Source organism: Heloderma suspectum, chromosome 4 (assembly GCF_057233095.1).
Source record: "Heloderma suspectum isolate Gila_16-S chromosome 4, 16-S_ref, whole genome shotgun sequence".
Taxonomy (NCBI): domain Eukaryota; kingdom Metazoa; phylum Chordata; class Lepidosauria; order Squamata; family Helodermatidae; genus Heloderma; species Heloderma suspectum.
Genome location: NC_139461.1, coordinates 59,118,142 through 59,406,499, shown reverse-complemented (window position 1 = coordinate 59,406,499; position 288,358 = coordinate 59,118,142). Strand labels below are relative to the sequence as shown.

The 288,358-nt window shown below is 41.8% G+C and overlaps 4 protein-coding genes across 13 annotated transcripts; 1 reads left to right on the top strand and 3 right to left on the bottom strand.

Annotated features, from left to right (window-relative positions):
* Positions 1-15,571: 15,571 nt before the first annotated feature.
* Positions 15,572-45,337, bottom strand: PPP1R42 (protein phosphatase 1 regulatory subunit 42). Of its 5 annotated transcripts, none has more exons than XM_084849366.1 (9): positions 44,869-45,337; positions 41,653-41,852; positions 39,659-39,825; positions 38,609-38,747; positions 36,678-36,794; positions 31,043-31,160; positions 28,158-28,289; positions 27,328-27,469; positions 15,578-15,865 (listed from the first exon to the last, which is right to left on the bottom strand). In XM_084849366.1, the coding sequence occupies exons 2-9, from the start codon at positions 41,779-41,781 to the stop codon at positions 15,787-15,789; spliced, it is 1,023 nt and encodes a 340-aa protein (XP_084705492.1). In that variant the 5' UTR covers positions 41,782-41,852; positions 44,869-45,337; the 3' UTR covers positions 15,578-15,786. The 5 variants fall into 5 exon arrangements, with proteins under 5 accessions (XP_084705495.1, XP_084705496.1, XP_084705492.1 ...); XM_084849367.1 differs by having other exon boundaries at positions 15,579-15,865; positions 45,063-45,337; XM_084849369.1 differs by lacking the exon at positions 28,158-28,289 and having other exon boundaries at positions 15,572-15,865.
* A 21,270-nt stretch (positions 45,338-66,607) lies between these two features.
* COPS5 (COP9 signalosome subunit 5) lies at positions 66,608-81,816 on the bottom strand. Its single transcript, XM_084849365.1, has 8 exons — positions 81,578-81,816; positions 78,205-78,439; positions 77,461-77,589; positions 74,935-75,000; positions 73,812-73,897; positions 73,341-73,452; positions 71,814-71,962; positions 66,608-66,991 (listed from the first exon to the last, which is right to left on the bottom strand). Exons 1-8 carry the CDS (start codon positions 81,727-81,729, stop codon positions 66,907-66,909), a joined length of 1,014 nt encoding a protein of 337 aa, XP_084705491.1. The 5' UTR covers positions 81,730-81,816; the 3' UTR covers positions 66,608-66,906.
* Positions 81,817-81,973: 157 nt separating this feature from the next.
* On the top strand, positions 81,974-179,021 carry CSPP1 (centrosome and spindle pole associated protein 1). Of its 5 annotated transcripts, XM_084849362.1 has the most exons (30): positions 81,974-82,104; positions 92,828-92,939; positions 97,610-97,706; positions 107,376-107,473; positions 108,693-108,716; positions 109,779-109,859; positions 114,771-114,872; positions 115,728-116,134; positions 127,384-127,451; positions 128,261-128,354; positions 129,631-129,688; positions 135,902-136,092; positions 136,710-136,834; positions 140,648-140,729; positions 140,973-141,093; positions 142,730-142,877; positions 144,120-144,272; positions 146,103-146,215; positions 146,984-147,133; positions 147,765-147,905; positions 155,938-156,042; positions 159,301-159,361; positions 159,471-159,594; positions 162,754-162,899; positions 164,953-165,087; positions 166,385-166,440; positions 167,889-167,955; positions 170,748-170,857; positions 171,570-171,720; positions 178,181-179,021. In XM_084849362.1, the coding sequence occupies exons 2-30, from the start codon at positions 92,841-92,843 to the stop codon at positions 178,405-178,407; spliced, it is 3,534 nt and encodes a 1,177-aa protein (XP_084705488.1). In that variant the 5' UTR covers positions 81,974-82,104; positions 92,828-92,840; the 3' UTR covers positions 178,408-179,021. The 5 variants fall into 5 exon arrangements, with proteins under 5 accessions (XP_084705488.1, XP_084705486.1, XP_084705487.1 ...); XM_084849364.1 differs by lacking the exons at positions 81,974-82,104; positions 108,693-108,716 and adding an exon at positions 83,111-83,218 and having other exon boundaries at positions 162,757-162,899; XM_084849359.1 differs by lacking the exons at positions 81,974-82,104; positions 108,693-108,716 and adding an exon at positions 83,111-83,218.
* A 1,801-nt stretch (positions 179,022-180,822) lies between these two features.
* Positions 180,823-265,635, bottom strand: ARFGEF1 (ARF guanine nucleotide exchange factor 1). Of its 2 annotated transcripts, none has more exons than XM_084849358.1 (39): positions 264,697-265,635; positions 239,078-239,108; positions 237,652-237,808; positions 236,234-236,380; positions 234,521-234,700; positions 233,681-233,957; positions 233,208-233,321; positions 231,856-232,031; positions 229,178-229,311; positions 227,977-228,211; positions 223,682-223,781; positions 223,393-223,532; positions 223,193-223,301; positions 221,073-221,274; positions 219,044-219,155; positions 216,175-216,380; positions 216,007-216,091; positions 206,954-207,125; positions 205,238-205,389; positions 204,448-204,576; positions 202,804-202,962; positions 202,317-202,467; positions 200,774-200,864; positions 198,960-199,000; positions 198,704-198,873; positions 197,928-198,079; positions 197,619-197,791; positions 197,168-197,328; positions 195,976-196,106; positions 193,294-193,423; positions 191,051-191,186; positions 190,830-190,968; positions 190,024-190,096; positions 189,361-189,490; positions 186,850-186,989; positions 185,983-186,151; positions 184,864-185,002; positions 183,587-183,704; positions 180,823-182,403 (listed from the first exon to the last, which is right to left on the bottom strand). In XM_084849358.1, the coding sequence occupies exons 1-39, from the start codon at positions 264,818-264,820 to the stop codon at positions 182,239-182,241; spliced, it is 5,550 nt and encodes a 1,849-aa protein (XP_084705484.1). In that variant the 5' UTR covers positions 264,821-265,635; the 3' UTR covers positions 180,823-182,238. The 2 variants fall into 2 exon arrangements, with proteins under 2 accessions (XP_084705484.1, XP_084705483.1); XM_084849357.1 differs by having other exon boundaries at positions 233,205-233,321; positions 264,697-265,364.
* Positions 265,636-288,358: the final 22,723 nt, after the last annotated feature.

Below are 288,358 nucleotides of genomic sequence, written 5' to 3'. Positions count from 1 at the left end.
CCGAAGTGATGTGATCATGCTGGCGGCTGCCTTTAATCAGGCGAGCCACTGCGTTCTGCACCAGCTGCAGCTTCTGAACTGTCTTTAAGGGTAACCCCACGTAGAGCGCACTACAGTAGTCTAGACAAGAGGACACCAGGGCATGTACTACAGATAGGAGCAGATGGTCAAGAAGGTAGGGGCGCAGCCACCATATCAGATGGAGTTGGTACAGCTCTGTCCAGCTCACAGCTGACACCTGAGCCTACATAGACAGCTGGGAGTCTAAAATGACCCCCAGGCTGTGGCCCTGGTCTTTCAAGGGTAGCCGTACCCCATTCAACACCAGGTCAACATCCCCCAACCTCCTCTTGTCTCCCAACAAAGTACCTCGGTCTTGTCAGGGTTCAGCTTATTCCTCCCATCCAGCCACTCACCGTCTCCAGACATTTGGACAGGGATTCTACGGCCAACCTTGGTGAAGATTTGAACGAGAGGTAGAGCTGCGTGTCATCCGCATATTGATGACACCGCACCCCAAACCTCCTGATGATAGCCCCCAGTGGCTTCACATAGATGTTAAATAGCATTGGGGAGAGGATGGACCCCTTTGGCACCCCACAAGTGAGCGGCCACGGGTCCGAAACCTCCTCTCCCTGTGCTACCCTCTGGTACCTGCCAGAGAGGCAGAACTGGAACCACCGTAATACGAAGTCTCCAATGCCCAACCCCTCCAGACAGTCCAGGAGGATACCATGGTCAACAGTATCAAAAGCCGCTGAGAGGTTGAGGAGAACAAGGAAGGCGCATTCACCCCTATCCAAAGCCTTCCTCATATTATCCACCAAGGCGACCAAGGCCATTTCTGCCCCATGCCCAGGCCTGAAGCCCGATTGAAATGGATCTAGATAATCGGCTTCTTCCAAGCGTGCCTTCAACCGCATCTCCCCCACCCGCTCAATTATCTCGCCCAAAAATGGCAGATTCGAGACTGGGCAAAAGTTGTTGAAGACTTGGGGATCCAAGGAGGGCTTCTTTAAGAGCGGTCTTATCACTGCCTCCTTGAGGGCTGATGGCATCACTCCCTCCTCAAGGGTGGTGTTCACCACCACCCTGATCCCCTCACCCAATCTCTCTCTGCAGCTCATAATGAGCCAAGATGGGCAAGGATCAAGTAAGCAGGTGGTCAGCTTTACAGATGAAAGCACCTTGTCCACTTCATCAGAAGGAAGAAGCTGGAACTGATCCCACAAAACCGGTTTGCCACAGGCCGCCTCTTGCTCTCTAACTGTATCCATGGCGCATGGAATAACACTCCCGATCTGATCAATTTTATCTGCAAAGTGCCTTGCCAAGGCCTCACAGGAGGCCTTAGAATGCTCCAGCGGTTCTGGAGCAACTCTCTGGACCACTTGGACAGCACTCTGCGGACGCGATAGAGACAGCATAATATTCTTTTTTGCTGCCTTCATCGCCACATGATAGGGTGAATATACAGCTCTAGCCTGTGTCCGATCATCCTTGGAGTGAAACTTCTGCCACCAGTGCTCTAGCCGTCTCACCTCCTGTTTCAGATCTCGTAACCACGGATTGAACCATGGTGCAGATCGAACCCTGTTCAGGGGGAGAGGGCGTTTCGGAGCCACCCGATCTAATGTCCCAGTGATTGTGGCATTCCACCCACCCACCAGGGTCTTGACCGAGTGGCCGTTTGTGTGCTCCAGAGAATCCCCAAGCGCATTCAGGAATCCATTCGGATCCATAAGACGCCTGGGGGGGACCATTTTAATGGGTCCTCCACCCCTGCGGAGGGGTTGTGGAACTGAGAAGGCTAACATCACCAGATAGTGATCTGACCATGACAAGGGGTGGTGGATATACCCCCGACTTCCAGATCACTCCCCGCTTCTCCAGAAACAAATACAAGGTCTAGTGCATGACCAGCTACATGGGTGGGCCCAGGTGGAAGAGGGCACAGCTCCCAGGAAGCCATGGTCTCCATGAAGTCCTGAGGTGCCCCCATGAGGATGGCTTCTGAATGTACATTGAAGTAGGGGTGGACGAAAGTCACTTACCTGTCCTCGAAGGACGTTCGCGGTGGGGGGGAGGCGCTTCGCTGGTCCCCCCGTGAAGTTCAGGCCGGGGGGGAGGCTTCCCGCCCCGGCCCGGCCGAAATTCAGGCCGGGGGGGAGGCTTCCCGCCTCGCCCGGCCGCGAACGCGAAAGCTTTTTTTTTTAAAAAAAATGCCCCCTGATAGGCTACGTGACGATTCACGTAGCCTATCACGGCTAGATCTGCAAAGTCAGCCGTGATAGGCTACGTCAATCGTCACGTAGCCTATCACGGGTGACTTTAAAAAAAAAAAAGCGCGTACGCTAATGGCGGCCCCCATAGGGAGCCGCCATTCACATTCCTTATTTAGTCGCTGTAGTCTACGTAAATCTTTACGTAGACTACAGCGACCAAATAAGGAACGCGAATGGCGGCTCCCTATGGGGGCCGCCATTATCCGTACACACTTTTTTAAAAAATTTTTTAAGTCACCCGTGATAGGCTACGTGACGTAGCCTATCACGGCTGACTTTGCAAATCTAGCCATGATAGGCTACGTGAATCGTCACGTAGCCTATCAGGGCGCGTTTTTTTTTTTTCTTTCATTGCAATGGCGGCGGCGGCAGCCGGTTGAAAGACCAGCTGCCGCTCCCGCCCCGCTCGAACACCCGTCGAACTGCCGGCCGGACCCACCACCGGGAGGGACATTCGGTTAAGGTAAGTCCCGTCCCGGGGAGGGTGCGGGGTGCGGGGGGGTGCGGAGGATTTCTCCCCGAAACTTGTTCGGGGGGCCGAACACGTTGGCGCTCGGCCCCCCGAAGTTTCGGGGAGAAATTCTCCGCCAACCCTACATTGAAGTTCCCCAACACCAATTGGCAGGGGTCCCCAACCCTCGGGCCACGGACTGGTCCCGGTCCGTGGCCTGTTAGCAGCCAGGCCGCAGGGGTGTGTGAAAACCCCTCACCTTGGTTCCATAGGGGTCCGTGGGGGGGGAGGTGATCCGTCCCTCCCCCCCCGGAATCCTCGCTGGCCCCGGCCGCTGGCGGACTTCCAGCTGCTGGGACGCAAATGGCATCCACGTAGCGGACACCATTTGCGTCCCTGTTCTTCAAGTAATAGGCTACATAAATCTTTATGTAGCCGATTACTGCAAAGAATAGGGACACAAATGCCGTCTGCTACACGGACGCCATTTGCGTCCCAGCAGCTGGAAGTCCGCCAGCGAAAAACCACCACCCCGGTCCGTGGAAAAATTGTCTTCCACGAGACTGGTCCCTGGTGCCAAAAAGGTTGGGGACTGCTGAGTTAGGGGACTGCACACTCATGTCAGAGACCACCTTAAGCACCTTGGCCAGGGAGTCAGTCATGCAATGGGGTGGGCGGTACATGAGCAGAATCCCCAGACTGCCCTTCAGGCCCATCCTCCAGTACATGCACTCAGCAACCTTGGTCTCCCAAAGAGGGGGTCTGGTGAATGCGCAGATAACCACTTGAACTATAGTTGAGGTAAGCAACCTGACTGTCTTTTTCATGGTCTCTGGGTGTCACACAAAGAGGGGGTTAGCAAGCTGATTCACTGGAGGCAGGATAGGGTGCTAGGACAATACTGAAGGGAGTGGAACTGGAACAATGTCCTTCAGTTTCTCCAAAACCAGAGTAGGAACTGGTAGAGGAAGGAGTGTAGGGCAGCCTAACATGTCCTCTGGAACTGGTTTAATCTAAGTTCTTGGAGTCACTGGCAAGCTTGAGAGCTGTGTTGTAGGTACCAATGATACCTGAGTTGAGACAAGTGGGACCGACTTGTGATCTTTTTGATCTCTTTTTCTTTCAGCTCTTGAATGTTCCCAAAAAGGCAACTCACAGGCACAGAACCCATATGTGTGATACACAGAGACCACAAAGAACTGCTAAATCATTGTACAAACACTGACATAAATTATTTTTTCATATTTTGGTGCACAATTCAGTCAGAATTGATTGCTTTTAAGTCTCACTGACTTCAGAGGGAGAGTTAATAATGTACTTAACAGCACAGTCCTCAGTATGTCTATTCAGAAGTAAGTCCCACTTAGTTATTGAATTCAGTTTAGGGATGGCGGAGAATTTCTCCACGAATCTCCAGGAGGCCGAATGCCAACGCATTCAGCCCCCCGAAATTGGTGGTGAAATTCTCTGCCGGCCCCCCGCCCCCCCCCCCCGGGATGGGACTTACCTCGTGTGAATGCCCCTTTCGGCGGCGGGTCCCAGTGGCGGTTCAGCGGCGGTTCGGTGGGGGCGGCGGCCGGTCTTCTGACCGGCTGCCGCCACCGCCATTGCAAAATAAAAAAGTAAAGTAAAAAAAAACAAACACCCGTGATAGGCTACGTAACGATTTACGTAGCCTATCACGGCTAGATTTCCAAAGTCAGCCGTGATAGGCTACGTAAATCGTCACGTAGCCTATCATGGGTGACTTTGGGGGAAAAAAAAAAGCGCTTACACAAATGGCGGCGCCCATGGGGCGCCGCCATTTGCATTCCTTAGTCTGGCACGTCTAGTCTACGTAAAGATTTACGTAGACTACGGTGAAAATAAGGGCAACGCAAATAGCGTTCCCTTATTTTTGCCGTAGTCTACGTAAATCTTTACGTAGACTAGACGTGCCAAACTAAGGAACGCAAATGGCGGCGCCCCATGGGCGCCACCATTTGCGTACACACTTTTTTTTTTCCAAAGTCACCCGTGATAGGCTACGTGACGATTTACATAGCCTATCACGGCTGACTTTGGAAATCTAGCCGTGATAGGCTACGTAAATCGTTACGTAGCCTATCACAGGTGGTTTGTTTTTTTTTACTCTACTTTTTTTTCGCGGCCGGGGAGACGGGGTGCTCCTCCCCGGCCTGAATTTCGGTGGCGAGGGATGGGGCGCCTCCCCCCCCTCGCCTGAACTTCGGGGGGAGAAGTGAAGCGCCTCCCCCCCACCGCGAAGCAAGCAGCGGGACCAGGTAAGTCCCTTTCGTCCATCCCTAATTCAATTACTATTGTACTCCCACAAGTGAGTGGGTATGGGGTTGCAGCCTAATTTTATCCCGTTGAAATTGGTGGGCCTTTGAAGTCCTTAACTTTGGCTGGTCTGTGCCCTTTGTTTGGAAACAAGCCTGATTTCAGGGAAACATTCCAAAGAAATGGATCTTAGGATGGCTGCCTGAATGATTATATACACTATATTGCAGTTAAGTTAGTTGGGCATTTCTTGGAGAATTTTATTTCCTCTGCCCTCACCTATCCCTCTTACTCCTAGCTCTAAACCAGGGCTGAGGACATGCTGCTTTAAAATGGAATCCAGCATTGTTTCAGCTGGCACTGAGCCACACTTTCCAAACTATGGGCCACAAGATGCGAATGGACGCTCGCAACAAACCATTAGCCAGTACTTTATCTCACTCTCCACAAGGAAATAGTTGCAAGCTCTGTGAATTAATCATCTTTCCATTAGGAGCCTGGAAGGCATTTGCACGATTGAAAGCAATGCCTATATTCTCTAGGTACAAATGTTGAAATTGTTCTTTATGAAAATTGTTTGGGTTAGGATAAAATAACCATTTTGCTGGAGGGGAGTAATTTAAACGTTGGGCATTGGAGGTTAAACAATCTTTTCAGAAGTTTTTTCTTTCTCTCCATTATTCTTTTTAGAATTCACCAGTATTGACCTTTCCATTGCCAAAGAGTTGAAAGCCACGGTTCTTCATATTTTCCAATAACCTTTCCCTGCTTTCCCATAATTAATATTAATATGTTAAGCTCAGATAAATAAGATGACTCTTTTAAGCTGCCAAGCAGAGAAAGGCATTACATTAAAACAGCTAATATTGAGCTAACTATAGTTTTAGTTATATAGTTTTATCATCTATAAATAACTGTCTATAATACACACACATATGATAACAGAAGTAAATTCTCTTGGTCCAGACAATGGCATATTTATAGTTTGACTGCAGGTAGTAATTGGCTAAATGGTTCTTACCAGACTTCTTACCAATTTTTTTTTTTTTTAAGGCTTTCACACTTTGCATTGGTGGAATTTTTGGACTTTTCAAAACTCCCCCCCACCCCATTTTGGGACTATGGGTAGGAAGTAAATTTCATTTCATACAAACCTGGAAGAATGGTCTGGTTTGCACATCGTGATAAGCCACCCTGAAAATAAGCTAAAAGATGAGGAAAAAAACAATGTTAAATTTGCACAAATCTTCACATAGGAGAAAAAAAGCATCACAGTCTAGGGAGGCAACAAAATGGAGGAGTAAATTGACTAGTGCCATTTCACATGTAATAGAGAGGGAATATCGTTAGCGAGATCACAAGGAGCGCCTGGCAGGGTTTTTTGCTGCTCTTGCCAGGTGCTGAATCCACTCTGAGAATAAGTCACCCTAAACAACCTTAGTACAAGCCATGGGTTCTCAGAGAAAAACAACCCATGACAGAAAGGCTACGCTGGGTTCGGACATCATGTTAAGCCACCTTGCAACCACCCATGGTGACAACCCACTGACGCTTAGCATGATGTGCAAACCAGGTAAATATGTTGGCTGTTCCACAAATTCAGGTACAGCCCCATTAGGGGGACATGTGTGTGTAGAAACCAGTGTCACAGAATATGAAGATTGTAGACCTGGATCCAAACAACTACAGAACTAGTTCAGTGTTTAGCAGGCTTCTCCAGTGAAGTTTGCTGTTGGCAAATCACTTTTAAAATTGTGGAAAATTTTAAAAGGAGTTTGTAATGTGGCATGTGGGCTTCGTGTTCAAAGGAAGAAAATGAAAAACCCCACTGGGTGTGCTCAAGAGCCCGGGCATGCCTAAAGTAGATTATTGGCTCCGCCTGAAATATTGTTGTTGTTGTTCAGTCGTTCAGTCGTGTCCGACTCTTCGTGACCCCATGGACCATAGCACGCCAGGCCTTCCTGTCCTGCGCTCTCTCCCGGAGCGTGCTCAAGTTCATATTCATTGCATCCGTGATGCTATCTAGCCATCTCATCCTCTGCCGTCCCCTTCTCCTTTTGCCTTCAGTCTTTCCCAGCATCAGGGTCTTTTCCAGGGAGTTTTCTCTTCGCATTAGGTGGCCAAAATATTGGAGCTTCAGCTTCATTATCTGTCCTTCCAATGAGCACTCAGGGTTGATTTCCTTTAGGATGGACTGATTGGACCTCCTTGCAGTCCAGGGGACTCGTAAGAGTCTTCTCCAGCACCACAGTTCGAAAGCATCAATTCTTCGGCGCTCAGCCTTCCTTATAGTCTAGCTCTCACAGCCATACATTACTACTGGGAAAACCATAGCTTTGATTAGACAGACCTTTCTTGGCAAGGTGATGTCTCTGCTTCTTACTATGCTGTCTAGGTTTGCCATAGCTTTCCTCCCAAGGAGCAAGCGTCTTTTAATTTCATGGCTACAGTCACCGTCTGCGGTGATCTTGGAGCCCAAGAAAGTAAAATCTGTCACTGCTTCCATTTCTTCCCCTTCTATATGCCAGGAAGTGATGGGGCCAGATGCCATGATCTTAGTTTTTTTAATGTTGAGTTTCAAACCAGCTTTTGCACTCTCCTCTTTCACCCTCAACAAGAGGCTCTTGAGATCCTCTTCGCTTTCTGCCATTAGGGTGGTATCGTCTGCATATCGGAGGTTGTTGATAATTCTCCCAGCAATCTTAATTCCGACCTCTGATTCATCCAACCCGGCATTTCTCATGATGTACTCTGCATATAAGTTAAATAAGCAGGGTGACAATATGCAGCCTTGTCGTACTTCTTTCCCAATTTTGAACCAATCGGTTGTTCCATGTCTGGTTCTTACTGTTGCTTCTTGACCCTCGTACAGGTTTCTCAGGAGACAGGTAAGGTGGTCTGGTACTCCCATCACTTTAAGAATTTGCCACAGTTTGTTGTGATCCACACAATCAAAGGCTTTAGCGTAGTCAATGAAGCAGAAATAGACGTTTTTCTGGAATTCTCTTGCTTTCTCCATGATGCAGCGAATGTTGGCGATTTGATCTCTAGTTCCTCTGCCTCTTCTAAACCCAGCTTGTACTTCCGGTAGTTCTTGGTTCGCATACTGCTGAAGCCTAGCTTGTAGGATTTTGAGCATCACCTTGCTGGCATGTGAAATGAGCGCAATGGTGCAGTAGTTTGAACACTCTTTGGCGTTGCCCTTCTTTGGAATTGGAATGTAAACTGACCTTTTCCAGTCTTGTGGCCACTGTTGAGTGTTCCAGATTTGTTGGCATATTGAATGCAGCACTTTAACAGCATCATCTTTTAGGATTTTAAATAGCTCGGCTGGAATACTGTCATCTCCTCTAGCTTTATTGTTACTAATGCTTCCTAAGGCCCACTTGACTTCACTCTCGAGGATGTCCGGCTCAAGTTCAGTGACCGCACTATCATGGCTATCAGGGACATTCAGATCTTTCCTGTATAGTTCTTCTGTGTATTCTTGCCACCTCTTCTTAATCTCATCTGCTTCTGTTAGGTCCCTGCCTTCTTTGTCCTTTATCATGCCCATCTTTGCACAAAACGTTCCCTTGAGATCTCCAATTTTCTTGAAGAGATCTCTAGTCTTTCCCATTCTGTTGTTTTCCTCGATTTCTTTGCATTGTTCACTTAAGAAGGCCTTCTTGTCTCTCCTTGCTATTCTCTGGAACTCTGCATTCAGTTGGGTATATCTTCCCCTTTCTCCCTTGCTTTTCGCTTCCCTTCTTTCGTGAGCTACTTGTAAAGCCTCATCAGACAGCCACTTGGCTTTCTTGCATTTCTTTTTCTTTGGGATGGATTTCGTTGCTGCCTCCTGAACAATGTTACGGACCTCCATCCATAGTTCCTCAGGCACTCTGTCTATCAGGTCTAATCCCTGAAATCTATTCCTCACCTCCACTGTATATTCATCAGGGATATGATTGAGGTCATACCTGAACGGTTTAGTGGTTTTCCCGACGTTCTTCAATTTAAGCTGAAATTTTGCAAGAAGCAGCTCATGATCTGAGCCACAGTCAGCTCCAGGTCTTGTTTTTACTGACTGTATGGAGCTTCTCCATCTTTGGCTGCAAAGGACATAATCAATCTGATTTCAATATTGACCATCTGGTGACGTCCATGTGTAGAGTCGCCTCTTGTGCTGTTGGAAAAGAGTGTTTGCTATGATCAGCATGTTCTCTTGGCAAAACTCTATTAGCTTTTGTCCTGCTTCATTTTGTACACCAAGGCCATGCCTGCCTGTTATCCCGGTGATTTCTTGACTTCCTACTTTAGCATTCCAATCCCCTATGATGAAGAGGACGTCTTTTTTTGGTGTTAGTTCTAGAAGGTGTTGTAGGTCTTCATAGAACCGATCAACCTCAGCTTCTTCGGCCTCAGTGGTTGGGGCATAGACTTGAATTACTGTGATGTTGAATGGTTTGCCTTGGATTCGTACTGAGATCATTCTATCATTTTTAAGATTGTACCCCAGTACTGCTTTTCCCACCCTTTTGTTGACTATGAGTGCTACTCCATTTCTTCTAAGGGATTCTTGCCCACAATAGTAGATATGATGGTCACCTGAATTAAATTCGCCCATGCCTGTCCATTTGAGTTCGCTGATTCCCAAGATGTCGATGTTCAATCTTGCCATCTCATGTTTGACGACCTCCAGCTTACCTTGATTCATTGATCTGACATTCCAGGTTCCTAAACAATATTGTTCTTTACAGCATCGGATTTTCTTTTCACCACCAGACACATCCACAGCTGAGTGTCCTTTCGGCTTTGGCCCAGCCGCTTCACTCTTTCTGGCGCTACTTGGAAATACCCTCTGCTCTTCCCCAGTAGCATATTGGACACCTTCCGACCTGAGGGGCTCATCTTCCGGCGTCATATCTTTTAGCCTTGTGATACGTTCCATGGGGTTTTCTTGGCAAGAATACTGGAGTGGGTTGCCATTTCCTTCTCCAGTGGACCACATTTTGTCAGAACTCTCTGCCATGACCTGTCCGTCTTGGGTGGCCCTGCACGGCATAGCTTATGGCTTCACTGAGTTACGCAAGCCCCTTCGCCACAACAAGGCAGTGATCCATGAAGGGGGCCTGAAATATGCAATAATGGAAAAACAACAACAACCATGCATAAAAACTTCTTTCCCCAGGAGGAAAACAAGGTGCTCAGTATTACTTGATACAGGTGTAGAAGCCAGAATGCATGTACATATTTAGGGATTAGTATCTGGTTGTTACTGCCCAGTCGAATTCCAGTTGATAAATACAGATTTTGGAACTTAGCTGGTGGGATTCTGTGCATGCACAATTTTCTTAGAAGTGGATAACGAAAAAAAATAAAGAGAATGTTTTAAAACGGAAACTCCCCCATCAAAACTCTGTGATGATGTCTCAGTTTAAACAGAAAGAAGCTGCAAACCAAAAATTCCTGGTAGGGTGCAAATACCAACTCATCACTTGAGTCTCCATACTGATTTTAATTGTGCTGCTACATCATTTCATCATTATATCATTTCAGAAATTTTGAAGAGGGAAAAATCCCCACCCCCACCCCAATGTTAGCCACTTCATTTTATCCTTTTATTTTTTACGTCTTCTGGAATCCATCCCCAAACTGGATTCCAACCCCAAACATGGTTTCTTAGATACCATGCTGGAAATATGGAAGTGTAAAAATTTGGCATAGAAATTGGTTGAAGTGATCCTGTAGCTATCTCTAAATGTATTCAGACAGTAATCCTATACTCACTTACTTGGGATTAAGCCAATTATATTCAACGGGACTTGCTTCTGAGTAGACATGTACAGGATTGCACTGTGTGTGTGTAAAAGAAAGATAGATATATATATATATATATATATATATATATATAGTACCTGACCAATAAGAAAAGTTATATTTGGATGGCTGGTAATTATCGTTCAGTAACATTAACGAGAACAGACATTCAAAATAAATAGGCAGGGTGTAGAATTATCCCAACCAAACACTGGGAATTAAATTTTGATTGTGTGATAACATAGACACAATAAATCAAATCTTTGACCCAGCAAGACAGAAAAATAAAGTCTGAATTATTTGTTGTCATTTATGTAGCCAAGAAAATTAAAAGCCTAAACTTTTGGTATAATTTGTAATTAGGAAATGGGGTCTGGGGAAAAGGTGATTTAAAGGACAGACAGCAAGGTGCAGGATTCTGTTAAAAAGCTGCAATTCTAAAAGCACTGAAGTTGCAGTTCCCATACTACTTCCTTCTAGAGTAGTTCTACTGATTTCTATGGGATGACTTTAGGCAAAATATTTGAGGACTGCAGCTATAATTCCTTCAAGATGAACACTGTTTCCTTTAGGGATTTTGGTTTTATATGCACATAATCCCAGTTAAAATGAAGTACATGAATTTAAGCCAGTTGGCGCTTTCTCCTAAACACATTTTCTTGGCATTAAATTCTTTAGAACTATTGGAACATGTTTCAAAATAAGTGTGTTGAGGCCTATGATGTAAATCAGTTTAAATTCCAAGTAGTTTAAACAGAGGGCCAAACTAGAAAACATGGGGGGATGTATGAGTAGTCTCCTGTTTTGTTTAGTTTTGCTGAAGTGCAGCCACAGAAGGCTGGGATGCTTAAACCTTTTCCCTTTTGAGTGAAAAAGCATTTGGGGGACATTTCTTCAGAATAACAGCCTGCTGGGAAAGGGGTTTAGTGCCACCTCCTCTTACCAGATCTCCAGTATCTAATTAGGTGCTAAATTATAAGGTAAAAAAAGGTAAAGGTGTCCCCAACCAGTCGTGTCTGACTCTAGGGTGTGGTGCTCATCTCCATTTCTAAGCCGAAGAGCCAGCGCTGTCCGAAGACGCTTCCGTGGTCATGTGGCTGGCATGACTGAACACCGTGGTGCATGGAACGCTCTTACCTTTCCCGCCGAAGTGGTACCTATTTATCTACTTGCAATTTCTTGCTTTCGAACTGCTAGGTTGGCAGGAGCTGGGACTGAAGACGGGAGCTCACTCTGTCACGCGGCACTCGGGTCTCACTCTGTCACGCGGCACTCGGGTCTCGAACTGCTGTCCGACCTTCCGGTCTGCAGTTCAGCGTCTTAACCACTAAGCCACCGCGGCCCCAAATATTCCACAATAGAAAGCAAAACAATTGCAGAGAGATCACTTATTTTACCAAATAAAGCAAATCAAGTAAAGTTAAACATTATGGGTGTCAAATATTGATAAAAGGACCATAGCAGTAGAGGAGATATATGCTGTCCATGGGGGTGTCTCCGTGAGCGATTCACTGCGAGTTTGCTATGTTTGGAGGTTGCTTGGGGCACATGACATCGTGGCCATCTTGCAGAAAAACCGGTTTTTCTGAGACTGATTTTTTAGTCTGATTGTTTTCCGTAATTTGGCTAGTCTGCACTTCTGTTGCAGTGTGTACCAACCCTCCGCATTTACTTTGGCATGATAGCCCTGCCCAGTGGTGTGTCTTTCACCTGGCCATGTCCTCACTGACCCCAGCCAAGGGGTGTTCCCCTAATATTTTCCCTCCCTGTTTCCCTGATGTTTCCACCATTTTGCAGCTGGCCATTCAGGAGTTCTGAGCTATTATTTTATTTCATCATCATCATGAGGAAGAATCTCTTCCAAAATGGGCAAGCTGGAATCTGAATTTGAAGACTTCTTTGTGAACCCAATCCTCCAGAGCTCCCTCACCCCAATTTCACCAGATCCCAGCAATCTGCTTCAAATTCAGTCTTCAAATTCGGATTTCAGCTTGCCCATTTCAGAAGGGATTCTCCTATTATTATTAATGTTCCTCTTTTTGTTTCTCAGAACTCCTCTAGGAGATGTTGGCTGCAATTCTTAACTCACTTACAGGGGAGGAAGCCCCACTGAACCCATTGGGGCTTACTTCTGAGTAGAGATGCATAGGATTGCAATACTCCTCATATTTAGGTCTCCCCCACCCCAATCTTGCCGCATCCCAGCAATCTGCTGCAGAGTTATTGCTCCCCACCTCATTGTTCCCCATGTGTGCACTTTTGCCTACTGCTTCCATCCCCACTTTCTCCTTCCCCCTGCTTGCAATGAGAAGGCAAGATCGTTACTCGATAAAAGCAGAGAAGTGATTTTACACGAGAGAGAAACTATACAACATCAAAGAAGCACAACTTTGCAATCGGGATCTAAGAAAGCAATGGAGAAGCAAAAGAGCGCTTTAGAGTGGGTTACTAGTTAGCTTTTGACCCTGTCACCGCAGGGGAGCGGGATTTATTTCTTACTTCTGGAAATAAACAGGAACAGCAGGCTACCTTGAGTAATTGCTTGAGTAACTGAGTGTCCCCACTAATGCGGTAATGTGAGGGGTTGTGGCTGCACATTTCGTCCTGCCGCTACTGCGGTTTTAGAGGAAACGTTTTTAAAAAATTGGGTGGGGAGAGTCGGACATAGGTTGGGGAGGGTGAGGGCACTAAAACACACACTGGCCAGAGAAAGCAAAAGGGGCAGAACGAAGCAAAAGTCGGAGGGTGGGAACAGGCTCTCTAAATGATGACGTGGACAAGACTCCACCCAGTATCCACCCAAACAATTCGCAGTAAACTGCATGTGACCTGCCGAAAGCCCCAGGCTAGCTTTGGGATAATCCAGGTTTTTTACCCCTGTGTGTCCCCAGACGGAGCAGATTCGACTCCAGTAAAAACCACAATAAAGTGGAGAGTGAACTAAACCTGTTGCCATGGCGATTCCCTCCACGTGATGGTCCATCTTTGGACCTTGGTAACACTGGAAAGGATATGAGACTCTGAAGAGTTGTTGTAAGAACACTGATTAAATAATAGTGTAGTTCCATTGACCTGCTAGGTTATCGTAGGGGTGCACGAAAGTCACTTACCTGGTCTCGCAGCTTGCTTCGCGGTGGGGAGGAGGCGCTTCGCTGCTCCCCCCGAAGTTCAGGCCGGGGGGGGGAGGCTTCCCTCCTCACCCGGCCGAAATTCAGGCCGGGGAGAAGCGCCCCGTCTCCCCAGCCGCGAACTTCAAAAGAAAAGTAAAACAAAAACAAAAACGCCCCGTGATAGGCTACGTGACGATTAACGTAGCCTATCACGGCTAGATCTGCAAAGTCAGCCGTGATAGGCTACGTTAATCGTCACGTAGCCTATCACGGGTGACTTTAAAAAAAATAAAAGCGCGTACGCAAATGGCGGCCCCCATAGGGAGCCGCCATTCGCGTTCCTTATTTGGTCGCTGTAGTCTACGTAAATCTTTACGTAGACTACAGCGACCAAATAAGGAACGCGAATGGCGGCTCCCTATGGGGGCCACCATTAGCCGTACGCGCTTTTTTTTTTTAAAGTCACCCGTGATAGTCTACATGACGATTAACGTAGCTTATCACGGCTGACTTTGCAAATCTAGCCGTGATAGGCTACGTTAATCGTCACGTAGCCTATCACAGGGGCGTTTTTTTTTTTTTACTTTGCTTGTAATGGCGGCGGTGGCAGCCAGTCGAAAGACCAGCTGCCGCCCCTGCCCCTGACGAAGACCTGCCGAACTGCCGCCGGGATCCGCCACCGGGAGGGACATTCGTGAAAGTCAAGTCCCATCCCGGGGGGGGGGGGCGGGGGGCCGGAGAAGTTCTCCCCGAACAACCTTCAGAGGACCGAATGCGTTGGCGCTCGGCCCCCCAAAGTTTCGGGGAGAAATTCTCCCCCATCCCTAGGTTATCGTGCAAAAAGTACTGGCAATCATGCATACTAGTGGGACTTGCAAAACAAAGTTGCAGTATAACATTCTCCTGTTCAGATATCCAGATAGCCATGTCAATGCACTTTCCCAAGATACTCCATTCCATTCCCCCTTTGCCCATTTTTCATCGCCCTGCCCCAACATTCAGCATCCTGTGCCTACTGGGCATGCTCAGTCCCCATTGAGTTGTTTCTGCCCCTTGAATTTTTTTTCTCTGAATTTTTTTTGTGCATCTACAAATCTTGGGGTTTCCTCAAGCTTCTTGTGCAAGGATGGTGCCATATTGGCTTCATAAGGATTGGCACTCACATAATGAGTTTGCAGTTAGTATATAGGATCTATAGATAAACTGCAAGTTTTACCAATGATTTAGGGCATTTCTACACCAGCCTAAAATCCTGTATTTAAAATGGGGCTTTCTGCTTCAGTTTTACATGCAGGATCACCACTGACTCCCTTTACATGCACTCCCCTGCCCTTCTCCCCATATCTGAGGTTTCCATTATCTTTCATTGATCTCACTCCTCTCCTTGCCGCTTTAAAGCTTTTCATGGAGGAAACTGAAGTGGAACACAACAGGGTAATTTGATAGCTCCTTATCTGCAATCTATTTAAAAACAGAACAAAGGGCATATACTGCAGGAGGGTCACGGCGTCATGTAAAGAGCCCAGAAACGTCCGTGAAGGAGCAATCTCAGTTGCAAGATAAAAGCTCTGTGTGATGAAGCCTTTAGATTCGATGGGGACTGCAGTCAGTATCAAAACCTTTTCTCATCAAGAAGTCTGCACACTGTATTTTAAACTTTTTTTTAATGAAGTAACATATATTGGATCTATTATATAAATACTGATTTTGTATTATGAAAATTTGCTGTGTTAGCAGTGAAAAAGTTAAAAATAGTTTTTCAATTAACATATAAAGCTCTTCCCACTGGACTCCACTTTTCTTTATAGTTGGCTCTGATGTACTCCATAACAACACGAAAATACTTCTTTCCAGTGTCTGTTTACAGAGACATTTGTCTAAGGAGGTGAGGTTCAAAGAGTTCTTTCTGTACACTTTGAGAATTCTTCAAGTCTGAATGGCTGTTTGAACAACATTTTGTAAAACAATATTTTAAAAATAACAGTAATTTTGGATGCAATAATAATATTGAGTATCATTTGTCTCTGAGGATATGTTTATATTCTACGCTTAGGTTTCTGTTAAATGCTGCATACAGATGTTTAACACACATCTGGATCACATTCCACATGGCATGCATTTACTTCTGGAACTACAAGGTCTGCAGATCCATACTTATCTAAGTTCCACTGAACTCAATAGGACTTCTGAGTTGACAAGCATAGGATTCTATTGTTGTATGTATGTGATTAACTGTGCAATCCAATGCATGTTTACTCAGAAAAAGACATAATGTATTCAATGGGGTTTATTCCCTTGTAAGTGTGCGAAGAATTGCAGCCTAAATTTTAAAAAGGCAAACTAAATAATGTGTAAAGATACATACTAATCATTATTGTACTAGAACATACAGTGACTGCAGTTACCATTTGTTTCTAAAATAAGATAGTAAAACCACATATTTGGAAGTAATGCATTTTACAGAGCAATTGTATACATGTCTACTCAGAAGTGCCATTGAGTTCAATGGGGTTTACTCCTAGGTAAGGGGGTATAGGATTGCAGCCTTAATCATTAATTGTTTAGTATCTTCTTGTCGGTACTAGAAAGATATGTGCCATCCAAGTAAAAATACATAACATCTATCATCTAAATTTCAGTTACCCAATACCCAGTGATATTTGAATTCATTATGTCCTTTACATAGATATATACTTTGTATGCTACATAGAATTCCCATACATCTTAATTCTGTTTACCCAAATGTTTCCCAGATCTTTCTAATAAATGTGACTGTACTTTAATGGCATAATCCAGCTAAGGTGATTTGCTGTGGGAAACAGGTTTCCACTTGCAAGGAGCAGAGAAGGCTACTGCCAGGAAAGGGGAGGCACATCCAGAATTCAACATACTAATCTTGTGTTTCTGCAATATGTGCTAAACAGATGATCGGTACTGTCAGCTCTGATATGTTTGATGGAGAAAAGGGAGGCCTGGGTTGAGTCCAACATTTGCTTTCCTCTCACTCAATAAATGATTTGCACTTTCACTGGGGAGAACAGAATCCTAGAATACAACAGCAGTTTCACAGTTTTCTGACATCCTCAAATGTCTTTGGATCACATCTTTTATGTTTATATACACTATATACACATACTATATACACTATACCTTTTAATACCTGGCTCTTATACATATTTACTTGAACAGAACATTCTTTTCTTGTTAGCAGACTTGGGGCCAAACTACATATGACACATGAGATCTGTGATTGGATCGCCTGACTTTTAAAAAAATGCACAAGTAGCTATGGGTGGGCCTGGATTAGGTTGAGAATGTTTTTCTGGGGAGTTCAGGCCTTTGTTTTTACTCCATTTCCCTGATTAAAATCCTCCACCCTCCAAAAGTTCCTATTAGCCCTGCCTAGGGAAAAATACAGATATAATACAGCTATTAGTAGGGCTAATAGTTTCAGGGAAGCAATTTCGATTGGAAAAATGGCATGGGACAAAGAAGAATGGCTAAACTCCAGCCTTGCCCAGTGTCCTAATCCAATTCAGGCTTCCCCATGTACTTCTATCTTATTTTAAAGTTGGGAGATCCAGTCACGCATTTCCTGCATCACATAGTTTGGTCCTCGGTTGTGCCATGAAGTCTTGTAGGAGAGACTGCACTGTGCTTTTTTCCTGTGCCTGTTTCTGGTTTGTTCCCTGGCCTGCAAGCGGTTCTCTGCTTTGTCATTCTTGACAGTCCCATCACTTCTTTTCTCTCTGCACTTGCCTTTTGACCTTCGCTTGCCTCCCTAACCTATACTTATGCTTCATCCCTCAATCAGATACTTCACCAACCATCTCACTACAAAGGCCTGACTCTGAGATCCAGGTCCTTCTCCTCTCCCACAAGAAAACCTGCTGCCTGTTGGTATCCTCCAATTTGGACAAATGGAATTTCCCTATATCTCTCTTGTGCATTTGGTGAGAGCTGAATCTTGTTCTAGAAAGGTCACCTCTCATTTGATAAGGCCATGCGATCACCTGCCGAAATATAGACATTTCGTTGTCTTTAAATTAATGTCCACTGTGTGCAAACGTATGTGTGTATGTTTAAAAAAAGCAATTTATCTCATCAACACAATGTTATTGTTTTAAAATTAATAAAAACAAAGATTAATGTATTTCACATTTCCTATGTGTTTTTAGTGACATGTTTAAATAGCCAGACAGTGATTAGCTTTCCTCATTAGTCTGTTCTCAGTGGATCCCATATGCAGTTTAAGGTTGTATTTAATGTCTATTTATAAACAACTACAGGTCAAATCCCCTCTAGCACACCTCTGGAATAAGTTGCCATCAGGGGTCCACCAGGCCCCATCACTGCAGGTTTTTAAGAGGGCCCTGAAAACTTATTCCTTGCTACTTTACTCTGGCCTTCCCTTGATTATGTTTTATTGGACTGGGTTGTAGTGGATATTGTGTGTTGTAGGTTTTGTTTTATACTAATGTTTGTTGTTTCTTAGAATGTTTGCTGCTGTTGCTGTTTTTACTGTTTTTATTCCCGCATTGGTTTTTATTATGTGCATTTTTCTGTTGTATGCCTCCTTGGGAGGGCTCCTGTCCTGAAAGGCAGCCAAGAAATATTTTAAATAATAAATAAAAAAATATTACATAGCCTGCATGAAAAGAGAGTCCCCTGTCAGGGTGCATACAGCTATATATAATTTGAACTTGTTCTGGAAGCATACTCACTTAAATTTGTTCTCTCTCAAATCAAGCTCAGGGGAAAATGGTACTGTGTGTTTACAGAAGAAGCTGGCTGAGTACAGTGTTGAATGGCTGGACACCTGTGACGTCACTAACCCATCTACTTCCTGAAGCTGTTTTTCAATGTTAAAAACCCCTGCCTTTTACTTTTCTTTAAAGGGCAGGATGAATGTACATTTAATTGAATACATGTACATGTGGAACTTAAGAAAAATGTGGATAATCTGCTTGAAGAATGGAGAGAGGCACAAGATAGAAAGAATACTGTAACAGTGTTCAATTCATTGGCCAGTATGTCTGTCAAATACACTATAAAGATGGGGGCAAGTTGGGCCTGAGCTATGGGAGAAAAATAACCGACTTGTATGGACATATGCACCCTTCACATACTTTACTGTGACAAACCCTGAAAGTAGCATTAACCATTTTGATCTGCTAATAATAGCATTAAGCAATGCATGTGTTTGTTCCAACTGGGTCAAGCTTTTCTTGCTGTAGGGCCAAGATTTTGCTTATGACCCAACAGCCAATATTTAATAATTGAATATATATGTTTTAAGATGAAATTATAGCACTGGTAGAAAAAGCTATGGATTTTTACATTCCTATTTATTTTTTTATATTCAAACATACTTTTAAAATGCCCCATTTCTTACTGTATTTACATCCACATTGGCTTAATTGGAACTATTCCCATAATCATGCAAATAGGATTTAGCTTTATTAAAGTAAAGACCTTTGAATGCACTGGTTCCAGGCTTGTAGTAGTGGGGGGTCACAGGGTACTATTTTTGCAGATGGGTCCCAGCCAGCTCCCCTCCACTTTCCCAGTGGTGAGCCAGCGAGGGAGGGAGCAACTGTGCGCGCCAGCCCCGTTGGCCCTGCTGTTCTTCCCCCTTGGCTGGGGCATCCCGAAAGTAGGGATGTACGAAAGTCACTTACCTTTCCTCGGATTATGTTCATGGTGGGGGGGGAGGCGTTCCGTCCCTTCCCCCGGAATCCTCGACAGAGGGGGGAGGCAATCCGGTCCTCCCCCCCCGGAATCCTTGACGGCCGGCTATGCTCCGCGGAGCAGCCAGCCAGGCCCAGGCCAGAGCTGTCCACAGCCGGATTTCTGGCCGTGGAGGGCTCTGGGTAAAAAAACCAAAACAACGCGTACGTAAATGGCGGTGGCTACGGCCGCCACCATTTGCGTTCCTTATTTTTCGCCGTCTTAGTCTACGTAAATATTTACGTAGACTATTACGGCGAAAATAAAGGGGAACGCAAATAGCGTAGTGGGCGCTATTTGCGTCCCTTTTTGATTCGCCGTTACGGCGAATCAAAAAGGGACGCAAATAGCGCCCACTACGCTATTTGCGTTCCCCTTTATTTTCGCCGTAATAGTCTACGTAAATATTTACGTAGAGTAAGACGGCGAAAAATAAGGAACGGAAATGGCGGTGGCTGTAGCCGCCGCCATTTGCGTACGCGGTTTTTTTTTTAAACCGGTATGTGATAGGCTACGTAAGTCTTTACGTAGCCTATCACGTCTCTGTAAAAAACAAACAAAAAACCCCGACAAGACTGCTAATGGCAGCGACGGCAGCCGGTTGGAAGACCAGCCGCCACAGCAGCCGCAGCCGGAGCCGCCACCGCCCGGAACATCCACCCCAGGTAAATCTTGTCCCGGGGGGATCCGCGGGGGGGGGGGGGCGGCAGGCCGTTCCGCCACAGATTTCGGGGGGCCAAATGCACTGGCCTTCGGCCTCACCGAAATCCGTGGCGGAATTCTCTGACATCCCTACCCGAAAGTGAGAGGGAGAAGGAAACGGGGGCACGAGGAGGAGAGGACGAGGCACCGCCGCTGCTGCCTGGCTGCGTTTAGCTGAGCTCGTCCTGCTACACGCTGGGTAGAGGCAGCTGCAGCTGCGCAAGCGCGATGAGCATGGCTTCCCCACCTGAGGTAAGATCGTGGCCTCCAGTGACAGCTTCTGAGGGAGGCGGGAGAGTTTTAGGGGTGGTGTCTGAAGCCTAGTCAGGGAGAACCTGCTCGGTGGCGGTGGAGGAGAAAAAGGTGAGGTAAAAGTGAGCTCGTAAGTGGGAAGGGGGCTAAATTTCTCAGTCTGGTGAGCGAGATCACATTTGGGAGGAAGACAGTGTGTGTCTGTCTGTGGAGTGCATGGTATAGCCCTTCTTGTATGGGCAGCATAGCACTGCCTCAAATAATAATTAAAAAACCTCCGTACCGTGTAGAGCTATTAGGCAGAATGAAGTGGTAGACTGAGAGGAGGTGCTAGAATTTTTTTGCTTGGCTTCTACGCTGTGCTTTCCATATCTATTCAGAAGTAAGCCCAATGAGTCAATGGGACTTACTCCCAGGTAAGTGTGTATAAGATTGCAGCTTAAATGGCATTGTTTACTAGCTCCTTTAAAATGGAGAACGTTATGCTATTTTTTAAAATGCTGTTTATTTTTTGCAGTGTTTTTAATAGTTTTTAATGTATTTGTTTTTATGTTCTGTTTTAATTAATATTTTGTTTTTAATCTGTATTTTATTATCAGCTGTATTGAGCACCATTTTGGGCAGAAAGGTGGAATATAAATTAAATAAATAAACAATAAATAAACAATGGGGAGGAAATATCCAAGTGTTTTCCAATTTAGCAATCTGTGACCAAGTCAATTGAAAGGGGTCAATTGAAAGGGTTTTTTTCTGTCTGAATCTCTGACCCAGCCTTTAAGATACAATCCAATGCATGCTTAGACAGAAAAAAGTCCAACTTCCCCTGTGGTTTGACTGCAGCGTCAGGTCCCCAGAGGTATACTGCCTCTGCATATGGAGGTTCAACATCACCATCATGGCCAATAACTACTGATGTCATGTATTCGTGCTTTTATTCATGTATTCATCATACATGAATAAAAGCTGCCAATGAGAGTGGCCATCACCACATCTTTATGCCATGGAATTCTGTATGTTAATTGGGCATGGCTGTTTGTTGTTTTCTTTTGCAAATCACTTGCACTCATTGTATGATAAGAATATGTTATATGGAAGAGGGGGTGAGATTTTGTTTTTCCTGTTAACTATCCTTGGTGCAAGCAGTGTTATTGGGAGGCAGGGTAGTACCCCTGATCATAAGAGGCAGGGTACCTCTGTTTGCCACCAGAACCTGGGGTCCAGCAGGAAGGGATGGCTTTCTCCATCTTGCCCTGTTTGTGAGCTTCCTGGTGGCATGTGGTTGGCACTGATGGACACATGGTTCTACATTATTACTTTACACATACCAAGGATGAGAAGTAAAATGAAGATTGCAATCCTACCCACAGTTAAATGAGAGCAACCCCATTTAATTCAATGAGACTTCTGAGTAAACAGGAATAGCACTGATTTGCATTAAGCAAAGATAATTGGGAGAAATAATGGCTTAGAGATAAAGTGAGTGAAAGCTCATTTTTACTGCATAATTGTACAAGGTTGTATAATCTTAGAAAGGGGCATGGCTGTGAGGGGTGTGTCTGTGAGGGGACCCCGCACTTCTTTGCCACTACACTACTGACTGGTTCTTAGAGGGTTGGACAATTCTTTCTCAACTAATTATTCTTCCTAGTCACAGGAAGCTATGCCCATCTGAGGGGGTATAGGCTGGCATTGCTGTGGTTGAGGGAAGGAATAGTAGAGGTTTTTTTAAATTGCTGGAGATGTGTGTTCCAGCACAGGAAAGAATGAATTCACAGTCTCTTGGGAGTGAGGGGACATTTTGGTCAAAAGTAGACTGCTGTGAGTTAGCAGGGTGGGTCTTCTGGCTTGCTTGGCAGTGATGTCACAGGCAGCATTCAATAATTTCCTATGAAATTTGTGCAATCACCATATCCCCAGCAAAACACATGTCATAGTTTTTCTTACTGGGAAAAACCCTGTTTTCCAGCATCTATATTTAATGATCTGACTGCTGGGAAACAGCAACTTCCAAGAATGGCAGCAGTTCTGGGATACATTGGGGTGGGGGTGAGAGGGATCAGTGAGAGGTTTTCCCTGTTCCTTAGAAAACCATGGTGTCTGGAAAAGCCCTATATTAAATTCTTCCAGTTTGTGTAAGGGGCAACAGTACAGTTCTATAAAGTGTTCCATTCACATATGTCTTTATCTGAGCGATCTTAATGCAAGTCAGTATACATAGTAGATAAATGGGTGACTCTAACCCACATATTTAAAGTATTGTTCAACATACACTCATTTGGCAACCTATTTCTTTCACAGTTCCTCATCTATAAATAACAGTGACACATTTAATGGGGTTATTCTGAGGATGGATGAGACAAAGATTACAAAATGGCTATGCAAATGATTATTAATAAATGTCACAGGGAACTGTAAGGACTCCGCTGTGTTTTCCAGTACAAAGGGAGCTAAGAGTGCAGTACACATCTGCATATTTATATTATTTTTAGAGATTTCAATTTTTGTATAGAAACAAGTTTGACAAGAAGAGCAAACTATGGTGTTCCTGAAGATATGCTAAAACTCAGTTTATGACTAAAGTATGGTCCTCTGGATAGTGAGATTCAGACATGGGTTGAGAACCAGTGTGGTGCAGTAGTTAGAGTGTCAGACTGGGAGTGAGGAGACCAAGATTCAGGTTCCCACTCAGACATGTGGCTCACTGGGTGACCATGGGCCCATCACTCCCTCAGCCTAATAACTCTCATGGATTATGGTGAGAATAAAAAGGAGAGAAATCATGTATGCCACATTGAGCTATTTTGGAGGAAAGGCTATATATAAATGTAATAAATAAATCTGATTTCAGTCATTGACCCAGTTCAAAATGATCTCACAAAATTGAAAGATTTTTAGATGACAGGCAAAATGCCCTCCTGAAAGAGCACCAGAAGGAGGAGGTTTCTAACAAAGGGCAAGAGACAAGTGTGGAAGAATGTGACACACAGCACCAGGAGAATCAGAATACATTCAGGGCCACTGGAACACAGATGGTGTCATCTGGAAGGTTTGGTCTTATAGACTATGGCCTGCAATACCAAAATGAATCACTCCTTGCAGAAGATGGGATGTACCCCATGGGGACCGGGAAAAATTTGTCTTCTAAGAGCCTCACAAACTTGATCAAAAGGGCTTTAAAATAACTCCTGTAGGGAAGGATGGCAAAAGCCCAGAATAAAACATCTAATACATTTTTGAGTTGCCTTATGTCAACTCCATCTCTCAAAAGGTGGAAGAAGGAACAAGGGGGTCTGTTGTCCTGGACCTAATCCTGACCAGCAGAACCTGGTTGATGAAGTCGATCCACAGCTGGTTAAGCAATATTAGCCAATGAGTGCTCAGTTATGGCTCTGTGTCAACCTGGTGCAGGCCCATAGCCAGGAATAGGCTATGAGGGGCCTACCCCCCAATTTTCTCTGCCCCCCCATTTTTTTTTTAAAAAAGGTAAAGATAAAAGTGTCCCCAACCAATCATGTCTGACTCTAGGGTGTGGTGCTCATCTCCATTTCTAAGCCGAAGAGCCAGCGCTCTCCGAAGACGCTTCCGTGGTCATGTGGCTGGCATGACTGAACACCGAGGTGCACGGAACGCTGTTACCTTTCCTGCCGAAGCGGTACCTATTTATCTACTTGCAATTTCTTGCTTTTGAACTGCTAAGTTGGCAGAAGCTGGGACTGAAGACGGGAGCTCACTCCGTCACGCAGCACTCGGGTCTCGAACTGCTGTCCTGCCGACCTTCCAGTCTGCAGTTCAGCGTCTTAACCACTAAGCCGCAAACAATTAAAAAGCCTTTTACAATTTTGTCTTTAAAAGGCCTGCAAGCCAGATGAACTGCTCTCCTACTTCCCCCACCCCCCATCTCTTAGGCTGGCTATGGGCCTGATCGGGTGTGGAGTTCCACTGGGCTGGGTCCTAGGTCCTGTGCTGTTCAACACTTTATAAATGACTTGGAAGAGGGTGTAGGAGGAATACCTATCAAATTAACAGATGACACAAAGCTGGGAAGGATGGCTAACACCACTGAAACAGAATCAGGAAAGTTACACTGTAAATATGATGTGCTGGTAAAATGGCAGTTACTTTGGAGGACAGAGCTGAAGATGGGGTGTCAGCAGGTGCAAGTGGTCTGAAGACTGAGCAGCTGCTGGACTGAACTGAAGACTTCAGGAGAAGCCTGGTGAACAGCCTTGAAGGTTCCAGGTGGAAGTCAAACCTGACCAGAAAGAAGCCTGCCTTTCAAGCCCTTATTGTTAGGCCTGTGAGTTAACTGGGGTGGAGCTTGACAGAGCAATTGGCTTAAGGTTGGTTAGGGATAGGAACTGGGGCTTCTAACACCTGTTTGGTGGAAAAAGTAAATGTATAGAAACCCTGTTTAAAACTAGCAACAACATTCATAAACAATCCACTTTCTTGTTTGATTTCTTTTCAATAAAATACTAGTATCTTTGTTTACGTTTCTGGTTCCTCTGATCTGTTTTGTCTCATGCAGAATGGTCGCTACCTTAGGGGGAAAAGTGTATTTTAAATAAAGGGGTGTAGTTTAATGGTGGCAGCGGAAGTGAGGAGAAGGATTGCCCAGTGGTGAAGGGTGATTCTCCACATTTGGGGTGGGATTGCACTAGTGTAGAGGTCCCCACCCTAAGGTGAGGTTCTCCTCAGGGGCACAATCCTTCCCACTGCCAGTGAGACTGGGCACACAGAAGGGAACTGGCAAGGGGATCAAAGGAGCCTTCTTCTTCCCTTCTCATTCCAATCCTTACAGTGCACTACAGAGGACTCTGATGAGAATAAGGCTCAGGACACTTCCTCAGGGAAGAGGCATCACTACCTTATTCCAGGCCCTCCCAGCTGGAGGGAGCCCTGCCATCACCCTCAGATTCAGAGGATAAGTTCCCTGCAGTACCTCCATCTCTCCAGCCTCACAGAAATCAAAGACTACAAAATAAGGCAAGGACTGTTTAATGATCTAGTCAGGTCCTGAGGAAGGGGTGTGTGGAGTCAGCCACACTATAGTTTTGTCAGCTTAGATAAGATTGCAGTTGGGTTTAGCTCCCTGCTGAGATGACATCTTCCTATAGCTACCTTAGTAGGAGAGAGTGTCAGACAGAAGGGCTCACTTGGAGGTGTCCAACTCCTGTTTTTGTCTGCCCTCTACATGACAGCTTTCACCTTGACTGGCCTACCTTAACCAGACTCTACCTGCCTTGACTGAGGGGCTGAAAACTCAGTAGTAGAGTTCATGCTTTGCATACAAAGGTCGTGATTCAATCTGTGATATCTTTAGATAGGGCAGGAAAAATTCTTGCCTGAAACCCTGGAGAGCTGCTGCCACAGTCAGTGTCAACAATCCTAGGCTAGATGGGACCAGTGGTTTGATTCAATATAAGGCAGCTTCATATGTTCTTCTACAAACCTCAAGTGCCTGTGGAACAGGATGCTGGGTGTACATGCATTACAGTGTGCTAGCCATCAATAATGATGATGATGATGGTGATATTTATATTCCTCTCTTCTTCTAAAAGTATACAGAACAACATAATCAGGAGGCCTGGGTGTACCTTCCATATACTTATCTAACCATTCTTCACCTCTCAAGGGCTCTGTTCTGCAAGTTCCCCATAGTGTGTGTGTGCGTGCGTGTGTGTGTGAGAGAGAGAGAGAGATTGCGCGCATGCGCAAGCACTTTAGGACAGGGGTGGGAAACTTGTGGTCCTACAGATTTTTGGCATACAACTCTCATCAGCCCTAGCCAGCATAGCTAATTGTGAGGGCTGATAGGAGTTGTAGGTTAGGCAAAAACATCTGGAAAGCTACAAGTTGCCCACCGCTGCTTTAGGAAAAGGGTTAAGCACCCCTCTGTCTTAACATTCTCCACTGGAATGCTCTTCCCAGAGAGGCTTGCCTGGTGTGCATGTTCTGGTCTTTCTGGTGCCAGGTGAAGACTTTCTTATTCTCCAAGGCATTTTAAGAAGTATCTTTCGTGCTTTTAGCACTCTATTCTGTTGCTGGTTTATGCTGCTGTAATGGTTTTATTCTTTGCTGATGGTTTTATCTTGGTTTTATTCTCTGTGTGTTTTTTTTGTTGTTGTTTTCATTTTTGTACTGTAGGTTTTTAATGTATTTTACACTGTCCAGAGAAATTTGGTTATTGTATGATTTAAAAGTACAGTAAATAAATAAAAGTTACTCAGTCAAGTATTTTTAATCCAGAAAAGCTGCTTTCAGAGGAGCAATTGGGTTTGGAGAAGTGGCAGCAGGGTATATGCATGTGCCGCCCTTTCCCTTTCTGCTGTTTCCCCACTCCAAATCACCTCTCAGAGGATTTTGTCCCTGCTAAGTTCCAAATGTGAATTTAAAATTCCATGGAGGCAAACTCTGCTGGTTTCCCATTTAAGAACAGCCAACAGGACAATGTTACATGCATCTAGTTGGTCCTAACTGATGATAAACAGTTATGTGCTACAAAATGTGACGCAACAGACTTAATCATAATTTTATCACACAATATGAACTGATAAAAGGAACAACTATGGAAGTAAGAATTGTTCTGAGATCAACAGAAAACAGTAGGCCCTATATGTTACTGCAGTATACTGGAAGGTGAAAATCTTTCCTTTAGACATTTATACACCAATGTACAGTGATCTTGGACTCCAAAGGTATTTGATAGGAAACATACCTGATTTTTTCAGTAACTCTATTTTCTTCATATGTTGTTGTATGAGATTCTTTATTGTAAGGAGATCTATGTACCTCTGGTTTTTCTTTGGCCATTGGGAAGTAGTAAACAGGAAAATGGGGATGTTCTGGGTCATTATCATCTGTAGAATGCAAAAGATATAAAAGCATTTATTATTCAGAAAACTCTCCCCATATTTTAAGCAAAATAATCCAGATGGAGTTACATCTGCAAATTGTATAGTAACTAGGTAAAGTGGAAATACCACCTCATCAAATCATAGATGGTGTATGAAAGTATAGCATTTTTTAAAACCTATTATAAACATTACTGATGCACATGTTTTATGTCATAGTCCCTGAAAAGATTATCCAAGCAGGATCATCAGTAAACATGGGAAGAATCAGTAAAATGATGGAGAATGAAAAACATCCTTGCTGTTACTTATTTTTTCAGTTAGACTGTAGTAATTGACATGAATTAGTAAGTCATGAAAAACTTCATAAAACTATGTTCACAAAATAATTGAGTTTGTGACCCTCCAACACTTGGAATACTATTGCTGTTCAACAGCACACAACAAATGTAACATAACCTTTATAATTTGAAAATTGACTGTGGAACGTTCTTAAATTATTCACCTATTCGTATACTCTTATTGAATTACTGGAAAGGAATGGTTTAATTTACACCAAAAGACTGAAAAATTCCCCAGCAGCATCTTTAACACACTATATACTCTAGTTAATTGTCTACTGACATTTTCCCCCAAACATGCTCTTCTCTTAATGTTGATCCTGTGAACAAACATGAAGATATATCTTGTTTACCAAAATGTGAATATGATGCATGCTCATTCATCATGCTTTCTGCCCTATTTTTCTTTCTGGCATCTCTGGACGCTTTCCAATTCATCAAGAATTGTCTTTCCATTTCTTTTATTTCTTTTCCATCAAGGGATTCTGAGAGGAAAATTTTGTTACATATAAGTAAAAAAAAAGCTAGGTAACCCTGGGTTATCCAATTCTTTCCTAGATGTAGCGCTGGTATTTTTAGGAAGACCAAGGAAAAGCTTTTGTTTCAGTAGGTTTACCCTTTTGCCACACATGAGACATCAATTTGCCTCCCTGCTCTCTAGCTGGTACAGTACTAGAATCCAATTTGGCTTTGGCTCCATAGTACAGTGGGTGTGGGACAGGCAGCAGATAGGTAGACTGCTATTGCATAATGGAGGAAAGGATGGACCTGTAAAAGTGGCACAGCTATTCCAACAAGAACAAAAAGGTAGAAAAGACATTTTGAAACTTTGTCTCCCTGTCCTCCATCTTCTCTGGTACAACAGCATATTATAGTTGCTACATATGGTCCAGTACAATGCAAAGGAAACAGGACCAATGAAATTACTTCCAGCTGCTTACATGCAACCCCCTCCCTGGCCCCAGCAACCATATTATATGATGACCACAAAATTTTAGAGTCAGGTGATCCAATTTACTAATCATTTAATATTAATATATTTGCCAATCTATCTTCTGAGATGACATTAAAAGTTACTAATTCTGATTATAAATACTCTTCAAAGTAACATTTTTAATTAGATGCTAGATTCTTAACTCAAGAAAACATCTCATCTCTTTGCTTCAGTGATGTGAGCTCTGCTATGGGGGAGCAATAGCTATTAGTGTTGCTCTGCTTGTGCTCTGGAAAATCTAGGGTTGTTTTCACATGGGGAGGGGAGAATGGCAGTGCCAACACCTTGGCCTGCATCCTAAGGGCTGCTGGAATAGTCCCTTCAGCACAACTCTGCACTTACAGATGACCATGTAGTCGGCTTTCAAGAAATGCCTTCTGCCATAGGAGACTAGCTGCCAGCTTCATTCTTCTTCATCAAAAATATAGTGGGTGAATACCTGTGGCACAGAAAATTTGGAAGTCTCCCCAAGGAGGTCTGCCTGGCCCCAATACTGTTCACTTTTAGGAGAATTTTATTTCTGAGGCCTTTTGGAGTTTCGTTACTGATATGCTTTTATGCTGTTGCTGCATTTCAGATTTCTAGTTTTAAACTCTTCTTTGTGGTGTATTTTTTTGTTTTTATGACTGATTGTGTATTTCAATTTTGTGTAGGAACCAGAGTAGAATTGGGAGGAGGGTATTTTCACCAATTTCCCCTCCTCCCTTAAGCCCCTTAAAATCTGTTTGGGGGGATAGTTGGGGGACCTTCCAAAATAGTGTGTGTGTTGGTACTGAGGAAGCAGAAAAATTGTCACCCTGCCCCCTTCCTCAAGTGGGGAGACTCTGGATCATGGTTCCATCCATCAATAGAAGGAGCCCTTCCGTTCATGGGGGGTCAACTTTAATCCATTGATTGTAAGCTGCCTTTTTTAAATAGAAAGGCAGGATATGCATTATATAAATAAATAAATAAACAAACAAATACACGCATGCACGCATGCGCGCGCGCACACACACACACATTTTAGGTAATTTTAAAGATGAGTGCAAACTGCGTGGCTCTGTCCGTCTCATCTGGTGATAGGATAGTGGATAGTTGTTACGGTGCAAACTGCTCTTGTACAGCAGCAGCTAAAGCGGGGTAAAATTGGACTGGTTCTCTTTTGCTAGGATTTTTAGCACTTTATTTTCTTCTTAATTTGCATTGGGCAGTATCCAGTCTTACCCGTCTGGATGTGGGGCCAATGCTGCTTTTGTTCCGCACGCAGCTGGTCACATAAATTCCACTGCGCAAGTGCTCCCAACCATTTGCAGAATGGCAGTATAGCGCTTCTATGGGCAAGCCCTGAAACAGGTGGAAACACTTGTTTCTAGAAGGGGATAGGTCGGTGGAGCTCCCTTATGTGAGCTCCGCCAACCTGCCCCCTTTCCAGAAACGAGTGTTTCCACTTGGGTTGACCCCAGAAGTGCTAATTGTAGTTGCACAAGTGGTAGGGTCCACTGCACTAGTGCAACAGAGTTGCTGGGACCAGCTGTATACGGCCAGTCACTACTGGATATTGCCATTATTCTACAAAACCAAACAGCAGGAGAATTGTTATTTTGTTCTAACACATTATAAGTCAGTGAGAATTAATGTGGCAATGTGGTAAAATATAGGATTTAACTGGGGACACCCAGACTGAAATCCCTGCTCAGCTATGAAACTCACTGGGTGACCTTGTTCCAGCCTAACCTACTTCACAAGCTGGTTATAAGGATAAAAAGGGGGAGGTTTTCATAATGAGCTCTTTGGAGGAATGATGGCATAAAAATATGATAAAGTAAATGATAAAAAATAGGCAATTAAGGATGCAATCCTCTGCAGTGGGTCTTGATTCTGCATAAACATGCATAGGATTAGGTTGCATCAGGCTTGTAAATTGTCCCTTTCCATGTCACCTATGGGGAAGTAAAAATTTCCATGGGTAAGCTAGATCAACTAAAGGAGGTGATTTTGTTTTGTTTTGTGACTGGACATGACTAACAGAGCTATATGGGGCAGTCAGACTAGTAAAAAATGTGAGCTGGTAACTTTTGTGGATCTATTTGCAAGCCTGATTTGTTAATCAAAATACTTCGGTAAAAGCTATTTTTTCAACAACAAATATATCACATGGACAATTAGTATTTGTATTCATAGAAAGTATGTTGTAGCTTCGTGTGGTTTAATATATGCATTTCTTATAAAAGGAAAGCACTCGCTGAAGGTACGTTATTTTACCAAGAGATTTTGACTGCAGTATAATCCTGTCCCGGTACTTTGGTTTGTGGCAAACAGGATTCCCATTCAGCTCTATTTTGCACAGCTTGGCCCATACACCCAGAACAAACTCCAAGTCCTGCAAATATCAGATAAAATAACATCAATACTTTTTTTTCCTTGTATGGCCCAAATACTATACCTAAATTTATTTATAATTCCATTTATTAAATTAAATGTCAGCTGTCCAAAAATAATTACCACAGCTACCTTTACTGAGTTCAGTAACATGATATAATATCCATGCACGAATTAAGAAACACACATGCTTTACACACAAAGCCAAATATTTACTTGTTTTTTACCTATGATTTTGACCAGCCTCTTGGATTTTCACTTTCTACTCTAAAGGTCAAACATAAAATATGGGTCTGAATCCAGAAGTCAAAGTGCAGACACCACTTGCACAGTTCTTCATGCATATGTGTAAACTCGCACAATTGTATTTAATGAACTTTCATATGAAAAAAAGATCTGTACATGTGGCTTGATTGTCCTTTTCAAGTTGTGGCAGCTGCATGCATGAGGAAAATAGTCTCTGAACGTCTGGAAGTGGGCCTTTGGATTCCAGCAATAATATGACAAAATCATGCAGAACATTATTTTAAAGAACTACAACTGGGCAAATTCCACAGGAATATTTCTTCTTCTTCTGATGGTACTTTTCATCAGAAAAATGATGAAATATACAAATATACAAAATCCCTCCACTATGCATGACCGTGAGGATGAAGCTGTTTGTTCATGGGAAGGGAGCCACAAGTAGACAATCTTATCATATGCATGCAAAGCTGCACGTACAAGGAGGTGGATAGGAAGAACAACTGGATCAGGCCCAAAGTGTTTTGCAATCTAAGTTATTTAGAATAAAATAAGTAATTTTACTCCACATCTGTGATTCTCTTGGCCTAAACAAGGGAGAAGAGAGGGTTATGTTTTACACAAACCTGTCTCTAGTATGGGTTTCTTTTTTAATTGTTTAAGGGCAATGTGACCTAGATCAAACCTTTTCTTTTATATTACTACAATATATAAACAAGGTAACATGACATATAAATTTTGGCAGACTTCGGCTTTCTTCGTATTGCCATTCTGAATACTGTTGCCAGTGGCAATGGCCAGATAAAATGGAAATATTTTAATTTCCTTCTGTATTAATCTTAAAGATTCACTTTTTAATTTTCTTTTTGATAATTCTGTAACATACTAGTATCTTTACATTGGTTTGGATCCTGAGAAGAACCGGTGGAAAGGAATTGGCAGAAGGGGACTTTCCCACCCCCTCCTACCCCCAAAATGCCTCTCAAGAGTTGAGGGGTCCTGCTGAATAGGGTGGGCTGTGGCATGGGAGGCTGAGCAAGAGATTGCCAAAAATTGGGCAGGGGCACCGTCCGTGAGCAGAGGTCCTGCTCACGGAAGGTGCCTCTGCCTGATTTTGAGAGATCCCCCTCTTCTGCCTGCCCCATAGCCCACCCCATTCAGGAGGGTTTCCTGACCCTTGAGAGAAGCTTCTGGGAGAGTTGGAAGAAGGGTGGTAAAAGGGATGGGAACATCACCTTCTGTCAACCCCCTTCCACTGTCACTTCTCAGGCCATTATCTATTATTATTTTATTTGTATTCCCACAAGTCCTTTAAATTATTACCACTAAACTTTGTACTTTAATCCAAAGCGGTGCACACACAAAGCCCTTTAAAATACTGCTGATCAGCTGGTTGATGCAGAAGGATATGAATCAGGAACTGAATCAGTCGCTCTGCTCACTCTCCCAAATAGCTGAGTGGTAGGATTTTAAGCTTTTTTGAAAGGGCTAACCATGCACAGAACCAGCTCTTGGATCAATGAGGGGAACTGTGTATGCAGCATCTCTTTGCACATGTGGCTCTCCATCCTGTTGGAGATACTTCCAGTTTGAACGTACAATAGAACGTCTCAATTTATTCAGAAACATTTGTTAATTTTCCCCCTTATGTCTGTATTTTATCCAGGAACACCAAATCAAACCTAAAGGGTAAGAGAGCAAAAGTTGATATTTACTCTGAACTCTCTTGTATGTTGGAAATATCAAGTGTTCAGAGTATTAATGTTCAAGTTTCCCATAAGAGATGTTGAATAGAAAGGTAGTCAAAGACAACATGGCCAGCAGTGTGCAGGGAAAAAAATCCCATAATGGGGATTTACAAATATTCTGCTTCTGTGACATTAACCCCAGAGAAAATGTGTGATTAAGTAATGTTTAATTAAGTATTTATATGCATTAGATATTACACATTTAATTATTTAATTAAGTATTTATGGGCATAATATTGCTGCATATCATTGTTGCATAATATATGCTTAGTAGACAGAAATGCATATTTCTCATATAAAATATATCAAGTATTTTACATATTTAGGCTTTAAGGTTTAAATTGCATATTTGTGCAATTTGTCATTTAATTTTCAAAGCTGAAACAAAATCTAAGTATGCACAACTGGATTTGCTCACATTCATCCCTTGCTAGCCTTGCTTCTGCCTTTATCTCCACCACTGTCAAAATTTACACTGTAAGATCATTGGAGCAGAGACCTCTCTTAAGTGTGTGTGTGTGTGTGTGTGTGTGTAGCAACAGCAGCATAATCGTATTAATAATACACTTGAAAAGAATGCACTTCAAAAATTAATTCAACTAAAGTAGATTTAAAAAATGCAAAACAGTATATATTTCTTGGAACCCTGAAAAGTATATAGCTAAACTTTGATAAATGTATCCACTTAATTTTGTAGGTTTTTGTTGACTACTACTCAGCTGATAAATGATCCAGAACATGCTCACACTAGTGTATGTTTATCTAAGAATGTACCAATCCCATGCTGAAATATGATTACCCTTTGGATACGCTCTAGTTGTTCATTGCCTTCCTGTCTCTATTAAAGTGCTTTCATTTTACAGCCTTTCAATAAGCTATACTAAAGGGACTAGACACTTTTTTGGGCAGTCTCTGTTTGATAAATGATCATGTCATGCTATCACTTAGAGGTCTGCTACAAAATACTAAAGAGCAAATTATATTCTAGGCACACGGGGGGGGGGGAGCCTCCGATGATATCTGAAGTACTGGCTGTAGCCTTCTTCCCAATTAATGATGGTCATTTAAAAACCTGCATTTGACCAGTATGCCCCAATTTTTATTGGCTGTGTCTAGCTCAAGTGCCCTAACTACATTTGTAGACAGCAATTTGTCATCATTTTGACGGTCTGCCATTATCTCTTTCAGGAAATCTATATTTTTTCTCTTTTTCCTGACTGAATTGTGAAGTGAGGGAATTCATCTTTTTGATATCTTGTTGTTATAATCAATAACAGCCAAAGGTTGAATAAATTAAAGATTTATAACCATACCCTCAGAACCCTGAACCAGCACAACCATTCTGAAATAAACAATACTTGTACCGCTATAGATAATTTAAGGTGACACAACGTGAACCTATATGGCCATAATCCAGAGTTCTATGCATAAAGAGGTTTTTCAGTCTCTTATATGAAATACTGTATCCTTGTGTAGGCATATGCCACTCAGTGTGCATAGGGTTTTTTTCATAGAAGGAATGGGAAGCCTTTGCACTCTTTGGGCTTGGCACTTCCAGTTAGAGGCTCTGGACTGTAGCAAACGTGTATAGGTTACAGCATTTAAAGGATTACAGGTGTCGTATGCCTCTACTTTTCTATTCTAGAAATCAAAACTATTCTAGAAATCAAAACTACATTTCCCCCAAAATAAGCAATTTGCAGAACTAGCAAAAATATTTCCAACATTTTGTAAAACTCATATTGAAAAAGTTTTTAAAATTCCCTCTACCAATATTTGCATACCATTATGAACAGAACATCCTATTAAGTGTGCCAAAAGAGACCAGAAATAAGAAACAAACTGAGGGCCTATATGAATGATACTTCTCCCCACTCACCTCTATATATGGTGACACTAGGAACAGCTCTCAGGCTCACATGCTTCCTCCCTGTCTCTCACCCACACCCTCCCTATGTGCAGATGTTAATGCCATGGGCCATTCCCAGTCTGACTGCACATATGGATAATGGGGAGCAGGAATCTGAACAAGCCCCAAGAAAGGAGAAAGCAACCAACTTCAGGTAGAAGGGAATCAACTTAACAAAAAAGGTTGCTCTATTTTTCATAAACAGAATTTGTTCCAGTGATATGCATCACTTTATATAAAGTCTTTTTTCTTCTGGTTATAAATCTAAGAACCTGACCCTATGCACAAAACATAGATGCAACTCCCATTTATTTCAACAGAAATATACTGTCTCCAATTCACAGAACGTGTAAAGTACCTATTAAGGGGCTGGGGAATTCATCATTCCCCTTTCAAGCCATATTATCAATGATATCAAAGCTGACAGTGTTAATCATATTTGGTGGTCTTTACATAGCCCAGGAGCACCACATCTGTACCCTAGGATGTTGGTTGTGAAAATCTCCCTCTTCACAGCAACCTTTAACAACCATAGACACTTGTTTCTAAGCACAGATGAGTATTTCTAAAATTTAAAATGAATAAAAAGTGGCCTGCTGTCTAGTCCAGTACCCGGTTTCTCAGAGGCCATCCAGAAGCCTATGGGAAGCCCACAAGCAGGGACATGAGGGCAACAGCCTCTCCTACTGTTCTTCTCAAGCAACAGGTATTTGGAGTCATGTGAGGTAATATCTGAAATTGGTGGCTATCTTCTTGGCTGCCTAGTTGTGGAATGCCCTCCCCAAAGAGGCATGCCTGGAACCTTATTTATGATTATTTTCAAGTGAAGACTTAAAAAAAAAAATTCTTGGGACTTTTAAAAAACTTGTGTTTTTAGTGTTCTGAATCACTATATGTGCTGTACATTTGTTAGTTATCTGCTTTTTATTTTCTCTGTTAGAAGTTTTTATGTTACAAATTGTTATTTTATGATATTGTGTTTTTAACTGTATTTTACCATTTTATGCCTAAGCTGCCCAAAGAATATTGGGTGTCTTTACATAAATATAGTAAATAAAAATATATCAATCATAACTAATAGCCATTAGTAGCCTCATCCTCCATGAATTTGTCTACTCCCCCTGGACGGATTTTAAACTGAGATAAACAACCTTGTAAACCACATGGTGAAAAGGGATCTCAATCCCTTAGGTCACAGAAAAGGTATCATATCTTCAAGTACGTATTGACTTTGTTTGCATGTACAGGTGGTTGGTAGCAAATCATGGGTTAATCATAAATTGTGGGAATGCATACTGCAACCCAAAGTTGACCATGGCTTAACTTTGGATTTTTTAACCTGCAAACGAAGTGCCTGGATGTCACAGTAATAGCCTATGAATGTGGCATTTGTAGGTTGTTGCTGGAAACTGGAAGTGGCTCACACGCAGCACACATTCCCTCAGTTCATGAGTTAATTAACCCACTGATTTGCTGCTGAATGCCGTCATTACATGCAAACAGCCCCATTAATTTTAAACTGCCCCTTCCAAACAAATAATTTGAATCACTGAGAAATGATTGAGTATGAATTATTTTAATTTCCTTTACTTATCAATCTTCATTTTCTTTTTATTACCTTCACTTGGTGAAGTTGGTTGTCAACAGCTATGAGGTGGGAGATATTTTCCAGAATTGCTAAATCACTCAGTTCATCGATATTATTATTGCTGATATTCAACACTGATAAAGACTTCTGCAATGAAACAAATCAAACATTTAGCCAGAAGAAAAATCAAAGGTTAGCTACAATCCTATGCATAGTTACTTGGGAGTAAGCCTAACTGAATGTAATGAAATGTAATTCTAAGTAGACATGCATAGCATTGCACTGTACAACTGTAAATCTTAGCAGCACCTCATTTTGAAGCACTTTTTCTAAAATTGATGGTTAATAACTTGTAATAGCAAATTGAGCATGAATAATGTGCCCATAAAGAAAATATTAACAAAATTTAAACCTAAAACTACCTTTTTTTAGAGCTTCAGTATTAAAATGTGTGACAAAGGCAGGAAAGTGATAACTTTAAATTTTCAGTTACAAACTGAGTCAGGTTGATTGACTTGTGCAAGATAGCATGTTAACTCCTAATTGCTTTGACCCCTTTTTTCAAGCCTTTGGAAAATACACTGTTACATAATCAAATAGGAATTTAATTTTCAAATTAAAAATGATACTAATATGTTGTAGTTAACAGTATATTCTGAGTACAAATGTAGGACAAAACAGATCTTGTTCTTCCCCAATAAAGATTCACCACTTTGATCACCAGTGTCCTAAGGAAAGTGACTATTGCATAATATTATTGCAATAGTCATGAAAATAAGAATTGACAACTCAAATGTGTGTGTGTGTGTGGGGGGGCAGAATCCAAAGAATTACACAATTTTTATCACATACCGAAGGAGGTTTTGGACTTGTATTTCTTGAAGGCACACTGATTTTGAAACAGAGATGTTTCAAGAGCAGTTAGTGATGTGGCATTATGGATAGGATTCTGTTCAGGGAATGGGGAGAAAAAATCCCACTGGGTTCATGCCTAAAGTAGCAAATTACATTCCAATCTATATATTTTGTACCATCTTCAAAATAAATCCCCCAAGCTTAATCCATAACTTTATTTTACCAGCCTGCTTGCCCACACATCAAGAATGAGCAACTTGTGGTCCTCCATATATTTACCTACAACTGCCATCATCCCTCACTATTGGCCATGCTAGCTACAGCGGATGGGAGTTGTAGGCCAAAACATCTGGAGGTCCACAAGTTGCCCACCCTTGCCATACATACATACACTAGTTGGTTGTAGCACACTGGTGCCCTGAAACTAGAAAAGAGAATCAGTGTATTTCAGTTCCACAGGCAACCAGGCAAAATTGCTTATAGGCCTCTTTTTGATAATTTTTATTTCATCTGACACACTGTACAGAGAATAAAAGCACAAAAATTGACAAATGAGTGGTGAGGAGAGGGGATACAGGAGGATCACATGATAATGTAAGTGCAAGTAAGATGAGGTAAGGGTGACTCAGGACAGGTTTTGCTGATGCTACCAAACTTCTGCTATAATACATATGCATGTAAATGTGTGGTTTGTGATAACTGCACTTTCTCAGGTAAGTGCCAAAATGCTAAAATGTTCTATATTCAACAATCTACCCATTTCTTGCTACCTCATTCATTTTTTCTGACTACAGAAAATAGTCAGGTTTTGCTTCTGAATTAAGCATCCCTACTGAGCAAATGCTGATGGGAAATAAATGCAACATAAATGATTACCAAAACTTACTGCAAAACAAAATAAAAGACTTAGAACTTCCTACTGTTGTTCACTGTAAATTATAAAAATGTTTTTAATGAAATGAAACTCTGTTGAGTTTATGTCATATGGGAATAGAGCTCTTTCACAAATGGAAGTAAAGCAACAGTCAGCATCTGTAATCATTCTTGATTAATTTTTAAACAATCAATGTCTATTACCAGATATCATCCAAATTCAATGTTCTTACTGCTAGTGAATGAAGACTCCTTGGGTCAAACAAGAGCTTTTCTCCTAGAGGAAGCTGCTGGCTTTCAACATGTAATTCTCTCAGTTCTTCTAAAGTCTCTAAGCCCTCCACTACAGTAATGTAATTGCCACCCAGATACCTGGGAAGAGAACAATATAAAAGAGGCTTTAGTTTTATGATTTGTTAAAGATACAGACACACCCATTTCTGAAAGTTAAAAAGCATATTTTACGATCTTATCGAATAAGAGAAATAATGTATTGGACTAACCCAATTCTGGAAGTAAACCTAACAGGGCTTACTACCAAGCAAATCTGTTTAGTATTAGGGGACCAGCCTACAAAACGAGAATATTTTAAAGCAAGTATTACTTATTATTTCATTTTATTTGTGATACTTCCATACTGCTTAATAAAATCCCTAAGTAGTAACTAAGTATTAGGCAGGATAGAACCTAGTTTATTATTTTAGTACATACATTCTAATAATAAATGGAAAGAAAAATACATGTTTCAAGTATTATCAGTTGATAATTTGAGCCATAATCCAGCCAAAGTTAAGAACTGTAAAATTATATTGATTTAAGAACACAAGAAGAGCTGTGCTGGATCAGACCAAAGTCCATCTAGTCCAGCATTCTGTTCACACAGTGGCCAACCAGCTGCCCATGGGAAACCCATAAGCAGGACATGAGTGCAACAGCACCCTCCTGCCCATGTTCCTAAGCAACTGGTGTGCATAGGCATACTGCCTCTGATACTGGAGGTAGCATATAGCTATCAGGACTCATAGCCATTGATAGCCTTCTCCTCCATGAATTTGACTTATTTCAATGAGAGAATTAAAGATGTACTTAACTCATCCACCAAAACGGCTAAACTTTGGCTTGCTTCTGTCCCTGGACTTATAGAACATGTAAATGGAATTACTATACAGTTTGTGCAATATACTGTGATATTTGAAACAGAATATATTCATCACACTTAATTCATTAGTATATTAAACCAATAAATCAATAAAAATTAAGAAAAATCATGATTCTTTACTTACAATTTTTCAAGTTTTATTAATGATGATAGATTTTCAATTCGTGTAATGCAATTGTTCTGCAGGTACAGGTGTCTTAAGTTTGAAGCAAAGTCCAAGTTATGTATTTGTCTAATTTGGTTATCATACAAATAAAGGACATTAAGGTTTTTACACAAAGAGAGGTCATCCTAAGATAGAGAATGAAAATGTGTTACTCTGTAAAGTTCACCCATGAGCAACTGCTTGATTTTTCCAGATATAGCTTTTTCCCTGCTGTATGAACTGTTATACTTCCATTAACCCTGCATAAACCATGTTTGTTTATTTACAGCATTTTTATCTCACTACTCAGCCAAAAAAGGATCCTAGGGTGTTTTACATAGATTAATAATAAGATAGTCCCTGCCCTCAGGCTTACAATCTCAAAGACATGACACAAAAGGAAAAGGGATGTTAACCCGCCATCCTTGCAAAATATATCCATACATTTATTTGAAAAGCTTATAAACTTCTTTTCATCCCCAAAACAATTTCAGGGTGGTGTACATAAAACTAAATAATACAGTACAATAAAAACAATCTAAAATCTAAATATCAACAAGTAACATTGAGAGGGGCGTACAACTGTTTCAACCAGCTAAGAACATACAAACTTGAATATAAGAATGTAAAAATATTAAAATATTGTTTTAGAATGCCTGGGCAAAAAAAGAATACAACATTGGTGCCAGGTGGATTCCTTGCAGGAGGGCATTCCAGAGCTGAGGTGCGATCGCACAGAAGGCTCTTTCGTAGTTGTAAAATGTACTTATGGAAGGTGTACAGAGAAGGGCTTCCCCTGATAAATATATCTATAAATATTATCTTTATTTATCAAGACTGGGTTCCAAAGAACAGCACAACTAATTCCACATAGACAAGGGGACAGTTGTTTTTCTCAAACAGCAGCCCTGCCTTCTATATTACACAGAAAGCTACTTTTGAAAAAGAAGAAATTTTCGTAAGCACTTTGTAATGTGGCATTGGGGGACTGTTGTTCAAAGGGGGCGGGGGGAGGCAAAAATCCTACTAGGCACGGCCAAATCCTTAGGCATGCCTAAATTAGCCCTTTAGATCTTGGACAATATGTTTTTTTTCCACAATTATATTAGAATAATAGATTATCGCAGAATATAGAGATGTTGACTGAGTATATCATGCCTTTCTTTCCAAATTCAAATACATTTCTGAAAAGCATCTATTCACTATCATTGTACCCAAATATACTAGAATCATAGAATAGTAGGGTTGGAAGGGGCCTACAAGGCCATCAAGTCCAACCCCCTGCTCAATGCAGGAATCCAGGTCAGAGCATCCCTGACAGATGGCTGTCCAGCCTCATCTTGAATGCCTCCACTGTGGGAGAGCCCACTACCTCCCTAGGTAATTGGTTCCATTGACGTATTGCTCTGTCAGGAAGTTTTTCCTGATGTTAGACGGAATCTGGCTTCCTGTAACTTGAGCCCATTATTTCATGTCCTGCACTCTGGGATGATCAAGAAGAGACCCTGGCCTTCCTCTCTGTGACAACCTTTCAAGTACTTGAAGAGCGCTATCATATCTCCCCTCAGTCTCCTCTGCATTTCTGACTAAAATCTATTTCTCTGCAAGTAAAAGATATTTTTATTGACTTAATTATCACCTTGCAGGTCAATAAAAGGAATCCATAAATATATTTTCAAGATTATTGTAATGGTATGAAATATTATGTAATTTAGAACACAATCCTATGCATGTTTAGACAGAGAAAAGCCCTACCACTCCAAGCATTCCCCAGCCAGCAAGGCTGGCTGGGGAATGCTAGGAGTGGTAGGCCTTTTCTCTGCCTAAACATGCATAGGATTGTGCCCTTAAAGTTTCTCTCCTATGCCTCTTTTACTACCCATTAACAGAAACATGCAACAAAATTAAATACTGCTTAAATGTTCAATTTAAAAAATAGAAGTTGTATTCTCAAATAAGGAGGGCATTCTTACAATTATATCTATATTTTTATTAGATAACTTGAGATGAGTTGTTTTCCTCAGGTGTTGGGCCAAGGACTCTTCTCTGCGATTCTTTTGATTGAGGCTTTTACCAATTAGCTCCAATGTTAGTCGAACCATAATTTTGCAATAAATTCTATTTTCTATTCCAAGAATTTGATATCCACGTATTCTTTCTCGTCACACAGAGCCTTAAAATAAAATAAAAAGTTGTAAGACATTTTCTTCCAGAGTATCATTAATTTATCATATACTTTTCCCACAATTTCTGTGAAATGTTTCAACTAGAATAGGATTTTTCACCATTTCCAGCTACTTGTTAGCCATTTTTCTTAAACATAAAAGATTAATGATAATCTCAAATATTCTACAGATTATAATAGCCCATCCCAACCATGTCTACTTAGAAGTAGGACTAACACCATACTGAAAAATCTTAGCAGATTAATTATAATTTTGGTTTAAATCTGCATAAATTAACATATGGATAAACTACTAGTTCTGAAGAAAGAAAATATATTTTAAATCATGGCTGGAGAACCTGTAGCCCTCCAGATGTTGTTGGACTCCCAATTCCCATCAGCCCTAACCAGCCTGGCCGATGATGAGTGTTAGTGGGAATAGTAATTCATCAACAGCTGGAAGGCCAGTTTCCCAGCTTATTTTAAATGATTCATGGACAAGTTGAAGCAAGCATTCCTCTTGTGTCTGAGAGAAGGGCCTCTGCTCAAATAGCGCCTGCTATCTAGGGTTCTTGTAAGTACTTGCATTTTTAAAAAACTACTTTTGACTTCATCAAGGGCAACTTTTTAATCTAACTGATTAATCAACCAAACTTTGCAACCCTAATAGGGTAAGTCTCATGTAAAGGGAGTCACTTCTTGCTAATCCTGATTGGGCTGGCAGTTAACAATACTGCAAAACCACATTATTATAACACAAAAAGCCCTCTTTGACTTCAGGAAAATAATAATCTAATGAATATTTTTGTTCTGATTCTTTGTGTATTGGAAAACTATGACTGCAATCTTATATTTTGTTGTTGTTGTTCAGTCGTGTCCGACTCTTCGTGACCCCATGGACCATAGCACGCCAGGCCTTCCTGTCCTGCGCTCTCTCCTGGAGCGTGCTCAAGTTCATATTCATTGCATGGGTGATGCTATCTAGCCATCTCATCCTCTGCCGTCCCCTTCTCCTTTTGCCTTCAGTCTTTCCCAGCATCAGGGTCTTTTCCAGGGAGTTTTCTCTTCACAAATCTTATATTTACCTGACAGTAAGTCCAGCTGAACTCAAGGGGGCTTACTCCTGAGAATACATGGATAGCATAGTATTGTCAGGTGCTGAATTTCCTGTTGCACCACTACCAGCAACTGAATTTTTATCATAGTCCAAACAATAGCAGCTTGAATGCACACATACTGAGTTGGTAAAAATCTAATACGAATTTTCATCAGTTAAACCAGCTTTCTAAACAAATTGCTCATATTATTGAAATATATGTACACAAAACTTTTTTACTGCAACAAACAGGCACCAAGTCCTAGGTCTCCTTTTCCTTCCTGATCCCCCATCCCAAACTGTCCTAGAAAATAATTACACTGATCCTAGAAGGCCTCAGAGTTTCCAAAATCCTGTTTGAGGGAAAATACACATAACTGATCCAGATAAGCTAATTTCTGTATTAGTGAATCTAATGAATGCAGAAGTTCATATTACTTAGATTTGCATTTCTATTTTCTGGGTCAGGGGTGGGAAACCTTTTTTCTGCAGAAGACCCCATTCCCTCTCGATAATCTGTGAAGTGCTGCATACTGGAAATGGGCAAGGCTGAAGTCAGAAGTGGGTGGAGCCAGAGCCAAAAATAGGTAGGACAACCTCTTTTCCTGCCACCGCCTTGTCTCTCTCTCTCACACCCCACCCCAGCAGCTCCCTGTCTCTCTCCATCTTCCTCCCCACCAAGCGGGCTGCCAGGGGAAGGACAGATTGCTCTTGCCAGACTTCTGAAATGCTTGCTTATGGAGGGCTTTGAAATTAGGCCAAGAACCACATGTAGCCCTAGGGCCACATATTGCCAACCTCTATGTCTTTGGAACATTTTATAAAATCAGAATGCTGCTTGAAAAGAGTCTCCAGAATTCTCTATAGAACTCTCTGGTCTTTTAAGGCAATTTTTAAAACCTGTTTTTGTTTTGTTTTTCATATAGTGCTATAGTTACACTAGTCTTGATCCAATTACAGCCCCATGCTTCTTCATCTCCATATCATGAATATGGGGATGCCTTGCTGTGAATATAGGTGGGATTTTTTTTACCACATTTTAAAATCAATTAGGGAGATATACATTCCAATGTTCGAGAAAATACAAGGTTTATGAAATGGCAAAGCATTGTTGGTGGTAGGCTGGGAAGGAGCTTTTAAGCTTTTTTACTTGTAAGGGCCAGATAAGTTTTTAAAAGTCCAAAATAATGTTACAGGCATGAGGATATGGAATTGTGTGGCTTGTCACTGGTGTCACCTATGGCACTATTCAGTAGAAGATAGAATAGCCCTTGCTGTAGAGGTACCATTTGGTATGGGGAAGAACCATATTTTCCCAGCTGCAAAATACTGCAGTCTGATCAACATGAATGTTGAGAAAAGCAATGTCCCTTTAATAGAAACATCTCCTTGAGGAAAGACATCCGAATCTCTCAGTAAAACTGAAGAACACTTATTTAGAGTGTGTGTAACTTTTGTGTGTGTGTGTGTGTGAGGGGGGAAATCTTGGAATGCCCTATGTCAGACTAGACATCACAGCGTGTATCTCAAACTGCTCCAATCATGTATAAAGTGTTTGTGTGTGTGTGTGTGTGTGTGTGTGTTGGTGGGTTTGATCTGAAAAGCAAATGGGGCTGAGAGTGAGGGATCCCTCCCATGGCTTCTCTCTGAAGCCTTTCTCCCCAAGTGCTTTTCTCTGAGGTATCAGATCACTTCTAGTCGCGTATCTCCGGCTGAGAGAAACGTTCCAGCAGAGAGGGAGAGCAGACAGCTGTCAAGCTTAGCGGTTTCCATGGGACTACACACAAACCACCTCCATTTCCGCCCTCCTGGAGAGCACAAAAGAAAGGAACGCTACGGCTGGGATTCCAAAGGAAGGCTGAGCTTTACTGAACACGAGGATCGCGAGGCCAGCCCTCCCTCACCGACCACCCCAAACCGTGACCTCACTCGAAAACGGCTGTGACCGTTGACTGCTGCTCCTCAGAAGGAATTTCGCCTGTGGCCTCAGACGAACTGCGGAGAGGGCTAAGCCGCCGCCCGCTCCGCGACGTAAAGCACCTGACAAACGTTTCTACCGAGACCTCCGGGCTGTGAAAGCCCGCTATTTATCCCGACACACCGTCTCCGCCTCCTCCACTCACACCTCACAGAGTTCCACGCCCCTCAGCCCAAACTCTCTCCACAGCCTCTTCCTGCGTACTGGAGTGCCCTCCCCTGTGGGGACGTGGCCCTCAGCGCGCGAGGACAAAGAAGCGAAGAAGGGGACTAGGCGTCGCGGTCGCGGCGAGAGACAACATAACGCGTTGCTGTGGAGACGAGAAGCCGCCGCTGGATCCGCCTGTCAAAACACTGCCGTAGACGCTGGGGGACAGGAGGGGCTGGAGCACACCTATGACCTACGCGCCGCGCCCACCTCGTAGAGGGAAGGCAGGAGCATGCGCACTTATGCAACGGTGGCGGTTTCTGCCGTTGGCAGATTTGAAACGGCGCGCGCAGTCGAATTCGCTCGGTTACTTTACAAAGGGGGCGCGATAACAGCTGAACTCGCGTATTATTCAATAAGTAGCTGTGGCGCTTTGCCTCTGTGTAGCTGAAGCTCAAATATTTTGGCCACCTAATGCGAAGAGAAAACCCCCTGGAAAAGACCCTGATGCTGGGAAAGACTGAAGGCAAAAGGAGAAGGGGACGGCAGAGGATGAGATGGCTAGATAGCATCACCGATGCAATGAATATGGACTTGAGCACGCTCCGGGAGAGAGCGCAGGACAGGAAGGCCTGGCGTGCTATGGTCCATGGGGTCACGAAGAGTCGGACAGGACTGAACAAGTAATAACTGATGTGGTAGTTGGATGAAAATGGCATGTTCACAGCCACAAAATATCACAGTTTGACACCACAAAATCTTGCTGGGGAAATATATATGGGTTATTTTAGTATTTATTTATTTATTTATTACATTTCTATCCCGCCCGATAGCCAAAGTTCTCTGGGCAGTTCACAACAATTAAAACCACAAAATACTACATAAAATACAATATGCAATTTAAAAGTTTAGAACTATAGTATACATAAGATCGACTCTGGCCCGCTTGCACTGGCTGCCTATATACTTCCGAGCTCAATTCAAGGTGCTGGTTTTAACCTATAAAGCCCTACACAGCTTGGGACTGTAATACCTGACAGCATGCCTCTCCCCAAATGAAACTACCTGTATTCTACATTCAACATCTAAGGTCCTCCTCCAAGTGCCTCCTCCCAGGAAAGCTCAGAAGGTGGCAACGAGGAAGGGGTCCTTCTCAGTGGTGGCCCCCCCATCTGTGGAACCAGATCCCCAGTGAGATTCACCTGGCACCAACATTGTTATCTTTTCAGCATCAGGTTATCTCTTTTCCCAGGCATTTGTCAGCACATGATGAGTTTTAATCAGTCCTGGATGTGTCTTTAGTTATGACTGACTGTTCGAAGTTGTTTTTAGTTATATGTTGTTTATGTATATTGTCTGTGTGCTTTTATGTAAATGACTTTTAAACTTTGTATATTGTATTTTAACGTTTTGAGTTCTGTAAACTGCCAGAGAGCTTCCGCTGTGGGATGGTATAGAAATGTAATAAATAATAATAGTAAAAAAAGTTAACCTAGCAGCAATGCTGACATTTAAAATACAGTAACAGATTTATTACAACATTTATATATCACTCCACATCTAAGCAGAGCAGTTAACAATAAAAGATAACAGATTAAAGCACCATATTAAAAGTCATTATTTTATTTATTCATTTTAATTTATTATTGCATTTATATCTCTGCCTTTTTTCCTCTTGCAAGGATCCCAAGATGGCTCACATAGATCTCCTCTTCTCCATATTACCCTCACAACAACCCTGTGAGGCTCAGAGTCAGTGACTGGCCCAAAGTCACCCAGTGAGCTTCATGGCTGAGCAAGGACTAGAACCTGGATCTTCATGCATCTGATGTCATATGCTGTTGCCTATGAAAGCTCATGCCACATAGGGATGCCAGAGAATTCCACCCCGAAATTGGTGGCGAAATGGTCTGCCCCCCCCCCGGGATGGGACTTACCTTGTGCAAATGTCCCTGGCAGCGGCGGCTCCGGCGGCGGTTCGGCAGTGGCGGCTGGTCTTCTGACCGGCTGCCGCCGCCGCCATTTCCAAGTTAAAAACAAAAACCCATGATAGGCTACGTAAAGATTTACGTAGCCTATCACGGCTGAGTGAGAAAAAAAAACACCGCGCGTACAAAAATGGCGGCGCCCGTTCCCCTTATTTTCGCCGTAGTCTACGTAAATGTTTACGTAGACTACACATGCCAAAATAAGGAACGCAAATGGCGGTGCCCATGGGCACCGCCATTTGCGTACGCGCGGTTTTTTTTTTTTCACTCAGCCGTGATAAGGCTACATAAACATTTACGTAGCCTATCACAGCTGACTGCAGGGATGCAAACGGCGGCGGCTATGGCCGCCGCCATTTCCATCCCAGCCAGCCAGGATTCGCAGCGGGAGGGATGGGGCGCCTCCCCCCCGGCCAGAATTTCGGGGGGGAGGGATGGGGCACCTCCCCCCTGGCCAGAATTTTGGGGGGTGGGACGGAACGCCTCCCCCCCACCGCGAATCAAGTTTCGTGAAAGGTAAGGGACTTTCGTACATCCCTAAATCACACTGGCTCATTGAAATGGATCTACTCTAAGTAGGACTATCATTGGATAAAACCCATAGAGAGAAAATAATCTGGGTTTCTTGAGACAAATGGGTAACAATCATGCATTTACTGTACAAAACAAAATAATGTTTGGAAAGGGCCAAAGGTAGAATAGGGAAACGTTTCTAGCCTAATGGCTCAATTTCAATCCGGAAAAGTTGGGGGGGGGGGAGCAGTGGGTGGGACCAAAGGGAAAGTGGGCAACCACAACTGAAGGACACTTGCCACTCAGGCAGGACTGGATACCTCAAAAGTAAGTATGAGCAGCACTTTCAGAAAACATCTCAAAATTCAAGCCTCTGCAGACTGGAGGTTTCCCATGGTTCACCTAAGGGAATTCTAATCCCTTGACAGGTGACACAGCAAGCTGGCAGGAGCAGACCTGTAGAAGCCTATACCAGTACATGTAATCACAGTGGATACAATCCAGAACACAGTAATGTATGAATACATCCCATTTAAATTAATGGGAATAAGCATATTTAATTACATAATGGTTTAGCACCACTGTTCTGTGCCGTTGTAAGAATATATGTTGCATTAATTTCAATGGAGCGTTTGAGTGAGCAACTATCTGCAGGATTCTAATAAAGCAATCCTCAGTGGGGCTTGGGGAAGGGCAGAAAGTTTGTGTGAGAGTGAGGGGGTGGTTTTCCCCCTCCTTTTTTCCTGGAGGAATGAGAGTTTTTAGTTTTTCTCCCATTAGTTACAACAGGAAGGAATTTTCCTACACCAGTTCCAAGCTGGAGTAGGTGAGGGGTCCAGCACTGTAGCCACTATCCATACTGTCTTTCTTTATGCATCTGATGACATACATTATTGCCTATGCAAGCTCATGCCATTATAAACCAGTTTGCCTTTTAAGATGCTGCACAATATAACGAGAGTTAAGCATTTTTCAGCCCTGTTGGGCTTGTAAAATATATTCTTAAACCTGTCCTACTAAAAGTAATGGTATTTAAACATGCTTAACTTTGGCTGGGTCATGCATACCCCATGTATTTAGTACAATCTCCAAAATTATTTGTACCTCAAAATGATAAAGCAAAAGGCTAAGTAGTTTTTGATCTCTTGTGATACAATGATTTAAGTATTTATTTAGACAGGCTTATTCTGAATTGTCAGAATAATTACTAGCAATTTTATTGACTTTTATTTTTTACATCTTTGTGTTTTGCAGACTCAATATATCTCAAATAAGCTACAGCAAAAAATGGGCTAAGTACAATCTAAATCAATAAAATGCAATGGAAACTTGCAGGGAAGAAATATCCTGTGGTCCTCAGGAACTGGATTCCTCAGATAAAGACATACAGTAGAAGTATTTATTTATTTATTTAGGGTGTTTTTACCCCACTCTTCAGCTGAAAAAGGCTCCCAGAGTGGCTTACAAAGATGAATATTAAGATAGTCCCTGCTCTCAGGCTTACAATCTATAAAACACAACACAAAAGGAAAAGGGATTGGGAGGGATGAGGGTAATAGAATTCTTCTTGGGAAGGATGAGGGTAATAGAAGTAAGTCCCACTGTGTAAAGTAGGTCATGCACCAAGGGAGGGAACAACCCTATGGCTGCTAGACAGCAACTAGACGGCCATAGGACAACTGGTTTTCTGGGAACTGACCTTGGAGCCCGTGCTTCGGCTATTGGGCTGTATAGAAATGAAAATAAATAAATAAGGAACTGACCTCCCCCCCCCCCACTTCCGCGCTGCCTCAGAGGCAGCGCGGAACAGCCCCATCCTCTGCACTCGCAAGAGGAGTGCAGAGCGGCCGAAATGGGGAGTTCCAGGGCAGGGAGGGCAGAAATGCCTGTACGACACATCCAATGTGTCATACAGCAGCCTCCTCCCCTGCTCAGCCCTCCTGATTGCAGCTGTCTAGCTGAAAATGCAGGGCAGGAGCATCGCAGAGGGGGCTAGGCGGTTGCCTCTGAACTCTGAATAGGATTGTGCCCTTAGTGTGCTTAGTTTATAGCCAAAATAAATTTTTCATTCACATTTTTTCCTGATTAAGAGACCACTGTAATGTTGGGAAGAGAATGGAATATAAAACAAAGGACAGCTGCACAAGTGTTTAAAATACTGATGTGTTTCAAGATCCTTCAGCAACTGAAACGTATAATACAAAAGAATATTTTAAAACGAAGGAACATATCTTAGGAAATAACAATGTCAATACATACTCAAAATAGAAAACATACTAACAATTGTAAACAAATTGTGAACATTTTGAGATATATATACATTGTAAACATTTTTGAAATATACACATACAATGTGGAAACATCTTGAAAATCTCTGTGTCAACTATTAATTATCCTAATAAATGTTGGTTTTCAGATTTCTAATAGATTTTAAAACCTATTAGGTTGGATTCCGACTTAGACAGAGACGGCCCACTGAAATGAATAGGGCTTAAGGTATGACTGAGGCTGGATCCAACCTATTATCTTCCAAGTAATGTGTTTTTATGTAGACTGTGATATATATACATTTCAATAGTTCTTATTCACACCATGTAAGTGGCATATAACAAAATACCTTTCTTTCACAACAAGCAGTAAAACTGTATCTGTTTAAATCCAGACTCAAGTGATATATCTAATGAATGAATGTTGCTTTCAACAACTGGGGGAAAATGCAGATGGTTGTAATTACAAAAGACTGCATGCAGACACATAGATTAATTTCCTTTTTAATAGTAATGCAGTTGCTGTTATATACAAGCCCTAAGGTAACTGAGTCTAAAATAAACAGAGAAATTTACACAGGAAATGATAGATGAATTACATAGGAGTTGAATGCAGGCTTCAGTAAAAATTAAAGTTTCTAAAACAATATATAAAATTTCCTCTCAAAGGATTCATGCACTTCCTCTCCATTATGATCTAAAACTGTATTCACACATTATTTTACATAGTGATTGTCCCAAACCAGCACATTTTTATTTTATTGTAAAACTGTTAACACAGTTCAGATTACCTGGGCTGTTCTGCTGATGCCCACAAAATGTTGTGTATTTGCTACCGGTGATGCTGATAGCTGCTTCATTTTTAAAAGGAGAGGTACTGGAGCATAAACCCACCTGAACATCCTACTTGTAGCATGAAAGTGTGATGCAGTATGCAGGGGAGGGATTTCTGAGTTGTCAAAAGTACAAACTCCAAGTTCCAAAGAAGTGTTATTGAGATTAGGTTAGGGATGGAGATATAAGGGATGAGGGGAAAACAGATACCATTAAAAACAATTTACTGTCTAACAGCGCAATTCTGTACATGTGTACTAAGATGTAAGTCCCACTGAGAGTAATCTAAGCTCTCAAACTTATTTGTGAGGAGCAAGGATCAACCATGATATTCATATATGACTAATGTTAATAGTGAATAAGCCCCATTTTTTAACCCTATGGAATCAGGGGAGGGAATTGAAGGGGGAGGTGGGTTGTCCAATCAGGTATGGCCTTGTGGGCTTGGACCCACATCTAGGGGGAGAGTTTTGATACCTGGGACATGGCATGTCTACATGTACACACAGAGAGAGGGGTCATTTTGGCACTTTTCAACAACCCAGGAATTTGGAAGCAAAATGTGAGAACTAGGAGAGATTTCCAGTCTACTCTTGGTAGAACAGAACTATCTGGAGAATTTCAGCCTGTGTCCATGGGGGATACTTGAAATATATATAGGTAGGTTGCTATGTAGTGGAGAAGCTAAGTTATTATGCAAGGTATATCACATTAGATTTTTAAAGAGACAGGCATGTTATTCTCAGACCACAATCTGATCTGGACAGAGCTCATATGTTTACATTCTAGATACATGAAACTAATAAAGGCAATGTCTGCAGCACTGGTTTCCACATGATCTACAGGCATGCATATAAGGAGCTACAGTCTGTCGCAGGCTGAATTTTGCATTGCTCTACCTTCACTATCAGAACATATGCATCTAGACAAACACTTTAATTGTGTTTGACCTCAAAAACTGCAGGCATGAGGGTAATTCCAGATGAGGCTTTTATTGTGCAGTCACCTCACCTTAAACATAGGCTGTTATGGCGTCCAGGCATTGTCATCTACCATTTGTAAATCCACCTGTCTTTTCCCACCACTTCTTCCATATTTTTTCCTACCACCAAAAGTCTGTTAAAGAGGGAAAGATGGAATAGCTGCACAATGTTGTAATTAATCCATCCATTCTTCACAGACACACTTTCTAGAAAAATCTCTGAATATGCCCAGCATGGCCAGGGAGCTGTAGACACTACATTTACATCTCTACACCAACTTTCCCCAACCTGGTGCCCTCCAGATGTGTTGGACTGCAACTCCCATATTTCCCAGCCAGCATTATCATGTTGGCTGGGAATTATGGGAGTTGCAGTCCAACACATCTGAGGGGTACCAGGTTGGGGAAGGCCTCTCTACACATTCAAGGCTGACTCAGCATCATCAGGTCCTCTCAGGCTATTGATTGGTCAGTTTGAATTCCTCTCTCTGGGAGCTGCCCAAAGTCCATAGAAACACAAAACTCTTCCATGCTCTGGAATCCCAAATGGACCTTATCCATCCCCCCACCTGACAGCTGCTTTGGTGAGTTTTTGGGATCCTGATAAGTTTCATTTAGCTAATTTGTATGTTTCATTTAAAACATCTTCTTCTGAACTCTCTGCTTGATTCTTTAAAAAATATACTCAGTTGGAACATTGATTTAATTCTTTGCCTAGCCTGGAATTGGTCTTATCCATGCAGTGGACTGCTTGGCAAAGATACTAACCTGAGTTTAAAGGAAGCTCTGGGCAAGGGGCTTAGCCTTCTCTGCTTATAAAATCTATAAGCCTGTATTTTCATGTGGGCAGGCTAACATATATTAAAAATGTACATAAAAAGCGGTGGCACTACCTCTGAGGAATATAGACAAAGGGTGTCTTGCAGCCTCACCTAACTTGCATGGTTAGAAGTGCAGACATACTAGCTTATCACAAATATCTTTTGACTGATAGCACTAGGAGTCCTCTGTTTGACCTAGAAAATCTCTAGGTTAAGCTAGACATGGTTTAACCCTTCCCACAGGAGGAAAAATGTACACTACTGATCATTGGCTGCATTATAATCCCGTTCAAGGGCCCATATGTGAATATGCAGTGTTTATTAATAAAAAACAAGACAGAGCACCCTGTTCTGGGCGGTGTATATCTATCCAGGTGTGCAAACATTATTTTAGATCAGTGATGGACTAAAAATGAAATTGAATTAAATGTAGTAAAAATATTATTGTAGACACAGATTGGATAGCGCACAGCCTGCACTATCAGGTTTTAATTTTCTTCTCAACTTCCTGTTTATGTTATCTTCATTAAAGAGCATCACATAATGAACAGAGACATGTACAGAAGGAGTGAATTACCTAGCAACTAGTGGGTTGAATTTTACCTTTGGTAGGTGTGCCGATGCCCACCTCAAATGGCACACTACTGCTACAAATTATTTTGCATTGAATTTGTGTGTGCCTTTGTGAATGAGAAGTTTTTGTTTTTCTTCATGAGATTTGCATCTGGGCATATCTGGCTAAACATTTTTTTTTTTAGTGTAAATACATTGTACAAAGCACTATGTGTATCTTCAAGTTTTAGTATGAAGGTATCAAAGTACTTTTAAGCATTTTCTGTAGATTTTATTCTGTAGGAATGAAATAGAATTTGCTTCTGCTACCCTGATGGTAAACACATTTGCTTGGGAATAAGTATCATTTTGTGGTAGAAAAGGATAATATATATTTAAAGTAAATTTAATAAAAAGAGTATCTGTAACCATGTACATGCATGACTGGCTGCCTATCCCTACTATAATTTCTTAAAAATTTTAAATAAGAAGAAGGGACCATAGCTCAATGGGAGGGACCATAGCTCAGTGTGATAAGAGTATATGCTTTGCATGCAGAAGATCCCCAGCTCGATCCCCGGCATCTCCAGGTAGGGCTAGGAAAGAATCCTGTCTGAAACCTTGGAGAGCCACTGCCAGTCAGTGTTGACAATTCTGGGCTAGAAGGACCAACGTTCTGGATCAGTATAAGGCAGCTTTCTATGTTCCCAAAGGATGCTGCAGTGAGCAGTGTCAGTGTTTGTATTCCCATGTTAGCCCAGGTTCTGAAACTGGCCCTGTTTGCCATTGTCCCCATCACCTGCTGCTCTCTGGGGACTCTGGGGCTGCATGGCCCTTGACTTCAGACCCAAGGTCCAGACCTGGCTGCATCACTATCAGAAACAACAACTAGGGTTGGGCACAGAAGGGACAAAGTGCATTTCTAGGGCAACAAGCCTATGAGGGATATCCCATGACTGATCTTCCAGTGTTACAGAGAATTCCTTTGCAGAGATAGCTGGAAGCGGAAAGGAATTTATTTGAAAGGCGGGAGAGAGTTTATGCATGGCACCTAATTTTAAGTGCCTCAGCAACTCTTGCGTTCTAGTGCTTTGACTAAAAAGCAGACATACACTCACACAACTGATGTCAGCAATTCCTTTATCTCCATTATGAATGATAAAGGAATGGGGACCAAGCCTGAACCACCACCTTTGTGAATATGACTCTTCGAAAAATGTGACTGTAGTTAATCAAAATGTGCCCCGAAGGAAATTATTCTTCCATTTTGTTAGGTCATTACAAAGTTCAGTATAGTAGTACTTAACTCCAAAATAAATATGAATGCTGCTTAACTTACAAAGGGCTCCACAATATCAATTGTCCCCTATGTCTTGGCAAATAGGGAAGTTCTACAATCATTCGTATGATCAAATTTAGTTTCACTATTTTTCTTCTAAGTATATCCTTAAAACGTTTTGTTATGTACCTGGTTCTGAGACATTTGTAACAAAGATTTTATGTATTTATTTATTTGATTTATACTTCAACCTTCAACAGGTTCCCAGTGTGGCTTACCAAAAGTTAAAATTACAAAAAAATAAAATGATACAAGAACGTGAAATCACCACAATATAAAAGAGAAGATCAAAGAAAGTCAGTGGAATTAAAAACAAACACCAAGCTGTAGAAAAGCAATGTACAGACAATTAAAAAGCCTAGGGAAAAATTATCCTTCCCTGATGCCGAATAATGATGATGAGGATGATAATAATAATAATAGTATTTTTAGAGAGCAATCCTATGGTCCTTGGGAGAGTGTCCCAGGGAACGTAGGGTTGTTCAGAGTCCCCCTCCTGAGGCCATAGACCTCGGGAGGGGGACTCTAAGTTCCAATCCCCTCTCAGCCGCCACAGAAAGAACAGTGATAGCCGATTCCAAAGATCGTAAATACGGCCAGAGAGGGAGAGAAAAGGGGGCATTCTGGTGGGTGGGGAGGGGAGAGGAGAAGCCAGGATATGAGAAATCCAATGACCTCTCCAGCCCTGGCCCAGCCCCCAGCAGCACGCCATCTCTAGACAGGCTCAAAGGCCCGTCTAAAGGATAATTTCATAAAAGGAGTAAGGAGAGGCAAAAGCCATCTCCGTAGCTCCTCCCAACCGGCCCGCAATAGACCAGCAGGGAATTGGATACTTGGAAGCTGCACCCAGCAACTTACCAAAAAAGTGAGAAACAAGGTACAAATTAGAGGTGATGACATCACAACAGATGCCCAGAAATTACTTACATGGCTGTTCTGTTGATGTATGGAATCAATCAAAGGCAGCCTTGTAGAGGAAAGCCAGAGCTGAAGGGGCAAAGACACAAGGAGAATGCCTCTGGGATAAAATACTGGATAAAGAGTGGAGTTTTACTAGATTTGCATGTAATGATACAAGATCTCATTGTGACCTCTGGGTGCTACACCAATGCATAGTAATAATATTAAGCCAAGGTAACCAACCTGGCCCATCCATCAGCCAGGGGAGGAGCAGTCGCTTCCCATCCCTGCCAGAAAGAACACTGGGCTCCAGCTGACAGCTGCCCGGGGACTGCAGAAGGAAGGGGAAAGAACATTGGCCTAAGGAACAACAACCTCATTCAAGCAAGAACACCTGCAAGGGAAGAGCAGCCTGACCTGACGTGCTTTTAAATGCCCACTTATAACTCACCAGCTTGTTCTGGCCTTGAAAAACTGATCTCCCTCCTCTACCTTTTCCTTCCATACCCCTTCCCTTGTGTGTCCTTTCATTTTATCTTGTAAGCTTGATGGCAGGGCCTGTCTCTATTTTATTTATTGATGTGTGTCCCTTTGGAAGACTGTTATTGTCTGAAAAGCAAGATTAAAATGCAGTAAATAAATAATAAACGGTATCCACAGAAATGCGTCAATGCATGTTCATAGAAATATATATATCCTCTCTCTCTCTCTCTCTCTCCCCCCCCCCACCACACACACACAGTTGGCCATGATCCAGAGGGCTATGAGCATATGAACAAGCCCAGGTACTACTCTGTTTAGTTTGGTTTTGGTAACACCTCTAAATATGGCAAACCAAGTTTAAAATATTCATTCATAGTCTCACAGCACAATGCTATGCATGTTTACATAGAAATAAGTTCCACTGTCTTCAGTGGGACTTACTCTCACATAAGCATGCACAGGATCGCAGCTATAAATCTTTTACTTCCTCAATAGGTTTGGGGAAAGCAAACAGGAAGTCCTTTTAAAAATTAGAACTTTATTTATGCATATAACATGTTTCATCTGCAAAGTCCTTTACAATCTTAAGTCTTAGTCACACTCAGAACCACTCTGTAAGGCGGATGATCATAAATGTATTTTATATTCAAATTCTATATTTGTATTAGTACTGTAAAAATAGTATGATTGAAAATGTTGTAGAAGAGCTTCTCTCTCCCCTGCCCACTTTGAATTGGATCCTCAAAAAATGGGTGTGCCAGCATACCAAAGAGTGTTTAAGTATATCTTTTCTACAAACTGTCTCTAAGGTAGATCTGGGTGTCCTAGGGGGAAGTTGTACATCTATTGCAAAAGAACACCAGCATAAGTGTAAAAGTGTAAACCAGACAGATCAATGAGGTAGGAGAAGTGTTCCAAGTAAATCCCTGCTTCCCTTCATTGAGTCAGTTGTTCTGAAATGTTAAAACAACAAAAAATGACTGCTGGTTCAGTTTTGCAGCGTTAGTACAAAATTATCTACGCAACCCAGGCCAGAGGATGAGGCTAGTTTCTTGTGTTATTTTATCAAGTAATCAATGTATACATTGATGATGGTGGTGGAAAGAACAGGATCAGAATAATCTTGATGAGTAAATCTATGGAGCAATCCTAAATCTTAAACATACTGTATGCATCTATGAATACATCCACATTCATACTTAATGTATATAAAATATGAAATTGAACAACAATGCAATTGTAGCACTGGTTTATGTAACTAGTTACCCAAGAAAACCATCCCTCTTGCTCACATAAGTTGCCATTATGGTTTAACTAACTTTAAAACAATCCAGAAATGTAGATGAATGTTGAAAAGTAAACAGTATGTTTTCACTTAAGTTTATACAATGAATTCAGACACAGTGCAGACTTCAGAAGCATAAATGAATTCCTGTGAATGCACAATCCCTGTCTGCATCTTGTCATTCACAGAGCAGTTTTCCTGAAACTTTTTGCCTCTGCGGTGTACCACATTTAAACTACAAAACACTCTGACGGAGAATAATTCCAAGTTCCGTGGCCTTCTGCTGTCATGCTTATTTTCAAAAGGTTTCATTGAACTCCATTGTATTATTGCATTATGCAATATTGTGACTGTTAAAATAAAAACTGGCTAGACATTGTGTTGATTTTAAAAACAAACAATCTCCAGGCTGGAAGTTTTATTACATATTACCTCCACCATATTTTCAAGGAGTAGCTTCAATCTGTGAAAATGGGTAAAATAGTAAAATTGTTCAGTAGAAACTTCTACTTTCTGCAGTGCATTAATCAGACTGCGATTAATCCTATGTTTTGATACAGCTTTAATCATTTTAAAATTTAAACAATGTAACCTTTGACCAGATTTTAAAAGTTGAACCAGTTAATCAGGCAAACTGCAGAATACAGTTTGTGTGATTACAAAGAGTGATTACTCTTGCTTGAGCAAATGAAGCTTAAAGGAAATGTTGGATTGTCCAACCATATCAGTGCCTCGTGAAATGGGGATGAGCTCCTGATACATTGAACAAATCTCACATCCCTTGGCTTAGCCAAAATAAGCTGCTGCTGGTGTGTTTCAAATTCATAGGTAAAGAGCACTGGTTAAGAGGAACTATAGCCACTTGAATTGTCTCAGAAACCACTAGTTTAAAAATACAGATGCCCCAAATATCTGAGATTTTCTATTCCTAATGCGAAAATCTTCTCTCTCGTGTTGCAGACAAATGTCCCACACAGGTAGCTAAATTTAAGATTGGCCATTAATAAAGCAACAACCCACCTCAATGTACAAGCTGTTGTGCAATTAAGCCAATCGTGATGTGAGGCACAACAGTGCAAATCTCCATTATACTACATAGAGTTATGCTTGGAAATGGGCAACATGAAGTACACACAAGCTCATTACAGATAATAATATGAATGTAATTTGAAACAGTGATTTGCACTGACATATATCTGCTTTTGCAATGTCAGCATCTAGGAAGTTAGACATACAGTCAGGGCCAGAAATATCGGAACAAGGATAACTGTTTTGGCAGTTATGTGATTCATCACATTCAACGGATGAATCACATTCATTCTGTACACCACCACATTGAAGGTGAAAGGAAACACAACCCGATGGGAGCGAAGTCAGGACTTTCAGCTGTAATTGAAGGGGTTTGACAAAAGTGGGGCACTAACCATTCAGGAAGTACAGCCAGTGGCATACACACACACCCATCATTGGTGGCTCATAAGTAATGGAACAAACGAACATCATTTCAAACTTAAGGATCACCTTTAATATGTGGATGAAAATCCTTTGCAGTCAATGAGTGCCTGAAGTCTGGAACACATGGACATGACTAAATGCTGAATTCCCTCCCTCGAGATGCTTTGCCAGGCTTTTACTGCAGCTGCCTTCAGCTGCTGTTTGTTTGTGGGTCTTTCTGCCCTCAGTCTTGTCTTCAGTAAATGAAACGCATGCTCTATTGGGTTGAGATCAGGTGACTGACCTGGCCATTGAAGAACATCCCACTTCTTTGCCTTGAGAAACTCTTGGGTAGCTTTTGCTGTATGTTTGGGGTCATTATCCATTTGCAATATGAAGCAGTGTCCTATCAGTTTGGCAGCATTCGGTTGAACCTGAGCAGAAAGTATAGCCATATACACTTCAGAATTCATCCTGCTGCTTTTATCAGCAGTCAGGTCATCAATAAACACCAGTAACCCGGTTCCATTGGCAGCCATATATGCCCATGCCATAACACTGCCTCCACCATGTTTGACAGATGATGTGGTATGCTTTGGATCATGAGCTGTTCCTTTCCTTAATACTTTTCTCTTCCCATCATTCTGGTACAAGGTAATCTTGTTTTCATCAGTCCAAAGAATCTTATTCCAGAACTGGGCAGGCCTTTTTAGGTTTTGCTGGCAAAGGCTAATCTGGCCTGTCTGTTCTTGAGCGTTACCAGTGCTTTGCACCTTGTTGTGAAGCCTCTGTATTTACATTCATAAAGCCGTCTCTTGACTGTAGATGTTGACAATGACATGCCTACCTCCATAAGAGCGTTCTTGACCTGGCTGTGAAAGGGTTCCTCTTCACCATGAGCAGAATTCTGCAGTCATCCACTTTTGTTGTCTTCCGTGGTCTGCCAGGCCTTTTGCTGTTGCTGAGCTTGCCAGTTAATTCCTTCTTTTTCAGGATGTTCCAAACTGTTGCATTGGCCACTCCCAATGTTTTTGCTATCTCTCTGATGAGTTTATTTTGTTTCCTCAGCCTAATGATGGCCTCCTTCACTCGCATGGACACCTCTTTGGACCTGATGTTGGGGGTTCCAGTGAACAGCTACCAAATGCAAATGTAACACTCAGAACACTCATTTCGACACTCTTTGGCATTGCCCTTCTTTGGAATTGGAATGTAAACTGACCTTTTCCAGTCTTGTGGCCACTGTTGAGTGTTCCACATTTGTTGGCATATTGAGTGCAGCACTTTAACAGCATCATCTTTTAGGATTTTAAATAGCTCAGCTGGAATACTGTCATCTCCGCTAGCTTTGTTGTTAGTAATGCTTCCTAAGGCCCACTTGACTTCACTCTCGAGGATGTCCGGCTCAGGTTCAGTGACCGCACTATCATGGCTATCAGGGACATTACAATCTTTCCTGTACAGTTCTTCCGTGTATTCCTTCCACCTCTTCTTAATCTCATCTGCTTCTGTTAGGTCCCTGCCTTCTTTGTCCTTTATCACGCCTGTCTTTGCCCAAAACGTTCCCTTGAGATCTCCGATTTTCTTGAAAAGATCAATAGTCTTTCCCATTCTGTTGTTTTCCTCGATTTCTTTGCATTGTTCATTTAAGAAGGCCTTCTTGTCACTCCTTGCTATTATCTGGAACTTTGCATTCAGTTGGATATATCTTCCCCTTTCTCCCTTGCTTTTCGCTTCCCTTCTTTCCTCAGCTACTTGTAAAGCCTCATCAGACAGCCACTTTGCTTTCTTGCATTTCTTTTTCTTTGGGATGGATTGAGTTGCTGCCTCCTGAACAATGTTACAGACCTCTGTCCATAGTTCCTCAGGCGCTCTATCAGGTCTAATCCCTTAAATCTATTCCTCACCTCTACTGTATATTCATAAAGGATATGATTTAGGTCATACCTGAATGGTTTAGTGGTTTTCCCTACGTTCTTCAATTTAAGCTGAAATTTTGCAACAAGAAGCTCATGATCTGAGCCACACTCAGCTTCAGGTCTTGTTTTTACTGACTGTATAGAGCTTCTCCATCTTTGGCTGCAAAGTACATAATCAATCTGATTTCGATATTGACCATCTGGTGATGTCCATGTGTAGAGTCGCCTCTTGTGCTGTTGGAAAAGAGTGTTTGCTATGATCAGCATGTTCTCTTGGCAAAACTCGATTAGCCTTTGTCCTGCTTCATTTTGTACACCAAGGCCATGCTTGCCTGTTATCCCAGTGATTTCTTGACTTCCTACTTTAGCATTCCAATCCCCTATATGATGAAAAGGACATCTTTTTTTGGTGTTAGTTCTAGAAGGTGTTGGAGGTCTTCATAGAACCGATCAACCTCAACTTCTTCGGCCTCAGTGGTTGGGGCATAGACTTGAATTACTGTGATGTTGAATGGTTTGCCTTGGATTCGTACTGACATCATTCTATCGTTTCTGAGATTGTACCCCAGTACTGCTTTTCCCACCCTTTTATTGACTATGAGTGCTACTCCATTTCTTCTAAGGGATTCTTGCCCACAGTAGTAGATATAATGGTCACCTGAATTAAATTCACCCATGCTTTTCCATTTTAGTTCACTGATTCCCAAGATGTCGATGTTCAATCTTGCCATCTCATGTTTGACCACCTCCAGCTTACCTTGATTCATTGATCTTACATTCCAGTTTCCTAAACAATATTGTTCTTTACAGCATCGGATTTTCTTTTCACCACCAGACACATCTACAGCTGAGTGTCCTTTTGGCTTTGGCCCAGCCACTTCACTCTTTGTGGCGCTACTTGGAAATACCCTCTGCTCTTCCCCAGTAGTATATTGGACATCTTCCGACCTGAGGGGCTCATCTTCCGGTGTCATCTCTTTTAGCCTTGTGATACGTTCCATGGGGTTTTCTTGGCAAGAATACTGGAGTGGGTTGCCATTTCCTTCTCCAGTGGACCACATTTTGTCAGAACTCTCTGCCATGACCTGTCGGTCTTGGGTGGCCCTGCATGACATAGCTTATGGCTTCACTGAGTTATGCAAGCCCCTTTGCCACAACAAGGCAGTGATCCATAAAGGGGAATAGCATAATGCTCTTATACAAATCTATGGTGCGGCCACAAACAACGTACAGTTCTCGTCACCACAATTAAAACATATTGTGGAGCGGGAAAGGGTGAAGAAAAGGGCAACTAAAATGATCCAGGGGCTGAAGCAAGTCCCTTGTGAGGAAAATTTACAAAGTTAGCAGCTGTTTAGCTTATAAAAAAGTCAAGTAAGGGGGGGGGGGGATGACTGAACAGAGGTGTATAAAATTATGTATAATGTAGAGAAAGTGAATGGGAAGAGGTTTTTCTCCCTCTCATAATACTAGATAATACAGGGTCATCCAGTGAAGCTGAATGGTGGGAGATTCAGGACAGACAAAAGGAAGTACTCCTTCACACAGTTATAGAATCTGCTACCACGAGCTGTAATGATGGACACCAGCTTGGATTACTTTATAAGGGAATTAGACAAATTCATGGAGGATAAAGTTGTTAATGGCTATTATGATGGCTATATATTACCTCCAGTATCAGAGGCACTATGTCTCTTAATATGGCAGTCTGTCTCTTATTAAGCGGTGGTATATCTCTTATTAAGACTATGTCTCTTAATGTCCTGTTTGTGGACTTCCCAAGGCATATGGCTTGCCAGTGTTGGAACAAAATGCTTGGACTAGATAGGGCTTTGGTCTGATCCAGTACAGTTCTTCTTATATTCTTAAGTGGTTGTTTTGACCAATTGTGGCTCATTAACTTCCCTACTATTTAGGTAAGTACACTGCTTCCAAAAGAGATTATGCACCTCTGGAAGTAAAATTTGGAATAACCCTTTATTAAGTAAAAAAGATAAATCAGGTTTTGAGAAATTGATCTTAATAATCTTTCTTCTCAGCCTACTTTGGCAACTTTATTGAGGTGATTTGTATAATAAAGGCTTAAAAGCCGAACTATTGATTAACTGTAAAACAAAACTTTTAAGAGAGCGATTCTATGGTCCTGGCAGTGTCCCAGGGACCATAGGATTCATGAGTCTCCTCTCTGAGGCTGTAGACACTGATGTGACCTCAGAAGTGGGACTCTGGTGTCTGATCCCTCTCCTGTCCCCTCCTGGCTGCTTCCTGAGGGGTCAGAAGGGAGCGTGATGGTGGAATGTGAGAAGAGAGACCAGGATATGAAGAATCCTATTGCCTCTCCAACTGCAGTCCTGCCCCCCACCACAGCATGCCCTCTCTAGACAGGCTCAGAGACCCATTTAGAGAAAGAAGCAAAACATGGAGGACAGAGAGGCAAAATGCACCCCTGTCCCTCCTTCCACCCTGCTGGCAGCAGCTCAGCAGAGCAAAACTAGGCCTCTCAGGTTTGTGCCCGAAGAGACCTAATTTTGCGGTCTCCATACAAGAATGTTTTATTTTTTTTCTTCCACAATTTTGAGTATTGGGAACTTTAAAATGAAAAATGTTCATCATCAGGAATAGAGTCCAAACTACCCTAGAAAGATCCTTCCTGTACTACAATATAATTAAAAGCTCATATTTGTATATTAAGCATTGCTTTTTTCTTGCTTGAAGTTGTATACAGCTCATACATTAGTAAAGGATTAAGAACTCAAAAGACAGACTGTTGATCTTCTTCTTGACTATCTATGTTGTGCCACTGAATTGTAACGAACAACAGACACCTAAAGCAGAACAGCACCTGGATCCTCCTTGCAGGCCTTCCAGGAAATGTTTTTAAAGCATTTTACCCTGCTGTCCAGCTTAAAAAAAAAAAAAAAGGTTCCCAGAGTGGCTTATGTAAGATCAATAAGACATTCCTTGCCCACAGGCTTAATACTCTAAAAGTCATGACAAAAAATGGATGAGGGAAGAGAAAAACAGGCAGAGTCAAGCACCATTCTTGCCAAGTTTACCAGGTTCTTATAATGACTAGCTTCAATGGACCCTGTTCAGAGGGAGTAGCCAAATAGAGCTGGTCTCTCAGTAGAGCTTCTGGAGTGGGCCTATTTGCTATCTTTCCCTCTGCTGCTTCCTGATGGAAGGGCTTCTGGATGGTGATAGCTGGGGAGGGAGGAACCTGATGGAGCTGATCTTTCAGGATGAAAGATATGCAAACAATGGGGTGGTAGCTGTTGTAGAAAGAATCCTTTAACCTCACCCCTAATGTGTTATGTGTACCCCAGAATGGCTTGTGTTTAGTATGAACCAGAGTTACTCCATGTTGTTGGCATAGTAGTCTGCAAGAAGCAAATTACAGCCGGTAAGCAGTTTCCCTGAGAATTGCTAAGGAGGATCAATTCCTCCCCAGACTACAGGCTGATAATTGTATTTTGATTGTATTTTGTCCAGTAACTGAGTGTCAGTAGCTGGCAAGCGTCCACCCTGGTCCAAGGAAAGAACATTCAGTCCCTTTTCAGATAACAGACTGTGTGAATGCTTCCAAGTAATGTGGCTACTAGAGCATGGCTAGAGTTCTTCCCTATATGTGACGAATTACTCTGTATAAAAGCCCGCTTCACTGAACACTTGGGGCTCTCTGCCCCTTTGCTGACAGAGTGCCTTGCTGGTCATGCAATAAAGCGCTTTTAGATCCAGAAGTCTTACCCGTGTCTAGTGTGATCCATTGTCCGGCTAGACAACCAACAAGGAGCGTGTTCAGCTCACACAACACTGTTAAGGGGTAGTGCCTACAGGAAGGTAGCTACATCTGAGTAATCCTGCTTTTGAAGTGAGGATGACCATGGCTTGGATTTTCTTTAGTGATTTATGTAACAGTGGGGAAGGAATAGGCTACAGAATGGTTTGAAGGTGAGAAATGGGCTACAATAGTTATATCCCGTTGTGAAGGTTGAAGCCTACAAAGGCAAGGAAAAAGGTCAGGCCTAGAGATTTTTGTTGGGAGGGGGTATTCCTGAGAGTAGTTTAATTTCCTTGGTAAAGTCAGCTAAGTTTCATTTCTTCAGGTTTGAAGCATTTTCGGTTTTGGGTGAGGGTATAAAAAGAGTCAGAAAGAACAGAGCTGTAAGAGCAGAGCTGGGGAGGCCAGAGCCTGAAGAGGGAACAGGAAGAAGCAGCTTGGAGAAATCGAAGTACAGCTAGGGTCAAGGAACTTGCATTTTGCAACTTTTATTTTCTATTAATGCCTTTTGTATCACTCAGCTCTATAGTATAAATACCTTTAGCTGTGATGCTTGCTTTAAATTATCAGTAAACTGTTGTGGTTAACCCCATGTGCCTGCACTGTCAATCACCCCACGTCTACAGCCTACACCCCACATTATCGGGAAGGGAAAGTTTAGAAGAAGGAACATGGGACTTTCAAGGGGGCAAAAGATACTTAAGCGTCCACCCTGGTCCAAGGAAAGAACATTCAGTCCCAGCTCAGCTCAGGATGCTACAGGTAGTTCTGCTAATTACATAGAGAGGAGGTTGAGTCAAGGGAGTTATTCTAATGTATACTGTAACGTTCTTCATCTGGAAATGCACCAAAGCTGTACACTGAGATACAAAACCTCTTTAAGAATTCAGGGAACTATGAAATAAATACATTATTTAATGAGTTTTATAGCACAATACTAAGCACAGAAATTTTAGCACACCAACACCCCGAGTATAGACTTTACTTCTAAGCAACTTTACCTGAAGCCAATTGTAGTCATTTCCACATATCTAGGACTGTAGTATGATTAGGGGTGTCAAGAGAATTTCGCCATGGATCTCAGTGAGGCCAAATGCTAGTGCATTTGGCCCACCGAAATCCATGGTGGAACGAAGCCCCTGCCCCCCGAAAGGCGCGTGAAATGGGACACCTACCTGCTGCCGTTTGCACTGCTTTACGAATGGTGGCCGTGTCCGTGGCTGCCATTCGCTTCTTCACTTACATAGCCTATCACGGCAAAAAAACAAACAAACAGCGAACACTAATGGTGGTGGCTACGGCGGCTGCCATTTGCGCTTTTTTTTTTGCCGTGATAGCCTACATAAATATTTACGTAGGCTATTACGGCAAAAGAGGGGGGTGCAAATGGCGCAGTGGCCGCCATTTGCGCCCATCTCTTTTGCCGTGATAGGCTACGTAAATATTTACGTAGCCTATCATGACCAAATAAAAAAGGGAATGCAAATGGCGGCCGCTGTAGCCACCGCCATTTGCATTCGCTGTTTTGTTTTTTTGCTGTGATAGGCTACGTAAATATTTACGTAGCCTATCACGGCAAAATACAGGGACGCAAATGGCAGCAGCTACAGCAGCTGCCATTTGTGTCCCTGCAGGCTGCCCAGCGGCCAGATGTCCGGCTGCGGGCGGCCCTGGCTGGCGGCTCTGCAGAATCACCGCGGAGTGGAGCCGGCCAGAGAGAATTTCGGGGGGAGGGACGGAGCGCCTCCCCCCCACCGCGAATGTCACCCTTCGAAAAGGTAAGTGACTTTTGTACATCCCTAGGTATGATGCACATTAATATAGGAATCATCATGTGAAATTTGTGAACATTCAATCAGTACATCTGACAGAGATTTAATTTAAGAAATTTAATCTCATTAAGTTTACCTAAAAGATTTAAACTAAGGAGATGCCTGGTTTTGTAACATAGAAACAAAATTGTCTTTAATTATCCACATTGTCGAAGAACTGGCAGTTTCCTTTCAGGGTATTATAAGAACACTCTCCCTGCTGGATCTGACCATAGGTCCATCTAATCCAGGATCCAGAAGTGACTGAGTACTTTCTCCCAAAAATACTGGCCTAGAGAAATTAGGATAATACAAGTAGACACACTTGTGAGGAAAGCCACAACGAATACAACCACAAATGGGTTAGATTAGAACTAATCTAATGTATAGATTAGAAAGGTTTGGATTTCAGGAAACAACAGTGCTCCAAGACATGGACTGATTGTGGAAAAGCAGATTATGTACTGTAGGGAGACTGTGCAGTGTTTTCTGCACTTTGAGAACTGGAGAGACTGGAAGGTCTAATCAAGGAACAATTTACGGTCTCTGGCTCAAGAGTTCTACAAAGTGGAATGGGAAAGAATGATGAAATTCAGAGATAAAATTAAACAAAGCAAAATGAAAAAAGCAGCTGGCCATTTTAAGAGTTCTTTATTGCAGATTGACAAAGAGATATATTGTAAACTTCCATCATCCAGGAACAGTCACATTTACTGTTCTTTTGAAGCAACAACCAAAACTTTATGGTAAAGAACAGAGTTACAATAAATTTCAGAGTACTGTTCTTAAAACTGGGCAAAGAGGTGGCAGAGATGATTTAAAGTACTACAAATTAACTGAAGGTTTCCATTCTGGCTTCAGTTCCCAACTGAACAAGTCCAAATAGGTATGTCTTTCTCCATCTTGAAGATACATATCAGTTGGTGATCTACTTCAAGCAATATTAATTTGATTAAAAAGTTTGTCCTTAATAACCTGAGACATCAATCCATGTATTGCTTCTATGGTGGTCTTGCAGCTGAGGGAAAAATAAAAGCATAAATTTAAAGTTGGCTAAATGTAATTCTGTCACAGCACTGCAAGTTATTCCAATGTTTTGGGAGCTCACGGTGCCCATAACCCCATGAATCTCCACAACTGTCCAGTTATGTAAAGGCATGCAGAATAATTCAGTCTACTATCAAAAGCTATTTGCTTTAAAAGGTAAACTCAAACACTCTTTGTATGAGTACACAATTACAGACATCATGGGACCGACACATCTAATCTACAGCAAAGAAGAATCCTATTGCACTATGTCAATAGTTTAGGTATCTTTGGCAGATACAGGGAACTCTGTATTGTCCAGATATACTTCTGTAACTAAGCTGAAGTATGTCCAACTGAAATAATTGCATATTCTTCTCGTTTACTCCTGCTTTTGTTTCCTTCCCCTTTCTCTATTGCCTTCCTTGAATCAATTTGTGAAAGCCCCTCAGGGTAGGGACCTGTTCTCTCATTATTTGCAAAGCACCATGTACTCCGATTGAAAAATGTGAAATGTTTTCTTTTTCACTGTACTTCCTACATCTTCTTTATGCCAGTAAACCCAGACAATGGTCTGAAGAGGCCATAGTTCAGTGACGGGGAACATGCTTTGCAGACAAAAAGTCCCAGGTTCCATCCTTGGCATCTTCAGACAGGGCTGGGAAAGGCCTGTCTGAAATCCTGGACAAATGCTGCCAGACAGTGTTGACAATACTGACCTAGATGAACTAGAAGTGGTCTGATTCAGTACAAGGCAACTTCATATGTTTACGCTATAGTTAGACTGCTGAAGCTAGATGAAAGGCTGTCATGAAACCACATAGAACTACCTGCTCTGAGGAACAGCAGGGTAGTTTGTAAAAAAAGGGAAAGACCGAGTAAATGCTAGAATCTGTATTAAAAACCTTGACTGGAAATAAAGCTAGAATAAGCTGTCAAAGATTGGAACACTGGTCAATTACCATGAAGGATCCTTCTGATTTGATGTGACGGAGACATCTAACAATGGGTTACATCTCTCCCATTGCCCAGGAAGGGCAGGGATTACCTGGCAAAAGTCTATCTTAGGGCCGGTGAACTCAGGCCCCTCCTCCAGTTCCATCCTGTGGCTAAGCTAAGACAGGATAACAAGGAGTCCATCAAACCAGGGGTGAGATGGAAGGAGATGAGGAAAGGAGGCTCTCCTTCCGACAGGCTGTGGCAGAACTCAACAATACATGCCAGGATGCCCCTGCCCTGAGATTAATCAGCCACCTGATACTAGGGTGTGGTTTGGACGTCTTAGTCACATCAAACCGGAAGGAACCTTCACTGTGAACAATCAATGTTCTGTTCCCAGTTTGGTGTGAGACATTCAACAATGGCATGACCCCCAGCTAGGCCCATTGGTAGGGTAGGTAACTGTTGATAGTTCCAATTAGGAATGAAATATGACATGCTGTAGTACCCTCCTCCCAAAGGCAGCCTGTGTAGAGGTGAAAGGTATCTTATTTATAGTGTCTGGTAGGTGTTGGGACTAGACCGCAAAGCTGCTTTACATATATCTGCCAGAGGAACATTAGTTGAGAATGCTGCTGAAGGAGCCACAGCCCATTTAGACTGTGCCATGAGTCAGTAGTGTTGAGAGGCCCGAGATGCACAGGCTGCAATACATGCCTTAATCCACCTAGCTAGTGTGACACTGGAGGCCTTCTTCCCCAAGGAAATAGGGTTGAAGGACACAAGCAGCAATTCTGTATGTCTAAGGTTTTGTGTGCATCTAATATAAACTCTGAGCCACACCCTCCAGGAACATATTATGTATAACTTGGTTTGCTCATAAAGTACTTAAAATTAAAAACGTTTAAAAGTAAACTCAGTAAATTTATAATTGTCAGAATAAATTATTATACTTCTAATTCAATATACCAAACATGATAATTTTATGAGCAAATCAATAATACCTTTTAGGTTCCTATTTTATGTCTGGCCAGAGGGAACTTCAGCAAGTAATTCCCAAAACATTTGAATCATCTTAGGTGCCAGAAGAAGTAGGAAGAGTTGAAGGCAGAGGAAGACTGGCGCACAGCATCTGTTCCTGTTTGTGAGGAATTGGTTGGGGTGGACTTTTGGAAAATCTGGTCTGAAGGAAAAGCCACTGAGAGCTTATTTAGCTGGGGAAGATGCTCTTACCTGTTTAGGAACAGTAACCAAGCATATTTAATTTAGGAACCATTAAGCAATATAATACTATTATTTGAAGAATGACCTTTTATTCTCTTTTGTAAATAATTTCCCATAACATCTTAATTTTCGTTAATTTTTCCTCTAGTGGTGGTGTCAATCCCATGCCTACACCACAGGAACCAGACTACTGGGTTTCTTTTAATTATAGAGGGTTTATTTTGGTGGCTGCACTTAAAAGAGTTATAGCTGAGGCAGCATTTCTTAATACTCAGGTTTAATTGGGAACTTTATTAGTGAGTTCAACAGACAGTGAGTTCAATAGACCCAAACCTCCAAGTTTTTAAACATACACACACTGTTCCATCATATATGGTGGTAGTAGTGGGATAATGTAGAACGTTTCTCTCGTATGTGGGTTTTAGAAACACATTTATTGTCTGGGTTCAGATGATCATAGGGGGTGGGGGAAGAAGCCATCATGGCTTCTTCCACTGGCCCTGTGCTCCCTGTCATTTACATGATTACCCATGCTGCAGTGTGGGTTGGCATGTTGTCCAAACCTAGCACATATGGCTTCGTACTTACCCTACAACCCACGACTTGCAACCCACAAAGCCACCTGTGCTGCATGCTGGGTTTGGGCAACATGCCAACCCATGCTGCAGTGCGGGTAATTACGTGAAAGATGGGCACGCACACGGCACATATGGGGGCGAGGGGAGAAGCCACAATGGCTTCTTTCCCCCCCACGATTGTTCAAACACCCCCACTGACTGCTACTGCATCTAACCAGAACAAGCCCAGAAACAGAGGACAGGACTGATTAGAACAAACCCCAAACTGTCAAGAACGCACCTTTTCTTCATGTATGATATGGTGATTCTAGTCACATGTTGGGAAACTGAGAATGACTTTGAACATTCCTAAATGTCTATCAGCAAAAGATACATTAGATCAATAATTTTCATAAGGAATGGGAAAAAGTAACTATGCTGGGAGTCTTACAGAGAGGATAAAGAAAACCTTCTCCCCATGGCGTCAAAATTTCCAGAATTTTACATCTCTACTCTTACATAAAAGTCTTCCTATTATATCGTTTTTAGAATCATTCTGTGGGAGAAAAGGTTGGGTAGCAATACATAAACACTTGTCTTAAATATTTTATTCATCATCCTGAAACAAAATATTTCATAATAAAGAATTGTTCAATTTTTAGCCCCCCCCCCCCTTCTAGTATTGATATGTGGAGCTTGTGGGCAATCATATTCTGGTGAGGAATCACTAAAGAGGGGCAGAAGTGGAAGCATGCTTACAGTAAAACTTCCAGGCATGATATCATTAGCCCAAGGGTATGAGCAAGGGACATCATTTACCTGATGGTAAATGCACCTGACTGCATTTATCATTTGCTGGAGTTTGAGGATCCTTTCTGGGGCCAGGGCAATGGTTCCCTTGTGTGGGTGTCTGTCAGGGTGCCTAGGTAGACTATTCTTTTGCCTGGACAAAGATGACTCTTTCTGGACTTGACCAGGAAGCTATGGTTTGTTAAACAAGACAGCGTCTTGCTGAATTTCAGACATGCCTTTTCTAGTGAGGGGAACTGAGTAGGAAGTTGGCCAGATAACAACAGGTATGAATGCACTGAAAGTGGGGGCGTGCTATGATATACCCTGGGAGCTACAAAACAACGGCGAAAGGTGTGGGTTTTTTTTTTAAAGCCAAGCAGTAAGGTTCAAGAGATTAGTGAGGCTGTGAAAAAGGTAGGCAGATAGAGAAATAGCAAGAACTAAGTAGAATGATAAATCATAAGAGCAAAGGAATCAGAAAGGCTCCATCCTGAGCAAAAGAAAGGGAAGAACCGGAGGAAGAGCCTGAGTTCATCAGCATTAAGACAAACTTTAGTCAAACGATGAGCCTTGGGCTGTAGGAGAGACTTAACCCATTTTTGGATGCCTCCTCATACCAAACTGGGGAGGTTCCTACCATCTCTACAAAAAACTGATCATAGTTTGTAATGAAATACACATCGTTATTTATATAGTCTGGGATCCAAAGTGCCAGATGTGGTGTTCTACCACGAGGAAGGGGTTTTCAGTTCACTTCTGCCAGTGGCAATCTGCTGTGCATTCCCTCAAAAACTGGAGGGGTCTTCTAGAGAAATACTCCATGAAGTATGAGGGACTGCCACTCAAAGGGGAAAAAAATTGGCCAGCCCCCTCAACACACACAGAAGCACTGGCATGTACTTCTTTGGCTCCCAGCCATTGTGTCAGTTCCTACCAATATTTATTTATCTCAGCTTATATAATGAAGGTGAAAGGAAAAACTGAAAATTTTGGGACTGTTATATCTAGGAGCCCCAAAGATTAAAACAACAACAACTGTAATCCCTAAAACTGCCAATTGATATTTGACTGTAATGCACAGGAACCCATCTTAAACACTACTATATTCAAGTGTCATAACATTTCCGTTCAGTAACCATATTGCTACGATCAGACAATAGTTCATTTCTTAAATTCCCCCCAGAAGATGGAAGCAGGACAGCCACCCCTTAAGTCATAACTTAAAACATTGGTATTACAGAGCTTGCATCACAGCAATAAGCCTCCCCCTCAGCACAAATCCCAGGATGGAAATGAGCTTACCTGTCCCTTGTTGCTTTGGCTAGTTTGTCCTCTGATTTTCTATCATGAGATTCTAAACCCAACATGAAGCTTCCTCGTCCTAGTTGGGCTTCTGACTGCTCTAGTTTTTCAGACAGATCAAATACTTGCCCAGTGGTGTAATCTGCATTCTGCATTTGGAAGATATTTAAACATTAATAGAACTGTCATCATCTGTACTGCTATCTGGAACAATACGTATCGAATGTAGCCAACTTTAAAATATTTCCAAACTTCTAGGTTTTGTTTGGTGCATCTAGCCACCTAATAGTAACGATCACAGGAAAGTACAGCTTATTTCTAAAGTTAAGGAGACCTCTGTTATGTACATGAAACACTGAAATATGTAAATAAACTACATTTAACTGAACTATAATCTATACAATTAACGTGTTGTGTGGGGGAATTAAGGATACACTGAACATATTAATGGTATGATCTAATTGTTAACTGTAAGATGTGCAATTTAATTAATGAACTGCTCATGGGACTGACTGGAGAGATCTCTGATGCTTTGTTACTAGTTATAGAGCAGAGTTAAGGTCACACAGGGCAGAAATGCTCAATTGTCTTGCTTTGCTTCAGAAGCTTAAGTCATCCTAGTCTTATATTTTACCTTTTCTTGCTGTCTTGGAAATTGTGTCAATAAAACTGTATTAATAAGTTAATTTTGGTAATTCAAGTAATGCTCGCTGTCTTAGAAATTGTGTTAGAATTAAAATGGTATCAATAAGTTAATTTTAGTAATTCAAGTAATGCAATAGTTTGGAGCACTTTTCACAATCTGATCTATAGTGGCTTTCTAAAATACAACTTTACACTCATACCACTGCAATCTAAATATTCCTTTAATGGTAATAATAGTTAAGTACTTAAATAGTGATTGAAAGCACATTTGTTTTTTCAAGGTTTACTCTTTTGGTAGTAGCAAGTTATAAATTCATAGCAATTTAGGAATTTTGAAGACTACGTCTAACATTGCTCAAGCAGACTTCTGCTTGTGGAACAGACCTTTCTCATTGTATCCTTCCCACTGCAATTTCCCATGCAGCCCCAAAATCTGCTCTAGAGGGTCTCTCAAACCTCCAAAACAGATTTGGGGAGCACAGGGGAGAAGGGAAATCTATTCTGCTGATGGACGTCATTCCGAGAACGGACCGACACAACTGGATTTCACCTTTAGTTGCTAAACAAGAGAAGCAGTCTTCCCTAAAATATGCAGTAAGTTTGGAAGGGAGGCAGGAGCTCCTTCCCGATTATTTCCAGCTTCCTTCTTTACAATCAATTCAATGTAAGAGCTTTCCCCAGATTTGTGTTGACTGGGACACAATGCCCTGTTGTACATGAAGCACACATGTTACATATTTCTCCTGGATTGCAACACCAAACTATCTTTTGCTAGACCATTTTACCAGTTCTTTGATCTTCCTGCCTACAAGCAGGAACAAGTGTTTCAAAGGTTGCATTTTGAACACCCTGCTGATAAGGAGAACCCACAATGATACTTACAGTAAGCAAACTAGATGAACTAAGAGTGTTCACCCAATATTTGTTCCAGAGAAGCTCAAGTAACTTGCGATCCAAAGAGGATTTGAAATAGGAGACTTCTAAAGCATAATACCTGTAACATAAGAAAAAGTGTATGAAAAACTTTCAAAGCGAGCTCCTTAATGAAGATTCTACACAATGAAATATTTAATGCTTCTTGATTAAAAACTGCTTGGGACAATTTTTCCTCTGTCTCTCACCAAAGCAGCCTCACCTTGTTAAAGAATCTCTTCAAAACACATTGGGAACCGTATCTTTTGTGCAGCTGTCCTTTTTGTTCCAAAACAAAAACATACTAAACAAACACACAACTCAACTTATACCTATTCAGGAAGCAAATATTTGTGTTCTTAATAGTTTCAAACAGCTATATCTTTTTTTTCCAAGTTGGAGAACATTCTAAAATCTCTGTGTTAGGAAATAATTCCTTACTGTTTACAGTGTACTCCAAAGTCTTCTATTTTATTAAGTGGGATAGTCTGGTATTCAGAAGGGCCCTCATCAGGAGGTTTGTAGCCCTGAAGGATAAAGATACAAATAAGAAACTGAAGTTATAAGACAGCATCTCTTCCAACAGACTTTTTAAAATTTTGCATTAAAACTGATTACACTTTGACCAAAGATCATTCCAATTTCAGGTGGAGGTTTATAAGTTTATGGGAAGCAAGCTGCATTGTTTTGATTTAGCAATTCTAGACTGATATCTACATCAACATTTCCGTTTCTTTTTTGTCTGACCAACAGTGTAAGGAACACACTACGCTCTCTTTCTTATGGAAGCATTGCTAGAACCTCACTTCCTGCATTCTGTCATCAACACTGGAGTGTTGCCCTATGTCACTTCTGTGTAAAATCAGCTTAAGACAGGGAAAGTTAAAGATATAGGGTGAATGTTCTGGCAGCCTGTCAGATCTTTCCCTCTGAGAAGGGCATCTTAGGCTTCTCTATGCAACATTTAAAACAGATTTTAAACACAGGCATGAATGTTATAAAAACATCTTTATAATCAGCAACTTTCCATAATACTTTTGTTTCCCACTTTTATGGAAAAACCCAATATTTCATTGAAAAGATTAAATGTTGCATTCCATAAAATAAAACAGGCAGATTCTAACACTAAAATACTGTAATAAGCCACGAAACATAGACTTGTGATCCTTTTATTCAAAAGCATTAAAACAGAAGTTCCCCCAATAGACTCCTACTACAGAGCATACTCAGTTTAATAGTGTTACTGCTCAAGCATCTATAAAACTGACTAAATGCAATAGGGCATGTATGTGCAAACATATCAACTTCCTAAAGGAAACTACTGGAGAAGGCTATTTCATCTGACTGAAATCCGTAATTTAATTCTGGAATTTTGGGGGCATAATGGAAACTTTAAAAGGAATAGCAAATTATGGGGTTAACAACTATCCCAAGCTTTGCTATGACAGTAAACAAGTTGTTGGGTTATGGCATACGGTTGTACCACTTGTAATGTTTGGTACTGGGCTGTCAATCTGTTGAGTGGCAATCTTGTGTCATATAAACATGGTTACATAACTGTTACCTTAGGATATGTCCTAAAAGCTCCAAGATTTACTTTTCCTGCAGATATTGTCCTTGTTGGATCAATCTGTAAAATGTATTTAGAAGTTACTGTACACCGTGCACTCACCAAGAAGCAGTTATGTGGCAGTTTCACAACCCTCTCTCTAATTTATTATTTGTTACATTACTTTTTAAAGAGGTCTGATTAGAAATTGCCCAAACCATGTCAGTATAATTTTATTTATGTATCAATTAAAGATTCTGGTTTGTAGCTTTAAATTATAATTTCACAAAAAAAAAGAGAAGGAAACCCTCCACTATGACATTCATGGAGCAGTGAAAGATGAAAACATTAAGCATTTACAATGCCACAATGCAAGTTTTAGGTCTGGAGATATTTCAAGACAATTGTCTTTTAAAACTCTATTTCTTAAGCATTTATTTACATGCACAATTATTCTTGAAAGCAGTAATATACAAATTAAATTATCTTTTACTTCTGATTGCTATCATTTTAAAAGTTTTAGGCTGCAACAAACAGATAAACTTTTAGGTCCTCTATGAAACATCACTGCATGTTGTACTGTGCTATACAATAAACTGTTAAAAAAAAAAAAATGACCCAATTCGCACAATCACCGCAGCTTGAACAAGCCATGGTGGCTTGTTTAAACCACAGCATGTACTGGGTGCCATTTGCCTATTTACCTGCCCAGGCATGGCTTGTCATGTTGTCCCAACCTGGGCGGCATGGCTTGTTTCAGGGGAAAAACAACCCTCAAATAACCCAACAGGAGGTCTTGATATGTATGCTACTATATTCTGAGTTAATAACTTTGAGCATCTTGTGCACTTGTCAAATGCAGAAATTAAATGCGAGAGCTGACCACTTCCCACCCACCCCCCAATTCCTAAAATAATTAAGATGTACCTAGCACTGAGAAAATATGGCACTAAGAATGTGCATAAAGAAACAACGCTTTCATGAAGAAACTAGGTGAATATATCAAACAACCCATGGCCTGTTGCTGGGTTATTTGAGGGTTGTTTCCCCCTCAAACAACCCATGTCACCTGAGTTCAGATGACATAAGCCACACTTGGGCGGGTTAGGCAAATGGTGCCTGGCATGCACTGTGGCTTGTTTAAGGCACAGTGATCATGTAAACTTGGTCAATGTGTTGCTGCAAGCCTATTTTAGAAAAAGTCAAGTGATGAGTTTATGTTGTCATAAAAGGAACAACATTTAGTACTTCTGTAGAGCAATTCAAGACAGCATGCTCTATAGCTGTACTGTTTGCAGACGTTTTAGGAACAGGGAGTATAATGCTTATGCCCCCCCCCGCCCCTAATTGCATTTAATGAAGTCATAGGGAGACATCTGGGAGTTATTCTGGGTTCTACTTATGGTACAAGTAGTCATATACTATGTGGTAGACAGAGGCAGCCTGGAAAGGCGAACAACAGACTGTAGTTCTCCAATGTTCTCACAAACAGCAGAGAAGTTAGGGAATTGTTCCTTTTGAAAAGGGAGCCTGTATTATTTTTCTTGCTCATTTTAACTCCTGTACTGGTCAACACAAATAGGAATTAAAATACCTAAGGGTGCAATCCTACTGATTGCATCCTTGATGATCGGAAGCCCCTGATCATCAAATGTAGGCCAGGAGGCGCGGTGGAAGCAATCTTTGCCTCCCCATTCTGCATTTTTTGCCAGATGGGCTTTTTTGCATGTCTAGTGGTGGTGCTTTGGAGGGAGGGAGATTGTATCCTGGCCCGTCTGGCCCACTCCCTTCCCCATGCACCAAAACGCCCCCTTTCCTGCCTCTGCAAGGTCACTTTTCTGACTTTGGAGGGCAGCTGGTGCGGTTCTTTCCCCACCAGCTGTGAGGGGGTGGGGTTGAATCCCTGACTCCCCCTTCCAAGGTCAGAGTGCTGTCTCTGACGTCCCCAGTATTCTACGGCCCCTCAGAGAATGTCTAGAAGCTATAGGATTGCTACCTCCAGATATAAAAGGCCATTTGATAAACTCAAGTAACTGTTTCCATGAGCATGGTTTAAACAAGGGGTAGGCAACCAAGTGCCCTCTAGTTGTTTTGCCCTGACCATTGTCCATGCTGGCTGGGGCTGGCGGGAGTTGTAATCCAAAACATCTGAGGGGGCCCAGGTTGCCTATCCTTGGTGTAAAATAATTTAGGCGAATTTCTTGCTCTGTGATTGGCAAACTGTGCAAATACTGAATTGCCTTTGTTAGGAAACAACCTTACAAATATTGCCTTAAATTAGTTGTGATAAATGAAAAGATGCAGCTACGTTTACAGGTTAAAAAGATCATTGAGATAGTTCTTATATCGGATGTCACTTGAAAGATCTCCACTCAACATGAGCAATTTTTTTTTTAATAGCATTCACCTGATGGCACAATAATCCAGCAAGAGGAAAAACACTATACTAAGGCAAAGCATCCAGTAGTTTCACAGCATTACAACTTACAATTTATTGTCAAACTCTAGTGTTTAATTCACAAGTTCTGATACTATACTTACAACCACAGCCACAAAAGGTTCTTGGAATTGCTGGTTAAGCATCTGAGTACTGACATCAATTCCTGAAAGCCAACAGCCATAGCCAGGGTGGCTGTGATACCAGCCAATTGCATTTTCTAGACGACCAACCTAGCCAGAGTTTTTAAAAGCGGGGAGAGAGGGGGAGGAAGAAAGCACATTGTTAAAAAGGCATTTAATCAGTGTGATCACTCCCCTCGTTTGGATAGTTAATAAACATATTTTATTTCAAAATAAAGCAATATATGAACAGAAGGGCCCCATTAAAAAGGCATTATCTACTCCAGCATCCTTTCTCCTCAAAAAGGATAGCCAGCCAGATGACTCCAGGAATCCCAGAAGCAGGACAATGGTATGTATGCTACCATATTTTTAGTTAATAATTTTGAGCCTCTTTTGCACTTGTCAAATGCAGAAATTAAATTGAAGAACTGACCCCCCCGAAATTCCTAAGATAATTAAGATGTACATAAAACTGAGAAATGCAGCAGAAGAATGTGTATAAAGAAACAGCTCTTTCCTGAGGAAACTAGGTAAAGTCTCCTCTGAACTCAACTTGACCCATGTTTATACTCAACTGGTAGTATAAGTGAGACCAGATGGTGTTCGAAGGCAACACACATTGTTCAGAAGTTACAGGCTGAAGTGTCCTCAGTTCCCAATGTGATTTTGAAGTGCTTTAGTGCATGTTAAATTGCTAAAAGGAAACCAGGCTTCTCTTTTTACCTGCTTTGCATTTTCAATATATGCAGCCATATATTCATATGCAGCAGCCTGAGCATTAACTCGTGTTTCAGTGCCTTCCACTGGTAAAGCAAAGCTGTCCATGATTATCATAGTTTCACCATCCACTTTTCCAAGCATTAAGCCCATCACTTCCAAATTGCCTCCTGACCTAGCATGCATGACCATCTTCAGGAGGGCCAGAGCAGAGATCTTGCAGTACTTGAAATAGTGATGGCTGCAATGAAAAGACCAAAGATCTTAAAACTGCAAGGGAACTATTAGGACAGGAGAGGAAAATAAGATAAATGCAGACAACAATTAAGAAATTATTTTAGACAAGAGTGTTCACCCTGACAACAAGAAGCAATAAAGTGAAATTCAGTTCAGACACTATGGAGGTACTGTTAGTAGACATAGAATAAAGTAAACTGTTTTGGTCCGTAGGAAAAATTCTAAAACTCATGGTCAGGCAATACATTCATTAGGACCAGTTGAACATGCACAAGATTGTGGGCAAGCTTTCAATAACCATGTTTCTTCATCCAGGAAGAGGTTACAAAAAGCAGGGGAGGGAGGGGGGAGGGAGGGGGGAGGGAGAAGAGAAAGTCTGACTTGATGTTGAAGTCATAAACAACGGGAGGTAGATGAGTATCTAACACTTTAAGAGGAAACTTTTCTCTCTGAGGGCTACCTTCTGTCCAACCACTAGGTAATAGTACCCAATTTGGCTTCTACTGACGTTTTTTACCTAATGCACTACCCAAAAGTAATCACCAAATTTGCTAATATAAAAACTGCTTTGTTTCTCTTTACTTTTGTTCTCTTTACTTTTGTTCTCTGTCTATGAAGGAAACCGTGTGTTTCACCTAAAGTTAGAGACAAATGGGTAGTAACAACTGGATTTTATCTTTTCAAAAATGGAGGAACCAGCCATGGTGTGTTTGTTCCAACAGTCCTAGGTTGGAACAGTCCTGAGACTTGCATGACACTTAGCAGAGGCTAATCCATTTAAGTCTCTACCTCCTCCTTCACTCTCATCTTAAGGCTTTGACCATGCAGACTTCACGACTTAAACATTAAGTCAGCCCTTTCCCCCCTCTCTCCACTCTCTCAACTTTTTATAACATCTTGTCTGATGGAAAGATCTGAAGATCTTGAAAACTTGCCTATAATTTTGTGCATATTTAGTTGGTCCTAATAAGGGCATTGGCTGACCATGGATTTTGGAATTATTAGTAGACAGTTCATCTGCCCAGGCGAGTGGTGTCCACTCAGTTCTAGAGTTTGGGGATGCTCCTTAATCCATCTTTTTCACTGGAAGTGCAGATTGTCTCTGTGGCATGGAGTACCTTTTAACAGCTTAGGCTAGTGAGCCAGCCATGACCCTACCTGGACAGGGATAGCATGACTTCAGTTATCTAAGCCCAGTTAACATTCTGTTTGGACTACTGCTATGCATTATACATGGGACTACCTTTGAAGACTGATCGTAAACTTCAGTTAGCAGCGTTAAAGCTGTGATCTGAACTAACGGGGATCAGGCAGCATGGGTATATTACACTGGTACTTTGCCAACTTCACTGGCTCCCAGTCGATTTCTGGGCCCAATTCAAAGTGCTGGTTTGAACTTTAAGGCTCTTCACAGCTTGGGACCAGAGCATCTGAAGGACTGCCTGTCTCCATATGCATCTACCTGGACCATAAATATCTTCTGAAGCCCTTCGCCAGATGCCCCTGCCAGATGAAAGGTGGCAGTGGCTACTAGAGCAAGGTCCCTTTGAGTGGTGACACTCCAGCACTGGAAAGCCCCCCGGCTTGCCTAGGGCCTACCTTGATGCCATTTTGGCATTAGGCAAATACTTTTTGTTTTCTCAGGCCTTTTAATCTGTTTCTGCTTTAAATTCATTTCATCTGGGTGATTTTAAAAATGTTGTTCTTATATGTTTTATGGATTTGTTGTATGCATTTTTAATTGGATTTTTCTTTGTTGTAAGCCTTCATGAGAATGTGGTTATAGGGCAGTATATTCATCTTTAATAAATAAAATTAGAACATCACAAAATTCATTTCTTCCTTAATTTAACAAACAACCTGTGCAGTACAATGGCAAACTCCATTCAGACGTGGGAAAGCCAGGTTCAGAACTTTGCTACTCCCAATCTCTTAATTTAAGAATTGTTCAGCTCTCACATTCATGGATAGCTGGAAAATTAACACAGAGGGAAGTTAAAGAATCAGGTCTGAAAATGTGTGAACTGCTTCTTTCCTCCCAACAGAGACCTTGTGGCCTTACACTTTGCCCCATATGCAAGGTGCTTTATATTTTGATATTGTATTGTTTAAAATTTGTGTGTATACAACCCTGAAACCCATTTTTGGATGAAGGTGCAGGCTATACATTTTAAAAAGAAAAATAAATAAAATAAATATGACAATAAGACACTGCATTAGCTATCAGGATTTGCACTTTGGAAGCAGCCAGTTCTCTATTCAAAAGTTCCCCTTTCTCTGGCAAAAGACCAAGGGACCATAGCATATATGTACTGACACGGAAGAGTGAATTCAAACTTAATTCCTACTTTCTTTGGGTTCTCCTTTCACTCCATCATTTTTTCCTCTCTGCTAACATCCAAACGACTACCAAGTCCTGTTACTTCTGCCTCCCTAGGGTCTCCAAGATCTGATCTTACCTCTCTGCACTCAAGTCCATACCATGGTAGTCACTTGCCCAGAGTTCTTTGCTTACCTTTCCTCTGCCGTCTCTAACCTCTTCATCCAATTCAGATTAACTCTGCATGAGGTCCTCTCTGGGGCAAGTAGGCCATTGTTTCCTCGCCAACCCCACCCCCACTTCTGGAAGGAAGGAACATTGGGGCACAGTAAACAGTGGTGCAGCTAGGTAATTTTAGACCCTGGACTTAATGATCTTATAGGCCCCTCCTTTAAAAAGCATTATGTTACTTCAGTTGTGAAGCACACAGCTAGTATTTCTCTCCCAAAAATTGCCATTCCATACTTTACAGCTTCTTCTACATTCCTGATGTGCTATAACAAACCTGTTTGCCAGCCTTGATTTAAAAAACAAGAAACTCTTGAGAATGTGCGGTTTTGCATTTTAAACCCACTAAAATCATAGCACCACGATGAATATAGGAAAAAGATGGAGCTTGCATCTACTGCCCTCATTACGGGCCACTGTTTGGGTGGTCATGGGGGAGAGGCTGGGCTGCGGGGCCCTGGACATTGGCCCCAAAGTCCAGCCCTAGCTGCATCACGGGCGGGAAAGCCCAGTTCCAGGCGGGCCGTGCCCTCTGAACCAGGCCAGGGAGAGAGGGGGCTCCTGCTCCGCTGTCTTGCCCACACGCCCACTTACTCCTTGGTCCACGGCTTGGCCGCCAGGATCTCTTGCTGCTGCTTGCGGTCGTACTTGTAGATCTCATCGATGCTCTGCGCCTCCTGCATGTTGTTGGCCATTTCCCACGTTTTTTGGGCCATCCCGCTCCCGGAAGGGCCGGCAGCCGCCATGTCACCGGCTCCTCAGGCCGAGAGCCAAGCCGGTCAGGCCGAGAGTAAGCGCCTCGGGTAGCCCACGTCTCCCAGCCTTGTCTCTCCGCCCGCTTGCCGCAACGGCGCGAACCAAACACTACGGAAGTGGGTGGGTGTTTGTCGGGAGGAAGGCAGCTCCTCGCAAATAGTTCCGTCCGGCCCCCGGCGCCTCGAGTTAGCTGCCCCCTAATGAAAAGCTGTGGAATTGGCCTCCCGCGAGAGGCCGGCCGCTTTCTCCTTCGGCGGTGCCGGGTCAAGACAAGGCCGCCTGGGCGTCGCCCGCTTTGTCCTGAAACCTTTTTCCCGCTTAGTAGAGCCGGTATGGGGGGCAGCTGTCGGTGAACGACACGTTACGTACGTGCCATTCTCTGTTGTGCTTCGCGTCTTCCATCGCAAAACCTGCCGCAAATTTCTTTTTATTTATATGGGCAGCCGCTGCGCGTTTTAAAAAGGATTTCTGGAATTAAAAAACAGGAACACAAAAGTGACAGCCCGTAGACTATGATGGAATATATCCTCACCAATTCACCTCTGAAATATTCCTTCTGTTTATCCCGTTAATTATTTTATTGAGTTTCGTTCTGAAATAATATGAAGTGCACCAAAATAAGCAAGAATGACAGCCTTTTGATGATCCCATTATAACCAACCCAGTTCCATTGACTGGGGAGCTTTTCGTATCCTGCTCTTCAGTGTACTGTTCTTGAACTCTCATTTGCCCGGAAGAGAGTTGCTGGATCTCTCCCGATTATAGATATATCAGAAAGAGGAAATACTTTATATCTGGCCTATATTGGGCCAGATCGGGGAGCCAATATCGGGGAGAGATCTAGCAACTCTGTTCGTAGTAAATAAGAATTAAACAGCACGCTCGAGTTGCAGAGTAGGACGCGAGAAGCACCTCACGAAACCCTACTATCAGTGCCTAAAGTGGAAGAAAAAAGAAGTAGGGCGGTTAGGCCAGACTCCTATTCTGAGTGCTCCTATTCGGAGCACATATATATTCGCCTGAAAAGAAGTGGGACCCTACTTCGAACATCTGCTACCTACAAGGGGTTTTGTTTCGGGGCTGCTCGCCCTTGAGTCTGTTGATGCAATCGTAGTAGAGGCCTTCTCTGAGTGTGCACAGAGCGATTGCCTTCCGCCGCTGAGTACCCGCAAGCAGTTTACACAGAGCTGGGGTTAAAAGGATTCAAAGGAGGCTCGAAACCCAGCACCCCTCCTTTCCTAACAACAGAGGCAAACCCATAATTCTCCCCCCTCCCCATAAATTAGGATTGACGCCGGGCGCCACGCAGTAGAGGGAGCTGTTCACACACAACTTCGCCTGCTGTTGGGTTGACTCCTCCCAGAGGAGGCGGAGGGCTGTGAGCGACTTCGGTTGAACGGCTGGGAGGGAGAGTCGGCGGGAGCTGCTGCTTGACAGCCCCCCGGCGGCTGGGCCTCTCTGAAGCGAACGGCGGGTGAGGTGGGTTCCGTGCGGCGACAGCAGCCATGGCGAAGACCGGTGTGTGGGTGTGTTCCGCTGCCGAGGGAGCGGGGGGGGAATGCGTTTTCCCCCCACAAGAAGACGGGTCTCTTTTTGAAAAGGGCTGGAAAGTTCGCGTATGTGTGTATGCGTGGCTGTTGAAGGGGGACCGTATACCTCCTTGGGGTTAAATATATACCTTGGGGTTAAATATCCGCCCTAAGTTAGAAGGTGGCAGCTGCCTCTTTGCTACATGGGGGCTGAAGGAACTCCCCCCCCCCCCAAGAGTTTGGGGGAAGGTGGCGCGTGTGTGTGTGTGCGTGTGCGTGGCGTTATCATTTGGGGGAAAGGGTGGTGCACCTAGAAGTCGCGGGGTTCATACACGGAGTCTGTCTTTCTACAGAGGAGCACATACTGCGCGGTCTGTTTCCGCAAGGGCTGTTCAGAGGCCCCAGTTCTTGTTGTATGCCGGTTGCCTAACAACGCTGAATAGCTTCTTAAAGAAACCGACGCGTGGAAACGGCTGTTGCTGTTCCCTTTCAAGCCTCTCTCTCTTCCCCACAACAAAACCTTCCCTGCTACTCGCTCAGTGTTACCTGCCTTGTAACTCCGTGTCTGGATTTAGAGAAGGCTTCTGTTCTCAGATAGCTGTATCGTCGTTAAAAATATATACAAAAAAACTAGATTTATGTGAAGAAGAGTTTTGAAGAACAGTTTGTAAAGTTCCAAGGCCACAAAGGAACAGCATATGTTCAGGATCAAGATTGGTGAAACGCTTATTATGACTCCTAAAAAGTAGTTCTGTCATAATATTCTAGCACTAATAATGAGTATCTCACCAAATACATTCAGCATAAGCCTAAGCATGTTTGTTCAGAAGTCCATCTCACTGAGTGCAATGGGACTTGCTATTAAATGTGCATGGTATTATAGCCAAAGGGTGCAATCCTGTTGATTGCACCCTTGATGATCAGAAGCCCCCCAGACTCGGAGGCTGCCGGTCATCCAGTGCAGGGTGGGAGGAGCAGCGGAGGTGATCTTCGCCTTCTTATCTTCCTGCCCTGCATATTTTGCTAAATGGGCTTCTTAGCCTGTCTAGCGGCAGCTCTTTGGAGGGGGAAGGAGGATGAAAGAGGCTCAGGATAACTCCTGTCGTGGCCTCTATGGTCTCCTCCCCTCCTGCCCATCAGAATATCCCCCCCTCCCTTCGAGGTTGCTTTTCTGACCTCGGAGGGCAGCCGGCATGGTTCCACTACAGCTGCGAGGAGACAGGTTACGGGGGGCAGATCTCCAACTCTCTCTTCGGAGGTCGAAGTGCTGTCTCAGTCCTTGGAGGGGAGAATCTCCAGTATTCTGTGGCCCCTGAGACAATGTCTATGGGCCATAGGATTGTGTCCTTAGAACTGGATATATTAAAGGGGCACAGGAGTTGCAAAAAAAAAAAGTTCCGCCATTACAAGCCTCAAAATTCTACTACTTAAAAAAATGACACTCTAGAGCTAATAACTTAATTTGGCAACCATAATCTACCTGATGTGCTCTAGAATTGTGCAGAATTTCAGACTAATCCAACACAAGTTGCTACAGATAGAGCAACTTAAAACGTGTTGAAAATGGACACCTGTACTTTTTACTCAAGTTGTAGCTTGGCTTATCATATATTACTTTCAAATTCTGGAGGAAACTACTGATGTATTTTATTCAGGCTTGTCATGGAGTGGTGCCTTTCATTGGTTTGATGAAATTCTGAGCAGCGGTTTAAAAATTATCAAGGTTTTTCTGCCCCATGAAAGCCTATGGCAGCAATTGCTTGCAGAGTTATGTCAGGCATGTTCAGTTTCACTCTGAAGCTAGAATGGCGCGTCTACTCCAGTGTTTTGAATTCCACTGTTCCTGTCAGCATTATAACAGTGGGGATAGCAGGAAACTGTCAACTGAGATAAGAATGAGATAATTTTGAAGGCTGAGGGAATCACTCTCACTGATTGACACATCACTGAGGAAGAGAGGGAAGAAAAGAAAAAAAGCTATGCTTGGAATTCTATGCAGGCTTACTCAGAAGTCAGTTAATCTGAACATACAAGGACATATCTATTAGTTTGTACATATCTACTCAGTTAATGACTTGTTTGTATTTTGTTCTTTAGTTTGTGTTTTTCTTTTCTTTTCAGAGCACTGTAATAATAAATTCCCTTCTTAAAAATCAGCGAAATTCAATGATCAAAAAACCCTGCCAGTTTAAGACCAGAGTTAAAGGTGTCTCACATTGGCTCAAGCTCCACAAAGCCAGGAAATTGGAAGCTTATGCTAATGCTTGAACAGACATGTCCTGGGACAGTAATGATGTTGTGCAATGTCACACATTATGCTTGCTTACAAGCAACAAATAGGCATGGGTCAGCTCACAGGAAGTTTCCTCTAGCAATACAGTAAAATTCAGATGCTTCATAAGGCAATACAGGGCTAGGACAATGTGGGGCATCTTTGCTGGTCCCAGGCACTCCATCATCCCCATATGGATTTAGCCCTGAAAGACCAAGGAAAAGTATGGGTGCATGGAAGGTAAGTTGTAAGGAAGCACCATTTGTGACATCGCACAATCGGCCTAAGCTTGAACCACCCCTCCCAATCTCGTCTGGTTTTGGAAGCTAAGCAGGGTCAGCCCTGGTTAGTACTTGGAAGGTAGCTTGCCTGGGAATCAGGCTTCCTGCATTGAGCAGGGGGTTGGACTTGATGGTCTTGTAGGCCCCTTCCAACCCTATGATTTTATGATTCTTCCAATTTCCTGGCTTTGTGGAGCTTGAGCCAACATGAGATTGACTTAACTCTGGTCTTAAACTTTTTCATCATTGAATATTGTTATGGGTTTGGGGTTTGTCTGAATGACCTTTCAGAGATCCTTCACAACCCAGTGCCTATGACTATAAAGAGATTCAGGATCCCTTCCAGTTATATAATCCTTGACTCTTAAGATTTCTCTAAGTAATCAGTGTGGGTGCCTTGAAGTGATATCTCTTAAGACCGAAAAAGGACAGTTGGTAGCTGGGAACATTTTGGTGATGTGTTTCAGTGGGAGCTAAGATGGTCAAAGAAGGCATAGGTGATAGCCAGAGTTGACTCATTTTTCTCTCCCCTCACCCCACTAGACACGGGGAGGGGACAAGAGTGTGTAGCAGAAAATTGGTCTGCGCTGGACTTGGGTTGGAAAAGGAGGCGGAGAGCTGACTTTGCTCTCTGCAGGAAATCTTATGGCATTATGTGTTCCCCTAGACATATGATGGGGAGCAGGCATCTATTGAAATGTTAAAGCTGTGAAGCCCCATCTTATGCTCACCCAACCATATATATGCGTGAATCAATTTTATATCACAGAAACGCCATCAGCCTCTAGTAACCTCCTTCTAAGGAAACTGAATCCTGGGTAAGTGATAGAACCCCTGAAACGTCTCACCATTGGAAGTGCGGTGCATGGGCATAACAATATTATGAAATGACTAGTGTAATGTGAAACTCCCCAAAGAGTTGAAGCCAACAGTGAAATAATACCTGTTGTGGCCAATGTAATCCACATTTCTGGTATGACTTTTCCAGGTATTTTGACCATGAGTCTATCAGAATGGAAACAGATTTCTATTCAGTGGTTTGCTAGGGAATCTATTAGTGCACTGGTCATATACTGTACAGTAGAGTTTCTGGATAAGTAGTCTTAAGGCAGTCCAAGTTCACAGTCATGGCAGATGAGAAATACCTACTCCAGGTGGCTTCTTGGCCTTAGTGATGGACATGGATCTATCTCGAGTAACTATTGAGACCAGAATTCATTTCAGATTTGATGTTGTACTAGACTGGAAAGAGGTGCTCTGGTTGAGTGTACCAAACAAAAAACAGGAAATATCCCCCAACCTTAAGAAATAAAGCCATAAAACAACTGGGTTGGGCTTACTGGTGATAATAAATACATATGGAGCAAAATCTAGTGATAAATGTTTTTATCTATATAGTTTAAAAATGTACATCAAAACCATACAAGAAAGTACACTTCTATTATGCTGTAAAAGATATCTACATCAAAACAATAAGAGAGAACACAATGTGGTCATGATGTATAAGCCTGGCCATACCCCAAATAACCAATACCAAATAAACCAAATGTGTTTTGACATACAGTCTTCCTCTGTGGTCTAATACAAAGGATATGGCCTAGCGTATAAAAGATATGCCAGAAAGCATATAAACGAAAACAGAACCTCAGGGATATTTTGGTATATAATACCTGCAGACCTAAGTCCAAATTGATAGATAGAACGCTTCTAGGGGAAGGAGTAAAAGGGAACTTTCCCTGTGGCTGTTGTAGTGTTTGTGTCAACTGTTTTAGAGGCAAAAGCTTTGTTAACCCTATAGACAATGTAAAATATCCATATTAAGGCTTCTTTAATTGCAATACTAGAGGTGTGATATATGCCATTATGTGCCCTTTTAAAAAGATATATGTGGGAATGACCACAAAGGCCATTAAGACCAGGATTGGTGAACACAAAAGCTGTATGAGAAATCAGAGGGTACAAGCCCCCCTTATTCAACACTTCCTGGAATGTGAACATAACCTCAACTATTTGAAGTTCTATTTTTTGGAGAAAGTCAAAGTTCAAGGGCAATAGTTGCACCACAGACTTCTACAGCAGGAACTTTCTGGATTTTTATTGTAAAGACCGGATCTCCAGCTGGCTTGAATGAAGAGATGAATTGGATGGTCATGCATTAAGCTGGACTACTATTAACAGTAGTTCGTATATATTTTTTAATGTTTGGCTATTATGTTTTTGATTTGCTGTTATACTGGTGATGTTTTTAAATAATTCACTGTTAGCAGTTAGTTTTGGATGGGTGCCCTTTAAGGAACTAATTATGACTTTATCAGGCTCCATCCTCCACATTTGTGTCTTTATTGTTTTAGGGAGCAATCCTATGGCTGCTAGTCAGCGGCCAGATGGCCATAGGATATCTTGTTTTTCGGCATCCGACCTCGGAGCCTGCTCTCCAAGGTCGGTTCCCGGAGAACCGACCTTCCCCACCCTTCTGCGCTGCCTCACAGGCAGCATGGAGAAGCTGCGTTCTCCGTGCTCACAAGAGAAGTGCGGAGCGGCTGAAATGGGGCATTCTGGAGGGCATTCTGGGATGGGGAGGGCGGAAATGCCCATACAACACATCCTATGTGTTGTACGGCAGCCTCCTCCCCCGCTCTGCTCTCTCGTGGCTAGACAGCGACAGTCAGCTGTCTAGCCGAAAATGCAGGGCAGGAGGAGCGCAGAGGAAGCAATCCCCTTCATGCTTCTCCTGCCCTGCATTGGATAGGCGGTCGCCTTTGAGTTCTGAGGCGGCCGCCTATCTGCATAGGATTGCGCCCTTAAGAACTTAATGAGAGCTCCAAGCCTCCACAGGCTGTGTGGAAAGCTTGAAGGCTCCTGTTCTGGCAGCTTTTAGAGCTACTCTATTATCTGTCAATTGTTTGTATGCCAGTATGTGGTGTTATACATGTGTAACTTTGTATTTTATTGAACTTTTAAATTGGCGTTTATTTATTTATTTATTTTCATATATCTACTTTTAGGACCACTGCAGCCCCTTACCATCCTCAAAAATAGTTGTTAATGGTGGAGCCTTTGGCCCCCTTGCAGGTTTTTCACTACCATAACATGTACCAGGTGGCCCAAAAGTAGGTATACAGTTGTTTAGAATGTTGATGGGAGGGGGAGAGAATGTGTGAGTAGAAGTCAGAATGACAGTTGGGAAGAGTGAGTGACTGGGAGTGACAGTTAAATAAGTTAAGTGTAGAGAGTGAGGGGAGTGAGGCCCTTAAGTAGTTATACAGTTGCTTAGTTTTATAGTTGTTGTTTTTTTTACTGATATTGTGAATGATGGCAGCGAACTTGAGTCAAGAACAAAGAAAGTGGATTCTAAAGCAGTACTGGAAGACTGAAAATGCCGAGCGGGTGCGCACAGTGTGGCAAGAAGCATCTGACGCTTCTCCACCAACACATCTGACAATTTATCATCTTAGAGATAAATTTGAGGCAACAGGTGCAGTGGCTATGCACCGAAATCTGGACGTCCTAGGATGTCTATGACAGAGGGAAATGAGATGAGAATCACATTGTTTCGGAACAATCAAAAAAAGTCCACATGACGGGCATCTAAGCAGCTATCCATACCTAGAACGTCCTTGCAACGCTTAATGCGTAAATTGAAATTGAAGCTGTACCATCCAAGACTGTTACATGATCTTCTGGAGGATGACCCAGACCGTCGGTTGCAATTCTGTGAGATGATGCATAACCAAATCTCTAACGAACCAGACCTTTTTGATAAGATCATCTGGTCAGATGAGGCTTCTTTCAAGGTGTCAGGCCACGTGAACAGGCATAACTGTGTGTTTGGGGAAGATGAAAATCCTCATTTGACTATCACATCTCAACTGAACCAGCCAGGCGTCACAGTGTGGGGTGCACTGTCCAGCGAAGGTGTTGTAGGACCAGTTTTCTTCGATACAACTGTGGATAGTAACAGTTACCTAAACATGTTACACGACGTGGTAGTGCCACAACTCAGAACCAGGGCTAACTTTGCCGAACTGCTCTTCCAACAAGATGGGGCACCTCCTCATTATGCTTTTGCAGTAAGGGACTATCTTGACAACACCTTCCCACAGCATTGGATCGGACGACGTGGCAGCATTGAATGGCCGCCACATTCATCTGACTTAACACCAATGGACTTCTTTTGGGGGGCGTAGTAAAGAATAAGGTTTTTGAGAGGAATCCCCGGACAGTGGACGAATTAAAAGAGTTCATCTCTTTATTTATGGACATTGAAGCATTAATGGACATTGAAGCATTTATGGACATTGATGCGGACCAGAATTTGTGTCGTACTATGTGTCACAGTGTTCTGGACAGGTTCGAGGAATGTTGCAACGTTGGTGGAATACATTTCGAGCACTTACGAGATTAAACAGTGTTAAACAAATGTAAATGTAATAAACAATGTAATAAAATGTAAATAAACTATACTGTCTACCTACTTTTGGGCCACTCTGTATACTCCTTTGTTGGTACATGTACTAGAGGAAGGTTTGGCGAGACTTATAAATTGGTGAGTTTTTAACTCTTAATATTTTTTGTATATTTTAATACATCTTCAAGTAGCAGTTTTTAATCATAATTTTTAAAAAATTAAACATGATTTTGTTTGTATATTCACAGGTCTAAATACTGCAGTGTCATATGCTGGTAATTGTGAGCAATGTGCTATATACAATGTGTTTGTATACATATGTGCATTTAAGGTTTTGGCATACCTTTTATACACTAGACCATGTCCTTTGTACTAGATCACTGGGGAAGGCTGTGTGTCGAAACATGTTTGGTTTATTTGGTATTGATTATTTTTGGTATGGTTAGGCTTATACAGCATAACCACATTGTATTCTCTCTTATTGTTTTGATGTATCTTACTTTTACAGCATAATATCAGTGTACCTCCTTGTATTGTTTTGATGTATATTTTTAAACTGTATTGGTAAATAATTATCACTAGATTTAGCCCTATAAATATTTATCATCATCCATAAGCCCAACCCAGTTGTTTTGTGGCTCTAGTTGAGTGTCAAAATAATAGTGGTATAACTGGGTCATTACTATCTGAGGCTGCAGATACCTTCCAAATGCTTTTGCCAAAGCGATGAACCAGTACGCTAGGCTTTCCCTATGGAGGTTCATGGAACTAGCTGTAGAAATCCCTTGAATGATATTTTATTCCCATTGTCATTGACTTTTATGGCTGCTCTTTCAGTAGCCTGACTGGCCTGGTGAAGAGCTAATTGATCTTTGTCTTTGACATGGTTGCCCTCTTATATCCTTTCCCACCCAATGGTCAAATCCAGTTTAGAGAAAACTGATGGTAAGTCAAATAAAAGGGTAAATGTTGAGTGCAGGTGGCACTTAACTGGCATTGAAGCAGAATGATTGCAGTACAGATTATGTTCAAAGGACTTAGCAGTGTTGTTGGTGGTGAAGATCTCTGTTCTTGAAGAAGGCATTTCAGATGGTGTGGGCTTACTAGACCACTTACCTGAAAGTCGAGTTGTCTTTGCCCCATGGCGACTTGTTTGCCTTAAAAAAAAAAAAGATGAATCAGTGTTTTTCCTTTTTCCTGAAGTGCTATATCAGGGATTCCAGTGCGTGCAATACCACCCTCACGGTATTTTTACCTTTTTAGCCCCTAGGGCCACATGCGGTGGCTGGTCAAGGGCGGCATACACACACCCACACACTATTTCCCCCACCTATCCATATCTCAACATGGGGAGATGAGGAGGTTTAAACCTCCTTGCCTGCTGCAATCAAAAGATGGAATTGCTGGGGGAAGAAAATTAAAGCCTCTCCTCCTCCAGCGAACCTGATCTAGATTTCTTTTTACAGCAATCTCAGCTGCATCAGGAACACTGGGAGTGGGCTCGGGGAGGTTAAAGCCTCTTCCCTCCAGCAATACTGATTGAGATTGCGGTCTCAGTGCTGCTAATAGCAGTGCCAGAACAGAGGTATTTTCCCCGCCACAACCAAACTGATGGATTTTCAACTGGGCTGTGGGGAAAACTAGATAGGACTCCCTAGGGCTCTGGCAGAGAATAACCAGATATTTTTAGCACTGATTGTCTTCCTGTTTGATTACTCAGGAATAGCTGAGTTGTTGGTAGGTTGTTAGCAATTCCATCCAAGATTTACTCACTGGTCTCAACCCAGGCTGTGTGTACCCTGCTTTGTGACAGCGTCTCCTCGCCAACAGATGGTGGTTTATCAGCTGTAACAGCATCGTTCACTTATCTGGAAGGTGGGATGTCAGGGATGAATAGAACTGGATTCCCCATCCACCTCCAGAAACGATCAATAATTTGAGTTCTGACCATTCTCCTCTGGTCCAGCAAGAGTGCTGTGTATGCAGCAGCAGAGATTTGAGTGTGGAATATATTCCCCATAGAGAGTGACACATACTCAGGTGTGGATTACCTTTGCTTAGTCAGACAGTGGGTGTGCAAGGACCCTCTCAGGTGAAGGCCGCCAGTCATAACTTGCCTCTGGGTGCATTTTGTTCTGTTCATGTCCCCACCATACTTTATTCTTTCATGTGTGCATCTATGTGTTTGTGTCATCCAGTGGCTTAAAACCCATTTGAAAATGGAACTCTCCATAGGACTTTTTAAAAACTATGGTTGCATTGTGATGGGATCATGCTTCCTAGTTAGTGGAGCATATTCTGTAATGCTCAATTTGCTTGTAGCTTCTAACATTTTCTAGGAAGAACAGGCTCTCATTTTGCTTTGCTATAAAGCTGTTTTTGTGTGGACGGTTATGAGGGCACAGTGAGTTGCAGATTTATTACTTTGAGATCTTGCGAAAATGTGGATTATAAAAAAATGAGGGGCTGCATTTTTCCCTGTGTAATCTATATATTTATGATTAACATTGAGTCATAGCTCTTAATAGAGCAGCTGTTAGAATTTTTGTGTTATTTATCTGTTATGTACTACCTTCAGTAATCCTATATCATTTCCAGAATCCAAAGAAGGATGGCTGAGAACATAGACCAGTTCCTTGAAGACCAAAAAGCTAAGTTGGCACAAGACAAAGCAAAACTAGAAAATGATCCTCCTTACATGGAAATGCAGGTAAGATTTTAAGACTGAGATGAAGAGCACTACTCCTGTAAATCAGACTGACGTCTATTAAATACCCTTCTCTTAAGATTTTATTCTATGTGCCTCTCCCTTATTGTTAACTGCTTAAATACACTTGATTTAAAATGTGTTTTTATGTGGTATTATAAAGGAAAGAGAGCCAAATACCAACCTCAAATATTTCCATGCCCTTTGCTGACATGATGGAGTCAGCCAAATGTTTCAGTAATCACAGTGTTGACAATATGATGTATGATTCTACTATAGCCCAAATAGTCTTAAATAGCAACATTATCCAAAGTTGGCCCTTTGGGAGCTTTAAGAATTTTAAAAGAGAATCATACCTAGAAAAAAAACTTAACTACTTGTTGTGTATAACATGTTATATAGTGCCAGTTGTGATAGCTTTGTGGTAGAGCATGTACTTTGCATTCTGAATTCAATCCCTCGCATCTCCAGTTAAAAGGATCAGTGATACGAAAGACCTCCCTGAGACTTTTGAGAGTTGTTGCCAGTCACAATAAACAATGCGGGGTTAGATGGATAAATATTCTGCCTTGATATAATTCCTATGTTCCTATTTAGAAGTCACTGAATGTTAAAAGCATTTAGGACACAATCCTGTGGGGATAGGCAGCCACTTCCGAACACAGAGGTGACTACCTATCCAATGCAGGGCAGGAGAAGCATGGAGGGGATCATTCCCTCCACGCTTCTCCTGCCCTGCATTTGCAGCTAGGCAGCCGATTTCACCCCTTCATGGATCACTGCCTTGTTGTGGCGAAGGGGCTTGAATAACTCAGCGAAGCCATAAGCTATGCCGTGCAGGGCCACCCAAGACGGACAGGTCATGGCAGAGAGTTCTGACAAAATGTGGTCCACTGGAGAAGGAAGTGGCAACCCACCCCAGTATTCTTGCCAAGAAAACCCCATAGAACGTATCACAAGGCTAAATACATCATGAGAAACGCGGGGTTGGGTGAATCACAGGTCGGAATTAAGATTGCCGGGAGAATTATCAACAACCTCAGATACGCAGACGATACCACCCTAATGGCAGAAAGCGAAGAGGATCTAAAGAGCCTCTTGTTGAGGGTGAAATTGTAGAGTGCAAAAGCTGGTTTGAAACTCAACATTAAAAAAACTAAAATCATGGCCTCTGGCCCCATCACTTCCTGGCATATAGAAGGGGAAGAAATGGAAGCAGTGACAGATTTTACTTTCTTGGGCTCCATGATCACCGCAGACGGTGACTGTAGCCATGAAGTTAAAAGTCGCTTGCTCCTTGGGAGGAAAGCTATGGCAAACCTAGACAGCATAGTAAGAAGCAGAGACATCACCTTGTCGACAAAGGTCTGCATAATCAAAGCTATGGTTTTCCCAGTAGCAACGTATGGCTGTGAGAGCTGGACTATAAGGAAGGCTGCGCGCCGAAGAATTGATGCTTTCGAACTGTGGTGCTGGATAAGACTCTTACGAGTCCCCTGGACTGCAAGGAGGTCAAATCAATCAATCCTAAAGGAAATCAACCCTGAGTGCTTATTGGAAGGACAGATACTGAAGCTGAAGCTCAAATATTTTGGCCACCTAATGTGAAGAGAAAAGTCACTGGAAAAGACCCTGATGCTGGGAAAGATTGAAGGCAAAAGGAGAAGGGGATGGCAGAGGATGAGTGGCTGGATAGCATCACTGATGCAATGAATATGAACTTGAGCACACTCCGGGAGAGAGCGGAGGACAGGAAGGCCTGGCGTGCTATGGTCCATGGGGTCACGAAGAGTCGGACACGACTGAACAACAACAACAACAACAAGCCGATTTCAGCTGTCTAGCCGCAGGAAGGCGGAGTGGGGGAGGAGGCTGCAGGATGACACATAGGATGTGTCGTTGTGGCATTTCCGCCTTCCCCATCCCAGAACACCCCCAGCCCCCGGAACGCCCTGTTTCAGCCGCTCCGCGCTCCTCTTCAGGGGGGAAGTTCAGTTTTCCGGGACCAACCTCAGAGCATGGGATTCAAGGTCACTTCCTGGAAAACCAGATACCCTGTGGCCGTTTAGCCTCTGATTAGCTGCCATGGGATTGCTCCCTTAATGTTATTATTTCTTTATTTCAAAGTATTTCTATCCCGCCCAAAAGACTTGCAGAGCAGCTTATAAAAATCAACAATCAGACAAACCGTGCCCTCAGCCTCGCAATCTAAAAAGTCATGAGACACAAGTAACGGGATTGGGAGGAAGGAGGTGGAAAAGCATGATGGTAATTCTTGAGTCAGTTGCCCAGATAGGTGGGAATAAATCAATTGAACTCAGGTTCATACTGCATCTCTTGTCCTTCTGGACTGGCCTCTTCTCTGCTGGCCTGTTTCAGCAATCTTGTCCAGCAGGGGCAATTAGTTTGCAGAAGCAGGCTTCTCCATATAAATTGACTTGCTGGTTGCAATCTCTGCATGCAAAAGGGCTCTAATCAGGGTTTTTTTTTAAAAAGAGACCACATCTATCACTTAGAACTACTCCCACTGTGACCTTTCTTAATCTGATCCTCATGGCCAGTTTTGAGAGCTGAGTAGGGACAAAATGGGGAGTCTGAATTAAATCTTTCCCTTATCTTTGTATGAGAGGTTGGTGCTGCGGTGCTGGTGGTTCTTATTGTACCAGTTTAATTTTGTGAAAAGTTTTCATTATTTTATGTAAGCTTCTAATTGAATAGAATGTTCTGGACAAAATATAAGAGATGAACTATCTATAAAGAAAAGGTGCGTATGTAGGTGAGAATCAGCTACCTTTTCCCACTTTCTCCTCAGGTTTGTAGTTCTAGATGTAATGGCTCAATTCAGACTTCATGCTAAATCGTGGTTTACACTAACCATAATTTGGAACCCATACTGTGGTGTGAACTTCCCAGTACACAGTAACCTATGGATTAGAACTGCTTATTTGTTCTTATTGCCAATATCATACTGCCCTTATACAAATCTATGGTGCGACCACACTTGGAATACCGTGTATGGTTCTAGTCACTGCACCTAAAAAAAAAGATATTGTATTGCTGGAAAAAGTCCAGAAAAGGGCAACTAAAGTAATCAAGGGGTTGAAGCAACTACCCTATGAGGGAAGGTTACAACAGCTTAGATTGTTTAGCTTGGAGAAAAGGCAAGTAAGTGGAGACATGATAGAGGTGTACAAAATTATGCATGTTGTGGAGAAAGTAGATAGGGAGACATTTTTCTCCCTCTGTCATAATACTAGGACCTGGGATCATCCCATGAAGCTGGTGGTACATTCAGGACAGATAAAAGGATAATGCGCTTCTTCACACAGCACATTGTTAAGCTACGGAATTCGCTACCACAAGATGTAGTGATGGCCTCCAGTTTGGATGGCTATAAAAGGGGTTGGACAAATTCCTGGAGGAGAAGGTCATCAATGGTTACTAGTCCTGTTGGCTATATGCTACCTCCAGTACCAGAGGCAGTATGCCTATGTAACCCAGTTGCTGGGGAACATGGGCAGGAGGGTGCTGTTGCATTCGTGTCCTGCTTGTGGGTTTGTTGTGGGCAGCTTGTTGGCCACTGTGTGAAAAAAACGCTGGAGTAGATGGAATCTTGGTCTGATCCAGTATGGCTCTTCTTATTTTCTGTCTGCTCTGCATTCCTGTCTCTAGATTCAGTGGCCTCTAGAGGGCAGAGCAACAGTCATTGTGGCTTGTCAATTTGGACATCATGCAAAACCATTAGTGCAAACCACAGTTTACAGACCAATCCACCATGGTTTCTGATTTTAGTTTGCTGGCTGATTGTGAAAAATGGGTTGTCAGTTCAAGTATTTCATGAAACCTCAGTTAGTGTTCTTAACAATGGTTTAGCGTGGTATCTGAATTGAGCCAGTATGTGATGTCAGAAAGACACTGAGAATGGTATTTTTTTAAATGGTCCCATTTATGTTACTTAAAATATTGTTTTATGTCATGGAGCTCAAAAGTTTAAAATAACATGAGAGCAGACCACAGAGAAATCTGACACAATTACCCTTCTCACATTTGGTGCTTCCTTTGTTCCCCCCAAAGGTATGTTTAATGTGAACTGGACCTGAGGGATCTTTTTTTTTTTCTTTTCTTTTTGAAGGAAGAGTCATATTCTTAACTTTATTTCCTTTTATGCTTAATTGAGTGACAGAAGCAGCCCATGTTATACCTACACATTTAGGAAGAGGAGCATTTTGACACTTCACTGCCATTCTGGGTATTAACAGTTGTTGAGCCATAGGGCTGTAAATTAGATACATATTTCTCCCCGCTGATGAATTTGTGGAATTGGAGATCTTAGTGTAAAAGGACTCCTTGTGGCTTGAGCTGGAAGATCTAGGTCTTTGAGGGTTGTTTTGCATATGTATTTTTTAGTGTGACGAAGGCAAAAGGGATGTGAGCCTCTCAGACTAGACATAGTGAAGTATGAGGGCCAGACTAGACATGATATGCATGTTGTCAGCCCTTGTGTGATTTTTTTTTTATAAATAGCAAGTGCAGGGGACTGAACCAGTTTGGGACTGGCAGAGTAGGGGTTTAACCTTTTGCTCCTGCGGTGTTCCAGATTGGAATCTGAGCACCCTATGCTTGGCATTTGCCATAGGATATGGTCTTACCTGTGTGTTTTTTTTCTTTTTCAGAACAAAAGTGTGGAGAAGCTTTCAGAGACCAGTAAAATATTAATATCTATGGCTAAAGAAAACATCCCACCAAATAGTCAACAGACTGGTGTACATGGTATTTGTTGTTATTTTTTTAGATGGTTATGATATTAAGGGAAAACATGATTGTATTGGCCACTTTATTGTATCCCCTATCTATGCTCACACCTAACTGTGCACAGTCAAACTCGCAAAGTGTCTTGAACAGGGTCCTTCCCACAAATGAGGGGAGAAAAGAAAAAAGTGTACATTCATAAGAGTAAACTGTGACTGAGCTAACAACATCCTTTTTGTGACACAGAGGGCAGTATCCAAAGCTGCCTGTGTTCCAGCGGAACCCATCACCAGTGCAAAAAGTGCTAGTGCTTCCTAAAGCAACTGGAAATGAGCTTCGCGGATCTGTCCCATTCTGGAAACCAGCATTTTGGCTTATTTCCAGGGCTCCTCTAGGAAGTGCTAGTTTCTTGTTGTGCTGGCAGTAGGTCCTGCTGGCACAACAAAATCAGCAGAGGTGCAGGGACAGCATTGGATACTGCCCAGAGGGATTCCTGTGCAGCTGGATTGTTCATTTGAAGGGATATAATGCATGAAGGTCTTCCTGGTTGCCTTTCCAAAAGATGCAGTATGGCTGCACTGATGCTGGGCCATAAGACACAATAGGCAATTGGTACCTGCTAATCTTTGTCCCCTGTTCAGTCACAGATTTCCATTCTTTTTGTTACCTGCAGTAGTTAAGATTTTGTACGCTATGTGGAAAAAGCAGTCTGAATCCACCCTTGGCTTTCAGTAAAGGCTGTAGTGGTCCATACTAAGTAGCACACATCCAGCTTTTCATATCTGTGAAATTATAAAACAGCTCAGTCTCACAGAGTCCAGTTCTTTAAAGTAGAAAGATGACACTTTTTATTGGCATTGCCTCTTTACTTTTGTGTGTTTCTTTAAAAATCATATAGCTACCTACATTACCTTTCTCAAACTTTGTATTTCAGATGTCTGTCACTCCCTTTTTCTGAGCAGGTTACTGCCTATTTTTAGAGGGATGAGATTTCCATCCACATATGGTCCGATTTCTTTTTCATCTTGGGCTTAGCGATAGATACCTCCTATGGTGGGTTCTTGCATCAAGTTGGTTGTTACCTAGCAACATCTCCAGTTTCCCTTAGAAAGTAGTTGTGCCTCTACTGCTTAAATTTAATTTATTCTTGTATATGCTGTCATGCTGCTATTTTTTGTGGCTTCCATCTGTGATCAAGGTTCTTTTCATCCTGAGAATGACACTTGAGCTTGTTGGAGAAATGAACATGGAAACTTGTACTGAACTAATTACAAACTGAAATTGCAAAATATATGTCTGGGTGAGGAAAAATGTTAAGGTAGACCTTGGCTTTAATTTCTGAGCTTATTCTTTCAAAAGGAAAAGTAAGAACTGTGTTGCTTCATATTGAAGCAATGTGGTTTTCAAATTGGAACAAAACAAATCGAATTGGCAGTCCACTAGCTGAGTTAAAAATGTCCTGGCTGCAAATGCTAAAAGAAGTGCTACTTTAGACAGATGTTAAACCTGGACCTGTGAATGCTCCTTAGCTTGACAAGCACTGCTACCCAAAACGCAAACTGAAGCTCTTTAATTATGGGGTTCTTAATAACTTTGTGTTGCTATGTTCCCTGAATCAGGCATAGCTTTGGTTAAAGATTTGTGGACAAAGCCCTAGAACTGATGCAAGAATGTCCTTCTAGCTCTTTAGGCCTTGAAGCTGTAGCCACTGTTTATCTCACACAAAGCTAGGAGATGGTCCTTTCAATGGCCTAATTCAATTCAGTGCTGTGAATTGAGCGAGAATCAGTGGCAGATCACTTGTTCAACTCAGGGTTTTAAAAACCCCATGGTTGTTATGATGTGCAAACTGAGCCAATTACTTTTAGTACCAAGATTTGTAACTTGTATATGTGTTTCATGTAGCAAATGGTGGAATGAGCCAATGCCACCCAATGGGCGGGTATGTTTGTCACGCTAAGCTACTCTGCGAATTAGCCGCCATAGGTTGGTTGTTTGCTTGCAAACCCGAGAGGCGATCAGGCTTGCTGTGGTTTGTTTCCCCACTCAGTCCTCCTGCTCGCTTCAGCACGTATCCTAGGCACCTTTGTGGCAAAACTCCTTGTTTCCTCAATCCCTATATCAGCACACTTTCTACAGTTGGTCCACTGGGGTTGCCAGCTACTGAGATTGTGAGGTGCAGCAGAGGTTTTTGCTGTTCTTGCTCTGTAGCGTTTTCTGACAACTGACAAATGCAAAGTCTGACAAATGCAGAGTCGTCCTGCTGGGTTTGGATGACACAACAAGCCACCATGGGTATCAACAACCCTAAAACAAGCCATGGGTTCTCAGGGTCACTTGTTTGTGGAAAATAAGCCACCCTGCAGAAACCAGACTGGGTTGGCACAACATGACAACCCACCGTGGTTCATCAGCCATGGTGGGCTTTCGTGTCATGACTCATGCGAAGCAGGTCAGTGTCTAATGACCTGGACTTGGATTTTGCAGCTTTCAGTTCCAATTCTAATTCTGGCATGGACTTGCTGTGTGTGGTCTTTGGCAAGTTGCACTTTTTCTGTTTCTCATCTGACAAATGAATAAAATACTGACCTACCTTGCAGGATTGTTAGAGAAAAACACAGTCAAGAGTATAAAAGTATTTTGGAAATTAAAAGGCCTAGATAAATGATAGTTCTAATACATGACATTCAGTCGCTTACATCTAGAATAAAGATATGTCCACACATACTCAAAAGTGTCTATTATAAATGAATTGCTCAAGGGCCCTTACTAGGACTATAATTTTTGATATCTAGTCTACCTTTCCCCACTTTAAGTGAGACCCCTTAATATTGATCTGGTAAAGGTGAGAGAGGTATGTAAATTACCTTTGCTGAATAAGTTTAATGTAGTGTAGTCAGCTTGACAGTAGGTAAACATGACATCACTAGAAATGACCTAAAATAACAATTAAGTGCTGCTTACCTTCAGAGGCCTCTGGGGAAACATCATGACAGCACCCAAAAAAGTATGTGTTCCATATTTGATTTTTGATCCATAGGCTTACTGTATCTTAGAACATAAAAATTACCTTACTGAATCGTACCAAGGACAATCTAGTCCAGCATTCTATTTATATCAGTAGCCAGATGGATGCCTCTGGGAATCTCACAAGCAGGGCAAATGAAGGTGATACCCATTCCCTGTTTTGCTAGCAGTTGGTATTAAAAGGTAAACTGCCTCTGTCAATTGAGGTTCTATTTTCTTCTCATGGTTAGTAGCGGTTGATGCACCTGCATACCATAATCTATATTAGATACATTAACTAGTATATTTTCCTTACCAATATGGGGCTGCAGCTAGCAAGGTAAATTAGCAATTCCATTTGAAGCTACTAGTCAAGGCTGCTCCCAGTTGTAGTTAGTAAACTGCAGTGCATTCACAAAAATGCAAAATAAAATTTTAGCTGAAGTGTTTGTGTTTAATTAGCTGAAAGCTATTGACCTTGATAGTCATGAAATCCAACTGCCGGTGAAAAGAGGGCTGCCATTGTATTGGGTAGATTCAGAGTACAGCCTTTAAGTGAGCTGCAATGATCTGTTATAGTTGGTTACCTTTGTTTTAAATATTTCCATGATGTCACAAAGGAATGACATGCCTAGGATGTGCTATTTATTATCACATTATAATGTACATTATGGGCTCAAAAGTCAGTTTTTTGCCCCCAAATGCATTGTCATGTGTCATCACCAGCATCATTTTCATAAACTATAACTTAGCTTGATGTCATAACATGTTTAAAATTAAATACATGGATAACAGTTTTGGAAGTTGTCTTTGGAAGTACTCTGCATCCTTCAACTTTATGGATTTTATAAGCACCTAATTCATTTTATTTATATTATTTATTACATTTCTATACTGCCCAATAGCCGAAGCTCTCTGGGCAGTTCACAAAAATTAAAACCACAAGTACAGCATAAAAAATATAAAATATAAAAGCTTAGAACTACAGTATGAAGTACAACCAGAATAAAACCTAGCAGCAATGCAGAGATTTAAAATACAGTAACAAATGTTAAGTAACAGCGCTAAAAGACTAGAATACTAAAATGCTAAAATTCCTGGGAAAAATGAAAAGGTCTTCACCTGGCGCCGGAAAGAGTACAACATAGGCACCAGGCAAATCTCCCTAGGGGAGGTTTCACAGCTGGGGTGCCACAGCAGAAAAGGCCCTCTTCCTGGTAGCTACCTGCCTCACTTCCTTTGGCAGGGGCTTCCAGAGAAGGACTGCTGAAGATGATCTCAGGGCCCGGGCAGGTACATATGGGAGGAGACGATCCTTCAGATAACCTGGCGCCAAGCTGTTTAGGGCTTTGAATGTTAATATCAGCACTTTGAATTGGGCCCAGACATGGACTGGCAGCCAGTGTAGCTGGAAAAGTACTGGCATAATATGGTCACATTGGCCAGTCCCAGTTAACAATCTTGTTTCCCTGTTTTGGGCCAGCTGAAGTTTCCGGACCATTTTCAAAGGCAGCTCCATGTATAATGCATTGCAGTAATCCAGACGAGAGGTTATCAGAGCATGGATAGCTGTAGCTAGGTTATCTCTGTCCAGATAAGATTAAGATGTAGTTGGTATATTAGCCTAAGCTGATAAAAGGTGCTCCGTGCCACCGAGTCCACCTGTGCCTTAAGTGATAGTTCTGGGTCCAGGAGCACCCCCAAAGTATGAATCTGATCCTTTAGGGGGAGTGCAACCCCCTCCAAAACAGATTAAATACCTCCTAGCTGGGCAGATGAATCACCCTGTAACACTACCTCCATCTTGTCTGGATTGAGTCTCAGTTTATTGGCCCTCATCCAGTCCTTTACCATGCCCAAGCACTGATTCAGAACAGCCACTGCCTTACTTGGATTTGATGAAAAAGAGAGGTAGAGCTGGGTGTCATCCGCATATTAATGACACCTCAACCCACACCTTTGGATAACCTCCCCCAGCGGTTTCATGTAGATGCTGGACAGCATAGGACATAAAATAGAGGCCTGTGGAACCTCATAGAATAGTTGCCAAGGCACAGAGCAATAATCCCCCAGCACCACCTTCTGGAATCGCCCATCCAAGCAGGAGCAGAACCATTGCAGCTCAGTGCTTCCAACTCTTAGCCCAGACAACCGATCCAGAAGGATACCATGGTCAGTAGTATTGAAGGCTGCTGAGAGGTCTAAGAGAATCAACAGGGTCACACTCCCCCATCCCTCTCCTGGCAAAGGTCATCCCACAGGGTGACCAAGGCAGTTTCCATTCCAAATCCAGGCCCGAAGACTGATTGAAATGTATCTAGATAATCCGTTTCATTCAAGTGTGCCTGGAATTGTCCTGCAACCACCCGTTCAAGCATCTTGCCCAGGAGGGGGATGTTAGCCACCAGCCTATAGTTATTAACATCCTCTGGGTCCAGGTTAGGCTTTTTCAGGAGTGGCCTAATAACTGCCTCTTTTAAAGAGGCCTGCACCACTCCCTCTCTTGAGGAGGAATTTATAACCCCCTGGACCCAGGCAAATGTCCCCTTCTTATTTGATGTAATGTGCCATGAAGGGCAAGAGTCAAGCACACAGGTGGTTGACCAGACTTGTCCAAGCACCTTTTCCACATCCTCAGGCCTCAATAACTGAAACTTATCCAATAAAACTGGACCAGATGGTGCTATGGACGCCTGCATGGAACTGCATATAGAACTGCATTAATTGTGGTGTCCAATTCATGACAAATCTGAGTGACTTTATCTTCAAAGTGCCATGCAGACTCGTCACAGCATGCTACTGAGGATTCCACAGTTTCTCTCTCTGGCCCGGAGTGCAGCAGGCCACAAACTACTTGGAAAAACTCTACTGGATGACAGTGAGAAGATGCAGTGGTGGTGGAAAAGAAATTTATCTTTGCCATCCGCACATCCACAGAGTAGGTTCGATAATGAACTCTAAGCTGTGTTCAGTCAGACTCAGCATGAGATTTCCTCCACCTGCATTCTAGCTGTCTCCCCTCTTGCTTTATTGCCCTCTGCTCTGGCATATACCAAGAAGCTGGCTGGGCTCTGCTGAAAGGGAGAGGGTGCTTGGGTGTGGTCATGTCGACCGCTCAAATCATCTCTGCATTTCACAGAGCGACCTGGGCTTCAACAGGAGAACTAGCCATACCAGCAGGAAAATCCCCCAGAGCCCTCTGGAATTCATCAGAATCTATTAGTCTCTGGGGGTGGACCATTTTAATGGGTCCCCCACCCTTGCAGAGGGAAAAGGCTGCCGAGAATCTAAACCTCAATAGGAAGTGATCCGACCATGGCAAGGGCATAGATGATAATTCCCCCATTTTCAGATCCCCATCCTCCTGCCCAGCCAAGAAAACCAGACCAAGCGTGTGTCCTTTTACATGTGTTGGTCCAATGACATGTTGAGACAGCCCCATGGTTGTCATGGTGGCCATGAAGTCTTGAGCTGCCCCAGATACAGCAGCCTTGGCATGGAAATTGAGATCCCCCAGAACCATCATCCTAGGCTCCTCAACACCAAGTCTGAGATGACCCCTGGCAGCTCAGGCATGGAGTCTGATCGGTAGCGGGGTGGGTGGTACACTGGCAGAATCTCTAATCTGTTCTGGCTACCCAACACAAGGCACAGACACTCAAGATCCACACTCGAATGAACAGGAAGCTTAGAGAGGGAGACTGTATTCTTATAGACCACAGCAACCCCCCCTCCCCAACCTTCAAGTTGGTGTTGGTGCTACACCGAGTACCCAGGAGGGCACAGCTAGGAGAGAGTAACCCCTCCCAGTTCCCCCACCCAGGTCTCGGTAATACATACCAGGTCAGCCCTTTCTTCCTCTGGAGACAATGTATCAACACCTTTCCATAACAGAAAAAAATTGTTTGAATTCCACTAGTTCTTTATACAAGTTTCAGTAATTTTTTACAATCGAAACCTATGGATGTTTACTTGGAAGAGAATCCCATTGAGTTTAGTGGAGCTTACCTCTAAGTAAGGGTTCATAGGTTCAGATTTAACCATCCATTTTGCATTGCTTTTATGTCTAGCTTCCATTTCTTCACAATTCAGGGTTTCTTTAATGACTTCCAGAAAACAAAGCTAGGCCTTTAACATAAACTGTGTTTTTAAAAATGGATTTTGGTATCTTATTTTAATACAAGAAGCTGTAGTAAACAAGTTCCATTCTGAAATTTACAATTGCTCTTGCTTTTCTTGTCTTTGCTAATTCAGTTCCAATTATCCAGGGACTCTAATTTAAAAGGCTTTTAATACTTCCATAACCTTTCTGTCTAATTGGCTGCCATTCCTACAGCTGGATTAAGGGGCAGTTAAATAGAATAAATAGAGCCTCATGTGGCGCAGAGTGGTAGGCGGCATTATTGCAACCGAAACTCTCACCATGACCTGAGTTCGATCCCAGCAGAAGCCAGGTCTTGGGTAGCCAGCTCAGGTCGACTCAGCCTTCCATCCTTCTGAGGTCAATAAAATGAGTACCCAGCTTGCTGGGGGAAAGGTAGTCACGACTGGGGAAGGCAATGGCAAACCACGCCGCTATAGTCTGCCATGAAAACGCCAGCATAAGTGGCGTCCCTCTAGGGGTCAGTAATGACCCGGTGGTTGCACAGGAGGAACCTTTCTTTTCCTTCTAAATAAAATAAAGATGGTGCTGGAATTGCTGGAAAGTATGTTTGTGATTTCCAGTATCTAGCTATTTTTATTTATTTATTTATTAAATTTATTAATTGCCCATCTGGCCGGTCACCCAGCCACTCTGGGCGATGTACAACAATAAAAACAGTGTATACAATAAAATTCAACATTAAAAACATCACATTTCTAAAATTACCTTAGCCCACCCCAAATGCCTGCCTGAACAACCATGTTTTTAATGCATGGCGGAAGCTCATTAAAGAGGGGGCATGGCGGAGTTCCCTAGGGAGGGAGTTCCACAGAGTGGGGGCCACCACAGAGAAGGCCCTCTCCCTCGTCCTCACCAGCCTAGCTGTCCTGGCTGATGGGACAGAGAGAAGGCCATCTGAGGCTGATCTTGTTGAGTGGCCTATCTGGTGTTGCTGGAGGCACTCCTTGAGATAGGCTGGGCCGGAACCGTATAGGGTTTTAAAGGTCAAAACCAACACCTTGAATTTGGCCCAGAAAACAACTGGTAGCCAGTGCAGCTCCTTCAGGACTGGAGTGATGTGATCTCGCCGGCAGCTGCCTTTAATCAGGCGAGCCACCGCGTTCTGTACCAGCTGCAGTTTCCGAACTGTCTTCAAGGGTAACCCCACATAGAGCGCATTACAGTAGTCTAAACGAGAGGAGACCAGGGCATGTACTACCGATGGGAGCAGATGGTCAGGAAGGTAGGGGTGCAGCTGCCGTATCAGATGGAGTTGATACAGCGCTGTCCGGCTCACAGCTGACACCTGAGCCTCCATGGACAGCTGGGAGTCTAAGATGACCCCCAAGCTGAGGATCTGGTCTTTCAAGGGTAGCCGTACCCCATTCAACACCAGGTCAACATCCCCCAACCTCCTCTTGTCTCCCACTAAAAGTACCATGCGCTATAATGCATGTCTGCTAGGCTATACCTTCATACTGCCAATAGCTGCTTGTATCTCAGAAAAACGAGTCATTGCCTTGCATAAGAACTGCCTAAGGGCTGGCTCATACATGTGTACACACCACATGCTTTATCATTACTTGATGACTTCAGCTGAATTTGTGCTGTTTTTGTTGTAAAGTATTGTGTTAGTAGTGATGTGAGGAGATAAATTCCTATATTTGTGGTGTTTGACTCATTCATACATGCAAATCATCACTGCAGTCAGCAAGTGATAGACATGCATGTGTGAACCAGTCTGAAGAGCTGGTTTAGATGTTGAACGCCCATGCCTTACCTAGGAACATATGAAAAAGTCTTATACTGAATCAAATGGTTGATCCATCCAACCCAATAACATTATCTACTCTTACTGTCAGCAGCTATCCATGATTTTAAGCAGCGGCTTTTCCCATCACCTGTGTACCTGATCTCTCTCTCTCTTTTTTTAAGCTTGAGATGCCAGTGTTTGAGTCTTGGACTTTCTGCATGCAAAGCATATGTTCTACTACTGAGTTATGTTCTGTCCCTGTTGAATATGTGCAAGTACTCTGTAGGAGAAAGGCTTGCGCATACATCATAGTGAACATGCATGTTCTGATGTGCTTCCAGGGTTTCTGACTGATGAGTCTTCACTGTGAAATAGGTCCATGTGATGACTGTATGCAGCTTAAGAAATCGATACTGAGGTGTATATCTTAAAAATAATATTACAAGTGTATGCAAGGCTACTACTTCCATCATCCATCTAGGGTTGCTAGTCCCAGGCTGCTTTTCCTTTAGAAATTCCTTTCAAGGGATAAACCAGTTAGGTTGTCCAGTTTAGATCAGAATGTATTCCTTTCCTTCCTTCCCTTTTCTGATGTTGCGTGAAGCTAGATAGGATGAGGGAGGGGAGGCATGCACTGTCAGTTCAATCTTGGAAAAGGGGGAAGCAAACTCCTTCACTGATTATATGGAAAAATAAAATTTGAATAAGCCTTTAGTATCCAGTCGCTCATATTTGTGCATCAATAGTTTGCATAGATCATACCTAAAAAATGAATTTCATTTTGTAGACTATGGCTTAAGCTTGCCGCTTGGGGAAGAATATGAACATAAAAAACATAAGCTGAAGGAGGAGCTTCGACAAGACTACAGACGTTACCTTTCTCAGGTAAAAGCCTTTATCTGATTAATTTTCCAGTGCCAGCTTGCAAAGTAAAAGTATATTTGAACTGCCATTCATCAAGAATTGATATTAATGTCTAGAACTTGTTACTGCAGCGAATGCGGCACATTATAGGGCCAGTATGACAAGAAACCCTTGGAATGGGCTTTTGGAAGAGGGTTTTAAGGGGGAGGAGGAGCATAAATAGAGGGAGAGGCTGTCTTTTGGACAAAGGGAATGACATACTGCTGGCATGAGGGAATGGATTAGAATAAAGAACAACACAGTCATGGGGAAAATTACAGCCAAGGCTATATCATGAACTATAGTTATTCGCATCCTGGACTTAGTTGTTATACATGGAAATACAGAGCACCTAGCATCTTTCAATCAAATGAAAAGATGCAGAAAGAGACCACATATGTCATACACAGAGTGAGAAAAGTATAAAGGTGCAAGATTGAGCTCCATAGAGAGTGGAGGGTAAAGAAAAATTGCTGGAAAAGCAACTGGAGATGTGTGGATCAGGAGAGGACAAAATGTCTTGGAAGCTGAGGCTGTTGGAAGGACAGGTTTGTTGTTAAATGTGGTAGGTCAAGGAGAATAGGACACTATTTCTGGTCAGAAACCTTTAAAATAACAATTTTGGTGTACTGAAATATACAAAACTTAATATGGAGTAGATCACAAGAAGAACTAGAGGTTGAAAAGTGAAGGCATCAGGTATAGACTGTATATCTGAAGTTTATAGGTGAAGGCTATGGGGCAGTGGCAAGGAAGGACAAAATGTCTAGAAAACAGTGGTTTCAAGTTATTATGTTAATATGCTTCTAAAAACATTTATCTTTCCAAAAGCTTTTAACAGTACTTTTCTACCAAAATTCTGTCTTTCTGTGTGCTAAATAGGATGATGTAGTAGTGATGATAATAATGTACACATGTAAATAATTTTCAGTGATGATAGTTCCTTCCAGTTTTATGCAGATTTGGGGTATTCCATATTCTGTTTTCAATAGGCATCTAAAATGCAGCAGAGTAAATGAATGGATTTCAGCTCCAGTTTTTAATGTACATACCTAGAATCTATAGTTTTCAGAATCCAAAACTGTCTTTATGAAATAGTTTTAAATATGCACATGTCACTTTGTGGGGAGGGAGAAGACTTAACATCAAGTAGTTTTTGACAGAATGTTCTTTATGAGTAGTATATTTTCCTAACTTTTAGGGTATCTCACAGGCAAAAAAGAAGGTAGGGTGCTGCATCATGCTACTCTTCAAATTAGTATAACACTTTGCTTGGTTCAATGTGGTAATGAAAAGGTTTGGGGGAAATCTGTCTTTGTGCTTTGCTGTATTTTGTGGTTGTCTTGCTACTTTTCAACTTGCTCATCACTAGATAAGCTATGCATTTTTTTTCCATTAATGTCATCTTACCACTCTGATTGTCTTCTCCTTTGTAATTGATTTCACAGCTGAATTGATATTCTGCATTAGCTTTAATAAGGTGAATGTTTGCTACAACGCGTGCTGATGTTGATGCCATCAGTTTGGGTTGATTTAAATGATTATTTTCACAATGCTGTCAATAAATTATACCTTATTAATATGCCCTGGGTTGGGTTTTTTAAATGTATCTATTTTCAGTAACCTGGAAACAGTTTAATTGGCCATGCCCACTTATTTTATGTTGGCATGTAGATTATGTAAATAAGAGTGCAATCCTTTTTACGCTTTCAAGCATATAAATCTAATTGAACACAATAGGACATTTCTGAGAAAACATGCATAGGATTGTGTTGCATGATACTCAACATGATGGTGTCCCTTTTTGTTAAATTGATTTCTGTTTTTAAAATAATTGGAGCATAAATGGTGTGGCAGAAATACAGCATTTTCTCTTTGGGACTTCAAATTATAGAATTCTTTAAATGAATCAGCATGTTTTCTATTGCTAATCACTAATACATGTTTTGCAATAAAGTACCTGTTTGGCTTTTTAAATATTCACTTTAGGTTAAAATGAGTTGTGGAATAATAAAATACTGGTTGACAGTGAGCACAAATCTTAGGTCAGCACATTACTACTCAAGTCACTTCTGGCAGTTTCATGATGGTGTACTGACCCATAGGTTACTGCTCTCACAATAAGCTGTATTCTGCTGAAAAAAAAGTTGTGTGAATTAGCTCTGTGACATAAATTATTTGAGAAGAGATATAAATAACTAGCTGAAACATCTAAACATGTATTTCTTAAATCCAGAGGCATTATCTAGTTCAGAACATGTTTAGTCATTGATTTTACTTTGTGTAGAAAAAATATCTTACATCTGGTGAAGTTGATCCATATACTCAGGGACTGTCTCTTCCTATTGGTGACAGGAGGTCTGCTAAGGTAGGTGCACAAAAACCCAGTAAATATTGCATGATATTTTGCTATGTAATATGTAGAACTTCCAGGACTGTGAAAACTGAAGCTTCCATGTGATGTACCTTAACCAGAACATACAGTCCTGTATTTAGTCACTAGATAGGTAGGCATGTGCAGTTAGGGAAGTATGAAGGATAGCTGTCATATCCTATCCATTCTCTGTGTGTGTGTGTTCATATCTAATGGGTTTTTGTACAACTACTCAAAGCAATTGTTATGTTATCTTGATTCCAGTCTAGAAGTGAAGTCTCCCCACTCCTCAGCTCAGCGTGCATGGTTTGGTACTTTGTTTTATATACAAATCATCTCTTTTCTAAATGACATCCTATATTTGTTTTTTTCTGAGTTGTCTATGATCTCCATATTTGATCCACACAGTTTTGCTATCTCATACATCTTGGCATACCTCTTTTTTTCCTTTCTTAAAATTATTTATAGACCATCTTTCATCATAAAAGATAACAAGACAGTTTACAAAATAAGATCAATAATATAAAATCTCAATAAAACATAGCAGATATCCGAATTCCAATAATTCAGTAGGCCGGTACTAAAAATCGGTGTCGGAGAATGCTCACATGAATACTAACCAGGGGGACACCTGCACTGTAGGTGCCCGGCTGATCTCTAAGGTGAGGTAATTCCACAAATATACTGGTCATCACCATCCTTGGCCTTTCTATACTTAAGAGAACTGGTGAGACTTTGCCAAATACTGGGTGCTCCTCATAATGGAAGAACTCCTGTGAGAATTGCGTTGTATATCTCAATCTCGTTTTCACATGGAGGTCTTAGGGGGCCTTTAATCAAAGGTGAGCGCACACAGTGAACCTACGTGCTATGCTCTTACAAAAATGTGGAATAGCTACTACTCAAATGAGGAAATTAGCTGAAACACTCAAAGTTTAAAAATATCAACATTGTTTTTATTGCTTTTGTTCTCAACACACACAAATGCACATTAATTGCAGAAGGGGAAAATGGCTTGGTTAGCATACGCATCCCCTAGCACATGGGCCAATATATTAGTTCTAATAGACCTAACTTGAAAAGCTAGGGGAGAGTAGCATTTACCAAATAAGGATTGGGAAGTGGTGCTATGGAAGTAGCAGAGCACAGGATTAGAAGGCAATATACGACCAAGAAACTCAATTGCTGGTGAAAATGATGAGTCACAGTGATGGAAATGGATAGATTTAGGAGGAAAGGAGATGAAATGGAGTATGAGCAGCTATATAATTACTTGACTTGACAGAAAGGGGAACTCAAAGGACTTCACTGCCTGATTGTTTGTCAAAAATCAGAAAACTATTGTGGGCACAGACTATCCTCAGGTTTCTCAACTTAGTTCCAAATTATCAAAGTAGAAGCAATAGTCTCAAGGCACTTATGGTAATATTAAGTAACAAATTATCAAGAAACAACGAAAAGAATGGCTTTGATAATTAGGTAGTTGTAGCGATGATGGGGAAACTGAATGGAGGCTAAGCCTCTCTTAGGGATCCTGGACTCAGCATAATTTTAGTTAAAACAGATTTAGATGGAGAACCTTGCCAATGGGGCTTCTCCTTAGATTTTCCAATTAAAGTCAGAAATATAGAGTTCAGCTTGAGATTTTTTTGTTAGCTGCTTCATAGGGATGTAGGAGAAATCTGCAAAGGATTCAAATGAGATCAGATTTCTGTGAATCCGACCTTCCGATTCTGCAGCGGACTGGCTTTTCCCAATTCTGAGGACTTGTGGACTATTTTTTTACTCGGGGGGGGGGGATTTGCACAAGTGTGCACTTGCACTAGTGTGCATTTGCAAGCAAATGAAATTCTTATACAAAAAAATCATTCCATGAATGAGCAGACGACGGAACGAAAAACGCCTTACAATCAGCGAAACACGAGAGAATGGATTTAACAAAATCTGTACGTCCCTTCTATTTCCCAGTGCTCTATGTTTCCTGTGGGACCAATTCCACCTTTTGGACTCAGAACCAAAGTCACACATAGGTCACAATCCCCTACCAGGCACTGTGCAAAGGGTGTATAGAGTTGGCAGGCTGTTCTTCGTTATGTGTGGAACCCAGCTTTGGACTCAGTGTAGTGCTCTGCCATGGGGCAAAGCTTTCTGTTTGGGTATACAGGCCCAATGGATCTGTCTGGGATAAATGGAGCAGGGGACTCTGGCCCAAAAATAGGCACCTGAGTGGAGGTGAGAATCATGCTAGAAAAGAATCACAAGGAATAATATTAACAATAAATCAGACTGCAGGCTTATTTTCAGAGCTGAGGCCCACAAACATGAGGAATGCCCAAGCAGAAAGAATGAACATTGACTACTGGAACTCCAAGGTAGTTATAAGGTTTGCAATAAAGGGAACAAAGAGCTTGATGACTCAGAGGTTGGACCCAGGTTGGGTTAAAACAAAGGGAACATTAGTTTGGTTCTGTCCATTGAAGTTTGGTTCTGTCCAGAGAAATTCCTTGCCTCTTGATAAATTTTTCATCTACCTTACTATACTGAGTAGCATAGCCCAATCTTCAAAACAAAAGGGTGTCTTTAAGGGTTCTCAAGTAATTCTTGGCTTAGCTGACCTGCTTTGGAGGTTGAGGCACTTCAGGATTGGGCCATTATTCCCACCAGGGCTTTTGATTGGTAATTTCAAAGGTACCCTCATAGCTTAGTTGGCTGGGTGGTGGCATGGTGATCAGGCAGGCATTTGCATGTTTTCCCCAAACGTAGGGAACAACCTTCTTTAATTGAGGAGGAAGCATTACATTCTATGGTTTCTTTGGCCCAGTTTTCATGTAATGAGAAGTCACCATGGGTGAATTTCCCGGCAGGGCTTCTTGTCGCAGCAGTGGCCACCATTTTGTATATTCAGGGCATAGCGGGGGTGCACCATAGCTTCTTGTTATGTGCGAACCTGGCAAGGATGGGTTGCTGGGGTGGTTGACAAGCCACGCACAACCCTAAAACAGCCCAAGGGTTCTGGGTGGCTTGTTAGCCACCCCAACAACCCACCCTTCCTGGATTCACATGTAACAAGAAGCCACTGCGTTGGGTGCTTGGATTGGCAATCTGGCACCTACGGGCGCTGCAACCCACCATAGCTAATAAGCTGCAGTGGGCTGCGGTGATTGTGCGAACCAGGTCTATGCCTCTGTGGCCGTTCCAGAAACTTAAAATTGTTCCAGACAGCTCTGAGGCTATGCCTTTCAAAACAAAATAGATTCTTGAGCCAAGGTGTCAGGGTAATGCCAGTTAAGTATGTAGTGTGCAGTACATGTGCCAGAAAGTCAGCATGTCTGGAGCTCCTCTGTAATACTCCTGATAGTGCTCCATATTAATCCATTAATTTACATCATCCAGATTTTAGTCAAGCAAAGATGATAGTAGAGATTTTATGACAACGACGATGATGTTGTTGTAATTCTAACATAGCTTCTTTTCTTTTCTTAACAAACTGAGAGGACAAGTCTCTTCCACAATGGGTTTATAATCTAGAAAATGTTTGTACAAGATACGTAGTAGCCCTAAAGAGCTAGTGTGCTTCTGTGGATAGTGTAAAGCTAGGACAGCCATCCCCAGCCTGGTGCCCGCAAGATGTTTTGTACCTTAACACTCATCACCCACAGCCAGCATGGCCAATGGTCAGGAATTCTGGGAGTTGTCATCCAAAACATATGGAGGGCACCATGTTGCGGAAGGCTGAGCTAGGAGTTAGATCTGGGTTCAAATCCCTTCTGAGCCATATTCTTAAAACTATTCTAGATGTTACTTTCCCATCTCCTGGCTACATCATCTAACAGAACTCGCCATATTACTCGCCACAGCGTAGTAAGTTGCCTTGTTCCTGCCAGCAGCTGCCAGTTACATGGAAATGATCAAATAGTAACTTTTGAGGGACAATGTTGCTCAGTCTACTTCACCGTACTGATTTCATGTTTTTACTTTTGCTAAACAAAGTAAATACTATTTGCTTAAATTATCACTCTCAAATATAGATGCCAAATCATGTCTTCCTAGTACTGTTTGTCTCAGGTGCATTTTTGACGTCGTACTGGTCTCTTGGGGTTTTAGGTTCTGAAGAAAAATCTAAAGTTTTGTTTTGCTTAAACTTAAGTCTCAAAGTTTCCATGGGTATCTTCTATCATTGAAAATACTAATATGCCATATATGTAAAAAGGTAACACTAATGAAAATATAAAGCTCCTTTGCAGTTTTGATTGTCTAAGTTAGAGTTTTGTATGTATGTATAATAATAAAAGAGGATGTGGTCTGTCTGTAGCATAGCACCAACACCATGAAACCCAGACACCTGAAACATGCCATGTATACTAAGGGGACCATAGGGGTATGCACCTTGGGGTTATTTTGTTTTTTTAATGCATCCATTGTAATTAATATAAATGTGTCCATGTGGTTGAAGCCTGCAGTAACATCTTTATCCCATAGGGGCAGACTTCCCTAACCAACACATAGCTTTGCAGTCCATATAGCTTGAAGCCAGGGGAGATTAGTAGGCTGAGGGACAGAATTACCATATATGCCTGCCCACTACCCCTGTCGGGAATGGACAGACCCCTCCCTCAGGAGGCTATGGGGTACACCATTGCAAGGGCGGTTCTCAGAGGTGCTAGTCAGCAGGGGTTCACTCAGACAGGGCAGGCACAATGTGTCCAACTCTGACAGCTGCGTAAGTTTGCTTGAAGGCTTAGCTGAATCAGACTAAAGGCTATTTAAACCCATGCAAAGCCAGGTCCATTCACTAGTTATTAATAAAACTTTGTAAATGGTTTAAGAATCATCATTTTATTATAATATGTGTGTGTTTTATAAAAACTTTTGTAGATCCAATACACTTTCCAATATCTGTTCTAGGACAGATTAAGACTTGAAAGAAACAAAGAGTACAATCAGTATCTCAGGGAAAAGGAAGAATGGAATGAAAAGTTGAGAAAAGTAGGGAAGAAACACACAGAGGTAAACCATGTATTTTGTTCAATTATATTAGAAGCAATGGGATAATATTTATGGTTAAACTATAAAAGGTATATTGGATGGTGATCCTCAACTCTTTGTCTGTTTAAATGTTGAAAATCATTATTTAGACTAAATTCAAAGTTCTGTGCCCAGGCACATTATGGGAAGAATAATATTTATAGATTGATGAAATGTAAAATTAACATGGTTTTTACTTTGGGATGTTTATCTAAAAGAAGCTGTGCATGATGCATCCTTGAATTCTGTCCTTATTGTATCTTTTTCCCTTTCTCACTATTTGAAAAAAGAAGAATAAGAACAATAAATAATCACCTTGTGGTGATTAAGAATCTTCCTATTGTACCACCTTGCTTTTCTGCATTTATTTATTTATTTATTTATTTATAAGATTTCTAGACCTCTTGTAACTCAGGGAACTGGGTCCCAGGGTGGTATACAAACATAAAATTACACATCAAACAACATCATAAACACAGGTATAAAACTGAGAGGAATTAAAACAAAAGGTCTTCAACCTCCTAAAAAATCATACAGTCAGATTACACTACTAATGGTTTAAAATGTCTGAGCAGACAGAAAAATCTTAATCTGGTGCCAAAATTAATACTACATTGGCACCAGTCAGATCTCCCTTGGGAGGGCATTCCAAAGTCAGGGTGTCATCACAGAAAAGGCCCTTTCCTTTGTGCCTTCACACAATGCACTTATCGGCATAATTATTATGTTGTTTTGCTTTTTTGTGTTGATGGAGAAAATGGCTAATTAAAATTGAAATGAGTAAACATAAAATTTTGTTGTATTTAGCTTTTAAAATATTTGCCTTTATATTAACAGCATGACACAGACAAGCACCAAAAAGGCATTGTTGTTACCAGCATCCAGTCTGAATTACTTACTCCAAATTTATCTTCAAGAAGAGAAGAGTCCTTTAGGAAAGATGCTTGTACATCTACAGACACATATGAACGGCTGTCAAATAGGCGGCAACTATTAGACCAGCATCACAAACAAGATAATGAAATTGGATGTGGGGACAGCATATTGCACAAAAAACTTGATGAAAAATTGAACGTTTCCAACGGAAAGCACCGAAAGCCAGACAGCAAACCTGATATCTCTACTAGAAGGCATCCCAGATTTGATGAGGATCATGATCCTGAAATAAATGATGAAATGGATCCTAGGTTTCGATATGAAAGTGATTACGATAAAAAGCCATTGCGAGTCTTTCATGCTCAAAGGTAACTTTAACTTTCTTACTGCTGGCTTTAAACTTGATTGGTAGTGATGTCAGTCTCTGGTGTTTAATTTCAACTTTCCTAAGGCAGTGCTGCTCCATTCTTCATAATTTGGGTGCCAGCCTTAGGGCCAAACTAGACATGACAATAAACGTGTAATTAGCAACCATACATATGATTTACATAATAACAATAATAGGCATGGGGAGCTCAATTTGTGTTGGGACCACAGCTCACTTGGAAGGAAAGTTTAATCCTCTCCCCTGGTTCCTAAGCTGCCATTAGCCCTGGAACGAAAGCTCCCCTTAGCATTAATAACACCTCCCCTTAATTAAAAAACACCAACACAACTATGGTTGCTTATGATGCATTTAGCATCATGTGTTGTTTGGCCTTTACATGCAGCCCCTGGCAACACTGGATTTGGCTCTGGGGGCCGAAAAGGTTGTGCACTCCTGCTTTACTATGATGAAATGAGAAATACTATATAAATGTATTTGCTGGATTGATGCCAGTTATAAATTAAAAATGGGGATCAGTAAGTTATAAACAAAGGGCTTCCTTTTTAATATTGCATTTCCTTTCCTACTTAAGGTATTTCCTACAGCAGGGTGGGGAACCTCCAGCCTGCAGGTTGGATCTGGCCCATGGGGGTTCCATGTCTAGCCTGCCAGCTTCTCTCTCAGGCCCTGCGCAATGCTCAGTGCAAGAGAAAGGCAACCTTTAGCTAGCGCTGATCAGAGAAAGGCAGTCCTACGGGTTATCCCCATAGGGGGTTTGTTGTGAGTTTGCTAAGTTTGGAGCTTGTTTGGGCACATGATGTTGTCGCCATCCCGCAGCCACCCCGGAATTTTGTGCCCAAACCCTGTTTTTTCTACTTTTAGTCCAATTGTTTTCCTTAATTTGGCCTATCTGCGCTTCTGTTACAGTGTGCACTGACCCTCCATATTTACTTTGGCACAATAGCCCTGCTGAGGAGTGTGTCTTTCACCTGGTCGTTGTCAGGGTGGACACTGAGCCCATAGAATCCCAGAGTAGTTCTGATTCGGAGGAAGAGTAGTCGCTCCTGGGAGAGGAGCGCGCCCCTTTTTTCCAGGGCCCACAGCTGACAGAGTTTCCTCCCACCCACATTCCTAGATTAGAAAGCAGTCCAGGGAGTGACCCAGCACCGATAGCAGACTGGTTGGATGCGCGGTGCAGACGCAGAGAGCGGCGCCAAATGGAGAGCGTGGAAAGGAGGCGAAGCGCCCGGTTGGCGCTCAAAGAACGGTTGCGCCCAGAGGATCCAAGAGAAAAGGGGAGGGATTCTCCCTAGTCCTTATATTCAGGGGTCTGCCAGTAATTGCTTTTCAAACGGGGACCAACTGTTCTAACTTAGGGCATAGGGATGCTGCTGCTCAGATCTAGTTGCTACCTGTAGAGTTGTAAGTTGTAAGAGAAGAATAAAGCTTTGAAAAGAATCCCTTTGTCTGTGACTGGACTTGGCTACTGAATTAGACTGAGAGCCCTCCAAGGAGCCCTTGACAGTCGTGACCTCACTGATCCTGGTCAAGGGGTGTTTCCCCAATGTTTTCCCCTCCTGTGTTTCCCCAGTGTTTTTCACCATTTTGCGGTATTCATCTTGCCTACCACTAAACTCCATCCCCTGCAAAGTATAGGTGTGCTCTGCCGGACAGCCGCTAACTTTTTAAAAAGTAAGGGGTAAAAGCGCAACGTCAAAAGAGCCTATTAGCACTACATTGTGAACCCAAAGTAAGCACTTCAGGTTTACCAACCACAGCTGCCTGTGGACTTTTATTTATTTATATTTATTATTAAATTTATTAATCACTCATCTGGCTGGTCACCCAGCCACTCTGGGCGATGTACAACATACAATAAAACAGTTTAAAACAAAATTCTACAATAAAAACATTTTCTAAAATACCCTAACCCACCCCAAATGCCTGCCTGAACAACCACGTTTTTAATGCACAACAGAAGCTCATTAAAGAGGGGGCATGATGGAGTTCCCTAGGGAGGGAGTTCCACAGAGTGGGGGCCACCACAGAAAAGGCCCTCTCCCTCGTCCCCACCAGTCTAGCTGTCCTGGCTGATGGGACAGAGAGAAGGCCATCCGAGGCTGATCTTGTTAAGCGGCCTGTCTGGTGCTGCTGGAGGCGCTCCTTAAGACAGGCTGGGCCGGAACCATATAGGGTTTTAAAGGTCAAAACCAACACCTTGAATTTGGCCCAGAAAACAACTGGTAACTAGTGCAACTCCTTCAGCACTGGAGTGATGTGATCTCGCCGGCGGCTGCCTTTAATCAGGCGAGCCGCCGCATTCTGTACCAGCTGCAGTTTCCGAACCGTCTTCAAGGGTAACCCCACGTAGAGCGCATTACAGTAGTCTAAACGAGAGGAGACCAGGGCATGTACTACCGATGGGAGCAGATGGTCGGGAAGGAAGGGGCGCAGCCGCCGTATCAGATGGAGTTGATACAGCGCTGTCCGGCTCACAGCTGACACCTGACCCTCCATGGACAGCTGGGAGTCCAAAATGGCCCCCAGGCTGCAGACCTGGTCTTTCAAGGGTAGCCGTACCCCATTCAACACCAGGTCAACATCCCCCAGCCTCCTCTTGTCTCCCACCAAAAGTACCTCGGTCTTGTCAGGGTTCAGTTTCAGCTTTTTCCTCACCATCCAGCCACTCACCATCTCCAGACATTTGGACAGGGATTCTACGGCCAACCTTGGTGAAGATTTGAATGAGAGGTACAGCTGCATGTCATCCGCATACTGATGACACTGCACCCCAAACCTCCTGATGATAGCCCCCAGCGGCTTCACATAAATGTTAAATAGCATCAGGGAGAGAATGGAACCCTGTGGCACCCCACAAGTAAGTGGCCACGGGTCCAAAACCTCCTCTCCCAGTGCTACCCTCTGGTACCTGCCGGAGAGGAAGGACCGGAACCACCGCAATACAGTGTCTCCAATGCCCATCCCCTCCAGGCGGTCCAGGAGGATACCGTGGTCAACGGTATCAAAAGCCGCTAAGAGGTCGAGGAGAACAAGGAAGGAGCATTCACCCCTATCCAGAGCCCTCCTCATATCATCTACCAAGGCGACCAAGGCCATTTCTGTCCCATGCCCAAGCATGAAGCCCGACTGAAATGGGTCTAGATAATCAGTTTCTTCCAAGTGTGCCTTCAACTGCACTGCCACCACCCGCTCAATCACCTTGCCCCAAAATGGCAGATTTGAGACTGGGCGAAAGTTGTTCCGAACTTGAGGATCCAAGGAGGCTTATTTAAGAGCGGTCTTATCACTGCCTCCTTGAGGGCTGATGGCATCACTCCCTCCTCAAGGGAGGCGTTCACCACCGCCCTGATCCCCTCACCCAGTCTCTCTCTGCAGCCCATCATGAGCCAAGATGGGCAAGGACCAAGTAAGCAGGTGGTCGGCCGTACAGATGAAAGCACCTTGTCCACTTCATCAGGAGGAAGAAGCTGGAACCGATCCCACAAAACCGGTTTGCCACAGGCCGCCTCTTGCTCACTAACTGTATCCACAGTGTGCAGAGTAACACACCTAATGTGATCAATTTTATCTGCAAAGTGCCTTGCCAAGGCCTCACAGGAGGCCTTAGAATGTTCCAGTGGTTCCAGAGCCACAGGACCGACCAGGCTCCGGACCACTTGGAACAGCCTCCTGGGACAGCACTCTGCAGATGCGATAGAGGCAGCATAATATTCCTTTTTTGCTGCCTTCACCGCCACATAATAGGCTGAAGATACAGCTCTAGCCCGTGTCTGATCGTCTTTGGAGCGAGACTTCCGCCACCGGCGCTCTAGCCGTCTCACCTCCTGTTTCAGAGCTCGTAACCGCGGATTGAACCATGGTGCAGTCCGAGCCCTGTTCAGAGGGAGAGGGCGTTTCGGAGCCACCTGATCTAATGCCCCAGTGATTGCGGCATTCCAGCCACCCACCAGGGTCTCGACCGAGTGGCCGTTGGCGTGCCCCAGAGAATCCCCAAGCGCGTTCAGGAATCCATTTGGATCCATAAGACGCCTGGGGTGGACCATTTTAATGGGTCCTCCACCCCAGCGGAGGGGTTGTGGAACCGAGAAGTCCAACGTCACCAGATAGTGATCTGACCATGACAAGGGGGTGGTGGATATACCCCCGACTTCCAGATCACTCCCCACTTCTCCAGAAACAAACACAAGGTCTAATGCATGACCAGCTGCATGGGTGGGCCCAGTTAGAATATGGTGCAGCTCTCAGGAGGCCATGGTCTCCATGAAGTCCCGAGGTGCTCCTGTGAGGATGGCCTCCGAATGTACGTTGAAGTCCCCCAACACCAATAAGTTAGGGGACTGTACACGCACATCAGAGACCACCTCAAGCACCTCGGCCAGGGAGTCAGTCGTGCAGCGGGGTGGACGGTACACAAGCAGAATCCCCAGACTGCCCTTCGGGCCCAACCTCCAGTACATGCACTCAGCAACCTTGGTCTCCCGGAGAGGGGGTGTGGTGAAGACCAAGGACTCTCAGTAGATAACAGCCACTCCCCCTCCCTGATCCCCAGCCCTCGGCTGCTGTGCATACGAAAATCCAGCTGGACACATGGCTGCATGGGTTGGAGCAGCAGCCTCGGCCAGCCAGGTCTCCGTAATACATGCCAGGTCTGCACCCTCATCCAGGATCATGTCATGGATGAGGGAGGTTTTCTGGGTAACAGACCTGGCATTGCAGAGCAGCAAACGAAGGTCAGAAGATGGGGTCACGCCTCCCCCAACCATCCTTTGGCTCTGGACAGGCCCGGAGCAGGGGACAGATATTACACATCTCTCCCTTGTTCCCCTTACCTAGCATGGCCTGCCCCTAGCGCTCCGCCAGCACCTGCCACCCAGCCTTGGTATGTTCTGGTCCCCAACACTCCCCCCACTGCCTCCATCAGGTGGACACATGCCCCTCGCTCCCACCTATCAGGCAGGCTACCCACTCCTAAAAACACAACAAAATCCCCCAGAAAAATAAAACAAAACAAAATGAAAAAAAAATTAAAAATCCCCTTAAAAATAATGCCAGGCAGGAGTCCACAGGGAAGGCCTGGTGGTGGTGGCGGCGGCGGCGGCGGCAGCAGCAGCAGCAGCAGCAGCAGCAGCAGCAGCAGCAGCAGCAGCAGCAGGCCCGCCTCTTCCGCCGTGGTAGTGGTAGCTTCTCCTGCAGGCCCTGGCTCTCCCAGGCCACCTTAGCCAGCCAGCTTATGTAGCCCCTCCAGGGAGGGGCAGGTGGAGCAGCACAGCTGGCTCGGTACCTGGGGGCCTGGTCCTGCAGGGACTGGCGGTCTGCCAGGCAGAAGTCTTACAGGGAAGGCCTGGTGGTAGTGGCGGCGGCGGCGGCAGCAGCAGCAGCAGCAGCAGCAGCAGCAGCAGGCCCGCCTCTTCCCCAGTGGTGGTGGTGGTAGTAGCTTCTCCTGCAGGCCCTGGCTCTCCCAGGCCACCTCTGCCAGCCAGCTTATGTAGCCCCTCCAGGGAGGGGCAGGTGGAGCAGCACAGCTGGCTCGGTACCTGGGGGCCTGGTCCTGCAGGGACTGGCGGTCTGCCAGGCAGAAGTCTACAGGGAAGGCCTGGTGGTAGTGGTGGCGGCGGCAGCAGGCCCAGCAGCAGCAGGCCCAGCAGCAGCAGGCACGCCTCTTCCCCGGTGGTGGTGGTGGTAGCTTCTCCTGCAGGCCCTGGACTGTAAAATGTATCGATTTTGGACATTTAAAGTTACTGCAGAAACATGCTAAAGTGCATTTTTTTGGCAAGCTAGTACAGAGCTTTTAAGCAGTTAAGGCTTACACTGGTAAAAGTGCCTTGAGGAAAGAGTGCTTATCAATGGGATCTTCTCAAACAGGGGAGAGGTAACGAACGGAGTACCGCAGGGCTCAGTCCTGGGCCCAGTGCTCTTCAACATTTTTATTAATGACTTGGAGGAGGAGGTGCAGGGGATGCTGATCAGATTTGCAGATGACACAAAATTGGGCAGGATAGCTAATACTTTGGAAGACAGAAACAAAATTCAAAGTTATCTGGGCAGAAAACAACAGAATGAAATTTAGTAGGAATAAATGCCAAGTTCTGCACCTAGGAAAAAGAAACCAAATGCACAGGTACAAGATGGGGGATACGTGGCTCAACAACACTACAAGCGAGAAGGATCTTGGAATTGTTGTCGATCACAAGCTGAATATGAGCCAACAATGCGATGTGACTGCAAAAAAGGCAAATGCTATTTTGGGCTGCATTAATGGAAGCATAGCTTCCAAATCCTGGGAAGTACTCGTTCTCCTCTACTCAGCACTGGTTAGGCCTCATCTGGAGTACTGTGTCCCGTTCTGGGCACCGCACTTTAAGAAGGATGCAGACAAGCTGGAGAGGGTTCAGAGGTGGGCCACAAAGATGATCAGGGGATTGGAAACAAAGCCCTATGAAGAGAGCCTGAAAGAACTGGGCAAGTTTAGCCTTGAGAAGAGAAGACTGAGGGGAGATATGATAGTGTTCTTCAAGTACTTGAAAGGTTGTCACAGAGAGGAAGGCCAGGATCTCTTCTCGATCATCCCAGAATGCAGGACACAGAATAATGGGCTCAAGTTACAGGAAGCCAGATTCCGGCTGAACATCAGGAAAAACTTCCTGCCTGTTAGAGCAATACGACAATGGAACCAATGACCTAGGGAGGTGGGCTCTCCCATACTGGAGGCATTCAAGATGAGGCTGGACAGCCATCTGTCAGGGATGCTCTGACTTGGATTCCTGCATCGAGCAGGGGGTTAGACTCGATGGTCTTATAAGCCTCTTCCAACCCTACTATTCTGTGATTCTATTAATATATATACTCAGCCAGGTCATAGTCCCTGAAGTAGTTACTGCAGGACTCCACAATTGCACATTTAAAAGCTATTTGAATAGTGTGTTTGTACAGAAATACATCCCCTTCATGGATCACTGCCTTGTTGTGGCAAAGTGGCTTGCGTAACTCAGTGAAGCCATAAGCTATGCCGTGCAGGGCCACCCAAGACGGACCGGTCATGGCGGAGAGTTCTGACAAAATGTGGTCCACTGGAGCAGGAAATGGCAACCCACTCCAGTATTCTTGCCAAGAAAACCCCATGGAACGTATCACAAGGCTAAAAGAGATGACGCCGGAAGATGAGCCCCTCAGGTCGGAAGGTGTCCAATATACTACTGGGGAAGAGCAGAGGGAATTTCCAAGTAGTGCCACAAAGAGTGAAGCGGCTGGGCCAAAGCCAAAAGGACACTCAGCTGTGGATGTGTCTGATGGTGAAAAGAAAGTCCGATGCTGTAAAGAACAATATTGTTTAGGAACCTGGAATGTCAGATCAATGAATCAAGGTAAGCTGGAGGTGGTCAAACATGAGATGGCAAGATGGAACATCGACATCTTGGGAATCAGCAAACTAAAATGGACAAGCATGAGCGAATTTAATTCAGGTGACCATTATATCTACTACTGTGGGCAAGAATCCCTTAGAAGAAATGGAGTAGCACTCATAGTCAACAAAAGGGTGGGAAAAGCAGTACGGGGTACAATCTCAAAAACGATCGAATGATGTCAGTACGACTCCAAGGCAAACCATTCAACATCACAGTAATTCAAGTCTGTTCCCCAACCACTGATGCCGAAGAAGCTGAGGTTGATCGGTTCTGTGAAGACCTATAACACCTTCTAGAACTAACACCAAAAAAAGATGTCCTTTTCATTATAGGGGATTGGAATGCTAAAGTAGGAAGTCAAGAAATCACTGGGATAACAGGCAAGCATGGCCTTGGTGTACAAAATGAAGCAAGACAAAGGCTAATCGAGTTTTGCCAAGAGAACATGCTGATCATAGCAAACACTCTTTTCCAACAGCACAAGAGATGACTCTACACATGGACATCACCAGATGGTCAATATCGAAACCAGATTGGTTATGTCCTTTGCAGCCAAAGATGGAGAAGCTGTATACAGTCAGTAAAAACAAGACCTGGAGCTGACTGTGGCTCAGATTATGAGCTTATTGCAAAATTTCAGCTTAAATTGAAGAACGTAGGGAAAACCACTAAACCATTCAGGTATGACCTAAATCATATCCCTTATGAATATACAGTGGAGGCGAGGAATAGATTTAAGGGATTAGACCTGATAGAGTGCCTGAGGAACTATGGACGGAGGTCTGTAACATTGTTCAGGAGGCAGCAACTCAATCCATCCCAAAGAAAAAGAAATGCAAGAAAGCCAAGTGGCTGTCTGATGAGGCTTTACAAGTAGCTGAGGAAAGAAGGGAAGCAAAAAGCAAGGGAGAAAGGGGAAGATATACCCAACTGAATGCAGAGTTCCAGATAATAGCAAGGAGTGACAAGAAGGCCTTCTTAAATGAACAATGCAAAGAAATCGAGGAAAACAGTAGAATAGGAAAGACTAGAGATCTCTTCAAGAAAATCGGAGATATCAAGGGAACATTTTGTGCAAAGACGGGCATGATAAAGGACAAAGAAGGCAGGGACCTAACAGAAGCAGATGAGATTAAGAAGAGGTGGAAAGAATACACAGAAGAACCGTACAGGAAAGATCTTAATGTCCCTGATAGCCATGATAAGTGCGGTCACTGAACTTGAGCTGGACATCCTCGAGAGTGAAGTCAAGTGGGCCTTAGGAAGCATTACTAACAACAAAGCTAGTGGAGATGACAGTATTCCAGCTGAGCTATTTAAGATCCTAAAAGATGATGCTGTTAAAGTGCTGCACTCAATATGCCAACAAATGTGGAACACTCAACAGTGGCCACAAGACTGGAAAAGGTCAGTTTACATTCCAATTCCAAAGAAGGGCAACGCCAAAGAGTGTTCAAACTACTACACAATTGCGCTCATTTCACATGCCAGCAAGGTTATGCTCAAAATCCTACAAGCTAGGCTTCAGCAGTATGTTGAACTGAGAACTACCGGAAGTACAAGCTGGGTTTCGAAGAGGCAGGAGAACTAGAGATCAAATCGCTAACATTCGCTGGATCATGGAGAAAGCAAGAGAATTCCAGAAAAACGTCTATTTCTGCTTCATTGACTACACTAAAGCCTTTGATTGTGTGGATCACAAAAAACTGTGGCAAATTCTTAAAGGAGTACCAGACCACCTTACCTGTCTCCTGAGAAACCTGTACGAGGGTCAAGAATCAACAGTAAGAACCGGACATGGAACAACCGATTGGTTCCAAATTGGGAAAGGAGTACGACAAGGCTGTATATTGTCGCCCTGCTTATTTAATTTATATGCAGAGTACATCATGAGAAATGCCGGATTGGATGAATCACAGGTCGGAATTAAGATTGCCGGGAGAATTATCAACAACCTCAGATACACAGACAATACCACCCTAATGGCAGAAAGCGAAGAGGATCTAAAGAGCCTCTTGTTGAGGGTGAAAGTGGAGAGTGCAAAAGCTGGTTTGAAACTCAACATTAAAAAAACTAAGGTCATGGCATCTGGCCCCATCACTTCCTGGCATATAGAAGGGGAAGAAATGGAAGCAGTGACAGATTTTATTTTCTTGGGCTCCAAGATCGCCGCAGACGGTGACTGTAGCCATGAAGTTAAAAGTCGCTTGCTCCTTGGGAGGAAAGCTATGGCAAACCTAGACAGCATAGTAAGAAGCAGAGACATCACCTTGCCGACAAAGGTTCATATAATCAAAGCTATGGTTTTTCCAGTAGCAACGTATGGCTGTGAGAGCTGGACTATAAGGAAGGCTGAGCGCCGAAGAATTGATGCTTTCGAACTGTGGTGCTGGAGAAGACTCTTACGAGTCCCCTGGACTGCAAGGAGGTCAAATCAGTCAATCCTAAAGGAAATCAACCCTGAGTGCTTATTGGAAGGACAGATACTGTAGCTGAAGCTCAAATATTTTGGCCACCTAATGCAAAGAGAAAAGTCACTGGTAAAGACCCTGATGCTGAGAAAGACTGAAGACAAAAGGAGAAGGGGATGGCAGAGGATGAGGTGGCTAGATAGCATCACCGATGCAATGAATATGAACTTGAGCATGCTCCAGGAGAGAGCGCAGGACAGGAAGGCCTGGCGTGCTATGGTCCATGGGGTCACGAAGAGTAGGACACAACTGAATGACTGAACAACAACAACAACAGAAATACATATACCTGTTATAGCACTACAGAGAAATTACACCACACCACCAGCGGGACACTGAATAGTGCTGATTGCAGTTGCAGCTAAGCAAAATCATGTTTTAGGCGCACCTTCTAAAGTACTATGAAAGCGCAAACACAACTACAGAGTCAGGGCAAAGCTCCCCAGGAAGGAACAGCCCAACCTGATGGTTCCACCACGCCAAGGTAAATGAAAACAAGGTTCTGCGCATTTACTCCTGTCGCTATTGTGGTTTTAGAAGGAAGATAATTAAAAAAAAATATATGAGGAGTCAGGCATAGATTAGGGAGGCAGGCACTAACACACACACACTGGCCAGAGAAACAGAAAGGGCGGAACGAGGTGGGAGTGGGAGGGAGGGAACAGGCTCTCTAAATGATGGCATAGATGAGATCCACCCAGTAGCCACCCAAACAATTTGCGGTAAACTGCCGTGTGTCTTGCCCAGAGCCCTAGGGTAGCTTTGGGATAATCTGGATTATTAAACCTCATGTGTCCCCAGATGAAGCAGATACAGCTTCAGTAAAAAGCGCAAAAAGGTGGAGAGTGAACTAAACCCGTTGCCATGAGGATTCCACCCCTCCTCCATCTCCGTGCACAAAGAGGCATGGAAGAATAGTTCTGCACCTTCCTCTGCATTGAGAAAAGACTGAAATAATATCAGAGGGCAAGAGGGGTGGGATTTGGGGAAGAAGGGGACCACCCCCTGATGTTCAGTCCTCAGGGGCATCCTGAAAGGCAATCTATCCCCAAGGGGGTGGAACAGTTCCCCATTTCTGCTCTACAGCATGGTTGGGGAGTGTGTTTATCCTTGGGAATCACACTAGAAACTTTTGCCAGCCCATATTCTGACTTCTGTCCAATCTTGAGGGCTACAAATTTAAATTAAAGTGGAGATTCTTCAGATTCAAACAGTAACTTGTAGGTTGTCAGCACAACTTACATTTTCCTGCTCATCTAGTGTTGTTTGAAAATGTCCTTTCACAAAGAAGTTGTATAGTACATTCCGTATGATCTTTGTTTTCATTGGCTTACTTTTCTCTTCTTTCATTACAGAAGTCCTACTAATGAGCAGGCACAGTCAGCTGCTGGTAGTGTTCCATATGCAACAGGACTGATAATTGGTATGTATTATCAGTCTGTATAGAAAACAGTCTGTACATACTGTATATCAGTATGTATAGAAAATCTGGCTACTGAAAAAGTTGTGTTTGGGTAGTTTCTATAATATTTAATACTTTTATATTGCATTTAGGCAAAGGAACTTATAAAGGCTAGAAATTTTTAAAACACTGGAGTGCAAACTTAGAAGAAGCATTTCTTCTTCCTCCTGCTCCCTCCCATCCCGAAAACAATGTGACATTCTCATATAAAGTTGAGGACAAACTGCAGTGTTCTAGCACTTTAGTCAGCTGGTGTTTCTGAAATAGGTCACTTGAAGAAAAAAATTAAAATTCAAGGGCCAAGCTAGATGAGATGTGGAACACTTGTGATTGGATTTTCTGCATCTTGTCTTGTGTGGCTGAGATCCATTTTATAGGGATGACTCCTGGTGAAGCATGATTTCATTGTACTGCAGTTGCTCCACTCTGACAATTGTTCAGCTGCTCCTCTGCCCTTGTCACTAACATGAATAATGGTTTGGTTGTAAACTACCGAGAGAAATATTCTTTCCCACTTGATTTCACTGGGATTTGTAGATAACCACTTTTGTCTGGATTGTACTCAAAGTAGTTAGAGCTATAGGCCAGGATCATTGTCGAAGAGGGAAAGCAGGGAATGAATTTTGGAAAATAGATTACCTTGAAAGTAGTGCTGTTTCTTGGCATGGTGGGAGTGGTGAAATTATGTAGGAGTATCTGTGGCATAACTTTAGCTGAAATTGTAAGATGCTAGAAGAGGAAGTTGTGCTTATTTATGTTTCCATTTTTAGGAGGTCAAGATAGAGAACTTATTCAGAGAAGAAAAGAACAATATAGGCAAGACTTAGTGGAGCAAATAGCCGAGCAACAGAGAAATAAGAGACGGTAACATAAGGCTTTTGGACAAATAATAATTTTCAATTGGTGAATGATTAGTAATGAGATCTTGTGAGAGATATGAAGGGAAATCTCTTTGCTACCAACGGCATGGAATAATATTATTTACATTGTAATTTTAGACATTTTCTTTCCTTTTGATTTATTTATAATATTTTTATCCCACTTCTCAGCCAGAAAGGCTCCTGGAGTGGCTTACATACAATCAGTAAAACAAGACAGTTCTTCCTGTGGGCTTACAATATAAAAAGACAGAACACACAAGAAAAAAGGGATGGGGAGGAAAGAGGAAAAACATTAAGTAGTCTTTTAGCATGGCTAGTGGAATGGCCCTGCTTCCCATCTCATCTCCCTCTGTCCAGCCTGCTGGTTATGAGGACAATCCTGGTTAACACTGCTGGAAATATAATGCTACACCATGGTTATAGCAAACCATGGAAAGTAGGGAGGAGTTCACATGGGAAAGACTAGTGCAGATATACTCTGAGTGTCATATAAAGCCAGTTTTTGAAGCAACTAATGCCATTTTAACTACTATTAGGAAAGTATGATTAATATTAACAATATTAAAATATTATTTAATTTTAATTTCAAGTATAGTTTAGTAATTTTAAATACACTTCTCTGTGTGAAAGAACCAAAGAGATCTAGTGTTTTGGATACAGTAGTGGTGAGAAAAATGTGCACCCCCGCCCAAGATTTTGCTGTGCACCCCCTCCCCATCATCCCTGACGATTGGCCATTTGGGCTAGGGCTAATTGGAGCTGGAGTCCAACAACTCTGGAGGGCTACAGGTTCACCACCCCTGGGATAGTGTTCAGTTTTGACCAGGGAAATCTTGAGTTCAGATCCCTGCTCAGACATGAAAATCACTGACTGGCCTTGGGTAAATAACTCTCAGGCTAACCTAGCTCCCAGGGTGGTTGTGAAGGTAAAATAAGATAATCCCTTGTATGCTACCCTGTGTACCTTGGAGGAAGGGTGGGATACAAATGTTACAAAGAATAGGCGAGTTTGGACAGTCAGCTAGGGAAACAATGCAGCGTCAGTTGTTTCCCCTGCCCCTGTGCATGCGCCAGTCACATGACCAGGATTATCTTAGTTGCGGGTTGCCATGTCATCCGAACACGGTACAGGCGTAGTTCATTTTCACCCACACTGCAAACCCGTACCAGCACTGTGTTGTTTCCCCCCTGATTGTCGGAACCTGCATCACTATCTTTGTGCTAATCTTTTGTGTATGTGTGTGTATTCTCTTCAATAGTGAAAAGGAGCTTGAGCTCCCAGTTGCGGCATCTGGAGCTCTAGACCCTGAGAAAAAGGTGAGTGACTTTTAGTGTTTGGCTCTTTTCAAGTTTGGCAGTGGAGTTAAAATATCTCTGATACAGTTTAAAAAGGGCTAATAAATGTCTGCAAATGTTGCTACCTTTGATGCTCATAAGGAAATGCTAGTAGTGTTGTTGCCAAGACTTGGTACTTATCCCCATCATCCTGCTCTGATTGCACTGTTGAGGGTTATTTTTTATGTGCAGTAAGGTACTTCCTCTTCTCTTTCATTGTTCAAATACCATTTAGCTGGAAATGGAAAAAATTTGCAATATAGGAGTGCGTTTCTATAATTCAACAGAATAATGTAGCTATAACACTCTAAAGTACAGGATTGATTATTTTCTCTATTTATATGTCCATAGAGAAGCAAGCTTACGCTTATACCTCAGAGAGGTGGGATGGCTTTTTAGAGCCCTCATTTCCTGTGGAGTACATGCACATCTTTTTGGTCCATGTTTTCTCAGCAATCTTGTTTACACTTCAAGTTGTACCTCCAAAACCCAAACAGGCTTTTTCATGGCGGCTATTCCCCTGCTTCTTTTCAGCTGTGGTAGAACAACTAGACCTAGAGTCACCATAGCAGGGGGAAGGTGCTATAGCAATAATTGTCTGTACACAGCCTTAAAGAATTTATTTTTGAAATTTTGACAGAACCAGCATGAGACCAGTGACACACTGAAGTGGTTCAGACATAAAGAGAAAGCATGGTTTCCTGCTATGTGCATGAGACTGCACAAACCATAGTCCCATGTGCTTCCCCCTCTTGTATGGTCATGAAGAGTTTTGCTTCCACTTCTAAAGTAACCATAGTTTTCCATTATATCCATACTTGGGAATGGTGGTTTCTTTAAACTGTGGTTTGTTAGAACAAACCAGGATCAGTCTCCTAGTGCCAAATAATTTTCAGAAAGCTTGGAGGTGGTGAGATCTTGGTGACTATGGATAGTTCTTGGTGCTCAGAGCTCCTATCTACAACTGCATAGAAAGGGAGGCTTGTTCATCCTCAAACTACAGTTAGCTGGTTGATTTTTATGTTTTGTGGATACCCAGAACTTTAAAACAAAGCAAAAATTTCTTGCTGTGCAGTAGTTGAGAACCCTGGATGCTGATAACCACTCCTGTTAGTGGATGGAGCATCCAGCCTCAACCTGTGCATATAAATGTCAGAACTCTGAAGCAGCTTTGTTTTCTCTAATAGCACAGTACCACAAATTTGCTGTACAATGTTGATTTGAGGGCTCTTGCACTCAAGTCTATTTCCTAGGCTTTGACATACAAAGGAAATGCTTGTGTTTTGTTTTGGTCAACCAACTAATTGGAGCAAAAGAAGGAAGGTGGCAATGACCATGTGGGTAAGGAGAGATAATGTTTTTGTGCTCCACACTGTATGTTGAGAAGGTGGTCACTGTACTTATAAGTATATACCTAACAACAGAGGGCTTGGTCGAAACAGAATTCAGCACAGACAATTCTAACAATTCTGTGCTGTGTACTGTGCTTCTGTTTATGGGGAACTGGAGTTCTTCCTGTTATATGGGTCTTCCCAGATGCTGTGGGTTTTCCTAGGGTTGATGTTGCTGCTGTAACTGAACCAGATAAATGACTGTGCTCCCTAAAGTGCCAGTGTTTCTCTTAAGATGCTGTTTCCCAGAAATTGGACTAGTAACTCTAGCTGCTGTGAAACAGAAGTTTTAATACCCAGTAAGTGTGGCTGTTGCATGCTTGTTTCTGTGCAAAAGGTGGTACAGACATGTCATGGGCACTTATTGGATGGTGCTGCATTACATCACCACCAAGTGCACTGGTAAGCCCTCCTCTGTCCTTCATGCCATTATGAAGTGATAGTTTGGGTTTTTGTGTGTTTTTTTTTCCATAAGAAACAGGCTGCACTCCCCTATCTCAGCAAGAATAGCCATAGACTCTTCAGGTATATTGGATCAATGCATATTGGTTCCTGGGGCTAATTATAGTAATGAGCTAACTGAGAGTCATGGTATCTTTCTGGGGGAGAGCTAAGTGTCTGCAAAGGTCCTGTATTGTCAGTCATATATTCTGTACAAGCAAGAGGCAGAGGACCTGACTATCCTTGCACATAGGATGGACTGTGGTTGCTTTGGGGAATTTGCTATAGTGGGGCACTCAGTGGAACAGGCAGTCTCAAAATAGGTTAGAAAAGAAGGGCTAATGGATAGGTGCAATTAACATCTTGGTAAGGGGAACATGACATTCGGGCCTGGCTTAAACATCAACACCGTATTAGGAGATTAAAAGCTGTTAGTACTTTCCATTATTTATTTAATTCCTTGTACTATTTCCTAGGCTTTTTTTCTAGTGTAACAACACAGTCTTGGTTAAACTCCCAAACAGATATCATTGGGAGGTTCCAAATACATTTAAATGTGCCTCTGGTTGAGATGCTGAGAAATATCATAGCTTAGTATACAGAATATTTGTAGAGCCGTAGCTCAATGGAGTTTAGCATACAAGAGGTCCCAGATTTGATATAGAATAATTATTATATATTTAATGACAGCGATCTAAAGGGGCTTATTTGCTTATGCATCCATTTTCCCTACTTGAGTTCCTTTATGGACGGTTCTCTACCCCTGGTCCCAAAACACCACCAAGTCCGAAAAGCAGTTTTGAAAAACTCTTGCACATACAGTGCAGCCCTATATATTGCTACTCGGAAGTTCCATTGAGTTCAGTGGGGCTTACTCTCAGGTAAGTGTATATAGGATTGTAGCTGTATAGGATTGTAACTGCCACAGAGAGAACAGCTGCTGGCACTGAGGACCCCCATCAGATCCTAACCGAAGTATTTTCAAGTTATTCCATTAGCCAGCAACTCTAATTGTATTGAATAGAACCATTTAACTGTTAAAAATGTATTAGAAATTGAGTGCAGTGCACTTTTCTTTGTGCACCTGAGTTGTGAGTTCTATAGTTGTAAGTACTAACTTTATTGTATATACTGTCTTACAGCTAAGTGAAGAAAAGGTAAAACATTTCAACATATTGCTATTTTGTCAACAACTGTTCTACCAAGATGGGTATATAGTACCCATTTAGGCATGTAGAGTTCCAGAGCTCTCAGCATTTTTCTGGACAGCAACACAATGAATTGTGCAATAAAAACTGATATAGAAATACGGAAAGTTAATCCATCTTTATGAAAATCATGGAGGCCTTCCACATTGTATTAATGTTTGTGTCAGTTTTAAAAAAGCTGAATACTAAGATACATAGGAGCTGCCAGGGAATCCATGAGATAGTAGGATAGTTTTGAAGCCTGCATGCTTTTTGGATTAAGTGCATGGTACCACCTCTCTTTCTTCTGTAGTCTCTTTCAGATGTCAATAAACATTTTTATTTACCAGATTTATAGAGCATATTACTTCATGGTATTTTAACAGAAAGATTAAAAAAACCCTTAATATGGTCTTAACCAATAAAATGGATCTAACGTATATCGGGTTTTCTTCTCAATTGCTAATGTTTTAGAAATGTTTATTCGGCATGTTTCAGTATTATTATTATTCAGAATAAGTACTGTAGAATGTTCTTCTTTGAAATTAGCCTTTCCCAAATGTTCTAAGATGAACAAGAGTGCTGATTGATATTGGGTTGAAATAAGTCTCTTTATTACTAGCATGTTCAACTAAGTGTTTAGTATGACATTTTGTAGAAAATCATTGACACTAGATTTAGTGTGTTGTGGTTTTTGAATTATTTTTTTAAAAGAGTGTACTGCTATTGGAAAGTATTATTCTCTGTTTGATGTATCAGAGGCAACCAGTGGTGGGTTGTCTCCTCCTATCCCCCAGGAAGATAAAGATCATGTGACTGCAAGACTTCTTCCCCAGTTCTTTCCCTTCCTTTGCCAAGGACAGAGCTTCAGCTTCTCTCTTACAGCCTTTAATCTCTTCCTCTCATCAGTCATACCTAAATCTTACCCTTCTTCCCTTCCTTCCTTGTTTAATTTTACTGAGTTTTTTTTTTCACAGAAAAACTGATTTGAGCTGTCTTTTTAGATATAGTCAAGCAGTCTATAAGTTGATTAAATAATATTTTTTTTAAAAAAACTTTTTTTGGGTCTTTGCTGTCACCTCTCCCCTCTTTCTCCAAGCTATGGCTCCAACACGAGAAAGCACTGCTGCAAAACCTGAACCAAATAAAATAATGCACTTTTTTCATGTGCTGAGAGGCACTAAACTAACCGCTGTGGCCACTATGGGGACTCCCACTGTCAAGGGCTCCAAGCCCTCCTGCTGAGTAGTGAGGCAACAGAGACTTGCTGTACAATCCACAGACTCTTTTATTCTGTTAATAGCACTTCTTCACACCTGAAGTGACTACAAAGGCTGGGAGCTGTGCTCTAGGCCTAATCAGCTAAATAGCACTTTTGTTAAGAGAACTACTGAAAGCAGGGCAGTTCCCTTTCAACCAAGGACTGGTTTCCCACTGTGCTCAGCAGGCTTTTTCTGGGCTCCTTCCTTTAGGGAGGATCCTCCCAGCCCAACTTCTGATGGGCAGCCAATCTGGTGGGACGCCCCCTACCTCCTCTCAGCTCGTCTGCTGAACTCGGCAGGCTCTGGCATCTGTCAGTTCTGGTGTTCCCTCCCCCTCTGACAGAGGTCAGGTTCCCCCCCCCCCCGGGGGCGGGGAGAGACAGTCTCTGAGCCTTGCCCTTCTGTTTGATAAGCCACTGGGAAGGTTCTTCACTGACTCCTGGAGAGTCTTGGGGAATTTCCTCCCCGCATCCTCTAGTTCCATCTCCTCTAGTTCCATCTCCGAATCTGAATCCGCATCAGAAAGCAAACTAGGGAGCCTGGGCCTAATCCTGACACCTACTGCAGCTTCAGATGAGTCGGACCTCCCACTAATACAGCCTAGAGCTTATACACAACAGCCATTATTGCCATGACGGCAATCCGGAAAAGGAACAAGAAAAATGCTCAAATAAGGAGTCAGAGACTACATCAGGAGAAATGGAGTGGGAATGCGGCATGGAGGGGCACTCTGGTGTTTCTAACCCGATCCCCATAGGTTCATGCCAAAACATGGTGACATGTTGAGAAGACAATATTCAGTGTATTTTTGACTTTGACCACCAAATGGCAGTACAAGCCAGAAAAAGTGGCTCCATCTTTCTGCAAACTCCTGAAATAAGGAGACCATTAATTGAGTGGGCAATTCTCAAGTCTCTGGCAATCAGAATTTTGATTGCCAGAGCTTGGCTTACCTTCATGGGCTTACCTTCCTCCTATGAGTGTGACACCCTGTGTTTTCCTTCCTTTATCCTCCAGGACCAATTCCTACAGATTTTTAAAAATAGGCGGTTAGCAATGATTGGAGTGATCAGCTGTTGTAACAAAATATACAAAAACTGTATATTAGTGGGGCAGTGTAGAGGAACTGTCCTCAGACTCCTCTCCCACTCCCTTGTCCAGGCAAAAAGTGGGAAAGAGATGTCCACAGCCTTTCCATCAATGCACCCATCACAGAAATGTGTAGGGCGACCATGTGGTCCACTCCAAATACTGTAGACTGGACACCTTTGCCTCTGCAGAGGCAGCATTTGGGAGTAAAGTGCTACAGCCCAGACATCCTCTGTCATAGATTCAGCTGCTTTTCAGCCTTCTCTAGATACTGTCTTTGCTTATGCATGTGCCACTGTTAATTGCCTCCTCACACCAAACAGATGATGGGACATTGTATACTTACCCTGAAGGTTTCTTCTGGGTTGGTGTAATGGAGGCATCCAAACCACACCCTAGTCAGTCAAGTGGTTGAATAGATACAGTCTGTGGTCCTATGTTCTGCTGGTGCTTTGCCTGTCATGTTCCAGCTTGTGCTATGTCTAATCAGGATGGGACTTCACCCTTTTGGTTTTTTACTCTACCTCATGGGTGTCTTGTTTTTTTTTATCTCAGGCTCAGCAACAGGACAGAACTGAGGAGGAGTCTTGCAGTATGGGACCTAGTACAGAAACTTAGGTCACATGATCCCTGCCTTCCTGGCTGGTATGAGAAGATTAACCACTGTTGGATGCCTCTGTCATACCAAGCCAGAAAGAATCTTCATCATAATGTTCCATTCTCTCTATGTGTTGCATCTTAGATCTGTAATAGCTTTAGTATGCATATACTAGTATTAGTATACATAATATGCTAAATAATAAATAAACCAACTTTCCCCTGTAGCCCGACAGGCTAAAGGAGTTCGGATTAACACCACGATTACCTGAAGAGAGAATACCGCCAGAAAGACCAAGGCCAGCATTTCAAACTCCTACACCTGGACCTACCTCCATATCTGCACCTCCTATCTCACCAGTGAATGAATATTTTCACAGAGGATTGTCCACTGCTCTTGGAGAAATGTTAGCTCCCAGGTGATTTTCTGTAGTGTTCCCTTTTAAGTTGGGTGGTGTTTGGGTAGATGTGAGCTATAGCCATGTTTGGACATACAATTCTTGCTTAATTAACCAAGATATGCATGAGACTTGTCCCTGTACATCCTCTCCTCATGCCCCCTTCTGTTTTCCTTCCTCAGCATGCTACAAATCAACCCAGGAAGTCTTTCATTAACCATTTTTCATTGCATCCAAACTGGGAAACTCTTAAACCACAGTTTGGAATCATTTTTAGATCCCGGCTTGTTCCAGACCTGGTAACCAGTTTCCTAGTTTGGATGCAATGGGTAACTATGGTTAATGGTTGATTGTGGCATGCCGAGGAGGGAAGCAGTGGCAGGAGGACAGAGCACACAAGGGCTTAAGCATACCTTTTACCTTGGCTTATTAAGCCAAGATTTATACATCTGAACGGGACCATTATGTTACCTTGCAGTTGCTATGAAAAGCAAACCATGTTGGATATTGTGTTGTTCTCATCCACTGCATAGTTAGCTGATGAATTTTGCTGCTGTCTGTTAGCTTATTTATATGTATATGCACACAGACAGAAATACATATATTTAAAATAAGTTGTCATTTTTGTTTTGATTTAGAATTGCACCTCCACCACCACCACCACCACCTCCACCAATTTTGGCTGACAACTATAGAACTCCATATGATGATGCTTACTTCTTCTATGGTGCCAGGAATCCTTTGGATCCTAGCCTTGCATACTGTAAGTTGATTGGTTGATATAAACATTTTAGCAAATGTTCTAGAGTAAAACACTTTCTGGAGGTTGTTCTGATGTCAAGATAAATGGCTTGTTTTTGAAATAGTCGTTACTGAACCTAGAGATGTTACTGAACCTAGGGATGGAGAAGAATTGTGGAAAGTGTGGGAGGAGGTGGTCAGAAATGCCCAACCGCTTCCAAATGTTGAATCTGTTCCCAATGGTTTGGTGCCAATCCCCTCATCTGTCAGTTTCTCTCTCACCACACTTTCATAAGCTTTACTACATTGTGAAAGAGTGGGAGAAGGGAAAACAGCAGCTGAGATTAAAGTCAAAGGCTGTTTCTAAGCACTTTCTGCATTTGAAATTCTTCCTGCCAACATTCAGTCTGGAAAGTATTTTTTTAAAAACAAATTCCCCCTGATCAGGAGGAATTAGACAAAGGGCTTCTCCACACGAGGCTTGTAATGTATGAACAAGATTGGTTACTCATGGAAGTTTGCAGGTCCTTTACATGATGTCATCAGCCTCCAGGGCCCCTCCCATGGTTTATTATCTTTATCTCGCCTTTGTAAAGTGCAGGGAAATTCCGATTATTCTCTAGGAAGTGTTCTACTTGCTGGGTGTACTTCTGTAATGGTGCTATAACAGCAGCACTATCTAGTGGCTGTAAAATGAAACATATAGAACTTGCTAAGAAATAAAAACAGCACATGTCAGCATATCCAAGCTTAATCCTGCAAAGAATCTGGAAGCAGAAGCCCTGGTAAGGATGCGGGATTTTAGCCTTGTGTGGTGAAGCCCAAATTGAGGCTTTAGGCATGCTGAGAAGGTTTTATTGCAAAAAGAAGGAAATTTCAATAAAGTGCTTGGCTTTTGTGAGGCCACCCCCACCCACCCCAACTTGTAAGCCGAGAAAAGAGTCGGGGAGGGAGACTGGCAGACAAGATTGTTGCCAATGGTGGAGAAGCTCTCCCTTTTGGTTTGGTCTTTCTGAGAGTTCTCAGGAAAAGCCCAACCTTTTACTGAGAATTTTCAAAAAAGTCTTTGTAAGATCTAGCCCATTCTAAAGTAAAATGCGTTGGTTTTACCCATTAGTAATCAAAATACTGGAAACATAGGGCATCCAGATTTTCTGTGAAACATGTCTAAGTTTAGAATTTTTCCCCTTCGTTTAATATAGAATTTGTTTAAACTGAGAACTGACCCAATTAATTGTATGCTTTGAAGTTACAATATAAAGGGACCTCCAAAGGTCTTTAAGGCTGAAGTCCTATACACATACCCAGGAGTAAGCCCAATTCATCATAGACTTACTTCTGAGTAAATATGCCTAGGATTATGCCATAAGACACAGGCATTCCAGTTCTAGGGGCTCACTACACACTTCAGACAAATTTTATTATTTATTATTTCATTTTTATCCCATCTTTCCTTCAAGACAGTATACCAGGTTCCCCCCTCCCCATTTTCCCTCACAACATCTCTGTGAGGTAGGTCATGCTGAAAGGTAGTGACTGGTCCAAGTTCAACCAGTGAGCTTTCTGGGTGAATGGGGATTTGAATCTGAGTCTCCCCAGGCTTAATGCAGCACTCCAACCACTACACCATAATAGCTCTCCCATAACAGCCCCAATGCCATGGTGTTTTGCGGGAAGATCTTCACGACAACGGAATGAGAATCGCGTTGGACTACTAGCTGGATTTTCATGGAATCGGCTTTGGTCCATCAGGGACACACAAGCAAGATAAGCCGAGTGTAGTGTACCTTTAAAATCCGGTTTTCGGGGGTCACACGGTGCTTGAAAGGATCATACTTCCGGGTGGGGTGGGGGGAGTAGAACTGACCATCATCAAACTGGTAGGGGCTGCTCAACCTATGAGAGAGGCTTGTTTCCCACCCCTGTCCTGGCTCCCCCCTGCCACTACATTATTATGAATGGAGAGCAACTAATTTTCCCCATGTGTGTAGATTTCCCTGAAGAAGCCAGAATACCCAGTTCTTGAGTGCAGCATCTGAAGGTTCCCCCTGAGAACTTCCCCCCACCCCAGTTTCGCCCCATTCCAGCAATCTGCCACGGAGTGATGGCAGCCTCTCCATTTTTCTCCATGTGCACACTTTTGCCTTGAGAAGCCAAAATCTCCAATTCTCAAGTGCAGCATCTGAAGACTCCCCCTGAGAGCAGGTCAGCCCCCCAATTTTGCCTGTCCTGGAGTTGTTGCTTCCACACTCCCCCCCCTTCTCCCTTTCTCCTTCTCCCTGCTTGCAATGAGAAGCTCCCTTAAACCTGAAAGATCATTACTGTGATAAAGTGGAGAAGGGACTTTACATAACAAAAGACAAACGACTTTACTTCAGAGAAACTACAGAACATCAAAGAAGCACAACATTGCAATAGCGATTTAAGAGATCACTGGAGAAGCGAAAGAGCGCTTTCGGGCAAGTTACTAAAGTTAATCTTTAACCCTTTCACTGCAGGGGAGTGAGATTTATTTCTTACTTCTGAGTAAACATGCACAGAAGGGGGGATATATTAAAGATTAAAAGTAGGCTAGCTAAGGTGAATGAGTGTCCCTCTACTGGAGTAATGTGAGGGGCCTCTGCTGCGTTCCAGCAGATTTTCTCAATGGGAAAAACTACTTCCATTGAGGAAACAAGAGGGAATCCCATCCCCTTGACCACGTCACTGCCAGGTCACTGAGGCACGCCCAGGATTTAATGTGGGGCGGGGGGAGACACACATGGCACACTGGTAAAACCGCCAGAAAGCTGCTTTCAGTAAAAAAAAGTCAGAGTAAAAGGAATTTCAGAAAATGTGGCTTTTCACGAGGGAAGTGGCTGGTTGGCAGCGGTTTGGCAACAATGTCATCCATCGTGAGGGAATTCAGACTGTTCTAACTTCGCACTAAATTGCTCGTGAAGAGAGCCCCTTGCTCTTGCCTTCTTTTCTTTTTTTAAAAAGTACTATTGACACTTGGGAAGCTTGTGTGTGTGTGTGTGCACGCGCGCATGCTCACACATACTCATCTGCATGCTTCACAAAGCCTTCCCCCCTTTTTCCACTCTGCATTTTTCTCTCCTGAAACTGTTTTGCTTTTACCCTGCCTTTTTTGTTTTACAAAAGTTATTTGGCCTCTGCTACAGCTATTTCAATAGAACCAAAGTAAGCCTGTGATTTATAAGCACGCTGACGTCATTTGTGCTAACACTGTTTATTTATTTATTTAAAACATTTGTATCCCGCCCCTCATTTCCCAGTCTTCCCATTTTGGTTGCAATCCTGGTGGTACTCACCAGCTGTGTTTGCTGTTTATATATGTATGTTCTCACATTTATACTTTGGGCCATTTTCTTGACATGCCAATATCTTACATTTGTCACCCCAGATAATAAAATTTTGGGCAGGTTCACACAATCACAGTGGGAAAATAAGTCACAGTGGCTTATTTTCCCTCCCCACACGTGCTGGTCACAAGCCACCTAATTAGCGTAACCACCCTCGCTGGGTGTGGGTCGTTGTGGCATCTGAACCTGGTGAGAGTTCAGAGTAAGAGAGTAAACCACACCAGCCAGCCACCCTGAAACACTAGAACAACCTATGGATTTCAGGGTGGTTTGTAAACCACACCAGCCAGCCACCCTTGCCAGGTTTGGACGTTGCGACAACACGTGCCCAAGCAAGGGTAATTATGCTAATGAGGTGGCTCGCAACTGGCACACACAGGGAGGGAAAATAAGCCGTGAGATCATGCGAATCCGGTCTTTATGTTGCTATAAACCCTAGATTTAAATGTTGAATGTTTTCCTTGATTTAGGCAGCACAGGCACAATAGGGGCACAGGCTTCATCTGCACCTCCACCTGTTGATATTGTTCAAAGACCTCCTGCTGTGACTATGTAAGTAAGATTAGCTTAGTATTGTTTATTTATTTATTTGGGAATGTGATTATGAGATTGAATAGATTGAATTGTGGAGAAATTGCCAGCTTTCCAAACATAACTGGGCATCTAAAAACAAGTTTCTGTTTGGAAGTTGACAGTCTATATAAGGGAAATTTATCATTTGAAAGCATATTTTATTAGAAACTAATTTAGGTTTTGTTTAAAATTGTATTGCATCTTTTACTCTTTTGAATGCAGCAGTAAAATTGGAGCAAGAAGTACAAATGATAGACCAAGAGGTCTGGGAATGTTTCCTGAAGAAAAACCAAAGCCCACAAGAGAGGCTACTTTAGCATATCAACAAGAATTACAACACCAGGTGGGAAGCTGAATTTTTTTTTGGAAAATATGTTTGTACTTTGAACGTGAGATGTGATTTATTTTAAGTGACTTCTGTGAGGAAAGGAAGAGCTCTTGAGAATATGTTTTCTTTTCTGTTACATATTGTCCCATAATAAATGTCTTTTGCTGTTGAACATTTCTACTCTAAATGGGTCTGTGTATCTTCTAGTTAGGAATAGTGGCTTGAAATGCATCATGCAGCCTTTTTCTCAGTCTTTAAAAAGTGTGCTGTATTTACATTGTCCAGTATTAATTGAATTGGAGTGCTGCATTATGTGAGATCAGTGTCTTAGTCATTTTGTGAACACTTCTTGAATTATTATAAAAAATAGAATTAAAAAAACACACATACACACTGTGTTTAAAACAATGGGCTTGATCCCCTCCACGGTGGGCACATTACCTTCATGTGGAAGAATCCCCTTAGGGCATAAGAGAACCCCGTCCCCCCTTTCTCTGTGTGTGTGCATGGAAGCACCATGCAAGGTCATTAGGGGGACTGGGAGCCTTGTGCATGCCTCCCATATTGCCACCCAGCCCTTCCCCTCTCCACTCCTCATTAAGGAACAAGAGGTCTCGACTTTTCATGGATGGGGGTACGGGAGGCATCTACCAACTTTGAATTTCCTGTAATGGCTTGGCATATTGAGTTCCTAGGCTTGCAGAATGGGGATGGGGGAAACCAGGCTCTGTTTATGCCATATGGAGATATCTCCGTGTGTAGGCCTTGTGCTCATGGTAGGACTGGATAGAACTTAGGTTCTAGATTACCATAGATTGTTCTTAGGTTCCTTTACCTATAATTATTGGGATAATCTCTCTTCTTCCCTTCCTGAATATTGCCTAAAATTGATCAAGTGCGCTAAAAAGTTTTTATCAGCTCTTACTGTTTTTTCTTTGAGTCTTATGATTTGTAAACATCTGTTCCTTTGACATTTTTTAGAAACTGCTTTAGTAACAGATGGTGTAGAATACTAAAGATGTATTATAAAACACTTCACTTTTTAAATAATACAGAATCGTTTTTATAACCATAACCTCTGTGGTGAAGTTTAGGCAATATTTACTGCACAAAAATACATACATTTCTCAGTTAGAAGCCACCATTGATCACACATTTTCAGGGCATTTAAAAATGTCTATGCTGCTAAATAACAAGATGCACAGTACAATCCTAAACATGTCTGTTCAGAAGTAGGTCCCATTGAGTTCATCAGGGCTTTCTTCCAGGTAAAGAGGTATAGGATTGCAGCTGCAATATCTTAAACCCACCATGGATGCAAGATCAACTCCCTATACCAGGAATTAAACTATGAATTTGAAATGCTTTTAATATCTTTTTCTGGATATTATGTGCATTATAAACAGATGTGGGCTGTGTGTGTCTTTTTATATAACTCTGTTCTGTGTATTACTGCTTATCCTCTCCTCTCTGAAAGTACAGAAAACACGATAATTTTGTGAAACTGAATTAATGAACTATCACAGGAAGAAGATATGATAAATCAGTGTTTGAACCTACTTCAACCTTAGTATTAACTTAAAACAGGCTTCCCCAATTTAAAAAATACTTCTATTAATAATACATGTATCGGAATGTTTCTTTTTTGCAGATAAGGGAAAGAGAAGAACGTCGCAGGCAAGAAAAGGAGGAAAAGGAACGATATGAAGCCAAGTTAGAAGCTGAAATGAGAAATTACAATCCTTGGGGGAAAGGAGGTGGAGGTGCTCCTCTCAGAGATAAAAAAGGAAATCTCATAAGTATGTTTGAAAGTTGGGGGATCTTCCTCTTATCTGTCTTTACAGTTGTTTATATGTGTCCAGAAATAAATAACAGCTTATAGAGTTAAATGGAATTTATGTGAATTTACAGCATAGAAGACATTTGTTCTGGTTATTTAAGACGATTAACCAGTACTTTCACTTGTTTCTGTGGGAATTACTTCTATAAGAACAGGATTTAAATGAAACTACTGGCAAAATTCAGCAAAAGGTGGCAACAGGAACAAGAGGATATTTGTACAATAAATGAGAGAGAGGATTCTGTGATACACTAAGGACAAGTTGGACAAAGAAATATTTCAGTGCCTCTTGCAACATATTCTCAGCAATGTGGCAATTGAGCATTACAGCCTTTTCATGAAAGCTTGAAGCCTGTTAGATTGTATATTCTGTGATGTTGATGTTTTTTAAACAAATACTTAAATGCAACAAATATTAACTGCTATGGAGCTGTCTGTGTGCCATGAGGGGAACTACATGTTTCTTTGAACTTTTCAGCAAAGTATCTTCCTGCCTAAGAGGTAAACTGCTGTTATGTTTAAAAAGCACCTTCTTTTTTTTGACAAAGTAGTCTTTAAAAAAATCAAATATCTGCTATAAATGCAAAATCTTCCTTCCCCACACATGTAGCTTGTATGAATCATAGTAGCATTTCATTATACATGTCAACAAGTGTATCTAGATAATGAGTTTCCTATTTGCCCCCTGAAAACCTGCTCTGAAGGAAATTGCATCAGTGGAAATGCTCCACTGGATCAGAATCCTTCCGTGAATGGAAGGAGCCTCCATGGGAAGCAGATTCTGGATCCTACCCACTGTATATACATTATAAAAATACATAATTTACAAGTAAAGAGATGATAAATCTGGAGACAGCCTTTTAATACTGATAACTAGGCAAATGGTAGGTAATAGGATTACAACAACACATTAGAGTACTGAGAGTTGAGAAGTCCTTCCAGTTATGGCTAAAACCCAATGTTAATATCTTGTTTTGAGTTTATAGAAGAAAGTAAAAAGGGATCATAACAGAATGTTACTTGGATTTTAGTGGGCTTTTAGATTAAGCTTGCACTATACAGAACACCTAACTCTTATTAGATTTGTGTGGCCTCTTAACTGTAGATCTGAAGAAACATTTCTCACCTTGAAACTCTCATCATAAACATGCCTCTTGTTGGAATAAAATATTATAAATGGCTGTTTCCCCCTTTTCTTCAGCTGACTTGAAAATGATGCACAAGCAAAATGAAGATGCATATCATAATCCAGAGGCACGAGTACATGAAGATAAAAGAGCTATAGTATCTGTTGACCTAAGTTTGGCCTCCCCAAGACTTGAGATTACAGATGAATCTACAAATAAAATAGCAGGTTTAAATAATACCATATATTCAGTTGTAAATGTGTGTTGTGTCACTGGTCAAAATTATTTTATGTTCTTCCTATACTGTACTTTCCATTGAAGGCAGTCCTATATTTTTCTTTCAATCCTCTTAAACTGATAGGTGGTAGTACTAAACCCTGCCTGTATTGTTACACTAATAAATATTTTTGTATCCCTTGTAGTTTCCTGTTCTATGCTGTAAAGCACTCTGTGCATGTCCAGGGAGTTCCTTCAGGCATTTACAGAGTGTCCTCTATCAAGAGAAATTAACAGGAAAAAGCTCAGCATGCAAACCCCTCATGTGTAAGACCTTCAGCAAATTTCATACTAGAGCTGCCCCCTTTCCCCCCAGCTGCTTTAATAGCTCAGGACAACTGTTCAGACACCGAGATTCTGCCAGGGAAGAAGGGTGGCAGCCCTATTTCAGAGCCTTTATGCTGGGTTGTGTGAAGAAGTACAAATTCCAGCCTTTTAAAATACGTTGCATTCTTGGTTGTGGTTTTAGTCAGTGAAATGAAAAAAAAAAAAGGATCTTGTTATGAGTGCCAAACATTTTCAAGAAATAGTATGATTTGGGAATGTGATAGTTTAATTATGTCTCAATATCTATGCAAGTGACTGAAACCCAAACATAGTATTCCTTGTAGGCATGATCCAGAGAACTAGTACAAAGTAGTTTGATAGTGGGCAGATATCTCCATGCAACAATGTGTGCAGAATTCCATGGCTATTTTATATTTACATTCACTAGTCAATCACATTAAAAACTTATCTCTTGAGCAGTAATCAAACACAGGATTATCCATCAGGGTTCAGAAACATGGAATTTGACACAGTGTATAAAAAATGTAAAAGCATTTTTGGTTTTTAGAAAAAAAAAACCCAGCAAAGTATCTCCAACCTAATTATTAGATGTGTTTGTTTAAGGGATCTTGCCACTTTGAAAGCCAACCACTTGGAAATGCTGGAGGTAGACCTTTCTTTAGATCTTTCTATTGACTGTAGCATTTTCAGTTTTGTAATCAAATTATTTTCTTAATTTACACATGTATGTTTAAAGTACAAGTAAGGGGGAATTTAGAAATTAGACTCTGAAATTACCTATGTGGATGATGTTGCCAGATACGTTTCTTTCCCTCAAAGCTTTTCAATAGTGATTTTAAAGTATTTAACATGCGCAAATGCATGGCAAACCTTTGTTGAAGCTCAAAACACCTTCGGCACAGTCTAGACCACCATGGGTCCAGCACTTGAATGCAGAGAATTCCCGCAGGCTAAAAAGATCCTTGTTTTCCCCTTGTCCCCCTGCCTATATGTGCACATTGATATTTACACACCTCCCATATCTCCATCCAGCCTTTATGCCCCCGCCCCTGGTGCAAATTAGTTATGCTTTGATGGAGAATATATTAAGTGCTCACTGACCTCCCATTCCTGAAGTGTCCTGTTCCACTACCTGTGTGTGTGCTCTGCATATGTGTCGGGAGGGAGATGAGGGAAAATAATTTTTTCAAGTCTATGGATCCAGTGGACTGGACTGTGCCTACACATTCTTTGTAAGCTAGAAGTATCCAAGTGTGTGTGTATGTTGTGTTTTAGATTTTGCTGTTTTTAGGCTATAGGAGTTGCTGAATTGTTTTGGTTGGTGCTTCACTTGGAAATGGAATGTTCACATAACTGCAAATTCAGGTTACATTGAATAATGAAACCAGCATTACAACATTCTGCAGAACATGATACCAAACAGCAGGTTGAAAGCTTTTGTGAAAGGACAAATTTACCAATGCTTGCAATCCCCACTTTTTTTTTTAAACTAGGTTTTACATATACACAGACATCCCCGTATGCACGTGGTAACGTTTTTGGTGAGACCCCAACACCGGAACAGCTTAGACGACAAGAATCATACAAGAACTTCCTTCGTTTTCAGGTGGGTATGTGTAACAATATTAAATGAAGCATGTGATCTTTCTGATTTTAGCAAACTTTTATTAATAAATATAGCTTTTAAGGCATTTGTGAAGCAATGCTGCTCATGGTTTCTAATCATTTAACAGAAACACACTTTTTCATATAATATTCTCTATACTAATAGCCAACTTATTTTCCAAGATTCGTATGCACTCAAATGACATCATCTACACACAAGAGGCAGCATAAAATTCTCTAGGTCTGCAGAAATATGTTTGTGTATCTTTGTTGCCTAACAGTTGGGCAATGTTAATTAAGATCTGCTGGACAAACTGCACTGTACTGTATAAGAAGATCTATTAGCTCTTCAGCAAATGTTAAAACATGTAGTCCAACCCATTACATTTTTATAGTGGATATTTCATTCAGAATGGAATGATGTATAGAGAAAAGTAAATCTGAGGCTACTTGTCTTCGCTGTTTCACATCTAATTGTCATCATTCATCAAGCTACTAGAACATCTGGCAATCTGTATGAGGTGCATAAGGCCTCATGTTGGATGGATGGGTGGTATCAGGGCATTCTCTGGTGACTGAGAAGACTCAAAGCAGAATGTTGTGACAGTAGAAAGCTTTCATTTATCAGTACACTGAGGCAGCTGCGTTTGTATTAATTGGCAGTGATGATACAGATCTTAAGCTAGTTTATAGAATCCCACTAGGTGTAAAAGGCTTGACTATTCTTATTACTGTTAAACAGATAAATACTTGGGTATTTTTTTTCTAGATAGAGGAGAAAAGAAAGAGAGAAGAAGAAGAGCGTGAAAGGCGAAGACTTGAAGAAGAAAGGGAAGAAAGAAGGCTAGCAGAGCAGAGGGCTAGAATACAGAGAGAATATGATGAAGAACTGGAAAAGAAGAGAAGGAAAGAAGAAGAGGTGTGGTATTTAACTTGTGTATATTTGATAGATTCCTGCCTTAAAGAGAGCCATGCACCTTTTGGGAGATTAAATTCTTTGGGAATCTCATTTAAGAAAATGTATTGGGAGACTAAGCATAACAGTCATAATACTAAAAGATGTAAAGATTAGAATTGTCAAAGGCCATCTTTCTTAATTGTACACCAGGTTCTAACTTCCTTCTAGAGTACTTTCTATCTTACTAGTGAGTGAATAGATTGTATATGTTTATTCACCACTCCAACTTTATTTTAATCCCACAAACAGTTAAAAGAATGTTATACCTCTGCCCCCATGTATACTTACGTGGAAGTAAGGCTTATTTATTTTAACTAGGGAATATTTCTAAGTATATTATACTGTTCCTTAGGATTCTTTCTCTTCTGAAGAGTCTGGTATGTGCATGGCATTCCTACACATGGATGGGTTTTTCCCATTCTCTGCATTATCAAGGAAGACTTTGCAGATACGTCGCTATTGCAATCATGTAATTGCCCCTGATGTTTAAGTGAAAGAAGAAATCCATATCCTCAGCATTTGTTGAATTGTGACCAAAGTTTGTCAAAAATACTTTTTTCTTTTGTATCATCACACTTTTATCTTTTTGTAGCAAAGATTAAAAAATGAAGAACTATATCGATTAGCTGAAGAAAGGAAAAAAGAGGCAGAGAGAAAAAAAATAGAGGAAGAAGAAAGGCAGGATAAACAGAATAGTGAAATTGAAAAACATATAATAATTGAAGAAGAAAAGGTAATCTTTCAAAAAAACCTATTTCTTGAATTATGTTGTCTTGGATCCAAGGAGGCTCACCTATTTCTCCATCTTATTATGGCCTACCCCCACCATTCCAAAAATTGGTTCCAGGAGATTAATGGAGCCCTCTGGAGTGGCTTTTTGAGGGGTGCATGAAAGTGCCTTCCAGGTGGGGTCTTTAGGTGAAATCCAACATAAGTCCTACTTAGAGTAGACCCATTGAAATGAATGGGACTTCAGTTAGTCATGACTAACTTAAATCCCATTCATTTCAATGGTTCTACTCTAAATAGGACTTATGTTGGACTTTACCTTTTGAATCCAAACCTATGATGATGATTTTAACCGCAAGACAAATTGCACTGATATCAGGAAATCACAAACAGTTCTGTAGAGACCACTTGGAACCTCTAAAAATATAGTTGATGGAATTTTAAAATGGGTAGTAGTAATGGAGAAAAAAATTGATTTTAAAGGCACAGTTAGTGGAAATCTTTCTATTTCCATTTGAAAATGTTCGTATTTTTATTTTGTAGAGCAAAATGAAAGCCTGTCCTTTAAAAGGTAAACATGTCAAATTTGGTCTATACTGTGAATAATCTGACAGTTCATAGTTCCTCAGCCCATTTATTCTATCCTGTCATCTAGGTCAAAGTTGTAATGAACTAGTTCCTCTTCCTCACACTGCTTAATGTACATTTGCAGGGGTTGATAATTCAGATAGCTTCAACAGCTATCTCAAAAGCCTCATCCACTCTTATCCCTGGGTTTGCTAAATGAAAGCCCAAGCAGGCCTTTGTCACTGCCTGTTTGCTTGGGAAGGTTGCCACAATGGCCTATCCTGCCCTTGAGCATGCAGGTGCTTATTCTGGATGTGGCTTAACCATTAAGGCAGAGCAGTGAAAACCAAGGTCTGTTTCATATGTTAAAGAAAAATGGGTGGTTGTCTTTTCGTTGAAAGTTGTTTGTCTTTTCTATAATATTTGAATGATTTTACGTACACTAAACATGCATTTGGGAGATGCCACTCGTCAAAGTTCCTAAATGCACAGTTCGTACATGTTTAGCTGTAGTGGATGAAGCAGTCCCCAAAGTTTATAGCTACATTTTCATGGGGCACTTCAAGGACCATGAGCAAGAACTCATTCATCTATCCACTTAATTTCTTTACTAGAGCCCCTATACGCATAATTTGGAAAGCTGTAAATATTCTGAACACAAATGTAACAGATCTTTATATACCATCAATAATAAAGTTCTGATATTGCCATTAAGCATAGTAGCTAGATAGCCAGGAGGCAAACAGTGTTTTCAAACAGTTGCATATGTTCTGGAAATACAGAGGTATACAGAAGAATAGAAGTGGGTGAAAATAAACAAGGGAATGTGGTTAGGAAGTAGCTACTTTGAGGATCCAAGCAGTGACAAATACCTCCTGGTGTGTCTAAACAAAGATGGGGAAGGAGGTGAGTAGCTATGGACTAGCACTGCTTGCGAAATCTTCCAAGCCACCTCTGAGAAATGTCTTAATTCAGGCAGGTGACATCTGGTATCCTATAGCTAGCATTTCATTTCCTGAATATTGATATGTAAAATAGCCTGTTCCCTATTAAAATTAAATCACAAAGAGAAACAGGTTCTTGGGATGCAAAAAAAAATTATTGTAGGAAGCCCAATGAGTTTTGGCCTTTTTCTTATTTTTAGGTCTTCTTCAGGGGGCTGTAACATTAATGGTAATAAAAATTACAAACAGGACAACACACATAATTAAAACATTACTAAAATACAAATTAGGGCCGCGGTGGCTTAGTGGTTAAGACGCTGAACTGCAGACTGGAAGGTCAGCAGGACAGCAGTTCGAGACCCGAGTGCCGCGTGACGGAGTGAGCTCCCGTCTTCAGTCCCAGCTCCTGCCAACCTAGCAGTTCGAAAGCAAGAAATTGCAAGTAGATAAATAGGTACCGCTTCGGCGGGAAAGGTAACAGCGTTCCGTGCACCTCGGTGTTCAGTCATGCCGGCCACATGACCACGGAAGCGTCTTCGGACAGCGCTGGCTCTTCAGCTTAGAAACGGGGATGAGCACCACACCCTAGAGTCGGACACGACTGGTTGGGGACACCTTTACCTTTACCTTTTTTTAAAATACAAATTGCCACAGGGGCTTATGCGTGTATAACATTCTTATAAAAACCATATAAATCCTGCTTATTTACTAAGAATACCATATAAGTTCATACTTACTAGAGAAAAAAGTCTGCAGAATTTTTTCAGCAAAAGATTGTCTCCTGTGTTTATCTACTGGCAACTGGAAAAGATGTTTCTTGAATCTTATCTTATATGCTTTTGTCCATCTTTTTCCTAGCTCTATCAGGTGTTTCCATGTTGATGCAATCCAGCCAAGGTCTCAAAACTGAACTGTACTGTGTTAGCTAGGGTGTGTGTGTTAATCATCCACAAGTCATAAGAGTGGTAAAAATTCAAGGTCTTCATTTTAAACCACATGGAGAGAGAGTGTTCAGTCTCAAAATCCACTCAGCTTCTCACCATAACAGGTATTTTTCTTCCTTAATGTCAAGCTTATCCAGTGCCCAAAATTTTAGATCTGTTTAGGTCTATCTTTTCAAGGTCTTATACAACAAGCTTTTCAAAGACGTGTATTGCCGGATCCACTGGAGGTCTACAAAACCTTGAAAAGATTAAAAAAACAACTGCACATCCCTGGAATAATATCAAGCATGAGGAAAGGAAGATCCTAATGAATCTAGCACAGGACTCCTTCATAGTGATAAAAGAACTGGATAAGGGGGGAGCCATTGTAATTCAGGACAGCATGGACTACAAAAAAGAAGTACTCTGACAGCTAGCTGACACGGTTTCATATATGGTATGTAATAGTGATCCCACTGAAGTCATTATGAGGGAGATAAAAAAAACATTCAGGATGAGGGATTATGCCTGGGTTATATAACTGAAGGAGAATACAGGTCTATAGAACACCAACCCTAGAATTCCTGCATTTTATACCTTGCCAAAAATTCATAAGGGAGTCACCCCCGCTTCAAGCAGACCAATAGTGACGGGATGTAATTCAGTATTGGAATCACTCTCCCAGTATGTGGATCGCTTCTAAAACCTTTCATACCTTTAATGCCGTCCTATGTACATAATTCCTCTGATTTCATTAATAAAATCAAGTCTGTTCATATGGAGGAGAAGGTTATTTTAATCACCATGGATGTAAGATCTTTATACCCCAATATACCTCAAAAATGGCAGAAAGCGAAGAGGATCTAAAGAGCCTCTTGTTGAGGGTGAAAATGGAGAGTGCAAAAGCTGGTTTGAAACTCAACATTAAAAAAACTGAGATCATGGCCTCTGGCCCCATCACTTCCTGGCATATAGAAGGGGAAGAAATGGAAGCAGTGACAGATTTTATTTTCTTGGGCTCCAAGATCCCCTCAGACGGTGACTGTAGCCATGAAATTAAAAGTCGCTTGCTCCTTGGGAGGAAAGCTATGGCAAACCTAGACAGCATAGTAAGAAGCAGAGACATCACCTTGCCGACAAAGGTCTGTATAATCAAAGCTTATGGACTATAAGGAAGGCTGAGCGCCGAAGAATTGATGCTTTCGAACTGTGGTGCTGGAGAAGACTCTTACGAGTCCCCTGGACTGCAAGGTGGTCAAATCAGTCCATCCTAAAGGAAATCAACCCTGAGTGCTCATTGGAAGGACAGATACTGAAGCTGAAGCTCAAATATTTTGGCCACCTAATGCAAAAAGTCACTGGAAAAGACCCTGATGCTGGGAAAGATTGAAGGCAAAAGGAGAAGGGAATGGCAGAGGATGAGATGGCTAGATAGCATCACTGATGCAATGAATATGGACTTGAGCACACTCCAGGAGAGAGCGCAGGACAGGAAGGCCTGGCGTGCTATGGTCCATGGGGTCACGAAGAGTCGGACACGACTGAACGACTGAACAACAACAAATACCTCAAAAAGATACCTTAAAAGTTATACAACAAACATTGAATAGGAGAACAGAAAAACATCCTCCCACCCACTTTCTTCTCTCCCTTGCAGAATCAGCCCTTTGCCAACATTATTTTCAATATGATAATAGGTTTTACTGGCAAAAGGGGTTGCCATGGGCTGCTCTATGGCCCCAGAAGTGGCCAACTTGTATATGGCAGAATATGAAAAGAACTTTTTTCACCTGAGGGCCAATATATACAACAAAACTTTTGATATGGCTGAGGTGTATTGATGATATATTTACCATTTGGAGAGGGAGCGAGGAGGAGCTACAACAATTCATAATGTGGGTAAACACCAGGGATGCCAACATCAAATATAATATTCATTCTAACACCCTGGAACTTCACTTTTTAGATCTCAAAGTGAGAAAGGAGGGGGAGTAACTTGCCACCACAATTTATAGAAAGCCCACTGACATTTGTGTGTATTTAAAATATGATAGCTCGCACCCCAGCTCCCCAAGGAATAACCTCCTATATGGACAGTTTCTACGTCTCAAGTGAGACTGTTCCAACAGATCAGATTTTAGATAGAAATCGCGCATTCTCTCCATGCATTTAAGGGAAGGAGGATACCCTGAGCCTATAAGAACACAGGGCTTTAAAAAGGCAGGAGAAAGACCATGGGCTGAGCTGTTAGTAGATACAAACAGAACATCCTCAGACAGAATCAACTGTGCTTTAACATTTGACCATATTTCCAACAAATTGCAAGGGAGCATAAAAAGATATTGGCATATAATACAACATATTTCAGATTGCCAATAGAAACTGCTGATTTCTTTTAAAAGAACCAGGAACATCAGGAATTTTCTGATAAGAAATGAATTTAAAGAACTCAGCAGAAGTTTAGTCAATGTCTTGCCAGGTGCTTCCATGCCTCGGGGCCATCACCCATGTGGACACTGCAGCTACCGTTAAGTACACCTCCAAAACTATAGAATTTGAAAAGCCCTCCAACCAACAGATATACAATTTGAAGCATTTCACTACCTGCAGTAGTGCCTTTGTAGTTTATGCTGTCCAGTGTAAATTCCCTAAGCTTTATGTGGGAAAAACAGTAAGACCCTTAAAAAGATGGATAGGGGAACACCTGAGTAACATTAAGAACAACAGACCAGGTGCCCCACTTAAAAGCCATTTCGCAGAAAAACAGCATTCTCTTACATTTGGGCACGGGATATGTTTGATATTAAGGAAGAAAAATATCTGTTGAGAGAAGCTGAGTGGATTTTGAGACTGAACACTCTCCATGTGGTTTAAATGAAGACCTTGAATTTCTACCACTCTTATGACCTGTAGGTGATTTACACACATTCCCTAGCTACCACAGTACAGTTCAGTTTTGAGACCTTGGCTGGATTGCATCAACATGGAAACACCTGACAGAGCTAGGGAAAAAATGGACAAAAGAGTATAAGATAAGATTCGAGAAACATCTTTTCCAGTTGCCAGTAGATAGACACAGGAGACAATCTTTTGCTGAAAAAATTCTGCAGACTTTTTTCTCTAGTAAGTATGAACTTATATGTTATTCTTAGTAAATAAACAGGTTTTATTTGTTTTTTATAAGAATGTTATACATGCATAAGCCCCTGTGGCAATTTGTATTTTAGTAATGTTTTAATTATGTGTGTTGTCCTGTTTGTAATTTTTATTACCATTAATGTTACAGCCCCCTGAAGAAGACCTAAAAATAAGAAAAAGGCCAAAACTCATTGGGCTTCCTACAATAATTTTTTTTTTTTGCATCCTGAGAACCTGTTTCTCTTCTTTGTGATTTACTTTGGATGCCCACCTCCTTCTCTTTCCCGATTAAAATTAGAAACAGTTAAACAAATACTGACATATTGTAAAATGATGTATACTCCTTTTTAGAACTTTAATTTAAAAATGTAGAGACTGAAGGACCATGAGATCTAAGCTTGAATTTGAACCATGAGTTCTTCTGATGTTTCTGTTGTTAGGTGTAGAACTGTGAGGAGTGGGGGTGGGGAGGTGCAGGAGCACCCTCAACAGACAGAGTTTTCCAGAGGGTTCTACAGTCCTTCTGAACAAGGTATTCAGTGGCTGGAGCTGGCTGGACAGGTTTGTTGTTTATAAATGGCAGAAAAGGAAACTTACTTTTCCGTTTACTACCTACTTTAATCCATACCAGGCCCAATAACATCATCTTCTCTCTCAGTTTAAGCAGTCTGTCCCGAGCCAAATCCTTTCTATCTAGCTGTCACATTAGAATGATCATACCGGAACATAACATTTTTGTTGCAGTATCTGTGTTTTACTTTCCTGGATTTTGGCTTATCAGACAAGCTCTTTAGTGGTTGTATTAAAGTCCTGTGCAGATGTTCATTTTACTTAATTAGTATGTGTGAGGAGATGGGTGGGGGAAGATCACAATCATGGTGGCAGGCCCTGCGCAGCCAGTGCCCATGTCAGAATGGTTGATCAGAATGTGTGCATAGTGACCTGTATAATCAGCACAACAGAAACATAGGGTGCACAGAAGGCACTTTTGGAAGCCAGTTCATGAGGGCCACAATGTACATGCTCTGATCAATACATGGAATATAAACGCACAAGGGGTGGGGCCGGCCACAGCAATCATGATTCCTCTTATCCCTCCCTCCCAGCATACAAAACTAACATCTGCACAGGGCCAAAGATTGTGAATACCCCTTGTTTGAATTTGTCATATGTGTTGTAGTATCTGAAAAGTTACTGGTTTCATCACATAATTTGAAATGGCCTCATTCTGAAAGAGATATTTATTTTTTAAATAAAATGGTAATACATTCAGTAACATTAATCAGAAAGTAAACTGGGGGGAAAACAGTATTACAAGTGGGAACCTGTGTAAAAATGATGACCACAAATTACTACAACTGTGGAGAAAATCTGTGTAAGTTTTGTGAAATATTTTCTGTATCATTTTCCTTTCATTCTCCTGGACACATGACTCCCATTCACCTATACACACACATACACACACACACACACACCAGGCTACTGATATTCTCTCTCTCTCTCTCTCACACACACACACACACACACACCCCTTTGAAGTACTGCCTGCTCTGCTGAACCTCTCCCCTCCAATGGCAAACATCTCCATGTGTTCCTAGACCTTGTGTACTAACTTTTTAAAAAAACTCTGGGCAGTTGGAAAGTTGCTAAACCTTTCCCATACAGTTCTGTGCAGCTGAACCAATGGAGGTTCCAATCAATTGAAGTTATAGCTTTTATCACTAATAGCTACAGAGAATTTGAACGTTACAGTCTAGGTTCAACTAATGTTTTTGTTTGCCTATTTTATCTGATTGGCAAATTGGCTGCTTTTTTCCTCTGTATGTGTGCTTTCATTTACTATGGTCCTCTCTTTGTAACCATAAGTTCCTAAAGATTAACCAAAGCTGGCTTTGACTTTGGAAATAGACAAAACAGCACATCTGTGTATTAAAATGTATCATTACGCCCATGCACTCCACTTCTAAGAAATTTCAGGGGTTCCAGCACTGAACTCAGACTTCATTTTCCTGAAAAGGAGGACACTGGAGACTTGGGGTGTTTCTTTCATAAAATATTTATTTACATTGAGCTTAAGATGAGGGTCTACAACATCACCAGTCTAACAGATCTCTGCTCTCCCTCAGCTGTCTAGTGATTTACTGTAGAGAGCCAAAATCAGCCCACTCCTCAGCCAGCCTGACTTCCTACTATGTACACAAGGCTCACTTGGCCCCTTGCCTTGGCCTAGTAGAACAAAGGGTTACCAGCTCAAGAGTTCCAGAGTTTGGGATGGGATCCTGAATCTCTTTGTAAACAAAGACACTGAGTTGTAAGGTAATATAGGCTGACCCCAAGCACCTAACAGTATTACGTCAAATGAAACCATTTTTTTTTAAAAAAAGAAAAACCTTTCCTTAAAGTATAAGCACTTTTTGAGTTTCTATTTTTAAAGAGCCAATTTGTATGTCCCTCTGCTTTTCAGATATCTAGGCAGCCTTCTCCTCTTATTCCGTCTCTTCAGAACAAACCATTAGTAAAAGAAGAAAGGTCCCTTTTGGTGGAGAGCCGTATGTCTTATTATACACATGTATGTTTGCTCATTAACATAATCCATTAATAGATTTCTGACACTATGTGTCCTGACCTAAACCAGCTTGTGGTCTATAAAGGATTGTATACCAGCATACTATTTGATATCTCAATTCCTGGCAATACCCAAATAACATTGTTGGCATTAGGGATGTACGGACTGTGTAAAATCTGCTCCATCTGCATTTCGCAGATAGTCAGACGCCTTTTGTTCGGTTATCTGCTCACAAATGGATGCAAATTTTTTTGTCATGCGGAAAAATACGCAAATAACTATGTAAGAGGTTTTGTAACAATTTACATAATTTACTATGTAATATGTAGCGTATTGTCCCCCATTCCATTCAACTTTTCTTCTGCAGAAACTTGCATATTTTTCTACAAATAAATATGCGTAAATTTCGGGAAAGTAAAAAAAAAAACACATCCCAAAGTCCACAGACTCCATGTGGCCTGAGGGGGTTGCTCTGCAGCGGATTGTGCAGGCTGCATTCATAGAAATCCAAGTGCATTTTAGTCTGTCTCAGATTTCTCCAGCATACCTAGCTGGTATCTTTTCTGCTCTTTTCTGTTATTGTTTATGTGCTTAGCTTTCAGCCCCACACGTGTTTCAAACTGCTTAGTTTTAGAGAGAATCTTGAAAATGTTATAGTACTGGATGTCTCAGTTGCCACATAACCAATGCAAAGACTCCTTCATTTACTGTATTTTAAAACATTTGTCTTTGAGGAACTAAGTTGAAAGAATATGTCCAATGTGCAGTGGACTCTACCGCAACTATGCTTTTGACCTGCTGCAAATAATCTAACATTGAAAGTTTAGGGCTGTGGATTCTGTTACATGCTGGATCTTTTCATATAACTGAGTTCTGTAGAGATCCTACAGTATGATGACTGCAAAATCTTCAAGCTGTTGACACTGATGGCTAAGAGAAGTCAGTCCTGTTTGGGATATTAGTTACTGAATCTTAATAAGTTAAACTAAGATCCCAATCTCAAACACAGGGGTGGCCAAACTAGTGGTCCTCCAAATGTTACAGGACTGCAATTCCCATCAGCCCAAACCACCATAGCTAGTGGTGAAGACTGATGGAAGTTGCAATCTGGAGGACCACAAGTTGCCCACCCCTGCTTTGTAGGATTGTAGACATTACTAATGGTTCTATGTAGTAATATGTGAAATCAGAAGAAACTAATCTCAATCAAATTTATTTAGGCTTGAACAAATTGGTAACAGTTTGTAGATATAGTAGTATGTAGCACAGCCTTTAGTCTTCCGAACGTTGGAGTTTGATCACTGATTAAGGGAGCAATCCTATGTTCCCTAGACAGCGTCTGGGGACATCGGATTTTTTCGTTTCCTGGCTCCAAGCTCAGAGACAGGACTCTGAGGTCGGAGCCAGGAAACCGCATTCCCCGTCCCTTCCTGCTCCCCCCTCATAGGCAGCATGGAGACGACCATGCTGGCTAGACGGGAAGAAAGGGCTGTTCCTGGGGGAGGGGAGGAGACTGGGGTGGCAGAACTACAGTTTTTCCTATGGCCTCTCCAGCCTCCTTCCCTCCCCATCCCCGAAGCCTCTGCTAGATGGGCAAAATTGCCTGTCTAGCTAAAATGTAGAGAGGCAGGCGCGAGGTGCTTCCCTCTCTGGATAGGATACTCCTAAGCCTCCAAGTTTGGGGGCTTACAAGTACCCAGGGTGCAACCCATAGGATTGTGCTCTTAATGAATGAACAGTGATGTTAAGTGTTTTCACAATTCAAAGTGGAGAAATGGCCATTTTCTACCCAAATGTCTAATAGTTTTAAGGAAGAGTAAGGGCACTATCCTATGTGTATTTAGACAGAAAAGAAACCTACAACTCCCAGCTTCACCCAGCCAGCCATTCCCATGCTGGCTGGGGAATGCTGGGAGTCGTAGGACTTTTTCTGTCTAAATATGCATAGGATTACATCCTAATTGTTCAAAATTGTTGTTCAGTGACACTCTAGTCTTAAATAGAGTGTGGCGATGGGGATTTTCTGTAAAGGAGCAACAAGTTTCTCTAGTGCCCTAAATGATTTCCCAGCTTGAAAAAATATGGGGCTGCATAAAGGAGTAAAAGGAACAAGAGGGGAAAGCTACAGTGCTAGGAAATGCTGTCGCACGAGTGGTGGGTAAAGATCCTTTTCCAAGGGCAACTTCAGTTTGTGCAATTCTGTTACAATATGACTGTTAAGTTTTCTGTCTCTTAGAGATTTGAAAACTGGGAGAGTGGAGGTATTTAACATAAGTTCATTTGTGTTAGAAAGTGGTGTAGTAAAAGACAGCGGCTGGGTTCACATGATCAGCGCGGGAAAATATGCAGTATTGGTTGTTTCCCCTGCCCCCTACTACAAGCCATGGGTTGTGGGGTGGGTTAGAAGCCACCCCACGCTGCATGGGCTCAGACAACACAGCAACCCACGACGTGGCACAGGTAATGGTGCAGGGGCAGGGGAAACAATCCATACTGCATATTACCCCCTGCTGATGGTGTGAACCTGGCCAGTCCTTGGAATCTAGAGGGCTTGTACTAATCTGGTGGGATTTTGAACTTTTTTTCTTCAAATACTTGACTCCTCTGCTGTATTGCAAAGTGCTTTTGAAAGCCCTCAGTCTCAAAAGCAATTTGCCATGTGTTAAGCTGCTGTTTTGCGGAAATCAAGCCTAACTCCTCCTTAAGCTCATAGTACTCATTTTGTGGTTCTTAGGGCCTAACTAGATGTGATGCTAACAATGTGATTTGTAACTGCATTATTTAATACCGGCCTGGGGGCGGGCAATTGTCATCGGCACCACAGAGCACAAGGAGGGGAGATTCATGTCGTAATCTCAGTAAGAAGGAGCTTTTTCCCTCTCCCCCACCCCTCCCCCCTTCTAAGTGTGGTAATTAGCATTAGGAAAAAACCTCCCATTTGATGTGGGTGGGAGGTTTGTTCCTAATGCTAATTGCTGCATGTGGAGCAGGGTGGGATGGGGGGGAGTTACTTACATTGCAGCACGAGAGGGAAGGATTTGAACATACCTCCCCACACACTGGTGCTGATCGCTATCTCCCCCCCCCCCCCGCAATGCCTGGTATTTAATTAAAAATGTGATTGCTAATGACATTGCTAACATCACTTATAGTTAGGCTCTTAGAATGCATGAAAATAAACCAAAAGAAGTTATCATTTTCCTCCCCGACTATTGATGTGGTTATTTTTAGGTACATATACATATATTAATGTTTTACTAGGATATTCCCAGAGTTCAGTCTCCTCCAGTCCCAGCTAGAAGAAACCAGCTACGTGCATATGGTAAGAAATCTGTATATTATGAAATAATACCCAAAGTCATTCCTGAAAGTTCTCAAGGGAGAACAGATGCTAGTATTCTGTATAAAATTCTTTTTGGATTGACTTGCAGAAGAAAGGAAGGATGTAATAAATGAGCTATCAGAGATGAGGAAGCAGCTCCGCAGTGAAGAGCGGCGACTACAGGAGCAGTTGTTAAAAGTACACAGTGATGATGACGACATGCCAGCAAAAGGGTGAGGATGTTGGCCTGTACTAAAGCATTTGCTAAAGTACACAGTCTCTCTCGGGCAAGTAATATGCAATAGAAGAACTATTAAAGGTATTCACGTGGAATTAAAAATTCATAGAATGAAATGCTAATAGAAGGAGTTACAAGGGGCTTCTGCTCTGCTATACTTTATTTCCTTAAGCTTATATACATTCTGTAGATTATAGCTGGGTAGCCTGATTCTGAGATTTAACAATCTCAGATATGCAGATGATACCACTTTGATGGCTGAAAGCGAGGAGGAGCTGAGGAACCTTATGACAAAGGTGAAAGAAGAAAGTGCAAAAGTTAAACCTCAGAAAAACCAAGATTATGGTAACCAGCTTGATTGGTAACTGGCAAATGGAGGGAGAAAACGTGGAGGCAGTGACAGACTTTGTATTTCTAGGCACAAAGATTACTGCAGACGCTGACTGCAGCCAGGAAATCAGAAGACGTTTACTTCTTGGGAGGAGAGCAATGACAAATCTTGATAAAATAGTGAAGAGCAGAGACATCACACTGATAACAAAGGTCCGCATAGTTAAAGCAATGGTATTCCCCGTAGTAACCTATGGCTCAGAGAGCTGGACCATAAGGAAGGCTGAGTGAAGGAAGATAGATGCTTTTGAACTGTGGTGTTGGAGGAAAATCCTGAGAGTGCCTTGGACTGCAAGAAGATCAAACCAGTCCATACTCCAGGAAAACAAGCCAGACTGCTCACTTGAGGGAAGGATATTGAAGGCAAAACTGAAGTACTTTGGCCACATCATGAGAAGACAGGATACCCTGGAGAAGATGCTGCTGCTAGGGAAAGTGGAAGGCAAAAGGAAGAGGGGCCGACCAAGGGCAAGATGGATGGATGATATTCTGGAGGTGATGGACTCGACCTTGGGGGAGCTGGGGGTGGCGACGGCCGACAGGAAGCTCTGGTGTGGGCTGGTCCGTGAAGTCACGAAGAGTCGGAAGCGACTGAACGAATAAACAACAAAGCCTGATTCTGGAACGTCCTGTTGTTGTTAAAGCACAAGAAGAAGATTGCAGTGCATCCAGTGTGAAAATTAGGGAAATCCCTTTCCTATACATATGGTTCTCACATCACAACAATCCATGGGTTGTTTAAACCATGTGTTATTGGAGCCGTGAGGGAGGAAACCAGTCATGGCTTGTTGTTGTGTTAAGCTCTGAGTTGTTTAAGCCTACAAGAACCCAGGGTTTCGGGTTTGGACATCACATCAAACAACCTAATCCTGGGTTGTTGATTAAAGCTGATTGAAAGTGGAAGTTACAAGCACAACGGAAAGCAGCATGCTTGCTCCCTTGCTCGTGGGTTAAACAACTCATGAATTGGTGGTTCATGTGAACCAGCTGTCTCTTTTGTGGTGCAAGAGTTAGGATGGAGGTAATGTTAGAAGCTGTGGAATCACTCCATGGGCCTTGGGACATGGCATAAGGGATTGATGGTGGTTTTACAAAAATCACATTCTGCTTTCTCTCGCTGCACTGAAACAGCAGTTGCTGCTTCAGTGAAAGAGATTTGCCTTGTACCAAGTCCCTAAGAGGGACTGTGATGGCTGTGTTCTGTTGAGTAGGCGCAGCAGAGCATAGGATTGATCTCATCTGATCTCAGAAGCTAAGCAGGGTCTGCCCTGGTTAGTACTTGGATGGGAGACTGCCTGGGAATCAGGCTTCCTACATTGAGCAGGGGGTTGGATTCGATGGTCTTGCATGATTTCAAGACCCCTTGAAATCCTATGATTCTTGGGATAGAATACAATTAAAGTCCTACTTAGAGTTGACCCATTAAAATGACTAGGACTTGTTAGTCATGCCTAACTTAAGTCCCATTCATTTCAATGGGTCAACTCTAAGTAGGACTTTAGTTGGATTCTATGCTTGGTTCTATGCGTAATACTGCTTATGGTTTTAAGGAGTTCTGTCTGCCTGGACCTTTCTCAGACTTCAGAGCCTGCAGTTCTAGCCTGGCCCCATCAGTCAGCTAGAAGATTAAGTGCCATTGGGAGATTGCACCCCCCACCTCACAGGAAGACCATCATGGCTAGAAAAGAAGCACCTGCTGAGAACTTGCTTCCCCCTCCCTGCCAGAAAGAACACTGTGCTCAAATTGCTAGTTGCCCAGGGAATGCAGAAGTGAGGAGAAGCCCCATTGGTTGACCAAAGGATGAAGGGCATCTGGGTCTTATTGATATATGTATGTGTGTGTGTGGGGTGGTGGTGGAGCAATCTGTCGTAAGGGTTTAAATCTTCAAAAACAAATAGATAAAATTCCCTTCTCACTCACACAAATGCAGTTTTTAAGTTTTTAGGAAAGCACTAGTTTGGCTAGTGGGTGGGCCATTGGGTGGATTGCTGCTTGTGCATCTTTCTCTTGATGCCAAAGATCAGTGTTAACTTACCAAAGTGCACAATTGACACCTGCCACAAAATCTGTGTGTGCAGTCTCTATAGGCCCTACTTAAGTGTGTGTATTGTGTTGTGTCATGCCCATGGTGCCTCATTCCAGGGAAACTGGGTGGTGGTGGTGGGAGAGATGAGGACTCCCTAATTTGCTGTGTAGTTCTATTATTCCCATGTTGTAGATGGGGAAGGGTGAGGCTAAAATATATTATGCCCATATTGCAGTTTTAGGGCGGAGGCTTGTGGCGATCCTATAATGTAGTTTATTGTTAATTTCCTCACTCTGTGAGGTGATTGGGATGCTTTTGCTGAGAGAGACTGACCTGCAACAACCGCTTGTGACTTCGGAGAGGCAGCTCATGCGGTTCTCTCTGGGCCAGCTGCGAGGGGGAAGGAACGGGGAGCTCAGACTCCTGGGTCCAAGCACTGTCTCTGACCTCGGATCCAGGAATTTGAACTATCCTATGTCCCCGCAGACACTGCCATAGAATTGTTCTCCCCTAGTATTATGTGAACATTTTGTAACTAGTTAAATTTGGCTTCTGCATTTCTTCCCTAGTTGGTTTCCTCGAGATTACAGGAGCTGGGAAATTATTTGTTTCATTTTAGTCCTAAAAATGAAGGTCTCACCAGATCTTTAACTTTAATTTTGTTTTTGTTTGTAAACGAGCTTGCATATTTCTGAAACTCGTTATTTTTTTAAAAGCATAATTTTGGTCATTTTTAGTAGGAGGAAAGATAAATGCAACATGGATGTATTTGAGATGGCTAGACTTCGTATGCAAGCTCCAGTCAGGCGACCGTCATCAAAGGATGTTGCTGATACTATCAATGTACAAAATATCCGTGAATTTAATGAACTTAAATACAAAGGTTGGTATTAGGTCTTGCTAATGAGGTCTTGGTAACTTTCAATCATTTCCTCACCTATAAAGAATTATTTTTACGGACAGAAGCTGCTTAGACTACCATGTAACGTATTTGTCATTAGTGCTTCATTGTGGCTGTGACCGTCCCGTCTATAAAATGTTGCTGTGAACCTGTGCAGTGCTATAGAAAACTATGGGCTGCATCCAGACTTGGTCATACTTAGAGGAGATGCAGGCTGGCGCCAGGGGTCAGCAAGGGTGGGCAGTGGACAAGGGCCCAGACACTGAAAAGGGCCCAGCCCTGACTCTGCTGCAGCTGCTGCCAGGGCCAGCCTACTGCTGCTGCTGTGGTGGCTGCTCCTCCCCCTCTCTGTCCCCTTGCCCAGCAGCCCCAAGGGTCAAAGGAAATGTTGTGGTCAGTTGGCCAGATGAAGCTGCAGCCTCAGGGCCTGTACTGTGCCATTTTAAAACAGAGCTTTTAAACCTTAAGTTTCAGGTAGCAGCGATCTGAACCAATCAGATGCTGCCTTTGTGGGGGATGGCCAATGAGGGCACAGGAAAAGACCACCCCTGTGCCCTAATTGGCTGCCCCTCAAAGGCAGCATCTGATTGTTTCAAATCGCCGCTTCTTGAAACCTCAGGTTAAAAAATTATGCTTTTTTAACAGAAGTGCCGGCTAGTGTGGCACTTCTTTTTGCCGGTTGGGCTGGCTGGGCCAGGAGGAGGAGAATTGGAGAAGGAGCTGTCACCACTGCCTCCCCATGCTGCCACTACTGCTCCTGCACTGCCACTGCCAGGTTTTAAAAAGGAGGGAGGGAGGGCTGATTGACACGGTGGCAGCAGTAGCGTCGAGGAGGGGTGCACCGAGGTCATATGCATGCAGGAGGCCCATTGGCATTACTTTGCTGAGGGCATGCTGGAGGCTTGCAACGTCTGTAGACCTATTAAAATCAATGAGCCTTCAGTTAGTCATGACTAAAATCCAACTGATTTCAGTGGATCTATTTTAAGTATGTCTAAGTCTACATCTATCCCTATAAGGCCCAGTAGATACTAGGATTTTTTAAGGTGTTGAAGTCCAATAATTGTTTACTTTTTCAATGGATTTGTATACATTGAACTTCAGTTCATTTTTTCTTCAAGCGTGTGTGCTGATTTTCATTATGGACACATTATATTGAATGTTTGCTGGTTCAAACAGAATAAGGTTGTTGGCATTATCAATATATTTAACGAACAAAGTAATTGTGATCATCTGGTGCTCTTTTTTGATATTGGTGAAGGAGAACCTGCTCTCAGAGACACAAATGGGACCAGAAACAAAATCTTGCAGTATGGAGTACTCCTGTTCAGAGTTCCAGCCAGCTATGCCCTCTTTGATGTTACTCCATTTCATTCCCCATTCACTCCGTTTTTCCCCTACCCCTCTCTTCTTTCTTTTCCAACACTTAGGAAACACTCTGCATCCACTGAGCATGCTTAGTCCCCATTCAGCTGTTTTTGTTGAAGGTTGACTGAGGAACCTTACATGTTTGTGTGTTTATGTTTAATATAAAAATTAAACATTGCATAAAAATAATGACTGAATACATTGAAAGTACAAAAAAAAAGTAAGAAAAAGGCAGTACAACAAGATTAAACAAGACCTCCATATACAATTATATCAAATATGGATATATGTAAGTTGAAGACGATATCCCTAAAATTAGTAATATAGCCCACAACTGGCCTCCAGTCCATTACATAAAATAAAATTACTACTGTTTCTTTGATAAGCAGTTAGATGTTTGGTTCAGTGTGTTTCTAAATCAAGACTTGGTTCAGTTAAAAAAAAGTCCATCTCATCAGTCCATATGCAAATCCTCTCAAATAGTCAATGCACAAGAAAGCTACTATGTAAAAAGTTCATGTGCATATTATCCATAGTGCCTTAGAATTTCCAGTTGAAAGGAAAACACTTTCTCATCCTAGGCAGAATTAATTGGAATGAAGCTAATGTATCTGACCACCTTGAAGAAAAAGTTGTGAGATTTCTAAACGTTTTATTTATATAATAGATTCAGATACACGAGTAGAAACGAGATACATGTATCCTGATCCTCCCACCAATAACGACACTCTGGACATTCAGCAGCAGGCATTGCTCAGGGAGCAGAAAAAAAAACTTAAAAAATTGAGGAGAAATGCAGAAGGTAAGCTACGACTGACTTGATCAAATCTGGGTGTGGCTTATATGGGCTATCTTTCTAATATAACTATGGTACTCCTCAGTTGGAGGCTTAATCTGCATTTAGTGCTTCCTTCAGCATACATGCAGGTCTGCATAAAACATAAAAGGTCAAATTCACAGTCTTGTGGAAGTTTAGTAGATGTCTGTTGCTATACATACAATAGCTGGCCAGTCAGCCTTGAGTTCTGTCATATGAACGTAGCCAAAACTATGGTGCTTTTTCACCCTTTGAAAAGTCATACTCCTTTTCTCTCTCTCCCCCCCCCCCCCTGCAACTCTGTGCCACTCCCCTGATGATCTGGGCAAAGCCGCCACACATTCTTGTGATTCTTGTCCAGATTCTGTTATGCTGTTTCCTGGAAGATACCCTCAGCCTGTTCTCATGGGAATCTCAGGGCCAGTTTTTAATGTATAGATAGCTGGGATCTCAAAACATAGCAAAGAGGATCCTCCACCAGTGTTCTTAGCCCTAGTATAATGTGGAACTACACAAAGTGAAGAAAACAGGAACATTAAAAAATGAGCTGTTGAATGGCAGAGCCAATAAAATAATGTTCACAGTGCAGTATACAAACTTTTGAGATATGCAGAACTTTTTGGCTGAATATTCAACAACATTTTTTTTAAAAGGGGGTGGGGAAATGGAGGTTTCTGATTGAGGGCATTAAGCTGTTGCATGCAGATTATTTCACTTAAGATAGATGATGTTCTTTGAGATTTATGAGTGCCTGTAAGTTTTCATTCACATGGGCAAATAGCAGTTACGGAGGTTCAATTTTCATTTGGAAAATGGCAGAGGGCAATCTTCCTCTCAATGCTTTCTTGTAGCTTGTGAGCCAGGGCATCAAGAATGCAAACTAAAATGTACGTGTGTGTGTGCGTGCATGAGAGAGAGAGAGAGAGAGAGAGAGAATATAGATGTGTATATACTTGAATCCTCTTTTTAGTTTTATTTGTGTAATTTGGTAAATAAATAGTTAATATAGTGCATGTTTAGTGATAATTTCTTCTACACTTTTCTACTTTATTTCCCTTCCCACAACAATGTTTATCTGACTTTACATAATTATGGCTGTTGCCACAGTCATTTTTCTGTAAAGTAGCTATGGCTATTGTTGGTGTGAGCCTATGTATGGCTTTAATAATGATAAGAGCTATTAAAGTCACTGAACGTACGTGTTATATTATGCTTTTGTACAGTTCAGTTACGCTTTGTTTTGTTAACTTTGTTTTCCTGCTTACTTCCTTTGCTTTAATAGCTGTCCTAGATTTTGATGATCCTGTGTCTGGCTTTAAATCAAGAGGCAGGGGAATGGTAAGCAGAAATAGATCTGATTTCTTTGTTTTCATTCCAAAGGTGTGTGTGAGTTTATCATAGAATCATAGAATAGTAGGGTTGGAAGGGGCCTGCAAGGCCATCGAGTCCAACCCCCTGCTCAATGCAGGAATCCAGGTCAGAGCATCCCTGACAGATGGCTGTCCAGCCTCGTCTTGAAATATGAGCATGTACTAATTCATAACACCTGGAAGAGTCACCTTTCTCTCTACATTTAAAACCCTCCTCTAAGTAAAATAATGTGCTCTTCTTAAAGAATGTAGCCCCAACGTTTTCTATGCTGGCTGCTCTCAACCTGTCCCATGCCATCTTCAACAACAGTGACAAGCAAAGTAGGGTAGTGCTATGCATGCCTTTCATGATGCCTTTAAAGACTACTTGGAAACCTCAATTAATGTAGGATCCAGGAGCTAGGCTGGCGCTGGCTGGGAGCCCCTCTCACCAGTTTTGAAACAGCTCCGTTAGCTGCCTATTGTTAGGCGCTTCCACAGGACATAAAAAGCTGAAAGTTGGCACACATAGTCCAGGGCCCACTGAAACCTGAAGATGGGGCACTGTAACCTCTCTCCCATAAAAGAGAGGACTCAAAGTACACCTTCAAATAGTCCGAAGCATTTCCACAATAGTGAGAGCTGAACGTTGATATACATGGAGTTCAGTATAACCTGATTATTAGAAGAACCTTAAGATGGGGCATTCTGTATGTATCTCCCATCAAATAGGAGACATGAAACATGTTCCAAGTAATTCAGGTACATCTAATAGCCAGGACTTGGGACGCAAAGTTAGCACAGAGCAACCCAAGCCACATGTGGGCTGGAATTTTGGGCTTGGGAATGATGGTTTTTGAAACTCTGACTCTCCCTCCTTCTGATGGAGCATTGTCCAGAATCATTATAACCTCTGAAGACAGGACAGGTGTGTGAGACTTCCCCTATCATACTCTTAAACACCCTTTATGCTGAGGGAGGGAGGGGTTATTTTCAATGGCAATAAAAACATGTATATGCTTACAGAATGCAGCTTCTGTTTACTAGTACAGCTGTGTCTAATATATGGTGACAAAAACAGGACATAAACAGAAAAAGTGGGTTTTTTGTTTTACGCACATTTCAGCGTGACATTTCTTTAGCGATCTTATATTAGGAAATAAGGCTAGATTACTCGAGTGTCACGCACACCCATGTGAAATACAACTATTCAAATTAACATTCTGAAAGGCTGCTGCCTTCAGCATCTACCTTTCACAATTCTACTATTGTTGTGATTTGGACAGGTGGAAAAACTGCAGAACCTTCTGTAAAAATAGATTTACTAACTGGCAGTCTGGCAACTTTCACAACTCCCTTTAATTTAGCTAGACTTTCTTTTGCAGAAAGAGGGGTTTTTTTACCTGACGTATGTTTTCCGTTGCTTTTCTTTGGTAGGACAGGGATGATGAGTCAAATGAGTCTATGAAGAACTCACTCTTGGAATCTGATAGTGCTTTTATTGGTGAGTATTCAGTGGTGCTTGTTCAGCGTATAGTTTTGCATGTGATAGACTGCTGCCGAGAATTGCTCATCCTGTAGGATTCCGCTGATGCTAGCCTAAAGTGCATTTTCCACACCTTGGTGAATGGTATCTTATCCCAAACTAACATATGTCATTTGAGAGAGATACATCTTCCTATATTTCTGAAAAGCGTAAGGTGGTAGAATAGTAGTGAAGGTGAGAAGCATTAATTTTCCGCTATTTAAGATGCCTGGGTTTCAGCAGAAGCATTGACTTTTTTTCTAGAGTTCAAACATTTGGTGACACAGGCTTTACGTACTTGTATTCTTATGGCCTCTGCACCCCAGTTCTCTGAGTGATGAGAACTCAGGGATGCAAATGTTTTACCCAGGGTTTGTTTGGGAGGAGGTTACCGGAGACTGACTGGTGTATTTGTGACATACAGTGTATTTACACATATATACACATTGAGCATAAGATGATGCTCACAGCATTAACACTCCAACACATTTCTGCTCTCCCATCAGATTTCTAGAGAGCTACTCAGATCCTTCAGAGCTCCAAAGAGATCCTCCAACTCTGACCTTTCTTGAGTCTCTAAGCTGCAACTCTGTCTGCCTCAAAAACTGAACTTGCAGCTTCTTCACAGAAGAATTGGCATGATCTCCCACAGGGATGGGGGAAGCTAAGCCCTGATTCCCAAAATATGCTCTCCTTCTGGAAAAGCCCATTCTTTGAGAGACAGCTCCTTGACAAAAGCAGGGTACATTATCACACTGCCAGAGCCAGAGTAACAAGATGATCTCCAGCCTTAGAAACAAGGCTGTAAGGAATCCCTGAAAGATAATTTAGACCAATTCCACATCTCATTACAGTATCTATAATTTTGATTAAGAAGCTGTAAAACATTAAATCAAACTGGAGGGAGGTAATATGGTAGACAGGGGAGAGAATTAAACATTAAGTCTCCTTGGAAACAGAGTGCTTAAGTGGGCATACTGGAGTGAAAGGTATGAAGTACAGCGGCTAATATATGGCATAACAGAACTTCCCTATATCTGATCAGTTTAGGGTCTCCATGCATCTCTCTTCATGGAGATATTACAGAAGCTGATCAGTGTTATATAAGACCCACATCTCTATAGAGCAGACATGGGGAATCTTCAGCCTGTGGGCTGGATAGGGCCCATAGGGGTTCCCAATCCAACCCACCAGCTTCTTCCCCAGGCCCCACTTGCTCTCCTGACAGGGAAAACCTCTTTTCTCCAACCAGCTGCTGATTGTAGATAAGAGGCTTTCCCTGCTGAGTGATTTAGTCTTGCTTGCTTCCTTCTGAGGCTTGTCCTGATTTTTTGTGAGTAGACATGCTGCTCATGCTTGCTTCTGAGTAGACATGCAGAGGCTTATTCTGCTTACTTCTGAGCAGTCTTAAAATTGGTACCAATTACATTTTGGCCCTGTCCACCCTGCTTTTGGCCGTGCGCACATTGCCATTGGCCATGCCCAAAGATGGAATGTGGTTCCTGAGACATTTTCAACATTGGAATTTGGCCCTTGGACTGATAAAGGTTCCCCACCTCTGCTATAGAGGCTTTAGGTCTTGAGGCAGATCAAAAAAAGGAACATGAAGACACTTAAAAGAAGGTTTGCATTTCCTTATTTTTAAGTTATGAATTAGTTTTGGAGTGTTGGACTGATACTCAGGAGACCGGGCTTCTAGTCCACCTTTGGCTGTGAAACTCACTGGCTAACTTTGGGCCAGTCGCTGACTCTCAGCTTAACCTACCTCATGTGGTTGTTGTGAGGATAAAATGGAGAGGAGAGGACCATGTAAGCCACCTTTGGTTCCTTCCAAGAGGAAATAAGGTGGGATATAAATGTAACAAGTAATAAATTATAAGTCCTGCAGCTATACTGCATCTCTGCTTGCTATAAAGATAGAGTTCATGTTCATGTTCAATACTTTTGGGACCGAGTTATTGCATTGTGTACAAGCTACAGTTTTGTTTACAAGATTTATATATTAATTACAATTTTATGCCAGCCTTCTTCCATTGATGTCATGGTGGTATATACATGATATATACCATGTTTTATCCTCACAATAACCCTGTGCAGCAGTTCAGGCTGAGAGAGAGTGCAGTGGTCCAAGGTTATCTGGTTAGCTTTATGGCTGAGCAAAGATTTGAACCATTTTTTCCCCCTGGTGTAAGTCTTAATATTCTATCCACCATGCCACACTGGCTCAAAACATATCTTGTAACCCAAGGTGCAACTCTGCAGAGAATTTAAATGGTGTACGTGTGAAAATAGTTTTAGGCAGGACCTGTTTGTTATGGCACTCACTTAAGGTGCAATCCTATGCACGTTTAGACAGAAAAAAGTCCTACAACCCCCACATTCCCCAGCCAGCAAAATTCTAGGAGTTTTCTCTGTCTAAACATGCATAGGATTGCACCCTCAGTCTTAAGATGTAGCTGCCAACCACACACCTGCTTGCAACCTTCCATGTAAAAGCCCTGTGGTTTAATTGCTCGCTTCAGTATTATGTAAGATACATGGAACAAAAGAAATGTGAGCATAATGGTGGGACAGTAATATTTGGAGAGCTAAATAAAGCTATTCTAGAATTAGTGAGATATTTCTGAAGGTTGTTGGTGATTCCCACCTCCCTCCTCATAAGCCCTTTGTGGAGCTTAAAGCACATAACCCATAGCTTAGTTAAGTTTGTTTCCATAAATCTTGTTTAAAAATCCTAGTTTGTGCCAATTTATAAAAAAATATTTTCCTAGGTACTGATGGTGAGACCTTTCCTACTTTAGAAGAACATAACTTCAATGTGGATGTAACTCCACCACCGCCACCTGTATCTGCAAGAGAAAGGAGGCGAGAGAAGAAAAAGGTAATAAAATTCATGGCATCTTGTTCAACTAAAGTGAGTTGCAGTTATGCCTAATTGAAATCAATGTGTTGTTAGTTGTGACTAACTTATCCCATTCTTTTTCAATGGGACAGAAGTACAACTAATTGTATCTGGATCAGGGCCATTATATATATATGTGATATGCCTTTTTAGTTCCATTTTTTTTGTGGGAGACTACGAGTACTGTGTTATGAGGATATAAGGTGCTGAGATATCTGCAATTATGAAAAATCCAGCTGTACTCAATCAAAATAATAGTCCTTTATCCAGCCCAGTATATGGAATTTGACAGTGGACAAATTTTGGATGCTTTAATACCAGTTGTACTGACAAGATACTCTGTTCTCTTACTGCCCATTATCAGCCTACCTCATTTATTATTAGCGTGGGGTTGAAGGCCATTATAAGAATCAGGTTGTATCATGCAGTTAAATAGCTGCTTAATGTAACAAAAGTATGGTGGGGTAGGCAGTGGAGAAGGTAGTATCTGACAAGTTCAATAAGCAGATTTCGCTCTAGTATAGTAGTATTCATGTGAATATTTCCTAATACCGTGATGCATATTTTAGTATGTTGATTCTGTGGGGGGAAATGTGTATAGATTTACTTTATGTATACATCCTTTTAATGTTTCCTCAGCAGATATATATACCGTAAGTATTCAGTTACTCATGATTCCTTAAATTTGTAGGATGATGCCTCCCATAGGGTGACTCCACCACCACAACCTGACAACAGCTCTCTCTACTCAAGTTCTAGTCTCGATATAGATCAGTTGAAAGCCAGAAATGAAGAGCGACTGCAAAGATTAAATGAGTTACGAAAGAAGGCCATTCATATAGGTATGGTCCTTTTACTAGATATTGAAACAGAGGCTATTGACAAAACCAAGGATTCAACACATATTCAGAGAATGAAGTTCCACATAGGGTGGAATAATCTAAATGTGAAATGAGCAAACATTGCCTATGCAAGCAGCGCTAGTGCTTAAAAGGGTCCAAATGTTAACTGCTGGCATCCTATTGGTATGGTGGTTCCGTGGTTCTTGGAGCATTAATGTCCAAGTCCTTTGAGCCCTTCACAACATGCTCCCTCAGATTGCTGACATGGAAGGTGTCATTCTCAGTGGCTAGTACCTCCAGTTCTTCTTCGTGGTCTTTGTGCATCACACGTATGGGCTCTGTGCCTGTGCGGGTGAAGACATAGTTACCTGTGCTTTGTCTTTTGCAGAAGACCCTGCCACGTCTTTTGCATCCATAGGCAGTAATGCTCTTCACAGCTCTTCCTTAAGCCTGTCCGATCTGTTCTTTCATGCCTTTTAGTAAACAATTGGCACAGGGAGCAGGAATCGGGTAGATGGCCTTCACCCAAACAAAAAAGGCAGAGGGAGTGAGGGTCAGTGGGGGGCAACTTACTCCCACACTTAACACACTTACGAAAAGGTGGCTTTGCGGCCATAAGCAACATGATAGCCGCGGTCGACAGACAGACAAACGACAAAGGATTTTTTCTTCTTTGATGGAACGAGAGTGAAGACAGGAGAACACATGAATAACAAGAAAAAACAATGTCCTCAGCAGCAGCAGAAGAAAAAGCACTGCAATTCTCTTTCCCACAGAGAGGAACCTCTGAACAGACTATCCACTATAGTGGTCGAAAGAGAACTGAGGGGACAGGCGGGAACCCCCTAGGACCTGCGCAGTGGACAGTGGGGAAGGGTTCCTGCCAAAGATGTTCCTCAGCTATAGAAGCTTCCCAAATGCGACTCGGCGCAGGTACAGAGCCCATTTGTGTGAATGCACAGATGACCCCTCCAAGAACTACAGTTACAATTAAGCAACCTGCATTCATCATGCGAGTGAAACTGGCTATCCATCTGGACATTTATTTCTTGTCAAAAGATCAACACAGACCAACCAGGACATAACATTTCCTGCATGTTTCCCGGCCCTAACATTGCCCAGTGAGGTTTTGCATCGTTCCTTTGAAGTTTGTTGAGTATTGCCCCTTTTCACATGGCCCCCTGGCTCCTCATCTTTTATGAGAGGGTGCAGAAAAAGGGCCACCCTTTTTCTTCCCAGCACTTCTCTAACTGGGTCATGTTGCTGATTCTGTTACATTATGAATTGACAAAACTACCTATTCCGATAACTGTCTGGGATCATTCCACCAGCACGGTGGCCTCCTCAACTCCTTTTCTACAGGTTGTTCCCCTTCCAGATTGGTGCTGGGTTGCCACATTGTCCCAGCTTTCCAATCTCACATGCTACAAATTGAACAACCATGCCAGGTGGGATACTACATTCAGATGAGTAGTACTTTTGTCTCTGGGCTCACTTGGAGGCACCTGTCTCTCCTCCAGGGAATATAGCATGTCAGTCACCCATATGTGTGATGCACAAAGACCACAAAGAAGAACAGGTTGCTTAACTGTAACTGTGGTTCTTTGGTCATCTGTCCATTCACCCAACCCACCCGTCATCCCTGCTGCAGATACCAGCATAGGGCCAGCACTTTTTGTCTCTGCTGGAAATGTTCCTGGGGCCACTGCATTAGTTGTTAGGAATGGAGTGGAAGAGTAGGAACCACACTCTTTGAGTGTGTGCACTGAGAGTGGAGGGGAGGAGGGCTTCCTACCAAAAAAGGGTTGGCTTGGCTCTAGAACATTCCAAATGAGGGTTTGCACAGGTGCAGAATTCATGTCTGAATGCACAAATGCCTGCTCAAAGAACCACAATTACCGGTAAGCCACCTTTCGTCAACTGCATAGCAAAAGAGTCCCGTGCTGCATTGTCATTTCAAAATGACTGGGAGATATTGATGTTTCCTAGGAAGAACTAATCTCATTTCAATTGGTAATCTTTTTAACAACAATATTGACAAGCAGAAGAAGGTTCATGAACTGGAATGTACTAATATAGACCAAATGCCAGGGGAGCTCAAATAGGGAGGCATGAAGTGGGGCGGGGGCAGGGAGGAGGACCAGATTCTGGCCATTGGAAGTCCCTTCTGTATATTATCTCTCCATTTCTCTTTAGTCTTCCAGTTATTGCCATTGCCATTTTAAAGTTTATCCTAAAATGTGAGGTGGAGGACAGGTTTACAAGGACCTGTTCCAATCCATGTTCATGCGTCACGACTGCCAGTCCTTAAAATTGCTGGAGGGATTGGGGAAAAACAAGGATAGTGTCCGAATTTCCTCTCCTCTGTGTGCTTGGCCACCCTGGGATTGGACGAAGGAGGAAGAACAAAAGGGGGGAGCCATTTAGGAGACAGCAGCAGCCCACCGAAGTTCCCTTGTGGCCTTCTCTTTGGCTCTGAGCTTTACTTTAGAGTGGCCACTGGCTATGCTTATACCACAGATAGGTCCTCAAGTTCTCCTGCTACTACACATTTGCTGCAAACTCTCATGTGTGCTGCAGGTTGGATACGTCAGGCAGGCTTTGTAGGCCATCTGCTTCAACCACCTGGCTGATGCATAAAATCCAGTGCTGGGCATCCCCAATAGATGGGTGTCCAGCCTCTGCTTGAAGGCCTCCAATGACAGAGCTCTCTCACCTGCCCACCCATCCATATACATACATTAATAATTGGTTCCATTGTCAAACTGCTCTTACTGTTAAGTTTCTCAATGTTCAGCTGAAATCTACCCCCCTGTAATTTAAGCCCATTAGATCTAGTTCTGCCTTCTGGGGCAGCAGAGAACAAGTCTTGCCCTCTTCTGTGTAATAATCTTTCAGGTATTTAAAGAGTGCTATTAAGTTTCCCACCAGTCTTTTCCATTCTAAACATGCCCAGTTCCTTCAGCCTTTCCTTGTAGGACATTTTTTCTTATCCATTTCGTGGCCCTCCTCTGAACCTGTTTTCGTTTGTCTATATCCTTCTTAAAGTGTGTTTTCCAGAACTCGACACAGCCCTCTAGGTGACTTCTGGCTAGTGTAGAATAAAATGGGACTATTACTTTCCATCACCTGGGAACTATAGTTCTGTTATAGTGCATCTAAAAATCACCTTAGTCTTTTTTTGCAGCCACATCACACTGTTGACAGTTCAGCTTGTGATTTGACAATAGTCCCAAGATCCTTTTTACATGCACTGCTGCCAAGCCATGTATCCTCTGTCCTAAACCTGTGCATTTCATTTCCCCCAAAATGTAGAATTTTAAATTTGTCTCTGTTGAATTTCATTTTGTTAGTTTCAGCCATTTTCCATTTTATCAAGGTCATTTTGAAATTTATTCCTGTCCTCTGATGTGTTAACTATCCCCCCCCCCCCTTTTGTGTCATCTGGAAATTTGATAAGGATTCCTTCCTCCAATAAGTGTTAAAAATGTTGCAGGCTTCATTGCCATACAGAAACTAACAAAAGTGTTTTAAAGACTTTTCCCAAAATATATATTCTTTCTTGATAGGTTAGCATTTTGCATCACCAAAATCTGGACTCATTTTTGACATTTTCTTTGTAGAAAGGAAGTGATGGTCAGGGTGAGTAACTGGCCAGCTTTTCTTCTTGTTTCTTGTAGATAGATAGATCGATAGATATATAGATAGTATTTGAAGATGCTTTTTAGATACCATTCTCTCAATGCTGCAGATACAGAAAGAGGTTTCAGTTTTACTGGGTGCACAAAACCTATTTGCTGGATGCTGCCTCCCCTCCACTCATTTTACAGCCATGTAAACCCAGTACAGCTGGTGTGCATCCAAAATCCTATTTCTGCTTATGTAGAACCCAATGCCTTGTCCTTCATACATTCCCATGTGGATGCCTGTACACAAGTAGACTCCATTTATCTGTAGGCAGTGTGGAATACTTGTAACCTCCTATAGTTCTCTAGATTGGGATGTAGCCATTTTGAAATTTAAGCCATGGTAAACTGACACACCCCTTAATCCCCAAAGCTACAATTTCAAGAAGAATCTTTATAATAGATTAACTATTTGTGTCATTAAGTTTGGATTTACTTTTGAAAAAAAACATCTGTACCCTCCCATTGTATAAGTAGATGTGTGTTCCCAGTCTTCAAGAGGGAGTTCCACATGTACGGAAACTACCCCCCACCCCGTTTACTTCAGTATCAGGGAAGTGTACACTATATTTATTCTGGTGCCCCTGGATGGTGGTGCATGTAACTACCTGCTTGTTTTTCTGAGAGGCATGAAATTACTACAATTTATTGTGTGTGGCAGGGCTCTGGTGGTTGTTCTGGAATTTGGGCACCATCCCTTCAGCACTCCTGGGCAATCTCTGTTTATTTTCTTTACAGATTCGAAGGAGTCTGCGATTTATGCAAAAGTCCTGAAAATAAGACAGACTTCCAATAAAGTTCTTAGGTGCCCACCTTTTAGTAGATTATACTTGCCATGTTTTTTTGAAGGGTGGGGGAATTCATACTTTTTGCCCCACTCCTGTCCAGTCTTCATATTTCACCAGATGAGAAGCAGTAAAAAGCTATCTAAACATTGTTCTGAAGAATGAAGTGTCAGGTGATTTCTTTTATCTCAAATGGAATGCTGTAGTCATTATCAAAGAAGTAGATAGTAAAAGGTTTGCTTCCCCCATCCTCCAATTATCATTGCTTGCATTACATACATTGATCTGTTTCCTTTCAGAAATATAACATCCCAGAGGGAGAGTCACTTTTTAATGTTAATTGAAAATGCGAGTTTCTTTTGATTTGTGTTGGGATATTGTCTCCTCTATATTACTACTTAGGGCGCAATCCTATGGGGATAGGCGGCTGCCTCCGAACACGGAGGTGGTGACCTCCTATCCAATGCGGGGCAGGAGAAGCATGGAGGGGATCATCCCCTCCATGCTTCAGCCGTCCTGCATTTGTGGGTAGACCGCCAATTTCAGCTGTTTAACCATGGGAAGGCAGAGCAGGGGAAGCGGCTGCTGGAACAACACATAGGATGTGTCGTACCGGCATTTCTGCCTTCCCCGCCCTGGAATGCTGTTTTGGCTGCTCCACGCTCCTCTTCCAAGCATGGAGCATGGGGTCGTTCCGAGCTGCCTGCAAGGCAGCGTGGGAGGGGGGGAGGTCAGTTCTCAGGGTATTGACCTCGGAGCACAGGCTTCGACCTACCTTATGGCCGTCTTGCTGCTGACTAGTGGCTATAGGATTGCTCCCTCAATATGTCAAAACTAATTGTAGATGAGTTTTTTGCCTTTGGGCTGATGGGAAAAGTATTAAAATGCATCTCATAACAGATCCTTTGGTGCAAACTCACTTGTCTATTATAACAGATGAATGTTTCTTGTACATTTCTTTGAGGTGAATGAGTGGGAGCGGGCGGAGGGCAGGAAGCAATAAATTATTAGGCCAGATTCTGTTGTTGATTGTGGATTTGCTTCATATGAAGCTAACTGATAGGAGGGTAAAGTTCTGTTTGCATCTTCCAATAAATACTTCTTTGCGGAAGTAGAGTAGGTTACAAAGACCAAAAAGCTGTTAGGGACTTTCCTGATAATTGTCATGATCTGTAACTGTGTGATCTAGTTTTGGATAAATGCAAGCCTAATAATATTTGCTTTTAACTTCAATAGATTCATGACATTTGAAAATGTTCAGTTAAAATCCACCAACAGTTGTTCTCTTTCCGCCTTACATTCTCTATAGATTTTCCCCTCTAAATACCCCTCATATTACAGAAGTGTGGGAAATGGAAGGAACTTCCTGTCATCTGTTAGAGCATGGAACACAGTGCTAGCTTCTCTTGTATTCTCTTCTCAAAACCCCTTCGTACTTTTATTAGAACATTTCTCCACCTTCTCTGTTCCACTAAGTCACTTTTTTTTTACCCGTGACTTACTGGACGAAGTGAAAATTTGAAACCCATAGGGTTGGAGCCAGAATCTGGCTCCCACAGACAGAAGGGCTCCTGGAATGGAGGTGGTTTGTGTTGAGTACCCCATCCATATGTAGTCCCTTATGTCCCCCACTGCAAATCTGCTCTGAAAAGTTGGGGGACCCTCTGGGCACTGCTGAGGGAGGAGTGACTTGAAAAAGGTTGCCTCCGCTCTTATTTCCATTGGTGGGAGCTTCTGAGGAGAATTTGACTCAAGGAATGCTCCCACCAAAAAAGCTGGATCCAGCTCAGTGTCTCAGTTGGACAAGAGCCAACGCTGGCTGTATTAAGAAAATATTCTGACGTATTTTTGTTCTGAACACCCATGACTGAAGAAGACTCTTGTAATGTTTGAAAACCGAAGTAACTTGCTAGGTCAGTGAAATGTTATTGTACCGATAGTGTGCTTTTAAGTAAAAGTAGAAGCTAAACTTGGTTTCTCTTCCTCAAGCTGATGATATTTCACTGGGAAATGCTGATGATATTCTGAAGGAATTGCCATCTAAAGGTGACAGAAGATCAAACTCTGTTGACACAGTGGCAACTGAGCCATGGTTGAGACCTGGGACATCAGAAACCCTTAAACGATTTATGGCTGAGCAGTCAAGTCAAGCTAAACTTTCATCTGAGAAGAACTTACCCTTCAATTGGCAGGGCCTGTCAACTGCCCATGGCTGAATAAATCTGTAGTAATGCCAGTTGTGCCTTTCGAAAGAATGTTTTGTCACTATTGCACTTTTAATTTTTTTAATGTAAATGCTCTGTACAGAAGCAGAGACGTAACAAATCCTGTAAACAAGCACGAAAGCTGATTATGACGAACTGCTGCAATCCTCTATCTTCTAAAGTTAAACTGTCAGTACGTTACTGATAATATCCACACTTGGAAGTGGGACTCCTGCATTAGGTCACCCTGAAAACATGAGGTTAGTCTAAGCACACAAATATTCAGCTAGTTTAATGGCACAGAGGCAAGGTTTTCCCGTTTACTCTTTTGGTACTTTTTGTTTGAAAAATTACCTCAGACCTCAAGTGCTACAACAAGATTGTGAAATGTGTCATGAGTTTAACGGAGTGGAGTACTGTGGCTTGGATTTCTCAGACATGTAGTAGATGTTTAGGGACCTGTATAGGACTTTTGCTGCTGTACAATTTATCACATGCTCACTATCCAATCATTTGTTCTAAAATGCTACTGACTTCGTGTGTTTTTTAATGTCAATAGTGAATACTATAAAATGTATTTATGGTCATGCTTTTAAGATTACAAAATAAATTCTTTTTTATTAAGAGTTGAATGCAGTTCTTGTGAGGATGAATACATTTTAAAATAAACATGCTAAGTTTAATAATAAAAGCTGAGAGCCTCCTCGATTACACCTCACTTTTTGTGAGACAAAGAGCTCTTGGCCTGGATCTCACTGCTGGCAGTGTTTACAAATTTACAAAAGTTGTTTATTTTTTAGGTAATAAATCAAAGGTTATTTTTCGTGTGTGTGTGTGTGTGTGTGTGTGTGTGTGTGTATGTGTATATATATATATATATATAATATATAATAGATAGTTTTTGTCTTTTATGAAATATGAACCCAATAAAAAATAGCCTTAGATTCATTTTTATATGCATATATACACGCCTACATACATATGTAACACATACACACATCCCCTCCTTCAGACTTCTTTGGAAGGAGAAGTGGGATAGAAGTACTGCATGAAATGAATGGCTGCAGGCACAGCTACAACGTATGTTCATTTGGGTAAAATCCAACTTGGCGTAAACTCACTGAAATGACTGGAACTTGGTAGTCATAACTTATTTGTCTCATTCATTTCAATGGGTCTACTCTAATTAGAACTTACGTTGGATTTTGCCCTTTGTTTCCATCGCTACAAAAAGCTGTCAAACTCCAAATACATTAATATGGGGGAAAGAGTTGGGTGGAAAAGAGAGCCCTTGCTTACAGCTACTAGATAGTCAGATAATGGTACCCTGCCAGACTTGTGCACAGAGTTGCAATTCTAACACTAAGCCAAACACTGCTGCTCCCAAGTTGCACATGTGCATGCATGACCATCATTAGCCAAAACACAGATGAGCTCTGTTTTGCCCAAAATAGATGCAGCCATTGGTCACTAACCCTTCCTTTGAGAAGAGTAGCAGCACCTCAACAGGTAGGAAAACAAAATGAAGGCATGGATTCAGACTTGGTTGTGCTTAGAAAAGAGGCCCACTGAAATCAACAGGACAAGTTACTCATGACTAAATTTGGCATCAACTTGAATACTGGAATTGAAAGTACTCAAAAAGAGGAAATAAGCTACCTTATTTCAATTTTTCATGAGGCTTTTTACTATGCCACTATCCTAGAGAAACAATCACTGTAGGAACATTACTCTTAACTAATGTTACTATAATGCTCTATCTTACCATCAACGTAATATCTAAATTACAATTAGAGAAGTTCTTACTCTTGTTTTCACTTTCTACCTATGCCTGGAAGGCTTGCATAGCTCAAATCCTCAGTCTTCCTAATTTCCAATAAGCTTTCTTTAGAAGGAAACCTTCATGAAATCAGTCAGCTCCTCATGACCACCAGGGGACAAGGCTAAAAATCAAAACAATTGCTGAGAAAATCTGCTGCTTTATGTGCTCCTCTTTTCTTTATATAGAAACAATGCCAGCTCCACTGAAATCTTTGATTTCTCTGATTCCTATAGATAGCTTTCTTCTATGCCCACGGAATTTCAAAATAGTTTTAGTGTGAACCAGAAAATGACCTGTCCAGCCAATGTTGGTTCATTCTACATTTTTAGATCTATTTGTCTCTTGTTCCCTCCTCCATTTTCAGCAATTCCATTCACCTTCCCCACTTGCTTTTTTATCCCCCAACACCCAGCATTTTGTGCCCACTGAGCATACTCAGTCATCATAGGGTTGTTTGGGTAGACATACTTGTGGCCCAATCCCAGATACACTGAAATCTTTGCTTTTCCCATTGATATCTATGGACAGCATTCTCTTCTGGCCCTACTAGCATTTAAAAATAGCTTCTGTATATGAACCAGTAAATGAGATCCAGACAATGAGATGGTTCATTCTATAACTTTTATATCTGTCTCTCCCTCCTTTAGTCATTCTTTCCCATTCCATCCTCTCATGTGGTTATCAGGGCTTTATCCTTAGCATTCAACACCTTTGGGGTTGTTTTTGAACCCTGCAATTGCAAAGAGTATGAAGGTTGCACAATGCTTGGTGATGTCTGCCCTGGCACACTTAAGGATTTTAAAGTTAAAACATTGAAACAAGTAGTTTTATATTGTATTGTTTTTGATTGCACCAATGAAAGAATTCAAAAACTTTATTGACCTATAACCTGATTAGAATATGCCAGATGAGAACCAATATTGTACAGAAAAGTTGTACAGAATTTACATAGAAAACTTTACAGAGCTGTACCATATACATTTTTCCATCTGAAAAAATTTTCTACATCCACTGTAAGACAGAATGCTTGACAATCTTTTCTTTAACCATCGGAGCACAATTCACAGTATGAATACATTTCCAATAAATTTAAAACCATCCCCAAACCATGCCAGATTCATTACTTGAATATATTCAACATTAAATTCTGTACACAGAGTGAAATCTACATCAAACAACCAAAAAAAAAAAAAGTGACAGCAGACAAAACTTAGACTTGTTTGCAGTGATTCAAGTTCCAGTCCTGAAGGATCATTGCGATGGCTTATTATATTTAAAAGCCCTATCACAGGTATATATTACAAACAGTTAAGTCAACTGTGACTTTTCAGTCTTTCCTCTTGACCAAAGTCAGCAAGACTAACTTTTAGGATACAGACCAAAACCATCACAACTCAACCCCAGACTAGTGCATTTGGTAAACAAACATATGGGTCTCTAAGAAATACAAGAAATAAAATAATGCAGGAAGAACTGTATAGTGTTTAGAACTTTATATTACAGACCTGCATCTCTGTACATTTTTTCACAGAAGGATGATTACCTATATCTCAGACAGCCTGAGTGTGCAAATTTTTTTTTCCAGAATAAAAATTCCACATAGTCGCTAGATCTCTTACCATGAGCAATATTTCAATTTCTTTTACTGTGAACATTTATTTCAAATACAACTCTCCTGAGTTGTACTTCTGTAAAAGTTCTAACTTTTTAAATGTGTTAGTTCTTTGGGTACATCTTCACACCCATCATAAACAGCTTTTGATATATATCATTGCCTAGGAAAGTAAGAGGATATCACAGTCCAGGCTGGCAAATAAGACTGTGTTAAAACTGGCTCTATGCTTAACACAAGCCAGGAGAGGGAGAGAGAGAAATCCACTGGAGAACTAGAGTGTTGCAAGCCTAAATTACAGTTTTAATCTGTATTGCGAACCCGTAGATGCACACTGCCATATAGAGGAAAACGTTTTATGGACATCCAGTGCAAGTTTACTTGGCCCTTTGTTTCTTTAGCCATGCTTCTACTGCTTGGCTGTTCCCACCTCTTGATCTGGTAGTTGGGATATTTGAAAAACTACTCCAATCCGTAGAAAAAACCTTCGCAAAACAGCTCGCAGCTCAGGAATCAAATCAAACTGCATTATTTCACACAAGAGGGGATAGTAAAATGATGCGTGAGCTTTGAACTGTTGGGAAAAAAGAAGAAAGATGTTAGGCATCAACTTCTTGGCATGAGCAGATGCACTAAATTAGTAATTCTAGCAATTAGTGACATTATAGAATATGCAATGGGTGTAATATAACTTCATTCCAAAGTGAAAAAGAAGATAATAGCAAAATTGAAATGAGGGGAGGAGTCTCAAGCTGGTTCTAATTTGGGTGGTTAATTCTGGCTGAACAAGTCCTGAAAAGATCAAAGCAATTCTATTAGTCTTTCTCAGAGGCACGTTACACTTATTTGCTCTCAAAATGCCAGGAAGGGGGTTGGGCGAGAGGCACAACATTCTAAGATGTACACACAAGAACTTCTCCCAATACTCTTATTTTATCAGTGTCCTTATGTTTCTCATCAATGGCTACTAGTCTTGATAGCTATGTGCTACCTCCAGGACCAGAGACAGTGAGCCTATGTACACCAGTTGCTGGGGAACATGGGTGGGAGGGTGCTATTGCACTCCTGTCTTGCTTGTGGGTTTCCTGCGGGAAGCTGGTTGGCCACTGTGTGAACAGAATGCTGGACTAGATGGACCCTTGGTCTGATCCAGCACGGCTGGCTCTTCTTATGTTCATCACTATCATAACCTTGCCTTTTGATGGTTTGTGGTAATTCTCAGTGCACATTTTATGTTCCTTATGATGGGATACTAATTTACAGCCAGAACGTTGACAAAGTATCAGCAGACATTATGTGCTATTTTATCATTTATATTTGTGTTACATTTTCACTAGAGTTGCTGCGAAAACCCAGATTCCAGCACTGAATTATAAAGTCCATTTTCAGACCAATTTCTAAAATCAGTCTAGGGCTGCGTCAGATGCAAAATGGGGCTGGGAAAGCCACCTAAGCAAGCTGAAATTGATCATGATGCATCCTCCGTGCCAGGTTAAATGGGGCACCAAATTTGAGGGGGAAAAATACAAATTAAAAAATACAAATAAAATAACGAAGATGTCATTATTTCAATTCCCGTGTGTGTGTACAGAGGGAATATGACCGAGGCTGTGGAGGTGAGCGAGGGACCAATCCACAATGAAACTAGGAGAACTGAATTAATGAGCAGACTGAAGAAAATCCACCCCTCCCTGTTTTCACAAAGTGTCCCACTACAAGGCCTTCAACATTCCTTACCATTCAGGAATCTTACTTACCCGACCATCGCTTATCTTCAGGACCTTCGTTAAGAATAAAAGTAGCAGGCTAGTCCATGCTTCTCTGTGACTTTCTGATGTCAAAGTAAGGAAGTAACTGAGAGCTTCACTGCAGACACTGCAAAGAACATGCCGACAGGAGATGAAAGTTTAACTGTGTAAACAGTTTGTTACGGAAGATGTGACTTCATTATAGCCAGAATAAATGGTAAAAGAAGCCTATATCAGAAAAGCAGCAAGTTCAAAAAGGGGATCCAAGTAGTCCCCTCCATACAGACACATTCAAGGCAACTTCATAGGACAATGTGCTTTGTAGGTTCCACATAGTTTAGTTAAAGATGGGGAGTGGGTTTATTTAGTGGGCAAATACAAATCAACTCCGCACGTGACACAATCTTCATGGACTTGGATTTAAAGGAGCCACATTGTGCAGCCAGTGATCCTGTGGAACAACTGTAATTGAATGATTTGCTGATCACATAAAATGGGTGGTTATATTTCAAAAAGGGTAGTGACACTGAGAAAATAAGGGGGAATGTGCAGTGAATGCTGGCAATTAATGATGTTCAGATATGGCTGGGTAATGGGAAGGGAGAGAGAGAGAAGATGTTGGTTCACAGGATCACCAGACAAACCAGCTGAATGGCAACAGCAAATTACTCCTAACAACAAAGGGTTTTACCCATAGAAAAACCAATGGAAGGTGACTTCTTACCTCTCTCCAGCAGTCTCCTGAAAAGCCTCTCCCAAGGGACCCTGCTGAATGGGGAGGGCTTAGCCTCTGTCTGATTTTTGGTGATCCTCCTGCACCACAGGCCCCCCCCCCATTCAGCAGGGTCCCCCAACTCTTGGGAGAGGCTTTTCAGAGGGGCTGCTGGGAGGAAGGACAGGACAGGAAAGTCACCTTCCCTGCAGCCCCCCGCATATAATTAGAAGAATGGCATAACCTTGGAATTACTACCATAAATATATGGTGCACTTGTAAGGCCTTATGCTAGTAATACACATATTATGCAAGGAAAGGTGAGTATCCAGAATAATTCACGTGCTTGGATTACTATGACTTCCATAACCTCCCTATGGAAGGGAGCTGAAGGGAGCACAGGTTATTGCACCAGACAAAAGCACATTAGCCAGGAATACAAATATTTATTCTTACCACATTTATCCCTTTGACCAAATTATTCTACACATTTACAGTCAACAAAATTCAACAGTGTGCTTTTTTATTTTGAAAGTACTGTGCGGGCCAACATAGCCTGTGCACACATCCTTACTTTAGTAGTCGCTCCTGCACTTCCTCCCATGCCTCTTTGCGACTTTCATCCATATACATACGGAAGAGAATGCGTAACCCACAGGCAAGACTACTTGTCTCCTGTTTCAACAGGTTAGGCTTAGATTTTCCTTTGAAACCTGCCAAAAAATTATAATTATTTAGATGTAGCTAACCTTTTCTGAAAGCCTGCTTCGGAATAATGTGTGCGGGCAGGAGAAAGAATGAGGATGAAAAAGCTATTTATTTCATAGGTAACTCATAGCACCCTTTAGGACGCTACCTAAACCCTAAAAGATTGGGAGTGAAGAGGCTTATATTATTACCCTGAGTTTTTAAAAACCACAAAAGATTGTATCCAATTGTGTCATTCCACTAGCACAAAGCTGCTACCACTTGTGGAAGCTCCACTGTCATCCTTGCACAAGTGTCAAATCCAATACTTTGATTCTGCTTGTGCAAGCTGTTCCACAACTCACTACTTCATTAAACTGTGTGTTGCTTGTGTCCGTTGTTCCCCTAACACATGCTCAACTGCTAGGAGAACAATGCCTTGTCTTGTACTTTCTCTACTAGTGTAATGTTGGATACAACCCAAAGAACCTTGTGGCACCTTAAAGACTATCAAATTTATCATGGCATAAGCTTTCGAGGGCTGCAGTCCACTTCCTCAGATGCATGAAGTGCTTGTGCGTGTGTATATAAATAAATAAATATAACACTTCATGCATCTAATGAAAGCTTGTAACATAATAAATTTGTTAAGACTTTAAAGTGCTAAAAGACTTTTCAGGATTTTTGCTGCTACAAACTAATACGGGTAGCCCTCTGGAAACTGTTACTGGTTTTAAATCTTTAACCACAGACAGTGACAGGATATTGAATAAGAAAGACCAATGGCTAATCCAGAATATGTTCCTCTAAAATCCAAGCAGAGGGAATCCTTGGGCTGTATACATTAAAAGACATGAGTTCTAAGAGGAGCTTTTGTTCTGCTACCACCACAGCTATTGCTGTAGCCAATGCTATACTTATTGTTTCTACATAATGTTTATTTACTGCAGCCATATAAAAATACAGCATTGTAACATTCTTTTGAAAGTCCTTCATAAAGACTTACCTGCTTTCCACAGAGCAGTTCTTTGCTCATTATTTGAATTGAAGGCTTTAGCAAATTTGTGAGATTCCAACAAACAGTCCAACAATTTGAAAAGTTGCTGTGATGTTAAAAAGCGATACATTCCTTGATCTTGTGTATCCACGTGAACATTAAAGTCTACTGCATCCCTCTAAAGAAAAAAAAAGGAATTAGCATTCACTATAGTAAGCCATTTTTGGTATCATTATGATTCCTATAAATCCCTGTCATTATCTAAGTAACTCACAGCAATGAAATGGAGAAAACTGTTTACAGTTGTATTACTCTTTTTTCTCTGAGGTCTTACTAGTCTGAACTACGCTGTTACTTGATGTCTAGCTACACTTGTGTTAGACCGCCAAAAGACAGGAAGAGGGTGCCCTTCACAGGCAGCCAGTGCCACGTGGGATCTGTACGTGAACAATGCAACCACACAGGTGGGGTACATCATGTGGGTGTTTGCTGCAAATCTCCACCATCGGCTCCCATGTAGCTGTGGAGGGCACATGGAGTGGCTCCAAAGAGCAGATGAAGGAATTCCTATCAGACTCTGGAAACATTTATACCTACAAGAGGCATTCCCTTTGCGTACTGTCAGGCTGAACTGGAGGCACTTCAAAAATTACAGCAGAAGCAGGGAAAACGGAGCACACAACTCGCGTGTACTCCCCCACCCCGGTTTTATATAAAACTTGAATGGGCATTCATTAAGATAGCTTACGTGGGGATCCAAGAACTTTCCTCCAGAAAGTACAGACTTCGTAAGACATGCCACTTACGGTATCTCTGGCCCAAAACCAGAGAAGGGAAATACTTCTCCAAAGGTTGATACCAGCCAGCTATACTTACCTGTGCTGCGGCTAGATTCTCTGCATCTTCCTTTTTGCTGGTTGCTGGGAAGAACACAATGTTGTCGATGGTTTGAATGAGTTCCAGTTGTACCACACATTTAATCAACAGAGCACCAAACAGCTTCTGATCTGGGAATTCTTTTAAAAAACAAAGACAATAAAATAAATGTAGTAATTTGAGCAATTGTAAAAGCTGCTATAGGTCTAAGTAAAACGTCAAAAGTATTTTGTTAAAACTATCAAGATACATACAATGGATACATAGCAATACAATTGTCAAGACATGTTATGGCATATTTAGTAAGTGAAAGTATCCCATAATACCTCTTAATCAGTATGATCATCATTTATTTTTTATTTATTATTTATTATTAAATTTATTAATCGCTCATCTGGCTGGTCACCCAGCCACTCTGGGCGATGTACAACATACAATAGAACAGTTTAAAACAATAAAATTCTACAATAAAAACATTTCCTAAAATACCCTAACCCACCCCAAATGCCTGCCTGAACAACCACGTTATTAATGCATGACGGAAGCTCATTAAAGAGGGGGCATGACAGAGTTCCCTAGGGAGGAAGTTCCACAGAGTGGGGGCCACCACAGAAAAGGCCCTCTCCCTCGTCCCCACCAGTCTAGCTGTCCTGGCTGATGGGACAGAGAGAAGGCCATCCGAGGCTGATCTTGTTAAGCGGCCTGTCTGGTGCTGCTGGAGGCGCTCCTTAAGATAGGGTGGGCCAGAACCATATAGGCTTTTAAAGGTCAAAACCAACACCTTGAATTTGGCCCGGAAAACAACTGGTAACCAGTGCAACTCCTTCAGCACTGGAGTGATGTGATCTCGCCGGCGGCTGCCTTTAATCAGGCAAGCCGCCGCGTTCTGTACCAGCTGCAGTTTCCGAACCGTCTTCAAGGGTAACCCCACGTAGAGTGCATTACAGTAGTCTAAACGAGAGGAGACCAGGGCATGTACTACCGATGGGAGCAGATGGTCGGGAAGGAAGGGGCGCAGCCGCCGTATCAGATGGAGTTGATACAGCGCTGTCCGGCTCACAATCTGACACCTGAGCCTCCATGGACAGCTGGGAGTCCAAAATGGCCCCCAGGCTGCGGACCTGGTCATTCAAGGGTAGCCATACCCCATTCAACACCAGGTCAACATCCCCCAGCCTCCTCTTGTCTCCCACCAAAAGTACCTCGGTCTTGTCAGGGTTCAGCTTCAGCTTATTCCTCCCCATCCAGCCACTCACCGTCTCCAGACATTTGGACAGGGATTCTACGGCCAACCTTGGTGAAGATTTGAACGAGAGGTACAGCTGCATGTCATCCGCATACTGATGACACTGCACCCCAAACCTCCTGATGATAGCCCCCAGCGGCTTCACATAGATGTTAAATAGCATCGGGGAGAGGATGGAACCCTGTGGCACCCCACAAGTAAGTGGCCACGGGTCCGAAACCTCCTCTCTCAGTGCTACCCTCTGGTACCTCCAGGAGAGGAAGGACCAGAACCACCGCAATACAGTGTCCCCAATGCCCAACCCCTCCAGGCGGTCCAGGAGGATACCGTGGTCAACGGTATCAAAAGCCGCTGAGAGGTCGAGGAGAACAAGGAAGGAGCATTCACCCCTATCCAGAGCCCTCCTCATATCATCTACCAAGATGACCAAGGCCATTTCTGTCCCATGCCCAGGCCTGAAGCCCGACTTAAATGGATCTAGATAATCAGTTTCTTCCACGTGTGCCTTCAACTGCACTGCCACCACCCGCTCAATCACCTTGCCCAAAAATGGCAGATTTGAGACTGGGCGAAAGTTGTTCAGAACTTGAGGATCCAAGGAGGGCTTCTTTAAGAGCGGTCTTATCACTGCCTCCTTGAGGGCTGATGGCATCACTCCCTCCTCAAGGGAGGCGTTCACCACCGCCTTGATCCCCGCCTTGATCATACGTGGCCATTTATTTAACTGAACTTGAAAGTTACTCAGCCAAGCTGACATCCATCCGATCTGCGTACTATGAAGTTTCAACTAAGAACTGAAGTCCAAAAGGCCATGGACTTTTTAATTCATCAAGTACAAGGTTAAAAGTATGATCCTTTAGAAATGTGAAATTGTGACATGGGCAACTTGAGTGAAATATATTCTAAAGCAACACTGCATACATTATTATTCACATTTTAAATGAGCATGCCCAAGAACCAAAAGGTTGTAAAAAGACTGTCTGCATAGACAGTTGGCCTAGTGCCTTCCACCCATTTTGAGACAGCTGCACCTGAAAAGTTATTCCCAAAGCTTCGGGGAACTTTGGGAGCAGTCTCTAACACTGTATAAAGAGGTGCAGGTCAGAAGAGAAAAAGTGATGAACGCCTGCTACATAAAAAGAAGTATTACTACGACCCAACCATACTCCTTGGATCCCAGCCTATATCTATCTGTTCAAATGATCATGTTTTATCAAACAACTCTACTTATGGAACAAACTTTCGTTCTTAAGGAAAACACTCACTTGCTGCAGGTTTGTTTTTGCTGACCTCCTCACTTGCTGCTGGCCCTACAATAGGCTGAAACTGACGTCTGTCTGAAGATCTTGGTTGCACAGAGTCATGGATATCTACAGATTTCTGTGATACTGAATCCTGAAAACAGAAAGAAAATGAACAGGCTTAGCATTACGTACAAATGTTTTAATTGTGTCTGAACCAATCCAACGTTTGTGAGAAAACCATCTGACAGCCCAGTCCTTTGCATATTTACTCCAAAACCCAGAAGTTAAGTAAAGTCCCAATGGGCATTGTCTTAACTAAGTGTGAATGCTACTGAAACAGAAATCAATTAAATTCTATTCTATTTCAGAACATTTAAGCCTTTATTTAGTTGTATTATAAGCATCCTCAACCTACCCATGAACATAATTACATTTTAAATGCTCTGTAGACTTATATATCCGATATACACTGGATAGAATGGTATTTGTTTATAAACATATTAAAGAGCCCAATTGTCTAATATGCTCAGAAGCCATCTATTATTTACAAAAAAATAAATAAATCTGCAGATATTCATTTACAACAAAACATTCATCTAGGAATACCCCTCTTGTTTTACAAAAGTACCTTTAACACATACATTTGAAAGTATTTCCCCCGACATTTTCACATTGCAAACATACCAACTGTTTCTCCCTTCCAGAAGATGGAGATGGAGGAGCAGCATCTCCCCCTATCGGTCGCCAAGTTAATAGGCTTGAAAAGAGAAAATAACATAGCTTAGTTCTGAAAAGAAATAACATTTCAATGTCTGAAGATAAAAACAATGGTAATCCTATTTTGAATAACATTACGAACAGAAAATGGGACTCAAAAATTATACAAAATTTTCTTAAACAGGGCTACTGGTATAAAATGAAATTTTACCGACATGGTAGTCCATCTTTATCTCAGATAGCAAGTTTTCTCATAGACTTCACTTCACTTCCTTATTTAATTTTTGAGAGAACAGTGATGACACTACAGCCTTCTCCTAGGCACAAGACAAAGCCTATGATGACTGGATTAGGCAATCGTGCCCTAGCACTCAACTTTAAAATAAAAACAAGGCTTAATTGGGCTATTAAGAAAGTCACCTTTTACAAAGGGCAACAGAACAAATCCCATTCAGAATGACTAAGAAAAAGGAGAAACTGCTCTGATAGTCCAGAAGGGAAGAGAAACCCAAAGCTTCTTATTTTATGGTTGTGAAAAAACACTGATCAGGTAAATAAGGCAATCTCCATGCCCCTTCAACAAGGAAATTGGCACCAAAAGCATTAGTCAAGGAGCGTCTTGTGCTCTAGAAGCTTCTGCATGCACAGATCCCCATTTGTGGGACTGCACAAATGCCATGTAAGACAAATATAGATATTCTCATATTACGACAAAGGTGTACATACAAGCATTGTCCTCCTCCCAATTATTCAAAAGGGGGAAAATGTCTTACGCATGGGGGATAGTGGTTTTGAAGATATCCAGCATACAGTTGCAAGTCTTATCCCAGATTTCTAGGGTAAACTTCTCACCATTTAGAATGACAACATTCTCTAAACAGTTTGTACCAGATCGTGCTAGTTGTTCATTGTCTGAAACACAAAACAAGGCAATGGTTTGTACTGCACAGAGTAAATTGTTAGCGTTGTCTATAACAACTTGGTACACTCTTACCTTGCTGAACACACCAGTACAGCTGGGCAAATATATCATCCAAAAGGACACCACTAAGTACTTCCAAATACTGTGTGAATACATCACATATTGCATAAAGTGCATGATTGCAAGTTGTTGTCATCCACTCAGCTTTCTAGGAAAAAGGAAGAAGAAACTTCTCACCATCAAGGACATAGCTTAAAATGAAGCTGAAAAGTAGTCTGGAGGGTCAAATCCAGGAAGCTTGGAAGGTGTTTAAAAACAGACATGCAGTCAGAGGCTTAAAAATCATGAGAGATGAGAGAAGGTGCAAGAGAATGAGTTTTCACTTTGGGCACATACTGTTTCAGTCACCTGCACCCATTCATTTTAATTGGTGTCTAATGACCACGGTGAACGTTCAAATAAAAACACACACAACTGCAGAGAATACACAGATTATGAAGGTGCAAGTTAGAGGGAAAATAAAAAAAAAATTTACATCCCTTTCAAGTTCATTATTACCTCAAGGTGACTTTTAGTTTCTCTTTTGTTGAGTCAAACTGATATTTAATACCACCACAGCAACTCCGGGCAGTATTCAATGTGCTAATGTAAATTATTGTTTACTGATGCTTGTGCTAATGTAAATTAATTTATTGATGCTTGTGCTAATGTAAATTAAATTGAACTAATGTAAGAGATCTCTAGTACAATGCCAACAGCATCTGCTGGTGTGACATGTTTTCCAGGGCATACGTTATTGACATTGCACTAGAGAATGCTTATACTAGTGCAACACAATGTTTATGCATCAGACAAGGCAAGAAAGTGTTAACTATTCAGTTTTTATTCATACTTCAAGGAAAAATACATGATTAAGTTATTTTAAACCTCACATCCCTTTAGAGTTGTACCCCTATACTGCAATCAGTCATACTTAATACAGTTTCATATTTTTACATTAAATTGGTCATTTTCAAATACATCTCATGGCTTTTGTGAACTATTACTAAATTGGGGCCTATTTGGCCACAATATTTGATTAGTAAAATGGTTTTTACAGCTATAGGAGTGTTGAAATTGGAAGTTTTGTCTAAATGAGGAAAAATCACAATTACGAATACTAGCATACTGTTATTGTGAAAAATAATCAAGATGGAAGTTTCAGTAGTTTCTATGAATATTGGTAAAACGTTAGTAAACATTTAACTGAAACAGAGACTAAGTACAGACACCTACATTGGCACAGATTTGACTTTATGGCAGTATTGCAACTGAAACTCTCCCCATGACCTGAGTTCGATCCCAGCGGAAGCTGGATCCCAGGTAGCTGGCTCAGGTCGACTCAGCCTTCCATCCTTCCGAGGTGGGTAAAATGAGTACCCAACTTGCTGGGGGAAAGGTATTCACGACTGGGGAAGGCAATGGCAAACCACCCCGCTATAGTCTGCCATGAAAACGCCAGCGCAAGCAGCGTCCCTCTAGGGGTCAGTAATGACTCGGTGCTTGCACAGGAGGAACCTTTCCTTTCTCCCTCTTTTGTACTGTAAGTCCAAAGGAAGAGTGTGATTGCCTGCCACAAGGGTGGGCAACTTCTAGGGGTTACTGCCCTACTAGACCCCACCCCCTACCAAAATTGCCACAGTGACAGCACTGTCTTTCCTCACCCCCCCCCCCCCGATTTTGGGAGCAAACAAGGTGCACAGAGAGCACATGCTTTGCTTACAAGCAGAATTGCACCCCTGGGAGTCTTCTGGGAGAACCATTCTGCTTCCAAATAAGGTGTGTGCTCCCCACCCAACTTGTTTTCTTGTAAAATCACATGGGGGGGGGGAGTGCTGCTGCAGCAATTTCAGCTGCACGATCAAGGAGTCAGCAAAAACAGCCATGGGCTGTGTGCGCATGCATTGCCTACCTCTGACCTGAAACAATGTATTCCTGGGCTTACTAAAGGGAAATGGGATTGCTTCACCTCTCTGATTCAGATTGGCTTTAAATGCATTAATTCAGGTGCTACACTGTTGTTCACTGTGCAGATGTCAACTCCATCTGCCTGGGCATCAATATTCAAGTCTGTCAATAAGGACATCATGTAGAAGTCCATGGATTGGTATGAAAAATGAGGGGGGGGGTGTTACTGTATTGTATACATTATTGTATTGAATTAAATACAATAATGACAATTCTATAATATAACTGTGGGTGAAGCACTTGAAGAAACTTAGGAGCAAAAGAGGCTATTAGAGCAGTAAAAAAAAAAGTCATCAAGCAATATTTACCTCTGTTTGTTGTTCTGGCAATTTCATGTTGTCAAATATCCGGAAGACAATTCGAAACAAATCCTGCCACCAATGCTTTTCATATGTATGACCATACGTTTTCATTATTTCAAACATAACCGTTAAGCCTCTGGAATAAAAAGTAAATGGCAAATATGAGAAAACACAGCAAACTATAATCTCTAAGCTCCTAGAGTGACTTTTAAAACCTATTTTTAAACCTGAAGGAGCATTTTGAAAGTAATACGAATGGGCACTTTATACTGAACAGGACAGTCATGGTCTGAAGGCATATGATGCAGTAACGGAGCTGAAGGTACGCAGGCCTGGGCCAGCGCCTCTACTCTACATGTACCACCTTGAGTTCTCATAATTGAAAAAAGGAATAAAGGTAGGACAAGAATAAAAAGCTTTGATTTGAAGTAAGGGCACAAATTCTACCAGCATGATTATATTCTAAAGTTGACAGCGAATTCTTATGAACTATTGCAAGTAAAATGTAATTTGCAACAAAAATCAGTTTTTCCAGGTATTAGCAATATTTTTAAAAAACTGAAAAGTAGTATTTAATTTTGATCTTACCCCTTGGTAAAGCAATGAATGTCCAAAAGTTCCTACTTTAACTAAAATGCTATCTGGTCGGGTAGAGCTATGAGGCATAATCCCTTGCTACATTTGAAATTAAATTCTAAATGCCATTTCACTTGTTTCCCAGTATGATGAGTGACTGGAGAACTATGAATGTGGATGAAACATTTCTTACACGCACACGCATATGTGCGCATGTGCGCACACACACACGCACAGAGTACAGACACGCAAAGTCCATCTTTTGCTGGATACAGAGGAATGCCCATCTCAAAAAAAATTAATTCCAATTTTCATTAGAAACAGTACCAAAATAACTGACTCTACACTTTATTAAAAGAGAAAGAGCAAAAATTCAAATATTTGAAGTTAACAGAAAAAATGAAGTATTGCCACAGAATTGCAAGATTTTCCTAACATACTGTTGGTACAATCCAGGAAAAGTTCGACATAAGAAAAGCCATGCTGAATCAGACCAAGGGCCCATCTAGTCCAGCATTATGTTCACATGGTAGCCACCTAGCTTTCGACCAGGAACCCACACGCAGGACTTGAGCACAAGACACACCTAAGTAGAATTGAAATCTAAGGAACATAAAGTACTTAACTTTTCATGCATGTTCCACTGTCTTAAAGAGTCCATTGACTTAATGGAACATGAGAATAACCTTCTCTAGATTGTGCTCTATATCTGGATGTTACACTTGGTTGTTGATGTTTGCTTCAACTACAAAAAGCGATTGTACAAATCTTCCTAGAACCTCCCCACCCCCACAAATAACTTCAGTTCAAAGCATTTTGCCCACACACACAATTGCCCCAAAGACCACTCCATTCAGTACAAAGTTAGGGAGAGTATACAAATGAGCTTTCCCTAACGAACATTAGTATACAGTCCCTATTTGTACTGGAATCTTGTATGCATGCATGCATGCCTCCAATACAAACAGGGACTGTCCACTATGAGTCTATACACTATTGCAGACTACATTCTGGATCAGATATTCACCACTGCAGTAACAGAGTTCTAATGATGTGGTATACCACCATATGCGGTCATATGATGCATACATGCTCCTGCCCAAGACACCCATGACTTCCAGTAGGAAGACATAGTTCTCAGAACTGGACACACGTACACTATATGCAGGCTATTGCTAGGATGGTAAGCCTCTCTAGACCAAAGGACTTTTTATTTTATTATATCCTGCCTTTTCACTAAAAAATGGTGCTGCAAGGCTGAGTCCAAAAGAGCAAAACTGAAGAGTGTTTGTAATTCTGATTTACTTAAGCCAGGGGTGGGCAACTTACAGCCCTCCAGATTTTTTGGCCTGCAACTCCCATCAGCCCTAGCAAGCATAGCCAGTGGTGATGGATGATGGGAGTTGTAGGCCAAAACATCTGGAGGGCCAGAAGTTGTCCATAACTGACTTAAGCTTCAGTAGCTTTCTTGGCAGTTCCACATTATTGTTCCTATCATGACATGCTCCTCAACTTGAATTACACTACTTAAAGAGCTGCCCGCCTTCCATATTTCAAGCCCAGATACTTAAGGGGACTAGAGCCTTTGACGCTGCCTTAGAACTTTGACATGGGGAGTAGAGATAGAAAGTGGTATTATGAGATATCATAAATATTCTGTTCCAGCCAAGAAAGGTTTGGAGGGAATGAACCTGTTCCAGCAGAGTTGTTTTTTTTTTAACTACTATATAAATACTTTGTTTGCTATCTGAAGACAGACTTAAAGTTCTGTTGCACTGTTATGTTGTAAAGTTAGAGATGTGGCCAACTTTTTATAAAAGCTGCTAGAAATCCACACCCACATATCCTGTATTTGGTACACCAAATATTTACCTCTAACAAAAACATGTATATATATTCAACGGATTTCCACAAATTTGCCAAGAGGAAAGTAGTCCCTAAAGCAAATAGATGGACCACTACTTATTAAAAGAACCTGCATTCTCAATATTTCTGTTTCTTACAGGATGCGGTGTCCTGATGATAGATTGCCATCTCCCACTCATCACTTCCTTGAAATTTACAAGTGAAACAGAATGTTTTAAAATGTGAATTACAAATATGGATTGTTACCTGGTTCTTACATCTAATTTGCATCTATTGATGATACAGGACAGCTCAAAGAGAATTGGAAACCATCCTCTCACCCACACTCTGTCTTCTGGAGCTACATTCATATCATCACTGGTGTATTCTTTGAAAGCCTTTAGAAGTAAACAGAAGTGGAATTAATGCAGCAGAGAACCAATATCAAATGCAATCTCTGCTTTCTACTCCCAGAAAATGACCAACCCAGTTGGCACTACATAATATAATATCTTTACTAGATAAAGCTATTTAACTATCAGATATCAGGCCCTGATTCGAAAATGCTTCTGTTCATAGCAGTGTATCTACTGCTGTGTGTAAGAATCTTCTCAGATAAACAACTGATGGACAGAGCTTTGACTGTTGTAATCACCTGGGGAGTGGGAGGAATGCCTAGAGTAAGTCCTTCTAATGCCCCAAAGAGTTTATTGTTTCCATCAAAGGAGATGGTGTTTAGTAGTGCTGCAGTGTAGGAACATCATGAGTATTGCCATAGGTGCTAGACGCAAATCCTCCCTTTCTGTAGCACTCTTTGGTGCAAAGACAGTCTGATCCAAAAGACAAATGTATGCATAGAAGCGTCCTTCTAAGCACTGATCACCCATGTCGGATTAATAAGCCATGAAAAAATGTTCAGTGTTTCCCTCTCTTATTAATATAATTATCAGAATCTCCAAAGGTACATTAACCAATGTTATAATGTACTACAGCTAAAATTATATTTATGTATACATTTTCATTGGTTTTACAACACACGTAGCATTTTCCTACCCCCTATGAGAAATTCCCAGTCCTTGGTATCCCAAAGGTATGATTAGTTTTAAACCTATTCTTCAAACAAAAGTTACCATGCATTCACACTATACTACTTTTTGGATTACAAAAACCTATTAAATGTATCTCAGAACTCATGCTACTATTAATATCTTTAGAATGAGGTTTTATTCGTGTGTGTGTGTGTGGGGGGGTGTCCCCAAAAATCAAAGTCTCTGGAAAAAACAGCAGCTGACGTCTTTGACGTCTTTGACAATGGTTGCAACAGGTTCACATCAGCTTCCAAAAACATATCCCAGCCCATGCTCCTGCTCAAATACAATTTCCACCACAACATTTATAGTCAAGACTTGACAGATGATGCTGTACATAAATATTACTACTTAATACCTACAAACTATACCTGAGGCCTTTCTGATACGTATTTTGCACAATGGCGAATGAGGCGAATTGCTTCCATACTTGTGTCTGGAAAAGCTGCATTGCATGCAAATTCTGACAAGCACTTTACTGCATCCTGGAAAGAATCTATGGTTGCTGGGAAATGTTTCTCAAACACAATTGCTGGAAGAAATAATATGAATAGTTAAAAGTTTTGGCCTTTAAACTTCATTAGACAATTTCTAAGTTCATTTTTAAAAGGTACACGTTTTCACTTAGGAAAGAAAAGTCATCATCATGCATTGATTGGGTATAAGATAAAAATTAGCAAATAAAATAGCTATAAAAATGTTCTTTATTAAAAAATTAAAGGTCTGCTATACAAATAAATTCTAAAGCTAAAAAGTAACACAAAAAACAATAAAATATTATACCTCCTGATGATATTCTGTAAATTATACATGAGTACTTACTGACAATGTGGCCTGTAGTTTGAAATGCAAGTTCCACTATACTTTCATCCTGATCAGATGCCGCCAAATGAAACACTGAGAAAATGTTCTTCCACCCTGAGCGGATGTTTGCTGCTTGGGAATTTACCATCTGGGCTATGCAACGGACAACCATGTCACGAATTGTGGGAGATCTACAAGAGACACAAATTTTACCAAAAAACCCCCCATGCATAGGATTGCACTCATCGGGTATAACATCCACACTTCAGTTTTATGCACTTAGGCAAGAGAGAATGATTCCAAGTAATTTTCAATGTGCATCGTTACCTGTTTCTCTTCATGATATGTTCAAATGGTCTTAAGAAATCCTTCTGGAATCGGAAATTAGCAAGTTCCCCCTTTTCTAAGAATTTCATTGATAACTGTCTTAAGGAATCTACTGCAAATATAGCTACATCTTCATTGGGATTACAGCCAACCTAGCAAGACCAAGTAAAAAACTCATTATATACAATGTCAACAGTAAAACACACAAGCACAAATACTATTTAAATTTTTAAAACTATTTAGCAAAAACAGTAGGAAATTATACAAAACACTAAAATACTCAAAAATTTCCTCACAATATTTAGTAGCCCAATTATTTTCCAAAAACATTTCTCGATGCCTAACCTTCAGTAACAAATTCATGGAACTTTCCCCAAATGTTTGTACTTTCTAAAAAATAAATGGGAAATTAATTGATTCAACCCTCCAAAATGCTAATTTTAAATAATTCAACATTCAAAATGCTAATATTAAAAAACAAAGAAGAATGAACAAGAAAATTAAATCAGCTTAGTACAATACTACTTATGTACTGCATACCAGTGGAATGTATTTTGGCAGTTCAAATACTGTCTCAGCACTACAGAACTACAACTTGCTCAGATTTGGTCCAGTAGTTTCATCTTTGCTTATTTTCTGTTAATACTATCCAAATAAAGGGTAAGAATTATACAGGCATTTGTATTACATTTCACATGAAGTTTTTATACTGAAGTTCCTATTTTGTTTTGAAGATGAGCTAGTTAAGAAGAGTATACAATTATACTCAAACATACCTTATTGAAATGATCTCCAATAACTTCCCAGATTCTAGACCACTGTAGCCTTATTCGCCCCATGTTATAGTAAGAAATTTCTACTATCTTTTGCAGGCTAAACATCCGAGGATGAGTGGCAGACAGCAGTTCATCCATAGATACCGCACAAAGCCATCGGACAAAATCCACTGTTAAATCCAAAGGGAATCCACTTAGTATTCTTTTTTCAAAAAATGCTAATACACTAATTAGGAAAACTGTGACTAAAACTTACCAATGGCATTTCCATCTAGCCTTGTAGATCCTGTAAATATTCTGCCAAAGACACAATTTAACAGAATTCTGTAAGACTTTTTCCATGATACATTTCATTTAATACATATCTAGATTAAAGGTAAACAGCTCTGCCGCTGAACACATGCACACACAGTATCTATCCCATATACACATACACACACGCACAGCTTCCTTGAAGATGGTCTGGAAGCTGCAGCTAGTGCAGAATGCTGTGGCCTGGCTGTTAGTAGGAGTGGCTAGAATCGATCATATTACACCTGTCCAGAATGTGCTACATGGGCTACCAGTGAGCCACCAAGCCCAACGTAAGGTCTTGCTTCTAGCATATACAGCTCTTAACTATTTGGTGCCTCCCCTGTTACCAGCCAACTAGGGCCTTTCTATCTGCAGGAGATGCCCTTCCTGCTGCCCCCACTGCCCCATAAATAAGGTGAGAAAGGCAAGAACAAAAGACAGGGCATTCTCCCACCCTCCCAGGGTAGGCACAATTTGACCCCACTGTAAGTACTTTTAAATTGAAGTTAGGGAGCAATCCTATGCATGTTTAGAGAGGAAAAAGTCCTACAACTCCCAGCATTCCCCAGCCAGCCATGTTGGCAGGGGGAAGTTGGAAATTGTAGGACTTTTTCCTCTCTAAACATGCATAGGATTGTGCCCTTAAAGAACTTGTTATTTACAAAAGCATTTGGCTCCTGATGTGTTGGTTTTGTGTTCTAAAAAATAAAGATATGGTTCTTTTAGTAGTACTTGCTTTATTAATATATAGCATGCATGTTCTGTCTCAGGGAATGGGCTCAGAGTTAGAAAAAATGAGAGGGGGGACATGAGTCTTAATATTTTAACTTTGGTTGTCAAAAACACTACGTATGCTAATGAAAATGTATATAGAACACATACTACTTACATGAAATTTGGATCAGCCATGTAACTACTTGTGCCTCTTAGTCCTCACCATCAAACATTACTAGAGGTGATGGCATAATCTTTTTTTTTAAGGTGCAATCCTATGCATGTTTATGGAGAAAAAAGTCCTACAACACTCAAGGCTTTACCACACAAGGGTAAAATCCTGCACCCTTTTCCAGGCTTCTGCTTCCAGATTCCTTGAGAGATTAAGATTGGTTCCTTTACACATGTTTTTTTCTGGAGGTTTTCTTTCTGGCAAGTTCTGTATGTTTCATTATACAGCTACTAGATGGCTCTGTGGTATAGCTGCGACATAGTGGGATTCCAGAAATTCACCGGAAATTTATCATACTTCAAAGCATGATAAAATCTCTTATCACATTTTCCCCGTTGAGAATAACACTGCTATAATGGCCAGAAAACATGGGAGGGGCCCTGGAGGTTGACGACACCATGTAAAGGACCTGCAGTTCTGGCTGGGGAATGCTGGTAGTTGTAGGAATTTTTCTGTCTAAACATGCATAGGATTTAACCCTAAACTGTCAAACAAGTAACATATCTACACTGTTCTTTCAACTTTAATAAAGACACTGACATTATAAGAACATAAGATGTGACATGCTGGATCAGAGCAAGGGTCCATCTAGTCCAGCATTATGTTCACACAGTGACCTGCCAACTGGGAACCCACAGGCAGGATGCACGTGCAACAGCACCCTCCTACCCCTCTTATGAACAACTGGTGTACATAGGGTCAATGCCTCTGATACTGGAGGTAGCACATAGCCATCAGGACTAGTAGCCATTGATAGCCCTCTCCTCCAAGAATTTGTCCAACCCCCTTTTAAAGCCATCCATATATAAACATCAAACACAATACTGTACCTGTCTACAGCAACAACAACACTTTGCGAACTAGTTTCTCCAATAGATTCTTGAATACTTGCAATTTGCTTCCAGTCCATATTTCCTCCAACTACCAGATGCATAATTTTTAAAAGTATGAATTGTGGGAGGAAAAAAATAATTTTGAGTTAATTAAAGTATTTAAGTTTGTTAGTGCTACCAAAAGGATAATGTTAAAAATGGCTATCATCTTCGAGGTATGTGCGAAAGAGATGATGGATGCATTTGTAGATTCCCCACCCCTCATTTTGTCTGCCTATTGCTGAGAGTTGCTGCCTGGTAACGCTATGAATAAAGACCAAAGGATACATGCAGTTCTTTTCCACCCAAAGACTTTGGGATCATAGGTGGTAAATGCTTACTAACAGCATCAACGCATTTTTGTACCTTTTTGTGTCTCTAGTTTGTGAGAACCCAAGCAGGAACAGGATAAACCATGGCTAGTGGTAGAGGTGGAGAACATGGAGCAATGAGGTGGTTCTTCCCAATCTGAAACTCAATGGGGAGGACCCAGAGGCTACTTCCACTGCTGGGCCAACAAGACAGCAGTGTCATCAGTCGGGTGAGCTAGCAACAGCAGGCCCAAGCCCTTGCTTGGTTTGGCAGAGAGCAAGCAGCCTGCTTCCAACCACTACCCAGGTCAATTCAAGGCCTCCTTGGCCATTGCTTAATGACACAGGGAGTCTTCTTCCAACCCTAGAAAATCCGTGCTCAGATAGAAAGTTGGCTGGTGATGTAGAGTCTTTACAACACTGAACAGTGACTAAAGAGGTTCTCCGGTTGGGTGATTGAGGAAAAACTGGTTGCAGCCATCCACTCCTTCCTCACATGAGATCCTCTACCCGAGCCTACAAACAATTCACTATCACATGAAACACATGCAATGCTTATTATAATTTAAAACTGTTGTACCAAAGTCTTCAGCTTTCTTCAGATATTCTGACATAGCCTTGAAGTGCTGCTACCTGACCCGCCGCCCCCCTACCCAACCACTCCTAGTGGATTGAAGCTAATTTGCACATGGTAGTTAAAGGATGGTTTGAGTACTGTGAGGGGAAGATGGCAGGAGTTGATTTCCCTTCCCCATTTGTTTTTTAAGGTAGAAAGAGAACCAAACACTCCCTTCTCCCCATGTGCAATATTATTGCAAAATAAGATGCAAATATTAAAATCATTAAGAGATCGAATCAAGAACATAGGATTTATAAGTGCCATAATTATGACATTATTAAAAATATAGGGTGTACATAGATAAAACAGCCTTCCCCAAACTGGTGCCCTCCAAATGTTTTGAACTTCAGCTCTCATCAGCCCCAGCCAGCATGGCCAATGATGAGGGATGCTAGGAGTCCAAAACATCTGGACGCACCAGGTTGAGGAATGCTGGATAAAAATATTACCTCTGCATAATTACCTCTTTGTTCTATAGGAATGTCACTAACAAATCTAAGCCAAGAATAAGACAGGCATAATGCTTTTCAAGCAATTCTGTCAACCAGTAGTTAGCATTTACAGTACTCACCTAGTCCCAGACTTGCAAATTCATCTGGTGCTTGATCCTTTGTTCCTGTAAAGGAACCTTCTCGGCCTCTCATGGTCCCAGAAATGTAACGTGGCTTTACTCCAGTACCTATTAGTTGTGCCAGTTCAAGCTGACTGATGCATTTCAAAATCTGGAATTAAAAACAGAATGCTACTAAATAAACTACACCAATCCACCAAAACAGATTAAATGTTATTATAGCCTAACTGCAGTTATCCATCCAGTTTACACTCATTATACCTCAGGCAAAGGAATAAAATTCACCAAATCCTTTATGTGTTTTGTGCTAGCACTGTATAGACTTAAAAGCTTTGATTTTAATTTAATTTTACAATACATTCTTCCCAATGTCTTATATGAAAAAATATATATGCATAATGCAAATGTATATGCCGAGAATCTAAGAAAACTGCAATATGCATTACGCATATTCAATTATTGTATGGTACTTCAAAAAATAATCTACCTCATGCCAAGAATTTCCCAAGTAATTTCCATCAGTATGAGCCACAGTAATGAGCGTTTTTATTGTGTCAATGTTCTTCTGTTTCATTTCAGTAATACCAGAACTCACTGTAAGTAAAGTAAATCTTGCTAGAGCTTGGACATAAGCATCCCTTTCAAGCTATAGGAAGAAAGAAGCAAGTAGTTTTAATTAATCAGTATTTATTTGGTTCATCTGCTGGTGGAGATCACATAACTTTTTTTTTTATATACCATGGCATTGCATTGATATAGAAGCCAAATATGAGCACTCAAATCAGTATATAAGAAAATTGGGGGAAGAAGACTCAGATGCCTTCCTTGCTGTATTCCAAAACGTGATGTTTTGCTCATTCTAACCCCCACCCCCAAACCCTCCCTTGACATATCCTGCCTGTTACATCTCCCTTCTACCCACTGAGCAATAACATATGCTGCCCATACACCAGCGGAACCCCACCACTAGTGCAACGTGGAACTAGCACTTCATAAAGGAACCAGAAACAAGTGTCTCCTTTTATAACAAAAACATTTACATCAAGTAGGGATCATTAGAGCCAAGGTTCACAAAGGATTACGGTTGGAACCTATTCTAAAATACCAAGTCCAAGCCCTGAAATAATAAAGATGATCACCAAATTTGTACAGAAAATAAATACAGCTGTCATTACACATCTGAGATTAGGGGATGAAGGGACTTTTGCTAAAATGATATGGCTTTCCGGCAGGCTTTCAGACACAAACCTCTTTATAAATTAACTACGGAAGTCAATGTTATCTTTCATATTGCCAAGAAAAGGAGAGGTACCAAATGATACCTGAGCTGCACCTTTACTTTCTGGCAAACATCCTCATTAGTAATGTGCAAAACACTGATTTCTTCAAAAGGGCCTCTCCCATTAGTTTGAGAGGACTATTATTATTAAATTGGTCAATATATATGTGACGAGGGGGCTTGATAAGTACTAACATATGTATGTCACATATACATAATATATGAACCAATTTAAGGCAAAAGGTTATGATCTTAATGACATAAACAGCAAAAAGCAAACACTCGTTTATTCTGGTATGATCCCACTGAACTCAACAAAATACTGAAAAAACTGTTCTGAGGTCTATTACTGAGCAGTTTAAGATTTCAGTAACATAATGCTACTAATTCCAATCTTAATCAGTACTGATTACTCCCTTGAGCTAGCAGCTTTAGAATTCCTTAAGACAACGTAATAAAAGATACAGTGATACATTTTACTAAGGAAACCTTTCCTGTACCAGTGTGATAAGCAAACCTGAGCTGATTTCAAAATGAAGTTTTGGAAAACACCACTTGCCATCTGTTCCATGTATGAAGAATTTACTTCTTTTAGAAAAACTATTAACTACAAAAAAGCACAATTCTGGCAAGTTGCCTGAAGCCAAGCTTATTTCCACTTTGTAGTCATATGCATAATTAATCTCATTTAAAGTTTGAAGTCTGAAGTTATTTCCAATTTTTACAATTACTTTTCACAAGAACTCCATACTGTTGGTAAATTGCACCAGGTATTTTATTGTGTAATGCTACTACATAATGGTGCGTTTTTACAACAGTCTTTGTTTCTTATGAAACCTTAAAATTCAGTACCTGGATGGTGAAAATGCATGCTATCCTGATTGCACATCGTATGCCTTCCAGGCAAAGAGAGGCAACTTCTGTGTCATCGCAGTCTTGTAAACCCACACTGAATGCAGCTAAGAATGGCGTCCATGCTAACTAAAATACAACATTCATACAAATAGCAGAACACATATTAAGATGCAGTACAGGAAAATATCATAAGGCCAAATATGGAGACATGATTCACAAGTTTATTTCTTTTAAATATCTATTAGATCTATATCCCAGTTTCCAAGAAGCTCAAGGTAGCATACATGGTCCGCCAACACACACTCTTATCCTCACAATAATTCTGTGAGATAGGTTGCCTAAAAGACAGTAACTGATCTAAGGTCACCCGGTGAGCTTTGTGGCCAAGTGGGGATTTGAACCTGGGTATCCCCAGTTCTAGACTATCACTCTAATCACTATACAAATTATAGCTTAACTTTAGATGGCAAACTTTCCTGTACTGCTTTCTACAGAAGAGGCATGGTACATAAAATAATAGAAGATGGTTCTTAGAACCATTTTATCACACACTTTACCACAGAAAGGTAAGCTCTTCATAGTTATTTAATCGTATATTATCAAACTTTATTATACTGTTAAGGCATTTAGGTTGGCCATATATATGAAGGTAGTGAAAGCTGTAATGCTGACAATGTTAGAAAAAAAGATATCTGTTTTCGAAAAGGGTTTAAAATATAGAATATTTACCTACCTAAATGAAACATTTAGTTATAGTAACGGAAAGATAATATTTAACAAGACTTACCTTAAACATGGGTCTTACGTGTTCCAAGTGTGTTGCACTTGTGAAAGGAGCTTGAACATGACTCACAGCTTCCATCAGAGCTTTAGCTGTTTTAGCCATCTGCTCCATTTCTAAATTATAAAGCAGTCGTCTCTGCTTTTCACTAGCTACACCTGTAAGCAAGGTTTTCTTATTAAAATTTATCACCATCCATGTCTCAAAGAAGAAAAAAAACTTAAGCTATTTTAATACCCATGTTCTGTTTACAGGTATAATGTACTGGGTATTATCCAGTGGTGCTCCAGCACTGCCACTAATGACATTGTGCTAGTGTAAGCCTATAATTGCACAACAAAACTAGCGCAACAGGAAAAACTATGGCTTTTCTCCATTGCACTAGTTACTTCGGGCAATATCCAATGCTGCCCATTTGCATGCGGGGCCCACTATCACTTTCATTCCACATATGGCCAGCTCTGCTGATTCCATTGTGCAAGCGGCACCCGCTGCTTACACAATGTAGATTTAGCATTTCTGGGGGCAAGCCCCAAAACGAGTGGAAAAGCTCATTTCTGGAATAGGGCACGTTGCAGAGCTCCCTTATGGGAGCTCCACCAGCCTGCCCCATTCCAGAAATGAGCGTTTCCACTGGTTCCAGGCTGCCCCCAAAAGCACTAAATGTGCCCGTGTGCAGCCAGCCCCACTGATCTCCGTTCTGCAAGCAGTGGGCACTGCTTAAGGAACACAATTGGTGGGGGTGGCTGCACATGGGTGGTCACTGTTGGATTCTGCCCACCGTGCAAGTGCTGGTTTAGCATTAGCTTATGCTGGTGCAATGTCATTGGTGCTAGAGCTGGGACACCATTAGATGCTACCGTTTGAAACTAATGATATTATATGCTCTATATTTTGTATTTCAGTTTTAAAATATTCTTGAAATAAATGTCTGTGTTACCAGTAACAGAAAGAAATTTGCTTTTAGAGATTTGTCCAAATATTCACCATGGAAATAATTTAGAGAGTCTCATTTCAGCCAAGCACATAGATCTTTGCTTACTGGAGCTTAAACACCCTTCTTAAAAAAACAAATATAACTGGAAATGAACTGGTGTTAAAGGATTAAGAATAATTTGCTACCCTAACTAAATCGCCTATTCCCTTTAAATTATCGGCCCAAATTAGTCAACTTTGACATCCACAAGAACTTGTAAAAAGAAGTGTCTCAGATTTCATGAACAATACCAATCCAAGGAGAAGAGGAAAAGCCAAGTGTTTGAAACGTGACTTTGCAACTAGAGTTTTAATGAAAAATAGGTTTAGTCTCATTAGCACCATAGTTGCAATCCAAAAAACAATGCAATTTTTACATTGGCTTCAGTATGGAGTGAGTTTAGTAATAACTACGTTGTCTACATCTACTGCTACACATAGATGAAACGTGAAACAACTGCATATTTTAGCTTTTCTGCTGAACTGCAATTTAGTGCTATTTTTGCTGTTGCAATTTCTTCATACCTACTTTAGATATATCTACATAAAGTGACAGAATAGCGGAATAACTAGATGAATACATATAACATAGCACCTGCACATTACTGATATTTAAAAAGTGATAATTGTAACAACTTCAGGCAGTTTTATTAGACTCCTGACAGTCTAATAACTGAGAGAGAGAGAGAGAGAGAGAGAGAGAACCAGCAATTATCCTGTGAAGCTTACTATGCTGCGGACACATACTTTGTTTACTTGTTTTTGTGGGTATCGTTAATTCTTTTGTTTCCTTCATTGAGATCTTCTTCCCTGCTATTTCATTATAGATAGCAGATAGATATTCTTCAGGGAGATCCTTACTATCGTTGATACCTCTATTCATCTTAATATACTGCTCTTTTGTCATTTTATTCTTTACCTAGAAATTAGGAAAAACTGTTAAGTATTACCCATGGAAGCAAAATTAATGGCATTACACTAGGACTGCCTTCCCCATCCTGGTGCCCTCCAGATGTGTTGGGCTAAACTCCAATCATCAGGTGTTGTAGTCCAAGACATTTGGGAGGCATCAGGTTGGGGAAGGCTGCACTAGGTTCTATGAATGATAGCCAGAGTCTATTGAGGGGTCAGTAACCAGCAGCTTCAAGACAAAGAAGGATGCTAGCTAGTCTGTACAATCCCTCTTTCCCATTGCCCGACAGTTCTTGCCAACACTGCTTAACTTTACTGTCAGCTTCCTACTACCATAACGTTGATTATAAAAATCAAAATTACACTGGTAGCACCTCAAGTGAGTGGCCAAGGGCAGTCCTGATGAATAACCTTGACTTACTGTCACCACACAGTGCACTAGGCTAGCCTGCCAACCAGCATCCCACAAACTTCCCCAGCTTGCCTGTGATGCATTTGAATAATATCTGTTGTATTAAGGTTAACAGTGCTGTGACATCTAAGAACCAGTGCATTTTATTATGCTGGTTCCCTCTCCAAAAATCCAATAATACAATCAGTAGTGTAGTGGCAAATTCAGAAGTGCAGGGTCCCTTCACGATAGTCACAGCCACGCCCAGATAGGATTGCAACTTAAGCCATTTCTGTAACATGCACTTCAGCTCACATAAAACAAGTTAACCACAGAAAACATAATGGCACTGGACAATCAAGTGTTCAGAGAGTCAGAAGGGTAACCTGGCAGTGTTTTTATTGGCTGCACTGTTCTAGACAACTGTTCTTGCTGTTCTGAAACAGCTGTCTCACCTTGGTTTGTATGTTTCTCATAAAACCATACATTGTTGGGGGCATGTTCTCTGTGTCCAACCTGGGACACTGTATGGTATGAACAAGCTGGGGCACACTGTAGATCACAGTGATCCTCAAACCTTCTGGGTCAGTGGGAACATGTGGAATGTGAGTGTGTGTTAAGGGCACTCTCACAAAATGGCTGCAATGGGGGGCTGTCCATTCATAAAATGATTGCCATGGTGGGCATGGCTGGTCCCAAAACACTCATTTCCCAGAAGGCAAACTGGTGAAACTAAAAGAAAAATAACTTCCGCAAGAACTAAGGCAGGGGCCCACCCAATCTGAGAACCCAATAAAAATGGTACTGGAGGTCAGCACTTCACTTTGCAGCATGCCTGCTTTCCAGTTTTAAAAAAAATGAGTTTAAAAAATCTGAAGAAAAGTGTGTGAGAAAGGACTGAAGTTTGGATTTTGGATTGGGCAGCAGCATACAGAAACCTGTAGGATACAAAGTATATAGAAACTTGGTGGTATGGATTTGGAGTGGGTCAAACGCTGTTTTGGAGTGCAGTATCCCATGCACTTATTTGGAATTGCAGGGTTAATGTGACCGAACTAGGAACTAACTTCAGCCATATGATTTTGAGCATGCACAAAGTGCCTTTTCCTCCCCACCTTTTCCCTGGAGAGAAAGAGCTTTTTGTTCATACAAGTTCACTTTTGGGGACATTTGAGCTCCTGTACCTCTCATTTTAGAAAACTAAAACCCGCAAGAGTGGATGGAGAAATTCAAGGTGCAGCCAAGTGAACTCAAATGCTGATCATGGCACCTACGTATCTGAAATATTTTCCCCACAACTAGCCAGTTATAACCTTAAATAAATGAACATACTGAAGTAATGTTCATTCCACTTTAACACCCCCCTCCTTCCCCAAATAAACACACCCATTCCACTACACCTGGACTGAATTCCTCTGCTCTTCTTACATTTCATTTTATCTCTCTCTCCTCCTCTGCACAATGGCAAGAGAAACAAACAAAACCGGCCTGCAAGATTACCAGTCCCCTTTAATCTCCCCATGGCAGACAGAAGGAGCCGATCAGTGTGGTTTATCCTCAGCACCCCCCCCCACTCCCCCCTTCTTACTCTGAGAAGGGAACAGGAAAATTGGTGTGCAACAAAAATGGCAAGACTCCCAAGAAGTTCTGCATGTGGGAGTGGAGGAAGAAGAGAACAGTAAGGAGGAGAGCGGAGGGGCTTCAAGACCCCCGGAGCTCAGCCCCGGCACCTCTTATTTCTAGCACCAAACACTTGAACAAAAGGGAGCAAAAGGCTCCCAACACAAGAGCCTCATGCTTCAGAGCGTAGGTGTCAAGGGGGCTGCCAAGTTCAGTAGGTGGGGCTTCCAGGAACCCTTGAGCCCCAGAACCCTTAAAAAAGAAAAAGAACGATAATAGCTCTGAGTCTCCATAAGGAGAGATGGGTCGTCAGAACATGCACCAGGGGTTGCTTGCCCACCTTTGCGAGGTGACAGGAACCATACCACAAAGAGGGAACCGCCTTGCCTTTTCCTACCTCGTGGGAAATCCCTTCGTGCCCTCCACCCTTTTTGCTCCTTCCCCACTCCAAGTTTGCCTGCCAAGCGATGGGGAGGTGCCCTTGCTCTCTTACTGCACCAGCTGCCGCCACTGTTGAGGTATTGAGTAAAATAGGCAGTGAGTGAACCATCATGAGGCAATGCCAGCTTCTGAGCCAGCCATGGGGGGTGGGGGGGAGAACAGCAGAGTGACCCTCAATGCACAAGCACTCCCAACAACTTTTGCCCCCCCATCCCCACCGAGTGACTTCGACGGTCCCTTCCTAGGACATGGGATTCCTTCATCCCTGCGACCCGGCTGTGACCTGGCTCCCAAAAAAGTACATGAACAATGGCCTGGTGAGACCTGCCAGGACTACACTGCTGAATACAATCCTGTTCTGATACATCCTTACTGTGATAAAATTTAACTCATCAGCAGACTTTATTTGTTCAATTATTTCTATCCCACCTTTCGGGCCTCAAAAAGGCCCCCAAGGTAGTTTACAACATTAAAATAATACAATAGAAAAATTAAAAAACTAGCAGGGAACATTAAAACAGAGCAACCTCCCCCCAACCTCCCCCCCCCACCACCAATCAGCAGGCAACAATTTGAAGACCTGGTGAAATAAGAATGTTTAACCACCTAACTAGAAAGTGCAAAAGCTGGGTTGCATTTAAACCTCAAAAAAACCAAGATTATGGCAACCAGCTGGATTGATAACTGGCAAGTAGAGGGAGAAAACGTGGAGGCACTGACAGATTTTGTCTTTCTAGGCGCAAAGATTACTGCAGGCGCTGACTGCAGCCAGGAAATCAGAAAACGTTTACTTCTTGGGAGGAGAGCAATGACAAATCTTGATAAAATAGTGAAGAGCAGAGACATCACACTGACAACAAAGGTCCGCATAGTTAAAGCAATGGTATTCCCCGTAGTAACCTATGGCTGCGAGAGCTGGACCATAACTACGGAAGGCTGAGCGAAGGAAGAGAGATGCTTTTGAACTGTGGTGCTGGAGGAAAATCCTGAGAGTGCCTTGGACTGCAAGAAGATCAAACCAGTCCATACTCCAGGAAATCAAGCCAGACTGCTCACTTGAGGGAATGATTTTAAAGGCAAAACGGAGGTACTTTGACCACATAATAAGAAGACAGGACACCCTGGAGAAGATGCTGCTGCTAGGGAAAGTGGAAGGCAAAAGGAAGAGGGGCCGACCAAGGGCAAGATGGATGGATGATATTCTGGAGGTGACAGACTCGACCTTTGGGGAGCTGGGGGTGGTGACGGCTGACAGGAAGCTCTGGCGTGGGCTGGTCCATGAAGTCACGAAGAGTTGGAAGCGATTGACGGAATAAACAACAACAACAACCACCTAACTAGAAGTCATCAATGCAGGGGCCAACTGGAATTCTCTTGGGCTAAAGTCCCAGAATTAGGTTGCTGCAATCAACTCTTGATACAGGAGGAAAAATTTCAAGTTCCTCATAACTAGTTTTACCACTCCATATTTTTAAATGCTCAGCTGTTTGACCACCATTTTAGATGAATAGGCTAAAAGTAAATTTGAGGTAAAGTTGGGTTAAAAATGGCACTAGCTAATTTATTTATTGCATTTATATCCTGCCGTTTTCCCTCTTGCAAGGAACCCAAGGCGGCTTACATTATCCTCCTCCTGTCCATTTTATCCTCACAACAACAACCCTGTGAGGTAGGTTGGGAGGGTGTCTGTGACTGGCCCAAAGTCACCCAGTGAGCTTCCATGGCCGAGTGGGGACTAGAACCCAGATTACCCAGCTCCCAGTCCAACACTCTCACCACTACACCACACTGGCTCTCAGGTTTGATAAACCCAAGGGAATCATTTGGAGGATTCCCTCACAAAAGTTTCTTGTCAGTTACTTGTCAGATGTCATGAAATATGGCTGACAATCTGTCATGAATAACAGCAGGACTAGACATTATGTTCTTATTATGCCAGTGCTTTATGGTTTGTACTGACTTCCTGTCCATTTATGAACACAATTCAAAGTGCTGGCATTAACCTTTAAAGCTAGGTTATATGAGCATCTCCTCTCATATATACCTACCGAGATCATAAAGTCATTTTCTGAAGCCTTTCTCCATGTTCCCCTGCCAAAAGAGGTGATGCTGGTGACTACTAGAGGGCTTTTTCAGTGGTGGCAGCCTGGATACGGAATGCTGTCTCCAGAGAGGCTTGCCTGGTGCCTACTTTGTAATCTTCTGGCACCAGATAAAGCCTTTTTTATTTTCCCAGGCTTTTTAGCACTCCAGTTTTTAAAATGTTTGTGATTTTGAGATCCTTGAACTGCTGCTGTCCACTGCTGTTGGTTTGAGCCAGTGTGGTGTAGTGGCGAGAGTGTTGGACTGGGAGCCGGGAGATCCAGGTTCTAGTCCCCACTCGACCATGGAAGCTCACTGGGTGACTTTGGGCCCATCACAGACTCTCACCCCAGCCTACCTCACAGGGCTGTTGTTGTGACGATAAAATGGAGGAGGAGGAGAATGTAAGCCGCCTTGGGTTCCTTGCAAGAGGAAAGAAAGGTGGGATATAAATGCAATAAATAATGAATTTATTCTGTAGCTGTTTAAATGTGTTTTAGATTTTACATAGTTTTATTCTATTTATGTATTTTAGAGCGTTAACCTTTATTTTCTGAAATGCCCAGACAGGTTTGGCTGTTGGACGATATAGAAATGCAGTAAGGAAATAAAGAAATAATTAGTTCAGGTGCACCAATTCACCTAGGCACCTTACTACTTTTGCCCGTTTTCTTTTAGCAGAACCTAAAGCTGGCTTCATCCAGCTTCATGGTCCTCTCCCTACCACACCCTCATTGTTGCTTTGTGTAGTCTGCTTCAAATTTATGGATGCAACTGTGAAAATTCAAGGCAATAAAAAAAACTTTTAAAAATCCATATGACTACAATTCCAGAACAAAGATGAATTTGCTGTTGAAGATTAGTACTAGCGAGGGATGAAAATGGAGTAAAATGCAACAAGAATGCTAGTCTGGATATACTCTTAGGCCTGGTTCGCACATAACGACAACCCAGAGTATGAGTTGAGTAAGGGCTGTTGTTGAATTGTAGGTGGTTGCTGAATAGCGGGTTGTCATTACGTGCAAACCCTGCGCTATGGTTTAACTATGGGTTGTTAACCATGAACAACCCAGGAAGAGAACCCATGGTTTGTTGCTGGGTTGTGAACTCGGTTCAACAACAACCCACATTCAACCCGTACTCTGGGTTGTCATTACATCTGAACCAGGTCTATATGACCTGAACCGAAGGTTATCTCAGCTATTCAAGGTGAGAGTGACAAAGTGTATACTTCTCCTGTAGATATAAACTCACAATTTTAAAAAGTTTTATACTGATCTTTACGGATAGCGAAATATCGGAGCAAGATATGGAAGCTATTTTTCTCATGTTAATCTTCCAGGCTTAGATTCTTCACAATGACAGCTTCTTTTGGCTCCTTTGCATTTGGAGGAAATTGGGAATGCAATTAATAATATGAACCCTGGGAAATCACCTGGTCTGGATGGATTTCCAATGGAGTGATATAAAACATTCTCCAGCTTTTTAGCGCCAAATCTGTAGTGCCTCTATAATTTTATTTTTGAATTGGGCTCTTTATTCATTGTTAAATGATGCTTATGCTACTGTGATTCCTAAGCCTAGCAAGGATCATACTTACTGTGCTAACTATCGACCTAAATCATTAATTAACAGCAAAACATTAACAGCAATTTTGGCTGATAGACTGCAACAACTTATTGCAGCATTGGTTCGATCAGACCAGGTGGGATTCAGTAAAAACAGACAGGGGGCTGATAATCTCAGATCAGTTGTCAATTTGGTCACCTTAACTTCTGAAAGAACCAATCAGGTGGCCATCATTTCTTTGGATGCAAAAAAGGCCTTTGACAAAATTCATTGGAAATTTATTTTTACTACATTGATTAATTTGTTTTCCTATAGAATTTTTGAAATGGGTTAAAATTTTATACTCAGCCCTGAAAGCTAGAGTAATGACTAGTGGTTTATTTTCAGCTTTTTTCTAAGTGGGTGGGGCACCAGAAAAGGATGTCCACTTTCCCCATCGATATTTGATTTATGTTTGGAACCCCTGGCATGTATTATTAGACAAAACAGTTTTGTGCATGCTGGTTTAGAATTTAAAATTATCCTTTCTGCTGATGATCTTTTACTGTTTATCTCAAAACTCCAGTCGTCGGTTCTAGCTTTGATGAAACTGATCAATATTTTTGGTGATTTGTCCAGCTATTCAATTAATTGGTCAAAGTCAGAAATAATGGCGGTTGGAGATAGAGTGTACTCTAGTGTATTAGCTAACTGGCAATTTCAACAGTGTCCAGATTTCATTACTTATTTGGGAATAATTATTCCTAGAGATGTATCTCAAATGATCAAGTTGATTAACGATATTTCATGAGATATAGATAAATGGGCATCTTTAAAGCTGAGTTTATGGGGTAAGGTTAATACACTCAAGATAAATACTATACTTCGAATTGTTTATATTATACGTGGGATGCCCTTACTTATACCTGGCAAATATTTCCAAAAGCTTAATGCTTTGTTTCGCAAATTGTGGTGGGGGGGGGTGTTCCACCAGCAATATCTTTGAAAAAGACCCAACTTCCAAATAAAGAATGTGGGTTTGGCTTTCTAGATCTTGCTACATACCATTGGGCTTATATGCTGACCTGTACTAAATTTTAGTCTTTTCCACTTAGATTTGATTTTCCACTTTGGTCAGTTTTGGAATCTTCCTATCTCTCCAAATGGGTGGCATTAGGTTCTCGGTATATTAAGGTGGACAGAGCTCTTCCCACACTCTCAGCAGTCAAAGATGTGTGGTGTATAATGTCACATCAATTGCTGTTTGACCCACTTTCCCATGCCAAATTGACTTTATGGGGAAATCTGGATTTAAAAACTGGAAAGAGAATGTTTTTGTTGAGGACCTGGACAGATAAGGAGGTATTTCACCCTGGATCAATTGTTGGGTGTTGATAATGAGTTTTCACCATTTTCAGCTTTGCGAGATAAATTTGATTTGCCTGCTACAGCTGAATGGCAGTATTTGCAATTACAACGTTTCTTAGAATCTAGATTCGATCCCCTTGCTTTTACTGCCTGAGAGTCCCCTTCACTTTTGGAAACTCGTACTGAAGCTCACCAGGTATATCGACCCACAATTCATGTTTATAAATACCTATTATCAGTGAATAAATGTGACACATGGGGAATTGGAATGTCCTATTTTGCCTAATCAATGGACCACTGTTTTGGCATCTGTATCTGTCTATGAACCTCTGGTTTCGTCTTATTCAGTAAAAACTTTGTTTCGGGTCTATTGGACACCAAAATGTCTCTTTAATGAAGGTCTGTCTAACTCGGGTAATTGTTGAAGGTGTAATACAGTTAGGGCACAATCCTATGGCCGCTAGACAGTGGCTAGATGGCCATAGGATTGGTCAGTTTCCAGGAACCAACCTCAGAGCCAACGCTTCGAGGTCGGTTCCTGGAGAACCGCCTCCCCACCCCTCCCCCACCGCCTCGTAGGCGGCACGGATCATCCCCATGCTCCCACTCGTAAGAGCAGCGTGGAGCAGGGCCAGCCTCCCCACCCCACACTCCGATGTCCTGCGGCTAGACAGCCAAAATCGGCCATCTAGCTGTGAATGCAGGGTGGCTGGAGCACAGAGAAGATGATCCCCTCTGCGCTCTTCTCACGGTGCATTGGATAGGCAGTCACCTCTGAATTCAGCGGATTGCTCCCTCCATGCTTCTTTTATTCATATGTTTTTGAAATGTCAAATAGCTGCCTCCTTTTGGGAGGAAGTCATCATATGGATAAACTTTGCACTGGAAAGCTCTTCAATATTTACTGATGTCCACGTTCTCTTAAATTATTTACCTGCTTCTTGGAATGTAACACATGGTCAGCGTAAATTGATTTTTCACACCCTCTTGACTGCTGAAAGACTGATACGACAATACTGGAAGGATAAAAGCTCACCGCATATCATGCAACGAATTGAAGACTTAACAACACTAGCAACATTTGAATGAGTGGTATGGAAGCGGCACTTGCGAATGGACTTATATTTGGATATCTGGTCTGCTTTTACTGAAGTTTATCTGTAATCTATTCCTTTTTCATTTTTTAGAATGTTGTAATATTTGAGAATGAGACCTTTAAAACATGTAGTTATACTTGTGATTTGTTTGTTTTGTTGAAACTTACAATTACAAAATCAATAAAAATGACCTGAACAGAAGGAAAAACTAAGCAATAAGTCAAAGAATTGTGGAACATGAAATTCCACACTGTATGTTAAATTATGTTATTAAAATGGCATGAAGATTTAAGCTTTTTCAAATTATAATTTCTAGTATTAAGAAGATGAGAATAACATACCTGTGGGCTGTGGAGATCTGTTGTCAACATGATAATTGAGTAAGCCAAGACATATGCAGTGTCTGCACTAGCAAAGAGAGTTTGCCTGAAACAAACAAGACAATATATAATCAGTTTTCCCCATGATATAGTTTCACAAATAGACAAAGGCAAGAAAAAGTTGCTCACCCTTGGTTGCACTCTAAGTATCTAGCAGCAAATTTCTCCATTAATCTATCAATTTTCTGAGCCTCTCCTGGAAGACGGAAGCCTTCTAAAAACATGCGCAGAGCCGAAACAAAATCCTTTGCTGAAAAGTCATGTTGGTCCACATATGCATACATAACTTCCTTATTAAACTTATCATTGTCTCCTAGGAACTCTCCAACTTGAGTCTAAGTTGAAAATAAAGATAGTAAATTCCATCAGTTCAATCCACACATAGGTATACAAACAAGGAAACTAATCAAATCATTGCTTTTAAATATTGAATAGTAAAAATTTTATTTATTTATTTATTTCATTTCTATACCGCCCAATAGCCAAAGTGATCTGGGTGGTTCACAAAAATTAAAACCGAACAGCACACAATAAAACAATTTAAAATATACAGAACATTAAAACCACAATATAACAACACAACCACAATAAAACCTAGCAGCAGTGCAGGGGTTTAAAATACAGATTTAAAACAGCAAAGCTAAAAGTTTAGAAAGCTAAAATGCTAAAATGCCTGGGAAAATAAAAAGGTCTTCACCTGGCGCCGAAAGGAATACAATGTAGGTGCCAGGCGAACCTCACTAGGGAGCTCATTCCAGAGCCGGGGTGCCACAGCAGAAAAAGCCCTCCTCCTAGTAGCCACCCGCCTCACTTCCTTTGGCAGGGGCTCATGGAGAAGGGCTGCTGATGATGATCTTAAGCTCCTCCACATATGGGAGGAGGCGATCCTTCAGGTAACCTGGCCCCAAGCCGTTAAGGGCTTTGAATGTTAACACCAGCACTTTGAATGGGGCCCGGAAATGGACTGGCAGCCAGTGCAGCTGGAAAAGTACTGGCGTAATATGAGCTCACAGGCCAGTCCCTGTTAACAATCTTGCTGCCCTATTTTGGACCAGCTGAAGTTTCCGGACCGTTTTCAAAGGCAGCCCCACGTATAACGCATTGCAGTAATCCAGACGAGAAGTTATCAGAGCATGGATAACTGTAGCTAGGCTATCTCTGTCCAGATAAGGGTGTAGTTGGGATACCAGCCTAAGCTGATAAAAAGTGCTCTGTGCCACTGAGTTCACCTGTGCCTCAAATGACAGTTCTGGATCCAAGAGCACCCCCAAACTACGAACGTGACCCTTTAGGGGGAGTGCAACCCCCTCCAGAACAGGTTGAATATCACCTAGCCAGGCAGACGAATCACCCACTAACAGTACCTCCGTCTTGTCTGGATTGAGTTTCAATTTATTGCCCCTCATCCAGTCCATTACCGTGCCCAGGCACTGATTCAGAACAGCCACTGCCTCACCTGGGTTGATGAGAAAGAGAGGTAGAGCTGGGTGTCATCTGCATACTGATGGCACCTCAGCCCACACCTCCGGATAACCTCCCCCAGCGGTTTCATGTAGATGTTAAACAGCATGGGGGATAAAATGGAGCCCTGTGGAACCCCATGGCACAATTGCCATGGCACAAAGCAATAATCCCCCAGCACCACCTTCTGGAATCGGCCATCCAAGTAGGAGCGGAACCACTGTAGTGCAGTGCCTCCAACTCCCAACCCAGACAACCTATCCAGAAGGATACCATAGTTGATGGTATCGAAAGCCGCTGAGAGGTCCAGGAGAATCAACAGGGTCCGACTCCCCCTGTCCCTCTCCTTTTAAACACCTGAAATATGTTGTTGTGCTGGCTGTCAATTAATACAATCCCCACTAAAGTATAAGAAGATTTATTAAATCTGTGGAAATGCTTGACAGGGCAAAGAAATTGACTTTCATTTCATGAGGACTGTAGTTAACTGCCAATATAGAGAGCACTCTCACCCTGTTTACTACACTCTCTTTTCTTCTCCACTGTGGAGGCATTACAATCCATGAACTGATGCACATAATATTTGGGACAATTAGGTACTGCCACCTAACAGACTTACATCATTCTAGCTCCAAGATCACCCTCTCACCATCTTTCTGATAAGATACTTCCCCTTTAAATTTACTAAACCTTTTATTCCCCAGGAAAAAATAGTAATTATTTGTCCTTTTTAAAAGAATGGGTCCTAGATCGCTACATAAAGGAAATTGGAATTCTGCACCCTATATAAATTATTCCAATTTTGCATTTTTAATTATGCTTCTACTGGCCATGGAGAGAAGAAGCAAACAGGTGCGGAAGGCAATGGAGGCCCTCTCCTTCATCACTTCCTAAGACTTGCTCAGCTTCCTTCTTTTGCTTCTGCAATTCCAACAGATATTCCTCACACATTTTGAAGATTTAAATGCTAGAAACTTCCTTTTCATGAAAAAGAAAACTTCAGATTCTCAGAATGCCGCTTTCCTTCCAGGCCAAAGCCATTTCTGTCCTTTTGGTTTTCAGTTATGTTGGGGGTCAGGAGTATTTTACATAGCTGGAGGCAATGCTTTTACTTGCTTCAGCAATCTAGAAAGGGGAGGGGTGGTTATATTAGATAACACAACAAAGGAGAGGCAACCTTCCTTTTTGAAACCCTTAATAGGAAGGACTAGGGTGTGCATGTTGCAAACAGCCAATGGGACTATTCTTAGACAGCAGCCCTTTGCTCCAAATGCCAAACCACTCTGGTGACTCAGGGGAGCTTCCAAAGCAGTAGAAGATTTGGCATGCTTCAATTTGTTTTGTCACAAGTCCCACCAGGCATATAGGGCCCTTGGGTGTGCTGAATGAACTCTCCAGATTCTAGCCATAAGCACTTATTTCCCATTAGACAGCATGATCACAATATTAAGTTCATAATAAGTCTAGCTTGAACTACTGTAATTGTATTTATAAAGTAAATATTAAATACACTGAAAATTAACAATAATTTTCTTACAGAGTCTAATCTTTCTTCTTGATGCAAGAACTGGGCAATATCTTCAGGAGTAGTACCAAGCATCCCTTGCTCCTGTAGGTACTGAATTCCTCTCTTTGGCTTCTTATTAAACCTGCATATTAAATCTTACATTAATTAAGCACTGAAAATCACATGTACAGCACATACACATCTGCATGTAGAGGGGAATTCACAATTTAGCACCTTAATCATTCCAAGAGCAGTTTAAAAATCAAAATAGATTAGATAAGCAATATTCTGGTAATAAAAGTTTCAATTTTCCTTACTGTTAAAATGTTTGAAAGCATTTGTGAGGGAAAAGCAAGACAGGGGGTGAAAAAGGATAATTTTACAGGGCTTCAAAGGCTATTATAACGTCAGACTTCCATTTTTCTACCATAAATGCCTTGCTGTTTCTCATGACAATTTCCTCTTAATAAATATCTGAATAAAATAACAGTACTGAGCCTTCCAAATCTCTATTTAGTATACTATGCTGCTTCTCCTTGTATTTGTATGCATTACGGAAATAACTTCACTGGTGTTTCTGCCTCATCTGACCAGTCCATGGTCAACTGAAATATAAACACATACACATGTGGGGGGGCCTTTAAAAAAAAAAAATCCACCCCATCCTACTCCATTCCTGGAAATAGTCCAAGATAGAGAGGAGTGTGCAAAACTACTGAAGTATTCAGCTTAGAAGGATGGAACAAAACAACAAATTTACCAGATTCCAAAATATAGCTGACCTGATCCAAAGTAGCACTTGAAATTCTCCCACTGCCCAATGAATCATAATCAGGAGGGGTAAAACAGTACTGCACTTTCACTCACCAGCAACAGCTACACAATCTGCTGTGAACATGGATCCTTGTATAACATCCATCTCCCTAAGGATATAGAGTGTCTGTAACCCTGAACACAGGAAGCTCCTTATATACCAGGACAAACTATTTGTTTATCAAGCACTATATTGTGTACTCTGACTAGCAGCAGCTCTCCAGCCTCAGGCAGGGAATTCATGAGAATTTGAGCAGGGGGACATTGACTATACAAACAGCCTGTTTAAGTATTAAAGAGTCCAAGTCATGTGGGCAAACCCTTGCCTCCAAGTAGGCTCTCCTTAATTGGGCTTGTACAAAGTGACATCTGCTCATCTGTTAAGCCTTCACCCTACACCACAGCCCAAGGACTCCCCCACTCCAAAAAAGAAAAAACTCACCTCATCTTGGGGAAGTGAGGGAATAGAGTGGGGCAGAGGAGTTTTGTAACGGCAGAAAAATAATTTTCCTCCCCATTGGGCAATCATGGGCTGGACTACAAAGTCTATCATTCCCTAGCAGGTAATGAGGCATAGTGTCATTTGTAGCCAGAGAGCACAACTTAAATACTGTTATATATTTTATCTGCATGTTTGAAGCACTGTCATGCTTCTCATAGGAGAGGCCACAAGAGAACACTGCTGTCAAACCGAGGCTCAAAATCTAAGCGCACTTACTAGAAAATAAACCTCACTGAGCTCAGCTGGATTTAATTCTGAGTCAACATGCATGGTTGGATCAAGGGCTCCTTCCATTTGCAGAAGGGACTGGCATCCAGAGGAAGCTCCTGCTGAAAGAAGGCATGGGGCAGAGCAATTTTTGCTGATTCCCTGCTTTAGCCCCCTATGCACACTAAAAAGCTGCTCCAGAAGATCCCCTAACTCTCCAAAAAGTGTGGAGGTGGCCGCAGTGGGGAGGAGGAATCAATGGAAATGTCTTCTCCTCACTTCCTCTAGAGGAATTCTATTCATGGGAAGTCTGGATCACACCCATTTATAACCGGCCTGTAAGACTGCAGTCCTCATTAGTGTTGTGTAAGCGCAACTCCATGAGTTACAATAAAGTTTGCACTGGGACAAACTGCACTTTCAGCATTAGGTGCTATGGAACACTGCCAAGAAATTAAAAAGTGGTAAATGAAGAAGGTGGTAACGGTGGAGTCTCCTCTGCATTCTTGAATTCATGGGTGAACCAAATACACTTACAAATCTATTCCTTGTTCTATTATTTCTTTTTGTTGCTTTAGAACCTCAAATTGCTCTGGGTTGTCAGTACCAGACATCTGCGTGCTGTAGCTACCAATTCCAGATGAGGCTGTGGAGTCCAGGGAATTTAAGCTTCCATATCTGTTAATTGTCTCGGGATGTTTGGTTTCAGCGCTGTCTTGCTCTGTGGGTTTCTCTTGTCCTGCACAAGGGATGCAAAGGAAAGTTACCTTCATATTTTGTAAGACAGTACTATATTTAGTTTCTCTCTGTACCATTTTTAGAAGTTGTTGCTTTGTCAACTGCCCATCACCACTTCCAAATTTCAGTTAATAAAATTTTAAAGTATATTTGACCAGTGACATAGAGAACTGTAACATAAGCACATTTCCGAAATATGAATCTAAACAAGAATTTCAAATCTGAATACTGAAAGAAAACTAATTCTATATAAATAAGAAACAACAAACAGCAGAAAGATTTTGCCTTGGCTGAAGTCTTTATCGTTCACATACATACATACATACATACATATATAAATAAAAATCAAAAAGAGGGAGTGTTTGTCCTTGATGGATTCAAAAATCGTCCATCCGATTGTTATGAAATGTTCAGGATTTGTTGTACCTCTATTTGGGATGGTTCTAGGAGTCCCATTAAGAAGGGTGTAATGTAGAAGGAGCTGAAATTATCAGATAGATACAGCTGGGGGTGGGGGAAGGGAGCAAGTTGCCCAGGTAACACAGGAAGAATGTTGGCAGTTAACGTGGTGGGAGGGGGAGAGAAGGAACAGCGGAGAAGAAGGGAATCATGACTGACAGAGGGGGAAGCTCAAGACTGTCTTCAGGAGATGAAGAAGAAAATGCATTAATTATAATTAATTTTAATGTGTCTGTGTGGTTGAAGCCTACAATACCATATTCAAACACGACATGGGAGACTTTCTTAAACAGGCAGGAGATAGTTTTGCAGTTCATACAGTTTGAAGCCAGGAGGAAGTAGTCTGAGGGAAGGAGCTATACGGCTGCCCCCTCCCCTCTTCTGCTGGGCAGCCCCCCCTTAGGAGAATGAAGTGGACAGACCCCTCCCTCAAAGGGCTATGGGGGTCACCATGGCAGGGGCTGTGCCTAGGGGCCAGGGCAGGCATAATGAGTCCAACTCTGGCAGCTGTGTTAAATTGCTTGAAGGATTCGCTGTAAGGGCTGTTTCAGCCTGTGTGAAGCTGGGTCCATGTGCTAGTTATAAATAATGATCCAAGCATGTCATGTCAGTTACAATTTTAGACATTACGGATCTGTATAGGGCATTATATTAGGTTATAAAGCCAGCTAACACAAAGTATAATGGGGGGGAGGATAAAGGAATCTCTTGAAAAATTCAGATTCTATGGGTTGGATCCAGAGGTGTCCTTCTGAAACTGGAAGAGCTTTTCCCAACTTAGTGCAAGACCCTTACAGGAGAAAAGGGAATTGAACTGTAGCTCTGTACTTCTGCTTAGCACAAGCCGTTGCGCAACCTCTCGCATAAGGTTTCACACAATGTCCTGGTTCGCATGTAACAGCAGCAAATCGTTACCCATGATTTGCTGCTGTTACATGTGAACCAGGACATTGTGTGAACCCTTGTGCGAGAGGTTGCACAACCCACGATTTGCCATGGCACGTGCCAGGTGTGTTCCATGGCCATTTTGAATATTCAACTGGGGGATTCTACTTGACATGTGAACCCAGACAATATAGGTTAATCATGGGTTAAACAACCCAAGTTAACCTACAATTAGTAGTTAGCACAATTTGCCACCATTATGTGTGAACTGTCCAAATGTCTTAGTTATGTGCTTCTTGTAAGTCTATGATGCTTGGAGTCTTCTAATAGCTCTTGCACAAGTTTACATAACAGTGCCCTCACCATAATTTCTTCCACCAGTGTATCTCTGGATCCAACCCTGTTGTTTGCAGATTTTAAAAACACATCATGCCAAACTGAAATAACCTTTGGATCCAATAATTTATCTATGTGAGCAAGGTAAGGTGGCACTCTTAGCAAATAGGAATACGAAGTACACTTTATTTCTGGACAACATATCATAAAGGAATAATAATATCAAAGCAACAGCTTACCTAGGGTTGTCTGAGAGTTGGGATTTACATATTGATCTTTACTCCATTCCACCATGCACTTCAATATAGATACTAAGCATTCAAGTCCCTTCTTTCTCAAACTTAGCTCCTGCAAGAAGTTGTGTTTATAAAAAGATTTAGATAATTTTAACACTTTTTTTTACAACTCAAAACATAACAAGATATGCCATAGTTCCTACCTGAATGTTGGTCATGCCAAGTTCCTGGCTGCCTCTCCCTTGAGCAATCTTGGATAGATCATTAACTAGTCTTTCAAATATGTTTGCAGCATTTAAATCACAATCATAGTTTACATAGATGTCCACTACACTCTGGGCATCTGTAACCATAATAAAATTATACATTGAAGAGCTTTTGTCATATGTATAGGCATAGCAACAGGAATTCTACCTATATAACAACAAAAATATTCCAACTAGGTGATCCTAAACCATTTTTATGCATACAGTATGTCCAATGGAGTAATACCTGCGCATATCCTCGTCAGTGTTTGTATAACCATCCATTTATGATCAAAGGAGCTAGTGGAGGTTTCTAAGATATACAAAAATATCTCTTTGAAGAAAACCTAGGAAAAACGGTAGAGAGAGAAGTTAGTTGCATTTCCAAAAATGTACTTCATCAGTTAACGCTTCTCCCCTAATTATCCCTTATAACTAACATCTGACTTACATAAAACTTTATACATGTTTATAGAAGCCATATTCCTTCGGCAAAAATATTTTCATGGTCATTCATATTTTAATCTTGCTATAGAAATTTACAACTTTCACAAGTTTATAGCCTGATGCTATGAAAATATCTGTTATTCTATTCATCAGAATAACAGGCAGCCATGTGTTGTACAGTGACATTTTAATTCAAGGGAAATGATTCATAGAGAAGCTCATGATTATATATGGCTATGAAGGTCACAGAGTTTGACTTTAAAAGTAATTGCATTTACTCCAATTACTATTCTATCAACTCCATTAAATTGCATTTGGATGTCCTGCTAGGCAAACTTGAAAGAAATAAAACAACAACAAAAGCAAGAAGAACAAAAAACTGGGAACTCTGGTTCTGTGTGCCAAAGTTGGAGAATGAGGGGAGAAAGGCTGAGAGAGGAGTGTATGGGGCTAGGTTAATACCCATTATATGTTATATCTAAACTAGTCCTTGAAATGCCTTTTTTCCGTCCTCCCCGTTGAACACAGTTCTTTCTTCATCTGGCATAGCAAGCAATCTGGTTAATGCCCTATGGTAGGTGTACTTTTTTTGTCAAGGGATGCATTCCCTTGGTGGTAATCTGTCAGGGGTTACATACCAGTGGTAGGCAGGGCTGAAACCAAGAGTGGGCAGGGCCAGCCTGTTGCCATGCATCCTCATTCACACAGACATGTAACCTGCATCTGTACACACGGAATGACTAATGCAGGTCTAAAGGGGCCTTTAACCAGACGTGGGGTGCGCACATAGCAGATTTATGCACGACACTCTCAACAAAGTGGAGAATAACTACTTCTAAATGGGGAAATTAGCTCATACACCTGTTAAAGTCCAAAACCATAGACTATTTTTTTTACAGATTTTTGTTCTTCTCTCTCTCTCTCTCTCACTCACACACACACACTCATTCTAGAAGAGAAAAACAGCTTGGTTAGCATACGCATCCCCTAGCACACATGCCAGTATATTAGTTCTAATAGGCCTAACTTGAAAAGCTAAATGAAGACAAAGATTGGGGAGTGGAAGATAGTACCATGGAAGTGGCAAAGCAAGGGATTGGAAGGCTATACAACCCAGGGAGCTTGGGTATTGGTGGTAATGGTGGGCTACATGGGTGGAGATAAATAGATTTAGGAGGAAAGGAAAAGAAATGGAGCAGGAGCAACTGTAATTACCTGACTTCAGAAGAAGGGAAACCCAAAGGACTTCATATCCTGGTTGGTTGCCAACATTCAGTAAAAGTGTAGGAACAAACTTCCCTTGAGTTTATCAGCTTTAGCACCAAATTCAAAACTGGGACATAAGCCTCAAGCTGTTTAGGCCCTCTTGAACACTATATTTATGTATTATTTATTTATTACATTTATATCCCGCCTTTTTTCCTCCAAGTAACCCAAAGCGGCATATATAATCCTCCTCCTCTCCATTTTATCCTCACAACAACAACCCTGTGAGGTAAGTCGGGCTGAGAGTCTGTGACTGGCCCAAAGTCACCCAGTGAGCTCCATGATTGAGTGAATGGGGACTAGAACCCGGGTCTCCCAAGTCTTGGTCCAACACTTGAACCACTACACCACATTGAACCACTACACCACACGAGTCTAAAGCCCTTTTGTGATCATGGAACTAACTTCATGGCTTTATGGATCCTTGTGTCTAAGGTCCTAAGTATTTTTGCTTCAATATGGCTTACATGATGTCAAAAACATGATGTCAAAAGCAACAAAACAGCACTGTTGTGTCATGGTTTTTTTTTTTTAAATAAATCTCATCAGTGTTCCTAGGAGGCAGTTTAGAGAAAAGCTTCCTAACAGAAGTGTCTACTTGCTAATGGATTTTTTAGACACACACACACACACACACACACACACAGTGCCCATAGTGGCACTGGAGAAGGGGGAGACTAACACAAAACACTAGGATGAAAACAGCCTGCAACTTAATCACTAACAATTGTAATAGGTGTCCAGGCTCGTTGCTGTCCAGTAAACTGGAAAATGAATGGCAAAAGGCAGAGCACACATAGAACCAAATCCTCCACACCAACCCTCATCTTGGCCACTGCAAGAAGGTAGCTTCCTTCCTTTTTCCAGAGGTGGTGGGAGAAGGTGTTAGACTGAATGCAGTCTGTCATTGAAAGGATAATATGACATTCAGTTATTTGTAGACTGCATATGCAAGCAAATAAATATATTTACATACTGATATATATGAATTCAGTCTGTTTTCTCTGACTATTCTTTTACTCATAGTTCAACATAGAGAAAATTGGTAAGGAATAGAGAAGTGAAATTCTGGAACAAGTCCCGAAAGCACTGAGGAAATTCATTCACTATAGGAATGAGCATTATAAACTTTATGAGGGACTACTTCAATGACAGAGATTTAATTTAGTGCTTACAGTGAACTTTTCAAGTGACAAAAGATGTTTTGGTCATAAGTCTCATTTTTCTCCCCTACTTCTCAGGAATTCTGGTGTTTATCAGAGGTAAGAGCTAAAATGACAATCATTTTCCTTCCAGAGATATTTACTTTCAAGCTGAGATTAAGAATTTTTTCACCTATCTGACTGAGTAGTTATCCTAAGTTTCTTCCTTCTCCCTCCCTGCTGCAGTACAGTCCCACTGCTAATAACAACTTCTGCAGCATTCCTGAATTCCCATCTCTGCTTGGGGCACACCATTTGAATAATTAAGGCCAAGCTGTTAGGACTGCCTGGACACAGAAGATCCTCTATCAGTTCAGGACTTCAAGTAAAATTGTCAGCTCCATATAGTTCAGATCCTAGTATAAAGGATCTGAACTATATGGAGTCATTCCAATCCTACATGGTGGGAGAATCAGGAACATATTCCTTCCACGATGGTGGGGCTCTCTCCTGGCAGGGATTTGCCAGGCTCCCTCTTTCTTTTTTTTGGTGGATTTCTTCTTCTTTTTTACACTCAGGCTAGCTTTTAATCAGTGACTAGAATAGTGTTGTTTTTATTATGTTTTTGCTGAAGTTTTAGTATTATTATTACTGCTTACCATTTTAATGGATGTGCCATTTTATTGTTTTGTTTTATTAAGTTATCTTCTACTGAACTGTATGCCACCTTGGGGTCCTATTTTAATAGGGGTAATTATTTATTTAAATATTTTAAACCACCCTTCATCAAATAGATATCAGGGTGGTACAGAAAGAAGACCAAAATGGTCAGGTAACATAAAATATTACAAATATAAAATACAATCATAAAACTATTTTTGAAAGGCAGTAAAATACTAGGCTGACTAACAAATGACCAGGCAAACAAGGACGTTTTTACCTGGTGCTGAAAGGATAATAGAGTCAGTACCAGTCACACTTCTATGAGCAGGATATTCCACAATGAGGGCTCTTTCCTTCATTGATACATAATGTGTAACAGGTCCTGTGAGAAGAGCCTCCCCAGCAGATCTTAACACATAGATAGGCTGATACAGGGAGAGACACTCTTTCAGGTATTTGGGTCCCAAGCTATTTAGGGCTTTAAAGGTAAAAAATGGAGCACACATATTTAATAAGCCATAAACCAAATTCTCTCTCCACCTGACATTCATGTGTTGGATTTCATGTTTACATGGGGGCCTTCATGCACAGAGCCAGATGCACGTAGGTCCTATCTGCACAACCTGAAGCATGAAGGTGACGTTGTTAGGGCCTACAGTGTCAGGCTGTATGAGCGAAGGCCCTATGCAAACACATGAATGTCAACTGGAGATGGCACAGAGGACATATAATCCTGATCAGATAGTATCTGAACGTCTGAACAAAGGTACCATTCCATTCTTCAAATGCTGCAAGAAATTGTTCTCATAGTAATAGTTTGGGAGCCATTTCTATTATTTTATTCAGAATAAGGTAGACTTTAAATCTAAGAAGGCCCGACCAGTTGGAGACCGGAACTGAATAGTTTTTTAATGAGCCTTATGTATACTTCAGGCTCCCCATTTGATTTTAAGTGAACTGTATGTTGGCTACTGGGATACAGAATTGCATCAAATAAGGCATTTAAAATACTGAAGGTACATACCTCAATCTGCATTTTCAAGTGAGTCTTAAAATTTGAAAGCAGAGTCAGGAATATAGAGAGAGAAAGTTCAAACACTTCTGGAACAGATGAGACTCCATTTTTAGACAGTGCAACACAAAGATACTGCTTAATAGCATTAATAAACATTTCATTTGTCCTGAAAACAGGTCCTGCATTCTGCAGAATGGACAGCAGCAATTGCAGTGAAAGGATCTTTGATCGCAATTCATGAGACCTAGGAGGAAATAATCATAGTTATTAGAACAGTTTATGGTGGATTCTTCTCTTTTTAGGGAACTGGTTATAATTTCTCAGAGCCATTGGGATGTGATGGGAGATAATAAATATAAAAATAATCAACTTACAAATTATTAAATTAAACAATGGACATTAAACTATGACTGACTAAACTGACTTTCTTGTGACAGGTTACTGCATAGCACCCTGTGCATTTCATGTATCTCAGGCATAACAGACTAAACCAGGAACAGTAGTATAATTAGTCTCATTGTTATGGACAACACCTTGACCTTTTTGGAGTAGTAACAATGCTCTAAATGCTAGCATGCCAGTTCCCAAAACACTCAGTCAGCTTTCCTGACTATCTTTTTTTTCGCTTTTTGCTCCAAGAAGGTGGGATCCAACCCATTCTTTTAGATCCAATCCAGAGCAATTATTTCGTACACCACCATTTCCCTTTCACAATTTAACACTGTTAATTAATGTTGTTTGTCCATTACATCTAAAAAACTGTTTTTGCCCAAATAACTGTCATCTTTCATTATCCTTAAAATGAACAAGTATTGCCCAAGAGAATCTATTCTGAGATACAGAAAATGTATATAGTGAACATAAGCATGAAGACACCTAGTTCCTATAATACGTTATTACCTGGTAGTCTAGAGGGAAGTTCTTTTACTTGTCCCGAATATGGGAACAACCTACCCCCCCCCAATTTACTTTAGAAATGATTTCATGTGGGTGGAATACTCTATCCATGTCTGAACACTTCCAAATGGAATTACCCACAACCTAATTTTATGTTGATTATGTGGCACCAGCTTCTAGCTTTGTTGTTATATTGAGATGATATTCGATATTAGGTACTGAATTTCATGGGGGTGAGGAATTAGGGGGAGGTTCTACTGTGCATTCATACTTTTATTACCTAAGTATTTCACAAATAATAATCTCAACTTACTTTGGGTCAGGTGGCCCATCTGACAGAGGCTTCATAGAGAGTTTACACAGTGACCTGAATACTAGGAAGGCATCCTTTTGTAAAATGTGGGAAAATTTAGCACCAGGGGTAGGTCCTGAAGAATTTCCAGATTCCTAAAGAAGTTAACATATTTTAGTATTCCATTTAGCATTAGGAGGGGTGTACTGAGTAATTCTCACCTTGTAGAAACAAGAATATGATATAAATACCCCGTAGTAAACAATGCAAGATTTAATATTGTTTAAACTTAGCTGTTATGTTCAAGAACCACCTGCCTAATATTTTAAAGGTAATTAGTTCAAAAAGCCAATCAGCGCCACATTCTTCTATGACCATGATCATACAGATGCACTGCAGGCTGTCAGAAAACTGCAGTTAGCAAATCAGGAACCAACCTCAAGACTGTATGCTCCCCCATCTTGAAGCCTTTTCCCTCATGAAAGGGAATTTCTCTCTTCCCTTCTTAAACATGCTTAAGGATTTGGTGGGATGAACATTACCACAGTTAAGGCTAACCAGCCTTTCCCTTAACGCAGGATCTGAAACCACTTCAAAATTATGTTTCAAATCCCAAGTTAAAGGAAACTCTGGTTAGCCTTAATTGTGGGTATTATGGGTGCTAACAACTTACACATGGTTAAGGAAGAGAAAACTCAGCAATGCTTGGATGTTATTAGCAACTACTGCTGTCATGAATGGTCACTATGCTTATTTTTTTTAATTTGCATATATTTAAGCTTTAATTGATTTGTCACAGACGGCTTTTTACATTTCATTGCCATTTTGACCTCACTTTTACCATTTTTTTGTCTACAGCTGTGTGTGTCTGCACGCGTGTATTTAATATAATTGGAAAAGACCTTGGAGATGCATGAAACTGATGCATCTGATGAAGTGAACTCTAGCCCATGAAATCTTCTCCTATAGTAAATCTATTAGTTTTTAAGGTGTCACAAGAGTCTTTGTTGGTTCTGCTCCAACAGGCTTAGTTATCACTTTGGAAGTTAAGGGAGGTAAGAACATGTTCCCAAGACGTCTTCTTGATTTGCTAACTATGCTAGCATTACATAAATAAAATAAATAAAATAATATCTGCACTGACAAGTAACACAATAATAACCTGTCCAAGAAACATGACCTTAAATCTCAACCCATCTCTTATACAAATAATTTACTCAGGGGATAGAATTTCATTTTACCTGTAATTGGCATTATAAGGCATCTGAAAATATCTGCAGAATACTAAAAGACTTCAGAACAATAATTTTAAACTATGATGCATTTTACAAATGTACCATATGTTTGTGAAATGTTTTAAGCAAAATACTTTGCTATTTCCCAGTATAAACGCCATTAACCCTTCTGAAGATGGTATCAATATTCTCACAAAGTGTAGCTGAAAGAAAACAGAAGCTTTTTCCAATATACACATTTGGAAGACTCTTATTTTTAATAGAGGCAATGGACTCCTAATGAACCTTTATACCCATATGTCAGGGGTCTCCAACGCGACACTCGTGAGCACCCAAAATATTTTTTCTATTTTTTCCCCATTTAAAAAAAAAAAAAATACACACATGGGTTTGTATGAAATGCATACAACTTTCTGGCAATTATACATGGGCTGCAACAAAAGTGGACCAAATATCCAAATAAGTATCCATTTGAAGGTGATGTCTATATGCCACCCTTTCAAATACTGAACGTGTTGTAAGGTCTTTAATCCATTACATTATAGGAGGTGAGTGTTTATCCTTCCAGTGTTGTAATATCAGTCTTTTAGCTGTCAAAAGGGTGCAGAGAATCCATTTACGCTGACCATTTGTTAATTTCCATGAAGCGGGTAAAAAGAACATGTATATCAGTGAATATTAAAGACTGTTCCAGCACAAAATTTTTCTGTGTAATAACCTCCACACAAAAAGAAGCAATGACTGAACATTGCCAAAGCATATGTTTAAAAGAAGCCTTAGCTATATTGCACTACCAGCAATTAGCTGAATTAGACAATCCCTTATTAAAGAGACATTGCAGTGTCCAATAGACACGAAGCAAATGTTTTTGCTGAATAAGTCTCAGCCTAAGATCCATAGATGCGAAAGGAAGATGCCAAAGCAGCGATTCACTGATTAGGCATTTTGTGGTGGTACCCACAGTATCTGTGGGCAGCAGTATCTCAAATTCCCAAATGCACCCACAGGTCCAAAAGGTTGGGGACCCCTGCCATATGCAGTACCCTGGTGAAGTCAAAGAAATACAGAAGTGGCTTAGGGAGTAAATGTTTAAAAATTTGTTGCCAAATTATACGAATTAAAATTCTTGTAATTTACTATGAAAGTGAAAAATATCTAATCCATGCTGTTGTACACTAAGAGTTCGGGATTATTCCTACGTTTTATTTATGCTGCAATATCACACATAATACTGGCCTAGGACACATCTGTAGTGTTTATCATACGTTTGTAGTGATTCATATAAATAATTCAAAATTAAACCATCTGCACTCCAGGATAAAAGCTGCTGCCTTATGGAAACTCTGTTTACACAATATGTACAGTATGATCTTCAACATACTGTAAAATACCCCAAACCCTTTAAATTATAATTTTCCACATTTATATCCAAAAGGTATATTGTGTAGGTATACATTTTTATACCTGAGTGTCATTGGAAGAGACTGATAACCTGTCATCAGGTAAAGATGGTGTATAAACAACAGAAATGGGTGTCCCTGGAATTCCATTTGCCTGGATATTTTCACTGTCACTACCATCTTCTGAAGTCCCCATTGGTCCATCTGCCATACCCTTTTCAGCAGTTCTTTCTCCTACATCTAAAGGAAAAAATAATCATGGCATGTAATAAAAAACATATTTAAAAGGAATTGGTAATACAATTAGAAATGTGGTGCATTAATGTTATAGGAAATATAGGACACCAACACTTGAATGTACAGTGTCAAAAACAAGACCCTAAGATTATTAACTTGTTGATAAAAGTTCTTGGTGTCATACCAGATTATATTTAATACCACTACATCAAATTAATGTCAGAACAATAAATTTTCTACATTAAAGACATGACAATATCATGTTCACCAGAACATGATAGTCTGCATTATATTAGCACTTAAGAATCAAAACATGATTGTGATCATGGAGTCAGAACTCCAGGTCTTGAACGAGGATTCTAGTTCAAGGTGAACTACCTGGAACTTAAAATGTTTTATAATACTATTTTATTAAATTATGACTAACTTGTACATTATTCATGACAATCAGTCTTTACAATAACTTTCCCTGATTTTTCAATCCTAAACTAGTCCAGAAACCAGACATTTGCAATATTTCCGGCAGCTTTGATAAAACATTTCAATAAAGTACCACAACGTATAAATATCTCATTAAATTTCTCAGGAGAGAAAGAAAACCTGCTGTGAAGAGCTCACACATACAAGGAAAAAATAGGGAGTTAAAAAAAAATAGAAATAAGTTGTCAAATCCTGATAACTCAAAAATAGGTCAGCTCGTTACCTCAAATACTACTTAAAACATCCCTTTAAGTTAACAGAAACTTGACTGCCCCAAAATAGTTTTCTGCTTATCTTAGTAGTATAAGTACCAGTTCAGCTAAAAACAGGTGACGCTCAGAGACAGAAATAAAATTCAAGCATCCTTCAACCTCTTGTTTCCACTGATAATATTTATTAATAATAAGCTACAGTCTTATAACGATATCAGAGATGATTAATTCCTTAAACATCACTGCAATATTAAATCAGCAACATCTTTCAGGCCACTGCAGACATAACTATCTCAATCTAATAACCATGGTTTTATTAAGCTTGGTTTTATTTCTTGGGTTGTAAACAGTGATTAAACCACAGTTTCCCCCTTCAATGCAATAGGAGGCTGATTTAAGAATCTCCTAACATGCTCTACTACAGTGCAAGAGAGAGGGGAGCAGGGCATGGGGGGCACAATGCTTAGTTTACTAGTATACTTACTACCTCCTACTACTGTGTTCACCATGTCCTGGACTATACTTTGCACAACATCCTGTGCTGTTTCTTCATGCTGATTGTTTTCTCCATCATAAGGCCCCACATCATTTTTAGACAGAGCTACAAAATAAAAAAAAAGAAATATATTACTCAAAATTTATCAGGATTGCGTTCTAGTCAACGTTATGATTCTATGAACCACAAATAACTCTTGAACAGATTATGATTTGATGGTCATTTGTGGGGTTGATTTAATCTGAGTTTCTAGCAATTACTTAAGCACACTTCAAGAAAGCAGCTAAGAAGAAAGCCACTGTAACTACGAAGTACCTTTGTAAAGAAATGATGTGCCTGGTATCAAGGCTTGTTGACAAGCTGCATGTTATTTTTAGCCAACTTAAACAGAAATAATTATTCCCTAAGACAGTAAGATTTCATAAGCTCTTTCACCCCATTTTGACCAAACCACCCATTATTACTTTCTGCTGCGGTTGCTTGGTCAGCTTCTGTCTGTTCATTTTCCGCACTGGAAATATCAGACCCATTTTCTGCTTCTGTATCTTCTTGAAGGGTCTTGTTTACATCATTTGTATGATGGTCCAAGTCCTCTTCATGATCCTGGGATAACTGATCAACAGTTTGCTCTGCAAGATGTCTCAGCTGAGGCGATTCAGGCTCATGATGGCTTAAGGGTGACTGCTGCAGATGGTGCTGCTGCCGATGTCTCTCTTTCTCCATTTGCTTGGCTTCTTGAAGCTAGGAACAAATTGAATATGTCTGAATAAACCATTAAAGAAAACATGTTATGGTAGAACAACCATGACTTTACACATCAGTGAGTAGCAAACACAAATACCCATACATTTTAATCCCCAACTTTTTAATTTGGCTTTTTAAATTGTTGTTATGGTTTTCAAGTTTGTTTTTAATGTTCTGTTATGTCTTTGTTTGTGATTTGTGTTTTCTGGATTTTTTGTAAACCACCTCTATTGGTCTACTGGTATAGAAATAAAAGATAGGCAATGCAGGAATTGTTTCAGTTTTTAGTGTTCAACTCAATGCCCCTTTATATGTAAAGTCTGTAGTGTGTATGTTAAATTATGTATGGTCCATGGTGTCTCGAAGAGTCGGACACGACTTAACGACTGAACAACAACAACAGCTTTTCTGAGTGCTTAGTTCCTCAAGTCTTTTTCAGTGATTGCTATATGAAAGAACTTGGATAGAGGCTGGCAAACCAATCAAAATTTTGCACAGGAACACTAGGGATTAAAGAAGCATTTAAAAACATTATTAATATCAAATGTAAAGATACTTACTGCTTGGTTTTCCATACGTGCAAATATAACATTCAACATTTGTGTGAGAGTGGCCTTGGCTGTGGTTTGATTTATGAGATTTTTGCTTGCAAGGTAGATATTGTAACATGTTCTTACAGCTTGCAGAACTGTCCCTTCATGAATCTCTATATGTTGAGATGTTACTGCTGTTAGTAGAGCCTAAAATATATATATATACACACATACATATATAATGTTAGAGCTACTGTCATTAACTCAAAAATATTGTACACACATCTCATTTAAAGGCACTTATCACATGCTCTGGACAATGTGTATACAACGTTAGGATACTAGTGGCACACTCACTGGCAGACTGCTGCCATGCCAACATCATATACATGAACACATCATGGCCCAGTTTGCATGATCACCACAGCCCACCATGGCTTATTTAAGCCACGGTGGGTTGCATTCATTTTGAATATTCAAGCCATGGTGGTCAGTCACCGTGGCTTATTGTGACCTCTGAACCTGGGGAGGGTGGGTTTTTGGAGTGGTTAACAAATCACCCACAACCCTAAAATAGGCCATGGCTTGTGGGTGTTTTGTTAACCATGCTAACAACCCACCCTCACTGGGTTCAGATGTCATGATAAGCCATGGCGACAATCCATGGCTCAAATATTCAAAATAAGCCACAGTTGGCTGCGGTGATCATGTGAACAAGATAGGAGCTGTATAGATCACTTACACAGGTGCTTTATTCTTAGTCCATATCACATTTCAATGGGGCGTTCATACATAAGGTAACACACACACACACACACACACACTATTCTCTTCCTGCCAATGCACTTAGTGATGTGATTTTATATTTAATGATTTTATTCATTAACATTTATCCCTGTCTTTCCACTGAATAAAAATGGAGAGGAGCTATTAAAAGAAAACATCAACAACTGAAATGTTAAATACCACGTTCCAGACAAATTGGAAAATTTGTGGCTCGAACAAGTAAATCAAGGCAAAGAACATCCAAATCAACTCTACTTAACTACTGAACAGGTATTTCAGTTATACAAACCTTACTCAGTTCTGATAAATTGTTCAAGTATTTTACTAGCCGACTAAAACATTCCAGTGGCACTCATTTCAAAGATGCAGTGAAAGGTTCCAGTCAACAAGCACTCTTCTCACTGACACCTGACTTCTGATCACAGGTCAGTTCCAGAACCCACCCCACAACCCACTGTTAACTCTACAAAGACATTTTCGGTCTGTGTGTGAAGTTCCTCACTCTGAACACATGATAAGTGTTGTCAATTCGAAATGCATCAATCATTTGATGAGAGAGGAGGGGAAAGGGTTCCTGGAATTAATCCCCTCATCTTTCAATCAGGTGATTGCTTATGATGGAGTTGACAGCTGTAGTCGTCTTTCTGCTGGTCCACATGCAATGTAGTAACACCAAACTTTCTAGATACGAACCAAAAACATTTGTTCTGTCTCACACTATTTCTGTTCACTGGAAATTATTTTTGTGAAACCAGACATAACCATGACAGAATATTCTTTGGTATGCAACTAAGGTACTAACTGATTAACCAAACTATTAAATGCTTTCAGTTTCAGCTCTTGCTCAGTCCGTTTGAATCACAGAGCACTATCTTGTGCCTACAATACATTTCAAAAGCAAATTCTGTGCTTGCTTAGAAGTCTGATAGCTAACAACCTGTTGACATCAATTACCTTTATAATTTGTAGCTGAACCCCTTCATCTGTCTGAGGACCTTGAAAGCAGCCACATATTGTTTCAATAATTCTATCAATCAATTTTTTTCCAGGAGCTGTACTATCTGGAGCACTGCCAGTCAAATGTCCATAGGCTATAAGTTTCTGGGAGTAAAGTAAAAGAATAACTCTGAACAAGCAAGCTTAACGCATTATATCTTGTACCTTGCAGTCACGTTAATTCTCATCTAAAATATCCTATTGTAGCAAAATGTTAAACTTTTTTTAAAGCCTGTGATAAATTAGTTATGAAGGAAAAATCAGAGCCAAGTAGGAACTAGCAAGACACTGGTACATTCCCTCCTGTTCAGTTCATGGTAACAATCTTTTCCCATGACATCTGAACTGGAGCAACTTACGGTAACCATTACTCATAGTTTGTTTCCAAATGAGAATCAAAAACTCTAGTCTGAAATGTAGTTAAAACTATTGTTAAAGCTAACCATAGTTTGCCTGATTTGAACATCAGAGACAAATCGTTTTTACCACAAACTAGGAAGTACAGGAGAGCATTGGTGTGTATGAGGGAAGGTGGGAACATGTATATGAGGGAAGAAGGGAATGTGTCTGCAGCATGTTCCTAAGAACCAATGGTCCTCTGGCACTTCTAAAAATAACCCAAAAGGAGCAGAAGCACTTGTTTCCAGAACAGGGCAGGTGAACAGAACTCACAGAAGGGATCTTCACTGACCAGTCCCAATCCAGAAATGAGCATTTCAGTTCATTTCCAGGGTTACCTTTTAGGGGTGTCAAAGCCCCATTGTGCAAGTGGTGGATCGCACAAAGCACAACAGTACCTGTGGAGACAAAGTGGTCCTGCTAAGTACTTCCCTATGTCTTAGCCATGACATCTGAACCAGGCTACTGAGAATCCCAACTATAGGCAATATCCTATACTGCTGCTATGCCTCCACTAATTCTGTTGCACTAGTGCAACAGACCACTAGCACAACAGGAACTAGCAGCTCCTGAAATAAGCATGGAAACAAGTGGAAATGCTCATTCCTAGAACAGGGCAGGTCAATGGAGCTCACGTCTGTGAGCTCTGCTGACCTGCCCTGTTCCAGAAACAAGTGTTTCCACACATTTCCGGTTGTTTCAGGAACCACTAGTTCCTGTTGCACTAGTGGTCCATTCCTCCAGCATGGAGGCAGTATAGGATACTGCCCTATATTACCCAATAAGGATTCTTAGCAAGATGTTCTATTTTTAACAAAACATTTTTTCCAAGCTGAAATGTTATGAAACAGCTTAAACCACATTGATTGTACCATGTTAAAAAAATTAAATATAATTTAAGAATACAACTGCCTTCCTTCTTCCCTTAAGAATAATATCACAGATAATAAATTAATGACATGTAATTCAATACAGACCTGCAAACAATCTAACGATGTACTAACAATTCTGGGACACTTGGACTGGCATGCTAGTTCAAATGGTAAGAAGTACTTGTCTGCCTCGATAAAGCTTGTCTTTGATTTCACTGGTGGAAGAGTGCTTGAACCAGGCTTTGCTTCTCCATGAGGGGGACTGAATAGGAGGAATAGTGTTAATAGCAAACAGTTAAAAAAGAACACAGAAGTGTCTATAACTGATCCCCACATATTTGTTTTATATTCAGCTTTCCATATTAAGTTAAAAGTTTGCCTTATCTATTAAAACTGATAATTAAATAAAGAGAGAAATTACTGAAAGTCAGTTAACATACAAAGGTAAATGTAGCGATTTGCAATTAACACAGCAACAACTATTAATTTTACCACCCCCCTGAAGAAAATCTAGTATTGATGGAATCAGCTAATTAGTTAGTTGGTTATGTATGCTGGTTTGGATACAGAACAGGATTTGTCCCCAGTATGGATAAAAAGCAACAAACACTGTTATTTTGGATATGGACCCCTCTTAAGGCCTAGGACTTAAGATGTATGCCATCACTACTTGTGAAGTGTGGACAGATGCATACATGCAGGTGCACAAATATGAGGGAAATGTAACATTTATCTAGTTCACTGCAAAAATAATTATTTTTGCAAATATAAATATTGTGCAAGTTTTCCTGAGCACCAGTACCTACAGGTATCTGAAGACCCACTTCTTACTATGAGTGCATAATTTAAAACAGCGATGGGCAGAAAGCAGATCTCCAGTTGTTTTGGACTTTAACTACCAACATTCCAGACCACTGGCCATGTTGGGAGTTTAAATCCCACATATCTGGAGATCTACCTTCTGTTCATTTCTGATTTAAACATACACAGAGATGTGGCTCTACCAGGTTTCCTTCAACAGGCAAGTCCACATAAAAAAAAAAAAAGATTATGTCCATTCTTTGTTTTTTGCATTTCCCTTTGCATCTTAATCATATTTCATTTATTGTGAAACTGCTTTAAAAATGTGTTCCTCCCATAGGGTGTTCAAAAGTTTAATGTTTCTTCACTAGGAAGTTCACTGATTCCATAGTGTGCAGCCATTTTTCATTTTTCCTAACTATAATTTAAAGCCAAAGTGATTAGAATGAGAAAGGGGCAAAATGAAAATGTAAATAACTAAAATACATTTTCCTTCTGCCTTTGTACACTACAGTGCAAGGTTTTGATACTCTTAACTTACAGCATGTCTGTATGTGAGCTTTCTGCACTTCAGGCATGCCAATTTAGTGCTAAACAGGTAGTCTGGGAAACCTCCCCTTAAAAAGGTACAATGAACAGCCAACCTAACTGCTGTATAATCATTGCTGGGTGTATTTACAATGCAACTAATAGGTGAAAACTATTCATGCTCATTAAAGAAAAGAAGTACCTTTGTTTTCCAGTTTCTGCTTTTATTTCCTCTGGGAAAAAAACAAATAAAACCTGTTTTACAAAACTTTCAAGAACACTAACATAAGGTCAATTGCACATTTAACATATAATTGTGTTTTAAGCATTTATCGATATAATTCTACATTTCCCGTGTGGCTCAATGGCCACAGAACACAAATGGCCACACTTTTCAACACACGATTGCACCACAGTATGATTCTGCCCACTGAAAGCATATTTTAAAACATCATACATGTACTCTAAGTACTCTTAACAAAAAATGCCCTCCTATTTACCGAAAATAAATGTGGATTGAACCCTGACAACTCATAAGGCATAAGTGTTCAGGAAAAGAATAGAAAGTCACCTTTATTTTGAATATGGCAAGTATGCCAACAACTAATCTATATAACATGAACTTGATGATGTTCCTTAAGAAACCTGGTCCAGTAGGATAATAAGTTGATGGGGCTTCCCATCTCACAGTGTTCTCTCATTTCTGAAATTACATGCATTTTATTTATTTATTTATTACATGCATAATTTATTATGCTTATCTATAATCAATACTCATACCATAAAGCTGACCTTGAACAAATATAACCTTTTACACCCTCACTCTATCACCCAGTTCTCACCATTCTCATAATCAGACATTACACTGAGAAGTTTGCAGTCCTTCCCATTTATTCGCAATAAGATAAAAGGTTTGCACCAACACTTCAGCTCATTAGTGTTGCCAGTTTCAAGGTCATTAGAATTATGACTAAACCTTATATAGACTTCCCAACTTCTAACAGAACATGACTCCCCTTGCCAAAACAACTGTTAAAATTGCCAAATATCTATCCTTTTGTGTCAAATTATAGCAACTGTCTTATCTACTCAAATACAAATTTTCATATAAAACATAGTTTAAGATACAATTCATTCAAGTTTTACTATATGTTTAATCCTTTCTATATATGCTAGAAGCACATATCGCTTTGCACTTCATACTTAGATAAGCTGAGAATTCCAGAAGTGATATGGTTTACATCAGCCTTCCCCAACCTGGTGTCCTCCCACTATCCCCCAGCCACAAGGGAGTTGCTGAGAGTTATAGTCCAACACATCTGGACAGCACCAGGGTTGGGGAAGGCTGATTTACATAACCCATTTTAAAATGCAATTCAAAGTCACCAGCAGGGTTCTCTATAAAATAAAAAATATATACTAAAAGTTTTCTTTAGGAAACTCCCACATCTCCAAAGATGGAGCATCAGCTATCTTCACTGTTAATTTCCTGCTCAGGAGCATTATATGACTGGCAAGAGAATGGAGATTGTGAACACCATAATAAGACACAGGCCCAGATTTGTTCTTCAATTAAATGTCAAAAATCTTAGATCTTTAATAAGGTTCTGCCACAAATACAAATCATACTTCATGACCTGATTCAGCTAATGAACATGATAATGATGTATACAGATTTAACACACAAATCAATCATTTGTTAACTGCATAAGTCAAGCATGGTTTGAAACTTTCACCATATCAGGGACTCTGGTGCTTGAAACAGGAATCTCTGGACAGAGAGCAGGGCCCCTCACCTAATGAGCTACTTAGGACTATGTGTTCTCAGGTGTCAGAGCCTTTCTTGGGCATAGAAGAGAATAGCAGTGTGCAACACTGGTCCTTGCAATGGACAGGCACAAATGTATCCTCAGGATTGGCCAATTTAGTATAAATACGAGGAGCCTGAGCTTTTACCCTGGGCCCCATCTACATGGCGCCCAACTTGTCCATCGCACTGTTGGAGCTGTGCAGCTCCTGTGCTGTGGATGCTCAACGAGCCAGGTATACGAGGGCGAGTTACTGCACAGTTTTGCTACAGCGCAGGAGCCTGGCAAGCACTATCACCACCACAAGCAACTGCGTCCCTCTCTGCAGAGGACTGGCAGAGAGGGGCGCAGTTGCTCTCGGCGGCGGTGGCATGAAGTGCCGCTTCCCTCTCCCATCGCAACTGCACCCCTCTCAGCTAAGCACTGCACAGAGAGGGACATAGTTCCTCTTGGCAGCGATTATTGCTACTCGCACCATGCTGAATTGTGTTGGGCTTTTTAAAAACTGTGTTCACTCTGAATCCATCACACACAAACAGCCAGAGAGAGAAATACAGATTTTAAAAAACGCAAATAAACTCGGAAATAATCGGAAATAAACTCTGCACCATAGCTGCTTCTTCTTGAAAACAGCTCCCTTTCTCCCTCTTCCTCCCTGCACTGTCACATCTTGCGTGGCACAAAGTGCCGCTTCCCTCTCCCATAGCAACTGCGCCCCTCTCAGCTGAGCACCGGCAGGATGGGAAGCAAGAGGGAAGAGAGGGGAGGAGGAAAAAGGTGTCACACTCACTGCCCACCCCACGTCCACCGCAAACTGCGATGTCACCCCAAGGGATGGTAAGACAGCGCACCCCACTGTGGTGAAGCCGCAGCAACCAAAAAATTGGGAGGAAAACCACACCTTGGAAATCTGCATTTTCCAGGTAGAAACCATGGAAGACTGCAAAGTGGCGAGTGCATCATCTGTGCTGAGGGACCTCGACTTGCACATGCCCCTGAGTAAAAGCCGGGTGTAGATGCACCCCTGGTCTAGTCAAGAGAGCAGAATCTTCTGCCTGCAGCACTTCAGGCTATAGTTCCACTCACAGTTGTTCTGTGAGGATTTGAAGAAAGAGCAAAATGGTGAGGACTACAACTTCAGAATCAACAGTCCTGATCCGAATTCTCGAGCAAACATCAGCAGTGGGAGCATCATCTTGTGAATGGAGCATTTTACCAGAGTCCACTTCTTCATGGTTCCATGGAGCAACATTTCACTATCAGTTACTTCGACACAAGAAATGGCTAGCTCCTCATATGTGCTGATCAAAAGCTTGAAGCAGCTATATTTTGAGATTATTTCTGCATGGATATTGAAAAGGTCAGTTCTTTTCATCAATTCTTAAGAAGCTGTGCCAGTTGGTAGGCAGCTGTGCTGCGGGAGTCACTGTCTTCAATTATGTCTCTCTTCACTTGCATAGTTTTCTTCAGATTGTCTTTGAAATACATGGTATAAATTCAAATTCAATCCAGCATACTTTGGAAATGTTTAAGCAATACCAACACCGAACAAATTCACCAAGGAAGAAAAATCAATGGCTACTGTGTCGTTGACAGGACAAGTTTTATCTGTTTCTGCATTAAAAAATACAAGACACACTTCACTAGGCCAGGCTTTGTACCACAGTGCTGAAATGGATGTCAGACAGAAATGCTTTTTATGTCTGAAGAAGTCTTTGAGTTCTCCCGGACTAGCAACCAACTAACAGACTTGAGAACAGATTCAAGTCACTCTTCAATGCAATGTTCTATTCCCCCTGTATGAAAGCAGCAACCTTTTTTATTTACCAAATACCAGAAAAAAGCATTAAACCTACGTGATGTGGCACAGGACCTACTGCAAGATGCAAGTGTTGTTCAACCAATTGGAAACAGTGAACACAGTGCTATCAAATTTAATTTAGATTTCAGTGGAAAATATAGCAGCAAATCCAAGAGGTCACCAGCATGGTTAATGAGCAGTGTCACGAAAACTATTAGAGAAAAGAAGGCCTCCTTCAGAAGCTGGAAGCCTTGCCCAAATGAGAACAAAAACAAACACAAAGAATAGGGATTTGTCGTGTGTGTGTGTGTGTGTGTGTGTGTGTGTGTGTGTGAAGGCTGGAGGAGGTCCTTACATGGAGTCAGAGGCAGCCTGGGATCAAACCAACATGGTTCACACTAGGAGCACAGCACCAAACAAGGATGAGTACAAGCACGAAGTCACACAGCAGTCTGAGGTCTAGGCCAGCACGGATCAAGAAAAGAGTATAGCACAGGCAAGGAAAAGTCCAGACACAAAGTCACTAGCCAATCCAGAGTCTACTCATAGGAAGTCCAGCAGAGGGAGAACTAGTCAATAAGATGCAAGAGGTAAGGGACTAGAGCTGGTGTAAACACCTAGTTCCAGCAGTCCTCCCTCCTAAGAACTGGCTTATAGGCAGAAGCTTTCATACCCAGGGCTCACCTGCAGTACATCTGGCAGAAGACTGCTGGAAGAAGTCCTCCTCATGAGGTGAGCCCTGCTCATAAGAAGCCCTTTACTCACAAGGAGCCCTCCTCTACAACCTGACACTTCTTTTTACATTGATTGTTCTAGCTTGCCTGTTGAGACATCATGGCTCTCAGTAGCTAAACGGTCACTCAGGCTCTGTCTCTTCTGGGGATAGACCTGTGTCCATCTCCCCTGAGGGCTCCCGGTCTGCCTTCCAGTCTCTTGGCATGGACTGCTTCTCAATGCAGTTTGTCTCCAGGAGCTCTAGCTCTTCCTCTGAAGAGGATTCCTCAAGCAAGAACATGACAGGTTCATGGAGGATAAAGCTATCAATGCCTAATTGATAGTAATGATCACTATATTTTACCTCCATGCCTCTGTATACCAGTTGCTGGGGAACACAAGCACATATGTGTGTGTTATTGTACTCATATCCTACCTGTGGGCAGTTGGTTGGCCGCTATGTGACCGGAATGCTTGACTAGATAAGCCTTTGGTCTGATTCAGCATTGCTCTTCGTATGTTCTTATGATTGTGTGGGTTTCTGGTTGTACTTTATACCCTGTTTACAAATAAACAGAGATAAATCCTGGATTCAGCATTGCTCATTGATAGACAAGTGGCAGCCATGGCCAGGAATGCTTTTGCATAACTTTAGGTGGTATGCCAGTTGCATCTTTCCTGGAGACGCTTCATCTTGAATGCCTCCAGTGATAGAAGCTCATTTCTATGATCATATAACACCAATATTATAACAATTCACAGACTCCCCAAACTGGTTCCAACTCCAATTCTGAACGCTGGTTTTGAACCTTAAAGCCCTTGGTTTGGGACCTAGATATCTAAAGAGCTGCCTTTTGGAGAGAAAAAAGGAATATTTTCTGCAGAAATTATTCAAAACAATATGTTTGTGGACATGGTGCTTTAAAAAATAAGTACACAAAAACTTCTCAGAATGGCAACATAACGAAGAAAGCTCTCCAAACGTACATATCCATTTAGTACATGTTAGTACCCTGGGCAAATCTATGCATGTTTAGACAAGAAAGAGTCCTACAACTCCCAGCATTCTCAAGTCACCATGGCTGGCTGGGGAATGCTGGAAGTTCTAAGACCTTAAAAAAAATCTAAACATGCATAGGATGGGAACCTTAATCATCCACAAAAAGGTGGTTTGGGTCAGGTTTAAAGTTTGCTAACTCACAAGAAGTGAACCCGTTGCTTAAATAAATGAACATTAATTAAATGTTCAGCATGACTAAACTTAAGTATTAGCTTTCATCCCTGTCATAGGACAGCACAGTATAAAATTTAGAATGAACTGAAGCCAGTCACTTCCTCATTGTTGGCATTCAGTTTATGTACTCTCTTATCCATAGCATTTCTTTTACATTTCTTTTCTCTGATTAATTTAAATGCTTGACAGTACTTAGCTGTTTCACAAATGGGAAAAATGGATTTTTGGTAATAGATTTTTTGATATGACATTACATGTCAAAGTTCCATGCAGAAGTTGGAGTAAGGAAGAATGGGGCCTTGGTTTAATTTTTGCTGCCCTCCAAAGATTTTTGTTTCCCCTCTACCAAAACAGCATTGTGGCCATTTTTGAAAGACATTATCTCACTACCACCATTATCATCTGCACCCATTAAGCAACTGAGCATCTGAGTTCAAACTCTTGAGTTGTTCATCCCCCAACAATGTTGGGGGATGAAACCAATGTTCCAGTTTTAGATGTCATGATGAACAACCCAGGCATGGAGTGTCCCTGGATTGTTTATAGCGGTGGGAGTGGAAGGGTCGCAAGAACCAGCACACATACTCATTCCCACTCGTCCTCTCAACAATTCATGGTTTGTTAACCATGGGATGTTATGACGTGTGAACCGGGCCAATATTTAGAAAACCAGAAGCAAGGAGCCAGCAGGAGAAGCAACAAAACCAAAGCTACAAAAACAGCAGCTATGGCAGCAGAAGAAATCCAGCAGCCCTCCAACCAAAAACCCAACCAAAATATCTACTTACTGGATCAGCATGAAAAAAACTATATTTTAAAAAATATAGTACAAAGAGCTATATCATTAAGTGATTTCATACAGCCTTTTACCCTGAAGTAAAAGGGTACTTTTAAAAGTACCTCAAGTAAAAGAGTACTGGGATCTATGTGACCCTGATTCACTAAACCAGAAACTCTCTTATCATATTTTATGCATACCCACAGAGGAGGACAGCATTGTGACACTTTGACTCTATGGGCAAGGGCTGGATGCGCCTGATCTTGTCTGATCTTGGAAGCTAAGCAGGGTCGGCCCTGGTTAGTACTTGGATGGGAGACCGCCTGGGAAACAGGCTTCCTACATTGAGCAGGAGGTTGGACTCGATGGTCTTGTAGGCCCCTTCCAACCCTAAGATTCTATGATTGCATTAAGCTACTATGGTACATAACTGCTTATGCTGCAGAAGTTAAGCAGCATACGAAATGCAGCACATATGTCATGACTTGTTATGAACACTTCTTATAGTTCAAGGTTCAGGGCTATTCTTGGCTTAAGGACTGTCAGAGGACACCTATAATTTAGCATAAGGGGCTGGGATTGCCCAAATAAACTCTTTTCATAGTGCACATGTTCTATGTAGGGGGAGGAGAAAACAGCTAATCAAACAGAAGTCAGCTTCACCAGAATTATCTTCCAGTAAATGATACTGGTCAAGTGCAAGAAGCATATACTCCGAGAACAAGCTTTGTCAGCCTGAACAACAAAGCCCTTAATAACAAAATGGTCAAACCTGCTTTGCAGGAAAGTCAACTAAAGAAGCAACCTGGTGTAAATAGACAGTGGGTTAACCACAAAGAACAAAGGAAGATGCCATTTGCATCCCAAAGAACCAGGCCCCTCAAACTGGACAAAAATATGCATTCCACCTTTTTAATTAAAAAAAAAATAGTACTGAGCTATAATGCTTCCCAATACTTAAGCACTATTTGGATGCAAATAGCCATGCAGAACACTAGGGCTTTCCAACCCACCCCTTCTCACTGCAATCCCTTGCACCCCCTGAAAAAAAAAATCCTGTGTATCAGAAGATTCTCTGGAATAGCATATGAGGCGACACAGGCGGCTCTAGCTGCTGGTTGAGGGCAGGGGAATCAAAAGGAACTGACAATCTCCCCTTCCTTTCATGCATGGAGTACTTTGGATCTAGCTGTCATTACAGGCAATGTCAAGCTTAGTTTTTATCTGGAAATACAGGAATCGTTTTAATCCCTACCAACAGCATAAGGATCCTTGCAAGTACATTCTCAGAAGTGGTCATCCTCGCTGGTGCAATTAGGTAATTTTAGACTCTGGAGTTAATAGTCCTATGGAGGCCCCTTCTTTAGATGGAAGTGGGTAATTATTTCACTTACTTGAAAATGTGGTATGTCACCCCTGCTGCATTTAGAGGTCCTTTTACTCATGATGCTGAGTGGGGCCCTGGACTTCAGCCCCAAATTCCTGCAATCATCCTCTTCCTCCTGCTTTCCTTCTCTTCCAATTTCTTTTTCTTCTACCAACCTATGCACTGCCAACTTTTTCCTCTATGCCCAGCCCCCAAAGAATTAAGGCCAGGAGAGGTGAGGCTAACTGGACCAAGAAACAGTACTGCTTCCTACAGCAGAGCCCTGGAAAATAAAATGCTGCACTATAGCAACTGCCACTCTGATTTCTCTTCTATTAACTGCCTGTGCTTTAAGAAGGGAAGTGTGTGGTTACCTGGTTGTCTGAAGGCAATTCTTATTCTCCTGAGGAGATCAACTAATTACAAGTTTGGCATAAAGAACTATTTTTATAATTCATTTTGGATGCCTGTCACACCTCCTAATGTGCAAAACATCATTGTCTAAGAATGTGTTAATGGTTTTAACCAAGTTGAATTCATGCAGCAAAGTTTGTTTTCAGTTAATTGCCATAGCTTTCCCCCTATTTAATAAATGAAACTGGTGTCACAGGCTCAAATGCAGATATTTGGAGGGATTAAATCCAAGTTGAGGAAATATATTCCAAGAGCTTTTATCCATAAGTAGCCTCATCCGGTCATAAAGAACTACCTGTATAATTAAATTTTATCTGACAGGTCACAGTTTGCTACATCACTCTCTAATAGTGATCTCAGGTGGTGAGTGTCGACAGGACTGGAGCCAAAACAGGGCTGCTGAGAAACAAGAGGGATATCAACATGCTTGGAGGAACCCCAAGGTTTACAGAAGTACAACAAATATTTTAAGAAGAAAAACCTATCCGGGCAGAACACCCACTGACACAAACCTACCCCTTCCCAAAACAAACATTTACCTAATTCAGAAAAAAGGGACCTCAATCTGTATCTCAGATGTTAAGGAAGCAATTCATAGATCAATGCTATAATCCCAACAAAATCAGTGTAAGAATTCCAAACTCAGAAAGCCAGGTCAAGTCTACAAGTGAATCTTTGATTACAATGACTCTTTGGATAGCTTATATCTCTCCATCTACCAACAAATAAGTGAAAAGGATTTTTTTTTCTCATCTGTATATCTAATTCATTCCCAACTGATGTGCAGAACCTTTGTGGGGAGGTTAATAAGGTGCCAGCAGTAGTTATTGGAGGCAACATGGCAAAGGCAGATCCCTAATGAGAAATTCTTATGTGTACCAATAAGAGTACAAAAACATGCACTGTGTCTAGCCCCAGTGGAGCTGAAGAAATAAGAAGTTGCCCTTCTGGTAGCCATTTTAACTGTGGCTGAAACTACACATTCCATGATGAGCTCCATATTTTCCCTTCTGTGTGGGGTAGAGGTAGGGGGTTACCCCTAAAGCCATAATCAGTTTGGGTGGATTATCCCTGTCAGATAATTATCCAGTTCAAAAACCATGCTCCGTGATCTGCTTTTTCAGTGATATCTATCCCTCTACAAGTGGAAAAAAGCAGCATGGGACAGTGATGTTTAACTGAAAAAATGACAAGAGGATAAGGGGCTAAGCAGCTTCTCTCCACCTATGCAGTCTGTATTTGGCTTGAGGGGGAAAATGTAACTCTTAGGGTGCAATCCTATGCATGTTTAGCTAGGAAAAAGTTCTACAGCTCCCAGCATTCCTTGGCCAATATGGCTGGCTGGGGAAGCTGGGAGTTGTAGAACTTTTTTCTGTCTAAACAGGCATAGGATAGCACCCTTAGTAATGAAGCCTCAGATGACACCAGAAATTGGAAATTATTTTCTGTATGTGGAGTAGCAAACGAAGCATCTGAAGGTTTGGGGGGGTGGGGGGAGGGCATTGGCTTTTATTTTCTTTAAAAGGCCTATTGGCTCCCTGTACTATTTGTTACCCGAGAAGGATGAAGCCAGATTTTGAGGAAAGGAGGGGTGATGACCCTTTGGGTTCAGCATTATTATTAGCATTAGCATTTCTATACCGCCCCATACTTTAAGCTCTCTGGGTGGTTTACAAAAGTTAAAACATTAAATACAATATATAAACTTTAAAAGCCATTTACAAAAAGCACATAAAAGCACACAAACAATATACACAAACAACATTGAACTATCAGACATAACTAAAGACACATCCAGGACAGATTAAAACTCATCATGTGCTGCCAAATGCCTGGGAAAAGAGGTAGATCTTCACTTGGTGCCAAAAAGTGCCAATACAATCAAATGCCAATACAATCTAGGCCTTCATATCCTCACTGTTGAGTTAAATGCCCCCATTACTAACAAAGTCCGCCAAACCAATATACAAAGTGCTCAAAATAACTGGCTCATGAACTATATTGGAAAAGCAAGAGGGGCAATGATAATAATGGCCACCTCATACCAATGACACATTTCTTGCACAGAGATTGTAGGAATTTACATATCAGGAAAACCCATGTGCACCATGTCTGAAGGCAGCACAAGTGCTTGCTCTGCAGTAATCACACATACTTGGATATTACAAATTATACTGGCAAAACAAACACTTGACCATCTTCAAACATAAGTAGTGCTTGTGGCATTTTTCTACACTAAGATTATGTCATGTAGGAAAAATGTCATGCATGAGTAACCCTAAGGAAGAACAGGTAAGGTAAAGATTCCCAGCTTTCATTAAAATTGTAAAAGAATTTAAACAACAAAAACCAGTTACAATAAGATACTGGGACCTGGTAAAACTGATATTAATATCCCATCATATGCCATCAAATGCCTGGGAGTAGAGGACAGTCTTAACCTGGCCTGGAAAAGATGACAATGTTGGCACCAGGCAGACCTCAGTGGGGAGATCATTCCACAGTCGGGGAGCTACCACTAAGAAGGCCCTCTCCCTTGCTGCCACCCTCCAAGCCTCCCTTGGAGGAGACACATGGAGAAGGGCCTCAGATTGTGACCACTGTGTACAGATAGGTTCGTATCAGGAGAGGTGCTCCATCAGGACATGTTATTAACCATTTGGGCTTTTATTTTGTAATATTCTTGCCTCCAGGAGGTGTTTAGTTGAAGGAACATTGTATGAGTAAGGCATCAGAGGGATCTGTTAAAACCCAAAGAGATTAACCCTGGAGATCATTGCAGATTACAGATATCATCCCTAGTTGTACCTGTACTATGAAACCTTAATATAATTACACATTTTTACATTGATATTTGAGCTACTGTAAGATGCGCATCTTTAAACTATGACTAAGGGTGCAATCCTTAACCCACTTTGTACAGGGTAAGTTCTTGTGTGACTTACTTCTGAATAAACATGCATAGAATTACATTGTAAATTGGGAAACTATTTGACCACAGTATCTGATTAGTAAAGTACTTTTTACAAGCATCAAGGGTTAAAAATATGTACGTAATGTCTACCAGAGTTTAGTGACTTCTATTAGAAACTCAAAGACACAATAATTTTATCTCACATTTAACTTAACAATTAGGGCTGATGCAATACCCCAAACCAACACCAACACCATAAAATATATGCAATTGTGGAAGATTTGTCTCTGTCTTGTGTGCTATGGCCCTTTCCACACAAATACTGCTTGTACCAAGGATTTTACCATTCAGGGATTGATAATGCTATAATATATGAAGCATGTTCCTCACCCCCACAGAAGGCATTTGTACATTTTGCATTACAACAGTACGTACTCCAACTATTATACACCATATTCCAAAGCAGTGGTCAGTAAATATGACCCTAAGGGATTGTTGCTTGATAGATCTCTGTCTATCCAAAGCCTATCCAAAGAGCCAGATGGGGCAGGAGAAAGGAGGTGGCTTTTAAAGCCTCCCCATCCTCCATTTAACTTTTTTTCATGGGCCTCTCAGCCTGTCTGGCTTGCTTACCAGGGAGTGGACAGCGACGGACAGGCTCTTGGATCAAGTGGATCCAGACCTCTCCTTCTCCCTCCCTCCCCACTGTCCTGCCCCATTTCTCCCTTTACGACCTCAGAATAGAAGCCATCACAGAGATTTCCGGGAGGGGGGGATCCAGAATCGGATCCCCTCCTCTGCAGTCATAGCTGTATCTATGACTGTGGAGGAGGTCTACACCATCCTATGGCTCCCCGGATGCTGTCTGGGAGTCACAGAATTGCTCTGCCCATGTTCTAGCATTAAGCAATATTTGCAGAAAACAGCCGGATCCATCCTGGAAGTATTACCTTTAATTAAAACAATAATGAAATTTTCTAACTCAAATAAGGACATGAAAAGCCTATTCAGTCTACATAATTGGGCTCATTCAGGCTGACAATTCACTACAGCTGAAAGGAAAGAAATACAATCCAAGACATATTAACAATAAGGAAGATGACAAGGAGAACATTCTGCTGTTTTGTAAACAGAGGTGAGACTAGTAAATAGAGCCTATGGACATCCACAGGAAGGATGGCCTCGCCTGGATAAGCCATAATGCCCAGATTCCCAGCTTTCATTTAAAAAACAAACAAACAAACCTTTGTGGAATCCTAGATATGAGGCAAAATGTGCAGGCACTATTCTGCCCATTTGTTTTATACAAAACTAGCCTGCTCCCGCTGTTCAGTATTTCAGCTAGTGAGTTAGTCAAGAAGGCTAAAGTAACAGACCCACTTTCTGGAGAAATAACTTCCTAGTTTATTTTTTGGAGTGTGTGCATGTGTTGGCGGGGGGGGGGGTCTTCTCTGATAGAGAGGTGATTGCTGCACCATAGAAAACAATTCAGAGACCCAGGATTTTAATTTAGCTATGACTGGAAAGTAGTACGTCCTGTTCGTCAGTAGACAGGCCAATGCAGGGTTGGGACTACAACCTGCTCTAAATGGGGTTACATTCCTTTTGAAGGATCAGGTAAGCAGCTTGGGGGCACTTTTGGATCCAGCGCTGCTCCTGGCCAGGTAGCAGCCTTTGCCCAGCTTTGGCCCATGTTTTCCCTTCCTGGGCAAGGCAGAGCTGGCCACAGTGGTCCATACCTTAAGCACCTCTCATTTAGATTAAACATGCTCTACATGGGGCTTGTCTTATAAAGCGTTAGGAAACTAGAGCTACTGTAAAACATGGAAGCCAGATGTAACATAACACCAATCTTGAAACAGATTTACTGGCTTCTTATTTATTTCTAAACCCAATTCAATTCAAAGAACTGGTTCTTACCTATAATGCCTTAAATGGCTTGGGGCCAAGGTATCTGAGAAATTCCATCCTCCCATATGAACCTGCCAAGAGACTACACTCATCATGTGAGGCCCTATTATGTGCTCCACCCCCTAGAGAAGTGAGGCTGGTGAGAACCCAAGACAAGGCCTTCTGTGTAGCAGTGTCTCAGTTGTGGAACTCCTCACCCAAGGAGGAAAGGTTGGCTCCCTCATTATTGGCCTTTAGGTGGCTGGTAAAAAACATAGTTTTTTAAAAACAAAACTTCGAGGACAAAATCACTGGTCTTGATACTGTTGCTAGTGCAGTTCCCGTTGAAGTGTCTGATGCCACCATTTGCCTGATTTTGTGGGGTCAGTTTCAGTTGTTGTGGCCTGATGATGTAGGCAAGGTGCTTGCAGCAATGCAACCGACCATGTACCCTCTCGATCTTTGCCCCCCTTGGCTAATAAAAGATAGTGGAGGGGGTGTGGCTGGGTGGGTCTAGGGTGTGGTGAATGCTTCCCTTCAGGAAGGGGTGGTCCCTGCTATTCTTGAGGTAGTAGAGCAACCACTCCTGAAGAAGCCCACTCTGGACCCAATGGTATTAGACAACTACCACCCAGTTGCAAATGCCCCTTTCTTAGGGAAAGTTCTGGAAAGGGTAGTGGAGGAACAACTGCAAGCACTCTTGGAGGATACTGATTACCTAGACCCATTTCCATCTGGGTTTCATCCTGGTTACAAGACTGAATCAGCCTTGGTTGGCCAGATGGATGACCTTTATCGAGAGAGGGACAAGGTGAGTGTAACACTGTTAATTCTGCTTGATCTCTCACTGGCTTTTGATACCATTGACCATGGTATCCTTCTGGATTGACTCCGTGGAATGGGTATCAGAGACACTGTGTTACAGTGGTTTCGGTCCTACCTGCAGGGCCAATTTCAGAGAGTAACATTGTGTGACCATTCTTCACCCCCTTGACAGTTGAGCTATGGGATTCTGCAAGGTATCATCTTGTCCCAATGTTATTTAACATCTATATGAAGCCACTGGAAGCGGTCAATAGGGGATTTGGAGCCAAGTGCCATCAGCATGCTGATGACACACAGCTCTATCTCCCTGTGACATCTGAATCAGGAGAGGCTGTGCAAGTCCTGGACCAGTGCCTGAACTCAGTAATGGGCTGAGTGAGTGCCAATAAGCTGAAACTGAATCCTGGCAAGACGGAAGCCCTGTGGATGAGTGGTTCCCGAGCCCAGGAGATAGGCTCATTGCCTGTTCTGGATGGGGTTGCACTCCGTCTGAAAGATCAGGTCTGTAGTTTGGGGTTATTCCTAGATCCATCACTGTTGCTGGAGGCCCAAGTGGCCATTTTGGCTCCGAGTGCCTTTTACCAGCTTTGGCTGGTTCGCCTCTCCTGGACAGAGACAGCTTGGCCACAGTGGCACAGGTGCGCTAGTAACCTCAAGACTGCATTACTGCAATGCACTCTTATGTGGGGTTGCCCTTAAGGCTGCTCCGGAAGCTGGAGCTGGTGCAGAACGCAGCAGCTCAGCTGTTGTCAGGTGCTGTCCCTTTTCAGCATGTAACTCCTTTGCTGAAGGAACTGCACTGGCTGCCTTTCCGTTACTGGGCCAGGTTTAAAGTTTTAGTACTACTGTACAAAGCCCTAAACGACTTGGGACCAGAATACCTCAAACAGCACCTTCTCCCTTACCAACCTGCCTGGTCACTGAGGTCATCGGAGGCCATGCTCCTGGTGGTTCCACATGGACCTATGGCCCGACTGGAGTCCACCTGGAGAAGAACCTTCAGTGTGGCGGCCCCCTTTCTTTGGAACTCTCTGCCCCTGGATGTCAGGCAAGCACCAACACTGTGTTGTTTCCAGTGCCTCCTGAAAACAGCACTGTTCCAGGATGCATACCTTAATTGACCAGTCACGGTTTCTATTGGTACTCTTTTTTTTAAAGCATAATTTTATTGTGGTGTTTTAATCTTTTTATTCTTTTACTGTTTTATCTTTTGAGTTCTCAGCTCAGAAATCTGTTTTAGATATGAAGCGGTATACAAATATTGTAAATAAAATAAATAATAAGTAAACAAGTCTGTCCAAGCTTTCCATCTATGTATCTTACTGGCCCCTTTTGCCTGAACAGGTCAAAGTGCTTCAAAGATTACAGCTCCACCAAATTACAATGTAATAAGCGCATATTTGAAGTAAATTGACAGAAGTTATTAGCCCATAAAAGTTTACTGGTCCAACTGAAAAAGCCAACCTTTCAAGTAAGCGTTTCAAAGCTTGCTGTACATATCCTGCACCAGGTACCCTATAGCATAGCACAACAGCCATCAGCTTCAGAATTCTCCCTTCTGTCATTCTCATGTCCATCTTTACAGCAGGCGAGCAGGATGGCATACAGCCGCCATACTACTCTGCTGCACTTCCCCAGCAGAAGTTTAATAACAATGTTGTTACAGTTGCCAAGCTCTGCTTACATTCTTCTGACTGGAGGGAGAGAGTATGTGCGGTTGACACCACAAAGAATTATGGAAGATGTACATGCAGTTCTATGACTTCTGGCTTTTATCTCTTTTAAGGCAGGAAGACAGAGTTGCAAGCACAGCCACTACAGCAAAACACTATTTAATCCAGGCCAGGGAACAATATTGCACTATGTTGACAGTAGGAGGATGAGCATATGCCATTTGCCATCTGGTTTCTTGCCCAGGGGCAATTGCTACTTGCTCCAAGCAAATAAAAAAAACTACATGGATGTTTCAAACAGTATTTCTTTAACTGGGCAGGAAAGCAGCACACTCATAATTTTTATTTTATGTATTTATGTATTATATTTTAATCTGCCCAATAACCTGTACAAGAGTAGATGTTTAGCAGGATATGACTGAATACCTCAAGTCATAGATCATAGATGAGACAGTCTTCATATTCCTGTCAGCACTATGAACTAAGGCCAGTTTTCAATACTGGTGTGTGAGTGTTTCTCACAGATAATCATTGCATCAGTGATGCTATCTAGCCATCTCATCCTCTGCCGTCCCCTTCTCCTTTGGCCTTCAGTCTTTCCCAGCATCAGGGTCTTTTCCAGAGAGTTTTCTCTTCGCATTAGGTGGCCAAAATATTGGAGCTTCAGCTTCAGTATCTGTCCTTCCAATGAGCAGTCAGGGTTGATTTCCTTTAGGATGGACTGATTTGACCTCCTTGCAGTCCAGGGCACTCGTAAGAGTCTCCTCCAGCACCACAGTTCAAAAGCATCAATTCTTCGGCGCTCAGCCTTCCTTATAGTCCAGCTCTCACAGCCATACGTTACTACTGGGAAAACCATAGCTTTGATTAGACGGACCTTTGTCGGCAAGGTGATGTCTCTGCTGCTTACTATGCTGTCTAGGTTTGCCATAGCTTTCCTCCCAAGGAGCAAGCGTCTTTTAATTTCATGGCTACAGTCACCGTCTGCGGTGATCTTGGAGCCCAAGAAAGTAAAATCTGTCACTGCTTCCATTTCTTCCCCTTCTATATGCCAGGAAGTGATAGGGCCAGATGCCATGATCTTAGTTTTTTTTAATGTTGAGTTTCAAACCAGCTTTTGCACTCTCCACTTTCACCCTCAACTGCATAAATTATGCATGACAATAAATTGGTCCTTTGACCAGCATGGACAAAATGAACAACATATAAAGGTAAAGGTAAAGGTGTCCCCAACCAGTCGTGTCCGACTCTAGGGTGCGGTGCTCATCCCCGTTTCTAAGCCGAAGAGCCAGCGCTGTCCGAAGATGCTTCCGTGGTCATGTGGCTGGCATGACTGAACACCGAAATGCACGGAACGCTGTTACCTTTCCCACCGAGGCGGTACCTATTTATCTACTTGCAATTTCTTGCTTTCGAACTGCTAGGTTGGCAGAAGCTGGGAATGAAGACGGGAGCTCACTCCGTCACGCAGCACTCGGGTCTCGAACTGCTGACCTGCCGACCTTCCAGTCTGCAGTTCAGCATCTTAACCACTAAGCCACCGCACAAAGTGATTTTAATTTATTTAACTGCAACACTGACTTAATACTTTCTTTATATATAAGCTATGTACAGGGTGAAGCCTATAAGAAATTGCATTTCAAGAATGTGAAAAAATAATAAATACTGAATAGAATTTGATATTAACTTGTTGCTGCAACTGTATATGACAAAATAATGAGACTTAAGGCAAATCTTTAAATACATATGCAGATCTTTAAAGCTGTAGTAGAATTATATTTACAAAGATGTGCATTTATTGGTTAAATTCTGTAATCAGAACAGAGCAGAGCTTGTGTGACTGAATCACTTGACTAAATTCGAAGTTCATATTATATATTAATATAATACTGAACACAGACTAGATCCAATGATTTCAGGTCTTATGGGTCCTCCACCTTTATGGGCCTGTGGGCACATTTGGAAATTGTCGTGGGCACCATCACAAAATGGCTACTGTGGGGGGGATCATCGCTAGTCACAGGTAATCACTATTCCTATCCTGATCTCATGCATCCCCACCAAACATACCTCCAATGGCAGTGGGACTGAGAGAAAAGCCTCCCCTAAATATCTTAAAGCCTGGACAGTCTCACAAGGAAGAATGCAGTCTTCCAGATACCCTTGCCCCAAGCAACACAGAACTTTATAGGTCACAATCAGTACCTTGAACTGTGCCCAGAAACAGACCAATAGCCAGTGAAGCTGTTGTAAAAAGGGAGTAATATGCTCCCTGTAACCAGCCACAGCCAACAGTCTGGCCACAGCAATCTGGACCAGCTGAAGTTTCTGAACAGTTTTCAAAGGTAGCCCCATGTAGAGCATGTTACAGCAGTCCAAAGAAGATTAAACGAAAGCATGTGCCCCTGTGGTCAGATCAGACATCTCCAGGAATGGGCGCAATTGGCACACTAGCCTCAGTTATGCAAACATACTCCTGCCTACCACTGAAACATGGGCATTCAGGTTCACGGCTGAATCCTGGAGTACACTCACACTGAAAACCTGAATCTTCAAGAGGAATGTAACCCCATCCAGCACCGGCTGAGTCCTTATCCCCTGATCTGCCTTTCAGCTAACCAGGGGCACCTCTGTCTTATCTGGATTATGCTTCAATGTGTTTGTCCTCATTCAGTCCATTACCAAAAGACACTGATTTAGAACTCGATCAGATTCCTTGGATTTAGATGGAACCCCCCAAACTCTTGACAACCTCTCCCAGTGGTTTCATGTATATGTTAAATAGCATGGGGGACAAGATGGAACCCTGGCAGACACGAAAGGCCAACACTCACGACATCAAACAGAAGTCCCTCAGTACCACGTTCACAAATAGCCCTTTCGAGAAGGACCAGAACCACTGTAGAACAGGATGTTTCAGGAGTCCGTTGGTTTGATTTGAAAAGTTGCGAAATGAAGTACTAGGAGAATCTCTCCTCCATTTGAGTGCACACACATATGAGTTTATGTAAGGGAGTAGAAGGAACAAGAAATGAGACCTAGAAAGTAAAAAGATAAGAACAAAAATAGGGCAAAGGCAAAAGAGATTGTTGTAGCAGCAGGAAATATATGCTGTTAAGAACTGTGATATTAACTACAGAAAGAAAGTGTGAAAGTCAGGATGATTCATCGTAGCAAACTGAAAAAAAAACTTTTCCTTTGCGAACTTCATTTAAAGGAGAGGGACTTGCATGACAACAAGACTTACACCATCCTGACAACTCCTTTATTATTGCACTCCTTTATAATTCCTTTATTATTGAAAAGGAAGCCCTCGTATGTTATATACAGAGGCTGTTAAGCATTGGAGGGTATGGGGGAAAAGGAGTTGAAAGTATTATGAGCGCAGTCCAAGCCTGCAGAAGGAAAACAAAGGAGAGAAGCATACATGGGGGGTGGGGCGGGGCGCTGGAGAGAGGGAGAGAGACAGAGAGAGAGAGAGAATGAGAATGAGAATGCAGTGACTGGGGAAAGGCCTAGTTCAGATATATAACCAAACCAGGATTTAGGAATCAGGAGTAGGTCTTGGAATACTATACACCCTTCAACACCCTCCACCTACTTTTGCCATTACACACCCCATTCCCAACCTAGGTTAAAAAGTAACCAGGTGTGCTTCCAAACTTACTTAGAGAACCATGATTAAATATAGGTTCTCAGAAAGTATTTAGAAGTACATCTGGTTTCATTTTCATATGGATTAGCAACAATTACACATAACACCAAAACTGCAGCAAGGATGATGGGTGGGAGGGGAGAGACAGGGGAGGCTCAAAAACAAATACAGACAGGGTTTGGAGAATTATGGGAGCAAAAGAACCTATTGTGGGTTCTTTCCCTGACCCGTGCATGCTGGGCACGCAACCACAATTTGCATATTTACCTCTGATTCGGCGTGGGATGCTGTGTTGTCCGAACCCAGCATGTGGTGCAGCTTCTTACCCACCCTACAACCCACAGTTTGCAGTAGGGTTATGGTGTGGGTGAGAGGCCACCTCCACCACACTGCATGCTGGGTTCGGATGACATGGCAACCCATTCTGCATTGTGGGTAATTATGCAAATCGAGGTCACGCGACCAGCACGTGGAAAGGTGGAAGGAGAACCGACGATGGGTTCTTTCGCTCCTGTGATCATCTGAATGCAGCCAGAACGTGTGCACAATCTTATGGCATATTCCCTAAACCTGAGTTCAGTTGAACCCGAGGGATTTTACTCACTTTCTTAGCCAATCCAGTTGTTTCTTGCATTGCTTATATAAAGGAGTGGTGATGCCCCAATAAGCACATATGCAGTGAACACAAACGATTAACACATGGAAATATTTCAAAGGATATTTGAAATATTGAATAAAGAAATATGAACAAGAGGGGAGCTCTTTGTGAAGCCCACAACCAAGCATGTAATTATTCTAAGTCAAATGAGAAAGAAAAATAAGACTGAGTGAATGTTAGCCTATGAAGTTAGCAAAAGTAGAGCGTTTCTCTATCAAACGTAACAAAGGTTAATACTGAACAATATGGGGGTATCAAAACATGGAATGAAATACCCCCATTAACATGCTTTGTTCATAGCAACCTTTTGTAAGGCATCAATGGAAAGCAGTATTAATGGCTCTATTGCATGAAAACTCTGGTTTTAGTTGTGCTATTTGCACAGTTCCTTGTCATTCAATCAATGAATTTCAGGAAAACAAAAGGAACATTGAAGGAGAATACAGAGCAAATACAGGCCTCATGTAAGTAGAATGAGATAGTATGTCTTGAATGTGATCTAACAATTTCACCAGCACAAAGAAGAAAAATTAAGATTACAATCTTAAACAGGTTTACCAGTGAGTAAGCCTCATTTAATACAGTTGGACTTACTTCTGAGTAAACATCCAAAGGATTGCACTGCATACTATCAGAAAAGCAGACTTGTTTAGTTGGTGGACACATATGCCATAGTCATGAGTTGAAAAAATGGAATGATGGCATTTCATAAAGTTCAAAGTAATTATAAAAATAAACTGAAAAGTTATATTTATAAAGAGACATACACTGAAAATCTAGAATGACCTCCTTTCTTTCTCCTTACGTAGTCTCTTCTAGACCAAGGGTTCTCAAATGTTCTACCCTCTTGGGCCCCGTGAGAAAGCTGAAAATGACTGAGGCCCACCAATCACAAAATGGAAGTGCTGGGGCAGTAACAAAATGGTGGCAGATGGAGACATAGTTTGGCATTATCAGCTGGCAATTGCTGATATAATTTTATTTTGATACATACACCCTCTTTGGACATTGCCATATTCTTTGCACACAGTGATCTCTTGCAGCCGGGAGTTCCATAATTCAGCCCTCCTCAAGTTAAGTACAGATATTGGCTCTGGAGGTATCAACCCTCAGTCTCCCTATATCAGGGAGAATTTGCTGATCCAGAGGCTCTAATCTAAGTAGAGGACACTTCATTTTATATTGTTTTCCTGTACCCACACATGCCTCTCAAACTACTTTTACTCATCTCCTGCTATTTCTCCTTCCACACTTAACTTGTAACCTATCACCACACACTGCAAGTTTCATTCATCCCTTTCTCTTGCTGGAAGAACCGGGTGCACTGCAGCACTGAGGCCCACCTGAAAGTGGGTTGAGACCCACTGGTGGTCCCCAGCCCACCGAGAAATGCTGTTGTAAACTAATAGCTTTTTTTAATGATTCAGCACTTTTACACTGAATTAGCACTATATACTTTCCCTGTTCAAGTGTGTTAATAAATCATAATAAACAAGACAGAAATCAAAATGGAATTCTCTGTGAGCCTTTTTAGACATTAGGCATGTGTACATTTTAACAATTATTACTAACTAGAAGTGCTCTAAGATACTGTTCTGTGTATGCATGCAATTATACTAGCATTAATAAATTCTTGTATTCTCTATCAACCGAATTAAAAATCATGCTGTCAATTTCAAGCCATTTTCCCCATTTCTCTATGCCTTCTTATGTCCATCACTCAGATGTTGTTTAAACAGCAGCAGATCCTACATTAGATTCACACAGAGAACAAAACTTCACACCACAGAGTTGTCCCAAGATGTCAGTACAGTTCTATGTAAGAACAATGTCTGATGAACTACAAAGGTTGTTGATCTGGTGAATGACAATTATACTGTCACCTAGTGGCAGCCAAGATTCCATCAGGCTGCAGAGCAGAGGGAGAGAATAGAAGCAGGGCCTATTCCATCATCTCTGCTGAGAAACCAGCTGCCTTTGACCCTTGCTCAATTGTCACCTAACAGGAGCCATTCTATCAGGCTACCTGCACTTTTCTATCCCAGCAGTCATTATAAGAACTATAACTTTAGGAACTGGCACCTAAGCTTGCTTTTTTACTTCTCCCCATTTCCATACCTTTGTGTGCGTGTGCGCACATGTGTGTGCGTATATTATGTCTTTTAGATAATAAACCTGAGGACAAGAACTGTCCTACTGTTGATATTTGTAATCCACCCTGGGAGCCATTTTGGCTACAAAGAGGGGTAAAATGCTTTTAATGATAATATAGCAACTGTACCATCAAGATGTGGTCCTGACTGAAGCATCTCAGATACAAATAAATACTATATTGTTACCTCATGGTTTCTGTTACTATGTGTGTTTTTAAATATATTATTGCTGATAAAATACAAGGTAAAGGCAAATCTAACTTGAGCACGCTCCGGGAGACAGCGCAGGACAGGAAAGCCTGGCGTGCTATGGTCCATGGGGTCACGAAGAGTCGGACACGACTGAACGACTGAACAACAACAACAACAAAAGGCAAATCTATAGGGTCCAGTACAGGTCCAATATCAATAAAGGTCCATTATTCATTTGCTTTTTTCACGCCTTACATCAGGCATTACATCATGCCTTAATCCTCTTATGCTAATGACATTGTTATGAGCCCCAGCAGCTCTTTGAAATATTTGTAAAACTATTTTATCAAACTTCACCCACTTCCAGAAGGGGTAGCCATGCTTTTCTGTAGCAGCAGACAAACAAAACAAACATCAGAAACAAAATAGTCTTGTAGCACCTTAAAAACTATATATATATATATATATATATATATATATTGACATAAACTTTCGTGGATTGGAGACCACTTGATGAGATGCAAGTGGACTCCAGGCCATGGAACCTTATACCATAATAAGTGTTTGTAAGATGCTTCGAGGCTTTTGAACTATTTCATACTCCATGAACTCCTCAACAATTATGGGGTCAGTTATCCTGCAGTGTTTCATCTCTCCCAACTGCCATCACCACCTTTTCAAGGTGTGAAAAATTACATTTCACTTCGTAAACCATTAGGGGTCCACAGTTTACCCCTATTGAAATGAATGGGAAAGTGAAACTACCAAATTCCTAACTTGATTGAGGCCCATTCTATCCCCAGCAACTTTTCAAAATAGGGTAGGGGAAAGCTTAGCATTTTGCCTGTATTGTAAATTCCATTTTATGTGATTATACCACTTCAAGAGCACTCGACTAGATTTGTTCTGGTTTTGTATTTTCCCCCTGTACATTCCTATGTGTACAGGAAAAAAATTGCTGACTGCAAAAATCCACTGGATCCCAGGTGTACATTTTACTCTGGGGATTAAAGCCAACTTGGAGAAGAATTATTTTGACACAGGAGTTAATACACTAAGAAAGCAATCCTATGCCCACTAGACAGCGGCTAGACGGGCATAGGATATGCCATTTTCCAGGAACCGACCTCCCCCCAATTTTGCACTGCCTCAGAGGCAGTGCGGAACAGCCCTGTCCTCCACGCTCGCAAGACAAGCACGGAGCAGCCAAAAAGGGGAGTGGCTGGGGGCGTTCTGGGGAGGGCGTAACTGCGTTTACAACACAGCCAATGTGTTGTACAGCAGCCTCCTTCCCCGCTCTGTGCTCCTACGGCTAGAGAGCTGCAACTGGCTGTCTAGCCAAAAAAGGCAGGGCAGGAGAAGCATGGAGGGAATGACCCCCTCCGTGCTTCTGCTGCCCTGCTTAGGATAGCGGTAGCCTCTGAGTTCGGAGGTGGACGCCTATCTCGATAGGATTGCACCCTTAGGGTGCAATCCTATGGCCACTAGTTAGAGGCTAGACAGCCATAGGATACGTTGGGTCCCTGAGAACTGACCTTCCCCCACTCCCGCACTTTCTTATAGGCAGTGCGGAACAGCCCCGCAATTGGAAGAGGAATGTGGAGCGGCCAAAACAGGGCTTTCCTGGGGGCATTCCAGGGCGGGGAAGGCAGAAATGCCAGTACGACACATCCAACGTGTCGTCTGGCAGCTGTTTCACCCGCTTCGCCTTCCCGTGACTAGACACCCGAAATTGGCTGTCTAGCTGCAGATAACGGGGAAGCTGAAGCGCGGAGGGGATGATCCCTTCCACGCTTCTCCTGTCCTGCATTGGATAGGTGGTTGCCTCCCAGTTCGGAGTGGCCACCTGTCCCAGTAGGATCGCTCCCTCTGGGTGCAATCCTATGAATATTTAGCCTGAAAAAAGTCCTACAACTCCCAGCATGCCCCAGCCGGCTGGCTGGGGCATGCTGGGAGTTGTAGGATTTCTTTTCTGTCCAAACATACATAGGATTGCACCTTTATAGTGCAAACTTGCAATGTTTCTTTGTTATGTTCTTTAGGGCGGGACTTTTGGGGTATAGCCAGACCCCCCTCATTATAAGCCCAGTATTTTCCCTACACATTTTTTGTTTCTGTTTTGCTTTCCCTTCTGTTAACATTGCAAGGGTCCAATGTACCCCAACAATTGTGTTTTTGAAACGAGATAGCAATAAAAATTTATTTTTCCTATTAAACTGGAATCATTTTTAAATCAGTCATACTCTTTATTTCCAGTTATGACTGTTGGATCCCAATAGTAGATTGACACTGTCAAAAATGGTGGTGGAAAATTAATAAAAACTAATATTTTAAAATATTTCCTTACATCTGCAATTATGTTGGTCAGTGATGTACACAGACAGTAATGTACACAGACTCAGCACAGAAAAGAGAATGAGAAAGATAATTTTTATGAATCACAACACTGGCTAATGACAAGCTCACATATATATAAAAACTATTACTCTGATCCAGCTCTAGTTGCATACAGTTATACATGACCAGTTGTTACAAAAATCATTACAAAATCACCATCATACCAGGGGTTGGGGGAAAGCGATTAGCCAGTTGTTCTAGATATAACACATTCTTTACTTCCCTGTATTTAAATTGCACTAAGCTCTTTTAAACAAATACAGGGTGAACTAATCCAGGGATGTATTCCTTGTCTGCCCTCATCATATCAGAATTCTGTATCATATGCCACCTAATCACTTTTCATTTCAGTATCTCTCTGCTGTAATAAAGTAATTCAGTTGGAGAAGGATTAAATCTTATTTTAATAACCTGGGTGAAGAGTTCCCCTTGTGAACATAATTCCCGTATTTCTTTGCATTCTGGCGTAAATAACCGTGCAAAAACATGAAAGAAACCCACGCTCCTCCCAGCAGATTTTTTTTGTACTATCTACACAGATGTGCTATAAAAGATTCCTTGTACCACTGCATCCCTCCCTGCTGTTGTTCCTCTGCCCTACACAACAGCCTCTCAATTCAAAGAACAGGCATTAATTTTAAATGTTGCCAGGGTGTCACTGCCCCTTGTTTTCCATCATCCGCCTTTCTTCAGCTTCCGTTTCTCCGCTCCTTCCTCCCACCCCTCTTGCCCGTCACCTGCTCCCTCCCAGGCGCCCTTGTTCTTCCAGGTCAGCTCTCTACACACCTTCTCTGCCTATTCATCCAGGGTGTGTTTGTACGCGAGGGAGGCGACGGCGAAAGAAAGCCATGTCAAGGCAACTGACTACATTGCATCGTTAACAAGGGAAAAAAGCTTGCTCACACACACACTCCTTCCGTTCACCAACCCACAGGCACAACTCCTCGCCAAGACTACCGTAAAACACACGCACACACGGCCTCTGTTGGTTCCCTAATCTCTCCCATCGCCACCTGCACCTCCATACCCCCAACGCCTTTGCCGGATCACAAAGGCCTGCCTCATGCACCGGCAATACCAGGGGCTGCCCCTTCTCTTCTTTCCCGCTCGTCACCAAGTCTACCCGAAACCTGATCTACCAGGCACCTTTGTCGCCCCGCTCCACGCACACATCCAAGCTGAGAGACCCTCTTCATTGCCGTCTCTCTCGCTTTTTCCTCCTCCGGCCAGTCTGTTCCCACAATGACAGCCGCTCCCATCAATTCCAAGGCCTGGCCTGCCTTCCCCGCAGCAGGTGCCTCAGTTTCCCTACCCTTCGCCTCCACCCCCACCCCCCACACGCAATTTACCTAGTGCCACCTCACAGGCTTTGCGCAGCTGGGAATGGTGCGCCTTCTTCACCTCCTTGTCGGCCAGGATCTTCTCCAAGGCCCGGGTCAGGAACATGTTTTTCGTCTTCTTCCCCTCATACATGGGGACGCGAGGAAAGTGAGGGGAAAAGAGCGAGCGAGCGGTGGGGAGACTCTGTCTCTCTGCTTTGGGCTACAGCTACCCCGGCCGCGCCACCGGGTGAGAACCGAAGCAGCTTCCCGTGAAATTGCTTCCCGGCTGAAAGGCGACTGAGGCTGGGATCGGACAGGGCGGCTGCTGCGGCCCCCTTGCTCGCCGCCGGGGAAGAAAAAACTGGCTCTCCTAGGAACTCCGAGCTCTCAGCCCCGGAGCTGCCCGCTCGCCTCAGCCTCCATTAGCAGCGGCGTTGGCAGGCGTAGCAATAGCGGCGGCAGCCTCCCGCTCTCGCCATGTTGGAAGGAAACGACGTCAAGGCCGCGGCCCGAGTGGCTGCAGAGGAGGAAGCGGCAGCGGCGCCGGTGGTAGGTGCTGCTGCTGTTGTTGCTCCAAGCCCGGGCGGAGGAGGCGGCGGCGGCGCAGCCGCAGGGAGGGACCGAGCAGAACGGCAGCACCAGCCGCGCTAGCGAGGTTGAGCTAGGACTGGCTGTCGGCCCCACGCAACAGGTGTGAGGAGGGGAGGGGCCTGGTCTTCTTCGGAGAGGAATGGGGAAGAGGCTGAGCGGCGCAGAGGTACTGAGTGGAGCCGGAGCCCGGCCGCCCGGCCGCCCGCTCCCTCCGGTGGTTCACCCGCCCTCGGTGTTTGTACGTGGGAGCTTCTCTTTCCTTCCCCCTGCCACATTTGATTTCCCCTCAGATGCTTCCCGGTGATGGTAAAGGCTCCATCCGGCCAGCCCAGGAAGCCAGCCCGGTCCGCTTGTTCCCTCAGACTCGAGAAAGGAAACGAGGCGGGCCCCGCCCCTCCTCCATGCTTCCTTCCAGGCAAAGGCCGCTATGGCTCCGTGATGATGAGGCGTAAGAATTGATCGGCACGCTGGAGTCTGCTCGTTCAGCACCCAGGCTAGCCCAGGCCGGGTTTTCTCTCCCATTATCTATGGCCACTAAATTAGCATAGGAAAGCTAGGAACAGCGTGTTGTGGTTAGTACTTCTCTTGTGAATAGCTACTCTGCTTATTTTCCATACGTTTTGAGTATTGCATAGAAATGTCACAGACTGTATTTCATAGCTTTTGGGCCCCACTGCTTATATATATATATATATATATATGCACATACATTCCCCCTTAAGTGTGTTACACCCTGAAGACAAGAGACCTTGACTTAAACATCTGTGGGCTAGAGCCCATTTCATCAAATGTAAGAAGCAAGTATCTGTATTTATTCCCCCCCCCCTTTCTCACACACGCTTCATACACCTAATGGTGTGCTCTAGTCCGCCAAGGTTTATGTCATAATTAATCTATTTGACTTCAAGGTGCCACAATACACCTTAGTCTGTTTACTCTAGCAGACTACCCTTCTGGAATGTGTTACTTGAAAGTAAGTTGCCTTACTTCCAGGTAAGTATGGTTGGGATTGAAGTCAGGAATGTATGAAGACACCATCTGTTCTAAAGTAAATAAGTCTCATACTTGGCCATAATGACCCTTCCTCTCCTTGAGCCTTCCCAAGGGTAATAAAGATAAAACAAATCTGAGATGAAAACATTTGGCTGCAGAACACTTGACTTCTACTCGGCCTCGAGATGAAAGCAGATCGAAGAGCGCAGAGCCTCATCAGATGAGAAGGACACCAAAGAACTTAAAAGCCTGTGAAAGCAAGGAGTGCCCAGTTGGCACTCACAACCATACAGAGTGAATGGACTGAGGGAAGTTCCCTCTCCTTGCTCAGCTGAGACACCCACAAAAAACAAGTTGGGAGTTGGCTAGGAATGAGCTTGCATCTCCCTAGCAACTGGTCTGACTTCCTTAGTAAAGCCTGCTTTCATGTTGAGTACCATGGCATTACAAATGCCTACCATCTTACCCAGATATTCAGTAGCATGGTTTTAAGAAAGTGACCCCAAGTGTTAAAATGAGAGTTTTTTTAACAAAATAAAAAAATGTTCAATCCCTGGCATCTCCATTTAAAAGAATTATGTAGTAGAAGATGGGAAACACCCTCTGACTGAGATGCTGAAGAGCATCTGTGAGTCAGAGTGGACAATGCCAGGCTAGATTGACAAATAGTCTGTCCTGGTATAAGGCCAAATGTGCTCCAAACTTCATAATAAATTGTGAGTTTGCCATATTGGGCCCTGTGGGTCCTTTCATAAGTCTACAAGGGTCATGGTGACTCTTCAGACTTAGGCTGTTCTCTGTAATATTAATAATTCTAAAGATACAATCCTTGGCATGTTTAGACAGAAAAAAAGGCTGGCTGGGGAATGCTGGGAATTGTAGGACTTTCTCTGTTTAAACATGGATAGGATTGTTTTTTGTTGTTTATTCGGTCAGTCGCTTCCGACTCTTCGTGACTTCATGGATCAGCCCACGCCAGAGCTTCCTGTTGTCCGTCGCCACCCCCACCTCCCCCAAGGTAGAGTCCATAACCTCCAGAATATCATCCATCCATCTTGCCCTTGGTCGGCCCCTCTTCCTTTTGCCTTCCACTTTCCCTAGCATTAGCATCTTCTCCAGGGTGTCCTGTCTTCTCATTATGTGGCCAAAGTACTTCAGTTTTGCCTTTAATATCCTTCCCTCAAGTGAGCAGTCTGGCTTGATTGCCTGGAGTATGGACTGATTTGATCTTCTTGCAGTCCAAGGCACTCTCAGAATTTTCATCCAGCACCACAGTTCAAAAGAGCATCTATTCTTCCTTCGCTCAGTCTTCCCTATGGTCCAGCTCTTGCAGCCATAGGCTACTACGGGGAATACCACTGCTTTAACTATGTGGGCCTTTGTTGTCAGTGTGATGTCTCTGCTCTTAACTATTTTATCAAGATTTGTCATTGCTCTCCTCCCAAGAAGTAAACGTCTTCTGATTTCCTGGCTGCAGTCAGCGTCTGCAGTAATCTTCGCGCCTAGAAAGACAAAGTCTGTCACTGCCTCCACGTTTTCTCCCTCTATTTGCCAGTTATCAATCAAGCTGGTTGCCATAATCTTGGTTTTGTTTAGGTTTAACTGCAACCCAGCTTTTGCACTTTCTTCTTTCTCCTTCGTCATGAGGTTCCTCAGCTCCTCCTCCATTTCAGCCCTCAAAGTGGTATCATCTGCATATCTGAGATTGTTAATGTTTCTTCCAGCGATTTTAAATCCAGCCTTGGCTTCATCAAGCCCAGCAGGTCGCATGATGTGTTCTGCGTACAGGTTGAATATGTAGGGTGAGAGTATACAACCCTGCCGTACTCCTTCCCCAATCTTAAACCAGTCCGTTGTTCCGTGGTCTGTTCTTACCATTGCTACTTGGTCACTATACAGATTCCTGAGGAGGCAGGCAAGATGACTTGGTATCCCCATACCACCAAGAACTTGCCACAATTTGTTATGATCCACACAGTCAAAGGCTTTAGAATAGTCAATAAAACAGAAATAGATGTTTTTCTGAAACTCACTGGCTTTCTCCATTATCCAGCACATATTGGCAATTTGGTCTCTAGTTCCTCTGCCTTTTCTAAACCCAGCTTGTACATCTGGCAATTCTCGTTCCATGAATTGCTGGAGTCTACCTTGCAAGATCTTGAGCATTACCTTACTGGCATGTGAAATAAGTGCCACTGTTCGATAGTTTGAACATTCTTTGGTGCTTCCCTTTTTTGGTATGGGGATATAAGTTGATTTTTTCCAATCTGTTGGCCATTCTTGTGTTTTCCAAATTTGCTGGCATATGGCATGCATCACCTTGACAGCATCATCTTGCAAGATTTTAAACAGTTCAGCTGGGATACCGTCATCTCCTGCTGCCTTGTTATTAGTAATGCTTCTTAAGGCCCATTCCACCTCACTCTTCAGGATGTCTGGCTCCAGCTCACTGACCACACCATCAAATCTATCCCCGATATTATTATCCTTCCTATACAGATCTTCCATATATTCTTGCCACCTTTTCTTGCTCTCTTCTGCTTCTGTTAGGTCCTTGCCATCTTTGTTTTTGATCATACCCATTTTTGCCTGGAATTTACCTCTGATGTTTCTAATTTTCTGGAAGAGGTCTCTTGTCCTTCCTATTCTATTATCTTCTTCCGCTTCCGCGCATTGCTTGTTTAAAAATGATTCCTGATCTCTTCTGGCTAACCTCTGGAATTTTGCATTTAATTGGGCATATCTCCCCCTATCACTGTTGCCTTTTGCTTTCCTTCTTTCTTGGGCTGCTTCCAGTGTCTCAGCAGACAGCCATCTTGCCTTCTTGGTTTTCTTTTTCTTTGGGACGTTTTTTGTTGCCGCCTCCTGAACAGTGTTGCGAACTTCTGTCTATAGTTCTTCCAGGACCCTATCTACTAAATCTAGTCCCTTAAATCTATTCTTCACCTCCACTGCATATTAATGAGGAATATGAGTGAGCTCATATCTAACTGATCTGTGGGTCTTCCCTATTCTCTTTAGTCTGATTCTAAATTGTGCAATAAGAAGTTCGTGATCTGAACTACAATCAGCTCCAGGTCTTGTTTTTACCAACTGCATAGATGTCCGCTACCTTTGGCTACAAAGGATGTAGTCAATCTGATTTCGGTGTCAACCGTCTGGTGAAGTCCATGTATAAAGTCGTCTCTTAGGTTGTTGGAAGAGAGTGTTTGTTATGCACAGTGAGTTGTCTTGGCAAAATTTTATCAGCCTATGTCCCGCTAAATTTTGTTCTCCCAGACCATGCTTGCCTGTAATTCCAGGTGACTACCCACCTTAGCATTCCAGTCTCCTGTAATGAAAATAACATCTTTGTTTGGCGTACTATCCAGTAGGTGCTGCAGATCCTCATAGAACTGATCTACTTCTGCTTCTTCAGCATCTGTGGTTGGGGCGTGTATTTAGATCACTGTGATGTTAAATGGCTTACCCTGAATTCGAATTGAGATCATTCTGTCATTTTTTGGATTGTATCCAAGCACTGCTTTAGCCACTTTATTATTAATTATGAAGGCTACTCCATTTCTTCTGTGGTCCTCTTGTCCACAGTAGTAGATCTGGTGGTCATTTGATGTGAAGTGGCCCATTCCAGTCCATTTCAGTTCATTGACACCCAAAATGTCTATATTTAATCTTGACATTTCCCCAGTAACCACATCCAATTTGCCCTGGCTCGTAGATCTTACATTCCAGGTTCCTATGGTGTGTTGATCTTTAGAACATCAGATTCGTCGTTCACCACCAGCACCATTGGCTGCTAGCCGTCCTTTCGGCTTTGAGCTAGCTGCGTCATCACATCTGGGGCTAGTTGAACTTATCCTCTGTTCCTCCCCAGTAGCATTTTGACCATCTTCCGACCTGGGAGTCCCATCTTCTGAAGGTATACCGACATATCTCTGGTTGTACTTGATCCATTTAGTTTTCATGGCAAGAATACTGGGGTGGGTTGCCGTTTCCTTCCCCAGGGATCGTATTTAGTCTGATCTCTCTGCCATGACCTTCCCGTCTTGGGTGTCCCTTCACGGTTTAGCTCATGACGTCATTGAAGTGCTCAAGCTCCAGCATCACGACAAGGTAACAATCTCCTTTGCTGAAGGGATAGGATTGTACCCTAAAACTAATATTTGATAACAGTTAAATAGCAACATATTTTTGAAACTTATTTTAAAAAGCTGGAATGTTTGTAATCTGAAGAAGGCTTTTACAACTATCTGTTTTCAAATAATGGTATTAATGATTCAGATAGGTAAATACACAAACATGTAATGTAATCAGAGGCAGCATTGTTGGAAGTATTACAGATTTATTACAGTATTTACTGGTTTGTACTGTATGTTAGGTTCCTCAGGAAAGTTTTTTTTTTAATCTTGCATATTATCTATGATAGTCTGCAGAATCAGGGCTCAAAAAATGATACCTGCTCAAAGTAAAAATGGTGTTTACAGTTCATAGAGGTTTGGGGTTTTTTCAACTGGTATCTTTTAAGATCAGGAAATTTAAAACCTCACTCTAGTTGACTTTCAAGGAACAATGCCCTGCTGTTTTAATGCGTAAGTTACTTTTTGTGCACAATTTCTTAGTGACTGGGTTCAAATGATGAGCTGTGGCACCCATAGGCACCATATTGTATATGCAGACTATGGGTTATGTGAAGGTTTTTTAACGCTCATATAACCCACACTCATTGGGTTCACACAACATGACAACCCCTAAGTGAGGGTTGCATATTCAAAATGGTGGCCACATGCACCCCACATGTGCCGCAGCCTCACTATGGGTTAAATAACCCACAATGGGCTGTAGCGTCATGTAAACAACCCCACTATTTTGTGAAGGTACAATGGCTTGACAAGCTATGATAATATGAAAAACCCTGAGGTTTGCCCAGATCCCATGAGCACCGTTCCTCCCATTATACAGCAATTTTAAAAAATAGAAGAGATCCTACCTATTCTATAGATTGATCACCAAGAGGTATATATTTCCCAATCTAGTTAGGTGGCCAGCCAAAACTCACTCACTCACTCTCTCTCTCTCTCTCTCTCTCCATATATATATATATATATATACACACACACACACACACACACACACATACATATATACACACACACACAAACACAATTATATTTAAAAATGGTTCCATTTGTGATTGCAGCCTGTGATTGTTATCTTACACACCTCAAAGCGATACAAGAAAATTTTGACAGAGAAGGAAATTCTGTTTTCTATTCCCACAAGCCGATTGCTTAAAATAATTATGAGGAAAGATTACTATTATTTCATTCATATGAAAGTCACTTGAAATCAAGCTGCATGTATATGTAGTGTGCTCTCCTGTCCAATAGGGGGTGCATGCACAGTGAAAACCAAGGGAAGGTGAAGGCAATGTTTCTCTGGCTTTGAAGACATTGGGCCAGTTCGCCATTATGAATATGCAACCATGGCTTGTTATGTCTGCAAACTCAGCCAGGGAGGGTTATTTTAGGGTTAAATAAATAACCCTCAAATAACCCTGACAATGGGTTATGCGAGGGTTCTTCAACCCTCGAATACCCTCCCCTGCTGTGTTCGCATGACACAACAAGCCCAGTTCGCAGTTGCATATTCATAACAGCGGGCAGCATGTACTATGGCCCTTTGAGGCCCAAAATTAACATAAAATGGGCTGTTATGTCATCCGAACTAGGTCAGTTCTTTCAACATCTCTGCTATTGGGGACATGTCATGCTGCTACCATGAAGGAGAGATGGGGATGCCCCTTTGTCCCTGACAAGGATATGGTATGTTGTGCTTGTTCTTAGCTCCTACCCACACCATCCAACCTGTTTCCAGCCCATAATAGCCTAGTGCCAGTCTGGCCCTGCACCTGGCTGATCGAGGGAGGGAGGGAGAATGAATCTCCAAATTATGATGTGACGTGGCAGAGCTGCGGCTAATTTTATATTTTAGTTGCCTGTAATTAACATTTTAATATTTTTTTTATGAACGTGCGGGATGCCAAATCATAGTTGCTGGATGCTTCACACTTATTCTGTAATGATCCTAGAATTGTTTGCTCTAGATAAACCATTTTTCATTCTGCAACAAGTTTGTTCCAGTAGCAATTCAGGTGATGTACTGATGTTCGCGTTTAGGGTTATTGTGCAAGAGATTTGAAACATATAGTAAACTGGGTTGTTTTTTCTTAGTTCCTTCTTTCTAAATTTCTTGCAGTAACTGTAAGGACATCTTCACACTTATCTTTACAACCCTTCTTAGAAAGGAAAAGGAAATAGACTGGATGGTTTTTAAATGTCCCCATATGCCTTGGGGGATATATGCAGCCAACAGGTCATATGTGTTGCCTGACCCTGGCAGGTCTAGTTCTGCCATGAATTACAATGAGTTGGCCATCTTAGGCTCAGATTTGAGTATCACTAAAGGGTATCATCTTGTCAATGGTTTTAATTTGTTATGTTTTTATGGGGGCAGTATTTTCATTTTCTTCCTCAGGCACAAAAATATCTTGGACCAATATTTGGTTATATCACTTTATTGGACTAACGTCTTTTTATAGGAGTTAGCAAGGTTGAGGATTTCATGTTTCCCCTTCTGAGGCAAAAATCAAAAGGAAGCTGAAGAAAATTAACAGAAAGAGCTTCATTACTAAACCAAAGCTGTGTTCAGTTGTATCAGTTTCCCTACATTTGCTTCTTCCCCAGTGTCTGTCTTATGGTTTGCAGAAATCCCCAGGTAGAACTATACCCCACAGGCCAGTTCTAACTATCCAGTCTGCTTCCAGTTCTCATGATCAAAAAGAAAGAAAGAAAGAAAAGAAAACAGAAGCATCTATTATTTTTACATTTTCATAATATACTGGAGAGACTATCTAGCCAAAGTTAAGTGCTTTTAAGACATGCTGATTTCAATAAGAGAAGTTAACTGTGTAGAGATATTTTAAATTATAGTCAGCAGTGTATAAATCTATTAAATAACTAACTAACTAAATACATACATACATAAAATAAGTATATGCTTCAGCCTTTCTCATTGACATCAGTGGGACTAAAGCACTGTTAAGACTCACTGATGGAATGTGGTTGGATTGTCTCCTATTTACTTTCCCCCCCTGTCCCTTAGGGTATTATAATAGGGTATATATTTCTGTGTGACCTCACAGTCTTATATTGTGATATGAGATGTATGTCATGGGGGCAAGGATATATGTTTGTTTACATATTTATATATGTAAGCTTGTTTTCAGAGGAATAATAAATATGATTTTTCATTACTTCAGCATTCTTCTGTACATATTTCAAAGCACATCATGAAATTAAAGTCTGTTTTGGCAATCTCTCCCCCATTTTCCAAGGCAATTTATGGACAGTTATATTAAAAATTGGCGTTTGACTTCAAAATAATTTAAAATTGAACAATGCTTGATAAAATTAAATTGTAAAATGCTTCCAGACAAACCGACCAATAGGTAGGTTTTCACAAAAGAAATGCAAATATATAATGGTACTTTCATCATGCATTAGAGATGTGCTCTCCATAAACAGTAAAGGAATTTATTCTATCCCTTTATGTGCATACTAGCCATTTATCTTCTGCTTATTAATAGTGAATTGTGTAAGATAACTGCTTGAAAGATTCACTGTGAATTTACACAGCTATTCTGTATGTAGCCAATTGACACATAGCTAGCTTCTTCTGTGGATCTACCAGTAATCACTGAGATATAAAGCTACATGATAAATGCAGATTTTTCTCTGCCTCCCTGACGCTGTTCTTTCTCTTCTTAACATTACATTTATATTATCTTCCTGCTGATTGTGGTCTGTATTTGTAGCAATATTTGCTTTGGAAAGTTTTGAAAGTTGGACTTAGTAACCACTATTGTTCTGTTGGCTGGACCAAATGGGTGACACAAGGACATTCATTTAGATATAAGGTGCCAAACAAGATTGTCCCAGTGGGCAATGCAAGTGCATGTTGGGTTCCTGTGCTACATTGGCTTTCCTCTAGAGCAGCAGTCTACAAAGTGGACACTGCAACCCATAAACAGGGATTGGTTTCCTAATGTTCAGAACCATCAGAACGGATTTGCTACTTTAGGTGCATGAGTCTATAATGTAAACTTATTTCCTGAGATAATAAAGAAGGTTACTGAAATTTGTCACCACTGTCTTGGCAACAAGAAAATAAGGAATTACCATGAGGAATTCCTTTTAAAATTAATTGTATTTTTAATATCTGTTATATTAACATTCCTGACAGAGATCAAACAGTTTTTTGATCAGATTAAGAGAACTGGTAGAAAGCAATAGTTGAAAGAAATAGAGCCTGTTGTACAATGATGTTGTACAATGGGTATGATCTGCCAATGATTTGGATTTTTGTAGTGATAGTTGTGTTGAATTTGAACTGTATGAATGGGTGCTTTTCCTGATGGATACTTTTTAGACTCAGGAAAATTAGTCATGGCGTGTAAGTAATAATTTATGTGTAAGTAATAATTTGATATATGAGATTCCATGAATAAATTCACTATTTACTTTTGATATTTTTTAAATCCCGCCTTCCTACACACAGTATTCAAGGTGATTAACATAAAAGACAATTAAACAATACAGCAATATAAACAAAGTACCATATAAATTAAACTAAGACAGCAATAAAAATCAAGATCAGAATAAAAACAGTTTGAAAAGCAACACTAGAAAAAAGCTCATTGAAAAAGACATGTCATCAGTGCTCACTGAAAGGCGAGCAGCAAAGGGGCGCCACAGGCTTCCTTCGGCAGAACATTCTATTATCTTGGGACCACTATAGAAAACTAGTTAACCTATAACTTTATTTTAAAACTCTGTTATGGAACTCGTACTTCTAGGCTTACTGGATTTGGGGCAAGAAAACCAGAAAAGATCTGCTCCAGCATTTAAGAACCATTTAAGAACCAAGGTGACAGCAGCAGCAGCAGCAATGTTCAGTATCAGTTCCTGTTAAATAATCATGGCATTTCTTTTTCATCAAGTTCTGTCACCAGTTTAGCTTTGGCTTGCTAAAAAAAGGTGTCCTTGCAAGACAACTACTGCATTCCCACTCAGGCATCAGCTGGAAGTGACATACATATTCCAGAACATGGTCTGAAGGCACAAGGAAGCAGCTTTGCTGAAGCTAAGCAGGCCTAGGTGTGATCAGTGTCTGAAGGGAGTACATGTGGAAAACGTATATATGCCACCTTAAGAACCATAGAAAAAAGGTGGCAAGGAAATGGAATAAAATAAAATAAACAGAGGCCCCATCTACACAAGAATTTTATTCCGGGTCAGCTGCAAGTCGAGGTCCTGCAGGACGGACAACACAGTCACCTCTTTGCAGCCATCCATGGTTTTCTCCTGGAAAATGTGGATTTCCAAAGAGGCGTTTTGCTGCGATGTTTTTCGTTTTCTGCGGGTTTTCCTGAGCTGTCTGTCCCTTCCCCAAACTGACTTCGTATTTTGCAGTGGGTGTATTGTAGGCATGCATAGTGCTTGTGTCACTCTGTGACACCCCTTTACTCCCCCCGTTCCTTCACAGCTGCGCAGTTACAGAGGCACAGAGGGGTGTTTTCATGTATTTAATCACACTTTTGCACATTTTTGAAGCTTCCTATCTTCTCAATGGTTGCATTTGGACTCAGTGCCCAAGGGCCGGGGGGTCTTGGGGGAGGACCAACTTTGCTCCAGCCACCATTTCGGAGCAGTGGGTAGGCATGTACTGCTAACACTTGTGAGTGCAAACCATCGCAAGAGTCTCAGGCTGGGGAACTGACAAACAGATGGCATGGAAATGAAGGAGCACAGAACACCCACTTTTTACCTAACAAGGGATGGAAAGACACAACAGAACCACTAAAATACAAAACAGCCACTGAAGTGTCACATCCCCATGCTCACAGGACTGCACAGCTGCGCATTAAAGTACAATGGCAAAAAAGTGCATGGCAGAGTCTGTTAGGGAAGCCCACAGTAAATCGCAAGTGTATCCCAGCAGAAGCCAATTGGAAGCTAAGATGCTATGCAGTTGCGATGGAGTGAAGGGTGAAAGTGGTGCCATGTAGACGGGGCCTCAATCAGAAAGGGGGTTAGCTAAGCAACTGTAGTACTGGTGCTAAACTCTACATTAAACTCACTGCCACCATTTAAAACGTTCCATTTCCAGGACCTCTTACTTTTGGGGCCTCGGAGAGAGTAACTCATTTGCGATACCTTGACAAATTACAGCACCATGGACACTCAGGCTGAAATTCTATGCACACCTACTTGATAGTAAGCCCCACTCAAGCCTTAGGATATACTTCCAAGTAGACATGCATAAGATTGCGCTTCATGTTAGATAAAACTGAAAACAAGACAGGCTACCACCTTTTATGTCAAATATTATCTGGCAAAATTCTGCAATTTTGTACTAGTTCAAGAGAGATTGCCTTCTGAGGTGCTAGTTTTTGGCAGCAATGCTTAGGGACATGATATGTCATTACAGGCAATTAAAAACACACACATAGGTTTATAATCAATGTTTTATTTTACAAGTCTCAAATCTAAAATGGGAACTAAAGAGAGAACCTTAGAAGAATGTTAAGGTAAGGTTGGAAAAAGGGTAGACAGTGAGAACCTTTAAAAAAAAGGGTATGAAAGAAGGAAGGAAGAATATTTGTCAACCCGAAAGTTTGATTTCCAGGAAGAGAGAAGAAGGGCACATTCCTATGCATTTTAGACAGAAAAAAGTCCCACAACTTTGATAATAGTCCATTTTCTGAAAAATCAAACTATGTCCTAAATAGTATTAAAAGACAGCATGAACTATCCCGACAACCAACCACAAAATTCCTAATGAAATGACAGAAATGCCAAGAAATCATTAAAGAATGAGACATTAAAAAGTGGACTCAAACCCAGAGTTATTTACAGTTATTGTTTTTTAAAGGTACATAATTCTGATATTTTTAAAAAAGTTATCTTTCTTTTATCTCAGTTTAGATCGATTAGAACTAGTGAACAACCCCAACAAACAACTATAGATAAATGTCATAAGGCCATGTCACTTTATTTTATAAAACAATTAGTTCATTTATTACTACTAAGTACCAATATGTATACAGTCATCTGATAGATGAATGTATTTGCTTTGCTTGTACGAATACAGGTTGAATCATCAGATCCACCAAGTGATAGAGATACATAGGCCCAAATATGTTATACAGATAATTGACTGTCCATTGAGAATGAAGAGGCTTTAGCAAGCATTTATGACACAGTGCATCTTATATATAAGTTGTGTATTACATACTATGATGTAGCATAGGAGCTAAGTGTACGTCCTCTGAAGGTGCTGGTTCAATTATGACCTCAGCCATAAACCCATCATATGTTTGCTGTAACTTCTTAGCTACAGTCCTGCACCACCCAACATCATGACGGTGGAACCAATTACCTAGGGAGGTGGTGGGCTCTCCCACACTGGAGGCATTCAAAATGAAGCTGGACAGCCATCTGTCAGGGTTGCTCTGATTTGGATTCCTGCATTGAGCAGGGGGTTGGACTCTATGGTCTTGTAGGCCCCTTCCAACCCTACTATTCTATGATTCTATTAACTTTCAGCTCCCTCAGCCAGCTATTCTGAGTTGTAGGCCTTTTTTCTGTCTAAACATGGATAGGATTGCACCCTAATTGGTTGTTCTCTGAAATTAGCAATTCTACTAACCCAGCAATCTGAATGTAGACATTAAGTAGATCACAGTCTTCCTCTATGATTATGGTGGCACCATAGTTCAGAAAAATGCAAACATAATGATAGAATATGTAAAACACATATTGTATATAATATATCATATTTGTAACATTGTGTCATAATCTTTTTTCTCCATGTAGTTTTCCAATGACCAATTTATGGAAAATGCAAATTAGGTTAGCACTCAGGAACAATCCCAGGTGTATTTAGGGGCAGATCTCTTAAATCACTAGCCTTTTTGCACATCTAATTCCCATGGAAAAACCATAGTGGCTATTATGATAAAGGCCCCCTTTGTTGCTTCTTCTCTGTATTGTACTTGCTCTATGCCATTAGGGGTAACTGATTCAGAAACTAGAATTTTTCCTTATGCCATACCTTCAACAATTTGCACTGCTTTTGCAAAATTCTCCACCTGTTGGCCAAGTCACATTTCTGCAAAATAGAAGCAATAAATATGAATTCCATGCATGCCTTTGAACTCATGACAGATTTGGATGGATGTGCCTTTCTTTCAGTTTAATTGTGTTAGATATGCAGGTGCCTTCTAGTGTCATAAAAAGTTTAAATTCTGTTAAATGGCTTGGATTCAACATTGCATGAGTGGACTTCCACTTGTGCAATGGGACCTCAGCTCACACTGAGTGGGACTTCCTTGTCCTCCCCTCCCCCCATGTGCCCCCCAAATCTGCTCTGGGGGGTCCCCTAACCCTCTAGATCAGATTTGTGGAGTCATAGGGGGGATGCATGGGGAGGGGACATTCGTTCTGCCAGCAGTTCACCTTCCACTGGTGGAACAACACCATTAGATACAAGCCAGTGGTTGAGCCAACATGAATACAGCAGTAATAAAAAACAATAAAAATAAGTAGGTTGGGCCACATGAACTCACCTTCAATGTGTTGTGTGTGCGCACATAAATAAGCACATATAGCTATTTGGATCTTTGGACTCAAATGTGTATCCTTGGGTTTGTGTGGATTCCCTTGTCTCACACATAGCCCTATACTCAATGTAACCTCTTGCCACTTTTTAAAACATTAGACACGTGTGTCCTCAGTAAGCTTTAAATGATGGCTGTTCAGTTTAAGTATCCAGTTATGTCACTGTAAAATAATTTAGAATACTGAAGAGGAAGCTAGTATTTTATTTACTGGCCAAAGCACTTTGAAGATTTCTATAACTGATATGATGTGATCAGAATAAAATATATGGATGCCTTATAGAGTGGAAACTAGTTAGGATGAAAACTGGTAGCTGGCAGAAAAGGAAAAAGGCAAATAATATTGCGTGCTTAATAACCCACTTAGCTTTTTATATGAGTAAATTCACTTTGAGAAAAAAGCTCTGCTTTTGTTCAAAGTATTTTCAGGTTGATCTGAATAATCTGTTAACATAGCAAATGAAGAATTAAAATAATGATAAATAAAAAATTAGTACAGAAAATATTTTTCCCTTTTACTTTTGGATTATGAAAGATGAATAACAAGGATGGTTTCGGCTGTTCATCCCTGTAGGTGTTTTAATATCTGTGTTGAAAGGCTCAGACAGAGAGGTCAAAAAGTCATGTGAATTAAGGTGGGAAGCAATGAGACTGGAAAAATAACCACTTTTAACTGCCAAGAAGGGATCTTTGGATCTGTGTGATTCTTTCCTCCAGCAAGACCATCCACTTATTATTTCCTGTCAAAAATGCAATAACTGATATTTCAACCCACCCATTATAATTGGTTGCATGGGAAGAACGAAGTGTGTTAAGTATGAATAACACAGGAGGTAAAATTGTAATGAGTGCTACTCTTGTAAAAAAAGAGATAATACAGGGTCACAGACATAATTCATTCAAACACATGAGCCATCTATTTACCAAATACGTGGCCATTTAAAAATCATTTTTGGAGAGCGGTTTGTTTTCCTGACAAATGTGTGATGGCTATGCAAATAATATGCCTGATGTTGCATCTCAGTCCTTCAGTAATGAATATGAGATTTGTCTTGATACACTGGAGGAAAGCTACATTGGAAGAATTTCCAAGTAGACTATATTGTTATAGTCCAAGCATGTTAGGACAATGGAGCATTAGAGTGGTGGTTCAGAATCCTGGGTAGTATCCAACATTAGACATAGAGTAGACCCATCGAAATGAATGAGAAAAGTTGGTCACGACTAACTTAAATTCCATTCATTTCAGTGGATCTACACTACGTAAGACTAACATTGGACACTACCCCGAGATATACTTTGTGAATGATACCTGCACTTGTCCTTGTTATCGTTTACTTGACTAAGTGCTGCTCTATAGCAAGCTGATGCTCATGGAGTCCAAATATTTAACCTTTCTATGCTAGATGCCAAAGGACTGGCCTGTTAGCTCAAGGGCTTGGACCCACAAAAGCAGGAGTGGCCCACACATGTGAGAGAGGAACATTTAAGCATGGAAAGCGAGAAGCTCATTGTACTCCAGGTATTGTGGCAAGTGACGTATTGCCGGGGCTGGTCCTGCCATGGAGCAGGGTGAAGTGACCTGCTTGGGGGGCGGGGAGGTGATGAAGACAGGACTTAGTGTTTGAATGGTGCAGCAAGACTTTTTCTTGTAAATGGGGGAGGGAATGAAGAATTCAGTGGCAATTCAGCAGTGGGCCCTGGCAAATTGTGATGGGCCACAGGAAAGGCCTTTGTGGGCTGCCCACATCTGTTTTAAAGAAATGGCCCTAGCAGGATGGGTGGGTGCCATTTGGGCTCTGCTTCAAACAGCAAAATGTCTTGGGCCAGCACTATAGAGAGTGGAATGGAAAGGATGGAGGAATGGAAAGGATGGAAGAATGGAAAGGTTCAGATAATGGCCCATCAATGGTCTTTTGCTTGGGAACCCACAAAACCAGTACCCAACCCTTGCTCGTACTTCTAGGCTTACTGGATTTGGGGCAAGAAAACCAGAAAAGATCTGCTCCAGCATTTAAGAACCATTTAAGAACCAAGGTGACAGCAGCAGCAGCAATGTTCAGTATCAGTTCCTGTTAAATAATCATGGCATTTCTTTTTCATCAAGTTCTGTCACCAGTTTAGCTTTGGCTTGCTAAAAAAATCTGTGACGTTTTGCCAGGTTTATATTCAGGGAGTAACCAGTAGCAGCATTTGTGTCTGCACAAGGTTTTACAATCCACCCACCTTCTTTCTTTTTATCAAATGATCATAAAGCACTGCAGAGATGCCAATAATGTGTGTGTAGCTGTTGATACTCTCTCTTTTATGATGGCATGGGTTCACCAGGACATCCTGACATATTACTGTGGAATACATGTGTGGTCAGAAACTTCCGTACTAGTAACCAAAAGTATTAAACAATATCTAAACAAGCAGCTGGAATCATTGGCAGAAGTACAATTATGTGATTTATCATTGCTTTGTCATCAAATAAATATGTCTGGTAAAAGTTGCAATATATATATTTTCCTATTTTCCTTTTATATGCCCACTATCACAAACATTCCTCAGCTCCCATCTATTAATCTGAAATGGATTTTGGGAAGGGAAGAAGGTGGAAGGTTGTGGACATGACATCTGGATAAAAAAATCTGGGTGTGCTGAATTTTTTGTGGACTAGACATGGGCGGTTTTGCCTTTTTTTGCTTCCAACTTTATGATTCTGTGAAAAGTAAACATGTTAAGAGGCACTAGCTATTTTTTTAAATATTAAGATGGATCAAAGCAACAACATCAAAGAGATATCTCTGAAAATGTTCAGGCTTTATATTAGTCCATTTAAGATTTGTTCCAAAATCTTCTAACTGTAGAAGTTCAAGAGATATTGGTTACTCATAACTTTTTCAAGGTCTTTAATTTTTAAGTCATTTCTGCCATATGTGTTTCTTAGAACTAGTACTGTGCAGAGTCGTTCCAATGTATTTATTTGCTGGACAAATGTTATGGATAATTGAATTAAATGATAATGGGAATAGTTCCAACAGGAACAGGCACGTTAAATAATAGATCTGTGTTTCTTATTAGATCATTTATGTTTATTGATTACCATATTACCATATATACATATCTAAATATTTTTTTTTTATTCTTTTAAGCTGAGAGGCAACTTTGGGCTTGAATGCCTCTGGAGATAGAACTGGGTCATAGAACTGGGGTGTATCAAAGTCCAGTAGTATAGCCCTACGTTCAAAGTCAGGTTCATTCTACTTTTCAGCCCTCATAGATCCAGTTCAAAATATTACTTTAATTGGAATTATTGCATGGACATTTTTATATAGCTAAGGGCACAATTCTATTCAGATAGGCAGCCGGCTCTGAACTCGGAGGTGACAGCCTATACAATGCAGGGCAGGAGAAGCATGGAGGGGATTGTCAGGGTGGACACTGAGCCCATAGAATCCCAGAGTAGTTCTGATTCGGAGGAGGAGCAGTCGCTCCTGGGAGAGGAGCGCACCCCTTTTTCCCAGGGCCCGCAGCTGACAGAGATTCCTCCCACCCACATTCCTAGATTAGAAAGCAGTCCAGGGAGTGACCCAGCACCGATAGCAGACTGGTTGGATGCGTGGCGCAGACGCAGAGAGCGGCGCCAAATGGAGAGCGCGGAAAGGAGACGTAGCGCCCGGTTGGCGCTCAAAGAACGGTTGCGCCCAGAGGATCCAAGGGAAAAGGGGAGGGATTCCCCCTATTCCTTATATTCAGGGGTCTGCCAGTAATTGCTTTTCAAACGGGGACCAACTGTTCCAACTTAGGGCATAGGGATGATTGATTGATTGATTGATTGATTGATTGCATTTATACCCCGCCTTTTTTCCTCTTGCAAGGAACCCAAGGCGGCTTACATTATCATCCTCCTCTCCATTTTATCCTCACAACAACAACCCTGTGAGGTGGGTTGGGCTGAGAGTCTGTGACTGGCCCAAAGTCACCCAGTGAGCTTCCATGGCCGAGTGGGGACTAGAACCCGGCTCTCCCGGCTCCCAGTCCGTCACTCTCACCACTACACCACACTGGCTCACACTGGATGCTGCTGCTCAGATCTAGTTGCTACTTGTAGAGTTGTAAGTTGTAAGAGAAGAATAAAGCTTTGAAAAGAATCACTTTGTCTGCATCTGGACTTGGCTACTGGATTAGACTGAGAGAGCCCTCCAAGGAGCCCTTGACAGGGATAATTCCCTCCGTGCTTCTCCTGCCCTGCATTTTCGGCTAGACAGCCGATTGTGGCTGTCTAGCCGTGGGAGGGCAGAGTGGAGGAGGAGTCTGCTGTATGACACATTGGATGTGTCGTACAGGCATTTCTGCCCTCCCTGCCCGGAGCGCCCTCCGGGAATGCCCCTTTACAGCACGGAGGCAGCGTGGAAGTGGGGGGAGGTCGGTTCCTGGAAAACCAGAGATCCTATGGCTCTCTAGCCGTTGTCTAGTGGCCATAGGATTGCTCCGTAAATCATTATTAACATTGCATTTTATAGCAGAAAGTAATCTGAGTTTAAATAGTGACTGCTTGTATCGGTTTGCAGTATATCTTAAGGTTTACTCTCAGCAAACTCCCATTGTATTCAGAACTAGCAAACAGATCTGGTTTCATGTGAGTGTGAACAGTCCTTACATTGATATAGCAAAGGCTACAAGCAAACTTACATAGCTGTCAGAGTTGGATGCATTGTGCTTGCCCAGTCTGAGTGAAGCCATGACTGTTGGTATCCTAGGTATGTGTCAGGGTAGATACTGAGCCCATAGAGCCCCAGAGTAGTTCTGATTCTGAGGAGGACCAACGACCCGTGAGAGAGGAGTTCGCTCATCTCTCACAGGCACAGCGGGAGGGAGAGATTCCTCCTGCCTGCATTCCTGAGAGAGATAGTGATCCTTGCAGTGAGAGAGCGGGGGATGGAATCTTGCTGGACACTCGGCGGAGACGGAGGGAGCGGCGCCTGATGGAGGGTGCCGAGAGGCGGCTCTCTGCCCACTACGCACTAAAACAACGGTCGCATCCCGAGGATCTCCGGGTAAGAGGGAGGACCTCTCCATAGCCCATAAGTTCAGAGTTTTCCTGCTCTTCCCCTTCAAACGGGGACCAACTGCCTTATCCGGAGCTTAGGCTACCCTGCTAAATACCCCAGTGCGTTTCCTCGCTTAGTCGCTGGTGATTAGCATCTGAAAGAGTCATTAAGGTGTAAAGGAATAAAGCCTTGGAAAGAATCCCTTTCGTCTGTTTCGTGAATTGGCTACTGGAGGGGACTTAAAGAGGCAGCTAGGGGACTCCTGACAGTATGGGTCCTGCACCCTTATAGCTCCCTGAGGGTGAGGTCTCTCCACTCCAGTCCCCTGAGGTGGGGTGGGGGGCTGCCCCAAAGCAGGGGGAAGGGGGCAGCCATATAACTGTGTCCCTTGGCCTACTAATCTCCCCTGGCTTCAAACTGTGTGGACTGCAAAGCTATGGGTTAGGGAAATCTGCTCCTAGTGGCTGAAGATGTTACTGCAGCCTTCAACTGCATGGACACATTTAAATTAATTAATGTATTTTAAAAACAAAACACTGAAGAGCATGCCCCTAGGGTCTCCTTAGTATGCATGCCAAGTTTCAGGTGTCTTGGAGCTATTGTGGTGACAGACAGATGCACATCCTCTTATCATTATAGATTCACCATTCTTCGTTCCAGCTAATACTTGGACATTCTTTTTTCTTTGTTTTTACACATTAATAGTGTTTCATCTTTATTTTTTCTGAAGAATTATTCTATTGTGAAAATGGAATTTTATTTTTTGAAATAATTGTTTGTGTCTCTTTGTGTTGGTCATACCAGTTGGAAAGGTTTATGAGGTATTTACAGGGAAATTCCTATTCATTTTAGTCTGAAAAGGGGAAAGCAAACAAACTCTAGCTAAAATCTTGGTTATATGAAAATATGCCGAATGTTCCTGCATGTACCACAGGGATCACTGCTGCTGCTTATACATTATTTTAAAAAGTATAGAAGGTACAAGCTATACCCATCTTCCTACACAGGTTATTGCTGACGTGAAGTTCTTTTTGATTGCACCTTGATATTTTTAGATCCAGGAATGTGAACAATGAGGCTTTCTATTAACCAAGACCACAGTTCTCTGTTCATTAGCTCTCAGTAGCCCCTACTGAGCAAAAAAAAAAGCACTATTTCTGTCCACCGGGGGACATACTATATATGTCACAACTGCATTGCCCAGGTGGTGCCTGTTACTTCTGAAAGGATTACCTACTGCTTTATATCTCTGCTTTCCCACTATACAAAATATACAGAAAAAGAATTTGAGTATGAATGTAGCCTCAGGATATGGCTTTTTGACAAGAAGTACTGTTTGTGCACTACTGGGACATGCAAACCATTAGGTAATGGATTGTTTGTGTATTAATGGGACATGCACATCAGATCACACAGCATTACATTAAATCCTCCATTTCCCTTTTATTCTTTAAAAATAATATTGCTGTATATTTAAGAAGTGAACTTGCTGCTAATGAGGTTGCTTTCCAGAGAGATATATTGTGTCAGCATGAACAACCTGAGCAAATGCTGCTGCTTAAAACTATCCTTGGGGGTTTCCTTTTTACATTTCTTTGCAAAATATCACTGTTGTCATGAAATTATTACTAGTGGTATCTAACCATCTCCCTTACCTAAATAAGGTTTAGTTTTTGTTCTGTACATCTCTCATGTTGCTCGTACAAATGATTATGCTATGTTTGTTTGCCAAAGGTTGTCTTTAAATCTTTGATCTTCAAATGACTTTCAAGTCTGCAAGCCCTGTTTGTTCTGTCAGTCCAGGCTCCTATCACCAAAATATTTCCATTGAGTTATTGACTTTTCCGTGTTAATATATTTAAAATTGTTCTTTTCTTCACACTTCATGATTCTAAAATGGATATATTAAGTATTAGTTAATAAGGACTCCAACAACATGATTTCCGAGAGAGCAGGGCCAGCCCAAGAGGTGAAGGAACAAAAGCCCCAGCCACCAGTCAAGGTGCATAGTACCCAAGGCTGGCCAAGTTATTCTGGCAAAATCCCACAAGCGCCTTCTCCTCCCTGGAAGTAAAAATATAACAACAACAACAACAATAATAATAATAATAAAAAATTAAGGGCACAGTCCTACTGGATCACACTGTGCCTCCTGCTCTGCAATTTAGCTAGACGGGCATTTTTACCTGTCTAGCTGAGGTTTCAGGGAGGGGGAGGAATGGAAGCTGGGGAAGGCTGGGAATAGCTCATATCCTTTTTCCCAGTTCCCTCCTCGACCTGTCCACCAGCACGCCCCCTTTCCCTCCTCTCTGAGCTCACATTTGTAAGCTTGGAGAGGCAGACAGCACGGTTTTCCCTGTGCCGGCTGCGAGTGGGAGGGGGCAGGGGCAGAGAGCTCAGACTCCTGAGTCCAGGGTTGGAGCACTGTCTCTGGCTTCGGATCCAGGAATCCAAAGTATCCTATGACTCCCAGACACTTGTTAGGGGCTATAGGATTGCTCTCTAAATAACCATCAATTGGCTGCCTTTTCATGACACCTCAAATCAGCTGCCTGAAGTGGCTGCCTAATGGTAGGGCTGGTCCGGAAGTAGAGCATGTGCTTTATTCTCGAATTTAACTCACTGGGACTTAACTGCATTAGAATTTGGTTGGAAGTTAACTTTTCATCCTTCACTAATTCGATCTTTTGCTCTCTGCTGTTCTTAATATATGTGATACACAGGGCAAGTTAAAGCAGATCTCAGTTTAGGGCATCTCTACACCAGCCTAAAATCTTGCATTTAAAACGGGGCTTTCTGCTTCCGTTTTAAATGCAGGATCACAACTCCCTTTTTCACGTGCTTCCTTTCCCCACACCCCAACCCCTTCCCCTTCCTTCTCCGCGTATCTGAGTCTTCCATGGTTTTTCATTGATCTCGCTCCTCTTCTTGCTGCTTTTCCTCTTTTCACGGAAGAAACTGAAGCGAAACACAGCAGGGTAATTTGATAGCTCATTATCTGCTATCTAAAAATGGAACAAAGGGCATTTAGTGCAAGAGACCCCTTGAATGATCATGGTGTTATGTAAAAAGCCCGCAAACTTCCATGAAGAAGCAATCTCAGTCGCAGGATAAAAGCTCAGTGTGAAGGAGCCCTTACTTTGAATCAATGCCGTTTAAAAATCCCGGTCTACTTTGGTTGAAACCCTTTTTAATTTATAGTGTATTTATATTTAATCAGAATCTATCAGCTTTTAAAAGAATGACTTAGGAGGTCTTCATCAACTTGAACTTATGAGGAAGCTGGGGTAAAAGGGAATGAATTAAGTAATCAATAAATCTGCCAGGGCTGATGGTCTAGAGGAAAATTGGCAACCATAGTGGAGTAAACAAGTAACTGGAGTCCATGGCCAGAGTCCCTGATTTATGTGACCTCTGTTGCCTGAACTGTTGCCTAGAATTCTTGCTAGAATTTAAGTCACCAGATCCATTAAACTTCTAGTTACCTTTCACAGACTTCCATCCCGAAAAGTCTGGCAACCACTGTTGTGTGGGCAGCCTGGGAATATCCTCATATCCGGAATGTATTTCTGGACTTCTTGTTGTGGCTTGGTTGGCTCTAGGTCATAGTAAACCTCTTGCTTCATACCAGGGCTTGCACAAATACCAGAAGGCATTTTGGTTGGCAACTAGTAGCTTCTGCCTAAAACTCCTGACATCACTGTTTTGGACTTTTCTCCATGGGGAGAGCAATAGGAGACAAAGGACTCCAGGCTTCGGAAGCTTCAGCTTCAGCCTAGTAGCCAGACATTAGGTGGGTATATTAGTCAAGTACCACAGAATGACATCAAAAGATGTTTTCCTTTTGCGTGCATGAGTGGGGGCTCTCTGGAGTAGACTTAAATGAAGGTGGGAGATGACACCCACTTTATGGAAGCGCTGCAGTTAGAAAAGTTGGTTTGGAGTGGCCTGTACTTTCTAAGGCAGGGTAGACATCTTCAGGAGGTCCATTTGCACAACCTGGACTATCTCCATGGCCTGTACCTCCCTGCTTCCCAGGAAATAGGGCATTAAAAGTGTGGTTACATACATCTCTACTTATTGATGCTCAGCAGAGATACATTTTCTATCGATAAGAAAATCTTTGGCTAGGGTTGCCCCTGATAACAGTACTTCCCACTATCTGGAAGTGGGCCTAGTGGATGCAAGAACTATTGGTACATGCTGTGTACAGATGTGAAAGTTGACAACGGATGTGTCAGCAGAGGTTTCGTTAATATTAAGACTATTGTGGGTAAAGAGATCTAGGACTGATGTAAAGAGCAAGGAGTGGGTGCAGCCAATTTTGCGG

What these genes read in the sequence shown, in the direction of transcription:
- PPP1R42 (XM_084849366.1), bottom strand. Translation starts at nt 41,781, where the DNA reads ATGGTTCGACTAACATTGGAGCTAATTGGTAAAAGCCTCAATCAAAAG. An exon ending in ATAAAAATATAGATATAATT is followed by an intron (nt 39,826 to 41,652) that starts GTAAGAATGCCC and finishes TCTCTATCTTAG; the next exon opens with GATGACCTCTCTTTGTGTAA. An exon ending in TTAATAAAACTTGAAAAATT is followed by an intron (nt 38,748 to 39,658) that starts GTAAGTAAAGAA and finishes TTCTCTTCCCAG; the next exon opens with GTATCTGGGTGGCAATTACA.
- COPS5 (XM_084849365.1), bottom strand. Translation starts at nt 81,729, where the DNA reads ATGGCGGCTGCCGGCCCTTCCGGGAGCGGGATGGCCCAAAAAACGTGG. An exon ending in AACCTTTTGTGGCTGTGGTT is followed by an intron (nt 75,001 to 77,460) that starts GTAAGTATAGTA and finishes TACATTTTACAG; the next exon opens with ATTGATCCAACAAGGACAAT. An exon ending in TTTGGAGTACACTGTAAACA is followed by an intron (nt 73,453 to 73,811) that starts GTAAGGAATTAT and finishes CTTATGTTACAG; the next exon opens with GTATTATGCTTTAGAAGTCT.
- CSPP1 (XM_084849362.1), top strand. Translation starts at nt 92,841, where the DNA reads ATGGCTGAGAACATAGACCAGTTCCTTGAAGACCAAAAAGCTAAGTTG. An exon ending in TGCAACAGGACTGATAATTG is followed by an intron (nt 127,452 to 128,260) that starts GTATGTATTATC and finishes TTCCATTTTTAG; the next exon opens with GAGGTCAAGATAGAGAACTT. An exon ending in GGAGAAATGTTAGCTCCCAG is followed by an intron (nt 136,093 to 136,709) that starts GTGATTTTCTGT and finishes GTTTTGATTTAG; the next exon opens with AATTGCACCTCCACCACCAC.
- ARFGEF1 (XM_084849357.1), bottom strand. Translation starts at nt 264,820, where the DNA reads ATGTATGAGGGGAAGAAGACGAAAAACATGTTCCTGACCCGGGCCTTG. An exon ending in GCAGAAACTGGAAAACAAAG is followed by an intron (nt 237,809 to 239,077) that starts GTACTTCTTTTC and finishes CCTCCTATTCAG; the next exon opens with TCCCCCTCATGGAGAAGCAA. An exon ending in CTGGAAGGGAGAAACAGTTG is followed by an intron (nt 189,491 to 190,023) that starts GTATGTTTGCAA and finishes TTCTGTTTTCAG; the next exon opens with GATTCAGTATCACAGAAATC.